A 284,790-nucleotide genomic window follows, 5' to 3' on the forward strand; every position below is an offset into this window, starting at 1 on the left:
ATAGGGGATTGGCCAGGGACCATCTGGTCCCCGGAGCACAATGCCCATCCAAGGGATGAGTTTGCCTCTAGAAATTCATGACAGAGGAGATTTCCCTCTGTGATTCAGAGCATGTGCTGCCATTGATTGTTTCCTCCTGGCTTACAGTGGGGTGATAAAAGACTTTTAATTGGCTTAGAGTCCAAACAAAGGTTTCCTCTGAAAGACACAAATGTACACCCACACCCACTCACACCCCTTTGAAGCTTCCAAGAGCTGTTGGGGGGTGGGAGGGGCTTATCTCCTCAAAAAAGGCTCGGTCATCGTTTCATAACCAGAATTAGAGTTTCCTGACGTCCCATTGCTCCAGAGATGCCCCAGTCTAGAATCATGTACTTGCCTTTTGACTTTATTTGCATTTTTTTATTCCGAAGGACGCTTTTATTGCTAATACTTTTTCCAGAGTGTGCTTTGTCCCCCTAACTTGGAGCAAGGGTCCGTCCTTTGTCTCATGGTGCCTTAGGTTCTAACATACAGCACCTCAGTATTTCAAAGGGCTTTGTTTTTGTTCCCATCAGCCCCCATCAACAAAATGACACTATCTGGATGACATTTGGCAGGGAGCGTTGGGCCAAGAAAATGCAGTGATCTGGTGCCCTCCTGATGCTGACACTGCCCAACAATAAGGCCCATGAGGGGCAGACACAGTCTACCCAGAGCAGTACCTCCCAGCCTGAGGGGACCTCCTGAAGCTTGGGTTCTGTTTGAAGTCTTTGAGACACCTTCCTGGGTGAGGACTTTTAATATATTTATTGATTGAATGAATAGATGATTCAGCAAAGCTTTGATCTCCCTGAAAATGTGCTCCTGTCCTTGCCCGAGAGTGGCGAGTTAAATTTGACCCCAGGTGTACGGGATACTCATATTATTCTACCTGTCATAGCTCACGCGTGATCACTTAAATAGAATGGCCACCTTGGCCAGTTAAGTGGGTTATAGATAACATGGCTCAGGCTCCCAGTCTTTTATCCTGCTAGATGGCACAGGGGATGGAATGCTGGATTTGGAGTCAGAAAGTCCCGAGTTCAAATCCAGCCACACAGATACATACTAGCTCTGTGACCCAAGTCAAGCCACTTCATCACTTCTATTTGCCTCAGTTTCCCCAACTGTAATAATGGGGAGAATAATAAGACCTATCTTCCAGGGTTGTCGTGAGGATCAAAAATGAAGATATTTATGAAGCACTTGGCACGATGCCTAGATAGTAGGAGTTTAATAGATGCTTATTTCCTACTTTCCTTTTCTTGGGATCACAGTCTGATTTGAAATGGGAGCTCACTGGCTCCATACGTGAGTAAGAATCAACCAAGTGGTATTCATCCTTTTTTTTTTTTTTTTTTTTTTTTTTTAAGACATCTAGTGATGGATGGGGAACTCACTACCTCCCAAGGCAGCCCATTCCACATTAGGAAATGCTGGACCCAAGAAAGCCTACACCTTTCCCTTTGCAACTTCTGTCCTTTGCTCCTGGATCTCCCTTCTGGGACAGAACATGTCTAACCATTATTTCACATGACAATCCTTCAAATACTCAAAGTTGGCTCTTGTGAACCCCCTACTAAGTCTCCTCTTGTCCAAGTTTGATCTTCAGTTTCTTTTCATATGACATGATCTCATTACTCTGCCTTTTTTTTTTTTTTTTTTTGCTGAGGCAATTGGGGTTAAGTGACTTGCCCAGGGTCACACAGCCTTTGCCATCTTTGGCTGTCCTCTTCAGGCTCCTCTGTACCTAAACGGTGTCCTTTGAAGTGGTGATTCCCAGAACTGAGCACAATCCTCTGACTGATGGAGATAAGGCAGGATACAGGACTTAGCATCTCTCTGGTACTGAATCCCCAGCCTTGAATGCACCTGAGATGCTCCCAAGTCCACATCTGGTCCTGATGCTTTCGTCAATATGGGTCCCAACCTTACTTTGACCAATGGATTTGGCCAACAGCAGGTCCTCCCCCAAATCATCCCTCTTTGTTACGATCAACAAACAATCCTATTGTGTGCCAGGCGCTAGTTGGACAGCAGAGCTACAGAGACCAAGGTGAAGCAGGCTATGTCTTCAATGAACTTATCCTCTATCAAGAAAGACATCATGTACCTACCGAGGTAGAGAGACAACACAGCCAAAACGAATACGACGATGTGGAGGTAGGTGTGGCTGGGAGAAATCAGGGAAGACTTCTTCTAGAAGGTGGCTCTGAGCCCAGCCTTGAAAGGAGCTAAGACATTTGACAGGTTGGGGAAAAGGGAGAGGAGGAAGCATCGGGAGTGTTGGAGACAACTGGAGCAGAGGTCTGGGGAGCGGAAGGAGTCTGAATGGGGAAGAGCTTGAAGGACGGGTTGGCTTTAGCCTTGGCGAAGGGGAGTAATGTCTAAGGAGACCAGAAAAGTTGGGTGGGATGGGGCTGGGAAGATTCTTAAATGCCCAAGATGGTTTCTATTTGTTCCTGGAGGTAATAGGGGAGCCAGTGGAGTTTATTGAGGAAGAAAGTGATCAGTTCTATGCCTTAAAGCAACATAAGCACAAATGTTTAAAAAAAAAAAAAAAAAAGGGATGGACCAGTAGCATGGCTAGAGAAAAGGATAACCAGTGGTCAGCCCAGGCACTCTCTTGGTATCCTTAACAGGTCCCAAGAAAAAAGAGAAGGTTCCTAGCACGAGAGTGGATCTGAATCCTCTCCACCATGACTCTGCAACCTGACTCTGGTCCAATGTCTACCTGAAAGGTGAGCTTTTGCCCCAACTTGGTCTCCTCTGCTGCTGTCTCCATACCACGCTCTGATTCTCTGTGTGTGTCTCTCTCTTGTCATCTAGAGTCATATACTAATCATTTATCCATTTGCCTATTGAGTCACAAGGAATAGGCAGGCGGGGATGAGTTCTGAGCAAGCTTACGACTTGCTAGGGAATTAGAAGAAAGCAAACAAATCAGGAATGGAAGCTTTTGATTTATGCCCCAGGGCCTGCTCATTTCCAAAGTCTCCATTTGAGTATCATGTTGAGATAGGAAAGTTGATAAGGAAATAGCTGTAAGGCTTGAGTGTTTGGAGTCACTGTTACTAAAACAGGTACTGCAGAGCCGCGCTCTCAGGAGCCGGGCCAGGCTTCCTCTGCATCAAGAACCTGCTCTCGTTTTGCCCAGTGGATAGCACTCACTCAGAAGAGGTCCTGGGAGCCCCAGTCTTAGACTGACTTGCCGTATGACCTTGGGAAAGCTTTTTCAGTTCTTTTGTGGCCTCCTAATTAAAGCCTCCCTGTCAGGAGTGCGGTGAAGTGGAACCAAGACAAATGGCTGGGGATGGTGGATTGGTTTAATTTGGTTTGGCTGAGTGAAAACTGCTCCAGACATCCTGCAGGAGAAGGCCCAGTACTGGGCTCTGGGTCACTGGGCCTCCAAGATTAGTGTTCCCTAGAAAACCCCGTGCAGCAGGGACAGCAGATCTTTCCTTTCCTCAACACGGGTAGTGCCAAAGAATTACGTAGCTTCTCTTTATTCCCTGAAAAAGGTTTCCAGCAGCAGACCCAGGTTATTTAGTGCAGGGTTTCTTAAACTTCCTACCCCTTTTCACTCCAGATATTTTCACACAACCTCAGGTATATAAAATAGATATATAATCAAGCATTTACTGATAAATCATCATTTCATGACCCCCACATTCAGTTATGTGACCTCATATGGGATAGCAACCAACAGTTCTCGTGTTTTTTCTTTTGCTGAGGCAATTGGGGTTAAGTGACTTGCCCAGGGTCACACAGCTAGGAAGTGTTAAGTGTCTGAGGTCAAATTTGAACTCAGGTCCTCCTGACTTCAGGGCTGGTGCTCTATCCACTGCCTCACCTGGCTGCCCCAATCCACAGCTTTGATTTAGAGAACTCCACCCAGATACTTCAAGAAGGCACTAGGGAAGTCTGACATTACTCCAGAGAAGCTAAGGCACTCTTTAGAGTCTCCCCAACTCTGGGAGATGTTGCAATGAATGGCAAGCCTGGGCACGAGAGGAGAGAGGGATGATAATAGCTAACATTAATATAGCATTTAAAAATTTTCAAGGTGCTTTACATATATTACCTCATTTGAACCTCTCAACTCTGTAAGATGGGTATTATCCCCATTTTACAGATGAAGAAACTGAAGCTGAAACAAATTAAGTGATTTGTCAAAGGTCATAGTAACCAGTTCAATAAATATCCATTAAGTGCCTGTTAAATGCCAGGCAGTCTGCAAAGCACTAGAAAGTCTGCCGCTAGTAAGCACCCAAAGCAAGATTTGGATTAATGTTATCTTGATTCCAGGTGCAACATTGTAGTCATTATGCCATTCCTTCATAAGAGACTTATCAAGCTCCATTAAGTCACCACAAGCTAATGTGGAACTGAGGAGAGAAACCTATTTGCCAGGTGCAATGTGTTGTGGTTTCTTGAGATCCCTCGAAGAGCTTTGGATTTGGTCCAGTTACCATAGAAACTCCAATAAAAGACTTTTAGTCCAGTTATCCTAGAAACTAACTCCAATAAAAGACTTTTGGTCCAGTTACCACAGAAACTCCAATAAAAGACTTTTGGTCCAGTTATCCTAGAAACTAACTCCAATAAAAGATGGAGAAACAATTGCTTTGGGCTACTGATGGAAGTGGAAGAGGTTGGAGGAAAGCTGGTCCCCTGGGGAAAGGGATGACTTCCACCTGCTGGTGTCTGAGGAGGACTGCAGGATATGAGTGCTGCTGGGCAAAACAACTCCGGATGTCAACAAGGGATCCGTGACAGAGTGGCAAATGACCTCCATCTATTGGGGGTGAAAAGAACTGCAGGGCTGCAGAAAAGGCACGTTTTACTATCATCAACTTTAAGGTAACCATTGAAATTCAGGATCCGGGTTTTCTAGATCCTGTGGCTCTAAAATATAGAAAGCACTCTCCTTGTGCTCTAGGGAAAGTTAAGAAAACCAAGAAAATCCGGAAGTTTGAGTCCATTTTCTTTATAATGTAAATTTGTTCATCCAAAGGCTTCTCCCACATGACCAGCTCTAAATGACTTTGCTATTCTCAGCAGGACAACGAGCCACCACACGCTGAAGGACTTAAAATGAAAAATCCTACCCATACCCAGAGAAGGAACTGATTGTGTCTGAATACAGACTGAAGGATACGCTCTCTTTTTATAACTTTATTTTTTTAAATTAGGGTGGGAGAGCTTTCACAACGTGATTTTTATGGAAATGGTTTCTCGATGGGGGCTGCGAATTGGGGATAAGGAAGAGAGAATCTGGAACTCAGAAGTTTTAAAGACAAATGTAAAAAAATGTTTTAAATGTAACTAGGGAAAATATCAGATGAATAAATTTTTAAAAGAAAATAAACAAAAAAAGACTTTTTCTACTTAAACTCTTCCATTATAATTTGATTTTGTCTTTGCAAAAATCGTTCAAGATTTCTTTTTTCTTTCCTAATCTGATTTCGTTTCTGCAAAAGGACTTCAGTTTTTCAAAATTTCCCCACTTAACCCTTTCCTTTAAAATGTAATTTTGTGTCTTCAAAAGCTGTTTCCCCCCCCCCCCCCCCAAGATTCTCCCTCCCACCTAACTGCTTCCTTTGTAATTTAGATGAATTGATTCGGTTTCTACAAACATTTCTCCCGTCCCACCGAAACTTTATCCGAATTGTCCTTATTCTCTGAGACCGCCTCTACTCCTTGTCGGGTCAAGCGGCTCCGCCCGTCCCCGGCCACCGGCTCCTCTCATTTTGTGTGACCTGCCTGCTGCTGTTTTGCGGGTGGGGAAACTGAGGCCCGGAGCAGCTGCGGGGGCGCGAGTCCTCTGCTTTCCTCTCGCCGGCATCTGCCCGGGCGCCGAGTCAGGAGGAGAGCCGAGGCCAGCCGAGAGGGACGGAGTCAGGGGCGGAGTCAGAGCTGGAGGGCGGGATCCAGGCCGGGAGGGAGGAGGGCTGCTGCCTACTTTCTGTCAGCCGACGGAATCTGCCGGCTTCCGCGGCGCCTTTAAGGTTCAGGCAGCGCTGCGAGCTTGAGAGCGACCAGGGAGGCCGGCAGAGGCGAGTGCGGCACTCGGGGCGACTCTCGGAGAGGGACCAAGCCGGCAGGAGGTGAGCTGGGGCTGGATAAGGTTGCGGGGCGCCCCTGGATAGAAGTGGGGGCGGCGCTGGCGAAGCCCCTCGCCCCGATTGGGGAGTGGGGGGGGGAGGTCGAGGAGGGGTCGGGGGTTCCCTCTCCCTTTCGCCTCCTGCCCCGTGGGATGCCAGGGCTGCTGTCCAGTCTGGGCGGCCCCGAGGCCTCGGCCCTTTTCATCCCGCGGCCAGAGGCCCCGCGGATGGGGATGGGGGTCCTTTCCAGCCCGTGCCCGGCCCGCGCTTTGGCACCGCTGCAACTTGGCCACTTTCGAACTCCAGGATGCTGGTGGAGCGAGGCCTTTAGCCCTGGGCTTTCTAGAGATCTGTTTCCCCCTCCCCTCCCCCCCGCCCAGCTCGCCTCGTCTGGCAGCTCCCCCCTCTCTCCGAGAGGCACCCCCACTCCAGGCAGCTCCCCCGCCTCCAAAGGGCATCCCACTCCAACAGCTCCGCCGCCTCTCCGAGGCACCCCCATTCCAAGCGACTCCCCCATCTTTCCGACGAGCACCCCCATTCCAGGAAACTCCCCCGCCTCCCCAAGGGGCATCTCACTTTCACAGCTCCGCCGCCTCTCCGAGAGGCATCCCACTCCAAACAGATCCGCCGCCTCTCCGGGGAGCACCCCCGCTCCCATCAGCTCGCCTGCCTCTCCGAGGAGCACCCCCATTCCCGCCAGCTCCCCCGCCTCTTCAAGGGGCATCCCACTTTCACAGCTCCGCCGCCTTTCCGAGGGGCACCCCCACCCCAAACAGTTCCCCCGCCTGTCCGAGAAGCACCCCCACTCCCGCCAGCTCGCCCGCCTCTCCACCGGCATCTCACTCCAAACGGCTCCCCCCCCTCCTCTCCCGGGGAGCACCCCCTCTCCTGTCAGCTCCCCCGCCTCTCCGACGGGCACCCCCCCCCTCCAGGCAGCTCCCCCACTTGGGCCGGCTCCTTCAGTTCCCGCCGCTTTGGACCGGCAGCCGAGAGCGGCGTTTGGCGCTGGGGCATCACGGCCGGTGATGCAAAGGCGGCCCCGGGCTCCAGCCCGTTCCCGGTGGCACCTGCGCCTGGGACCCGAGAGCTCGAAGCCACCCCAGAGGTCATTTAGCCGGGCCAGCCCCCCGGGTCTGGCAGATTAGCAAAGCCAGACTCCGAGCTAGTCTCGGGCCAAGGTCACGCGGACGGGCCACACAATCACCGGGTTTCAAACCGGGTCTTGGTCTCCTGGCTCATTTCACGCGGAGGAAACTGAGCCGGGCCCCGAGAAGCGAAGAGCTTAAAGGGATTTGAACGCGGAGCTTCTCCCCTCAGCACCGGGGACTGTAGTCGCTGCACATCTCAGCTTGGCTCAAGGATCCTGGGTCAGCCAAAGATGCCCCGAAGCTTAGCGCCCAATTAGCCCCCCACCAATGCAAGGGAGGGCGCTATCCGCCCACCGTCCTTCCCAGGCTTGTGGCTATCCGCCCGAGACGGCCTTTTGGATTTGTTAGAGGGAGTCCAGATGGCTTCGTCCACCTTGCGCACGTCGTGGCTTTCGTGGAGACCAGGGATCCTTCCACTCCGCCGCCGCTCTTAGTCATCCAATCGCCAATGTTTATTTAGCACCTGCCCTGTGCCTTCCCTTGTCTGAACGCTGGAGGACCACGGGACGATCCCTGCTCTCCAGGTGTTGGCGTTCTAACGAAGGTTAGCCAAGTGCATGGAGAAGTGGATAGAGTATAAAACGGGAGTTAATAACTGCACGCCTCTATCGCCCAGTTAAACTCGAGGCAGTGTCCCGTATTGGGGCGCTCCAGGAAGGCTTCGCATAGAAAACGGGCTCAGGTCAAGCCCCTTTTGGTCAGCGATTGACTCAGATCCAATGTAAATAGCCATCGTTTCTGCTTTCCAAAACCCTGAGGGTCCCTGATTTATTTATTTAGATTTATTGGGAGCGGGGGGAGTAGGTGAAAGAGAATATTCTTTGCCTCAGTTGTTACCTGGCCCTGTACGCCTCCCTCAGACAAACTGAGACCTGTTGAAGATCTTAGTTTAAAAAGGGCCAAGGTCTCCCATTGTATCGGGGGCCTGTCCAATGGTCCTGATTTATAGTACAGCCCACTGGTTCAGATGGCTCTAGAGGGGAGAGTGAGGCAAGTGATCCTGCCCGGCCCTTCCTCGCTTCAATCCAATTCACTTGCCTGTCATGAGGTTACCTCCCTGATGTCCTGGTGCTCATGGAGAAGGAAAGGCAAATAATAACAAAGGGGGGACTGAAACTATAAGATGCGTATTTTAGTATTTATCATTTACCCAGACTTGGGTGATGATCAGGGCAACAGCTTAGACACTAGAGATGGAAGGGCTCTTCTCAAAGGAACCGAAAGAAAGGCCATTTGGGCTCAAATCACAAGCACTGTCCACTGAGGTTGGAGAGATCAGCTGGGACCAACTGGTGAAGGATTGACCAGAAGTGTTATTTGGTGCTAGAAATTGTAGGAGGTTTTAGGAGTTTGGGGGTCAGATTTTTGAAAAAAGGAAAATGGCAGCAGGGTGGAAGAAGGCCCGCTGTAGGTGGAGGCTTGAAGTGAGGAGAACAATTAAGAAATCACTGACTAGAATCTAGGTGAGAGGTGAGGAAGACTGGAATTGAGGTGGTAGCTTGATGGGTGGAGAGAAGGCATCAGACGCTGGATGATGTTATGAATGTACAAACTGGAAGCTCTGGCCACTTATTGGCCATGTGGGAAGAGGAAAAACATTTACTGAGTGTTGGGGTGCCTGTGGGCCCAGCCACAAGCTACTTTCTGGATGATATAAAGAAGATAAGATAATATTTTTAAAATCTAGTTCCAATCTGAATTGGAATACAAGAATTGAGATATCTTCAACCTGGCTTTGTTTGCTGTTTTTCCCTACAACAAAGGGTTTTAGGCTGAACCAAAAGGGTTAAGCTGTTCTACTTGGCCAGCCTTGGGAGGTTCTAGGAATCCAAACACCCGTTTGTTAGTGTTTGGGGTTGAAAGCATAGAAAAGAAGGAAATCAGTATTCATTTCTTTTAAAAGGCTTTTTATATTTTTGTCTTTTGTTTTTACCTTATGGTCATTTCCTGATATACACTATCACTCCTTGAAAAGCAGAAAAGGGAGACTGATTAATGGATTGATTGACTACAATGGATTGCTGACAATCATTCTGTACTGTGGTGAGGTACTTAGGTGACTCAGTAGGTAAAGTACTAGGCTTGGAATCAAGAAGACGAGTTGGAATTTTACCTCAGATATTTATTAGCTGTGTGGTCCTGGGCAAGTCACTTAATCCCTCTCAGACTCAGTTTCCCCACTTGTAAAATGAGGATAATAATAACAGCTACCTTCCAGGGTTGTTGTCAGGATTGAATGAGGCAACACATGTAAACCATTCTGCAGATCTTAAAGTATTATATAATTGCTACCTATATTTGACTATATAGCACTTATATAAAGCATTAATATTATGGTTGTAGTAGTCCTCAACCTTCTACCAGGAAAGAACTCAATCCAGATTCCGTACTTAAAACCGGAAGAGACTTCAGAGGCCATCTAGTCCAATGCCCTGATTTTCCAAATGGAGCAACCGAGATTCAGGGGAAGTTGCGGGGCTTGCTCAACCAGGGTCATGCCAGTGTCTGAGGCATAGAAGCTGGTGCTCTTTCCACTTTCTATTTTGCTTCCATTATGTGTTTAGCTGCTTTTTAGGCAACTTACATTGGTCTAGTCATCTTTTCTGTTGTTCTCCTGGGTTTTGATACTTGACTATGAATCTATGGAAATCTTCCCATGTTTCTCTGAATTCCTCATCTTCAGCATTTTTTATGTACCCCCGATTCATTTCACTTCCCAATTGATGCCATCCATATTTTCCAGTTTGTTTGTTGATACTAAAAAGGGCTGCTTTGCACTCTGCCCCATTTCATATTTTAAAAAAAGATAGAAAGAAAGAAATCTTTCTATCTTTGATCTTTTTGTGGAATATACCCTGCAGTGAGCCAAAGAACATAGTCATTTTAATGACTTTTCTTGAATAATCCTAAATTACTTTTCCCAAAAGAAATCTACCAATTCAAAGCTCTCTACTAGCACTTTTAGGATAGTGCTTTCCATAGTCTCTCCAAAATCACCTATTTCCATAGTTTCTCATTTTTGCCACTCTGATGGATGAGACCTCCAAGGATCAACACTTAATTTCTTTATTAATGACCCATCAGAACAGCTGTAGAGTAGTAAATGTGGAAGGTCTGTGGAAGGACAGTTATCCAAGTTATCCAATTCTAAGGGTCTGTCTTTTGGGATCTTTGATCCAATATATGGTATACTGTCAAGTGCTAAGTTTAAAAGTCAGGAGAAGCTTAGGGGAACTCTTTTAACTTTTAACTAGGGCTTCTAAGAGGTGGAAATGAGAAGGGAGTATTTTCCAGGTCCAGACAACAATGCAAACATATGGAGGTAGGAGATGATAGAAGGTCCTATATGAGGAACTCAGAGAAAGTCATTATGGATGGATCAAAGGGCCTGAAAGGTAGAAATGTATATTAAGGTAGGCAGTACTTTAAAAGCCAAATAGATGATTTCATAGTTGATTTTAGCAATGGGAGAAAGTTGCTTCAGGAGGTAAGTAAGTGATGTGGGCAGAACCTGCACATTAGGAAATCACCAGGACAGCAAAGTAGAGGCTGAATGGGGATGGGAAAAGACTTGAGTCAGGGGGGATCAATTAGGAAGCTAATTGAATAAAAGGTAGAGAGATGATGAGCACTTGTAACCCTTGGGTTGTAGAGGACATATTTGAGAGATGTTGTGGAAGCAGAAATAAAATTTCACAATCAAATGCTAAGGATATGAAGTCCAAGATTTTTTAAAAAATGGTTCCTGGTCTCAAGTTGGGGGAAGGAGGAAGGGTACAATATGTACAAAATAAAGTCAATATGAAATTAGCAGGAGTAATTACAATAATTATTTTTTGGGCTGAAGAGAAAAGACTTCCTGCAGAAATTGGCACAGGTACTAAGCCTTGAAAGGATTCTGAAATGAAAAGGGAGGGAGAGCCTTCCAGGTTTGGAGAAAATGCCTATTTGAAGGCCTGGAAGCAGGAAATAGAATGCCAAGGTTAGGAAGATCAGTTATCAAGTCAGTTTGACGAGGACTTAATATAAGACTGAAAAGGTAGATGGGAGCTGGGTTGTTGTTGAGGGCTTTTAAAAAATATAAGGTAGATGAGGGCTTCTTAAAGATTTTTCCACTTGCCTCCCAGGTATATATAATGGATAGACAAGTCAAACATTCACTGATAATAAATCATAATTTCATATCTTTATATGGGGTCACAAAATACAGTTTAAGAAGCTTTGATGTAGAGAAGGGGGTCCATGAGCTTTAGCAGGTTAGCCTTTGGGTAATAGTGAGCCCTTGCCAATTGTTGAGTATGTGTGTGGAGGGGGAGGGCAAGAATAGGACGATGAAAGACCAAAAAAAAAAAAAAAAAAGAGGAAAGAAGAGAAATAAGAATATTGTTAAAGAAACAAGGGAGGAGAGAGTGTGCACTTGGACTGAAAGCTAGTGACAGTGTTGAAAGGGGCCTAAAGAACAAAGAAAAGGCCTTTGGGTTGAGTCTTAAGAAATCCTTGGTAACCTTTGAACCAGATTATAAAGTAATTAAGAGATTAAAAAGGGAAAGGAAGGTGAGGAGATAGAGACAAACCAGAAGGATGCCATCTTTCTAAGAGTTTAGCTTAGAGGGGGGAAGACAATACCTTAATGGGGCAAAAGAGTCCAATGAATCCATAGGATGATAATATCATGATGGACCCACCAAGGCGGTGGAGGACAGATGGGCTTTTCTCATCCATCACTTTGTATTTTGTAGCTACAGACATTCTTTGCCTTTTTTTCCTCTCTTTCTTGATTTCTTAGGTCCTTGTTATTGATCTTCTGGGTTAGCATCTTCTTCACCTTTTCACAGAACATCCCTTAAGAGGCAGAATGATACAGTGGCAGGATTGCTGGATTCAGAGCCAAAGGACCTGTGCTCAAATCTTGGCTCTTCTGTTCACTAACTGTGTGACTATGGACATATCATTTCACCATTCCGCCTCAGTTTCCTCATCTGTAAAATGAATGGGTTGAACTAAATGGCTTCCAAGGGCCCTCTAGGGCAGCAAAGTGACTCAGGGGGTGGAATGCTGGCCATCTCCTTCCTCCTGAATGTTGCCCCCCTCTATTTCTAGCACAAAGAAAAAATGGAATGAAGGGCACCAAAGGACCAAAGCATTAGGTGATAACAGAACCTGGGAGGGAAGATGTAGCAAGAGGGCCCCGAAGGGGCCGTGACTAAGGGAACAGGCTGGGGTTCCAACGCGGAGCCAGCCAAAGTACAAGGACCTCAATTATCATCCTTGAGGGTGGATCCGGGCAACTTCCTTTATTAAGTAATAATCTTGGACCCGTTCCAGGTCTGGGCAAATGCTCCCCAGTGATACCCCTAGTGTGACTTGAGATAAAATCGTCAAGAAGGCAGTGCTCTTCCATCTTGGGCTAGAATGCATCTTATGTGACCCCTATTACTTAATGACCTCCAAGATCCTGGGAAGGTAAGCGGGACCTTTTTGGTCCTCTGCCCTTCTATTGTTCTAACAAGGGTAAGATTATTGTTTCTTTTCCAGAGCAGAGCTGGACTCTTAACTCTTGTCAGGAAACAAAGAACAGAACAGATTTGACTCTTGGCTCCTTAAAAGTGCTGTAAAGGGCCCAGAATCTAAGTCTTGGTTGGATCCTCCTGAAAGATCTACTGATTTTTCCTAGGTTGCAGAGCTCTTTGGGACGCTTCAGGGATGGACCTGTTTACTGCTCTGGCAGGAGATTTTTCCCCCCAGGGAGAATCTTGGCAGTATTGTTGGGGTGACCATAGGGCACCCGGCAGCCTGCAGAGGGGGGGAGCAGCCAGCCCACCTACGTGCAGCACACCATTATATTTTAGTAAAACATGTCCAGGAGGATGTTACTTTGACTGTTAAAAATGATGTTCAGTTGCCTGGGTAACGTGATGTTAAATGATGCTCCGGCAAAGTAAAATTAGAATGAAAGGATTCTAGATGTGGAACTGAAAGGGATCTGAGAGGTCTTGAAATCCACCACTCTCACTTTACAGATGAGCCCACTGAAACCCAGAGAAATCCAGTGATTTGCTCAAGATTTGTTTAGTGCTGTTTAGTTGTGTCAAATTCTTCATGACCCATTTGGGGTTTTCTTGGCAAAGATACGGGAGGAAACTGAGGCAAACAGGGTGAAGTGACTTGGTCAGGGACACAGCTAGGAACTGGGGACAGGATTTGAACTCAGGAAGGTGTGGCTTCCCGAGTTCAGGCCTGGCCCTTTATCTACTGCAGCGTCAGCTAGCCACCCCTTGTCCAAGGTTACACATGTTCTAATTCAAAAAGGCCAGAGTTCAGCTCAGGTTTTCTGAGCCCAAAGCCAGTATTCTTTTCCAACCAGTAAGCTCCTCATTATCCCATAATCTGGCTGAACAATAACAGTCTTTTTCATTACGTAGATTGGTTTTGCTGCATTTTATTTCTCTTTCCTTTTAAAATTCTTATAAGGGCTAGTTTTCTGGGAAGGGGAAGAGAGGAACATAGGTGGAAGTGCAGATGGCAAAAAGACAGAAGATAGAAAAATCCATTTTTATAAGAAAAAATAATAGCTGACATTTGCACAGAGCTTTACCATTTGCAAAGCATCCACATTATTATTTCATTTGATCCTCATGGCAAGCCCATGGCGGAGGTGCTGTTATTATCTCCAGTTAACAGATGGGCAGCCCATAGTGCCTTGCCTCGGGCCACACAGCTGGTATGGATAATGGAGTACCACTAGGGAAGACCGCTGAATGTGCCGACTCCGCCAAGTCATTTCCTCAGATAAAGAGTGCCGACTGGGCCGGATGGCCTCTAAGGGAGAGTAGAAGTTGTTGAGTCGAGCTTCATCGTTATATAGATGAGCAAACTGAGGTGACATAGATACCCAGATGTGATAACAGCGTATTTTAAAATCAGCCGGAGTCAGGAATTCAGGTTAGGGGAAAATCGTCAGTCTTTATTCTCAGTGAAGGAAGATCGGAGGTGGAAGAGAATGGGCAATAGCAATGTGTGCAGCTGAGTCAAGAAGCTAGCTAGACCAGCAGCCACACGATCAGCAGCTAGGAGTATTGAACCCAGGCCCAATCCTCTCCCAGCTTCTTTCCTGTTCTCTCTCTGCCTCCACCCACCCAAATCGCATTTTATAACACATCAGGACTTGACAGAGAGGGTAGGGACCATTCTTTATCCAAGCATGTATATTAATAGAGTATAGCCCAATTACTATTTAGCCTCACATACTTGGGACCTCAGTGCATCAACTCAAACCTCAGCCCATTACATCTCCCGCTTTCTTTTATTTTAGAACACAGGTGGTCATGCCATCCCTGACTCCTCAGGGAGGTCAGAGCCCCCAAGGGGAGGTGATCACAGCCTCCCTAACTTCTCAGGGAAGGAGGTGAAAGCACCAAAAAGGAGATGATCACGCCCTCCCTGACATCTCAGAAAGGGAGATGAAAAGCACCAAAGGAAATGGGGGTTGCTAGGGGTTTCTGGGCTGAAGGGTCTTATTATGCACAAACCCATCAGCATGGAGGTATTACACAGCACATAGCAATAACGCAGAGGCTATTAGGGATGACTCTCCCACCAGTGCAGGCTCGATGTGGTGTAACAAACATGAATTGTACACGCAAGTAGCAGAATAGCAAACAATATAAATCAACATGGTGTTGGAAAAGATCACCAGAAGTCCTAGAAGGAGGGTATGTAAACAACAGTCACACATACACCTTCTTCAGCAGCCAAGAGATGGTCCAAAACCAATCTATTGTCCATTGCTTTCACATGTCAGGGAATCCAATGATCCCCCTGAGTTTTTGAAGTCCTGCAAAAGTCTTTTTATGTGTTAGGGAATCCAAGGATTCCAGCAGATTTTGAAGTCCTGGAACAGTCTTATCATTTCTCAGAGGATCCAATGATTCCTGAGAATTTTCAAGTCCTATGTCTCAGAGAATCCAATGATTCCTGAGGGTTTTGAAGTCCAACAATCTTTGATGTCCATGAGTCAAATGCCATAACTGCCACACTCTTTCAGTGGTGAGCACAATCAGCAACAGAACCACCCGATATTTCTTGGGTTTTCTCCTTTATTTCAAGGGTCTGCTCTGTCTCTCTGCGATGGACAAGGCGAATATGGCTCGTTAGCACCCATCTGATTCCTTCTCCACCTGTAGAGATACAAGCAAACCCTCTCCCCAAAGTGGTTAGCCTATCGGGTCCTTTTCCATTCACCACTTTCTGGGTCTCCACATCACTGCGATTATCTAAAGATAGTGGAGCTGTTCTCATTGGACATGACCTTCCGTGGGTTATAAAACCTACTGCCGGAGCCAGTGCATCTTTGTCAAAAATCAGTAGTTAATAGTATAAAGAGCTAGATTTAGAAGTTTCTAGGGTTACCTGTGGCTCCTTTCTTTTGATTTTGAGGAGTGTCTAATATCTCTGTTTCTCCTCTCCACTATTGCCTGTCCTTGAGGATTAAAAGGTATGCCCGTGGTGTAAATCTTATATACTGTACACAAAAGTGTGCAAAATGTTTCAAAGTATAAGCAGGACCATTGTCTGTTTTATTGCTTTTTGGACACCCATAATGGCAAATGCTTGAAGAGGAATTAGTGACCACTGGCTGTCTCTTTGCTGCTGGATTGCAAAAGTGAATCCTAAAAGGTGTCTACCACAACGAGATGAAAGACAGACATCAAAAGATTTATAATGGGTCACATCCATTTGCCAGATTTCATTGGGTCTCAAACCACGAGGTTCTTCCCTGGAGGCAGTGTAGGAGCGTGGAAAGGAAGGCAAGCGCATAGGTTTTACTTATGCTCCTAACTTCCTCTCTTGTTATTCCAAATTGTAAATGTAAAGCTCGAGCAGCCTGATGATATTTAGAATGAGATGCCTGGGCTTCTTGGAATAAAGGGGTATTGACCAACATAGTTAGAAGGCTATCTGCCTTTGAATTGCCATCAAAATGGACCTGAAGTCCACTATGAGAGGGATATGTAATATATAGATCTTACCTGATGTTTTCACTTGCTCTTGAAGTTTTAAAGAGCTGATGGTTATTAGAGGCTGCAAATTTTATTTGGCTGTGGTACTTTTTGTACCACACCTACTGAATAGGCCGAATCAGATATTATATTTATGTCTCCTGGATATTGAAGAGCTAGAATGATTATGCATAATTCATTCTGCTGAGTGACTGAAAAGGAGTTCTGACTACTCTTTATAGTTAGATCATGAGAGTACACAGATCAAATATATGTTTGGATGGATCCGTGAAGATAGTTGGTCCTTAAGAGGAACTTTAGAAACTTTTTCTTCAAGAATCCATCGCCAATTATGTAATAGTCTGTTATCTTTAATGGAGACCCATGTATAAAATTTGGAGCCATGGCTAATAAAATTGCCACTTGGATGGTCTCACAACACACATTAATTTGTGCATTGGTATAAAAGGTGTATATCTTGTCAGGTCTTGTCCCAGATAATTGTAATTGCTCGCTTAGTGGCCTTTAATAAAATTCAGCCACAAGCACTGGGTAGGGTGTAAGGCTTTGTTCTGGTTGTGCCGGAGGTTCACCCATCTATCACACTGTCTCCTTGATGAAGGACTGCTGTGGTGCTCTTGTGTGGCAAAACTGATATTTCCAAGGGTTTTGAGTGACTTTCAACCACATTGATAAAGCCAGTTCAACTTCTCTCAAAGCCTCTTGAGCTTCTTTGTAAGCTGGCATGGTGAATTTAAAGCACTGTTTCCCCTTAAAATGTCATATAATGGTTGTAACTGATAGGTAGCCAAACCTAACATGGTCGTGATCCATTGATATCTCCTATCAATTTCTGAAAATCATTCAATGTGTTTAGCTTTTCTGTTCTTATGACATTTTGAATTGTAAGTACATTTTAGGGTATACTTCATATCCTAAATATTGAAAAGGAGCATGTCTTTGAATTTTTTCTGGTGCTATGTATAATTTGTAATTCCTTAGTGTTTCTATGGTCTTTGTAGACATGTTTAACATTTGTTCTAGGTGACATCCCAATATATCATCCATGTAATGTAATAGCATAACTTTTGGGAATGCTTTTCTTACTGGAGCAAGAGCAGCAGCAATATACATTTGACACATAGTAGGGCTGTTTTCATTCCTGTGGCAAACTGTCATTCATATCTTTTTATAAGGCTCAGCAGATTAACGCTGACTGAAAAGGCAAATCTTTTCATGTCCTCTTATCCAGAGGGATAGAATAGAAACAATCTCATATCTATGACCCAAAGAGGCATCTCTCTAGGCAACTGAGTAGGAGATGGAAGTCCAGGCTGAAGAGTTCTATAGTTTCCATCTGTTCATTCACCTTTCTTAAATCAGTTAACATCTCATTTTCTGTGATTTCTTTTTACAACAAACACTGGGGAATTCCAAGGACTTAGAGAAGGTTTATGTCCTTGGTCAAGCTGCTCCTGTACTATATCTAATAAGGCCTGAATTTTATCGTATTAAGGGCCACTGTTCTATCCAACTGGTGTATCAGTTTTCATTGATAGAACAGGTGGAAAGTGTTGGCAGGCCTTTCAACAGCAGTCCTTGTTAAAACTGAAGTACTATTTTAACCCTAATTGTTGTAAATGTCTCTTCCTCACAGATTGATGGGGATTTTTTCAACTATAAAAGGAGTAAAATTCTGTTTTGCTTTTCAAAAGTCCATCTCATAGGGGCAGTACTAACTTAGCTTGCCATTGATCCTCACACCAGACATGTAGGTGTCTGCTTTTAATCTTTGCCAGTGATGCTAATTGGCACTTTCTAATGACTGTCCGATCTGCACTAGTGTTCTACTCAATTTCCAATAGAAGGCCATTTATATAGATCATGAGCATCGGTGGTCAGTTGTTACAGCTGCTGTCTAGTATTTGTTGATTTTGTGATTCTGAAATCAGAATTATGACTATCACCAAGCTGCTTATTAGGATTCTGTATGAGTAAACCTGATGTACTACTTTCCTGGGTGATAAGTCACACATTGTCTGCCTGTATTGGTGAATGGGATATTATCTACAATTCCTAGTTTCCTACATCAGTGTGTGGATGGACATGTTTTGTACATACTCAGCAGGTGAAATGGTCAAGTTACTGTGCCTGGAGGCAGGGATCCATAGGCTGGAGAGGAACAGATTTCACCTCTCCAGGGGGTATCTCAGTTGTCTCAGCTGCATACAACTCTATTCTCCTAAATGTAATCCCTTTCTTCCATCAAGTTGCTTCCTGGCTGATTGATTGTGTAATCCTTTTCTGCTATCATATGGCTTCCTGGCTGATTGGTCATGTTCTGGTATTGGACTTCGGCCTTCTGGGTGCACCTATTGGCTGCATCATGCCTCAAGTGTTTTTTGCTGGGGCCTGGGCTGAGTCTTCTCATCCTGCTTTCCTGAACTGTTCACATTCTGAGGCCTAGTGAAGCCTCTGTTGTATTTTGACATGGGATACTGGTCTTTGTCTCCCACCTGTTTTCTTACTCTGCCTCTATACTCAACATTGAGCTTTCAGATGCCCTACTTTTACACACTGAAAATATTGATGGTCTCTAGAAGTCCTTGCGGAAGGGACCCTGACTACCCATGTTGGGATCTTAAGTCTGTATCATAGTTGCTATAAAAGGTATTTGTACCTACTGTGGCATAGCTGCCTTATGAACTCTTAAGGGAGTATCCTTTGAGTCCTAGTATAATCTCTTCTGCACACCTCATTAGCATTTCCTTAGAAGTTGCTTTTATTAAACATCTGTTGATGGATTTTCCCTATTAGTTCTTGTGATAGTCAGTTGCAAACGTCCTATTAAAGTCAGCAAAGGGCTCATCTGCCTTGCATTATTCTTGTGAAGGCCTCACCTTTGTCATTTTTATTGTGAATCAAGCCCATGCTTTGATAGCATTAGCAATTTGCTCATATGTCTGCTACTGAATATAGTCTGTGCTGTGACATTCGCATAGGGACCTATACCTGTTAGTAGGTCATAGGTGATCGTAGCATGAACAGCATTTTGACTATTTTGTTGGGCTTGTATCCTACAGAACTCACTATATTCAGAAAGCACACGTAATTTTGTCCAGGTTCTAGGATACCTTGCTATAGATTTAGTCATTAGGAGTCAGGATTTAAAGCCAAATTTGTAATAGCATCTTACCATAAGCTGATGTAGCCCATAAAGAGTGCAAGCCTTTTTCAGGTCTTTGATGATTTCTATGTTAAAAGGAGCGTATCTTCGACTTTCTTGACCGGAGGCATTAAACTGGGAAATTACAGGAAAGATATGTGGCTGTATCTCCCTCACATCTACACCCTTTTCTTTGGCCTTCATTAAGCCCTGTTGCCATCTACTCATAATTGGATGCTGGGGGGAGGTGTGGATGCTGTCACTGCCCTCTACTGCTCCTCCTCCATCCCGAGGGTGGAGTTGATGGAGAGAGTCAATCACTACTCCTGAGGTGGGGCTGAAGTGCTCTGAGGTGGAAGTCACCACACCTTGCTCACTTAAGTCTCCATGCCCTGTGGGGATATGGTCTTTAATCTCTTCATTGTCTTCCTCCTTAATATCAGGCTTCCCTATTTGGCTACTCTGAGAAGGAGCAGCGGGTTTTTTCTTTCTTCTAGGGATAAGGTTTCTTAGTGCTAACTGAATTATATTGTATAAATAGAATGCCTGGATGGAAATTGAATGAGGACCGTTTTCACTGTAATACGTGGACAACTATTGTTCAACCAGGGACCAGTTATCTCGAGAGATCTGCTCCTCCTCTACGAACCAAGGGCAGATGCGGTTTAATGTACCACAAGTCTAGCTACCTGTTCCCAAGTTATAAGTAGCCCTTGTCCTTCTATCAGCTTAAGCATGCTTTCTATAGCACCACTCTTGGGTGGGATTGAAGGGGTTGGGGGCGGGGATGTACAGTCTTTAACTAGCATTTGTCCTATTTTAGCCAAAAAGAAAGATTACTAGTTAAGTTTTTAAGAAAATAAGTTCCCTGTTTGTCTATTAACAATAGAACACTCAAGTTCCTGGTCACTGGAGACTTCTTCAGTCCTTGGTTCCCACCGTTGTGCGCCAAATGTGAAGACCATGTATTTTTAAATCAGCAGGAGTCAGGGATTCAGGTTAGGGGAAAATCGTCAGTCTTTATTCTCAGTGAAGAAAGATCGGAGGTGGAAGAGAATGGGCAATAGCAATGTGTGCAGCTGAGTCAAGAAGCTAGCTAGACCAGCAGCCACACAACCAGCAGCTAGGAGTATAGAACCCAGGCTCAATCTCTCCCAGCTTCTCTTCCTGTCTCTCTCTGCCTCCACCCACCAAAATTGTCATTTCCTATACAACACATCAGGACTTGCACAGAGAGTGGGCGGGGGCCATTCTTTATCCAATCATGTATATTAATAGAGTATAGCCCAATTACTATTTAGCCTCACGTACTTGGGACCTCAGTGCATCAACTCAAACCTCAGCCCATTACACCCAGAGTCACCCAGCAGGATCAGAACTCAAGTCTTCTGAGATCCTCTTCACTAAATCCCTAAAAAGTTGATCCTAAAGATTTGCCATTATAGCTAATTAAAATTTAGCTGCCTTTTAGGCAACTTACATTGGTCCTGTCATCTTTTCTATTGTTCTCCCAGCTCTTGATACTTGACTCTATCACTCTATGGACTACGTACCTAAAAAGACAGATTTGTAGCTGGGCTATTGATCGTTAAAGGTCAGTTGAGTTGTTCTGTTTATCTTTTTTAAGCTTAGCCCTAGTAGTCAGCTTTCTTAAGATTGGCTGGCACAAGAGAGAGAGTGCTCATTCTCTGCCCAGTCATTGTTTTCTTGCACAAAGAGCATATGATTAGCAAACACCATTTGTGCTTGGTACTTTGGGAAGACTTAGTAACTTGTTTTCTTGTACAAAGAGCATATGATTGGCAAATACTACGCTTAATGCTTTGGGAAAACATTGCAACTTTCAAGATTTCAGGCTCTTAAGAGGTGATGGATGTGATAGAAAGATCTCATAAAACATATTTTATTGATTTTTGGACAAGTTGTCACTCCCCAAGAACACGGTCCTTATCTCAATAGAACACTCCTCCCTCTCCCCATTGGCATCATCCTTTGTAACTTAAGAAAGTTATACTTCAGCAAAATAAATCAGCCCTGGGGACAGCTAGGTGGCGCAGTGGGTAGAGCACCAGCCCTGAAGTCAGGAGGACCTGAGTTCAAATTTGGTCTCAGACACTTCACACTTCCTAGCTGTGTGACTCTGGGTGAATCACTTAACCCCAATTGCCTCAGCACTAAATAAATAAAATCAGTGCAGCTAGAAAAGTATCAGAGTATGAAGAGGAAAAGCATTTCTATAATAATCTATACAATGCACTGAACATTTTACAACTATTAGCTCATTTACAACAGTCTTGGGAAGTAGGGGCTGTTATTATCCCCATTTTATAGTTGAAAAGACCGAGGCATTGAACTGAAGTTCAATGATTTGTCCAGTGTCACATAGCTACTAAGTGTCTGAGACAACATTAATTTCCTTTGAGGTCTGATGCTCTAGCCATGGTGCTATTTTGTTCTCTGACAGAATCAGAACCAAAGACTTAATTGGCTCCGAGCCCATTTGTGCTAAGTGCTATATTACTCTATCTCTAAACAAGCACAACTAATTATGAGACAGTAAATACATGGCAAATATGGAAAGGTACTTTGGTCAGAGGGCAATAGGATGAAATGTGTCACATGAGGTCCCAAGTTGGGAAAGATTACGCTTGGACAAGTGGATAAAGGAGCAGGGTCTTAGCCAGGCTTTGGAGCGGGGCAGAGTCTTACCCTTTTGGGATCTCAAGGCTGGCCAGTAGAGTATGGAGAAGCCAGGGCTCCCTTCTCAGAATCGTGTTTTAAAATAATCGAAAGAAATACATCATTTCAGCTACAGGTTCGTGAAAATAAAGATGCAAGTTCACAGCCCCCCAAACATTGGAGTTTCCTCCCGGTTAAGAACCTCCTGCTTTAGGAGAAGAAAAAGATGGATACTGTCTACAAAAAGAAAATCAGGTGGCCCCAAACATGATTATAGAATGGAAGTTCCTTCCCCACAGAGCTCTCGACTATCCTCCCTCCACGAGAGTGCTTTTCCTCCCATCACATAAGTTCTATCAATAGAGAGTAAGTCCCTGAGCAGTGGTTCTCAAAGTCTGGTCCAAAGAATCCTGGGAATCTCTGAAATCCTTTCAGAGAGTCTACAAATTCATAATTAGTTTTTATTTTTAATGTGATCAATATCTATAACTATAAACCACATAAACAACAACTCTTTGGACAGATCCTCAATCATTTTTAATAGGATAAATATATTGAGAACAAAAGTTTGAGGACTACTGTCCTTGAGGGTAGGTACTGTTTCTGACTTTCATCTAGGGTTTAGCACTGTGTTCAATCAATAAGTGTTTGTTGAAAGCTTGATGTCTGTTCTGTGTGTATTTCAATATGTCCCTTTTGTCTCTTTCCAATAGGATATAAACTCTTTGAGGGCAGAGACTGTTCATCTTTTTTTGCATCCCCAGCACCCAGAGAGATGCCTGATACATAAGAAGTGCTTAATAAATGATTCTTGATTGCTTGGATATTTATCTCCCAGGTTAGCATCTACCACACAGTTGGATAGTATAGAGACTGGACCAGGGAGTTCAATGATATAGGGAACTCCTAGATAAAGTTCCTCTACCAAAGCAGCTTAGGAACTTCTGTTAATTAATCATGAGGGGGCAGCTATGTGGCGCAGTGGATAGAGCACCTGCCCTAAAGTCAGGAAGACCAGAGTTCAAATGTGACCTTAGACACTCAACACTTCCTGGCTGTTTGATCCTGGGCAAGTCATTTAACCCCAATTGCATCCCACATAAATAAATAAATCACGAGAGTAAACCCCCAAATCTGAAATAATTTTAGAAAGAAATTTATTTGGTCATTTGGTAGAGGAGGGAAGCAGGAAGAAGGCTCCCTCCTCAGTCTCCGAGAGGTTCACATTGTTCTGAGGATCCTTGCACTGAATAACTTACACAGAGGGCATTTCCTGGGTTGGTTCAGGGAAATGATTATTTGTAAGCATAAACATTCAAATTAAGGGTGATTGAGATCAGAGAATACCTATTTTAAATTTGAGGAACCCCAAACATTGGCATTGATTTGATCCCAGTCTGGGTAAGATGTAAGCATTCCTTGGAGCAGAATATCCAGCTTGTCCCTAAAGTCAGCCAGTTTCTAGCCACATCAAGCTAGGTTCAAGCAACTTTTAGGAAAAAAGGTTTTCTGAACAATATAACAAAATATTTTCTTACACTTCAGTGCAATACACAGCTTTGTTGGGTTTCCTTCCTTCCTTCCTTCCTTCCTTCCTTCCTTCCTTCCTTCCTTCCTTCCTTCCTTCCTTCCTTCCTTCCTTTCTTTCTTCTTGCTCAGAGTCACACAGCTAGGAAGTGTTAAATGTCTGAGATCACAGAACTCAGGTCCTCCTGACTTCAGGGCCGGTGCTCTATCCACTGCCCCACCTGGCTGCCCCAATGCATAGTTTTACATGGTTGTCTCCAATACTGAAAGATTAAGTGATTTACCCAGTTATATACTTAATTTGTGTCAGAGATAAGCTTCAAACCCAAGTCTTCACTATTCTGCAGCCTCTTCTCTATCCACTCTTCTGTGGCTTCCTCTTCAGGGACAAAGGCTTGTAAAATAGAATTGAATTAGTAAAATAGAATTGGATTAGTAAAATAGAATTGGATTAGTAAAATAGAATTGAAAAAGAAAAACATAAAAGGAATATACTATTGTTTGTTCTGCTAAGACACACCTTCTCTCTGTACAGAGAAAACATTAAGCTAAAACAAATATTACCATGGCTGCCTGAAAAGGCATTTCAGGTTAGCAACAGTAATTGTGAAAAGAAAATTGAAACAAAGGCCTCATTTCTCAAATCTGTAGGAGATTGAGTCATATTTATGAAAGAGAAGAGCCATTCCCCAGTTGAGAAATGATAAAAAAAAAAAAAAAGGAAGTTTTCAGATGAACTAATCAAGCTATTTATGGCCATATTAAAAAAAAAAAAACTCAACTTACTATTGATTGGATGGATGCAGATTAAAACCATTCTGAGGAAGTACCTCATATCTATTAGACTGGCTAAAAGACCAGAAAAAGAAAATGACAAATGTTGGAGGAAATATGGGGAAAATGAGACGTTAATGCATTGTTGCAGTTGTGAACTGATTCAACCATTCTGTAGAGCCATGTGGAACCATGCCCAAAGGCTAACAATACCATTAATAGGCATTTATCCCCAAAGATTTTTTTTTTTTAAGGAAAAGGACCTATATGGACAAATATATTTATAGCAACTCTCTTCTCAGGGTAAAGAACTGGAAATTGAGGGGATGCCCACCAATTGGGGAATGGCCGAATACATTGTAGTACGTGATCCTGATGGAATACTGATATGGGTGATGTAGACACTGGATGATGGCAGGCACCAAAAGTTGGGGTTTGATTATGTGAGGAACTCACAATGGCCATTCTCTTTGACAAATTATTTAGGGGAAGGGATTATAGACAAGATGTAGGGATACAGTATACACCAGGAATGGAAAACATGAAATAGAGTGGGAGAGCATAAAAAGACAAGTTTTTCCTCAGGGGAACTTAAAATTACCCAGTAGAAAGGGAGTACCCCATGATGTTGGGGCATGTCCTTAGTAGGCTAAATCCTGAAAGGGACTTAGCACCCTATAAGAGTTAGCTAGCTGTAAGGAGAAGTGGGATTGAGAAGCATAGGGGAGTTAGGAGAGATAACACGTGGCATGGGAGGGGAGGGATAAGGAGAAAAACACCACTCAGAGTGCCATGGGAGGCTGACCCAAAGGAAAGCAGCAGCCATGGGATGTCTCATAAGTAGATTTTATAAGGAAAATTTAAGCTCAGGGACATGATTGGGATTTTTGACAAGACATGATAAAGTGAGATTGCAGAGGGTGGGACCCTGGAGCTAAATGATCCTCTCTTAGTGCTTTCTCCCTTGCTTGCCTCAAGGATCAATTCTTTAGTTTTTGTTTTTTTTTTTTTCTGTCTACCATACCATTTAGGACCTCATTTTTATTTTATTTATTTATTTTATAGTAACTTTTTATTGACAGCATTTAGGACCTCATCGATACTATTGTGTATTATAAGAAACGATAAGCAAGATGCTCTCAGAAAAACGCAGAAAGATTCCCATGAACTCACGTAAAGGGAAACGTACTGGGTACAAAGTAACAGCAATATTGTAAGATGATCAGCTGTGAATGACTTTGCTATTATCAGCAATACAATGTTCCAACCTATTCTGAAGGACTTATGGGAAAATGCTATCTATCCCTAGAAAGAAAGAACAGATTGAAGATCTCCTCCCCCCTCCCCTTTTTTTTAAACTTTATTTTTCTTGAGGTTTTTTGGGTGCTGGTGGTAATATGTTTCTTTCCCAACATGATTTTTATGGAAATGTTTTGCATAACTGCACATGTGCCTTCTCCAGGGGGGAAGGGAGAAAATCTGGAACTCAAAGTTTTAAAAACAAATGTTAAAATTGTTTTACATGTAACTGGGGGGAAATAAAATATTAAATATAAAGAAATAGAAAAAAATATATTTTACCATCTCCCTTGTGGTCAGTCTCTTTTCCTGCTGCCTAGAAAATAATAGGTTCTATTATCTGTTTCTCAAGACTATTATTAGAGGCTCCCTCCCAATTTTTTCAGATAAGAAAACAGATAAAGGATTTGAGCAAGGTCACACAGGTCATTTTGAAAGCTGGTCTTTGACTCCATATCCTTCCCCCCTTTCCCTCATCCCACACTAGCTCTTGAATCTGTTCAATGCCGAGCCAAACCCCAGTAGGGGTGTGTCTTTTTCCATGTTCCCTTTGGAATATTGTTACCTCTGAAGCTCACTAGGGGATATTCAACTTATCAGATGTTTCTTTGTAAAAATGAAAAAATGCACTGATTTAACCTTGATTTCTGTCTGATTTCTTTTTTTTTGTCTCTTTATTTTCTTCCTGATTTCTAAATGCACTTGGGAGTTCTTTCGTCTTCCTCTCTGTATATTTGGATGTTTTTCCCCCAAACATGTAGTTTGAAAGATTTTTTTTCTCTTTAGCCTCTCCAGGTAAAATCAAGCTTTAAAAAGACAAGATGGATCCTCATTTGGTGAGCATGTTTGTCATAGCTGGAGGAACGTTGGCCATCCCCATCCTTGCCTTTGTGGCTTCATTTTTCCTGTGGCCCTCGGTGCTGATCAGAATCTATTACTGGTAAGAGAACTAAGTTTGTAAGTAACAATTTACAAGGGAATACAGAACCGCCTTTGGATCTGCTCATCCAGCATAATATCTGGTATTCAGCAGGTGTGAAATAAATGCTTAATGAGTGACTTATCCTTTAGAGTTTACACCATTTGTTTTTTGGCTATGGCAATTGAGGTTAAGTGACTTGCCCAGAGTCACACAGCTAGGAAGTGTAAAATGTCTGAGATCAGATTTGAACTCAGGTCCTCCTGACTTCAGATGCTCTATCCACTGCGCCACCTCACTGCCCATTTACACCATTTTTAAAAGCATTGTTGGAAAATGTATTGAAGGCTCTTATAGAACTGCTCTCTAAAGTTGTTGCTTGCCTTTTACTTTTCCCATGAGATCACCCACACCTCCAAATCATGTACTCTTTTTGTTTCTTCTTGTTTTCTTTGAAGAACAAAATATTTCCCTTTTGGTCTGAATCTGTGATTTTATCAGAGTAGGGAAATCCTGAAGTGGAAAGAGATTAAGTGATTACCTATGATGAAACAGCCAAGATATGTCCAAGCAAGACTTGAATACTAATAACTGTTGTTTTGATGATTATTGTAGCACATTTATATGACCTTTTGAGATTTGTAAAAAAAAAAAAAAATTACAGATAAACATCTCATTTGAACCTCACAACCTTCAGGCAACTGCTATATTATTATCTCCATTTTACTTAAGAAGGAAACTGAGTTTCAGTTGATCAATGCTGGACAGAAGCAGCTACACCCAAAGAAAGAACACTGGGAAATGAATGTAAACTGTTTGCACTTTTGTTTTTCTTCCCGGGTTATTTTTATCTTCTGAATCCAATTCTTCCTGTGCAACAAGAGAATTGTTCAGTTCTACACACATATATAGTATCTAGGATATACTGCGACTAGGATATACTGCGGCCTATATTCAACATATATAGGACTGCCTGCCATCTAGGGGAGAGGGTGGAGGGAAGGAGGGGAAAAATCGGAACAGAAGTGAGTGCAAGGGATAATGTTGTAAAAAATTATCCTGGCATGGGCTCTGGCAATACAAAGTTATTATAATAAAAAAAAATAAAAAATAAAAAAAGAAGGAAACTGAGACTGGGGAGCAGTGCCCAGGGTCACGGGACTAGTAAGAATCAAAGATGGGATGTTAACTTGGGGTCTACTCTGATTCCAAGTTAAGTTGTCATTCAGCAATCAATCAGCAAACATTTATTAAGCATCTATGTATGTGCCAGATACTGTGCTAAGCACTGGGCAAATTCACTAGTCTAACCTGTCTTGGGAAGAAGACTTCCCTGACCAAGACCAAGACTGACTAAGAAGTCAGAGATCAACCTGAGCTCAGGCAGTCAAGTCCAACCCTCTCTACCGAACAAACAAAAGCTTGCTTTGGGGCCTTTTGATTTTTTATCAGAGTTATTTCTGACTATATCCCACCCACCTCGACATCCAGAATTGACTTCTCCTTCAGAACCAGGAAAAACAGTTGAGCAGTGAAGTTCTTTTCCTTTGAAATATATAAATAAATTGTGTTCATGGACGTTAAATGTCAACACATGTCCAAGTGCCATTTATTTATATATTTCACAGGAAAAGAATCTAATTAAGCTGGCCCAGGTAGCATTAAAGAGAAAGAAAACTATTTTTAGCTTTATGCCAAAATTGTTCACTCACAAAATGGGGAAAATCACTTTGCTTAATTAAATCCTTCAGTTTTCCACAGTCGAGTAAAATAAAGTTCTAGAGCAAGTTTCTTAAACTTTTCCCACTCACAACCCCTTTTCGTTCAAGAAATTTTGCCACAGCCATGGGGTATATAGCATATGAAAAGATTGTACAATTCAAATATTTACTGTTAACAAGTCATAATTTCACGAGCCCCACATTCAATTATGAGACTCCACGTGGGGTCACAACCCACAGTTTAAGAAGCTTTGTTCCAGAGAATAAGGGCTTGAGAACGACAGCCTCGGAATAAGTGACATCTGGGAAGGTCACATCTGGGCCCTCACATCTGTCCTTTTTTCTGGATTTTTCCAGCTTAAATGACGTGTTCGGTTCTTAACATGCCATGGAAGGCTCTGATCCTTGAATAAAAGTTGGTGGGATAGAGGAGAGCTTTCCAGGCCCCCTTTGGTACAGGGACAATGGCAGAAATGCTTGGGGCTCCACCTCCTTGGAGACTGAGGCTGTAGAGCAGTGGTCAGAATCCTAGTGCAGGACACACGCCCTTGCCAACTTTTCAAGGGGGAAAAGCTTTTGTTTGTGTCCCCAGCATGGGGCTGTTGAATGGAGAAGCCCATTAAGGTCAATTTGTTCCGGCTTAGAAACTTCATGGAACAGAAGTTCTTTGATGCAGCTAACAATAGGGAAACAGGTGATTGTGGGAGCCCCTGTAGCTCTGGTGAATCTTTCTGGGGGGCCCATTGGTTGTAAGCACAGAGAAAATGGGCGTATCCATTCCTGATGCAGGAAAGCAGTGAAAAAGATGAACTCTCTAGGAATTCCATATACTGATGCAACTATGGCTCCAGTTTCTTCCCCCTGCCCACCCCTAACCCCCAGTACTTTCCCCCTTTTCCCCTGCATCTAGATACTGCTAGACACTGCAGATACAGATACAAGCACTTAATGGGCTTGCTTTGGTGCTACTCTCAGAGCATCTGTCCATGGTTCTGAGCATCTTTGAAATGTGTCCAACCCATTTTCATTAAGATGTTGATAGGCAAGGCTGTTGCTGAAGGGTTGAGGATATTAGACTGTAGGGAGTGATCTCTTAGGTAGCTCAGTCTTTCACAACAAATGAAAGTAATAGAGAGCTGATTTTTATTGAGTCAATGGAGCAGAATAGAAAGTACAGCAGGATGTTGACATTGCACAATTTTTTGTGTGTGTTGCTGCAGTTATTCCTGATTCTTTGTGATCCTATTTTAGGTTTTTGTTTTTTTTATTTTTCCTTTGGCAAATATTCTGGAGTGGTTCGCCATTTCCTTCTCCAGCTCATTTTACAGATGAGGAAATGGAGACAAACAGCATTAAATGACTAGCCCAAAGTCACACAGCTAGTGAGTGTTTGAGGCTGAATTTGAACTCATGAAGATGAGTCTCCCAGATTCCAAGCTGAGGACTCTGTCCACTGCACTATTTAACTGCATTTTTCTAGGTGGGTTTTATTTTTTTAAGACAGCTAACATGGGTAGTGAAGAATGGGATAAAATAAGCAATTCTCAAAGGATGCAGTTCCTTTAAAAATGATACTAAAGGAAGAGAAACAAGGTTTTAAAAAAAACCCAACAAAACAAAACACCTGCATGGTAAAGAATCCAGGCTGCTGAGTTATATCTCCTGACAGAGCACAAAGTGCCTTTTTTAAAATTTAGGTCACTAGGACCTTGATCAATGTTATTCTAGAAATCAGATACTCTGCTTATGTGAAGGGGGCTCTTTAGTTACAAAATGCCTCGTTGTTCCTGAGACAGCTTTACATAGTTTGTGCTTCTTCTCTGCAAACTTTTAGCTAATTTTTTCTCTCTCTTGGTTTACAATATTTACAAATGACAGCAGGGGCTCACAATATATGAGCTGTGGTCCCCTGGGGAGCTAAGGCATTCTTACAAAAGGTCTACAAATCCACATTTAGTGACTTAGCAGAATAAAGAAGTCAACATCTTCTCTAGACTAAATAATGTCTCATGTACTCATGTTACTATTTTTATTTAAAATTTTAAAAAATAATAATAATACCTTTTTATTTTCAAAATACATGCAGCGATAGTTTTCAGCATTCACTATTGCAAAACCTTGTGGCGTTACTATTTTTCCATGATAGTTTAAACTCATCTTTACATATGGTATTCCAAGATTTCCAAGTAAGGGAGACATGTTCAAAGGTAACAACTGACATTTCCATAGTGGTTCAGTAAGTTCCATAGTGGTTCATAGAGGTCAATGGTTGTGATTCACAAAATAAAGGTAAAAGTAAATCTTCATTGACTGAGAAATGTTTCTGAATTTGATATTATGGGGAATGTCCTGGGCTTGGAGTCATAAACTCTTGAGTTTGAGTCTTGCTTTAGTTATTTATTAGCTCCTCAAGACTCTAAGCAAGTCACACCCTTTCTGGGCCTCTTATTCCTCATCTGTAAAATGAGAATAGTTCTAACCTTAATACCAACCTCATAGCATTGCTTGAGGCTCAACTGAGAAGTTTGTAAACTGTAAAAAACTGGGTAAATGTCAGGTTTTGTTGCTAGTGGAAGTAGCTGAAATTATTGCTTTTTGTCCCATATTTTCTCAATCAACGGACATGAATAATACATGCAGTGGATAGAACACCGAGCTTGGAATCAGGAAGACTCACCTTCATGGGTTCAAATCTAACCTCAGACACTTAACAGCTGAATGACACTGCACAAATCAGTTGCCTCAGTTTCCTCATCTGTAAAATGAACTGGAGAAGGAAATGATAAAATGTTTCAATATCTTTGCCAAGAAAGCCCCAAAATGAAATCATGAAGAGTTGGATATAATTAACATGAATGAAAAACCACAAGGTTCCTATAAAATTCTTAGAAGTTAAATAAAGAGTAGTTCTCTTTAAAAGGGTCAGATAGGTTGGGAACCACTCAATTAGCTCACAGTAATCCACTATAGGAATCTTAGAGAGAAAACCGTTTTCCACTTTGGCCATTTTTCTCTCTTAGTTTTAAAGGAGGCAGATCTCAAGGAGAAACTACAACCTTACAAGCACAAGGGATTGAGTAGTATTCTTCTTTTCACTTTGGAATAGAAATAGACCCCTTAGAAAAACATCTGGGGGATGGATGTAAAAATGGTGAGTTCAAATTCTGTGTTTTACTGGCTGTGTAACCTGAGCAAGTCATATAAACTCTATCTGTTTCCCTTTCCTTATCTGTAAAATGGGGATAAAACAGCACCAATTTCTTAAGTGGTTGCAAGGAAGATTACATGAGATAATATTTGTAAAGCACTTTGTGAATCTTAGTGTTAAGTCCTGTACTGTTAGAGAAAACATTAGTTCTCTGTTGAGAGTAGCTTTATAAGTAAAAAAAAAAAAAATGCTTAACCAGGAGAATAAGACCATGAAACTGAGAGAAAAAGTGAAGGACAAATGGATGAGGAAATATAATAGACTTTGAAGGAAAGATCAAAAAGAGGTTATGATATTTTATTAACTTATTTAGAGGTAAGTAATTATAGAGCACATGTAATTAGTTATCTTGACATTTTAAGTTTATAATAGCAATTTAAAAATGAAATAGAATTGCTTTAGAAGCTAGCTTCTTTGCATAACTTCTCATTTCAAATGCTTTACAAAATTATTTAATAATAATAACTAGTGTTTATATAGTATTTGCAGTTTGCAAAGTACTTTACAACTAGTATTGTTTTTGATCCTTGTAGCAAACTGAAGAAGGAGGTGCTATTATTATCTCCGTATTACGATGGGAAAACTGAGGCAGGCAGCGATTCAATGACTTTTCCAGGCTCGTGTAGTTAGTGATTGGGGCAGGATTTGAATTCAGATCTTCCTGACTCTGGGTCCAGCACTATATCCACTGGGCCGGATTTCATATTCTGTCCTCCATGTTACACCACCTCCCAACATTGCTGTTTTACAAATGAGACAAGACCCAGAGTCCCTGACACCACGATGAATTGCAATCTGGTGTATGTCTCTGAAGACTTGGGGAATAGACTCATTTTTTAAATGAAAGGTACTGTATTACCCTAAAGAGCTTGGCTGGGGTGGCTGAAAGATGGCCTTGTTCTTGATTTTAAGAAGTTCTTCAACTGGAATGTGACTGGGGTTCCAAGCTCTAGCTCCATGGAAACCACATTCAGTTCAACTCGAAAAACATAATTAAGTATATAGTACATGTCAGACATCATACTGGGCTCTGGAGAGATCCAAAGTCCAAATGGTGAGAAGTTCGGAATTGGAATTGGAAGTTGTTGACATTCACTATCTAACTCTTCCATGAGCCCCTTTGGGGTTTTCTTGGCAAAGACACTGGAGTGATTTGCCACTCCCTTCTCCAATTCATTTGACAGATGAGGAAACTGAGACAAAGAGGGTGCAGTGATTTGATCAAAGTCACACAGCTGGTAAGTGTCTGAGGCTGGATTTGAACTCAGGAAGGTGACGTTTCCGACTCCAAGCCCACTGCTCTGTGCACTATGGTGCCTCCTGGCTGCCCTGGAGTTAGAAGCCCTACTGAACTCTTGGCATTTGTGTGATCCTGGCACCCTCTGAACCTGTTTCCTCATCTGGAAAAGGAATTAAACAAGGGAAGATCTCCCAGATCTCTTCTGGCTTTTCATCTATGGTCCTGCCTTCAAATGTAAGCTACATTCTCCTGGGGGGATACAACATGAACTGCAGTAAAGGAATAGTTATACATGTTGTCAGACTCCATGTGATAAAATGAAGGAAGGAAACGTTAAAGAAAATATAAAACATGGAGTGGAAAAATCAGGGTTTTAAATTTATTTTTGCAACAATAACAGGAAAAATTTGTCTTTGATCACCCCTCTTGTGAGCCAGGTTTCTAACCTGGATGGTGTTTATATCTGTAGGCAATGCACGGTTTTGTTTTTATTCTTTTTTTTTTTTTCTTTTGCTGAGGTAATTGGGGTTAAATAATTTGCCCAGGGTCACATAGCTGGGTCATGTTAAGTGTCTGAGACCAGATTTAAACTCAGGTCCTCCTGATTTCAGGGCTGGTGCTCTATCCACTGCACCACCCAGCTCCCCCTTGTATTAATTCTTACAAATCTCAGAAGCCAGGGTTGGTCACAAAAATGTATCATTGATGCTGTTACAGTCACTTTCACTCCTTTCTGCCATTTGTTGTTTGCCTGCTACATGCAAAGGACAATGACAGAAAACTCCACGAGAAAATTTACTCAAGAGGGGAACATCCTCTAAGCCAGCAATTCTTTTTTTTTAATTGAAGCTTTTTATTTTCAAACCATATGCGTGGATAATTTTGACCCTTGCAAAACCTTGTGTTCCAAATTTCCCTTCCTTCCTCCTACCTCTCCCCTAGATGGCAAGTAATGCAATATATGTTAAACATGGGAAAAATAGATGCTAAATCCAATAGGTGCGTATATATTTATACAATTATCTTGCTGCACAAGAAAAATCAGATCAAAAAGGAAAAAAAAAATGAGAAAGAAAATAAGATGCAAGCAAACAACAACAAAAAACGGGAAAATGCTCTGTTGTGGTCCACACTCAGTCCCCACAGGCCTGTCTCCGGATGCAGAGGGCTCTCTCCATCACAAGATCATTGGAACTGAAAGCCAGGAATGCTTAAACTTTTCCCACTCACAGGCCCTTTTTTTCCCAAGAAATGCTTCCGTGGCCCTGGCTAGAGAGAAGATAGGTGTATAAAAATTGGTACATAAGTCAATCATTTATTGCAACACATCTTATTTTATAACCCCCACATGTAGTTATGCAACCCCAAATGGGGTCATGATCCACAGTTTAAGAAGCTTTGCTCTAAGCAATGGTTTGGATCTAAGATTAATGCTGCTCATCCCAAGCTAAAACTAAAAGTATAACAGGCAGCTTGAAACGTGCTGGTTAAAAATTCGGTTATATGCAGAGGTGGAGGAACTATGGGTGAGAAAGACCTTGCATAGAACACCAGACTTGGGAGATGTCTTGGTTAATTTTACTAAACTGTTTTTCCTTCTCTCTCTCTCTTATTTTTTATTTATTTATTTATTTATTTATTTTTGCTCTCTGGGAAGCAGGTTTTTAAGGAGAATGGAAAAATTAATTGATATAAAACCAAAGGATCAATAAAAATTATTTTTAAAAAGATTTTAGGAAAATGGAAAGAATATTTCCTCGAGTCAGAGAATTGATGCTTAATACTTCCTGTGTGAACTTGAGCAGTTCACCTCCCTTTCTACTTTCTGTGTGAATTTGAGCAATTCACCTCACTTCCTTTCAATTTTGCCCATCTGTAAAATGAGAGAGTTAAGACTAAATGGTCTCTAAAGATCCATTCTGTCTTCAGATGTATCATCCTAGTACCTTAAATAAAAGCAAAACCTAATAGAAAATAACAGGTCTCTAGATTTCCTCCCCAGTTTCTCTTTTCTTTTTTAATTAAAGCGTTTTATTTTCAAAACATATGTATGCATGAATAATTTTTCAACATTGATCCTTACAAAACCTTATGTTCCAAAATTTCCCCCCTTTTCCCCACTCCCACCCCTGGATGGCAAGTGATCCAATATATGTTAAACATGAACAATTCTTCTATACGTATTTCTACAATTATCGTGCTGCACAAGAAAAATCAGATCAAAAAGGAAAAGAATGAGAAAGGAAAAAAAGCAAGCAAACAATAATAAAAAGAGTGAAAATACTATGTTGTGATCCACACTCAGTCCCCGCAGTCTCTCTCTGAATGCAGATGGCTCTCTCCATCACAAGACTATTGTAACTGGCCTGAATCGTCTCATTGTTGAGAAGCTAGGTCCATCAGAATTGATCATTGTATGATCTTGTTGTTGCTGTGTACAATGATCTCTTGGTCCTGCTCACTTCACTCAGCATTAGTTCCTGTAAGTCTCTCCAGGCCTTTCTGAAATCATCCCACTGATCGTTTCTTATAGAACAATTGTATTCCATAACATTCATATACCATAATTTATCCAGCCATTCTCCAATTGATGGGCATCCTCCCAAGTTCCAGTTCCTTGCCACTATAAAAAGGGCTGCTACATTTTTGCACACATGGATCCTTTATCTTCCTTTAAGATCTTTTTGGGATATAGACCCAATAGAGACACTGCTGGATCAATGGGTATATACAGTTTGATAGTCCTTTGGGCAGAGTTCCTCATTGCTTTCCAGAATGGTTGAATCAGTTCACAACTCCACCAACAATGCATTAATATCCCAGTTTTCCCACATCCCCTCCAACATTTGTCATTATCTTTCCCTGTCTTCTTAGCCAATTTGAGAGGTGTGTAAAGACATAGGGTCTCTAGATTTGATCAGCTAATTTTGGGAGACAATTAGGGTTAAGTGATTTGCCCAGGGTCACACAGCCAGGAAGTGTTAAGTGTCTGAGGTCACGTTTGAACTCAGGTCCTCCTGACTTCAGGGCTGGTGCTGTCTCTACCGCACCACCTAGCTGCCCTGTCTTGTTTCTTTTAACAACTTTTTTTTTTTTACTTCTTTAATATTCATTTAAAAAATTTTGGGGAGTTCCAAATTCTCTCCCTCTATACTGTCCCAGACATTGAGAAAACAAGCCAGATGACATCAGTTCTACATGTGAAGTCATGCAAAACATGTTTCATGTTAGGAATGTGCCAAAAAATCATGCTTAAGCGATAAGCGATAAGAAGCGATAAGGAGCGATAAGAAGAAACAAAATTCTTCCTCCCTCTGCCCTCAGAGCTCCTCCTCTCTGCAGAGCTGGAGCATCTTTCATCCTTTGGAATCATTGTAGAACGTGCAAAGCGTTTCCCACTGCAGCACTGCTTAGCTGACAGGCCTTTTTTGAGGAGGATTTTTTTCCCTGGACATGCTACTCAGCAAGCCCACCAGATGTACCCATTAAAGCACCTTTTGTTCTTCCTGTCTGTGCACTGAATGGGCAGGGGCTTGATTGGCACCTGTGGAGTCCTTGCGCCAGCGCACCTGGAGGTTAACGTCCCGGAAAAATCTCTGCATATGCTGTGTGCTGAAAGGCCTCCGTGCTGGAGGAGGGCCAGCTTTGGCTAAGGCTAAGTAGGTCCCCATTAACACGGCCCAGCCCTTTGTGGTCTCAGGCTAATTTCTCTCTCCCTCCCTTCCTCCATCCCCTCTCCCATGCTGCCCCCTCCTCCCCTCCAGGTACTGGCGTCGGACCCTGGGCTTGAAGGTTCGCTATGTCAACTATGAAGATTACCAGTTCTGCTATACCTACCGGGGCCGGCCCGGAACCAAGCCTTCCCTCCTGATGCTGCACGGCTTCTCTGCCCATAAAGACATGTGGCTCAGTGTGATCAAGGTAGGTATCCGGTGCTTCCCTGGTGACGACGGGGTCTGGAGGCCCGGGAGATCCAGCTTCCTCAGACGCTCACCCTGGGGATCCGGCAAATGCCTCAAGCTTGCCCATCTTCTCATCTATAAAGTGGGGATAATAACAGCACGGGACTGTGACCAGGATCAAGTCAAATAACCTACGGAAAGCACTTTGCAGACTCCCTGTATGTGAGACTTTGTCAAGGAGCAGGGCTAGTCTGTTCCTGCAGGGTTATAAAAATGCCCCCAGAGGGATAGGGCCGGCTTGTGGGGATTCGGAGGGGACAGTAGGAAGAGACTTGCACTTGGAGTCAAGGAACCGGGGTGGGGTGGGATGGGGATCCTGGCTCTGCCTCTTATGGCCTGTCTCGTTTCCCCTCCCCAAGGGAAGGAGGGTCCCCATGCCCACTTTTGATGCCATGAGCTTTCACTCTCAGGGAATGCTGTGAGGCAAGCCTCTGTTGCTCAGTGATGTTGGACTGGGGGCAGCGGCAGGGAGGCAGGCAAGAGCAAGAGGCAGGACACCTCCCCTGGAGCTCAGCTTCTTATGCTGTGGCCTGGGAGCCCATCTGGGGTCATACCTGAGTGTGGGGGTCACAGATTGTGGTCTGTTCTCAGGAAACTAATTTCTATACCTACATAACTGGGGTCACATGACTGAATGTGAGGGCGATGAAATTATGATTTATTCTCAGGAAAGTTTGATTTCTGTACCTCTTTTCTATACTTATGTAACTAGGGTCACATAACTGAATGTGAGGGTGATGAGATTATGATTTATTCTCAGGAAATGTTTGATTACTCCACCTATTTTCCATACCTATGTAATTGGGATCACGTAAAAATTTCTCATGAGAAAAGGGGGTTTGAGTTGAAAATGTTTTAAAAAGACAGAATGTACAAAGGCTTTCTCCTCTTCTGGCCATAAAGACCATTACCAAGGTTAGAATTTAGAGATTTTAAATAATATTTGTTTATACTTTTAAAATTAGGATTTGGTTCCCACCCCATTTAAAAAATTATTTGACGTAGTCATTTGTTATTATAGCAACTTTATGAAACCCCTCCAGGGCCCTGTTCTGAGCCTCTGGCTGGCCCCCCTTGATGAGCTGGATAAAGCACAGAATGAAGAGGCCAAAATCTAGGGGGAGGAAGGGTTGGCAAGTAGGACTCTGGGAGCTTGTCTGGTCTGGCTTCCAGTCTAGAGCCAAATCATCCCAATTAAGAGTCTCCTTTTAATTGCATTTACTGGCAGATTCCATGATGAGCTGGTGAGTGTTGCTGAACTTTTTTTTTTTTTAACCTGCTTGAAGGAGGGGAGGGACATATTTAAAAATTACATATGTAAAAATATATGAATAAAATTATTAAATAAATATTTTAGGAAAATAAATCTATCTTTAGAGAATTTCCCAAGAACCTATTGGGCACCAGATATTTATCAAATGCCTTCTGCGGGTAGATCACTGTGCTAGCCAAGGCTTAGATTAGATGGATCCTGTCCTTGTGAAACTTGCAGGCTAGTAATGACCCACACAGAGATTGTAACTATAGAGCATTGCAGGATAATGATGATGATAATAGTAATGATGAGGGCTCGTTTTTAGTCTAGGAATGACCAACAAAGAGACTAATGTTTTATTACCTTTTTAGTCTTTTTTTTTTTTACCTGGTGGAAGGAAGGGAGGGACATATTTAGAAATTGCGGTGATAAAAAAAATATGAATAAGACTAACTAATAAATATTTTAAGAAAATGAATCTATCTTTATAGAAGAGAATTTCCCAAGAACCTATTGGACCCCAGATATTTATTAAGTGCCTGCTGTGTGTAGAGACTGTGCTAGCCAAAGCTTAGATTAGATGGATCTTGTCCTTGTGAAACTTGCAGGCTAGTAATGACCCACACAGAGACTGTAGCTATAGAGCATTACAGGATAATGATGATGATAATAGTAATGATGAGGGCTCATCTTTACATAGTTTCTCATTTACTTACCTGAAGTATCTCATTTGGAGCTTCCAACAACCCTGTAAGGTGGGTCCAACAGGTCTGATTGTGTCAAGCTTAGTTTCCTAAGCTAGAGACCCAGAAAAGTTTAGAGATTTGACCAGTATCCCACAGCATCCCTCTAAATATTAGAAGTAAAATGTGAATGTAGGAAACCCTGCCTTAAAGGTCATTCTTTGAAAACCTGGTTGCCAAGATTCCACCCATGGGCCTTTAACCTTGAGGTAGATTTGGCTCCTTGGACTGGCATGAGTGAGACCAGAAGCTGAGGACAAATTGGGCGGAACCAACCCCCGGGCTAAAAAAAGGCTGGATTTAGACCACATAGTGTGCTCACTGGGCTCAGCTGCCCGGCTCATCTTCTCATTCTGAAACATGCTACTTCTGTCACTTTTGTCCTTTTGTGAGATATCCCTGAAATCTAATTTAATTAGATTTACCTGGGAGGTCAATCCAGGAAGTGGAATCTCATTATCGTAGCTGATACAAATACTATGCTAACTGCTTTATAGCGATAATCTCATTGGATCCTTGGGAAGTAGATGCTGCTAAAATCCCCAATTTATAGATGAATAAGCTGAGTTTGAGTGAAGCTGAAGATCCCACAGGGAGTGAGTATCTGAGGCCAGATTTGAACTTAGGGCCCAGCGCTCCATCTGACAAGCTACCAGCTGCCTTTGCCCTGAATGGCTTTGGTCTGAAAGAAGTGGTCTTCTCCATGCAGAGGAAGTGACTTATGGCTCCTTGTAGCTTCAGACCTCCAGTCTTCTGCATTACCTTCAACAGAGGTGCTCCCTGGTCCTCAGTTAGAAAAGCTCTAGTCCACTCTCAGGATTCTGGGCTTCTTCTGTGGAAGAGCTTTCTCTCCAGACTGGCCTGGTTGCCATACGCCACTCTTTCCTAATGGGTCATTCCATTCTTCTGTGTCCTTAGTTCCTTCCAAAGAACCTTCATTTGATCTGTGTCGACATGCCTGGCCATGAGGGAACCACCCGCTCCTCCTTGGATGACTTATCGATAGATGGACAAGTCAAAAGGATACACCAGGTAGGTGTGGGAAAGGTCCTGGGACTTCCCTACCTTTCCTCTCTTAAAAAGATGGGCAGGTGGTTGATGTTGGCCTGTGGACCAGCAGCTAATGATGTATGTTGTTAGGACATGTCAGGCAATCAAGGATGGCTTTTGATTAGATATTGAGGTTAGTCTTGTTGAAAGCTGCTTTATTCTTAATTCACTTAACGTGTATCTGAAGGCTCTGATTTGGGAAACTTCCCTTATCTCACTGAAAGGGAACTTCTGAACCATCACTAATCAATCAGTAGATCAGCAAACATTTATTAAGCGCCCATCTATTCGTCATAGTTTCTTGTCTATTTGAGGATGTGGTACCCAAGATTCAGCATGACAAAGTGGAAAATCACTGGGTTTGGAGCTGGAGGCATGAGGATTGAACTTGTGATTTCATGGCATAGGGAATTCTCAGATGAGGAAATTCTCTTCACTAAGGCAGGTGGGCGCCTTCTCTGTGACTTATTTATTTATTTTTTTATTATTGTATTATTATCTTTAAGGGAATTGTCCAGGGTGCTGAAAGGTCAGGTCAGCAAATCAATCAGCAAACATTTATTAACCTCTTACTATTTGTCAGGCACTATGCAAAGAGTTTGGGGTACAAAGGGAGGCAAAAATGCCATCCATGCCTTTAAGGAACAGGGGCTTTTAGTGTGGTCTTGGGACCCTGATGCCAGCGGGGGAGGAAAACAAAAGGGCCAAAGTGCTCGTCGCAAGGGCAGGATGCTCCTGAGCTGTGGACAGCTTTTCTCTCCTCAGTGTCTATTTTAGTTTTTTCCATTGAAAAGTTCCCATCTGACAGCCAGTTCTGGTGCTCTTACCAGCCTCCTCTGCTTCTTTCTGTAGTTTGTGGAAAGCATCAAGCTGAACAGGAAGCCTTTCCACCTGGTGGGCACTTCCATGGGGGGCCACGTTGCAGGAGTGTATGCTGCCTATTATCCATCGGATGTCTGCAGTCTGACATTGGTGTGTCCTGCTGGTGAGTCCCAGGGATAAATCCCCCGAATCACTTGTGTCTGAAGCTTGGTCTGAGTTCTGTTAGGAGCTAGAGGCCGTTCCCAAATGAGATTTAGGCAATCAAAAAGCATTTATTAAGCACCCAGAGAGAGAAAGAGAAAGCTTGTATCGGGTGCTTACTATGTACCTAGCACTGTCATAATCATCAGACAAGCTTTTTAGAGCAACTTCCATATGAAATCTATTTTCATCTTAAGCTAAATGTGATTTTCTTCCTGATCCAGAAATAACTATGCTCACTCACCATGCCCTTCCAAAAGGAGAAAAGCGAGCAAACAAACAAACAAAAAAATACTTTTCAATAAAACCTAGTGATACCTTCAGGCCTTCTGGCGTCTCCCAAACTTTGGAGAGCCAAGTTAAACATCATTGAACATCTTTAAGGCCTTTAGAACTTAAAACTTTCAAAATTAAGTTTATTGATAAGTATATATACACATATATGTATATATGTGTGTGTGTGTGCATTTATATGTGTATATGTGTGTATATGAGATATATATATTATATATTGTATATATGTATGTGTGTATGTATATGTCTTTTGACAATAGTTTTTATAACTTGCAAAGGTATTTGTTTTTACAATTTTATTATTGTATAACTTGTTTTCCGGATTCTGCTTATGTCAATCTTCATTAGTTTAAAAGACTCTTTAAAATTATATTTATGTGATACCATAAATTATTCTTTGGGTTCTGTTAACTTCACTCTGCATCAGTACATATGAGCTTTTTGTCTTTTTAAAATCATCTATTTACTCATTTCTTATACCATCCCATTTATATAACAATTTGTTCAACCATCGCCCTATTAATGGACATCCCCTCAGTTTCCTGCTTTTTGACCCCACAAGATTTGCCATAAATATGTTTGAACATATAAGGCTTTGTCTTCTTTCTTTGGTCTCTTTAGAGTATAGGCTCAGAAATAATACAGATGGGTCAAAGGGCATACAATGTTAAATAACTTTTTGTGAAAAATTCCAAATGTCTTCCAGAATGTTTGGACCCATTCAAAGGTCTAGCCCAGTGCCTCAGATTGCTTGTTTCCCATAGTTCCTCAGACTTCCCATAGTCCCACTCCCCTTTTTCTGCTATCTCTGCCTATCTGAGAGTATAAGGTAGAACTTCAGAGTTGTCTTAATTTACACTTCTCTAGAATCAGTAATGAGTTGGTTCTTTTTATAAAAAATATGGATGTAATTTGGGTTTTTCCTCTTCAGAACTGGTCAGTCATTATGAACATATATTATGAATTATATCTTCATAACTTTATGAATCATCAATGGCTATTAAAAATTTAAACCAGTTCCTTACATATCTTGGAAAAGAAGTCTTTTATCAGAAAAATTTGCCCAGTTATTTCATCTTAACTTTACTAGATATTTGTACAAAAACTTCTAAATTTCATGGCACAAATATCTGTTTTACCTTTTGTGTTCCTCTTTCTCTATCCCTTCTCAGATCATGAACTTTTCTCCTATCCATGGAACTGATAGGTAATTCCCCTTGTTTCTCTAATTTGTTAATGATGTGATCATATATCAATGTTTTAACAATAGATCATATATCCATTTGGACTCTACTTGGTTTTAACATCTTTTGTGTTTATTTTGTGTCAGATTTATGTAGGGCTGATAGAAGCAAATTGAGTCTCCTGCCCCCAAGTATGATAGTTTTACTCTTTACTTTTTTAAAATTTATTTTTCCATTTACATGTAAAAATAATTTTTAGCATTCATTTTTTTAAATTTTGAGTTCCAAATTCCTTCCCTTTCTTTCCTCCCCTTCCCTCATTGAGAAGACCAACAATTTGATATAGGTTATACATGTGCAGATATGCATATTACCATTTAATGTTGCTTGTGATTAAATTTTCATTTGAGTATTTTAAAATTTTGCTCCTTAGTGTATATATGTATATTCATTGAAATAAATTCATTTATTTGTGACTTTCAGTAAAATCTCTTTTAAATAAGCCTTTATCTCCTTTAATTAAGTCTATTTTTGCTGTTGTCTTCTCTGAAATAATAATTACAAGCCCTGATTTTTTGCAGTTTGCTCTAGTCTCTTATTTTAACTCTGAGTCTTTGGGGTTTTATATGTTTTTTTGTAAACAACATCTTAATTGGATTTCACTTACTAATTCTTAATCCATTCTGCTAACTTCTTCCATTTTGTGGTTGAATTTATCTCATTCACAGTTATGACTATTAATTATTTATGCACATGTATTTCCCTCCATCCTATTCCCTAAATGCATTTTTTCTTCTCTCTTTTCCTCACTTCTGGTTCATTTCATATTGTCAAACTTTTTTTTTTTTTTTTAAACATTTAACCTTCTCTTAATTATCTCTTCTCCAAGTTTGGGTTTGCTTTATTTTTAATTTATCCCTCTCTGAATTTACTCTGCTTTTTATACTCCATTTTCTCCTTTTCTTTTTGTTATTTGAATTCTTTTTGAGTTTAATATCATGCTGCAACAAACTGTCTGTGTGTGTGTGTGTGTGTGTGCACTCTTGACCAGTTGAAATGAAAGTGAGTTTATAATGATGGCCTGTTCTCCCTATTTCTTCCATGTTTGTATATAATTCGCAACATTATTATGTTTACTAGCAAATTCTCTAATCTTTGTCCTTCATTTTTCCTAGTGTAGCCTTCCTTGCCTTTTCCCTTTCTTTTTTACTACAGAATCTTTAAAATACAATAAAATTAATTATAGGTTTTCTGTCTCTATTGATAATCTCTATGATTCTTTGTGACATTAGGATTCTGAAAGATTCTTTTAATACCCCTCCATTAGAATGAAAACTGTTGATCCCACCCTTCACCCCCATTTAATAGTATTTTTTTTTCATTTACATGTAAAGATAGTTTTCAAGATTCATTTTTATAATAGTTTGGGTTCCAAATTTTTCCTCTCCCAATACAGCAAGCAATCTGATCTAGGTAATAGAAGTACTACAATCATATTAATCATATTTTCACATTAGTCAGGTTGTGAAAGAAGAATCAGAAAAAGGAAAAAAAAACCCTTTTTTGCTCTGATTTTTCTTTTCCAACATGATTCATAAATCAATGTGTATTAAAAATAAATAAACTAAGTGGAAGAAAAAAAAAGGAAAAAATCATAAGAAAAAAAAACTCCCCACAGTGAAAATAATCTGTTTTGATCTACATTTAGACTCCATGGTTCTTTCTCTGGATGTGGATAGTATTTCCTATCATGAGTCTTTTGGAATTGTTTTGGATCGTTGTATTGCTGAGAAGCCCCAAATCCATCTTAGCTGATCATCACACAGTCTTCTTGTAACTTTGTACAATGTTCTCCTCGTTCTACTCATTTCACTTAGCTCCAATTCACGCAAGTCTTTCCAAGTTATTCTTAAATCTCTCTGCACATCATTTCTTATAGCACAATAGTATTTTATTACATTTATACACCATAACTTATTCAGCCATTCCCTAATGGGCATTCCCTAAATTGTCAATTCTTTGCTACCACAAAAAAAAAAAAAAAGCTATTATAAATAGTTTTATAAATTTATTATAAATAAATATAAATATATAAATATAAAAAGGTGGGTCCTTTTTCCCTTTTTATAATCTCTTTGGGATACAAACCTAGCAATGGTATGGCTGGATCAAAAGATATGCAGTTTTATAATCTTTTGATCATAGTTTCAAAGTGTTCTTCAGGATGGTTGGATCAGTTCACAACTCCACCAACAATGAATTAGGGTTCCAATTTTCCCACATCTTCTTCAAAGCATGTCATTTTCCTTTTCTATCATTGAAGTCAATCTGATAGGTGTGAGGTGATACTTCAGAGTTGTTTTAATTTGCATTTAAAAAAAATCAATGGTGATTTAGAACTAATTTTTTTTTACTCTGGTAAATAGCTTTAATTTCTTCATCTGAAAACTGCCCATTTATATCCTTTCACCATTTATCATTTGGAGAATGACTTGTATTCTTATAAATTTGATTCAGTTCTCTATATATTTGAGAAATGGGGCCTTTATCAGAAACACTTGCTGTAAAAATTGTTTCTTAGCTTTCTGCTTTCCTTCTAATCTTGGTTTGGTTTGTGTAAAATCTTTTTAACTTAATGAATCAAAATTAACCCACTTTGTATTTCATAATACTTTCTATCTCTGGTTTTGTGGCAATTTTCTTTAATGATTTCTTTTTTTTTTATCATAGCTTTTTATTTATAAGTTAGTTATATGCATGGGTAATTTTGCAGCATTGACAATTGCCAAACCTTTTGTTCCAATTTTTCCCCTCCTTCCCCCCACCTCCTCTCTCTGATGGCAGGTTGACCAATACATGTTTGTTATTTTAAAGTATAAATTAAATACAATATAAGCATACATGTCCTAACAGTTATTTTTCTGTGCAAAAAGAATCGGAGTTTGAAATAGTGTACTATTAGCCTGTGAAGAAAATCAAAAATGCAGGTGGACAAAAATAGAGGGACTAGGAATGTAATGGTTCATAGTCATCTCTCAGAGTTCTTTCGCTGGGTGTAGCTGGTTCAATTCATTACTGCTCTATTGGAGCTGCTTTGGTTGATCTCATTGTTGAAGAGGGCCACATCCATCGGAATTGAAATGATTTCTTGAAATAAGATATTTATCTCTCTTTTTGGTCATGGATTTCAGTTATGATTCTTGAGTTATGTGTCTTTAATCTCCTTAGTTATTTTTCATATGAGGCATCTTACATTTTGCTCTACTTTTTCATTCTTTAAGTTCTTTAAGAACTTTAAGAATTCTTGTCTTCTAACATCATTAATTTCTCTTTTGATCCCTTCTGATTTTAGGGAAATTGTTACAAGGATAAGGATTTTTACTTCTTTTAAATTGTTGGTCCTTTATATTTTATTTACATGAGTGCCACTTCCTGTCTCTCTCAAAGATCCTTTCATTCTCCATTGGAACCTACAAGAGACTCATAGCACTAATAGGCAAAGTGACTGAATATTGTGCTGGACAAATCTTGGGGCAAGTGCAATATCTTCATCTCCATCTGCCTCTCGGCTCCTTACCAGTGGATCTCTCTCCATGTTTTGCGATGGCCTCCAATTCATCTACTTTTCTGCCATTTGCTTCTGTTTCCATCTCTTAGAATAACTATCATTCCTTATCTTCTTCCTCCTCTTCCTCCTTTTCCTCTTTCTCTTCCTCCTCCTCATTGACACTGTACACTTAGATGTCTTACTTTCATTCATTCAGCACAGAGTAGTAGACAGAAGGCCGATCTCAAGGCCTGCATTGGAAGCAGATTGTTGGGGTGACCGTGGCAAATTAATTCCTTTCTCCTTGCCCCCAGGCAGCTCTTTAACACTGAACTGGGGCTGTAGTGGTAAGGATTATTTCCTCACTGAGCTTTCCTAATGTTTATAAAATTATACTTTTATAATAAATGAATAATATAATAAATATATAAATAAAAATATAAAATTACAGATCCAATTTAAAAAAATGATCAGGGAAAAGAGCCATTTGTCACTGGTCAAAATCTGTTTCCCTGAAGGAAAGAAAAAGTGGGAAGTTCAGAAACAGCTCTTCTCTCTGTGTGTCTGTCTTTATCTTTTTCTATGGCTCTGTCTCTGTGCTTTTCTCTGTCAGTCTCTCTCCTTTCTCTCTCTAGCTCCATCTCTGTTGGAATACATGGGAGCCACCTGAGTGTGGCTGTTGGAGATCTCAGGATGGGTGTCCTCTTGTGAGAGGATGATACAAGGAGACTGAGAGGCAGTTGCTGTTCTCTGACCTCTCTGACTCTTGCATTGTCTGACCTCTCTCCTCTTCCCTCTGCCTCCAATTTATCTCATTCCCAGTCCACAACACCTGGGTCAGCAAAGGCTGCCCTGCAACTCCTTCAGGTACCATGATCCACAGCTGAGCAGGCTCTCGGAGGATTGACCTGCCCTTAACACATCTCCGTTTCTCTGTATGTCTGTCTATATTTGTCTCTCTCCTTTCTCTGTCTTCATCTGTTTCTCTATCTCTGTGTCTCTGTCTTTCTGCTTCTTTCTTTCTCTGTCTCTGTTTCTCACTGTCTCCATTTCTGTTTCTCTCTGTATGTGTCTCTCTGTCTCTTTGTTTGTCTTGTCTTTGTGTCTCTCTACTTTTTCTGTCTCTATCTCTGTTTCTCTCTGTGTGGCTCTGTGTCCCTCTCCCTCTTTGTCTCTCTCTGTCTCCGTCTCCATCTCTGTTTTTCTCTGTTTCTTTCTCTCTGTCTCTGTGTCTGTGTCTGTTTCTGTGTCTCTCTCCTTTCTCTTTCTGTTTCCATCTCTGTTTCCCTGTCTCTGTCTCCATCTATTTCTGCATCTTTGTCTCTGTTTCTTTCTCTCTGTCTCTGTGTCTGTGTCTGTTTCTGTGTCTCTCTCCTTTCTCTTTCTGTTTCCATCTCTGTTTCCCTGTCTCTGTCTCCATCTATTTCTGCATCTTTGTCTCTGTTTCTTTCTCTCTGTCTCTGTGTTTGTGTCTGTTTCTGTGTCTCTCTCCTTTCTCTTTCTGTTTCCATCTCTGTTTCCCTGTCTGTCTCCATCTATTTCTGCATCTTTGTCTCTGTTTCTTTCTCTCTGTCTCTGTGTTTGTGTCTGTCTCTATGTCTCTCTCTCTTTCTGTCTCCATCTCTGTTTCCCTGTCTCTGTCTCCATCTATTTCTGCATCTTTGTCTCTGTTTCTTTCTCTCTGTCTCTGTGTCTGTGTCTGTTTCTGTGTCTCTCTCCTTTCTCTTTCTGTTTCCATCTCTGTTTCCCTGTCTCTGTCTCCATCTATTTCTGCATCTTTGTCTCTGTTTCTTTCTTTCTCTCTGTCTCTGTGTCTGTGTCTGTTTCTGTGTCTCTCTCCTTTCTCTTTCTGTTTCCATCTCTGTTTCCCTGTCTCTGTCTCCATCTATTTCTGCATCTTTGTCTCTGTTTCTTTCTCTCTGTCTCTGTGTTTGTGTCTGTTTCTGTGTCTCTCTCCTTTCTCTTTCTGTTTCCATCTCTGTTTCCCTGTCTGTCTCCATCTATTTCTGCATCTTTGTCTCTGTTTCTTTCACTCTGTCTCTGTGTTTGTGTCTGTCTCTATGTCTCTCTCTCTTTCTGTCTCCATCTCTGTTTCTCTCTGTGTGTCTCTGTGTTTCTCTGTGTCTGTGTCTCCGTCTCTCTCTCATGTGGACAAAGTTTCTTGAGAAGATGAGAGGAACCCAAGTGATTTTCTGGGGTAACTCAAGCTGGAGCAGTGGTGGGAGGCAGACGGCATTAACGGGGCGGGGCTGGCAGACTTCTTGGTGGGTCAGGAGCCAAGTGTGTAGAAATATCTGCTTCCTGTTGGTGCAGCGAGAGCGGTGGTTTCCTTCATGGATGACGCCAGCCAGGATTGCTGGGGATCGAGCAGCCTGTGGCCCACAGCCACCTGAGGCTGGCTTTGGGTTCAGGTCTTCCTGGCTCTGGGCCCTGTGCTCCGTACATCGCACTACCCAGCTGCCTTAACTGGTAAAGAGCTAAGATTTGAACCCAGGCCCTTTGACTCCGCACTCCAGCTCCTTATTCAATAGACTTTGCTGCTTCTTTAAATGGGGGCCGCGGGAGGAGACTCCCCCAGTAGAACCGGCTTCCACAGCTGGGCTTTCCCAGGAGGGCCCCCGGGCCTTCTTATCCTGAGGTCCCCCCACAGTTCACGTTGTCTCCTGCTGGAGTGTAAGCTCCTTGAGGGCCGGGGCTGTTTGGGACCGTCTCCCTCTTGCTCAGTCCCACACACCGGCAGGACTCCCCCAGTGCCCGTGGCCCGAAGGCTTCTTGTGTTGGCCAAGTTTTGACATTGAATGACTGGGCCATTGTGGATTTGAGCAGAAAATAGTTGGGGGGGCTCCCTCCACTGCGGAGCTGGGGGGCTGGCGGCTCAGAGCACTTCAGGCCTCGGGCTGGTTGTTCTTATCAATTCACTTTGTCTCTGTCTTTTTCGGCGTCCGTCACAAGGGACAGTGACATGTTGGGTAGTGAGTGGGTAGGGAGGTAATGGGGTGAAAGGGTGAAAGAAAAGATTAGATCAATAAAAATAAGACAAAATTTAGACCAAGCCCAGAAGCGCAGCCTGGCTTACGGAAGTTGAGCGTGTTCCAGCATCCTGGAGTGGGCTGACAGGTTGCCTGGAGGCAATGCAGGGAACAGCAGGACCTGGGCCTCTGGATCTCTGGGTCTCTGGGTCTCTGGGGCTCCAAGCCTCCAGGCCTCCAGACTCACCTACCCCTTTTGGCTTGTCGTTCACAGGCCTCCACATCACCACTGAGAACGCTTTTGTGCAGCAGCTCAAGGTGCTGCAAGAAATGTCTGCTGTGGAGAAGATCCCCTTAATCCCGTCGACCCCAGAAGAAATGGCCAACATGCTGAAGCTCTGCTCCTACGTCCGCTTCAAAGTCCCACACCAGGTGAACGCTTGGGAGAGGGGCGCTTCCGTCCTGGAATCGCAGCCTTGCTTAGGGAAGCTGGGCTCAGACCTCACCCCTGAGGATCACCTTTGGCTCCTGATTTGGTCCCTCAGTTTCCTTCTTCACAAAATGAGAGGGGGGGGTCACCTTTGGTTCCTGATTGGTCCCTCGGTTTCCTTCTCCATAAAATGAGGGGAGGTCACCTTTGGCTCCTGGTTGGTCCCTCAGTTTCCTAAAATGGGGGGGGGTCACCTTTGGCTCCTGATTGGTCCCTCGGTTTTCTTCTCCATAAAATGAGGGGAGGTCACCTTTGCCTTCTGATTGGTCCCTCCCTTTCCTTCTCTGTAAAATGAAGGGGTATCACTTTTGGTTCCTGATTGGTCCATCGGTTTCCTTCACAAAATGAGGGGAGCTCTGCTGGAAGGAGATGCCTTCTGGCGTGGGGCCTGTGGTCCGAGAACTAGAAAGCCTCTGAGATCCTCCAGTCCACTCCCTGGCCCAGGCTTTCCAGTGAAGAAACCTCCCTCTCTTCTCCCAAAATAAGCCCCTCTGGCTGGAGGACAGATTTCTAAGCTCCCGACCTTGGTCTCTTTAGCATATCCATGATTTTTTAAGTCCTGCCTCAGCCAGCCCAAGCATCGAGAGCCCCTGGTGGGGCAGGTGATTGATTTTTAGTTTAAAAAAATAATTTCCTGAGTTAAAACTCTTTTTTTGGTGAGACAATTGGGGTTAAGTGACTTGCCCAGTGTCACACAGCTAATAAGTTTTAAGTGTCTGAAGCTGGATTTGAATTCAGCTCCTCCTGACTTCAGAAAGAAACATTTGAAAAATGAAAACATTTTAAAAAATTTAAATGCGGGCATTTGTGATGCTAGACTATAAAGTTCTGGGATTTTGGGGAGGAATCTGATTTGTTTGCTCAATGAAGCTTGTAGGAGTTAGATTTATTTTTTAAATACTGGTTACTTAGAGGAAATATATAAAAATTTGTTAGAAAATTGAATTTCATTAGAATGTTAATTGGTACTAGGCTAAGAGGGACCACAGCCTGGTGTCAACTGACATTTTTATTAATATTTTATTGACGATTTTTATAGTGTATAGTGTTGTTTTAGAAGATTTCAGGTCTCTCTGATTCTCCATGATCCCAGTTGGGATTTTCTTAGCAAAGATACTGGGTGGTCTGCCACTTCCTTCCCCAGTTCTTTTTACTGATGGGGAAATTGAGGCAAACAGAACTAAAAGACTTGCCAGGGTCACGTGACTAGTAAGTGTCTGCAGTTAGATTTGAACCTAGAGTCTCTCTGACTTTAGGCCCATTATCCATCCATATAGAAGCATCTTTGAAAACATGACAGCGTGACAAAGAATTGTAAACTGAGAGAGGGCGGCCCATTAATTAGGAAATGGCTGAACCAGTTATGGTTCATGGATGTGATGAAATGCTATTGTGCTGTAAGAAATGGCCACGGCGTGGTTGCAGACAAATTGAAAAAGATTAAGATGAACTAATACACAGAGAAGGGAGGAGAAACTGGAGATCAGGCTACATCGTGGTGACATTAGTATAAAGGCAAACAGCTTTTAGAATTCTGAGTAATTGCAGAGGACTCATGATGAATGATGTAATCCACTTCTCACAGAGGAGTAAGGGATTCAAAGGGCAGATTGGCCAATGGGGGAATTAGTTTGGTTGACTCTTCTGATTTGTAATAAGAGTGTTAGTTTTCTTTCTCAAATGAGGGATCGGTCAGAGAGAAAACAGGCAGATTTTTGGTGATTAAAAAGTAATCACAAAGACGAATAAATAAAACTAAATTTTTTGTAAAACCATAAAAGGGAACTGATTTTAAGATTATAAACAAATACTTTTTTAGTTTCTTATTTCGTTAAATTTTATTTTTTTAGTTAACAGTGCTCAAACCAATGAATTTTCTTAAGAATTCAATTTTATTTATTTTCAGCTACAGATTCTCTCTCCCTTTTCCTCCTTCCCTCCTTCGACAAAGCAACAAAAAGAAAACCTGTTATAAACATGTGTAGTCCTGCAAAACAATTTCCATGTATGAAAAAATGCTTCAGTTTTCTTTCCGAGTCCATCATCTCCCATCTAGAGGCTGGCAACATGTCAGACTAATATATTTAAAAAAAACTTCCAATCCCAGTCTTTATAAACAGGTTATTTATGGCTTGAATTAGGATGCAGCATTTGTAGTAATAAGAATAAAAATAATAGTAATTATAACAACATATAACAATAACATGTGCTGTCTCATCTGATCCTCACAACAACCCTATGAAGGGGAGGGTCCATTATTTACCCCCATTTTATAGAGAAGGAACTGGGATATACACTGGTTAAGTAACTTGGCCGGAGTCATATAGCCAAAGTCAATGTCCAAGATGGGATTTCTATTGGGCTCTTCCTAACTCAGTCTGCCCCTACTTCAAGTCAGTGTTAGAAAAGGACTTGAGAATCTTCTAGTCACCAAGACTAGCATTGGTTAATATATAATTATATAATAAATGTATAATAATATAATATATTATTACTAACCCGTGCCAGGCACTGAGTGCCGGGGATAAAGTCCCTGCCTTCTAGGAACTCGCAGGTCAAGAGAGTCCCTTTGCGGGTCAAGTAACTCGAGCCCTCAGCTCAGCTCTTGCCATCATGGAACCTCATCCCCTCTGGCTCTGAATGTCTACGTTGGATCCAGACTTCAGAGGAGAAGTCCCAATAGCTTTACTAATGCATTCACATTTCAAACTGAGATGAGGGGGGAGAGCCACCTGAAGCACCGTCCAATGTAGTCGCCATATTGGATGTCTTACTTGTTTTCCTTCTTCACAGGAAGGAAAGTCCCATGAATGGAAGGAAGAGGATGGGTATGGTTGTGACGACCATAATGTAAAGATAAAAAGCATCGTACAAATACCTAAAATGTCCTTTTAGTTGTTTCAGTTCTTTTAAATCAATAGTTAATTTTGTGAAGTTTTTAAGATAGGAAACTTTGATTTGGGGTTCCAGGTAGACAGATTTCAGCGGATCTGGGAGCTTGAATAGGCAGAAAATCACATCCTTATTTCCACTAACTTATGGTATCCATTACAATCGTATATATTTTATTTTATGCATTTAAAAAACATGATTCTGAGAAAGTATCATTGCACCATCAAAGGGATAAGACACAGATAAAGGTGAAGAGACTTGCCTTAAAATAATCAAGGAAATATTTATTTAAACTAAATGAAACTTTAGATCAAGAGACTTAAGACATTCATTTTAGGGACTTGTCAAAAGTTTAAGTTGCCTAGCGACTCAAACTCTCGAACGATAACAAAAATCTTGCTTTGCATCTATTTGGCAGATCAGTGACTTTATTATTTATTATGATTATCTTTTTAAAGGTCAGCAGTGGATTTTATTGTAAATAGAAAATGTATAGTATAATTTAGAGAAGGAATGGGGGAGGCAGATTGGTTGTACTCCTAAATGAAAGTAATTTTTTATTAAGGTGAATGAAACTTTAAAGGTTTGGTAGGGTTACAGGAAAGAATCACATTGATAAAATCACTTTGGCATAAAAATCATTGATTTGGTATAAAGGTCATTTTTTAGAGACTAACCTCCTAATTATGTTTAATAACATTATTGGGATTGAATGATTTGATTTTGTTAAAAGCAGAGCTTTTGATATTAATTATGACCCTGGGCAAGTCAATTAATGCCTGCCCCAGTTTCCTCATCTGTAAAATGGGAATAATAATAGCACCTACCAGCCAGCAGTGTTGTAAGGATAAACAATAATGAGAAAATATTTATAAAGCATTTTGCAAATCTTCAAGTGTTATATACATGCTGCCTATTGTTATTATTACTCAACTCAGTTTCACCTCAGACCTACATCAGTAAAGAAATTAAAATGATTGTTTTTAGAGAAATAAATCTATGTTTTTTCACTTTAGCTTCTACAGGGCCTTGTTGATGTTCGCATTCCACACAATGACTTCTACCGAAAGCGTAAGTAACACTGCTCTTGTTAAAATAGAAGTCACGGATTGTTGGCTTTTGTTTTTTTTTTAAGTTTCTGACATTGGTTGGCAATCTTTTTCTTGGATCACTGTGCCAAAAAAAAAAAAAAAAAGTCCCTTGTAAGGCTGCAGTGATAGCTCTTAGAATAAACAAGTCTTATTATCCCAAAGCATGTTAACTTGTTTTTCTTTTTTCTGAGAAGTGTTTTTGGAAATCGTAAATGAAAAGTCAAGATACTTACTCCAGGAAAACATGGAGAAGATCCAAGTTCCAACACAGGTCATCTGGGGAAAGCAAGATCAGGTACCTCTTCCTATGTGTTAATGGGTGACTCGGGTTGACAGCATTTCTATTCATTTCACAGAGGGAAATATTCTTTAGGCATGGGGTGGTTATTTATTATAAAAATAATTCCTCATTTTTATTTAACATGGGGCAGCAGCAACGTGGTCTCATGGTCTCATTGTATCGAGAGTAGGAAACGAGGTGTTCTTCCCCTCTCTATCCACCCATCTTTTCTCACTTTTCCTGGAAGTTTCTTGAAGGATTTTTTATTTATGATATCGCAAAGTATAGCCAAAGTAAAAGTAGCTGGGTGACTCAGGAGAAAGAGAAGTCTGGAGGCAGGAAGATAAGTTCAAATCTCCCCTCAGACACACCCTAGCTGGGTGAGCTTGGCCAAGTGCCTTCATTTTTTTTTTTTCTCAATTTCCTCAACTGTAAAATGGGGATAATAAATAGCACCAAGCCCTGAAGTGCTGTGATACCATTTATTGGGTCTGGCACACAGCACGTGTTTTATTATCAGGAATAGTAAGATTTTGGTGTTAGAGAATTTGAAGACATGGGCAAGAACCATAGCAATCTTGGATAGAGTTTATTGAGCCTTGGATCATTGAATATTATCGATGAAGAAATGGTTTGTGAGAGAACACTTTCTGTTGGATCACAACTCTTCTTGGTAAGGACAACTCTTGTGTCCTCTCCTCCATCCCCCAAAACTTTCTCTTCTCCAGGCCAAACTCCAGGCCAGTTCCTTCAACTGTTCCTCCTATGTCCCGGTCCAGCCCGTTCATAATTGGGATTGCCCTCCCCCACAACATCAGACACAGCAGGACCATCCTCTGCCTAGTCCTGAACATTGTGCAAAATTTCTCCAATTACTTCTGCCTCGTATTTTTTCATTCTCTAATGTTAAGCCATAAAAACGAGTTTTTCTGCCCCAGTTTCTTGGCTCTGGCACTTGATGTTGCATTCTTCCTAGAGCCGCTTCTCCTGGGACTAAAAATCATGTACTTCTAATGATTATATTTCTCTGCCACCTGGAAAGAATGCTGACTGTAGAGGCAGAAGACCTGAGTTCAAATGTTACTCCTTATGGTTATTATCTGGAGGACACTGGGCAAAGCTTGTCGAATGTGATGGCACTTCTAGGAGACCTTTGAAGTCACTTCTAGTCCTGAGATCTATCCAGGATCTTGGGTTGGGTGGGGTTGTTTTTTTGCCTTCAGAGTTGTAGATAATGGTTATCTTATCTAGAGCTGTCCAGAGAGTAGCAGGAATCTTAAATCCAGTTCAGAAAAAGAATGTATGGGCCCCAAATTAAGTAGAGTGGGATTAGTAGCAAGAGAAAACCCCAACAAGAAGGAAAACAACTCTTCTGTTCTTTGGCTTTGGGATTGGGGTCCCGAGTTCAAGTCCTACTTACTTTGGTGGTCACTTCTGTTCTCTCTGCCTCAGTTTCCTCATTTGTAGAAACTAGAACTAGATGACCTCTGTGGTCCCTTCCACCTCTAGATCTAGGAGCTTATTTCAAAACTTCCAGTCATGGGAGTTTTGCTCTTTGCTCTTTTCTGAGTGTTTTTTTTGTTGGTTTTTGTGATTTCACTGATATAGGAAAATACTCATTTAAGAGGCAATTTGACGTTTTGAATGGCATGATGTTATTTAGGCTAGGGGTGATTTCTTTGGTGAAAGGAGGTGTCCGCGGTGAGGAAACTCCTTCTGTCAATGCAGATCAACATTTATATTCTGTATAATTTATATTACGAGGAGGTTGTTTGGAACCTAAAATGATGCAGCCGGAAGATTGCCAGAGGGAGGACTTGAATACAGGTCTTGTGACTCTTAGACTAGGGGCAGTGGGACGAGATCTCCACGTAACCCCGAATTCTTTCGTTGCTCAGGTCCTGGATGTGTCTGGAGCCGACTTGTTGGCCAAGGGAATCTCCAACTGTCAGGTGGAACTTCTGGAGAACTGTGGCCACTCGGTGGTGATGGAACGGCCCCGAAAGGCAGCCAAGCTCATCGTGGAGTTCTTATCTTCCATGCACAACGCAGCCAGCAACAAGAAGCAGGACTGAGCTTCTTTTGGGATCCAGCCCTGCCCTCGTATCTGCTCAAATTTCAGAAATCTGATGCTCTGTTCGCTTCTCAGGGATCCTGTACCCAACACACAGGTGAAGTGCCAAAGTCCCTGTGGAAACCAGAATCATGTTCACTTTCTAAATCGTTAGCACTATGGCGCTTTGTGATAAAAGGGACCATGAGGGACCAGAGAGGATCTAATTTTTTTTTTTTTTAATAAAGTGGAAAATCAGGTGGAATAAAAGAAATTGAGCCATGGAAAAGACAAGAGAAGTCTTTACGTTCATCCAGCTGACAACACAGGGATAGTTTTGTGCCAGCCAACCCGTAGTGGACCGTAACCTTCAAGTCCATATCAAGCCCAAGAGACCTTCCTTACAGACTGAGATGTCACAATATTTGTTAGAACTTTTCGCCTTGCATGATAACCTGTTGTGATAGAAGATATTCTCCAATTCTGGACACCCAGTGAAGCACTTACTCCTGCTTGTGTCTTATTTATTATATCCGGAGACTTAGACAGGAGAGCCATTTATGAGCGGAAGCACCAGGACTGTCTAGTTTTAAATGTTTACAATTGTGGGAGCGGGGAGAGGTGTGAAGCTTGGGATCAGCTCTCGGGGCGCTTGTCTTGGCAGTGGGCGTGGGTCAACAGCTGAGAACAGACATTTTGCAGGGTAATGAAATCCCGATGGCCAGATATGTCCCTAGGAATCACTCATTTTTAAAGAATTGGGGCCTAATCAACAAACTAAGCAATAATACTCTAGGTAACGATGCGAATGATCAAATTAAGGTTCCATTTTACACAAACAAGTGACTTGCTTTTTTTCTATTAACCTATGCTGCTGAAAATCCTTAGGTGTAAATAATGCATTTATATTACTGAATTCTATGAATTCTCCACACAGTCAGGTGATTGATGATGAGGGTAACAGCGGCAAGATTTTCCTGAAATTATCAAGTAAATCTGAACTCGATCAGGACTACGTAGGGGATTCTATTTTCCAACTCCTCAGTGAGCTCGTGTTTGTTAAAGGGGGGTGGGAGGGAAATGAGTGTATTTATAGAACAGCTGGGTGGCCAGGCTGGGTGATTTCTAAGTCTCATTTCGTATCCTGTTTGTAATTTGTAGCTGACTGAAATGGTCTGTCTGGAGTAAAGAACATGTTGGTCAAACTCTTCCTTGTGGGCCTCCTCTCTTATCTGTAAATGCTAATTCTATGGTATGGAGCTCTCTTTCCTCCTGGGAGAGCAACACTTGACTCCTGGTCTCACTTAAATCCAATTTCTCTGCAAGTGAAGAGTTCCCCCCTTGGGAGATCATTGATCCTCTTTGAGATGGGGAAGGAAGGACAAACCATAGCCAGAAACCTTTTCATTATTCAGATGAGGAAGCCAGGTCCTGCCTGGATTAAGATGCAGAATTCAAGCCAAGGTTCAGACTCTGGCTCCAGCTCTTTGCCCTCCAGATGCCAGTCCCACCAATGGGAGAGAAGTGGCAGAAGCCACAGAAAGGCCTTCACTCAGCCTATTGCTCCATGAAGAGCTTTGCTCAGGACAAGAGTCATTTGTGGTTATTGTGACCTTCTGGCCCTTAAGATCAAAGGTCAAATTGGATTGGATTTTAGAAGTTATCTTGTCAGCACCCCCATAACTGCCCCATAGCCCCATAGGAACCTGGAGGTTAGGAGACGTCTGTTCAAGGTCACATAAGCAATAAGGGTCAGGGACAGAATTTGCTGCTGGAGCCTTTTGATTTCAGAACTAGCACTCATCCATACTTCCATACTTCCAGCTGTTTTGGGCCTTCCATTTCCAAGGATCTCCCTTCCTCCAGGTCCAACAACCCTCCAAGGGTGCTGAATCATACTGTCCATATGATAAAGGTCTGATACATGGGCTGTGCATAGGTTGGATTGTCTAGAGAGAGTCTCATCAAACTCTGACTTGGGCAACAGTCTTGAGTGCAGCTCAAACAGATGAAAAAGTAATTGGAAAATATTGAACAAAATAGAGAAAAACACAACAGAACACAGATAATGTTAACATGTGGTTTTCCAAGTCAGTGTGCAGCCTGGAGGGATATTTATGTTTGATTTAATGGCCTAGTTCTATTTGATACTGCTGGTTCAAACTTTTGTTCTCAGTATCTCTTTATACTATTTTTTTTGTGGTGATTTTTTTTTTTTTAATAATTTTCTATTGACAGTACACATGCCAGGATAATTTTTTACAACATTATCCCTTGCACTCACTTCTGTTCCGACTTTTCCCCTTCCTCCCTCCACCTCCTCCCCCAGATGGCAAGCAGTCCTGTACATGTTAAACATGTCACAGTATGTCCTGGATACAATATATGTGTGCAGAACCGAACAGTTCTCTTGTTGCACAGGGAGAATTGGATTCAGAAGGTAGAAATAACCCGGGAGGAAGAACAAAAATGCAAGCAGTTTACATTCATTTCCCAGTGTTCTTTCTTTGGGTGTAGCTGCTTCTGTCCATCCTTGATCAACTGAAACTAAGTTAGATCTTCTCTTTGTCGAAGAAATCCACTTCCATCAGAATACATCCTCATACAGTATCATTGTTGAAGTGTATAATGATCTGGTCCTGCTCATTTCACTCAGCATCAGTTCATGTAAGTCTCCAAGATTCTCTGTATTCATCCTGCTGGTCATTTCAATAATATTCCATAACATTCATATACCACAATTTACCCAACCATTCTCCAATTGATGGGCGTCCATTCATTTTCCAGTTTCTAGCCACTACCAAAAAATCTCTTTAGACTATTAAAAATTATTGAGGATCTGAGGGTTATATTTGTAGATTTGTAGATTGGCCATGTTAGAAATAAAAGCCAATTTGTAGACCCTTTGAAAGGGTTTCAGAGATCCCTGAGATTCTCTGGACCCTACTTTGAAAACTGCTGGTTTGGACCTAGAGCTCCCCAAAAAGTCTTGTTGGTTTGGCTTGGTATGTCCGATGTACAGATTTTGTTTAAAACCATTTTCATACCTTTAACACAGCCCAATGCAGTGGGTAGTAAAGACCACAGAACCCTTGCTCATATTAATTAACCAAGAACCGTTAAATAAAAGCAATTAGACCTGACAGCACACGGTACCCTTCTCTTGGCAAAGTCCCCCACCTCTTTACTATGAGATGGGAAGTGGTTCCATAATCTGCCTATTGGGACCAAGACTGAAACTAATCTGAGTTTAGCCTTCTTTCTTGTTTTCATTGTGGACATTGTTCTCTTATCTGTCAATCAGCCAGTCAATAAACATTTATTTTGTGCTACTCTGCTCCAGGTACTGTGTTCAGTGTTAAGATAAAAGAACATTAAAGCCAGACTCTGCCTTCGAGAACCTTGCACCATCTCTGGGGATGGTGACCCGTACACGGTTTTTTATCCTTTGTTCCTGTCTCATTTGTCTGTGTCTTCCTACAGTGACTTCCAATAGGGGAGCCTTCTGAGAGTTGGCAAGGTTTGGGAGAATTTTCTCTGGCCTCTGAGGAAACTTACTGGAGAAATCCTGAAATTTAAGACCCTGCTAGCGAAGGGATGGCTAACATCCAGATTGAGTTAAAAACCTGAAATCCCATTGAATCAATCACTACCCAAACTCTACCTATAATACAGTTCATTCAAACATGGTTTAAATGGTTAGGAAATTCCCCCTCTGCTATGTTGTTTTTATAACTAAAGACATAGAGTGGTTGAGAAACAATTTAGAATAAAGTTCCAAGAAAGGATTTTAAAGGTCTCTATATTTTCAAGTGAGGGCTACACATAATATCTCTGTGATTCAAAAAAAAAAGTTGAGGGGGGAGCTAGGTAGCACAGTGGATAGAGCACCAGCCCCGAAGTCAGGAGGACCTGAGTTCAAATCTGGTCTCAGACATTTAACAATTCCCAGCTCTGTGACCCTGGGCAAGTCACTTGACCCCAATTGCCTCAGCAAAAATAATAATAATAAGTTGGAGGAAGGGTGGGGAAGAGAACAATTTACGATGGTCTTTCTGAAAAATATTACTCTGGAGCCTGATAAATAAAGCTTTATGGAAAGTCATAGAATTCTGGAGTTGGAAAACTTCTCAACGGCCAATAGTGGTCCAAGCTATCTAATGCTTTATTATTTTGTGAACGGGGCACAGAGCGTAAATAAAGTCAGAGTGAAAATGCTATTTTGAAGATGCAACTGTAGGGAGAAGGAGTTTGTGAAAAAATGCTGAAGACAAACTCTTCTAACTGCACACATGCTTAGGAGATGTGCCGTGTCATTGTATTTGTCCTGTTCTTCCAATTTCCACTCACAGCCAATCTTCTGGAGAACAGTTAAGGCCTTCATTTCCCTACAACTCCCTATTTCCTGAACACTCTGCAACATGGTGCACTATTGAAAGAGCTCCGTTCCCTACGTTCCCTACGATACAGGACTGTAATCTCTAAGAGAGCAAGAGAAAGTGCTGAGAAATGGAGCTGTGATTTCACTGGCCCAGGGATGCTCTCAAGTGAAAAAACTCTTAACCCCCGATGTAGGTCACCACCTTCTCTGCATCTGTGGCAATAGAGAATTCCCCGAAACGTTGAGAACTTCAGAGACTTCCAGGTTGGCCAGTGTTCTCAGTAGAGCAGCACTATCTTATCTATTCACCCACACGGATGAATCACAAATAAAGGCAAGTGCTACCCACTATTTGCTCTAGGAAATTTGTTTTGGCAGCCCGGGGTGCAAAAATTAATTACAGTCTTGCCTTCCCCTTCGTTAGCCATCCTATTCCCAATTTCCATATCCTGTATGCCCAGTACAGTGCTTCTCCAGAACACCTGCCTTGATTATAGACATTTGCCAAGAAAGGAAAAGGAGGGACAAGACTCATCCCCTCCAGAGCCCAGACTGACCTGGTACTTGTCACGACAAGGCAAAAGCTCCTTTGGCTCTGTTTGATTCCTGGCGTATCATTTTCTGATGTAGTCACAGGGTATCAAAAGCCAGATTCAGGATTAAGCAAGTGGGGAAATTTCCCATTCAGAAAGAAAAGAGCACAATGGAAAAATGGAGCCAAGAGGAAGATCATTCCCCCAAACTTCCCAAGAATGGAAACCACCTTTAGCAGTTCTCAGACTGCAGCACATGCCATTTTCTACTATTGGCTTCATGACAATGCAGACAACCATCCTTCTTATCAACATTCAAAACAGGAGTAAATTATGGTCTCAAGAGTTTTTTTTACCTCAAAGAGCAAAATTTCACTTATCACAATCTGGGGCTTGAATATTATTATTCTTATATTTACCTGACAGTTACATTTCATTTAGTCCTTTACTTGTAAATTAAAACTTGACCCTAAATCAAATGTCTGATAGTTGACTATCTTAATATATTGAAGTTACAACTTTAAACTACCCTACATGTTTTTTATAATTTTTTATAAGTGTTAAGCAAAACTTTTCAGAAAATTCATCCTTTTCTCATCGTAAACTTAATATTATTGTCTGTGGACAGCTAGATGGTGCAGTGGATAGAGCACCAGGAGGACCTGAATTCAAATCTGACCTCAGACACTGTGTGACCCTGGACAAGCCGCTTAAACCCAATTGCTTTGCCTCCTCCTCCCCCCCAAAAATAATATTCCCTGGTAAATATTTAACAGTTTAAAGATATTTATTTTATCACATTCTTTTAAAATTAATTCATAATCTAACAACATTCACATTTTTTTTTTAAAAGGTGTTTTCTAACTCCATTTCTGATCCAATGGTCTCTCATTTCACAATATAAAAGAGTTTAGAGATAAAATAACAATATATACAACACCATGTCTCTAAAACCTGGAACAAAACATGACCAGTCAGATTGTATCAATTCGGCCAAATGCATTTCCAAATTAGATAAAAGTCATTAATCTCTTTACCTTTGGTATTTTATACTAATTACACCTGAAACCCACCAGAGATTTATACTATTTATCGTATGGAATAATTATATTCAATTAAAGAAATAACAATAGTCAACATCATTATAGTGTTTCCCATATACCATTCATTGTGTTAAGCACTTCACAGTGATATCATGATCATCACAACAACCTTGGGAGGTTGGTATGTTTATTTTTTCCTCTTTACAGATTAGGGAAACTGAAGCAAACAGAGATAAGATGATTTGCTTAAGATCAGACAGTTAATAAATATCTGAGCTAGACTGTAACTCAGATTTCCCTACATTTATTTGTCCAGCATTTTTGTTGTTGCTACTATTGTCCAACCCGTTTATTTGGGAACCTGACCTGAGATGAAGGTTAACAGGGTCAGAGTCTCTGAACTGGGGTAAGAGTCAGAGAGAAACTTTTGCTGAAATAGGGATTAGCTAAAGTAGAATAAGGTGTCCCTGAACTGGGATAGAAGATAGTGGGGATCTCTCAGCCCGGACGAGAAGTCCTGGGAGTCCTCGATTTAAACAATTTTTGCTCTTTTCATGGTCAAAGGAAGAGTTAAATATCAGGTAAATCTAAACTGAAAATTGGATAATGTTTTCTCCCTTCACTCTGGGATTGCTTTCAAACAAGCTGCTTTTCTTTGTTACACTTAAAAAAAGGGTCTATCAGTGATCTAAGTGCTATTTACCCTTAATTTTTTTTTTTTTGAATTTAAGTCTTATTTTCTTTAAAACAAATTCTACAGAGTGATACCCCCAAACTCCCGAAGATATTCAGAAGGGGGTGAGTTCCTGGAGTTACCTAAAGTCCCAGGAGTTCTTCCCTGCAGTCTTAAAGTGACTAATCTCCAAATTTTCAAAATCTAGTAAGATGCTTTTAGTATTTTTCTTTAAACCTGATTTCCTTCAAAAGCCTAAAGTGGGAGCTACTCTTGCTCACTGGGACAACCGCTCCAAGTATGAAACTTCATTAGTCTTTCATAACATACTAAATTCTTTTAACTCCAGCCTTTTAGCAGTTTTTCTGGCTGGATGCTTTTCTTGTTAGACATTTTTTAAGGTAACAGAATCTAAAAATAACACTAAACACAAGACAAAAATTTTTTTAGAAAAAAACACATAAGAAAAAAAACATCTTTGCCAACCTTAATTTTTACAATTTGTAATAATGAAAAGAACTCAATTAACCAAAACAAATTATCAGCTGAATCTCTTGATTTGTGTCAGATATGTGATAATCTGACAAAATTGTGCTAATTTTGCATTTTGATAATTATTGGGAACTTCCTCTTGTTATAGTCTTTCCAAGGGTCACTCACAGGTATCATTGTTGCCTGTCATCCATTCTTCTTCACAACTCCTAGAGGAAAAATAATCTAAAAAGCCAAATTTACTTCTAAAGCACCCCGCTTCCTAGGGCAAAATCATTTGAACCTAAATCTCCTCAATCACAGGCAAACTTAATCTGACTTATTTCAATTTTGTCTTTTCCTGCAGAGATTTCCCACAGCATTAGCCTTATATTGGTGATCCAGAGTCTTCTTGCCATAAGTCACAAGTATTTTCAAGTAAAGATGTTTCCTGCCACTTGCTCTGAGCACTTTGGGTAGATCAGGATGTAAAATGAATAGCTACACCTGTTTTCTTCTTTTGATTAATCATCACCTCCCCAATTTCTATGTATGTTAAAGACACAATCATCTTTCATTTCTTTCACATTCAAAATGTGTAAGTGGAATTCTCTTTGAATTTTTCTTTTCCTTTATTTCCCTTTTTCCAGGTAGTAACTAATGCAGGTCTTTCCTTCCAAATATCTCTATTATCACCTATATCCCCCCAGGTATAAAAATGTGACATATTCCCCCAATTAGTAATGTGGAAGCAGCCTGAATTCATTCATCTTTTCTTCCCTGTCCCTTCCTCTCCATGGTCACCTTCATTATTATTGCCATTTCAGGCTAGATTACAACAGCCATCTCCAAAATGGTGTCTTGGACTAAAGACTTCTTGCCTAATATAGTGCTGAAAATGAATAGGCACTAAATAAACATCTGTTGGTTGGTGGATTGATTCACGATTCTGCTTAGGCTGGCCTTTTTCCATACTGCAAGTCCTGAAAGCAAACAGTGACCTCATTTCTAGAAGGCAAACCATTGCTAGAATAATGAGATTCTTTGCCCTGTGTGTGGAAAAGCTGCTAGACCAGTTGATATTATTGATCTTTTTGTCCTAAGGGAAGGGTGAGGGAGGGAGATAATTTGAATTCTCTTTTTAGCGACCTACATTTTCTCTTGCTCTCCATGGGAATACTCTATGAGAACACACCTAATTCTGGGATTCGGGTTTTTGAACCCTCAGACTTGAAAAGAAACATAAAAACATGTTAAGTTAAGGGAATGCTGTAGAGAGAATATATTTCAATGTTGGTCTAGCATTCACTTTATCTCCCGGGATATTCTTATGGAAAAGATGGAGAGAAGCAGGGTAGATCATGATATCCCCTAGATGGATTTAGAACTACTTAAATGGTTGGAAGTGTTCATTGTCAGCTTAAAAGGAGGAATCTAGGAGTACCCCAAGGATTTGTGCTTGGGTCTGTGCTATTTCAGGATTTTGTCAATGTCTTGGCTAACTATATGGGCGACATTTCTATCAGATTTGTAGTTGACTCAAAGTTGGGAAGGATGTTTTAACCTACTAGATGTCGATCAGTATTCAGAAATATTTGGGCTGCTAGAACTTTGTCCAGTAAGATGGGATTTATTAGGAAGAAATGTAAAGATTACACTCGCATTCAAAAAATCCATTACTCAACTGCAAGATAGAGGAAGTGTAAGTAGATAGCAATTTACCTGAAAAAGGACTGGTGGCTTTAAAATTCTCAAAAATCACTTTGGATCAGCAGGAATATGGTACGGCAGCAAAGAAAGTGAGACTGGCCTTCAGCAGCAGCCAGAGCTAGGGATAGTCCATCTCTAGTTGACCTTGATCTTATGACTTCTGGACTATTGGATTTGGTTCTAGGTTCTACAAAAGGACATTGATCAGTTGAAGAATATCCAGAAGAAGTATTAGGTTTGGTTCTAGGTTTTATAAAATGACATTGATAAGTCAAAGAATGTCCAGAAGAAGGGGTGACCAGGATGGTAAATCACTTTATTCCTCTGACTCCAATTTGCTCAGCTGATAAAATGAAAGATTGGACCAAATGACCCCTATCATTTTGAATGACTCTAAATTGAGGGTGAAGGAATTCAAGCCAAATAAGGATCTTTGGAAGGAATTAGGGTTATTTAGCCGGGGGAAAAGTTAGGAAAGTGATCCACAGTAAGTGAATCAAGGAAAAAGGATCAGGATTGTTCTGCTTGATCCCAAGGAACTGACCCCAAGGAAACTGTGAAGAGACAAGTGGAGCCCTGAGATGGGACAGGATGGGGGAGTGTCCTCTCAGGAAAGCTGGCAGCCTTGGCCACCTGGATGAGAAGGAGAAAACCTGAAGTGGGTAGGACCAAACCAAATCCCCCCCATGCTCGCTAAATAGCAGGGAAGGGAGAAGCCGATAAAAGGGACTCAGGTTTGACAATCCTGGTGGTTCTAGTAGAGCCAGCATTATAAGAGCCTCACTGATCTCAATAGGCCTAAATCTCCTCTGGGCTTTAGTGGATGAAGAAGTTGGCAGTGCTAGGTGAGAATGCCTAAGAGAGCCCCAGCCTGGGCCAGGAATTTTTGCCAAGAGTCAAGTGTAGTTTGAAGGTTTTATGGCTTAGAATGCGAAAACCTGAGGAAGCCAAGGAAGTTATGTCTGAATCTTCCCTTAGAATTTACTAGTCGTATAATCCTGAACAAGTCACTTTCCCCTCTCTCAGTTTGTTTCCTCATCTTTAAAATGAGACTAATAATAATAATAATGACCTACTTTATTGGGCTGTTTTGAGAATCAAATCAAAACAAATATATATGTAAAGTACTTTGCAGACATATATATGTGTGTGTGTGTGTGTATAAATTTATATTATATATAACATCTCTATGTTAGTGATGCTATTGTTATGCCACAGGTCTCTTTAACTGTCCTGCACTAGTTTCCCCCTTCTCTCAGTAAATTCCTTTAGTTATAACCCCCATTCTGGTCCTTTAAGACTGGGAACCGTTTAAGGTTATAAATTGTTAGCAAGATAAACAAGAGAGCAGACCTCCTGTCCTCAAGAATTTACAATATCCCTTTAAAATATTCCAAGATACCTCATTGACATCTTTATCCCTATGTATTCAGACATCCTGTCTCTGGGCTTTTAGGATTTATGGTCTCCTCCCATCCTGACAGAAGTTTTCCTGGGCTTCTTACCCCTTCTTTGTTTCTAGGGGGTATTTAAGAAGCTGGGTTCCTCCTATTCATTGCTGGAGGCTGTATGACAGTCTCCTCCAGCCCTGGACCAACATGGATTCCGTGGTCCCAGTATATCTTTATCTGACCGGATAATTTGAGACGAGAGTCCTATCCAGTCAATGAGACTCTCCAATTAATAAAATATTGAAAACTCTAATTTCTCTCCTGCCTCAGTTTCTCCGGCATTACACTATTATTATTTTCTTTTTAGAAAGTCATTGTAATTACTTGTGCCCAGTTTAGGACTTGTTCTGTTCTTCCTGCCTCATTGGAGATTATCCATAGTGGTTCAGGAATTACATCTCCGAGCCCTCTTTAAGCCTTGGGATGGGATTTGGGAGAGCTTCTAGGTTGTGTTGGTCATTTTCCCTGTTTTTCTCCAACTGTGAAAGTCCCTTCTGTCGCCTTACCTGCAGTTCCCCATTGTTCCCTGGTGTGGGGTGTCCAGCCTTTGTCCAAAGGAAAGGAAACCTCCATTCTCCCTTTTGTGATTGTCCTTGAGAACTTCTGACAAATGGTACTGTACTCATAGAACTACTGTACTCGGGAGAACAAGGGTCACCTTGTAGCTCATCTTCCAGCTGTTCTGTCACTGACATTGGGCCCCCTTTTCCTAGTAAGGGCCGGGGTTCGGGCTGCTTGCATTTGTACTTCGATGGGTAAAGAAGCTCGACCAACTACTTCCATATTCCCTTTAATCGTCTCCAATCCATCACATCTACCGGGGGCCAGTAGGATACGATTATTCAAATGACCCAGGATCCTTTGCTCCAATATGGGGTTTAGGGGGGACAAGCATCTCCATGGACACTTCAGAGGGCTGGGAAAGCTTTCTGTTGTTCATGTGCCAGCTAGCACTAAGTCCACCATGTATTTCCTGTGTAATAGAAAGCCTCTAAAGTCAACTATAGATACTCAGTTCATACAATGCTAAAAGAAATCCAGTCAAAAAGTAGCAGAATCAGTGAAAGCAGGTTATTGGAACAGAAAAGGGAAAATGAGAGGCAGCCCAACAGAAAGGAGAGGTGTCAGATGCACAGATGGTGGGCCTCAGGGGGCCCACAGCACTCCCTTGTGCTGCCTGAACCAGATTAAAATGTAATTGGGAAATATTTCACAAAATAAATCTGTTGTTGTTCAATTGTGTCCAATTCTTGGTGACCCCAGGAACCGAGCAGATCCATCTATCCTCCCCTATACCCCACCCCTCAAATTCTTTCCAAATTCATGTTTGTCGCTTCCATGACACACTCTCTCAGTCTCATCCTTTGCTTTCCCTTTTCCTTTTGCTTTCAATCTTTCCCAACATAAGGGTCTTTTCCAAAGAGTACTGTCTTCTATCATGTGGCCAAAGTATTTAAGCTTCAGTATCTTTTCCTCTCTTCCTCCCTCTTTCCTTCCCTCCTCTCCTTCCCTCTTTCTCTCTTACCTTCCTTTCCTTCTACCTTCTTTCCTTCCCTTCTTCCCTCCTACCTTCCTTCCCTTCTACCTAGCTTCCTTCCCTCCCTCCCACCTTTCTTTCCTCCTCTCCTTCCTTCCTTTCCTTCCCTCCTTCCCTCCTTTTTTTGTGGTACAATTGACAGTAAGTGATTGTCCAGGGTCAGGATTAAGCATCTGAGAGTGGATTTGAATGCAGATTCTCCTGACTTCAGGGCCCGTGCTCTATCCATCGTGCCATCTAGCTGGCCCTCTAGTATCCTTTCTAAGTCAGTATGCAGCCTGCAGAGATCCTTAGGTTTGTTTTGGTGGTTCCCTGACTCCACCGGCCTGGAGCACAGAGAGCTGGATTCAAGTCTGCCTCTGACACACAGACTTTCTGTGCACCTGTGGGCAAGTGAGTTAAACCTCTCAGTGCTCCCCTGAGGAAACCCCCAGCACCAGAAGTCGCAGGGCAAGTAAGAACCTGCTTATCAGAAAACTCCCTTTACTAGTAAAATTATAGGCCTGGAACACCATCACCACCACAAGGTCATAGAAGACATTGGAAACACTCTCAGCAAAATAGCAGCTAATATTTATATTGTGCTTTAGGATTTGCAAAGTGCTTTTACACATATTAACTCATTTGATCCTTAGAACCATCTTATGAGGTCAGTAATATTATAATCCCTACTTTACAGATGAGGAAACCAAGTCACATAGGAAGTAAAATGGCTTCTCCAGAGTGATAAAGCTGAAGCAGGCTTGGAATTCAGGTCTTCCTGCCTCATCTTTTGCTTTCATCTACTTCTTGTCACAGGTAGAAAAGTTTTGTAAGTTGTCCTTGTCCCCGTCTCTGCTCCCAGTCACTGATATGAGGGTCTCCTGGAGCCCTTTCTTTGCAGTCCCCCATTACATGGGCAGTTTGGTCCATGGGATCGTCAAGATTGTTCCAGGATGATATCCCTGGCTCTCAGGTACTATTCCCTCACTTTTAAAACTTCCTGCCCCTCAGAAGACATTTACCTCAGAGTCCTTGCCCTATGCTGCAATTGCCCTGTATTTCGTCACACAGTCTCACATGGGAAATGGGGTGCTGTTTCCCAATAAGGGACGATCCCTGAGGCCCCAGTATCATCCCCTGGAAATGGAGTGCTGTGGATTTCTTCCCTCACCCATACTTACTGCATTTCTATAGAGACTGCTGCTGAGTGGGGACTTGAGTGGGGATTACTTCTTGGTTTAGTATAGATGCTAAACTCTTCCCATGGTTCTCAGGGCCTATAATGCTTTGCAGCGCCTGCCAGGGGGACAGCCAGACCTATGAAAACAAGTCAATGCTGTCAAAACTACTAAGTCTCAGGGTGGCGAGAAATCAGTTCTTGAATCTTCTTGTCCTACCAGTATGCAAATGACAATAGCACAGTCTAATTGCCAGGGCTCTTCTGGAAATATCTGATTTCTTTTTGAATAAACATGAGTGCTTCCAGAGATACAGAGGTCTGAATTCCATCGATCCAGGTCTGGGCAAATGGTTTCACGAGGGTTCTTTGTGTGACAATATAGATAACTGATGGGTAGCAGCAGCAACATTTGTGGGGCAGGATCTGACCATTACTGTGAATGAGCCCCAAAGCAGGGCTGAGAAGGTGGAGCTCTTCTAGCATTAAGGGGATTCCTACTCTACTTTGGACTTAGATGTTGCATTAGGCCTGATATCTGTTCCCCGATTTACAGAACAGTGACCTCATCTTAGCTAAACCCTTGTCTCTCAAGCATCTCCCAAAACAGCAAATCCTTGAAAGATAAACTATGCCCTTATTTACCCTTCTGAGACTGTTGGAAGTAGGGGGAAAGTACTCAGCAGGAAGGAGGGATACTGTTCTGGAATCACAAAGGATGTCGGGATCAATCTCCAGGTTTGAATTCCAAGCAGAAAGAGTGGAAAGGACCTGGAGAATTCCAGTGTGTTTATTTCCCACTAATTGAGGGATTCTCAATCTATTTAAAAATATGCATAACTATATTTCAACATCATTGGTTTGCTTTATAATCCAGATTATTTTATTTTTTGAGAAGGGACCATAGTTTTCATCAAGCAACTAAAAGATTCGTGACATACAAGAAGTGAAGAACTGCTGCTGCAATATGAAATAAAGTTGGAATCATTTCTGAAAATCTAATTGTTTATACTTTTCTTAAATATCTCCAAAAGAGAAGATTCCTCATGGAGCATCTCAAGGTCAGTGTTGCACTAAGGAGATACATCTGGGTATTTTCTTAAAATTTCCTTAGAAATAGGAATAGGAGCTCAACCCATGATCTTATTCCTAAGTCAATGTAGAATGGCACCTTCTCTGCACATTAGAGGGTTAAAGAGTTGTCTAGATTGAGAGGTAGAATGACTTGTCCACAAACACACAAACAGGATGTGTCAAAGGAGAAACTTGAACCCAAATTCTTTTTTTTCTCAATAGTATTTTATTTTTCCAGATACATGTAAAGATAGTTTTCAACATTCCTTTTTATAAGACTTTGTTCCAAATTATTCTCCCTCCCCAAGACAACAAGCAATCTGATATAGATTAAACATCCCCTTCCTAAGACAACAAGCAATCTGACATAGGTTAAACATCTGTAATCCCTTTAAACATATTTCCCTATTTATCATATCGTGTAAGACAAATCAGAACAAAAGGGAAAAAATGAGGGGAAAAAAGCAAACAAACAAAAAGACGAAAGTAGTATGTTTCGATTCTCATTCAGTCACTATAGTTCTCTCTGTGGATGCAAATGGCATTTTCTACCCCAAATCTATTGGAACTATCTTGGATCACACATTGCTGAGAAGCAGCAAGTCTGTCACAACTGATCATCACATAATCTTGTGGTTGGTGTGTACAGTGTTTCCTGGTTGAATCCAAATTCTCCCGGCGCCCTCCCTATATCACATCACTGCTTTGGAGAATTTACTCCTTAACAATAGTTTATTTTCTGTTTTTCCTCATGCATGGCCTGCACTGCTAGAGCTCAAACAAGCAAAAACTGGGAAACATTACCCTCTTGTGGACGGGAAAGACATGACTTCAGGAATGATTTCAGGCTTTTGGTTTTTTATTGGAATCTCTTGCGGGGCTACTTAAATTAAGATTAAGTTTAAGGATAGGATAACAACTGTTTTGAGGTTGAAGTTTTTAAAGACTTTCAATCGCCATTTAGAGTCAGTGACTACTTAACCACTTGAAACCTGTTTCTCATCTGCTACATGAGGACTTTGGATAAGAGGACCTCTAACGTCCCTTTCTACAGTGATTTTTTTTAAAGTGGCAGTGGGGTGGCCCACACTGTAATCCTGCTACTATGAGGGTGGATTGCTTGAGCTATGGACTTCTGAGCTATGGAGTCCTCCCTGGGAGGAGTGTAGAGGGAATAGAGCTCCCAGACAACCTAAATAAGAGAGAAGCTACCTATTTGGAATTAGAGCAGTATAAACTGCTGTGATGATCAGTGGTGAGATAGGGGCCATCTCTGCTTCTGACTTGGTCAAATTAGGGTGACTCAGTCTCCCTACCCCAACTACACCAAAAGGTGATGCTGGGTAAGGGAAAGGTTTTTGATATAAGAGAATATGGGTTCAAATCCTGCCTATGTTGGCACCTGTGTGAACTTGGGTAAGTCACAGAGCCTTTTGGAGACTCGGTTTATTTGTTTATTAAAAAGGGAAATGGATTTGTAGACCGCTAAGGTCCTTTCCAGCTCTAAATCTACAAATCTAAATTGTTTTAATTTAATTTTAGTTAGGACCCTAATTGTAACTGTAAGAGGACCCCAACTCCAGACATATCACCAAAGTTTGGGTCTTCACTTTCTAACCCATAGAAGACAGATTGTTGACCTGACCTTGAATTCTAGTTCCATTACCAAGCTTCACTTCAGCTTTATTTCTGCCAAGTTGCCAACTGTCGGTAAACATTTCTTTAAGCTCTTACTATGTGCTGGACATTTGCTACGTGCTGGAAATACAAATAAGAAAAAGACAGTCCCTGTCCTCAAGGAGCTTTCAATCTAATGAAAAGCAGGAAGGAGGTAGCCAGAGGAGGAAGGAGGAGCATGATATTAGTGGGGGGACACCCAAGCACCTATTGGTAAATGAGGAGCTGACTAGAAATTCTGAGCCCTCAATAAAGGAGGCTTTGTAAGGAGTTCATTGCATTCTCCAACTCATGGTCCTGAGGAAGCCTTGACTACTAAGGCTGGGGCAACTGTCATGATGCTGAGATTTCAGCTGAAATCAAAGGAGGCTGCCATGTGCCCAAGTCTGGAACTCCCTCCCTCTTCCCCTCCACTCGGAGCATCTCTCGCTCCCTTGAAAGCCCGTTCAGGCACCATCTCCTGCACTCCCGCCACTTCCTCCTACACTAGTGCTCTCACTTTCTTGATATGACTATATGTCATTCTTATTTATGTACTGTGGCATCTCTCTCCAGCACCACTCCCTTCCTTCAGGAAGGGAGTAACCTCTTGGAAGGCAGAGAGGGTTTTCCCCAGCATCTAACTGTGGTTTACTGCCAGAGAACAAGTCAAGAAGCATTTATGAAGAACCTACTGTGTTCCAGTAACTGCCCTAAGCACTGGGGATACCAAAAGACACTGAGTCATTGAGACAAGAGATCCTTTTGGGGATCACACAATTCTGTGTGATCGTACATACTCTTATTATTAAAGCAAGAGAAGGAAGATTTAGTGGAAGGATAAGGCTAAAAGTGCTCGTGGCATTGGGTCATAGCTGGTGGAATGAGACTTTTCTGGACCTCAGGACTTCCTCCTTCTCCTGTCTAGAGCCCAGACTTCCCAGACTTCCCTGTTAGCAAGCTTTTCAGCCTCAAGCTAATGAGAAATGTTCACAGCAAATATTTGATGCTTCTAGATTTAGAATTTTCTGTAAAAGCAAAACAAAAAAAAAACTGTGCATGGTGAAATCCCGCTAGATACTGCTTTGTTCTCCTTGAACATCTGCCCTCACGGAGCTCACAGTTTCCTTTCCTGTTGGGAAGGCAGGTATTGTTCTTTATTTTCCTCCAAAACGAGTGAGGATCATATTAAGAAAATATGCTTGTTATGTTCTTCAACTCAACATTTTTATGCAGGAAAAATTAGATTTAAAAAATCATCCAAGGGATGAAATCATGAAAAGGAAGGAGAAAAAAAAAAAACCTTGATGTCACAATAGGACAGACCAAGGGTGTGTGACCAAGAGGAACATAACTTTGTCTTGGGATGCTGCATGCATGAGATCCTTCTGTTTAGTGGCAACAGATAAGAACTCCCAGCTTCATCCCCGTCCCCAGCCTAGCTACCAAGAGCCTGAAATTTCCTGCAAAAGCAAAGCCCTGGGGTCCATCCATCACCTCAGCCCATTAAAACCCTGGCAGATTCTTGTATCTGCCTATACCACGAAGCTGCCAATTTAGAACTAATGCTCAAAGGAATGACTTCACCTTATCTTCTGTATGTTTATAAATTATGTCTACCATATCACAGGGCACAGTCATTAACTAATCCTCACAAAAACACTGTGAGCTTACCAGTGTACTTAAAAAAAAAATTATTGTCCCCATTTTACAGATCAAGAAACCAGGGCAGAAAAAGGCTAAGTGCCATGCCAAAGTTAAACAACCAACAAACAGGGGCGAGGAATCTGCTCTACACTTTCAGCTCCAGATTTTTTGCCCCAGATTGGGCTCTCATTCCCTGTATATCCATTAAATAACCTTTTCTTCCCCAAATCCAGAAAACCACTTCCATTTACTTAAAACCATCTATCATGTGCCATAGTGAAAAGGATAATGAGTTGGAACAAATGAGGATTTTTGTCTTCCTCAGGACAGAGAGTTAATAAATGTGAAGAGAAAAGCAGATCCTTTATCTAACTTGACTATTTTTTCTTCCTACAAAAGTTGGCATTGTACAGTTTCTTTTTTCAGACACTTTAAAACTACTTTTGGAGGGGGCAGCTAGGTGGCGCAGAGGATAGAGCACCAGGCCTAAAGTCAGGAGGAGCTGAGTTCAAATTTGACCTCAGTCATTTAACACGTCCTGGCTGTGTGAGCCTGGGCAAGTCACTTGATCCCAGATGTCTCAGCAAAAAACAAACCCCCCCCCAAAAAAAAAAAAAAAAAAAAACCTTATGGAGGTACTTTTCAGATGCCTCACAAACTACTTAAATAACTGGTCAGTGTTCTAAAAAGTTCTGGGCAATTTAGCCTACTTATTCAAGGTATATCTGATTTGGTAAGAAACATGTTGGCTTTATTTTACTAACAAAGTTTCTTTTTTTTGGTCACTCATTTCAGTATATTCAGATATTCTGATGTTGGCTTAATTCACATCCCACTGGAAACCCCTACCTCTTAGACCTAACTATCATTAAATCACTTGGGCCTCAATTCATCATGAAATAAAATTGAATCAGGAAAAACACAGTCACAGTAGTAGCCAGAGGTAGCAAGAGCAGCAGCAGACACAATTAAGATCAAAGGTCAAGGATCTCATCCTTCTTCACTCCCTTTCCAAGGACCAGAGTTTCATGAGTAGAGTTCCTAACAGTAGAGCTACTATTTCAGAGTGACCCTTAAGCGGCCGTGGTTGCAGGGGAGTCAAGGAGTAAGAAAACCATGAGGTAGGAAGGACCAAGTTATGAAGAGCTTTAAATGCCAAACGGAGAAAAATCTATTTGATGCTAGAGGTTATAGGGAGTCAGTGGAGCTCACTGAGCTCCGGGGGTGACAGGAGGATTCTCGTGCTTTAAAATCAATTTGACCAGCTGACTGGAGAATAGGGTAAGAAGAGACTTGAGATAGTGAGATCAATTAAACGGCCATTTCAGTAGTCCAGGCATGAGGTTATGAAAGCCTCAACTAGGGAATATGAATGGAGAGAAGAGTTGAGAGGTGAGGAATGTGGAGAAGGTAGAAACAAAGTGTATCGATGCGACATCTGGGGTAACATTGAGGAATAGAGGCTGACCCTTGACAAGGTAAAGCTGTGGTCGTTGTGAGAAGAGCAATGTCCTGCAGAGCGAGCCAGGAGCCGAGTCAGAGTAGAAATCAGCTTCTCTTTTTCTTTAGAACCTTGCTAGATTATTCTCTCCTGGCTGGACGGTAGGTGAACCTTCTCTCTTCTCCCTCCAATTCATTACCTAGATGTTAATAACAAATGAAATAATATTTGTAAAGTGTCTTAGCACATTGGTTGGCACAGTGGGTACTCAGTAAATGCTTGTTCCCTCCCATAGAAAGGATCCAGAGGACCAGAAAATCCCTTAAGCACTTCCTCAACCAACATCTGCTCTTATTTCATTTGATTTAACGGCTTTCAAAGATTTTTCATTTAATCTACTGAACATTAAAAAAAAAACTAAATTAATGGAAAATGACTAAATAATGTATCCCCTACTTTGGGAAGATAGTTTGATTTGAGAACATATCAGTTAATCTAACCCTTATGATTAAAAGAGTGATTTAGGCAAAGGGCATAGATTAAGAGCTAGAAGGGTCTCAGAGGTCACTTTATTTTACAGGTAAGGACATTGAGTCTGAGAAGGAAAGTGACCAAAGTTACACAAATAAATGATGGCCTATCATTTGAACTTAGTTCTTCTGTCTCCAAATACAGGATTCTTGCCATTTGCTTGCTCACCATTTCTTACAGAACAATAGTATTCCATTACATAATACCTACATATACATATATGTATATAAAATTATAATCTCACAATTTGTTCAGCCATTTTCCAATTGATGGGCATCCTCTAAATTTCCAATTCTTTGCCACCACAACGAAAGCTGCTATAAACGCACATATATATGGATTCTTTCCCCTTTTTTATGATCCCTTTGGAATAAAAACCTAGCAGTGATATTGCTGGATCAAAGAGTATGCCCGGTTTGATAGCCCCTTGGACATCCAGAATGGTCTATAACTCCGCCAATGGGGTTCCAGTTTTCCACACACCTCCCAACATTTTATATTTTCCTCGCTCTATTACCCAACCTGATAGGCTTGAGAAGCTATCCCTTGTTTTTAATTTGCATTTCTCTAATCCCGAGTGATTGAGAGCATTTTTCCATATGACTGTTCAAAGCGCTGCTCTTTTCATCGGAAAACTGCCTTTGATTCTGTATCATTTGGGGAACCAACGTCATAGAGCACTGAGGAAATGATGAAGAATTTAGGGACTTTGAGAAAATTTATGAACTCGTGCTGAAGGACCGTGTAAAGGAAAGACCGAAGACGACAGATTGATGAGGAAGAACCAGCGCAAGAGGAAGCAGCTCCCCGGTTGCAGCGGGGAGGGGGAGGCGGGGGCCTTGCCAGCAGCTTCTCCCTCTTTCTTGGGCGCTGAAGAAAGCGTGCGAGAAGAGAGGTACCGGACTCATCGCGGCACCCGGTCAGCCTCCCCGCCGCCACCTCAGCGACAGTCGCTTCCATCTGAATTGTCTCAGAAAGATTGCGATGATCCCCGGCGGGATAAGATAGCGCGCACTGAGGTCTTGTCTTCATCTAAACTGTCAAACAGTCCGACTGCGCCGCGGCGAGCCCCGCTCCGTTGGGCACGCGCTAATGTAGTCTGCCAAAACGCGTATTTTACGGAGAACTCGCAGAGGGCCAGAGAAAAGCAAACAAGGACACTCTCAAGGTCTCTTAAGAACTTTAGAACTGATTGTATGACGTGGGAGATGCTGCGCGGGGCTGCCCTTGTCAGAGAGAGAAGCGCCGCTCTTTTTAGCGAAGCCGCAGTGAATTATCTCAGAAGAAACTCGGGACGCACAAAGTTAGAGAAGCTGCCCCTGCCGGTCGTCGGGTATTTGGGCCGACCTGCGGCCCAGCATCCCCAGCGGCTCCCATCAGTCTGAGCAGCCACGGCCCCTCAACGTTCACGTCAGTGCCGTTATTCGGCGGAGAGGGGGAAGGCTCATTTTGAGGGGAAGCAGCACTGATTAGGCACCAACTGTGTGCCTGACCTCAGCGAAGCGCTGGAGACAGCGTCGCAGTCTCTGCCCCCGGTGTCTCCAGCCCAGCGGTGGGTCCGGACAGGATTAGAGCGAGACGGGCCAGAAGCCCTGGGCGGGGAGGGGCGGCTATCTGCTGGTCACGGGGCCACAAAGGGCTCCGCGCCCGGCTCTAGGCCCGTTTTGCTGATGAAGAAATTGAGGCTTCCAGAGAGAAGTCAGGTAGAGCCGCGCACACGCGCCCCGCACCCGGACCGTTCCTCGTTCACAGGTGGGAGAACGAGGCACAAGAGGGCTGAGGTGGCAGTTCAGCCTCTTCTGTGTGGAGCCGCCCCCTGGTGGCGGTGCTGTATCTCAGGCGCAGCTAACTAACGCTCTTGGTAACTGAGCCGGAAAGACGGGAGGCAGAGACCGGGGCGTAGCGACGTCACATCCGGCCTCCGCAGCGTGTTTCCGGAAGGAGCGTTGGTTTCTGGGAGAGCGTAAGCGGCGTGGCCGAAAGATCGTAACCGTGAGTTTCGGGGGAATCCCTGGGTCACGCCTCACTAACGGAAGCGTCCGTCAGAAGGAGGGAAATAACAAGAAAGGGTCGTGATGGGTTTCTTGACTGAGATCCTCCTCATTCTGGGGAGAGGGGCCAAAAGTGAGAACTCCGTGCGTTGGGCACGGGTAGTCGTTACGCCGAAGGAGAACCGGAAGAGAATGCTCCGTTCTCTAGCGTGCAGGCGCAGCTTCTCACGCACGCGCGCGTCTTACAGGGCGCAGGCGCGTCATTCTACTCACGCGCGCACGCTTTCTAGCACAGTCGCGTCTTTTGCGTGCGCGCGTGCGCGCGTGTGCATCTTCTAGCGCGCAGGCGCGGTGGCCTCGAAGTCCGACCTGGGCCGGGACTCTGGGTTGGTTGGTTTCTTTTGCGTGCCGGGGTGGTTCGTCCGTCCCTTTTCTGGACTCACGGGACCTCTGTGTTCGTAGGTTTGCGCTCTTTGTGCGCGTGAGGCCGTACACGTGTCCGTACGTAGCGGTGCTTCCCTAGCGCGGGCTTCTCCCAGGGAGAACCTGAGGCTTGCCCGAGGTTAGACCGGGCGCCTGGGGCTGTTTCCCGAGGTTAGACCAGTAGTTGGGACTGGCCGCCCGAGGTTAGACCGGGCGCCTGGGACTGTTTCCCGAGGTTAGACCAGTGGCTGGGACTGGCCGCCCGAGGTTAGACCGGGCGCCTGGGGCTGTTTCCCGAGGTTAGACCAGTGGCTGGGACTGGCCGCCCGAGGTTAGACCGGGCGCCTGGGGCTGTTTCCCGAGGTTAGACCAGTGGCTGGGACTGACTGCCCGAGGTTAGACCAAGTGGCTGGGACTGGCTGCCCCTGGAAGGCAAGCACTGGCTCTGTGGGACTTGGCATACAGTCAGCGCTTCATATTTGCGTGTGGAATGAGTGAATGTGTGAGCCAGCCTTGGCCGACTTGAATCAGAAGCTGAGGCTCCGAGCGGGGACCTGCTTTCTCTCTGGACTCGCGTCCCCTGGGCGCTCTGCAGCAGGCGCTTCCTTGAGGCCTGTGGAAGGAAGGAATGAAAAGGCTTGGGGACATGTGAGGGAGACTTGCCCCTTCCCGGCCCGGGGAACCCCTTCCAGCCTCTTGAATGTTTTTCATTTTAAAAATTCTAACATTTACCCTGAACTTAAATGTCGAATAAGTTAAATGTTTTTAGTTTAAAAAGCTGTTAGCAGGGCGGCTTTTAAGCCCCGCATAATCAGCGTTCCGACCCTGTGCTTCACCTTCTTGCCTTTTTTGCGCCCTTCTTAGTTTCCTGCTTCTTCCTTCTCTTTCCAAAGTAACACAAGACTGGGGGGGGGGGGGGGGGGGGGGGGGGGGGGGGGGGGGGTAGCTTCTAGGAGAAATACAGACCAATCCTGAGGTCCCCTACCTTAGAGGGCTATTGTAACAGTCTGTCTGTCAATGATCCTACAGGAATATTACAGGAATCCTACAAACTTTACTGACTGCCAGATAATCATCTGTTGAGAACAGGGTTTCTGAGGTGAATGGTGACGGATATACCAGACCACTCTTCAGTTTTACCTCTAGGCCATAAAATTAGCGGCTCTGTGACTTGCAGACCCATATCTCTCAGTCTTTTCCTATAAATTTATCTTCTTGCTCCTGGTTCTTGGCTAGATCCTGTTAGGACTTAACCTGCTTCAATTGGCATTTCAGTTAAAACAAACTTTGCCCCTTGACTTGGAGATGGATTCAAGCCTGCAAATTCTTTTTTTTTCTTTTTAATTATAACTTTTTTTGGACAGAGCCCATGCCAGGGTAATTTTTTACATTATCCCTTGCACTCACTTCTGTTCATACTTTTCCCTTCCCTCCCTCCACCCCATCCCCTAGATGGCAAGCAGTCCTATACATGTTAAATATTAAATATGTTACAGTATATCCTAGATACAATATATGTGTGCAGAACCAAACAGTTCTTTTGTTGCACAGGAAGAATTGGATTCAGAAGATAAAAATAACCTGTGAAGAAAAACAAAAATGCAAGTAGTTCACTTTCATTTCCCAGTGTTCCTTCTCTGGGTGTAGCTGTTTCTTTCCATCATTGATCAATTGGAACTGAGTTAGATCTTCTCTTTGTCCAAGATATCCACGTCCATCAGAACTGATCCTTATATAGTATTATTGTTGAGGTATATAATAATCTCCTGGTTCTGCTCATTTCACTCAGCATCAGTTCCTGTGAGTCACTCCAAGCTTCCCGGTATTCATCCTGCTGGTCATTTCTTACAGAACAATAATATTCCATAACATTGATATACCACAATTTACCCAACCATTCTCCAATTGATGGGCATCCACTCATTTTCCAGTTTCTGGCCACTACAAACAGGGCGGCCACAAACATTTTGGCACATACAGGTCCCTTTCCCTTCTTTAAAATCTCTTTGGGACTTCAGCCTTTCTGCAAATTCTTTTGAGACACCTCGTGACACGGATCTGCCATCCCAACCTTTTGGGGTCTCTTTTTGGACCTCAACAAGACTAAAGCACTTGTAACACACGCCCATTCCAGGAAACAACCCTCATGGGCTAGACTCGGAAAAGTCTCGTTCTGTACCTCAAGTCTGAGCCTCCAAGGAAAGGGGGTCCTTCCCTTGGTCCAGTTCTGGAGCCTGATGGTGCTTCTTGACCATGTTCTTCATTGAAAGCTTGTGCTTTCTGGTCACTTCTCTCTGCCCCAGTCCGAGCCAGTCTGCCGCATGATCCCAGGCTCTGTCAGGTTCTGTCTACCCTTGTGTCCGCTGTCCCAGGCCCAGCCTCGTTTAGTGCCCCAGGTGGCCTGCAGCCTGTCCATGCAAAGAGGGCTCGGGCTGCCAGCAGTGGCCACGACCACATGGACCCACAGAAAGGACTGTGGGGCTACAAAAATCAGCATTCAGTGTGAATGTTTGGAAATAATGATTCAAAAGAAATTAATACTTTTGGGTCTCTTTCTCTAGGTTTAATCAATACTATGAAACACTTAAGTAAAAACAAGTTGTCTTCACCTGTTGCGTTTGAAAGAATCGTATACAAAAATCCTTCTGAATACCATTACATGAAAGTTCAACTGTAAGTTCATTTTTCTAAGACCTCATTTACATTTGTTCTTTAAAGAGCTGAAGGTGAAGAATAGGAATTTTTAATTGCCTGCTTTTCTTTATAGTGAGTTTCAAGAACATGGATTTAGATTAACTGACGCACAGTTCAAACAGCTGATTGTTTTGGCCCTAAGGGACTTGTTTGGAGAGGTATGTGAGCCTTCAGATTTTAACAGATTGAAGGCTGCTAGGATTTTTGAACAAATTCTACAGCAGATATCTCTTAATATTATTTTAAGGCTTAGTTTTGTTTTTTTTTTTTAATGCTGATATTTGGTACTGAAATGTCCTTATTTATCCCTGTATCTCCTCATAGAATGTTGTAAGGAAAAAGTAAAATCTGTATATTCTTATCCCAGCAAATATTCCTAATTCACAATTTTAGCTAATTGTTAACTTAGAATCTAGTATTCTTTCACTATTAACAGAGTATTCCCAGTGGTTGACAAAATGTGAAGTTTTCCTAATAGGGATTATTGTTTAATAAGAGCATTATTTGTCACGTAGGTTGGTGCTGCCTTACCCTTTGATGTATTGACGTTTGAAGAGAAGACCTTATCAGCGATCCTGAGAGTCTGTAGCAGGTATCAACCCTGTAACCTTTTAAAAACATGTAGACTGTGTTTTTTAGAAAATGGAAGAGTGACTGGTGGGGAAACAAGGTGAACTCTCCCCTCATGATGCACTTTTCAAGGCATCAAGGCCCTATTCTAGGCTTTGAGATAAGTGCCAGGGATACAGGAAGGGCCAGAGACATCCCTTGCCCTTAGCTTGGTTACCGTAGCATGAAAAGCTTTATATGAACAACAAGGGCTAGTCCCAAAGGGAGAAGGAGGACAGAGAAGGTTCTCTTCCAGAGTGGGACTTTGGCCTGAGGTTGGAAGGAAGCCTGGAGGTGGACTGGAGGAGCTGGGAATATTTCAGGCCGAGGAGATGGCTAGGAAAATGATCCCAGAGTCAGCAAAGGGAGGGTCCTGTATGAGGAGTGGCCAGGAAGCCGGTGTCACCGAGCCGCAGAAGTCCTGGAATGTCAGGTCCGCTTCCCTGCCATGCCCACACCTCTGAGGGATAGTTTTTCATTTCTCTCTAGAGGACCATGTATTCTAGTAGAGAAAAACTAGTGACATTTGAATTTGGCATAGTTCCTAACAGGTTCTGTAAGCTTAGAAATAACTAAACATAAACATGAAACTAGTTGAAGTTAACCTTTTCTTTATTTATATGTAGATGTGTGTGTGTGTTTGCCCTTGTGTTGAGCACTTAATTGAGTACTTAAAATCAAGAGAGGTTTTGGCAGAAGCACTTGCTGGGATAGACTCTCTCTATGCATAGAGCAGAACTCCATCTTTGTATCATTCTGACACGTCTGACTTTTCTGCAGTGGCCTTGTGAAGTTGTGGAGCTCCTTAACCCTGCTGGGGTCCTATCAGAACAAGAAATGTGCCTTCAGAGTTACGCAGGTACAGACGGGCTTTGGGGTGTTGGGGCTGTCTGGGGGCCTGGAGCCAGGGGAGGGCAGGGCGCTGGGAGAGGAAAGGGTGGTGAGGATTGGGTGGTGGATTTAAATTTTATTTTTGTTTAGGGATTTCATTGTTTCCCAGACTTTTAAAGTAAAGCATTTAGCCCCCAGTGTCTTGTGTTTTTCTGAGTAGAAGCTTCTTGCTTCTTTTTTATCTAAATAAATGGGTTTGTCTAAAACTTTGCTTGTTACTGCTTAATAATGATATCTCACATCTAAGCCCAGGGTCATTTTCATTCAAGTTCTTTGCTGTCGCCCTTGCCTCGGGTTGTTGACAAAACTGGGCTCCAAAAAGGTCTGAGGATTTTAATGAGGTTATAGACCTCTGTAGAGACAAGATCCCCATGGTCAGAAGTGGGATTTGACCCCCCAGCAAAGTCCTCTGCTCTTCTAGAAAGCAAGTGGCCAGCTGTCCTCGGTCCTGGTCAGCCCACAGCTGGAAGCTGCTGGTGCCATATTTTGTGAGGGATGGAGATAGCTGAAAGGCCTCCTGGGCAGGATGACCCGGCTGGGGAGAGGACTGCCGTTCTTACAGAAGTAGCTGGAAGGAGGGAAGCTGGGTCTGCATAGGGGAAGACTCGGGGGGCCTGCAGACTGTCCCCCACTATGAAGTGTTCACATATAGAGGAGGAGGAGGGCCAAACTGCAAGCAGAAGCTAGGAATTGTAGAGATGCAGATTAAGGCTTGATGTCATGGGGGGAAAGAGCAACAAAACTTGCTAACAGAAGCATCCAGTCAATCAGTAAAGCATTTATTAAATGCCTACTCTGTGCCAGGATATATGTGCACATAAGCTATCCAAAGGATAAAAAGGAAATGATAATTCATAGAAGGAAAACACTAGAGTTGGGGAAAGACAGAAAAGGGGCACCTGGGTGGCAGGTGGATAAAGCACTGGGCTTGCGATCAGGAAGTCCGGCCCGACACACCTACTAACTGGGTGACCCTGGGCAGATCCCTTCTCCGTTTGCCTTTGTTTCCTCATTTGTCAAATGGACTGGAGAAGGAAATGGCAAACCACTTCAAAGATTCTGCCAAGAAAGACCCCAAGAAATGTGGTCATTAAGAGAATATGATTGAAAAGTCTAAAGGTGGGATTTGTGGGACTTACAGGAAGCCAAGGAGTTAAGTCAGCAGAGATAAAGGAGAAAGAGTCTTCCAGTCAAGGGGTCAGCTTGAGAAAATGCCTGGAGGCAAGAAAATGGAGGGTCTTGTTCATGGGACAAGTTATTGGAGAATTATGTCTTAGGTAGTAAGATGGAAGCCTGGGAAAGTGGGGGCTGGATGAGAAAGGATTTTGAATGCCAGATGGTTTATACTGGATTCTGGAGCTGAAAGAGAATGGGGAGGAGAGGGACTGACATGTTTGGACTGGCCCTAGTTGCCAAATGGGGGGGCTGGGGAGGGTTTGAGGCAGCCCTCCCCTGCCAGCAGCTACCTCTGTGCTGGGGTTGATTGTGCTTCCTCAGGAGGTCGTGAATCCACTCTGAAAGTCGGGAAGAGCGCTGTCAGCAGTACTGCATGGGTACTGCGTGAAGGGGATTTAGAGTCATGTTTGTTCATGAGTTCAAATTTGGCCACAAAGGAGTATTAACTAGGTGACCCCAGACAATCATTGAAATACTGTTTGTAATGTTCTGGTTAGTTTTCTGGAGGTATCTGGGCCAGCCTCGGTCCCAGCAGAGTAATCACCACGAGAATAGCCAGAGATAAAGTTCAAAAATCTTTATTGTCTCCTTCACAGTCTAGTTTCCTTGTCTGGAGCCCGGGCTAGCTTTTTGGAGGTCCTCCCCAATGTGTCTTGATTTCTATGGGGGAGGCAGAAGAACTACCATGATGGTCACTGTCTTGAGGTCTCCCTGAGTCTGGGAGCTTGTGCTCCAACCTCCAGTCCTCTGTCTTCCCTGAGTCTGTTCTGGTCCTATTTGAGCCCCCTCTAGGTCTGACTGACCTTCTTAAATACTCTATTACAATTAAATCCATTCATCATACTGAGTATAAGCCAATCATTATGTCAGTAGGGAACCATTATTGTAAGATTAATTCAATCATAATGAACTAGAGAACCATTAATCACCATGCTAAACCAGATAACCATTGTCTTATCAATTCTACTGAGTTAACACCTTGTTTAAATCAATCATACAGAGTTTCAGTTCTCTACAACTGTTTGCCTCAGTTTTCTCATCTGTAAAATGTGTATAGTAACAGCACCTACTTTCCAGGGTTATCCTGAAGATCAAATGAAATGATAATTGTAAAGTCATTATTATTGTCATTATTACTATTAGTACCATCACCACCACCACTGCTACTATTAACACTCTTTTTACTACATCAAAGCCTGGCAAAGGAAAAAAAAAGAATCTCTTTGGCCAGCTGGCCTGATTGCTTGTGTTTCAGCATTCTTTTCTTTTTTAAAAGCTTTTTATTTTAACATATGCATAGACAATTTTCTTTATCCATTCTTGTAAAGCCTTATTTTCCAAGTTTTTTTTTTCCCTTTCCCTTCACCTACTCCTCTACACAACAAGTAATCCAATATATGTTAAACATGTACAGTTTTTCTACACATAGTTCCACACTTACTCATCAACATTATTTTCTTCCAGTGTTGGATTGTTATTTTTCTTTTTCCTTTTAGGTGTCTCCATTTCTTCTTGCATTATCTGGTAATAGTAGAGAGTTCATATTGGAAGAATAGAAACTGAATTGGAATTCACTGAAAATGGTCTAGAAACAGTAATTATTTTTTGCCGGCCGTGTATGCAGCCTTTGTAGAAAGAAGGACCTGCGGCTTGGGTTTGTAAAGGTTTAAAATTTGGGAAAATGTTCACGGTAATTTCCAGTCACCGAATTTTATTGAGCACGATAGGACCAAGGGTTTTCCAAGTCCTGCCCTTGCTGAACAAAAGGACTGGCATTTGTGACTCAACTAAGTGGCACCTTCGATGTTTGAATGTAAAAGTTGGAGACCGTGCCGAGTTCACTAAGGCTTTTACCCAGAAGGACGTGGTTATGTTTTCTGAATTAACTGGGGACATCAACCCCTTGCACTTAAATGAAGACTTTGCAAAGCAGACAAAATTTGAAAGGACCATTGTTCATGGAGTTTTGATCAATGGACTTATTTCTGCCCTTCTGGGGACCAAGATGCCTGGTCCAGGCTGTGTGTTTATTTCTCAGGAGATTAACTTCCCAGCCCCTTTGTATGTTGGAGAAATGGTATTAGCGGCTGCTGAAGTGAAAAAGCTGAAGATGTGCATTGCTTTTATTGAAGTATCATGTTGTGTCATAGAAAAAAGAAAAACTGTGATGGAAGGCATGGTTAAAGTGAGGATCCCAGATGTCCCTGGTTCTTGAACCATATGTCAAAGCTACAGAATCGGAAATGTAGTAATGTGAAAATTAAAGTACAACTTGAGAAAATGATGGAAAAAAGGATGGAGTGTTATTTCGTCTATTTATTGGTAAAGGCAAATATTTCATGCTTGGAGAAAGGAAGAAAATAATTTGCCTATTTCCATTTCTACCTCTTTTGTGTCTCTTCATTATGCTGTCGCACACAAGTGTTTCATCTGAAGACTAGTTAGTGTAATTGTTGTTTCTTCTGTTTAATCAGCATTTTAAAATTTTAAAATATTTTAAATATGATTTAGCTCTGGAAGCAACTAGATCAAATTTCATAGTCACCTCCATATCAATGTATTTTAGATTAAATGACCCATCTGGAGTTTCGTTTTTAAAGGCAACAATAGAAATTTTTTTAAAGTTCCATTTTCTTTCTTTTTCTTTCTTTTTTTTTTATTTCTCTTGCTGGAAAAAGTCCCAACTAAAGATGTTAAGAATTGACCTAAGGTATTTTTTGAGAGGCAGTAGAAAGGGCACCGAATTTGAAATCAGAAGATCTAGTTTCAAATCTATCGTTTTCACATATTATGTGACCTGTGGTGAAACACCATACTTTTCTCTTTATTTCATCTATCAAATAGTGAGTTGAGGCTGGATAGCCTAGTGGCCTTTAAAATGTATAAGTCTATCTTACATTGCCGGGCTGCTCAAGGTACAGCCTTCACTGCATCTGTGGCCCTCCCAATTTAGTTCAGGGATCAAAGGAGTAAAGAAAGCTCTCTTGAGAGTTTCATTTGCTGAGGGGGACTCCCTTCACTTCCCCTCAGAGCCTATCATGCTCTTGCCAAGTTTTTTTTTCCCCCCCAATTTGCTGATCACCAAATAACTTACTACTTTTTAATTTATTAGTCTCAAAAAACAGAAAAGGAAGCTAGAATAGTAAAATTAATTTTTTGAATAGGGCATTATTTTCAGTCTGGAATGGCTGACTTGTCATCAGTTAAATTCAGCTTTAACACATAGTGTTCAGGATTGGTAAGCAGGCAGTTTTTAGACAGCTGATCAGGAACATCCCAGAAGTGAAAAACCCTTTTATAACTGCAAAGTGATGACTAGTCAATGCCATGAATATGGTTCTACAAAGGAAAGAATGCTGTTTACAAACTACTTCTGGAATAGTTCCATGTGATGCTGTTTTGAAATCTGTAACTGAATGGTATGAACACATTGAGTTGAAGATGACAGAAAATTTGGAATATTTCCTAATTTGGAAATAAATCTTAATCCTAAAAATAGTGAGAATCCAGTCACTTTCTACTATTAATTCAAAAGAGTTCAGATATTTTCTTCAACCTAAAAATGACCTCCCATTTGAATATATTTGAGAAGTCTTCCATGATTCAGTTATATAAAATTATATAGAAAATGAGCACCATATTCAAATATACTGAAAATAATAAGGTTTAGAAAACATTCTTAGAATTGAAGTATCCAGGAACAAAAGATGGTTCATAAAGATTTATAGCAGAGCTTTACTCATCAGAGTCAGAAACATATTTTTTCCTTGGATGGTTTTCTTTTCCAGTTTTGTGAAGTTGATTCCAAATTTCCTTTGGCTTCTAAACGGTGGCTTCATCAGATTTCTACTGTAATTAATAATATCAGAACAACCGAGTTTCTATTCTAAAGTGTCTGTGGTCAGTAAAATCGATTATATAATGTGTTTTTTCATCTTTCATCATGGCTAAGGTGGGAATAACTTTGATATTCAATCTTGCACACAGAAAAGGTGCTTTTTCCACACTTAGCTTCAGGAATTTGGTCTCCAAATATTTTGGGAGCAATATTGTCAAATGTTTATCTAGTATTTTACATCTAAATTTGGAATCTCTTTAGAAATGGCAAACCATTTTTTAACTTTCCTTGACCTGAAAAGGCTGTTTGACTAGAAATTTCTCTGTATTCATCATGTCCTTTTGAAAGCCATTCTTGTTTCTGCTTGTTGTGCTTTCTTTAGTGCTTCAAGTTCCTTTTCTTTGAAGCGTTCCAATTCATCCTCATCCATCTGATCCAGTTTTTGAATCTCAGGGTCAGCTGCTGATCCACAGTGTTGGTTGTCTGGATTCTCCAGGATTTGCAAACATATCCACAGATGTGTGAGCTTCCTCTTTTTTTGGAGTGTATTGTTCACTCCTTATAACTGAAGTCGAGGGGATTGCTGCGGTCCCCTCCCCTGGAAAGTGGGGAAGACTTGGAGGAAGGTCACTGCTACTTCTGAAGTGACCCAAGTTGTGGCAGCGGCTGGGCACCAGCCAGTTGCAAACACTAAGCCCTTATTGGCCATTTTTCATGCTGGGCACGAACCAACTATCACCAAAGAGGAGAGAAAGTGTTGGTCTCCTAAAATTCCATTTTTCTAATGCATCGTTGCTTCAAGTTTTGCAAAACTCTTTTTACAAAAATTCATTTGCTAATTCTCACCACCCTGGAAGGCATTTGATATTATCATTCATGTTTTACAGAGAAGGAAACAGGTTTGTAGATGATGAGGGGCTTGTTGAGAATCATGAAGCCAGATCACAGGAGAGATCTAAACCCCGATCTTCTTGACTTCTGGGCCCAATACTAACCATGGAGCCACACCCTCCCAGTGTTGCCATTGGTTTGGGGGCTTGGAATCCCATAATCTATGAAGATTGAAGCTTGGGGGTGATCTGGTAAGCACTGCAAAGGTGGGAAGTGGGATTACAAGGAAGCTGCAATGTAAATTGCAGGTCTCTCAGGTCTCTTAGTTAACATATCCTCAGCCAACTCAGCCAGATTCTTACTGGTGAGGTGAAGAGAGTCTTCTAATGGTCGTGTGTGTGTGTGTGTGTGTGTGTGTGAGTGTGAGAGAGAGAGAGAGAGAGAGAGAGAAAGAGATCTGCTACCTCCAAAACAGGTGGAAGTGAGAAGGGGGTAGGTGCCAACTGTGGGAGATGGTTATGGCAAGGGCTGCAAAGAGCTGTTGTGGGCCTTGTGGCTCAGCTGGGTTCTAGGCCCAAAGGCTCCAAGTACTATTATCTTGAGCCTGCATGTCTGAGAGTAAAGATGGATCATATGAGGTCCGTAATCAGGCTGGAGAGGAATGAAAACCAAGATCTAGGTAGCAGGAAGGACCATGGATGGCTCAGCACAAGAGGGCAGCAGCGGACAGATGCCAGCAAGGGCATTTCTCCGACTTCTTCCTGGGCCAGCCTGGGTAGGCTGAAACAACCAAAGCATTTCCAGTGCAAAGGAGATTAAATGTTGGTTTTGCTAAAACAGCCTCCTAATTTCTTTTCAGAATTGGAGTGCTTTTAAATTTGGATCAATCCTCTGGGACTTAAAGGAGAGGGAGGAGAAGGAAGAGGAGGATTACTGCAGGGGATCAGAAATGCAAGATCACGGGCATTGTTCTTGCTGTGCCCTAATACCCAGCTTTACTGCTGTTCTAGACCAGAACTTCTCTTCTTACAACTCTCAGAAACCAAACGGATGCCAACCTTAAACCCTCCTACAAATAAAGAGTGCATGAGGGGAAATGTAGATGAATGACATTTATTAATTAGTGCCAACCATGACTAATCATCCCTAAGTTTACTTTTGGTTCCTGTTGATTTACTATGCAGAGTAACTGACAGAATTATTGTGAACATGAAAAATTGTGTGGGCCCGGGGTAGAAGCATTGGTTATTGCTGTGGCTTTGATTTCTGTTATTTGCAAACCAAGCTTCTCAACAGGAACGTTCCAACTTGTAGCTTCCCAGATGCTTCTGCCTTTTTGGCTCTCTGAATCAAATTTATAGAAATAAAACTTGTGGAGCAGAGAGTCCAGTTTGTCTTGTTCAGCTAGTGGCGAGTTATCAGTTTTGCCCAGAATCATTTCCCCGATCCACCCATATCTTTGCTAGAGTAAAAGCAATCATCAAAAGATTGAGCAGTTGGGACTTCAGGATAAGCTTTTCTGTAGTTGTTATGTAGCAGAGGAAGAAAAGCAGAGAAGTGAGGGACTGAGGAGGAAAATGCTTAGGAGATTGAGAGGTTACTGTGACTGTACCTGGTCCCAGTCATGAACAAAAAGAATGACACTTCTCAGACCAAATTATGATAGGTCCAATACTGGACTCAGTAATCCGATTTTTTGATCTCCATGTAAAGGAATGCTCATCTTGTGCAATTTCAGCCTAATGTCCTGGAAAATTGGTTAAGAGATTTTTTTATACTCTATTAGAATCATTTCCATCTTGATGAACTCTCACGAATTCCTTTTTATAAGTGGTAAATTTGGGTTTCGGGGCCAGGGGAAAGGCCTCACTAAAGCTATCATTGCTTTTCTTATCTAACTTAAATTTATTCTAGAAGAAACAGAAGTAATCAGGGTACACCCTGGTAACTTTTAGGTGACAGTCAGTTTTTCATTTTGAGTAGCTTATTCATTGCTTTTTTCTTTTATAATTTTAAACTATGATTCAGAGACCAGTTTAATCCCAGAGAAAATTACAACTAAATTATAAGATATCTCAAGCATATTATAGAAACCTTTGAAAAGTCGGCTGTAACTATGTGTTGAGCCATTGCTCCATCAGGAATTATTTATTGATTTCATATCAGAAAAATCAAAGTACTCTAAATCCCTTTCTCTTACCCCCTTTGGTTTTCTTTTTGTTCAGGGCTTTAAATTTCTATTTCATCATTTCTTGCTTCAGATAATAAGTGCCCCAGTCTTGTTAAAACAAGTATTCTTAATAAGCTCAGAAGTGTGCAAAGTGAAGAAAAAAAGCCTCTGAGGCTTCTGAGGGGGAAGGAAATCTTGTTGAGGGTTGGGTGGGCCTGGGTTCTGCACAGACACGGGGCAAACCCAGCTCGTCGGGCGAACCCCAGAGGTTCCTCCCCAGGTGGAGGTCAGGGCGGCGAATGTTCAGCCCCCTGGCTGGGGAAAGCACCCACTGAGTGAGCATGCAGGAGGTGCTTAATTGAAGCTAGTTGGTTGCCGAGTGGTTGTCACTTACGCTGAAGAAAGAAACTCACCTAGTACAATTAAAGATGCTGAAAGGGATAGAGGAAGGTAAATGTTTGTAAACAAAGAAGAGGAGCTTTGCTGTTCGGGAAAGGGCTTTCATTTCGGAGGCGGGAGGAAGCAAATCCTGGGGAACTTCTGCGCGCCTCAGTTTCCTTATCGGTAAAATGAGCAAGAGCCCACTTTAGGGACGGAAAAAAACACGAAGTGAACCAAAGACGGTTTAAATGTGCTTTCCTGGTGTAGCTTGAGACAGTCGAGGTGGGAATAAGAAAAGGTGGATTGTTTCTGGCTCTTCGGCGGAGTGTGAGCCCATCCTGGACAGGGACCTAGTGAGAAAGACCTTGCAGGTCCAAGCTTGGGACGGTCCCCACAGCCCCCTCCTCCCCGTTTCTGGCTTCGGGGGGGGCTTCCTCCCCACTTCTTCCCCAACCCCCGCCCCTTCCTCGGGCTCTGTGCCCACAGCTGTCCCTGAGGGACTGCCCGAGGGGGTAGAGGCCGGGCCCAGCACTGGCCCCGGGGGCCACGGGTGTCTGTCAGGGATGCAGTGACGTGCGGGGCGTAGAGTGGGTTTATGTGTGTGGGGTCAGTGGGGGAGGGAACGGGACCTTCCCCCGTCCCTCCCTGGGAGGCGGGGCCTCACTCCTTCCCTCCCTCTCCAGAAGGGGGCGGAGCCTCCCTCCCTCCCTGGGCAGCAGGAGGGACTTCTTCCTCCCCACCCTCCTTGGTCAGGGGGCGGGGTTTCCTTCTCCCCCGGGCAGGGGCGGGGCTCCTCTCTCCCTCCGGGCAGGGGGCGGGACCTCTCTCCTTTCTTCCTCCCCCGCCAGGGGGCGGGTCGGCCCGTGCGGCGGGCGGCGCTAGGGCCCGGCGGGCGGCGTGGGGCCGGGCCGGGCCGAGCTGGGCCGAGCCGGGCTCGGGGCGGGCCGGGGCGGGCGGAGGCTCTGGCAGCCGCCGGCCCGCGGTGGAAGAGGAGGAGGAGGAGAGGAGGGGGGCAGGCGGCGATGGCGTTCATGGAGAAGCCGCCTGCCGGCAAGGTGCTGCTGGACGACACGGCGCCTCTGAGCGCGGGGATCGAAGCCAGCCAGAGCCTGCACTCGCACACGGTGAGACGGGCCTCCGTGCGGGCGCGGCGCGGGGGCCGCCGCCGGGAGGGGGGGGGCGGGGGCGCCGCGGGCTCCGGCCCCACCGACCCCCGGCCGGCCCCGGCCCCGGCCCCTCGGGCCCTCGGGCGCCCCCGGCGGACGCCTGCCAGCAGCGCGCCTCCCGAGAACCGCGTACACGCTAGGCGTCCAATGTTTGCTGGGAGCGCCGGGAAGCGGCGGCGCCGCCGTGGGGCGGGGGTGGAGGGGCCGGGCCGCCGGCCTGGGGACGGGAGGGGGCGCCCGGGGCCTAAGGGGGACGTCGGGGCTGATGAGGAGGACGGCGCTGACCCGGCGGCGATGCTGGGGCCGGGGCAGCCCCAGCCCGGGGAGAGCCGCCCGCATCCAGGGAAGCCCGGCTTGGAGCTCTTCCCGAGCCGGGACCTCCCAGCCCCCCCGGGCCCCTCCTCTCAGGCTGCCTGGGGTGGCCCGGGAGGTGTGCGCGGCCCGGGTGCCCCAGGCCGGGGGGGAGGGGGGCCTGCTGCCCCTCCCCCTCCCCCGGGCTTCTTCGGCCCGGAGCGGGGAGAGGGCCTCGGGCTGAGCCGCTCGCTTTGCCTCTGTCCCAGCGGACCCAGGGCCGTGGCTCTGACGGGCTGGGGGGGAGAGAGCGCGTGTCTGTGCGTGCCTGTGGAAGGGGGAGTTTCTTGGGGAAGAAGGGCACAGAGCCGGGGCTCGGGCTGCTTGTTTACCCGCGGCGCGGTGGCTCTGGGAGCCCTCCCCCGGGCGGGGCGGGAGACAATGGGCTTGTGTTGGGTTCCGGGCGGCCTCCCCTCCGCAGTGGCCCAGCCGGCCCGGAGCTCCCCCCGCGGGCCCGGCTTCTCCCGCCTCTCCCACCCCCCTCCGCCCCCAGGGAGCGCTCTCCGGTGCCGGCTCCCCTTCTGCGGCCGAAGCCTCCGCGGGGCCCGCGTCGGGGGAGGGCGAGTGAAGTCTCCGCTTGGAAGCCGTTCCTTCCGACCCCCGGCTCTTGCCACCCGCGGGGATGGGAAAGGCCGCCGCGGGCAGGTAGGCTGCCCCCGCGTCCGTCCCTCAGAGGCGCAGAGCGGCCTCGGTCCGGTTCCCGAGTTCAGAGCCTGGGGGGGGAGGGGAGGGGTCGCCTCCCTCCGACCCGGCCCAGCCGCCGATCACTTCGCTCACAGAGGTCACTCTCTTCGCCCGGGCCTGGAGCCCGCCTCCCTGACGCGGAGCCGGAGTTTCCTTTACTATGTAATAACATTGTATCTTTACATCGTTGTATGTTGTACAAAATCCTACAGATCAAACAGAATGCGGGGGGAGAAGAGCCAAGGGGACGGGGCCTGGCCCTGAGGAACCCCTCCATAAGTGCTTATGTCCGAGAGGGGACACCCGCCCGGCAAAGGCCTGGAGGTGGGAGACGAGATAAGCCGAGGCTTCCCTGGAGCCAGGGCCGATCAGGCTGGAAGGTCATTTGGAAAGGCCGGTAAATGCTAAGGAGGGGCTTATCTGTGTCCTAAGGGGCGTTATTCAAGTTAAGAGCATTTATTAAGCACCTACTGTTGGGTGAACGACTTGATTAGTGCTTCAGGAAAGCCCTTTTAGTTCAATTGAGATCTTGATTGGAAAGAAGAGAAATTTCATGTAAGATTGTTTTTGTTCTAGAAGATGACCCTGTTATCAGGGAGGCGCTGCCATGACATAGAAGTAAACTGGATTTCCAGAGGGAGGCTGAGCGGTCACCAGCCTCACTTTTCCTGTGGAGCCAAATGGGTTCAGTGGCAGGATGGAGATCAGGATGGGGGGTGGCTGTGGGTGGGAGACTGGCAGTGGTCGGGGTGAGAGGCGTCGGGTTTGGACGGGAGCCGTGTAGAAAGCAGGGGTCCGAGGCCACAGATGGTGCAAGGACGCAACTCCTCAGAGGCTTCTAGGGGAAGGGGCCTTGGCCCGGGTGTCGGAGGAAGCAGGGGGTTCTGGGAGGTGTCGGTGAGCAGGCCCAGGACGGAGCACATGTGCATGGAGAGACTCCGGTTGAGCTCCAGACCGAGCAGGTTGTTGGCCCTTCCTGTGGGCTGAGGGCCAGAGAGGGGCTGGAATGGACACCGAGATGGGGGATGGGGGCGTAGTAGCAGGGATGGGGGGGGAGAAATCTTGGTGCCTGTGTGAGGCCTCCGAGGGCAGGAACTTCTCTGCTGGGCTAAGGGGGCTTTAGAACCAGAGCTGGGAGAAAACAGCCCCACGTCTGGGGAACCGAGGCCCATAGGTCTGCCTCAGCTTTTGCAGGTTACAGGGAATGGTGATTACCTGGGAATCCGTGTTCTTCCCCATTTCCTCTGCTCACGGGGCTCCTTTTATACATAACTCACACACACACACACACACACACACACACACACACACACACGCACGCACAAGAGCAGTGATGAAAGCGACAGCTTGGGAGCTGGGGGGAGTTAGGTGGAGGGGAGAACCCCTGCTCCGGCACTGACATAACTCCCAGGACTCAATGGAGTTAAATCTCCTTGGACCCATCTCATTCACGATGCAGATGGCATTATCTGGGGCTGTCTGGGGCTGGGACGGGCGGAGGCTGACTCAGTGAAGGCCCAGCCTCCAGAGGAGCTTCCTGTGTCATCGCTGCAGAATTAGAGGTTTGGGGAGCTTGCGTCAGCCCCCTGACGCAGAGGCCGGCGCCCCCGAACCACAGCCTCGGGATGAGTAAGTTCCCTCACCCGCACTCCCCGGGGAAGGGCTGAGCTGCGAGGGTGGCAGAGGGAGGGGAAGGCCGGGTGGCCGCCGCCACAGGAAGGAAGGAACCGGTTTTGCCTCAGCAAGTTTGGGGCCCCGGACCCGGCAGTGGATGAATGAATGGGCGCTCATCTGGCTGGGCTGGGGCACAGGGGCACGGCCTGCAGGCTGGTCTTCCGGGGGGACCAAAGTTGTCCTTAAATGGCCCCAAATCTCTCGGGCCTCTGCATGGCCAAAATGGATTCTGAGTGTATGATCTTGGGAAAGGAATGGCCTTTGGGTGGAAATCAGACCCTCCTAAGAGGGTGGTCGGTCAGCCGTTATTGTGGGCCTACTGCGTGCCCGGCATTGGGGACACAAGTAAAACAGGCCCTGCTCTGCAGGAGGAGACAGTCAGTGCTGGATAACTGGGGGAGGTGGTTGGGGGCAGTTACAGCTTTCAGGGGGCCCGGCTTTGGTCTGGGTGACTTAGCCTTCATTTTCAGGGGGGCAGGGAGTGTTTGACTTCTGTCCTGGGGCCCGAGACGGAGAGCTCCCATTCAGAGAGGGGAAGTCGTTATGGCGGAGTTTGAGCCAGAGAGGCGGCCTGGCCATGTGGTCCTGTCAGGAGCAGAACCTTCAGGGGCCCCTGGGCAGGGGAAAAGGCTTTTATGCTTCCAGAGGCATTGTGGTAGAATCTGAGAGGAAGATGAGGGCACAGCGAAGCAAGGGAAGAGGCCCTTCTAGAAACAGCTCAGGGGAGAAGAGGGGCAGATGGGGAGGTGAGGGGCTGCGAGTGGTCCGGTTCAGGGACGAGGTCACTCAGGTGGGGAGGGAGCATTTAGCCAGTGCCTTCCATGCTCTCACCAGGGACCTTCTGGCCCCCTTCCAGCCAGGGGAGCACTTGAGTTCAGTTCTGCTTTATACTTTTTAACCTTCCCCATTTGTCCAGACACCCGTCCTAGTGTCTTTTTTCTGCTCCTCTTTGTGGGAAACTCAAGATCTCAGGTGTCCAGGCCTTTGCCCGGGCTGTGCCCCCTGCCTGGAATGCCCTCGCTCCTCCCCTCGCAGGAGGCAGACCCTTCTTGGGGCCAAGCTCGCCTGCAATTGCTTTGATCCATTCTTATGGCCGCTGGTGTAAGAGTGGTTTGTGTCCCTCCTGGGAAGGGAATCTCCTGGAGGGCAGCTTCTCTGCCCAGCTGCTAATTAGGCCCCTGCTGGGTCAGCCAGGAACCAAGGAGCTGTAGCTGGGATCCCTAGCATTTTGGGCCTGCGGGGAGACTCACGACCCCTAGGACCGTGCCCTTGGCCTGTCCAGGGCGAAGCACTCCCCAGGGGGCCGATGCCATCTGTGCCACAGGGCCGGCGTGTGGTGCCCGCTGACCCCCTCTGCTCAGCATTCCGGCCCCCAGGGTGCTTCCCTCCCCTGCCCGGCCAGGAAAGCTTCTGTTCTGTTTTTGAGGTTTTTCATGTTGGCCTTGGGCTGCCAAGAGGCCTGGATCAGCCAAGACGCCAGACTGCTGTGAGCACTGACCCCCTCCTCCCCAGCCTTGGAGGCTCCCGACTCTGGCCTTGAAGCCCCCCTCCCCCTCCTCTACCCCCGGCCTTGGAGGCCCCCTGCATCCAGGATCAAGGCTCTTCCCCTGGCATCCTGCCATGGCCCAGCCCTGCTACCAACATGTTCAGTACCCTTAGTGCCTTGACCCCCGGGTCAGTGCCCTTTAGCACCCAGACCTGCTGGTCAACTTGAGGGTCTTTTAGGAAACTGCTGGGGCGGCTGGTGCGGAAGGACCCTTTGGAATTCCAAGGTGAAGTTCAGTCAGTGTTACCTTGGGCTTAGGAGATTGCTCCCAGCCTCTGCTTCAGCCCTGGCGATGTCTAGTAACAGGTCTGGTGCTTCTCAGCCCGGATGCCTGGGATAAAACCTCCTGGCTTTCTAGTCTTGTCAACCAGCGTTTATTAAGCGCCTATTATGTACTAGGCCCTGTGCTGAGTGCTGGGGTTACAAAGAAAAGGAAAACTTGGTCTTGTGTGCTTCAGAAACTTCTTGAAAGGGCGATTGCTTAAGCCAGGAGTTCTTACCCTTTTTTCTGTGTCCTGGACACCTCAGGCAGTCTGGAGAGGCCTTCTCGGGAAACTATTTTTAAATTTATTAAATTTATTAAAGAAAAAAAAATACGTGGGATTACAAAGAAAACAAGTTATATTGAAATAAAGATGTGATTTCCTTCCCCACTTGCAAGTTCACAGAACCCATGTTGAAATTGCATGTCTTTGGAGGTGGACTTTCCAGTTAATCCTCGAACCCGTGACATTGGTATGAGACCACGTGGCCTTGTCTGAGCTTCCCGTAAAGGTGGATAAAATCAATGTAAACGGGGGAGGAGTCCCCTTGTCCGGAGGACCCGGCCTAGACAGTGCAGAAGCTTGGGCTGATTTATGTGCGTCAGCCTTTCTAGGAGAGGAGGACCCAGGGACTTCTGGGAAGTTAATTGTTTTTCTCCTGTTTGTCTGCCTTGGGGCCTAAGAGGAAGGGGGTATGAAAAGCAGCCTTTACTTGGACAGGAGGTGGGGGGAGAGAAGTGTCGTTCCAGGAATGGCGGGACCAGAGCTTAAACACTCTTTTACACAAAGCCTTTGCTGAGGCTCTCTCCTGCTAGCGCCATTGTCCCAGTGCGTGTCTGGGCACAGTGTATGAATGTACACACAAGCATTGCTCCCGATGGAATGTAGGCTTTTTGAGCCCCAGGAGCCCCCCGTTCCACTTACATCACATCAGTGCCCGGCACATAGTAGGCCCTTAATAAATGATTTTTGATTGATTGATTGATGCTGACTAGAAATTAAAATATTTCTAAGTCATCTATTTCTGTTAAAGAAGTCATCTCTAAATGTTATCCTTGTTATTGTAATTCTGCCTGGATCTTGTTTTGAAGGCTAAATTTTCTGTAGTATCAATTCATTTTAAGTCACACATTTATTAAGTGCTTACTGTATGCAAGAGACATGGTAACCAAATATATAAATAAATCTTAGAAACTTCCTGGAATGTAATACTCTGAGGGGAATCTATTATTTTAATGCCTCAGCTGCTGGAACATTGTGAAATAATAAATACGCATTTTGCCTTTAGGAGGACAAGGGGAACTCCCTCCCACGTTTATATTGATTTTATCCACCTTTATGGGTGCTTGGTCTGGGCCCCGACATCAGAGGCCACATGTTCTCATATCACTGTTACTGGTTGGAGGATTAACTGGAAAATCAATGAGAGCAATCTCGTGATGTGAATGAAGGGATCTCGCTTCCCCCCCATTGAGTTAATGAGGAAAATGGTATCTGATTGGGACAGTCGATATTGAAGAGCCCATAGACGCTGGAGACAAGTCAGAGTGCCAGGCCCGGGAACCACCAACCCTGTGACTCTGGGCCCATCACAGAGCCTCCGCTTCCCCGCCTGTAAAATGGGGTTAATGACAGGAGAAGCGTCTGTAAGCACTTGGCGCCGTGCCTGGGACAGAGCACCACTGCGCAGTCATTTTGTGAGCAAAGTTGGGGTGGATTAAAGAGATGCTGCTTCTGTGCCCTCAGTGTGTGTGTGTGTGTGTGTGTGTGTGTGTGTGTGTGTGTGGCAGGGCCCGGAGGAGCCGGTGTGACCCCCCACGGTGCAGTGTCCACCCCAGAATACCAGCCAGCCAGGCGCCTCCTCCAGGCCCAGCGTCCAGGGGGCCGCTGCTCGGCCTTGTGGGCCTCCAGACTTTGGGGGTGCCAGGTTGGGGGCTGAGGGGTCCCTTCAGGGTTTCCTGGATCATTGCCCCACCAGTCCCACTTCCTTGGAGGGATAGCTGACACCCACTTCAGGCAGGTTTGTCCTTTGCCCTGGCACTGCCCACCAGCCTCAGTCTCCCCCCCAGCCACGGCGCCTGTTTAACCCGTAGTTTTTCCTCACTGGGCGGCTTCACCTTGGAGCTCCTCACAGGTGCCCTCCTTGCTCACGGGCCAAGTTGTCAAACACCCTGGGATGTGTTACCTGCTTCCGCTGACTTAAATAGCTGGTTTCCTGATCTCTGATTCTTGCTATGACCTGCATAATTTTCCAGGATTTTGCTGAATGTGGTTAACCCATTTTCAGCAGCCTGCTTTAGCTATTTCTGGGATTTCCACCTTCCCTCCTGTGGCACAGAACCTGCGGGTTCCCTCCTTGGTGGCCTTCCAGCCCACACCCTTCTTGTTCGGGCCCTTTCCCAATTCTTAATTGGAAGGTCTGATGCGCGGCCCTTCCTTTGGGCTTGCCCAAGACGCCCTTCTGCGTTTTCCTCCTAGCTCTCATGCCTGGCCCAGGGCAAGGCCAGGCCAGTTGACTTCTCTCCTTATGGGTAATCGGCCATTTTCGTCCACTCGAGTTTTCTTTTTTTGCTTGAATGTGAATCGATCACTCTGTTGATCTCTTGTGACCAGGCTCTCCTCAAGGAGGGCCTGGAGTGGTCCAAGGCAGCCCCGTGTCTCCATCATCAGGAACACTGACTTCTCTCTGAGGAGCCCCCTCTATTTGGTCCTTGCAGAGGGCAGCTTTGTGTGGTCCCTGGGGCCTGCTGTAACAATTTAAAGAACCTGCTGAGAACCAGCTGTCTCATTAAAAATGGGATTCCTCTGGAGCTGCAGTTCCAGGGCCTGGACGGTTCCTTTTGCCGGAGCAGGCTGGATGTTCCTGGATTTAAAAGAGGCAGATTTAAAGCATCAGAGACCCCTGCCAGTCACAGGGAGGAGAAATGCAGATAAAGCACGCCAAGTCCATCCGGAAAGGGGGTTTGATTTACCCTTCAGTGACGTCTGGACTCAGCAATACAGTAGAGCAGCATCCTTTGGGCTCAGCTTTTTCAGGTCAGGCAGGGGATCTGACCCTCCAGCCCCTGACTTATGGGCATCTGAGCCTGTGGACGGTCTGGTTGGGAAGCTTAGGCCGGCTTCCTGACCAGCTAGAACGTTCCGGCGATGTCCTCCTTCCCTTCCCACAGCCTCCCGGCTCTCCTGGCGAAACCAGGAGAAGTGAGGGGGGTTCCGAGCTCCCTCCGATAACATCCTCTTGTTAGAGGTTTTTTCCCTCTCTGCATCAGGCTTTCTGCCAATTAAGGCTTTATCTGGTTCTCTTTCCTCCTTTTTGAGTAGAAGTCCTTGTTCCTATCCCTCTTTTATTAAGTGCCTACTGTATGCTGGGCACTATGCTCCTAGAAGTCCTTATGAGGTCCTTGAGAGCCTCATAATCTAATGCGTGGGGGAGGGAACAACTAGCAAAGAACTGTACAGCTAAGCCACATACAGAATAAAGTCATAAAAATAATAGCGTTTTTCTCTAGGAAAGAGGGAGTGGTGGAAGATCATTTTGGACTCAAACATTTTAAACAAATGTTAAAATTTTCTAAAAATGCAATTGGGAAATATTTCATAGAATAAATAAAAACTTTTCCTTTTTTGAGTGATATTAAGCTTATTTATTGAAGCTTTTTATTTTCAAAACATATGCAAGGATAATTTTTCACCATTAACTCTTGCAAAACATTTTCTCCAATCCCCTTCCCCCCCCTTCCTCCCACTCCCTCCCCTAGATGGCAAGTAATCCTACATATATGTATTTTGCTGAGGCAATTGGAATTAAGTGACTTGCCCAGGGTCACACAGCTAGGACGTGTCAAGTGTCTGAGGCCAGATTTGAACTCGGGTCCTCCTGACTTCAGGGCTGGTACTCTGTCCACTGCACCATCTAGCTGCCCTACCAAGGTTCTTCTTTTTATTTATTTATTTTTTAAACATATGCATTTATATGGTGCTTACTATGTGCCAGCCCTGGGAGGTGTTTTTATTCCTATTTCACAGTTGAGGAAACTGAGGCAGGCAGAGATTAAGTGACTTAATGATAATCATTACTGGCATTTATTTTGCACCTGCTGTGTGCCAGACTGTCCTAAGTACTTTAGTTATTATCTCATTTGACCTTTAAATAACTTCTCAAGAGGGACACAGTGGGGCACTTTCCAGCCTGTGAGATTAAGGCCTCTGATCCGTGACCAGGTGGGTGGCAGGGGCAGCCTTTGAACTCGGGACCTGCCTCTGAGGTCAGCCCTCTCTTCGCTAAGCTGTGCCATTCCTCGGAGGTGCAGGATGTTGCCTTTTCCTTCGAGCCCATATGAATCATGATGTTTAATCCAAAATTCTGACATCCTGTCAGAAGGCAGTCATTTCTTTTTTTTTTTTTTCTCTCAATCACAGAATCACATCATTTAATGTTGGAAAGAACTTTAATAGCCATTTTCAATTTCAATTATTTGAAAGTTATAGCATTCCATATGTAACAGAGAAAATGAAAATAACTCTAGCTCACATGAGCTTGTATAGCATTTTCATCTGACATGATTTTTTTTTTTTTATTTAATAGCCTTTTATTTACAGGATATATACATGGGTAACTTTACAGCATTAACAATTGCCAAACCTCTTGTTCCAATTTTTCACCTCTTACCCCCCACCCCTCCCTAGATGGCAGGATGACCAGTAGATGTTAAATATATTAAAATATAACTTAGATACACAATAAGTATACATGACCAAAACATTATTTTGCTGTACAAAAAGAATCAGACTCTGAATTATTGTACAATTAGCTTGTGAAGGAAATCAAAAATGCAGGTGGGCATAAATATAGGGATTGGGAATTTAATGTAATGGTTTTAGTCATCTCCAGAGTTCTTTTTCTGGCATAGCTAGTTCAGTTCATTACTGCTCCATTAGAAATGATTTGGTTGATCTCGTTGCTGAGGATGGCCTGATCCGTCAGAACTGGTCATCATCTAGTATTGTTGTTGAAGTATATAATGATCTCCTGGTCCTGCTCATTTCACTCAGCATCAGTTCGTGTAAGTCTCTCCAGGCCTTTCTGAAATCATCCTGTTGGTCATTTCTTACAGAACAGTAATATTCCATAATTTTCATATACCACAATTTATTCAGCCATTCTCCAACTGATGGGCATCCATTCAGTTTCCTCCAGTTTCTAGCCACTACAAAAAGGGCTGCCACAAACATTTGTGCACATACAGGTCCCTTTCCCTTCTTTATAATCTCTTTGGGATATAATCCCAGTAGTAACACTGCTGGATCAAAGGGTATGCACAGTTTGATAACTTTTTGAGAATAGTTCCAAACTACTCTCCAAAATGGTTGGATTCGTTCACAACTCCACCAACAATGCATCAATGTCCCAGTTTTCCCGCATCCCCTCCAACAATCATCATTATTTTTTCCTGTCATCTTAGCCAATCTGACAGGTGTGTAGTGGTATCTTAGAGTTGTCTTAATTTAGAAGGCAGTCATTTCTTCCCAGTTATCCAGATGAGGTTTCTTTTTTGTCGTGGAGGGAGTTGGGCGGTTGAAACGTGGAGTCTTTCCCGTCAGCTGTGCTCAGGAGCCGAGAATGGCTGAGAAGGCTGGATCTTGGAGGATCCCAGCATCAGAGGCCGCCTAGTTACCCCCTAGGGTCTCTCCAGTACTCCTTTCGAGAAAGGCTGGAAGAAGGGAAGAAATCCGCTGCTTCTAATAGGGTCCATTCCTCTTGGGGTAACTGATTGTTGTTTGGGTAGCTCTGACAAGCTTCAGGGGATCTTAACCTTTTTTGGTACGATGGCTTCCTTGGTCATTGTGGTGAAATCTAGAAACCCCTGAATGTTTTTAGTACATAAAATATAGGATTACAACAGTTCTACCCTTTATTTTAAAATAAAGTTGTAATTTTTTCCCCATCCCAGTTCATGAAATCTTCCTGTAGACAGATGCCAGGTTAAACACCCTTGTTCGGATTCCCTTCTATTAAGTCCTCTATTCTATTGTCCGTTTTACTTACTGTCCTAAGCTCTTGTCTCTGCTGAGTCAAACAAACCTGTGGTCCTCGTGTTGTGAGGGATGGCTGTGGCCCCAACCCAAACTAAAATCAGACTCTCAAGGTAGAAAAGCAAAAAAGGATTTATTACGATCTGGCAAGATAGGGCAACTCCTAACAGACAAGGTGTTATCAGTAAAGAAGTGCAAAGTGCAAACTGCAAAACATGAGACTGCATCGACCCTAACCAGAAGCCTCTGTCGCCCCCCTGACCTTTTCTCCCATTTTCTGGGGGAGTCCAGACTTAAACCCTAAAAATAAATCTATCCCGGAAAGAAAAGAATACTAGTAAATAACAAACTCTTTACCTCTTAATTAATTGAAAGGAGTGTGTGTGTGTGTGTGTGGGGGGGGGGGGGATAGAGGGAAATGTTTATCTAAGATAATGGAACACCTGCAGCTTTTAGTTATGGCTCCACTGGCTATTGCAAAGTCTCAGGTCACAACTGGGCCCTGGTCAAGGCCACAGTCTTATGAGAGGTCCTTACTCGGTCTCTCTCATTCCGTGTCCTTGGAGCCTGCCTGCCCTCTGCTAAAAATCCCTGCTTCTCTCTGTCAGGCCCCAGGTGGCAGACTCCAGCGCCTTCCAGGTTACCCTGGTCTGATGTGTCTGAGCTTGTCTAGGCTGGGGGAGGATCGCCTCATTGGCCTTCCATTGACATCGCTGTTTTATCTACTCCCTCGACCGGTTGGCTTCTGTTGTGGCAATCCCTTAAAATGCCCTGAAATTCTGCTTTGCTTTTGGGCAACTGATTCTTAGAAAGCAAATGAAAGATCTGACAGTTATTTCTCCATCTCACAAACGTTGGCCCATGATACTAATCGTTGAAATCTTTTTGGAGCTCATTCTGTCACTTAGTGGGTTAATACTTCCTTCCAACGGCACGAGAATTTGACCAATATACCAACGTTCCTTCATCTAAAGTCACCAGTCAGAATCGAAGGCAGAGCCAGACCCAGGCTCATGTGCTTGAGGTTCTCCTCAAGATACTGCCCTTGAGATTAGCATCTGTGCATCCATGGCTCCTTTCTGGATCCACTTTTTTTTTTCCTGTTTTATTTTTCCAAATACATGTAAAAATAGTTTTCAACATTCAATTTTGTAAGATTTTGCTCTAATTTTTTTCTCTCTCTTATCTCCCCTCCCCAAGACCGCAAGCAATCTGATGTAGGTTATACATGTACAATACTTTCAAACATTTCCATATTTGTCTTGTTATGCAAGAAAAATGATACCAAAAAGGAAAAAAAAAAACACAAGAAAAAAAAAACAACAAGCAAAGGTGAAAATCTTATGTTTTGACTTATACTCAGGCTCCATAGTTCTCTCTCTGGATGTGGATGGCATTTTCCACCTGGACCCAGTTCTTTACCTTGTCCTGAACCTACCGTCCTGCACATACACTGTCGTGTAGACCCATTGCGCCATCTTTTTGGCAAAAATAGCATGATTAGTTTTGCCGAACGTTTGAGGGAACTCTAGGTGATTTGTATCTTACTAAATTGAGCTGTTCTTCCATCTAATAACATGAGGCTAGTCTGACACGACCCGTTCTTAACAGTCCTACTGGTTTTTGGAAGCCGTTATGGTTTCCCTGCCCAAATGTTAATTCAATTCAACAAATATGAATAAAGCAGCCACTGGATGCCAGGAGCTGAAGGTACCAAGACAAAGCCCCTGCTCTCAAGGGCCCCTCTCGAAGGAGGGGGCTCCTTTGGTAATAATACGTTCTGGACTTTTGCTGGTAATTTGTAGCCAATGAACCCAACTATAGGTTTCAGACTCCGCCTTAAAAAAGAAAATCCCAACATTTGACTTTCCGCAGTCCTGTCGGGCCTCTCCCCGCTGGGAGACTTCTCTTAGGCTACTGACTGGGGCTTTGCATCCCCGGCAGCAGTAACTGATGTTTGCCCATAGCCAGCACTGGCTGTGGGTTCTTTGATTTATTTGGAGATGGTCTTAAGGATGGGAGTGCATTTGACTGACTCCATGCCAGTAAACATTTTATGCTCCATGATAATCCGTCACTTTCTGTTCTGGGAAAGGCCCCGACTGGCACTTTGTGAATACTGGTGTGGGGCTTGGTATTGTGCTGGAAGATGTTTAACAATCGGCTCTATGTTGTGCGCCTGGAACACTTGGCAGTTTAATCTGCTTTCTGGTTTTCTCCATCACTTAAGTCTAGACAACAACAGATCAAAAGCCTGAATTTTTAGCACTTGTGTATTTCTGATATAAAGGGTCACCCTAAAAATCTGACAATTGCGGTGAGTGGGCAGGCCCCCCCCTCCCCCCCGTGGGGTTTCTGGCCAAGTTGGAAAGCCAGGGCCTGGGCCCTGCTGGAGGAGACTGGAAAGTGCCTGAGGGGGTGAGGCCGGGCAGACAGTCTGCTGGCCAGCTCCCCCCTTGTAGCGAGAGGGGAAGTCTTCTCCGGGAGGGCGGAGCGGGGAAGCTGGGGAGATTTACTGCAGCCTTTCCACCTTTTCTTGAGAAACAAGGCGGGCTGACAGCGCCCTTTAATTAGTAATTAGGAGCTTCCTGCCCAAAGCCCGGAGCAAGCCAAGCGCAGTGGGGCTGGGTCTGTGGGCGTATGGGCTGGGGGTGGGTGGGGAATGACCCGTCACTTCCCATGAGCCTCCTCCCGTCTCTGCTCCCATTCTGGGAAAGGGAAACGAGCCACTTCCCTTGGGACCCTTTTGCCCGCCTCATGGAGAAGCACCTGCTCGTCCGGACGCGGACTTGAGAGCCTTTCCCCGGCCACGTCGGGGGTGGGACGAACGAGACATTTAACCAGCAGGTGGCCCCGACCCTTCCCGCGGGGCGCCCTTCGGGCCCGAGGGATGTTCCGTGGGCTTGGGATTTGTCAAAGGTCCAAATCTGAAATGCTTGGCACCTCAGGGGGTCCCTTTGGTGGGTAAACAGGCCATGGGAGGGGGGGCGATTTTGTCTTAGTAGTTCACTCTTTCCAGTGGGGGGGAGGATACATAAATACACGCGTGCGCATAAACACCTGTGTGTGTGTGTGTGTGTGACCCCTCCCCCCAGTTCTCTACATCTAAGGCATCCAAGTCAAAGAGAGAGATTTAGAAACGGGAACGCATTGATTCGGAAAACTGCACATGGACTTTTTGTTTTACTTATTTTGCTGAGCAGTTTCCGGGGAGGTTTTCGTCAGGTTTGAGCCGCCCTTGGGATTTTGTGGGGCTCCCCGCCCCCCGGCAGCCGCCCTGAGTGCGACCCCTGGGGAGCTCCTAGACACCAGAGGGAGACTGGTGACCCCCCAGTGGCAGAGGGAGGAGCTTCCTACACGGAGCTCCCTCCGCTAACGGGCCAGGCCGCTCTCGGGGCTCTCCCTCGGACCACAACCACATGGACCCCGATCCCCTGAGCCACGGCCGGAGGGCGCAGGTCCCGGTCCCGGCCGGGGAAGAGCCCGCCACGCCCCCCGCGGACACCGCCCTGGCTGCCCCATTATCAGTTCCCGGGGTCCCCCCCCAGGAGAAGGGCCGCGGCCGCTGCCGTCACTCTGGACAGCTCGGCGCGGCGACACACCCACGGCCGGGGGAGGGCGGGGCCGGCGGCGGCGGGAGGGCCCAGCCCCGGAGGGGGGGAGGAGGGAAGGGACAGCGGCAGTGCGCCCCCTGCTGGGGGTAGCGGGAGGAGGAGTCGGGCTCGGACTGAGTGTGCCTACGTTGCTGACTGGGGCTGCCACGCTGGACGGCCGGGCTGTCCCCAAAGTCTCAGGGCGGTCCTAAAGCTTCGCACTGTCCCGAGGCCCTGGCACGTGTGTGTGCGGGCTTTTGCCTCCGCCACGCGTGTGCAGATGCTTACAGGGGGAGCCGAGTGCGTCCCAGGCCCGGCCCGGCCCCACGGCGGCGTTCTGGCCTCGGGCCTCCGGGTGAGTGTGGGGGTCACGCTGGGGGAAGCGGGGCTGCTCTCACCGCCTCTCCCCCCCCCCCCCGGGGCGCCGGGGACAGCAGAGGGGCTGCCCGTGGGGCCTCGGGGCGCACATTTCTGCCGGCCCGGGCCGTCCTGCCTGGGGATGGGTATTGGTTCCTAAAAAGAAATGGGGCAGGTTGGAAAGTACACCCCCCCACGCCCCCAGGAAAGTGCTCAGCAGAGGACTGGCGCCTTATGGCCCACCCGCCTGGTCTTTGTAACCAGAACAGTCCGAACCCTGGCCCTGGCGGGCGGAGTCCTTCCTTGGGAATGTCTCCCTGGCTCCCAGCTCTCTGTCACTAACTGAGAACCAAGCATGGGGGAGGGGCGTGGAGACAGGAAGTATGAGGGAGGGGGGTGATGGAGACTGGAAGTGTGAGGGGGAGGGTGATGGAGACCGGAAGTGTGATGGGGAGGGTGATGGGGACCGGAAGTGTGAGGGAGGGGGTGATGGAGACCGGAAGTGTGAGGGAGGGGTGATGGAGACTGGAAGTGTGGAGGGGGGGGTGATGGGGACCGGAAGTGTGAGGGAGGGGGTAATGGAGACCGGAAGTGTGATGGGGACCGGAAGTGTGAGGGGGAGGGTGATGGAGACTGGAAGTGTGAGGGAGGGGGGGTGATGGGGACCAGAAGTGTGAGGGAGGGGGGGTGATGGGGACCAGAAGTGTGAGGGAGGGGGGGTGATGGGGACCGGAAGTGTGAGGGAGGGGGTAATGGAGACCGGAAGTGTGATGGGGACCGGAAGTGTGAGGGGGGAGGGTGATGGAGATGGGAAGTGTGAGGGAGGGGGTGATGGAGACCAGAAGTGTGAGGGGGAGGGTGATGGGGACTGGAAGTGTGAGGGGGAGGGTGATGGAGACTGGAAGTGTGAGGGAGGGGGTAATGGAGACCGGAAGTGTGAGGGAGGGGGGGTGATGGAGACCGGAAGTGTGAGGGAGGGGGTGATGGAGACCGGAAGTGTGATGGGGAGGGTGATGGAGACCGGAAGTGTGAGGGAGGGGGTGATGGGGAAGGGAAAAAAAGAAAAAAGGCCTTTAGTTGCACTAAGTCTTGTGGCTGCCAAATCAACCCGAGAGCCAGTGTCTGCCCTTGGGGAGCTCACAGTTGACTAAGTGGCCACCAGGGAGGGAGCCGGGGCTGAGAGGTCATGCACTGCCATGGAGAATTGCCCAATCAGCTGACATGGCTTTTCCAGAACCAACAGTCAGACTATTGATCTGGTTCTCCCAGGAGCCAGAGCAAGAAAGAATTGGGCAGATGGCAAAATGGCTGCGGGATGGGGCGTGAGGTGTCCCTGATGTGCCCTAGCTACAATAAATGTTGAATAAATTAAGGCTTGGTGAGTTGAATTGCTGATCATATTCTAAAAACTGCACATCATACAATTGCCCTCTGTAAGGCCTTGGATTGCGTTCCTCAGTTTTAGGAGTTGGGGTTTCTGCTGAAGTAAAAGGAGGGAAAAGGTAGGTTGGGGCTTCGTTGCTGAGGGGTTTGAATAGAAAATGGAGAAATTTGGATTTACTTCAAAGAAAAGGCAGAGTCTTTGGAAGGTCAAAAAGCTCAAAAGCTGATAGGGCATGGGGGATCCTAGGCTTGGAGCTGGAAAAGTCCTGAAAGGTCCCCTAGTCCCATTTTACAGAGGAGAACACTGAGGCCAAAGGGTTTGAATGGACTTTCTTAACGTCCCTCGTTGGTGAATGGTGGGACTGTGAGAATGGAGGGCAGCCAGGTGGATAGCCAGGCCTGGAGTCAGTAAGAACAGAGTTGGAATCCAGCCTCAGCCACTTCTCTGCTCTGTGATGGGCAAATCACTTCCCCGTTTGCCTCAGTTTTCTCATCTGTAAAATGAACTGGCCAACCACTCATTGCCAACAGTCTGACGTGATTGAAAACTCCTAAACAAGGAGAATTGAAGGAAGATGAAGAGAATCAGCGATTAAAACTGAAAAAATGCTTCTGGTTAGGGAAGGGGGAAAAGCAAGACAAAATGACTTTTTAATCTGTTTTGAACTCTTGTTTTCAGAGTCTTGTCTTGGCATTTGAAATTAAGGAACAAGAAGAAGTGATTGTTTTGTTTTGTTTTAAAGACAGTACTTCTGAAACAGACAAACGGCCATAGAGCTGTGTCTGACTGGAGGCCTCCCCTTAGCTCCACAGAGGGCGCCGGGACTTCGGCTCGAAGGTCTTGAGGGGCAGTTGACCGAATTGCCCAGTGCCAGGAAAGCTGGCCCGGGGCTCCAAGACACGTTTATGTCGAACACCCCGTTCTGCTCCTTCAGACCCTGCCCGATGCTCACTGGCTAGCAGGTGGTGAGCCGGGGAAAGAAACCCTACGTAACGTGATGGACCTCGGCCACTTCTTTTGCAGTCGTGGCATTGCCTGCTGTGGGAACCTGTGGAACTTGTTTTAAAGAGAGCTCTCTGGAGAAAGGTGAAGCTGGAGAAGCGGTGCCCGTGGAGGAAGGGCTTGAGGTCTGCCAGGCAGCGGGCGCATTTGGAGATTCCCGGGCACCCCCAGGAGTATCTGATAGGGATGGTCGAAGTCTCTGCTGGATGCAGAACATTAGTTGTAGCCTTCTCTTCTTGCTTGTTTTACCCAGTGCAAACTCAGTGTCTCCTGAAGAGAGAAGCAGTTTGGGGCAATTGATGCCTTTGCTCAGTTTAACCAGGTTGGCTTTATTTTGGTCTGTATCCTTTGGTATAAGAGATGTCTGAGTAGAGAAGAAGGAATGGACAAATTTGGAAATAAAGGGATATTAAAATAAAAGATAGCCATGAAATGTTTTATAATTTGACATGGATAGGGAGAAGAGAAATAGAGACACACACAGAGAAAAATAGAGACAGAGGGAGGAGGACGAGGAGGGGAGGGGAGACAGCCAGATGAACATTATGAAGGAGAAAGAAAGGTGCTGCGTTTGATATCAGCAGACCTAGGTAACAACCCCAGATCTGCCACTTACCAGTTGTATGACTGGAGTAAGTTAGATCCACTCATGGCAGAAAATGAAACGAGAGCACCGGGTTTCTAGGATTTAAAAAATAAGGCAATGTGCTCAGTTCTGCCCCCCATTTGGTGCCTTCATTTGGAATCACAAGCCTCCCCCAAGGAATGATTATGTTGTAGCACAAGCATCTCTTCTAGGTAGAGGAAACAGACCCCATTAGCAGAAAACTAATGTCCAGAAGGGATTCCCTCACTGAAAGCAGTTCTATTCTATCCGAATGGGGCTTTGCAGATTGGATGATGGTAGACTCTCCATCCCTATCCAAAGATGGCTTCCTTGCTCCCCCTTTTTGTTTCCCTTGATTGCAGCAGAGAGGCTCCTTCCTTTGGTGGAGGGGGAGGTGTCGGGCTCCAGGCTAGTGACTGGTGGAAGAGAGGGTGTATCTGCTTGTCTGGGATTTCTGGATTCAGGGATTGGTTGTAGGAGCTGGGGGCAAACTCAAGGTTAGCTCATGGGGGAAGGGGAGGGGAGGGAGTACCTTCTCTGATGATAGGTTTATGGGATCATTTAGGCTTGGATGGACCCCCCTGGGGGAGATTATGATTGGGAAAAGAAGGGGAGACTTTCGGCTGGTTGTGGGTATAAGTGAGAAGCAAGAAACCGTTAAAACCCAAGATACTGATGGCAAAGGGCAGAGGAAAGTGAGAAACTGAAGGTTATTCTCCCTGTGAGATGCAACCCGATGAAGTAAAGGTCTTATTTAGTAACATGGCTTTGCATTAATGTGTGTGAGTTTGTGTACAGATTCTATAGAAATTTGGGTTCCTTTACATTTTCCTAAGAGAGGAATGATTGTATTTACAGTTACAAATTTCTAAGAACTTGGTAAATTGTGATTTTTTTTTTTAAACAACTTTTCTAAGAAGCAAAACCATGTCGTCCTACAAATAATAAGAAAGGAGTTTCTAATCACAGAAACTAAATGTTGTGGAAAATATTGTAGCAGTTGAAGTTTGGTTGCCTTTCCCATACCAGGACATTTTTCTGGATTTGTTTCTTCATCTATAAAATGGGAAGCTTGAGAAGAAAAGATTTCTCCGGTCCCTCCAGAGCCTAAGTCCTCATTTCCTAGTTCCTTCAGCTTAACGGAGGTGCTAAGGCAAAAGAAAGTGGGCAAAAGGCTACCAGAAGTTGGTGGGGATAATAAACCAAACTGTCCTTATCCAAGTTCTGATAACCTCTCTGCTCACCTTCCCTACTTATCAGATGGGCGTCCCTTATCTTATGGCACCTTAGATACAGCCTTTCTTAAGGCTGTCCTTGTGCAATAAAAGGGCGATTTAAAAATTAGCTTCCTTGTTTAATGTAGGATTGAAGTCCCTATTAGAGTAAAGGATGGTCATTTCATTCTGAAAAACCAGAAAAAGACTTGTTTGATTTTTCCTGTTCTTAGTATTGCTGTTTTTGTCCTTTGTTCCGGTGTTCTTGGAATTATTGCTTTTCTAAAACCATGAACTGTATTTGCTGATTAGGCAGCTGCTGTATTTCCTTTTGGACACCCTGGTTGATTCTGCCGTTTCCTTAGACTTAAGGCTGAATTGAAATCCATACTCACCCAGTCAGCCAGAGTCGAAGCTTCTGAGTCTGCCTAAGTCTCTCTTTCAGTCAATAATTATCTGGCAGATCGTCATTTGGGAATGGTGATTCTGTCCAGTCATGACCTGTGGGGCCCTCTTAAGGTGCTTGTATATCATTGAACAAAATGCTAGAAGCCATTAAAGGCCAAGGTAGTTGTTTGTTTTTTAAGATAAACAAGCCAAGTCAGTATAACCTTTCTTTGGTTACTGTTCTAATAAGGAGAAGAGGGAATTTTACATTACTCTTCGCTGTAATTTGTGCTGCTCCCATCACTGTCCAGTGCTATGAGGGCAGGCTTTTTGCCATTCTACTTAATGGATCCATATTAACTTCCCAGATAAGTTTTCTGCTGGTTGAACTGGAGGTTTGCCTAACTTACCATTACTACGTGCTGTTATTTATGTCCATTAGTTTAACTTACCATTCATTTTTGCCTTCCTTTAAAAAATTGTTCCAGAATAGTTAGAACCTAGCAGGGTTGATGGAGTTGTGAACTGATCCAGTCATTCTGGAGAGCAATTTGGAACTATGCCCAAAAGGCAATCAAACCATGTATAACCTTTGAGCCAGCAGTACCACTACTGGTCTCTTTTTCAAAGAGATCAAACAAAAGAGAAAAGGACCTAAATTTGCAAAATATATATATATATATTTATTTATTTATAGCCGCTCTTTTTGTGGTAAAATAATGGAAACTGAGAGGATGCCCATCCATTGGGGAGTGGCTGATCGAGGTGTAGTATATGAATGTAATGGAATATTATTGTGCAATTAGAAGTGATGAACAGGAAGATCTCAACAGAGCCTGGAAGGACTTGTATGAATTGATGAAAAATGAAACGAGCAGAACCAAGAAAATGTTCCAGCAGAATTGTGTGATGATCGGCTGTGAATGAATGACTCGGCTCTCCTCAGCAACACAGTGATCCAAGACAAGTACGAGGGACTCCCGGAGGGAAATGCTTTCTGTAACAGATGAAGGATTGATGGACCCTGAATGCAGATCCAAGCATATTTTTGTGACTTTATTTTTTGTTTGTTTTTTTTCTTTTGATGTGTTTCTTTCACAACTATGACTAATGTGGAAATGTTTTACACAAGAGCACATGTATGAACTATATCAAATTGGCTACCTACTGTTTTTAAATGATAGTTTTTTTATTTTCAAAATACATGCAAAGATAGTTTTCAACATCTGTCCTTGCAAGACCGGCTCAGGACTTAGGGCATTCCCTCATTGGCCTTGTGAAGGTCAGGCAGCCAGCCTGTGTGGGGGTGGGATGGGGGTGTCTGTGTGGATTCGGGAGGGCCGGGCAGGCCCCAGACGGGCGCAATGAGCACCTCTGAGGGGAGGCCCAGCTAATGAGGCGGTGCATCCTAAGGGAGGAGAATAAGACCCAATGCCATCTTCTGAGCCTCCGTGGAACTGGCCTGGCCTGGGCACTTGACAGGCTCATGGTGAGAGCATGGATGGGAGAAGTGTAGAGTCTGGGTCCTGCCTGTGTCCTCCCAAATCCACCCAAGGTAGAGAATCCCTTTCTCTCGGTCCTGTGGGCATCCCTTTGTCCAGTTGGCTCGCGCTTTTGTTACCTGCCTGGGTCATTTACTTTTCTGATTGGACATTTTGTGGACATTCCTTTTTGGACCACTTCTTTTGGGCCCTGGTTCTGCTAATGCCGGCAGCCCACTTGTGCCCACCTTGGCTCTCACTGACCAGCACCATCACTGTATGGGATCCAATGGAGGTGATTGGGCTTATCCCGAGTAGGAAGGAGAAAAGAGTGCTCCGGGGCACTGTGGGGGGGCAGGTTTGGGGCCCAGCTCTTGTTCTCTCATCTCTGGTCCGTCATCTGCTGGTTTTGAACCTTTGGGGGGGGGGGTACTGGGCCGGGCGGAGGAACCTGGAAACCAGCCCTCTCTAAAGGCCCCTTCGACAATCAGGACATGGATGGAGATGCACAGGGAAACCTGCAGTGCTTTGCTTTTGTTTTCCTGTTTTGATCCTGTTTAGAGGCAGCAGGAGGAGAAAAGAGCAAGAAAAAGTGCCCTGGAGCCAGGACAGCCAGGTGCCCAAAGTGACCTAGGCTGGCTCTCTCTCCCTGACCCCACCTCCTGGCTCTTGGCAGTGCCGGCCTGCTGCCCTGGAGGAGGGAATCTCCTCATCTGGGAGTTCTCTGTAAAAACAAAACCCTATGTAAAGTCCCGACTTGGAGCCTTTTAATGGTTGGATGTAGTGTTACCTGATAGTGTGCACCTGTGGATTCGTGGCCCGATTGGGTCGGTTCTGAGTCGCCAACACCTCCCTGCGGCTTTGACCACCATTCCCAGCCAGTTCCTCTAGTGGGAATTCACCATCCTGGGCGGGCTGTTGTGCCGGAGGACGGCTGGCCTGGATATATGAGCCTTTAAAGCTCCTAGTTCACTTGGAGCGTCCCTGGGTGAACCTTGTCTGGAGTTCGCTGCACAAACTGGGCCCACTGGTATGGACGGATGGATGGCGGCTGATGTGCACTCAGTCCTTCCAGTGGGCCCCTCAGGGGCCCGAGAGCTTCGGGATGGTGGTCCGTGGCCCGGAGAGGTGGGCGCTCGGACTGTCCCCATTTGGGGGAACTTGTCTGAGGCCAGATTTAAATTCAGATCTCCCTGCCCCCCCCCAACCTCTACCCATTGCACCCCCTACTGCCCATAGTAGTCTCTCTCAGTAAGAGGGAAGAATACCCCTAGGTTCATGACTTGGAGTGGAGGCTCCCACCCTTCAGGGACAGTGTGTCCTGGGGGCCACCATAGGGCCCTCACTGGGCTTCTGCCCTCCTACCTGGCAGGTGTTCTAGCTCTGGTCCAGCTGCCTGAAGGATGTGGTGGGGAAAGGAGAAGGGGTAAGGAGGAAGGAGCCATCTCACACACACACACACACACACACACACACACACACACACACACACTGCTTGTTCCGCCCATGTGGACACCGCGGGGGACTGAGGAACCAAGTGTGATGCCCTCGGGCCTGGTTTTCCTATTTGGTGCTGTGCCGTCCTGCAGGGATGGGGCGTTCACCTCACGCCTCATGGCCCCCACTTGTTAGGAGCTGAGTCGGTTTCCCTTGGGGGACTTGGGGACATTTTGCTGCAGAATGGAGCTGCTGCCTTGAGCCAGGTGGGGGACGGGGAGACCCTCCCAGCAGTGGGGAACACTTTGCTTTGAGGAAGCCCACAGCCAGGTGGGGGCCTTGGGTAGTAACCCTGAATGGTTTTCCCAGCATCGTGCGTAGGGAGAGATGAGCTCAGAAGCAGGAGCCGCAGAAGTGCTTCCACTTCTGTCAGACACGTAGCGTCCAGAACTAAGAATCACAGCTTGAAGCTGGCCGCAAACTTTTCTTGCGTAATTTAGTTGTATTTCTGAGAAAAATCACCTTGCCTTCCATAGAATTTCTTTGCCTCGTATGATCCTTCCACAGAAGGTGCAACCTCAGAATTAAGAGGGACCTGAGAATCCTATTGTGACCCCATGCAAAACTGAGGGAAAATCCCCTTGAGGAGGGGCCCACACATGATTGTCCCGGGCCTGTGGAGGGGCAGAGAGAGAGCCCACCCCGTGCTGGGCTAGCTCCACTGGGACAGCGCTGGTGCTCCCGGCTTCCACCCATGACGTGAACTCTCCCAGTCAGGGCCAGACCCAGTATGGCTTCCCTTTGTCCACGTGACGCTTCTCCCCTACTCGAAGGCAGCTGCCATGTCTCTTTTGGGTCTCTCTTCTCTGGCTCACCTACTTCTCCCCAGGTCTTCAGTTTTTATCTGTCAGGACCCTGAGGCCCCTCACCATGATGATTGCCCAGCTCATCCATGTCCTTCCTAGCCAGATTGCATCCCACCGGGACCTGAGCCAGGCAGCGTGTGTGTGTGTGTGTGTGTGTGTGTGTGTGTGTGTGTGCTCAGTGTGCGTGCTCAGTGTGTGTGCTCAGTGTGTGCTATCTTACAACCCCCAGATCTTCTTGATGGAGCACCGCAGGGCTCCGGCTCCGGCTCGTGCTCTGGAGCAGCCCATTTCTTAGGCCCAAGGAATACTTCCCATTTATTATTCCTCATAATTGGATCAAGCGTCGGCCCTTGGTGAATCCCGGCTCAGTCACTCGGGAGGTCTCGCTGTGCTCCGCAGAGCTGGGCCAGTCTCTGCCCACCTGCAAGTTCGGGGGCAAACACAGAAGAGCAGAGGGTTGAGGATAGACCCTCCCCCGGGGGTCTCTTCCTAATGGACACGGGGCAGTGGGCCAGCATTTTCCCAGAGCTCACAGAGCCAGGCTGGGCTGGGGATTCTCAGAAAGGCCCAGCAGCCCCGCCCTCCTGGGGCTTCCTTCTCCTTTGTAGTCTGCCCTTTGCTCTGCTACAGTCCCAGCAGGGAGGGGATGCCATGACATGCAAATGAATTGGATGGAAATGAGACAGGGCTGGGCAGGGCTGGGCAGGGCTGGGCGGGGCACCTGCTGCCCTGTGGGAGGATCGGAGGTGGCCAAGGGGGCCTGGGCCTTTGACATTCAGATCTAGTAAAGTCCTCAGTTTGTCAGAGGCAGCGTTTTGTGGGCAGGAGCTAGTTCACCCGGCCCCAAACAGCATCTCAAATCCTGTGTCCTCGCCAGGAGATGATGGATCCAAGGGATCTGCTCTCCATGGAGGGAAGGGAACTAGCAGCCTTCCTTGGAGGCCACTGACCCATGATCGGTGGCTGCTCTTTGCATCTGGTCCCGACCCAGCCGGGCTCCGGCCCGTCTCCTTCCCACGCTGGAGCGGGCCGTTCAACCCAAGCCTAGGTGGGCGCCCCTGACGCCGTGGCCTTGGTGGGACACCGTGACCAGGACTAGGGAAGAGATGCTCCCGGTCCCTGCCTCTGCTTAGCACAGAGACAAGTGTTCAGAGATTTGCTGGGAACTGAACTCGAGCTCATCGGCTTCCAGTCGCAGAATCCACTTTTCCTTATCTGCTCCCCCTTAAAGTCCAGACCTGGGCTGTTCACCTAGTGAGTGGCGTATTTGCCTTAAGAGCCTGTCTGACCTCCAACCCCGGTAACCTCCCTATCATCTGGTCACTTGTCAGGTGGGGCCGTTCCCAGTGCGTCCCCTCAGGATTGTGTGAGGCTCAAGGGAGAATGGGCAGTCACGAGGGCTCCCTCGGGGGGAAAGGGGAGGATAGGAGCTCCAAGTATGGAGGCTCCCTCCACCTGCACCAGTGACGTCAGCAATGGTTTTACCCGTTCTGTCGGCCCCGGACCCAAAACAAAGCTGATGGAGGACAAAGACGGGCGACGGCTACCCAAATTCCTCGGTGTTTTTGTCCTTGTAGTGCAGATTGTGTTTGCCACTTGGTGCCTCGTCACACGCTTCTCCCCTCGCTCCTGCGCTGACTGGGGGAAGCCTCTGCCCATCATTGGGGTTCTCTGCTCCCTCACTGGCCAGGGCCTCCTTCCCCGCTTGCCGGCCTTGAGGTCTTCCTCAGAGGCAGGTTTCGGGCCTGATTGTGTGGACTGAAGGCAGCCGTGTCTGGTTCTCTGGCCCACCTCAAGTTCTAACCCCATCTGCCCCTCTTTGGGGGGCTCCTCCTTGTCCGGCTGCTGCCGGCCCCTTGGCGCTGACTGTCCCAGCATTGATTTACACAGAGCCGTGTCTCCTGTCCCCTGTGTGCCTCCGTCTTCTTCCGGGGGCCTCTCCTCACTGCAGCCAGCCCCTTGCGGTGTCCACCTCACGCCAGCCCGCAGCCCGGGCAGCTGCCCCCATCAGAACAGCCTCGTGGGCCTCCTCATGCTCACCGTCCTTGCCTCCCATCTTCGGGCCAGGCTTCCCGGCCTCCCCTCCTTTGTGCCTTGAAATGCTTCATCCGCAGAATATTTCATTTTCCCTGATGTTCTGGAGAGTAGAGACGTTCTCTCTCCATCCCTCTCACCTTGGGAGGCCTCCGTCAGCCGCCTCTGGGCCCCCGTCAGACTCCACCCCGGGGCTCCTGAGGGCCGGTGGTTCAGGGAGTGACCCTGCCGCCTTCCTGCTGACGCCCCAGCTCAGTGGGTGCAGAGAGACTCCTACTGGGCCCCAGGGGCCCCGTCCTGTCCCGACACTGCCGCATATGAGAAGTGAGCTGCTTTGTGGTTGTAGTGCATGGGCCAGGGGCTAGAGAATCAAATAGTGGAGTAGAGGGGGGGTTGGGCCATTGCTTTCCCATGCTCCTTCGGCACAGGCTAATTAACCAGTTTCTGATTAGGCTGACACAGTGACTGCCCTTAGTCACTGTGCTGCTTAGTGCTGCTTAGGTATTAGATCGAGCTATTGATTAATAAGCATGTATTGATTGGTTACAAATGACACTGGATGAGTTCCCTTTGCTTGGGCCTCTGGGAAATTCTTCCAGGTCTGCTGCGCCCATTTTGGGGTCAGAACGTGGGACTTATAGCGGGCAGGGAGCTCCCAGGGAGAGAGCTGCTCTCCCAGAGGCAGATCGGGCCCGTTCTGCCAGGCCTGCCCCCAAGGGACTTGCCTGGAACTCTTGAACACTGAGGTGACCTGCTCGCTGTTGGGGGTGGGACTCGGGGGTCCTGCGGGCTCCCAAGCCTGGCCCACACCGAGTACAGGCTCCCCCGGGCTCCCTGGGAGTGATGGCCGGCCTGTCTTTGCAGAGCAGCCCCACTTGTCCAGCCCTTGGCCCTGGGTTACTTTGTAGCTTGAGTCAAGCCTGCCCTGCCCCCAGCGAGGGCTCTGCCTGGTCACTCCCCCAGCCGGGCCCAGGGTTATCTGTCTGGTGTTGGGCTGGAGTCTGTGTCCCTGGGCTCGGGGGAGCTGCCCGACCACTTTCTGTAACACGGAGGAGGCCCTGGCTGTAACTCTTGGGAGTCGGAAGGCATAAGTGCTTGTGAACGGGAACATTGTTTCCTGTGTCAGAGATCAAGAAAAGCACCGTCTTTCTGACAGCCGGCGGGCCTGCGTGCACCACGTGTTCTGTGTGAGATCAGGCCCTGCAGCCTGGCTTTGGGGCCCCCTCCAGGCTGATGGTCGTTTGGGGTCCCCTCTAGCCCTGCTGGCGGTTACCCCCTGGGCCCGAGAGCACCCCCCACAATTCTAGGAGACTCTGTTCTCCTTATCATTAATAAGAAAACTGCAACACTCCAGCCTTCATGTCAGGGTGGACCTGGCCTTTTTGCCCAGGGCCATCATTGGTGGCTGTATAAAAGTGATCAGCCTTTAGCAGCGGGAGGCTACCGGACCCCACTTCCAGCTCATCGCCCTTATGACCTCGGCAGATGATCTTGCAGGCTGTGGATGGCTGTGGGCCGGACCTTCCCCACTGCTGCTTTGTGCCGTGAGAGACGTACGGGCCCCCCAGGGTCGTGGCCAGAAGCAGAGGCCTGCTGGAAGAGCCGGGATGTCCAGGCGGTGCTCTCCAGTTCCCCACTTTGATTGCCTCATTCCGTCCCTTAGACCCCTCCTGTGGGCCAGCCCTGGCCTTAGGAAAACCCGAGTTCAAATCAGGCCCCAGACACTGATCTGCCTCAGTTCCCCATCTGCTTCCAGGAGAGAGCAAAGAGCTCCAGGGCATTTGCCAAGAAAACGCACTCCCATGCTCCAGGTGACAGGTGCCTGCCTGGTAACCCTGGTAGGGGAGGAACGAACTCCCTGAGGGGAGGGTCCTAGATGCAGGCTGGACCATAGAGATCAGAGGTTAGAAATGAGGAAACGGAGGGGTCTTGGAAACCTTTCCCCTGCGTCATTGAGTTGTCCTGGGAGCTTGAGGCGTGCTTGAAGGGAATTTGCTGATTTTCCCATCATACATCTCTCTGCAGCCTCTAAGCGGGCTCTGGCTTTGTGGTGAAGGAACATGCACAGAAGCAGATGGGCAGCCAAGCAAGTCCCTGCTCACGGTTTAAATGGCCAAAAGGAGGAGACAGGAATGGAGCTAGGGGAGAAACACTGTCTTCCAGACTCCTGCCTCACATCCTCTGTGCCCCTCAAATCCGTGCGGGGCCGGGCGCCGAGGGGTATTCTTGGTGTCTGACTAGATGGTGGGGGAGGGTAGGGAGGGGACAAGGGAAAGGGAAGTTTCAAGAAAGATCTTGGGTCTTGGTGTTGAGTGGGTGTGGCGCTTGTGTGGCTTCTGACAGAAAAGGGGGAAGTTGGGGTGGGGGGGGCACTTTCAGAGGAAAAGGCACTGACTTTATTCTTAACATATTGGGTTGGATTGGCAACGCCCAGGAGGAGGTGGCTGTCAGGCCGGGGGGTGGGGCCTTGGGCTTGGAGCTGGTGGCGTAGGTTGGGCATCGTGTCCATGGGGGTGAGCACTGAACCTCTGGGACTAGGGGAGATAGGCAAGAAGCTCGTGCTAATCTCCCCTAATCCCTGCGCTGTTAATATATCACAGCCATTGTTTTGGGTTTTTTTTTATAGCTTTTTATTTACAAGTCATATGCATGGGTAATTTCACAGCATTGACAATTGCCAAATCTTTTGTCCCAATTTTTCCCCTCCTTCCCCCCACCCCCTCCCCCAGATGGCAGGATGACCAATACATGTTAAATATGTTAAAGTATAAATCAGATACACAATAAGTATACATGACCAAACCATTATTTTGCTGTACAAAAAACAATCGGACTCTGAAATATTGTACAATTAGCCTGTGAAGGAAATCCAAAATGCAGGTGGGCAAAAATATAGGGATTGGGAATTCATTGTAATGGTTTTTAGTCATCTCCCAGAGTTCTTTCTCTGGGCGTAGCTGGTTCAGTTCATTACTGCTCCATTGGAAATGATTTGGTTGATCTCATTGCTGAGGATGGCCAGGTCCATCAGAACTGGTCATCATATAGTATTGTTGTTGAAGTATATAATGATCTCCTGGCCCTGCTCGTTTCACTCAGCATCAGTTTGTGTAAGTCTCTCCAGGCCTTTCTGAAATCCTCCTGCTGGTCATTTCTTACAGAACAGTAATATTCCATAACATTCATATACTACAATTTACCCAGCCATTCTCCAACTGATGGGCATCCATTCAGTTTCCAGTTTCTGGCCACTACAAAAAGGGCTGCTACAAACATTCGTGCACATAGAGGTCCCTTTCCCTCCTTTAGTATCTCTTTGGGATATAAGCCCAGTAGTAACACTGCTGGATCAAAGCATATGTACAGTTTGATAACTTTTTGAGCATAGTTCCAAACTGCTCTCCAGAATGGCTGGATCCGTTCACAACTCCACCACAGCCGTTGTTTCTTAATTCTAGTCTTTTCATTTGATTGGACAGATATACGTATCTGACATTGTAGACAGTCTCTCTGCCCATAAAAGGGTTCCTCTCCTCCCTGGTCCCGATTGCCCCCAATTCCGGCTTTGTGTGTCAGTTATTGGGGTGGTTTTTTAATTGAGTTTTTCCTGCTTCTTTTTCAGGAGTACATCATCCGTGTGCAGAGGGGGATTTCCATAGAAAACAGCTGGCAGGTAATTTTCCCATAACTGCCTGTTTCAGCTTGGGAGAGAGCCTCCTCCTGGCTGTGATTTGGGGGCTCGGACTCTTGGGCCTCGATAAGTAGCGCTTCCCTGAGGCGGGGGGAGGGGACCTGTGGGGCTGTTACTTGGGCAGTTTTTGGAGGGGGGGAAGGAGGGGCAGGTGGGTGGAATCTGCACCCCGTACCCAGTCATCCAGGAGTCCGTTCCCCTGTAGCCATTTGTGTCGAAGGCCATGGGACGGAGGCTCTGTCTCTCTTCCTCCAAGGCTGCTTCCCTCCCTTCCCTCAGCATTCCCATGGAGCTGCCTCCCAGCAGTGTTCCCAGCAGCCTCTAGTTGGACCTTGGGCCTGAATTGGGAATGGGTTCTGAGGGCTCTGAGAGACAGAGACAGACAGAGATGGGGGGTGAGCGTGGGGCAGGTTAAGAGAGAGAGAGAGAGAGAGAGAGAGAGAAACAGACACACACACACAGAGACAGAGAAAGGAGGCAAAGAATAAGCCCGGAGAGGGAGCTGGGAGACTCTGGCGTAGTGGAGAGGAGGAGCTGGGGTCAGGGGCCTCCACTGCCGGGCCTGCGGCCTGTCAGTCTCCCCAGCAGGGCCAGTGAGTCCCCGGCCACGCCAGACCAGCAGCACTGACGCTTTCTTCTGGTCAGAGACTCCAGTGTCTTTGTGGGGGCAGGGTAGAAACCAACAATTGTGGGTTTTAGTAAAAGTGTTTTTTTAATCTTAGGAAAGTTAGGGAAAGTTTTGCTCAGAGCCCTTCCCCCTCCCTCACCAGAGGCTGTTTCTTCCCTGTCTGTGCCCAGGGTCCCTCCCCTTCTCTGGTCACAAACCTCCTCCCCAGGTCTTATCTCACGCCCCACCCCTGCCAGCCCTGGGCTTGCTTCCCATCTCCCCTCAGATACACTCCAGGTGCAAGGCCCTGGGCTCCGGCTCCGGCCCCCCCCAGATGTGCCGGGCGCAGCCCATTCCTGTGCCCTCCAACGGGTGCCCTAACACTCCTGCTATGGGCCGGGCACCTACAATGGCCAAGGCCCCTCCCATGGCAGGGCGAGGTGCCGGGTTCTGGGAGTCCAGACGGGGAGGACACAATGAACCGTCCCACGTCCTTGGGAGGATCCTGGATGCCCCGCTGGGCTGCGGTCCTTGCCCGCTCTGTAGTTTCTCTGGCCATCTCCTTCTTCGAGCGGCCGCGTAGCTGTTGTAGCCTCCCGGGCTGGCCGCTTCCTCAGAACCCCTAAGGTTTCAGCACACTGTCTGCCCCCTTCATCTGACCCTCATCTCCTAGGGCCTTGACGTTCACATGGCTTGGATGAACCACGGTCCTTCCATATTTCTTCTCACCCATTGCACAGCCCTCAGGGCCAGGGGCCTTTCCTCACACAGCCTTCAGGTCTCTTTGACCGACATGGGACCTTGGGCTGTGATTTCCTCTTCTGGAAAACGGAGCAGCTGGGCCACAGTTTCTTTCCAGTTCTATAATAGAAGAATTCAAAACTGCCCCAGGGCATCGGGCCACGGCTCAGCCCCTCTAGTAATTTGTTTTTCTTCCTCCCGAGAGGACCAGAACGGTGGGGGAATGATGCCGTGACCCACCATGGATTGGGCCAAAGGGAGGGAGGGCTGCGGGGTCGCCCCACACATAGTGGTGAAGACTCCATTTTCTGTGGGCCTGCTGAGTCTCAACACCTGTCTTGTCCCTGCAGATTGTGAGAAGATACAGTGACTTCGACTTACTCAACAGCAGTTTGCAGGTAAGTGTTGGGAAGAACTGACTGTGCTGCGGGGGGAGGGGTCAGTGTTGGGAAGAACCAGTGTTCTGAGTGTGGGGTGAAAATTGAGAAATCACCCAACCTCTGGTGCTGGAAACAAAGACCTTGTTGGCAGAGCTGTCCAGCACCCAGAATTCAGCTTTCAGTGATAATCAACTGTTTTTGTCAGGTGTTTGAATTCAGAACACGTCATTGGCAAGCCAGTAGACTTAGTCAAACGTGTTTATATTTGGCTTTTTGGCCTTTTAGGCAGCCTTTTCCCCTCTAGAAGAAGCTCTTCCTCCTTTTTTGAAAGTAAATGCTAGAAACAGCACCGAGACATGGGCTTTCTTCTCATGGTTCTAGCCAAGGTTGAGACTCCGTCCACAAACATTTATCCGACACGTACTGTGTGCACAACGGTGTGCATGGCACCAGGAGCACAGAGGAAGAGAATAAGCTCAACTTTGCCGATGGCCAGTGGTCTCCTGGCAAGCTTCGGCCTGGCCCGAGGAGCCCTTGGCCATCTTAGCTTGTTTTCGGCTGGCATATTGGCCCTGACTGCAGGGTTTTGGATTTCAGAAAATTCCCTGGCTCGCATTGGAAGTCGGTTTGATGTAGCTCATGGAACCCTTTGATTCTTAGGGAGAAAAGGAGCTGATGGCTTTGTTGTTACTTTGGGATGGGAAGTGAGGGAGGGGCAGAAGGCCCACCCAGGGTGGGCAGAGTTGGGGGGAGCTGTTGCTCCAGGGGGAGCTGGAGCTATAGAAAGTACCACATGTGTCACTGCCAGGAAAAGTCGGGGGATGGAGCAGTCAGTCATTTATTAAGCACCTATTACCTACCAGGCCTTGTGTTCCAAGCAGACAAAAACAAATATTTAAACCATCCTTACAAGACAGGGGGAGAGAGGCCGGCTTGTGCAGCCGAAGGCTGGTGTTTTGTGCTCCCAGAGCCAACTGTACTAAGTGTCTAAAAATACCCCGCTGAGCTCTCCAGACATGAGAAACAGACACACGTTATCCTTCGCGTCTCGACTGGTCCGTTTTGGGAGCCGCTCCTTGCCTTTCTCGCTGTAAGTCTTGAGGTGGAGCGTTGACAAAGGCGGAAGGGTCTCTGAAGCTTCACTCTGTTTTGTCTCAACAAGGATCAGGCAGGCGGCGACGTTCTCCATCCGGCGGCTGCGAGCGGTCATGGCTCTGCCGCTTCTCTCCGCGGGCCCACGGGACCCTTCTTGCGGGCCTCCCGTAGGTGCTTGTCTATGGGGACAAATGATCGCTTCATGGTCTTATCAGGCGGGGCCCAAGGCTCAGTGAGTGCCCAGTGGCATTGGTGAGACGCCATGAAAGCAAACATTAGCCTAGAAAATGGGAGGAGGCTCCGGGTGGACTGTCCGTCCTTCCTTTGGAAGTCGGGGGGTAGTCCCTGCAAGCCTGGACCAGAACACCCTTCCCTTCAGAACACGGGGTCTCAGGGAAGCCCATGTGGATCCCAAGTGCATGTTGGCCTGCCCTGGGCCAGACTCCCCAAACAAACAAACAGAAGAAATCACAACTGGGCAGGAACAGGCCCAAGGAGGTGGCCTCCATTTCTAATCCTTCTCGGGCTGCTCTGACAAAAGAGAAACAAAACCCAGCCCTTCACAGACACCAGGCCGGGCCCAAGCCCAGGACTCCCCAGAGCTGACACCGCAGAGGCAGAGCTGGGGGGAGGCCTTTCTGGAGGCTTTTCCTTCTGGCTCAAAGGATTTATTGAAGACTAAGATGTGGCTCTGTGTGTGTGCTGGGGCTCACCATCCTCCCTCCAGGGGGTCACTATCCCCTCTCTAGGGCCTTTCCTCTTCTGAAGTGGGGCAGCCGCGTGAGCTCTCTGGGCTGGAGACCTGGGACTCAAGCCCCGGGAAGGGGGTGCCATTTCTCAGGAACCTCCTGCTCACCCCCTTTCTTTGGTGGATGTGTGGAAAGAAGTCATAGCGCGGCCCTCTTGGTGAGGATGAAATGGAGGCTTCCCCCCTTTGGGATCAGGATTGTGGGTCGATGTCTCCCAGTGAAGAGGAATGTGGAGCCGGGACAAGAAAGGCCCCGTCTGGCTGAAGGCTCCGTGGCTCGGATCGCTCGGCCTTCCTTGAATGGCAGATGGCCGGGAGAGTCGCCTTGGGGGGCCGGGGAGGGTTGCCAGAAATGCTGCCAGCCAGTGGAGTTGGCTCCCGGCCCTGCCGTTTCCTGCCTATCTTAGGTGAGTCATGATGACCTCTCTGTGCCTCAGTTTCCCTCCCTGTAAAATGCGGCTATGTGGCCCTGAGCTTCCTTCCCGCTCTAGGTCTAGGGCCATGCTCTCCTCAAAGTGTTGCTGCCCTTGGTCAGTGTGGGCCAAAGAGCCAAGCCGCTCGTTCAGAGAAACCTGGGAAGAAATGAGGGCCGGGGTCTGGGGGATGAGGAAGGATCTGGCTGAGGGCGGTTGGTGAGTCATTTTGCAGGAGCCTCTGGTTTTTCTGGAAGTGGCCAAAGGTGAGAAAGCCCCGGCCTTATGGGGGAGCCCCAGAGGAGGGGCCCGAGAAGGCTGGATGCAAAGGGGCGGTGGGGCTGCCCTCCCGGCGCCGTGGGGTTCCCTCTCCTGTACTGTCCTGGGCAGGGGTAGAGAGCGAGTCCCCAGGGAATCCCGGGGCTTTCCTATCAAAAGAGTGTCAAAAAGGGAAGTGGCTGGAGAAAGTCCCCAAAGAGAAGCGCTGGCTGTTTTTGGGATTGTGGAAGCTGGCTCAGGAGGAGCCGCGGGGTCTCTGCCAGCAAAACCAGCTTTTTTTCCATTTCGTCCTGGGGTCCTAAGCCTTGTGCTCTGCCTCGGACGAGCTTCGAGAAGCTGGGAGCGGGGTCCAAGGAGTGGAGACGTCTCCTGATTCTGACCTAAGAAAAGAACCGCCTGGCCCGGGAGGAGGCCAAAGTGCAGTTTTGTGGATATGCTGTTGCTTCTGTGGGAGGCGTTGTGATGCGCCCCATAGAAACAAGAAGCCTCGAGTTCAAATCCCGACACCGGCACTTTCTGGCTGAGTGACCCTTAACCTCTCTGCACCTCAGCTTCCTCATCTGTCAGGTGTGGGGGTAGACGAGGCCGGATCTAGCTGTGTGACCTCACACGTTGTTCCTGATGTGCACGCGGTGGAGGAAGCTCTCCAGGACCCTCCCCCACCCCATCCCCCCAGTCATGAGGGCGCCTGGTCTCCTCCCCACTTTTTTCTTTTTATTGTAAAGGGCGAGCTGGAGGGGAGCTGCTAGAGGGGGGCCAGGACATCCCGCCATCGTGACCCCCAGAGATCAGCTGCAGTTCCCGCTAACAGTCCAACGCATTGCAGCCCGGCATCTGCCAAGATTGGCGAGCTCTCCTTGGGTGAAAAGGGGAAAACCCGGAGCCCCCCAAGCCAGAAGCAGCGAGACCCTCCGAGAAATGCGGCTCTTCCCACCCTGCCCCGTCTCGAGCTCCCAGAGCAGGTGCCGCCTTCTCTTTCTTGTTGTGACTTAAATCGGCCAACGTTCAGTGAGCACAAACTCTGAAAAGAGGAACCCGCGTGAGAGCGGGAGCTCGAGTTGGGAGCTTTTACGGGTGTCTGAAAGTTACGGCCCTGCTCCTCTCTGCTTGCTTAGCTGCATTCTCGGTTGGACTTTTATTTTGTAGGCTTCATTGACTCTTTCCCTTCTTCCTTTTCTTCTTTATTTCTCTGTTTTTATCACTCTCACCATCCACAGTCTCCTCATGCTGCCCCTCCCCCCTCCACCTGCATCTTCAAATAAAATTCCCCCTTTGACCTTGCCCTCTGTGCCCCAGCCTCGAACATCGCAGAAAGCGGCCGGTGAGCCCCCGGAGCGGGGAGTTCCTCGGTCAGAAGGGCTCGGACTCGGGTTCGTCAGTCAGCAGGCGCTAGAGGCTGGGCCGTGGGCCAAGCGCCGGGGTAGAGAGAAAGGGGGAGCCCCCAGGGCAGTGGGGGGCCCACGCCCAGAGCTCCTGTGAACAAGTCACAGAGAACATCGAGGGAAAAGGATCAGCAGGAGGGGGAGGGCGGTGGGGAGGGAGCGGATTCCAGCTATGGGTGGGGGTGGGGAGAGCCAGGGAAAGTGCCCGGCACAGGGAAGTGGGGCGCCATGATGGAGGCTGGGGTCCTGGAGCATGGGGTCCAAAGGCTGGGGTGGGGCACCAGTTGAGGCTATAATGGACCCGGTCAGCTTGACTCAGGAGTGCCCTTGTGGAAGGGCTGGTGGGGGGGACCCGGGCCTGGCGGGGCCTGGACACGTAAGAGACTCCCAGCTGAGGGTGGCCCAGTGTGGGGGGGCTGGTTTGCCAAGAAGTCAAGAGCAGCATGGAAAGAACCAGAAGGCCCAGGGTTTGGGGGTTCACTGAGGGTGGACAGAATTTGGGGGCCCACTGAGGGTAGACCTTGGGTCTGGCTGTGGCTTCACTACCACCAGCTGCTCTGCTGGGTCTCCCAGCCGCCCTGGTCCCCCTGCCCTCCCGCTGGGCACCTTCTGCTGCCCCCTGCCCTCTGCAGCTTCCTTTGGGTGGGTCACAGGCTCCCCAAGGGCAGGAGCTGCCTTCCTTTTTCTTCCCTGTATCCCCAGCACTTGGCACAGGGCCTGGCACCCCACAGGTGCAGGGAAGCAAGGGCGGGGGGTTGAGAAAGACCCCCTGAGAGAAGCCCACTTTTGTGTGTGACAGAAAGGGCCCAGAGTGAAGCCAGCCTGCTTAGCAAGAGACTGCTCCGTGGAAGGAGACACGCCAGCCACGGGCCCCCATCTGTTCTGGCGCTGTTTAAATAACCGAGTTGTGCAAACAGAAGGTGGGGAGCTGGCGGCTGTGGCTGATGTCATGGCGGAGACCTGCCTGCGCCCGAGTGACCTGGACGTGTCTGCATGGCCCCCCACTGCCTTCCGCTGTCCTAGACCCTCCTGTGCTGGGGAGGCGGCCCCTGCCTGGCCAGCGCCTTGTTTTAGACTGACCACCTTCCTAGAAGGAGGCAGGAGGGAACCGTGCTACTCTCTGAAAGGGACGCTTCTCACTGAACTGCTTTCCTGGCTCGTTCTTCTGTAAGCTTCAAAAACTGTGAAGATTTGAGATCAGCCAAAATAGGAGAGACAGGCTTGGGGGGAGCTGGGAGCTGTAGGATTCCCTTTTAGGGAAGATTTTTTTTTTCAAAAAAGCAAAGCAGTACCTTGTGAACTCTAAGCAGTGATAAAAACCAATTAAACTTATATTTGTAGCTAGTTTAAGCATAAAAAACCTAATGGTGTTCACTTACTCCTCTTGTGTCCGGGTTTCTTTGTCCATCTCTGGGCATTTGGGGGGTAGAAACCTTTGGCATGTTGATAGTCTGGGTTGGACGGCTTCTCTGGCTGTTCTTTTCACTTCTCTCAGAAGTCCTTTCACATCTATCTGTCATCTATCTATCTATCTATCTTGCTGGGGCAGCTAGGGTTGAATGATTTTCCCAGGGTCACACAGCTAGGAAGTGTTTAGTGTCTAAGGTCACATTTGAATTCTGGTCCTCGTGATTTCAGAGCCGTGCTCTACCCACTGTGCCACCTAGCTGCCCCCACATTTATTTTTTTAATATATTTTATATATTTATATTTATTATATATTTATAAAATATATTTGATATATTTTATATTATAAATCAAATGTTTCAAGATGCAAAATTGGGGAAGAAAATTGTATGAAAAACTTTGAACTTCTGTTACAGTGATTAAGACTTTTGGGACAGTGTATATGTACGTGTGTGTAAGAGTGTATGTTTGTGAGTCTGGACACTGTGTGTCTGAGCTGCGGAAGGTCCTGCAGGCCTTGGCTTGGTCTGGTCAGCTGCAGCCAGACACACTGGCCTTAACTCCAATGCAGCCATGTTGCTTGGGCTCTTTTTAAGGACAAAGGACAGCTACCAAGTGACCACCCACCACTCTCATTGAGCTTAATGTGCTGCCTTTGTGTCCCCTTCTGTACAATTTATTTTCCTTCTGTTTCCTTAAAAACAAACAACCAACCAACAAACTTGGGAAGACTTGTATGAACTGAAGTGAGCAGAAGCAGGAGAACCATTACTTAGAACAACAGCTGTACTGGAAAAATAAAGACTCGGGGCTTGTGTTGGATGCAGCAATGGGCCATGATTGCAGAGCAGGCTCCCTACCTCCTGAGAGAGAGGGGAAGGACTCGGGGCAAAGACTGCCAAGTGCTGAGGGCAGAGGCTTGTTTTACTTGACTATAAGGGTTTGTTCTTTTTTCTATTTCAGTGATTTTTAGGAGGTAGAGCAGGGTAGAAGGGAAACAAGGTAGATTTTTTTTGTTCATTGAAAAAAATAAAATAAAATTTTAAATTGAGTTATTGGTGCTCTTCTATTTCTATTTTTCACATTCTATTACCTCAGTGTGCCTCAGCTTATTCTGTTGTTCCTTAATGTTAGATATTTTTACTGTATTCTGGATATTGGGATTTTGTGGTTGCAATTACAGAGAGTGCCGTCACCCATAACTTTGAATTAGATAGCTCTATTTAAAATATATATATATATATATATACAATTCTTAGGGATTTTCCCAATAATAGGTCAAAAGAGGTGACTATTGTATCAATAATAATGACCAGTCTTTATATAGCACTTCACAGGTTTTCAGAGCACTTTACAAAAGGAGGTAAAATCTCCACGATCCTAACTTTAAACTTAAAAATTTCCGGAGCACACGGTTATTGCAGGGGCACCTACAGTTCATCTGAGACCAACCACGAAGCTTAGTCTCTCTCCCATGGAAGGAAGGAGCTTGGCAATGTTAAGGCACCGAGTCGGTTACTTGGTCTTGTTCGTGGAAAAGGCCGGAGAGGTATTGATTATTTTGGTTTTTTTCAAGATTTCAGGTCTAAGCCTACCTCTTCCTCCCAAAAAGTTGATTGGCAACATGGATCGGGAGTTCATAGCTGAAAGACAGAAGGGCCTCCAGAACTATCTCAATGTCATCACCACAAATCACATCCTGTCCAACTGTGAACTGGTTAAGAAATTCTTAGACCCCAACAACTATTCTGCAAATTATACCGGTAAGTGAAACCAGCCACAACCTTTACGTGACAGTCACAGAGGAGACACTTTTATATATAGAAAGAGAGAGAAGGAGAGAGAGAAGGTGTCTGAGGGGAAAGAGCATGGGACTTTTCAATTATTCAATGTTTATTTCATTGAAGGAGGGTTGCTTTTCAGAAGGGGGTGGGCTGAGCACTTAGGGGAGTAGGATTTCCTTCCTTCTGACTCAGCACTCCCGATCCAGAAAGGGAAAATTGATTTCTGGAAACGCTGCTGCCTCCTGGCCTTGACTTTGGTCTGTGTGCTCTGGAACGTTGCTGCTTACCTCAGGGCCAGTTATGATCCGTTGATTTAATATCGGGTGCGTACGTCAGATTGCTCCTGCGTGCCGTAATGTGGACGGCCTCGTGGGTTGGTGGGACCCCCAGAATCCATTGTTCTGGGGACAGATCCTTCAAGGTGTGTCAGGATCACTTTTAGGCCATGTTGGGGCCTCTAAGCAGGACGTCAGGACCAAGGCTTCTTAAATGCTATGGTCTCCTTTGTGGCCTCTGTTATGTCTTTTGTTACATCCAATCACAGCAGAGCTGTGAATAATTCAGAATGGCAGCTGATTGAAACACATATGGCTAGCTTTGCGCTAGCCTCGCAGACTTGCATTTCAGAATATGGCCGTCCCTAGGAAAACTTGGGAAAAGGCCACAGGAAGCCCTTGGTTCCCCCTTTCTGCCCTGCCCTCGTCTCCTCGCTGAGATCATCTGTATCAAACACCAGCCTCAGGGAGCAGTCCTTTTTCATGTCCTGCCTGGAGCAGAGGCCCTGGTTAAACAGCCAGGTGTCAGCCAGCAAGTTTTGAAAGCTTCCTGAGCGTGGGAGTCTTGGAGGGATCCCCAAGATGAGATCCTAGAGAGCAATTGATAAAGGGAGCATCCCCTGGGCATTCTCTCCTCCTGGCCTGACCCACCCTCGCCCGTGGGGCACCGAGGGCCCTCCACAAGTGGCCTCCGGCCCAGTTTGGCCCAAGTCCCCCGGCCTGCCATAGGGAAACTTCTGTCTCCGGTAGCTCCCAGGCCCTGGGAGAGCAGAGGCTGCCGGCTTCCGTCCCGGTGTCCCTGATTCCTCTGCCTTGTGATCAGCAAAGGGGTGTGTCCCACTGACCCGGAATTCAAAACAGGATGGGTCGATCTGCTTATGTCAGTTCTGTGGTAAAGATGGGCTTTGACGAGCTGCGTCAGGAGTTCAATAAGTAATGGATCCTTGGACATTATTCCTGCACGACAGAGGACTGGGGTTTGTTCCTGTTTCACGGGCGGCACGTGGTCCGTCGCTGTATTATTGGGGGCTCAGGGAGAAGCCACACAGTGTGCCTGCCTCCTAGTCCTGGATGGGGCCAAATAAAATGGCATTTAGAAAAGGAGCAAAGTCAGTGTGGAAACCACGTGAGCCAAGTCTGCAGCTCTGGGGGGCTTCTCTTCATCAGTGGCTGGGGCTCAGCAGATGGGGCTCTGGCTGCAGAACCTGAGCTCGGATCTGGCCCCGAGCACTTGTGCTCCCAACGGGTCACTCCCCCTGGTCTGCCTCGGTTTCCTCAGCTCTAAAGTGGGGATCATGATGGCGCCTTCCTCCCAAGAGGGTTGTGAGGCTCAGAGGAGGCAGTGTCTGGACAGAGAGCTCCGCGCCGTGCCTGGCACATAGGAAGTGCATGATAAGTGTTGATTCCCTTCCCCCACTTAGCACAGCCGAGGAGACCGCCTGCAGAGCGGCAGCTCCATCCTGGGGTTTCCTAACGGCCCCATCAGGACACGTTCTGACCGGTAGAAGAGACGTTCGGCTCTCCCATTGCCTGTGTGACCTGACAGGAGGGAGCCCGTCCTCAGGGCCCCATGGGAGAGCCAGGCACCCGAGGCCGGAAGGAGTGGCTCCGGTTGGTTGGGGGCCCTGCAGGAGACGCAGCGCTCGGTTCGGGTCTGAGACTGGGGTTAGGGAAGTTGGGCGGCCTTTACCCATCACAGACATCCCACTGCGCACCTGCTCTCCTTCATTGCCTCGAGGCCTCCTCTCCCCCAGCAGAGGCAGGACCTCAGGGCCCAGGGGAAGGAGAAGGGCCGCTGACCACCCCGCCGACTCCTCCAGGGGCCGGAAGCCGCCATGTGGGCAACGCTGTCTGAGAACAAGAGTCTTTGTGAATCCAGTTCAGCTGCCGGGGAGTCAGCCCCCCTTGTCCCCTCCGCCATCAGTGGGGGGTTCGGCCCTCCCCGGCCCCCTGGGAGGGAGCCCTTCTGCACCCAGCCTTTTCTGGGAGACTCTGAGCCGTCTCAGAAGAAAGGTGGAGGATGCCTGGAAACATTTGAAAGTTGGCAAAGCCCTGGGCATCCATGTCCACAGGAGGCTTACTGCTGCCCTCGGAGGGAAGACTGACCGTCATACGCAGCTAACATTTGTCCTGCCTCCTGTCACTGTTTGCCCTGCAAAGAAACTGTCAGTGCAACCCCTTCCCCTGAGGGAGGCAAGAGAGAGGTCACAAAGGGTGTGACCCTTATCTGGGAGGACCCTGCCACTTGCCAGTCTCCTCAGCCGGGACATCCCCGTGCAGCTCCTCAGTGAAGAAGTCCTAGGACTGACCTTCTCAGATTCCAGGAAAGTCATCTGCCTTCTCCCTGTGCCCGGGGACATACTTGTCTCTCGCCCACAGGGATTTTGGCTTTGGGGAGGGCGGGAAGTTGATCTTGCTGGTTTCCTCGCCCTGTGGTTCCGGCCATGGAGAAAACGATAAGAAGGTTTCTCCTGTTTTCCGTCTTCATCAGAATTGGGAAATGGGGGGAGGGAGGGGAAGATGATAACGCTGGATTGCACAGAGCAGAAGTTAAGCCAGCAGCAGGAAATGGTCAGCCTGGCAAATATTTGGGGATTTTGTCTCCCCATGGGGCCCCCTCTTAGGGAACCCAGCTCTAGGGGAGGGCAGAAAGGCTGCAGGGTACTTGCACGCTCCCCTAAAAGACCGCCACAATCTGGACAGCCAGCTCAGCCCCTTAAGTCCTGCTCCACGGCTCTCCCCTGCCCAGGAGGTTGTGCCGGAGCCCAGGAGTGAGGTTCTCAGTCAGTAACCGGCTGTGCTCTGGGGCCCGTGCGCAGCCACCCCGGGGGCCCTTGGCAGAGGGATCCTTGAGTAATCCTTCCCTGAATTGAGATGAATCATTCACACATTCACAGTTATTTGAAAATAGCAGATGGTTTAAATTTAATCCGAGTATGGCAATACCAGAGCCATTTTGCACCGATATTAATTAGAGTGGGCGGAAGGTTTGGGGCTGTTTCTAGTGAAAGTTTATGCAGTTTCTGACTGTCGTTCTGAGTGGCAGAACTAATGGCGTAAATATTCATGGGACCAGAAGTGATCCCGGAGACCTCTCTCCCCATTCATCTCCTCACCTGCCGGGACAATGATCGCGCCCTTGTCAGCCCGCTCCATCTGCTCCCGGAGCTCCCAGAATGTGCCGCCGAGCTGGGGTCCTGCTCCTTGTCCAGGGGAGGGGAGGTCGACTCCGTTATCTGGGGGTCATTTCTGCTGTTTGAAGTTTTCCCTGGAATTTTGCTGATTCTGAGAGGGAAAATTCCATAGCGAATTTGAAAGGTTCCAGCCAACAGAACCTCCAGCTGGAGCCGGAAAGTCCCCGATCCTCCCAGGCCAGCCCTCATTGGTGCAAGAAAAGGAGTTGGAGCCAGGCAGGGAGAGACTTGCCAAGGTCATCCGGCCAGGAGTCAGCGGCAGCGGAATTTGAACTCTGGAGCCGTGGCTCTTTCCACTGTCATTCTACCCTGGAATGGATGATGGGGGGAACTGAACTTGTTTTATTCCCCCAGAATACAAAGGTGCGGCAGTTTCTTCTCCTTGTTCTGGGGAAGGGGGGAAGGCTCCACCAGAAGCAGCCAGGAGGCAGCCGTTTTGAGGACTTCCTCCCACCTCTCCTTCCCCTCTTTTTGAGGCTGCGGGGTTTTCAGTGACCCCTTCTGTGGCACCAAAAGCCGTGGGTCCCCCGGAACCGAGGTGGGCCTCTTGTGCATGTAGCTGGGAGTTGGGCATCCTGGTTCTGGCTAGGGGAGCCCGCTCCAGGCCTGGGAGTCGGGCTTCCATTGGGGCAGCTGGTGAGGGGCTTGTGGAGAGATAGCTGTGGAACGTTTTAGAGAGGAGGTGATGCCCTCGGGGGCTGGCAGTGCCCTTTTCCGTAGGGCTTGTAGCTCAAGGGCCTTCTCTCCCATTCTCCACCACCACTGCCCAAGTCGGCTCCTCCAGCCCAGGAACAACCACATCACTGTCCCGCTGAACAGTGCCCGCTGCATGTAGGAGCAAACTTCCACCCTGGCATCTACGGCCCCCTGTAGGACAAGGCCTGTCACAGTCCTTTGTGAACCTCCTCACAAACCTCCCTGGATTCCCCTAAGCCATCTCTCCCTCACATCCTGGAATGTCCTTATCTCTTCCTTCAAGGCTCAGTTCAGACGCTGCCTCCTCTGTGAAGCCTTCCCTGATTCCCCTCCCTACTGTGTGAATCCTCTGCCTGTATAATAGGCCTGTTTCCCATGTCGCCCAGGCCAGCTCTTCTTGCATTTCATTGCTGGAAGACCTTAAACTCCATACTAGCAGTGCCAGAGTCTCATTTGTAGGCGGGGTTCCTCTGGCCCAGGCAAGAGGCAGCGGGCTGTTGTGGGAGGAGTCTGGGGAGGGGCTTGCGTTCTGTCTTGCCCAGTTCCCGTGTATGACCCGGCACACGTGAGCCTCAGTTTCCCCTTCTCAGCGTAGGGACAGTGATAGGGACACTTGCATTCTCCTGTTTACTGATGGGGGTCTTTGAATGGGAAGAGACCCTGCGAGCTTAAAATGAAAATGAATGCGAGAAGACCCGCGTTTGTGTTGCGGGACCCGTTTCCCTAATGGCCTTTACGATCTCTTTGCAGAAATTGCCTTGCAGCAGGTTTCGATGTTCTTTCGATCCGAGCCAAAGTGGGAGGTGGTGGAGCCATTGAAAGACATAGGTGAGAAGCACTGGGGCGGGCAGCTTCCTTGAGCAGCTTCCTCAAGCCTCTTCTCGGAGTAGTGCTGCTAATAAGGGCACCAGATAAAATCCACAGGAATATAAAGGGAGCCAGTTGCCTTATATTTGAATAATATTCTCATAATTTTAATGAATCAAAATATATCCAGTCACCTTCAAATATCCAATTAAAAAAATTTATTAAAACTTTTTATTGACAGAACAGGTGCATAGGTAATTTTTCAGCACTGACCCTTTCAAAGCCTTCTCTTCCATCTTTTCCCCTCCTTCCCCCCAACTCCTCCCGTAGATGGCAGGTAGTCCCACATATGTTAAATATACTAAAGTATATGTTAAACACAATATATGTAGACATATCCATACAGATATCTTGCTGCACAAGAAAAATCCAATTTAAAAATCCTTAGTTCACATCTCACAAATCCAAGGCTCTGCCCTAGCCCTGCTCTCCAGTGGGACTGCCAGTCGAGGGCACACTCCCAGAAGGCCTCCAGCCAGAGCTCTTTGTTCTTTGACCTTCACAGAGCCTCTGGAACCACACTGAGATGGAGAAATCGCTCTAAGACTGAAGGTCTTCTCTTCAAAACAAAAATTAATAAGGAAATAAAATCAGCATTAATTTGTACCAAAAAAATACTGGATTGTTATTGTTTTGATCATGTGTCTGCTTTTTTCTCTTGGAAAAAGCTCCTTATTAATGATTGCTCTGCTCTTGAGCCAGGTTGGAGGATCCGGAAGAGGTATTTCCTAATGAAGATCAAGAACCAGCCAAAGGAGCGCCTGGTGCTGAGCTGGGTACGTGGGGTCGCTCTCGGCTGTTCCTGGGTCTTTGAGAAGGACGGGTTCTTTCTGACGCTCCCCTGGGATGGCATCTTGCCCTTGGAAATGATGCCTTCTCTCTCTGGGCCTTCTCAGCCCCTCGATTAGTGTATTTACGAATCATTCCAGGTCATCTTCGTTTGATTTGGAGGCAAAATGGGTTTTCTACAAGTGACATTTCGAAACCCTGCCTCGGACCCTTGACCCATGTGGTTCCCTGGAGGTTTCAGAACCCAGACCTCAAAGGTTGTCTCACCCAGCTTGTTCCTTTTACCAGTGAGGCCCCAAGGAGAGAAAGGGCAGCTCCAAGGTCTCACACTCTCCCCACTGGACTTTTGCACTAAGTAGCCACGTACCTGCAGACAGCACCTGCCTCCAGGGGGAGGGGGAGGTGTGTGAGGATCAAAGGAGATGATCCGGCAGGTTCCCAAAGCCTCCCAGCCTTCCCTGCCATGAGGGGGGGGTGGCCTGAGGAGGAGGAGCAGTGGGCATTTGCTTCGGCCAGCTCCCGGTGGTCTGAAAGGGCAGGGGGAGCCCAGGTGACTTTCCCAGGGTTGTTGTTTTGAGGATCATTTCCTGGAGAAGATGCTGGAAGGCTAAACATCGCCCTGCCCTGCGGTTCTTGGCTTCTGTGAACACCATGAAAGCTGGTTCCCAGTGAGGACCCTGGAAGCCTCCGACATCTCCGTGTTTTCTGTCCCTCTAGGCTGACCTTGGCCCTGACAAGTACCTCTCAGATAAGGACTTTCAGTGGATAGTCAAACTCCTTCCTTCCTGTTTGGTGAGTAGTTCTCTGACTCCTGGGCCTGGCATTAGTGGGACCCTCAGACCTTGCACTCCCCTCTGAGCTGAGCTCAGGCAGCCCGGAAGGGCAGTAGATCTGGAAGCCTTTGAATTAAAACCTGGGCCTCTGTGCCCGAGCCAGAGCCAACACCAGCGCCAGGCAGATAGAGCCTCTCCCCGTGCCCTTTCTCTTTAAGCAAACACTGGCCTGCCACTGATGGGTCTGAGTGCAGGGCCGGCCCCCCCCTTCTTGGCCCCCGATGGAGACAAGTGGCAGGTGGGGGCAGAGAGACCCCCTTCTGCTTCCTCAGAGGTCTCCTGTCCCTGAGGGGGGCGGTCGTGGTACCCTGGGAGGAAGCCGGTTCTCAGGGGCACCTTTCCGAGGCGGCTTTAACAAAAGCGCAGAAGTCGGGGCCTTGTCTGGCGCCCAAGGTGGCCCTGCCGGCCTCCCCATTGGCGGCTCGCCGCCTAAAGCGGCCTCCTGAGTCACTGCCCGCAGGTCCATTGCTGTGCCCGGCTGCTGCTTGAGTGCCTGGGAGGGGCTCGGTTAGACATTCCCGGTGTCGGTGGGTCAGGGAGCCACACAGGGCTCTGTGCTTGGTGCCTCCTGCTGCCCGGGGAGTGGGTCGGATGGGCTGGATTGGCTCCCGGCCTTCACGCATCCCATGACACAGGGGCCGACAAATGGAGGAGCTGTCCAACCTGAGCAGGGGACAGGTTCTAGCAAACTGTCACCCAGTTCTGGCTAAAAAGCAAATAAAGAAGCTTTACTTCAGCTAGAAGCCATGGAAGGGGCGGAGCGATGGAGTGACCGGGTTCCTCTGGAAGCCAAGCGACGCCCCCCCCAGCTGGGGGGTGGGGCAGGTGGCCACGAAGGCCTTGCTAAGGCGGCCCTGCTAAGGCGGCCCTGCCTCGGGCCTTGAGCGGAGCAGCCCGGCATTGCCCTGGGAGGGGACAGGGCTGTGGGCATCATCTGCCGGCCAGACAGAGGCCATTTTCCCCATGGAGCGCATCACCCTGACTGGGGGAGGGGAGCTGGGGGACGGGGGTCCCTCTGCCTTTGGTTCCTTGTACAAACCTTAAACTCCCAGCGCTGCCTCCTTTCCCCTCCACGCCTCCCCGAAGCAGCCACAGCTCAGAATTGCATCCTTAGAGAGGGCTGGGGCTTGTGGGACTGGAGCCTGTGTTCCCTTCTCCCCTCGTTGTGGCTCCAGGGCCCCCTAACTCTGGGGACCGCCCCCTCACTGCTGGCTCCCCCTACCTGCCCCCTCTAGCCTCACCATCCCCGTGGGCACAGTGCCAGTGGGGCTGCCTCCAAGGGAAAGGGCCCAGAGCCGTCCGAGGGCTGGCCCGAGGGAGCCGGCCCCTGAGCCAGAGGTGGGGCCTGAGCCTGCTCTGCTTCCTCTGAGGCCGGGGCCGGGTGGGGCGGCCCAGGAGCCGAGCAGGACCCGGCTGCTCTTTGTTGTCCGAGTGTTCCTGGAAAAGCAGGTTCCCCCATCTACTGAGGGAAAGCCTCCCAAGGACCTGCCTGAGTAGTCTCCCCAGCCTGGCGTACAGGAGGCGCTTAATAAGTGCCCGTTGAGTTGACTCTGTTCCTCTTTCCTGCACACGGCAGCTGTCAGGGAAAGGATGTTCCTTAGGAGGAAGCCATAAAACCGGGCTTGGGTTGGGTGGGGTTGCAGAAGCCCCCGAGGTCAGGGGGCGGTTTGTCTTGGCACCTGCCTCCAGGGGGCGCTGGGGGCTGCTTGGGGCTGGTGTCCTCGAGCACCCGCCTGGATGGAGATGGGAGGGCCCCTGTCCACCCCTGACGCCTGCGCTTTGTCTCGACAGCACCCGCACATCTACCGGGTCCCCTTTGCCACGGCCAGCGAGTCCTCTGCTTTGGTCATCCGGGCCTTTAACGAGAAGGGGACGCTGAAGGACCTCATCTACAAGGTACTGGGCCGGGAGCGGCGCGGGGCCCCAAGACTAGGGGGCAGCCGCTGGCGGTGGGGGGAACCTAGGAGCACAGAAGGGGCGGAGGCAGGGAGAGCCCTCTGTGAACCCCAGAAGGAGCTGTCGGGCGCTGCTGCAGCTAACCCAGACCGGCGCCTGGGCGTGGGGGCCCAGAGTGCTTCCTTCCCGCTTTGGCCCTCGGCCCTTCCCTGCCCTGCCGCGGCTCCCCGGCACAGGGAAATGGCCGTACCTGAGGTGACCAGCCCTCACCAGGAGGGGCCACAGACAGCAAGGCCCCACAGGCCGCGGCCTTAGACCCGCCTCCCTCCTGATTGCAGCCCGCCCCGCTGCCTGGGAGAGGCTCAGATCCTCTGCTCTCGGCCTTGTCTCAGCCTCTCCTGAGGCTTTAAACAAGTAACAAAATAACTGTTCTTATGACAAGTGCAACATGGGCCAAGGTAGCCAGCAGTGGAGCCCAACATGGCGGAAGCTTCAGCCCTGCTCCCCTGGTTGGGGCTGCCTTCCTCTTACTAGGTGAAGGAGAGGAAAATGAACATCACGCCCCACTCCTAGAGAAAAACCTAATAAACCAACGCTCACCCCAAAAGTCTGTCTAGCATCTGCTCTCAGATGCTGAATAGTTGCCAGCCTCTGTGTGAGGTGTGTGCGTGAGAGAGAGAGAAAGGGAGAGAGCAAGAGAAAAAGAGACAGAGAGAGAGAAAAGGGAGAGAGCGAGACAGACAGACAGAGGGTGGCAGCGGATCTGGCTTTTTTACTCTGTGCACCCCCAGAGTCCAGACCGGGCTCGCTGTCTCCCTCTTTGCCATTTCCAGCATTGCCCCATTAAGTAAAGAATCAGTTGGCCACAACTGGACCCTGCTTCTCCAGCCGCCCCGTATCCCTGGGGTCCTGGCCCTACCAGACAGGACCAGTGGCCACGGGTCTCCCTTCCGTGGCCCCCTGGGAGCCCTGTGATGCTCTCTGGTGCCCTTTGCTCTCAGAGAAGTTGCCATTTCCCAGCAGGCCTCCGTCTTTGGCCTTACTCTGGCCGTCATTTGCGCCTCCCACTTCAGGGGGTGAGCTGGTGTCTCTTGTTTGGTCTTTTTCAAAGGCAAAGCCAAAAGACCCGTTCCTCAAGAAATATTGCAATCCCAAGAAGACTCAGGGCCTTGAGCTCCAGCAGATAAAGGCTTTTGGGCGGCAGATCCTGGAGGTGAGCAGTGTTTGCTTTTTGCTTCAAACAGTGAATTTGATTAATTTAAAATTTTGTAAACTTGCTTAACAGTCTCATTGCTTACATGGGGATGATTTGTAGCTGCTGACTTTTCAGAAACTCAGTACGTGGGTATCAATGGACGGCCGTGATTTTGGACTTTTCTCTAATGGACTTTTATCCCTGAAATAAAATTCTTCATTTCCCATAATCTTAAGGCTCTTGTACATTAATGTAAAGAAGTTGCAAAAAATATTAGCTTCTTCCTCCTGCCACATAGGGGGGTTCTCCAGGGCCTGGCTGAACTTGACTATCAGCCTTGTCTGAAATTTTCGAAATAGATCAAAGATGATTGGCTTTTTCATGAATATGGATCTCCATAGAGGCCCTTTTGATAATTGGATATGGATCTTCCTGTGTACAACCTGCCTAAAAATTATTCTCTCCCTCCCCTGTTTTAGATTCTTTGGAGAATATTGAGATTTTTAGCTTATTTTGGATGAAAAGGATGCAAAAGAAACCCCCAAAAAGCAGTGGGGAGTACCTCATGTCTGCATTTGACTCTGCTAATCCCACAAAGAAGCACCTCTTCTTCCTTATTCTTTGTCCATTAGACAACTTAGCCCTTTCCTTCATTTAAGAATGCATTGTTGGGGCAGCTAGGTGGTGCAGTGGGTAGAGCACCAGCCTTGAAGTCAGGAGGACCTGAGTTCAAATCTGGTCTCAGATACTTAACACTTCCTAGTTGTGACTCTGAGCAAGTCACTTGACCCTGACTGTCTCAGTAAAAAACAAAAAAGAATTCATTGTCATTTCTCTAAAAGAAAACTGACAAAGATGGTGCTGGTTTTGTTCTTCCCAGTACCTGTTTGATTTTGGTTTCAAAATGTATTGACTTTTTTTTTTTTTCAAAACATGCACGGATCATTTTTCCACAGTGACCCTTGCCCAGTCTTGGGTTCAGACTTTCCCCTCCTTCCCCCACCCCCTCCCCTAGATGGCGGGCAATCCCATATATGTCAGTATTGTCTTTTAAAATCTCTTGTGATTTTCTTTCTGCCTCTTATTTCACATTCAGTTATTTCTGTTTTATTTTCCCCTCCTTCAATAAACGTTCCCGTGTAATAACAACAACAGCGATTTAAGTTGACTTTAAATCAACCTTTCCCGACATCCTCCAAATGAGAATTTGTCCAGGATGGTGAGGGTCCCTATGACCATTAATTAGGGGAGGGGCAACGGAGGGACAGATTATAGATGCGTGTAAAGTAATTGCAGCTACATAAAGACGCTTTCTGCAATGAGATGCCCTCCGGCCCTCTTTGTGTCTTGGATGATTTAGGCATTGAAGTTCCTCCACGAAAAGGGCTTTCCTTATGGACACCTTCACTCCTCCAACGTGATGCTGGAGGGAGACACGTGCCAGCTGCTGGATCTCGAGAACTCCTTGCTGGGGCTCCCTTCCTTCTACCGAGCCTACTTCTCACAGTTTAGGAAAATTAACGTAAGTGGCCGACGCAGCCAGAGGGGGAGGGGTTGTCAGAGTGAGACCGTGTGTCCTTGGGACAGTGAAGGGCCCGGGACTGGGGGGGGTGGGGGGGTGGGGGGCTTGGAGGAGACCCGACTGGACTTGGGGTCTGGCCTTTCCTCCACGGGAGACTGGGGGCTTTGCTCACTCCCCAAAGCTCCTTTCCAGGGCTGACTCCGGCTGACTCCAGGGCCTCCCTTCTCCCCAAGGGAAGCTCTCAGCAGAGCAGCCCAGACTGTCCCAGCGAGCCCCTTTCTCTGACTGTGCCTACCTGGCACCACCTGCTGGTGTGACTCACCCCGGGTGGAACCTGAGGGTGGAGGCCGCGGGCATCTTGGGACCGAGGCGCATTCCTCCAGCCTGAATGGGCGGCTCTGCCTTGTTTCTCCACAGACGTTAGAGAGCGTGGACGTCCACTGCTTCGGACATTTACTTTATGAAATGACCTATGGCCGGCCCCCAGACTTGGTGCCAGTGGACACGTTCCCGCCTGCTCCATCTGACACTGTGGGTCAGTACGCTCCCGGATCGGTCTTTCCTGTCCCCCCCACCTCCCCCATTCTCGCCCTTATGCTTCTTTCTCACAGTCCAAGGAAAGGGGAGTTAGTGTCTTCTTGATCCCCAGCTGAGACACATTAAACATTTATAGTCTTTCAGCTGCCTTGAAATGGTGCAGGAAAAGGCCATGCTCTGCTAATACACTTGTGCCACGGCCTGAAATAGGGCCAGAGTTTGGGGGAGAAAGCTGCTGCAATGACAGGGTAGTTTCTGGGCATCAGAGAGGGTCCCCGGGCACATCCTCACAGCAGCCAGGCAAGTAGGAAAGAGGCAGACCCTGGCTTCTGATGCCGGCCCTTCCCCCTTCGGGCCCTCAGTCTCCTCATCTGCAAGATGGGGACGCTTGGCCATCTGGCACCTGTGATGTGCTCCCCTCTGCACAGACAGAAGTGAAACCGTCCCTGCCTTGATGAGCAACGGGAGACACACCCACCCACCTATCTACCCATCACCATCTCTTTTCCTTTGTGTCTGCCTCTATTAATCTTTTCTGTCTCTCTGTGTGTGTCTGTCTCTTTTCTCTCTGACTCTCTCTCTGAAAGATAAAATAAAATGGCTTGGGAGGAGATAGGGACAGCCAGGGCTAGCAGAGGAGGTGGAGCTTGAGCCAACCCCTGAAACACCCCAGAACTTCTCAGAGGTGGCGCTGGGGGGGGGGGGGGGCATGCTGAGGGGGGCATCCTGGCCAGGGGGACAGTCTTGCTTGGAGCGCCATTCCCCACCCCCACCCACCCCCGGGGTTGCCAGCATTATGATGGCCCTGTTCTCTCAGGCCCATGTGGCTGATGGTTACCAGGACAGGAATACAGCCCCAGCTCCAGATGATGAGAAGCGCTTTGGAAGCCTTAAAGTAGATGGCGTCGCTCTTGCCATCTCGGGCTTCTGGCCGGGCTGTTGTCTTCCCCTTTTCCTTGTGGGGCTGGGCCCTGTCTGGGAGGGAAGGCCCCACGCCGACAGGACCCAGCTTCCCGAAGCTTTGGAAGGCCAGCCCGGGATCCTGTTTGCTTCTGCTTGTGAGAGAAGGGCCCCTCCCCACAGCGGGCTCAGTGTGACGTCCCCATACCCTGATTTCTGCCCCAGCTGGGGGCGGCCAGCGCTGCTCTCCCCCTCGCACACGTGGGATGGGTCGGCCGGCAGAGGCTTGTCTTGGGGCGCCGGGGCCCCTGGGTAACCAGGAATGTCTCTCTCTCTGCAGTGGCTGTGCTAGAAGTCCTGCTGTCTCAGGAAGCCTGTAAGAACGGCATGCCCACCATCTCCCGCCTCTTACAGATGCCGTAAGTCCAGAGGGGACTGTGGGGAGGAGTGGGGGTCAGGGCATCCTCAGCTGACAAGAGGCTGCTCAATGGCTGCCTGCCCCTTCCTCCCCCGTGAAGGAATTCTCCCAAGAGAAGATAAGAAATGCTCTTAAGAGCATCTGTAGCTAAGGGTATGATACCCTATGTGGAGGGGGGGAGAGAGGGAGAAAGGAAGGAAGGCAGGGAGGGAGGATTCCCAGTATCAACTAAATCACAAGCACAGAGCAAAGGAGAAAAGATCTGAGGTTCCCATGAATGACCTCATCTTCTTGGTTGTGAATGAATAACTGGATTTAAAATCTTTTTTTTTTGTTTCTGCAGATTGTTCAGTGATGTTTTAGTAACCAGTTCAGAGAAGCCACAGTTTAAGGTAAAGTGGGCCTGTGTGATCTGGTCACAAGGGGCTCGTTGAGGGCCTGACAGCTCCGTGGGGCCAAAAAAGAGAAAGTGGAGGAGCTGAATGGGACTCGAGGGGGCTCTACATTAGGAGACTCATTCCACACAGCATCTTTTTTCTCCAGTGGATTGTTAATTCTCTACCTCAGCCACCCCATTATTTCTTAGGGGCGTTTGTGGCCTTGCTTTCCCCATGTTTTCTCCTCCCCTCCTCCTGGCTCCTCCATCACCGCTGCAAGTGGCCTCACTCCTCCTGACCAAAATCTGTATGTTTTGAGCAAGAGGCATCAAGCCAAGTTAACTGGCCTTGGAGTCTGGTTCTCTGATGCTGAGCTTGGGCTGGAGGAGCTCTGAGGTCTCCCAAACTGCTCTGCTCGGTTTGCTCTCCAAGGAGGAGCTGAGACGCCTAGCTCCAGGTAGTTTGGAGGATCCTGGGCAGAAAACTCGCTGCTCACTGTAGGAGGAACGGGGCCAAGGCTGCTTCCTTCCTGCGCCACTTAGCCCTGGGTGACTTTGAGCAGGTTTGCTCCCTGCGAGATCCCTGCCAGCACAGCCGCCCTGAGCCCGGATGTGTCTCGCTTTACCTGCTCTCTGTGAAAGGGTCGGGCAGCCGAGCACACTGAGTGCCAGGGCTAGCTGGGCCGGATCAGCCGTTGGCAACGTCTTCCTTATCTTGTTTCCGGTGCTGTTTTGTTTCCAGCCAACAAATGCTCCTAGAAGGAAAAAACGGGCACGGGAAATGGACTCACCTCGTGTCTGATCCTGATTGTCTATGTGGGTCTCTCTCCTTTTCTGTTCAGATCCCCACAAAGTTAAAAGAGGCACTGAAGGTCGCCAAAGAGTGCATAGAGAAGCGGCTCACTGAAGAGCAAAAACTGGTACGTGCTGTGCGCCTTTGTGGTTTTTCACTTATCCCCCCCCCCCTCCCTTCCTCCCTTAGGAAAGGTGCAGCCGGTGGGGGTGGTTAGAGCGTACAGAGCCATCTCCAGACCCACGCAAGGCTACAATGCACGCCCTTGAGGTGGAGGGGGGTGGGGGGTGGTAGGAGGGGGGTCGGTGGATACATGGATGAGTGGGGTATTTATTTAGCTTACTCTAATCTAGACACCTCTTTATGACCTGGGAACAGAAAAACCAAGTTCTAGCTTTGAGAGCCAGGCATTTGAATGGGAGAAAACAAGGGGGAGGCAGGGGATGGAGAGGTTTCCCCACTGAGGCAGGACTCCTAGTGTGGGAGGCGGAGAAGCCGAGGGTTGGCAGAGAAGGGAGATGGCTCTCCGGGCTCGGAAGAGCGGGCCTCCAGAGGGAGCCATCTCCAGGGAGGAAGGGGAGCTGCCCAGGGGTGGACCCACCCTTCTCCATGACTCTCTTAAGACTGTAAGTGCAGAGAGGAAGCCGGCCTCCATCAATAAATGATGTTTCCTTTTCTAAGGACTCCCAATACCAAGGAAAACCCAGACCTTGTCCTAGTCTCCCACCCCCAGGCCCTAGCACAGGGCCTGGCTCACATCCGGAGCTTAATAAATGCTCATGACTTGAGACGTTCTCCAGGGTCATAGGTTGGCTCTCACTGGGCAGGGGCATGCGTCTGGGGCTCAGAACCTGACCAATGACTCCCCCCATGTGGGAGGACCCTCATGCTCATGGTTGTTTTTTCTAAAGCTTCACCAGCATCGGAGATTGACAAGGGCCAAGTCCCACCACGGCTCTGAGGAAGAGAGGAGGAAACGGAAGATTTTAGCCCGGAAGGTGAGAGGGGTCTGGGTGGCGTGGCCGGTTGGACAGTGTGGGGAGGACAGTGAGGGCGACTTTCTGGGCAATTCTGTGTCAGAGGTGCCGCCCCTTCGATGCTCAAGTGATCTCCGAAGCATTGGGGTGCAGCTGTTACTTTTTACAAAATGCATGAAGTCCACTGGAAAATGGGCTGTCCTTCTGATGCCATTCCTCTTTCACCCTTTCAATTGTGTGTATGTGTGTATGTGTGTGTGTTTGTGTGACAGACTTAGAGAAACAAAGAGAGACACACATACAGAGATAGAGAGGGAGGAACACAGTGGGCACTCTGGCAAAGCCTGTGAACCTCACCTCAGAGTTGGTTTTAAGTACACAAAATACACAAGATTTGCATGTACAAATAATCAGGTTCAAAAAAAACACAGACTCCATGTTGGGAACCCCTGAATTACGTGATCTCTAATAACATAAGAATGCAAAAAATATTAGAATTTTACTTTGAAAAACAGTCTTTTTTATCTCTTCTCTCTTTGCTTCTGGTTTAAAAAAAAAATGCAGTTAATGCACTTGATCTTCCAAGATATTCTTACATTTTGGGCCTTCTGGTGCCAAGTAAGACTCCCAAGGCCAGAAGCCTGTTGGATTTTAGCCTTCTTGGATATGAGGCTGCAAGGACCGTGTTGATTTTAAAATCTACCTTTTTTTTTTTTTTTGCTCACTGGCTCATTCGTCCTCCTATTTTTTTTTTTTTTTTTTTTTTTTTTAAGAAATCCAAACGCTCGGCCTTTGAGAGCAGTGAGGAGCAGTCGGTCAAGTATAGCAACTCCAATAATTCAGGTAAGTTGTTCACCTGACCGCCAGGCTTGTGGGGTCTCGGGCCCAGTGGAGGCAGGAGTTCCCCGCCCAGCCAGGGTTTCTCAGCTCCCTCGTTTCTGAAGGAGGTGTACAGGAATGATGAACGATGTGAAGAGCCAAGTTAGCTTTTTCTCACCTGGCTGAGAAGTTCTGCAGTAACTAAACTGATCTGAAGTTATCAGTCCAAAATAAGCTCTGCCAAGACCTTTGTGGTCAGATGTAAGATGGGGCATAGCTGGGTTTGATGTGGAATCTGGGAAGAAAGGGGCTGGTCAGCCTGAGTCTTCCTCAGATGTGGAGAGAAGGTATAAAGTGCAGTAAATGAACAAGGAGAATCAAGAGCAGCCATTGTGAAAAGGAGAGCAGCTAAAAGGTGGGCACGCAGCCAGAGGCAAGGGCCTGGGGGACCTGCAGGCTGCATAGTTATCACCTGAGTAACCGAGGATTTACTGTGACAAGTGCCAGGAAAAAGCACCTCTCTGCTAAACACATGGCTCTGGGGAAGAATACAGTTATTTTGTGCAGCTGCATTCTGATGAGGTGCCATGTTTGTGGTGGGCATGGCCTCAGGAATGACCTTTGGTACAGGAAGAAATGGGGCCCTCAGTTGCACATTCTGAAACTTGCCCCAAATTGGATAGATGGATAGATGGGTGGACAGATGGACAGAGGAATGAAAGAATGGAAGAAAAATCATTTATTAAGCACTTCCTTATGTGCTGCCCACAATACTAAGTGTTGAATGTACTGATCTAAAAGCAAGTCCCTGACCTCAAGGAGCTTGCATCCTACTAGGCAAAGAGACAAGGAGTTAGCCTTGGGATGATGGCAGGAATCAGTAATGGTGAGTGGGGCTCCAGGGCAGCAGCATGACTCACACAGCCAGAAATAATGGCACAGTCGCTTCAGTTGTAGTACTGGATTTTACAATAGGCCAGACCCAAGAAACAGAGAAAAGCAGGGGGCCCTGAAGTCCAGCAATAAGTGGGTTTTCTCTGAATATTCTGAGTTTTGTCACCACTAAGCAGAGAGGTTAGAATCCCCACTCCTGCTCTTGGCTAATGCTGAATTCGCCTCATTCTCCATTAGTTAATATGAGACTCTTTCTTTTGTCTTAGCAGGATCTGGGGCAAGTTCCCCGCTGACATCCCCATCGTCTCCAACGCCGCCCTCGACAGCAGGTGAGTTGGGTTGTCAAAAGTAATTTTAACTACTCATTTACAAGCAACAGAAGAGCTGCTCAGTTGAAAATTGTGTTTTTCTGCAAGTTTTTGCATCCTTAGAGAAGGAAGTGTCTGAGCAAGAGAACACTGATTTGGGGAGCAGATGGCTTGATTCCTCAGTATTTAAATATGCACGTGGTTCTCCTTGGAAGTTGCCTTGTAAATAAGGTTCAAATTTGCAAGGAAAAGTTTGTCTTTCATGTCAGTAGGCATTATGAGCCTGGCTGGCCCAGTTATTTCCCTTTTGTGCATAATGGAGACGTGGTGGTGCTGTGAATGTTCAGGGACATTCTGCGGACCTCCTCTCATTGCCTTGAAGGTGCGTTCCATTGCAGAACCTGAGGTACCATCTATGTCTGCACATGTTCTCTGTCTCATAGTTGTTATGCAAGGACTTGATCCTCCAAGTGCCACTTCCAGACAGGTGCCACCATTTTTTATTCCTACAGGCAGAGTTTACTACCAGTGTTTAAACATCTAACTGTTCCCAGCTGCTCAAGTGCTTATTGCTCGTATTTAGTTTGGGAAATTTTCCATTTGGAGGGTTTCCAGCTCATCTCCTGGCCCCTGGATTTACACTAACAAACTGATCTGGTGGTTTTTCAGTTTTCAGCCAGTGTAGTCTTGACACTGGCTCCCTCTTCTCTAGGGTTTCATTATGTCGGCTCTTCAGTTCCAATTTCTCGATCCTTCTGCAAAGTTGCAGGCTTGCTTTTGCCCTGCTGATATGTTCTCATGCCCAGAACCTACTGAGCAAGCCTTCGTTAAGTGTCTGTCATGTGCTAGGCACCGTGCCAGTCAAAGATACCAGTGCAAAGAACAGGGATGGTCCCGCCCTCAAGGAGCCTGCAGTCTACCTGGGCGAGAGCTGCCCAGGAGCTTTCTCCTTCAAGGAGGTTTTGGAGTTTGTAGGCCGGTCTTCCGGTCAGATGAGGGATCTTGTAGGATGATGAGGGCTTCTGATGCTGTGAGAGATTGATGGTATCTATCTCCCCCTGTCCCACCCCACCCCAGTAAGATCATGTGATTATACCAAGGACTTTGTGTGGCAAAGGGGAGGGCCGTTGGGCTTTTAGAGCCGGAATGAACCTTTATGGTGCATGTGCCTCCCCCACAGGTTGCATTTCTTGAGGGATGGCCACCCCAGGTCCCAGATACACTGGGTCTGCCCCCTAAAATTGAGGCTCCCAAGCCTTCACCCCAGGGTTTAGCTTTAATGGTCACTGAGACGCGAACTCCTAGCGAGGCAGGCACAAGCTGGGGCATGACAAGCAAAGGCCTTCCCCGTCCGGGAGGGCCCTTCCGCTCCACCCTGTGGGCTGATGGCTCCACTCAGCAGCTGAGGTCTGGACGACCAGCATGCTCCCTTTGGCCCCACGGAGCCGCTGGTCGGCCCTGACCGGGCAGGGAGTTAAGTCTGCTGATCCCCTTGGACCCAGCTTCTTCCTCGGGAGCCCAGGGCTGACCCACACCCACAGGGCCCGGTCAGTCTGGGCTGGCCAAGGGCATGGGGGAGCACCCCTCCTCCACAGAGGGGTAATGAAGTGCATGCACTTTTCTCCGCCTGTCTCTCTTACCTGCCCATTTCTAGAAGCTCCTGAATGTGGCTGCCTCAGGCAGGGAGCCCCTGGCCCCTTCCCCCCTCCTCTAATGCCGTAGTACCCTGTCCTAGATGCCCCTCCCCCCCAGGTGGGGTCCTGTCCCCACCCCCTTTGTGCTCTTTGGGTGGGAACCAACATTTTGAGCCAGGAGGGACCCAGAAGCCCCTGAGACTCCCCTCCCCCCACTTAGCAGAGAGAGATGCAGAGGTTGCCGCCCTCCCTCCTCTTTCCGACTCCCTCCCGAGTGCCTGCCCTGCTCCCTGGCCCACACCGTGCCACTGCACACCTCCCACCGGGGGGGTGGGGGGAGGCTGCAGGGAGGCTGGGAGCCGGGCCGCAGAGTGCGTGGGTGGCGGGGTGGGGGCGCCTGGAGAGGTGTGGGCCTGGGGGAAGCGTGTGAGGGCGGCGGGTGAGGCTGACAGGTCAGATGACCCGGGTCACCCAGCCCGGACATGGCCCAGGCTGGATTAGAACTCATTGCGTCGCTCCTCGATGACTGCCCCTTGGCGGGCCTCTTCGGCAATGCCGATGGATGGATGTTGAATCCCCAGGAGCCGCAGAGCTTAGCAGGTGAAAGGGGGAAGCAGGAGGGAGTGTCTGGGGATCCCCACAAACAGTGGGGGTGGCAGAAGAGCCAGCAGAGGAGACAGATGGAGCGGCCAGATTTGGGGGGGGGGGGGGGGGGAAGCAGCAAGTTAGAGGCTGCAGAGAGGAAGGTTGCGAGGTGCTGCCGAGAAATGCTGGAAGATGCCCAGAGATTCCAGGAGACGCTGCCAAGAGATGCTACGATATCCCAGGAGATGCGGGGAGATGCTGAGAGATGCTAAGAGATACCGGGAGATAGAAGAGATGGCAGGAGTTGCTGCTGAGAGATGCTACGATATCCCAGGAGATGCTGCTAAGAGTTGCTAAGTGTTGCCCAGAGATGCTAGAAGATGTTAAAAGACTCCAGGAGATGCTGCTGAGAGATGCCAGATGATGCTAAGAAGTGCTGGGAAATCCCAGGAGATACTGAGAGATGCAGGGAGATGCTGAGAAACACTAAGAGATGCTGAGCTCTGCGGCTTGGGTGTGATGATAAGATCAGACACAGGGTTGCAGAGCCCCAACAGGAACTATAGGGAGACAGTGGCCAGGCTGGTGGGAGAGGCAGGAAGGGAGGGCTCCCCAAAGTCTGAGGATAGAAGAGAAGGTTGGGAAGGCATGAGGAGATGGGTAGCAGACTTGCCTTTCTACTAGGTCTCTTTTCTCCCCTGAGCTCCAAGCTAGCACCTGACCCCTGTTCTTCTGAGCCCCGTAATTCAGGATTGTAGACAACCTGGGCAAAAGCTCCTTTTTCCATCTCCTACTTCCTAGACTCTCATCCTGTACAGCTCAGCCTGACCTTAGCCACAGTGGCCAGGGACCCTCAGAACCTCCCAGCAGCCATCAACCTTGATGAAAGGAGGCCCATCACCTGCCTGTGGTAGCCTGCTGAGTGCTGCCTGCAGGCCCGTGGTTCTCGTCACTACATGGGCCTTGGTGTCCTTCTCTATGAAATGTCCAGATGGCCACTGGAGGCCCTTCAAGTTCTCGGACATCTGTATCCTCCTTGAAGGGAGTTGTCCTGCCCTTGTAGAACCTTCATTGTCATGGTGGCAAGCTTCTTCTTACCCCTGAATAGTGGGAGCTACTGCCCAGTGCCTGCTGGGCCTTTCCCTTCCTTCCTCCCTCCTTCCCGAGATACCTCGGTATTAATGGGCTAGATCTCTTCCTTAAAAGTCACGCTCTAAACCCAAATCATTCCGCCTTTCATTGAGTGGCCAACCACAGTTCCAACCCTGATAGTTCTGAGTGAGAAATAATAGCGATTGTTTCTGTCTCAGCCAGAAACTCTAGGGCTCTTCCCCTCCCAGACGGATTATTGTTTTGACCAGGTAGAAACCATTTTCGGCCTCATTTCTTACTTAGCCTTAATCACCGAATGACTGAATGCCTCAGACAAATTGAGACCTGCCATAGACCTTGTTTTTAAAAGTCCAAGGTTTCTCATTGCAGGTGTCTGGCCATTGGGCCCAGATGGCTTGGGAGAGAGTAAGGGCGGTGACCTTGCCCAGCCCTCACTCTGGGCCATCTGGCTTGCCAGTCACAAGCACCACCTCCCTGAGGTCATGGGCCTCTTCTAGAACAAAGGACAAATGACAATAGCAGTAGGCTTGCTTTTACATTAGGCCTCTATTAAGCTGAGCTCTCTCACCCTGACCTATGGCTCCGACCTTCTGGGACTGAATGGAGCAAATCCGATCAACCTTGTCTCCACCTGGTGGCCCTTCATCTATCCAAAGGCCTCCCCCTCCCCTCTGAAACTCTTCTCCAGTTCCTTAAATCAGTTCTTGTATGTCTGTCGCGTGACATCAGAGGAGAATTTTAGGGAGGTTAATTATATTGTTCAGATAAACATTAACTTAAGAGATTGATCTATAATGTAACTAGCAAGTTTTTTTTTTTTTTAAAGGACTGTCAGTTATATCATTAGGGAAAACTGAATTTATACCCCCCCCAAATGGATATCACATAATTGTGAGAAAATATGCACATATGCCAGAATGTTTTTGGAACCAAAGACATTATCACTAAAAATAATACCATGAATTAAGGATTTAAGACCACAAAGAAATCAGTAAGCTATCCAACAATTATGCTATGGACAAAATATTTTGAGAAATAATAATATTTAAAAGATAATAGTAGCGCTAAAATGATTTCCTCAAATCCATGACATTGTCCAATATCCAGAAGTAATTCTCAGGACTTATGCCTACTTTTATTCCAAGTAAATTGAGCCAGAAAAGATTTGCATCTATGGAAATACATGCAGTAATAAACACGTATTCTGTTTTTTCTTTGGAATGAAATGCAGATTTCCTATTAAGGGAAATTTTTCCTTCTCTCCATCCTCCATCCACTGATGTAATTGGTCTTATTAGAGCATGGGGTTGACCTATACACTCTTTTGCTTGAGACACTAAATTGGCTCCTTCTTGCCCCAGGGATCCTTTTGTCCTCTCCATGGCTACTCTTTGGTCCCTGTGGCTATGGACTCCTGCTGTTTCTCCACCTGTGGCTGTTATTTTCTTTTATGCACTCCATGTTCTGGACAAACTTGCTGCTTCTGATCTCTGGCCCAGGCTTGAAATGCTCTCTCTTCTTCCCTCCACCGTGTAGCAGTTCTAGCTTCCCTCAGATCTAGAGTTCCCCTTCCTCATAAGGGCCTGCATTTGTAGAGCAGAGGGGCTGCAAACCTCTTCTCACGGACTTTCTCAGCGGAGAGAGGAAACTGAGGCAGACAGGTTAAATGGCTTGCCTGGGATACTACCCCTAGCCAGTGTCTGAGAAGGGATTTGAATTCAGGCTCCACCTGGCTGCCACAAAGACTCGAATCCTCCCCAGGGAAATGCCCGCATGCATTTGGTTTTTACTGTCAGCTTCTTAATTAAGGGCAGGGCCTGGGGTCCTCTGTCTTGGAGACTCCAGCTCCTACCAGAGCACGAGGTAATTAAAAATGTTCCAGACTCCTCGCTGGCTGCTGCCCTGGGTTCTGCGAAGACCATGCCTGTTTCTTAACTGGTGATCCAGCAGGGAGCCTGATGAGCAAGAAAGGAGGATACTGAATAACCGTGGGCCCTGAGAAGTCCCTGTAGTAGAAGTTCCTCTCAAAAAGGGATTATTGAGTCAAAGAATGTGAGAATTCGAAGTAGCTCTCAGGGATATAATAATGACAATCACAGTAATAACTGGCATTTACAGAGTGCTTGGAGGCTTGCCAAGGCTTCTGTGTTTAATCCTCACAACCACCTTGACAGGTAGGGATTACTCTTAGCACATTTTACAGATGGGGAAAACAAGGCAGAACTGAAGGCCTTGCTCATGGCTCACAGCTTGTCAGCGTGCTCCTAATTGAATCCCACTGCTTGACCAAAAAATAACTTCTACCACAACCCAAACCAGGAGTCTTTACCACTTCCTAGGGCTGTCCCTTCCACCTGGGGGGACTGGGTGGGTATCATGGAGCTTGAGCCTGGCCTTTGCCCCTTTATCCATTGCTGCCGTCAATCAACATGTGCTATGTTCACTTCTTTTTTTTCTGTTTTTTTGACTTTTCCTTTTTGTTCTGATTTTTCTCTCCCAATATGATTCATAAAGCAATGTGTATGAAAAAAAATAATTTTTTTAAAAAGAATAAGAATTGACACAAATGGAAAAATCTGCCAGTAGAATCCCAAAGTCAGTGATCCCATAAGAACCAGGATGGAGAAGGCAAAGGACAAATAACGATCCTGATTGTAGCCATAGTGCTTTCTGGTTTATATAATCCCATTTGTCTGGTGCTGTGAGGTCAGCTAATGTGGGATAAATACTGTCATCATGTGCCCGGCCCAGGGTCTTACAGCCCTGTGCACACACCTCTGAGTCACCCTGGCCCAGTGGTCTCCTTGCACCTCAGTGTGTTCCTAGGACCAAAGCCATGACCAGTGTTCTCATTCTCCCTTTGCACTTGAGGAAATGAGTTTCCTTGCTATCGGAGAGTATCTCGGGGTCCTCAGGGAGCTCCTTGTCCAAGGGGTTCCTGTATTTTGTTTCTTGGACCTTTCCTAGACTCTTGGTTTTAGATGCATAAAATACGCAGGATCACAAAGGAAATTAAATGCTTTGGAATAGAGCTTTCCAATTATTTTAAAACTCTTGATCTAACAGCATACTCATTTTACAAATGAGAAAGCTGAGCCTTTGAAAGGTAGAGTGATTTAATCTCATACTGTGTAGCAGGAGTGACAGGACCCTGTGGCCCATAGGCTGTTTGGACACAGTTGTGTTGGTTCCCTTCCTTGGGCACTCTCCCCATGGTTTTTTCCTCTTCTATGCAAAGTCATGAATTTAATTCGCTTGAGGACAAGATGAGTCAGCTTTAAGGAAGCTGTGGAGCCTTGAGTTCAAAACAAGAACAAAGCCCAGTATTCCTCCTCTTGTTTAATGAATGCATAGGAACTGCACTGTAATAGCTTAATCCCTCCTAAATTTTTCATGTCAAGTTTTCATGTCAGAGTCTTGTAGTCCAATATAAGAAAAAACCACACAACCAAGCTGGTTTTTCGGGGTTCTGGGTTTTCTTGGTAGAATTTTATTTACTGAAGAAAGTCATTTAACCAAACAATCAGCTCTCCAGCTGAGACAGGATATTTTGGTAGAGTGAATCTTCTTGTTCTTAACGAACAGATATAAGATTTTGCCAGTTCAAAAAGAGAGAATGCCCTGGGGGAGGGATGATTTATTGATTTATTAGTGATATTCCCAAATCTTTTAGATTCACCACTTAAATGTTTGCTTACCAAGGAATGATTTTATTGGACTTTGTCCTGGTTTGGGGGCGGGGGGGGGGGCGTCACCTAAGGGTCCCTCAGTCTCCTCTTGCTGCCTCTGACTGTTTGATTGAATGACACTAACATCTGAATAATAACTTGTGTCCCCTCTTCTCTCTTTTTCTTTCTCTTTGCTGTTTTCAGTAGAGCATGCGCCATTTTGAAGGTGAATTTTCGGTAAAGTAAACTGATCATGATTTCTTGAACTTTAAAGATGCTCTGTTTCTGTGTGGGAATTGTAACTTTGTTTTCCTGAATTGCTTTAACACTGAGCAGCAGGAAAGGTGAATGAGAAAAGACACTTCCGTTGTCTGGAACAGTTTATTGAAATACAGCATCTTTAAAATAAAAAGAGGGACTTCATTTGTATTCGTCCCATCTTCATTACAGACCTTACAAAGTTTCCATTTTCACTCTGACTATAGCTTTAAAAGAAGTGGCTGAACCCAAACGTCAGTGGCCAATTGTCCAGCCAGTGAGTTACTGTGTTCTGTAGGGCCTCGGCTAAATAAATTATCCGATTCATGGGCCCCAGGGACCTGTCACCCCATTTCCTCAGACAGCCTCACAACTACTGAGACAACTTGTCTTATTGGAAAAGCTGTCCTAGGTGAGGGAGTCCTGTCAGTGAAGCGGTTTTTGGCATTTCCCAGATTTTTTGTGAGCAGTCAGTCCTCCTTCTCGGGCCTCTGCCCTGCTGCTCCGGGCTGCTCTGGTTCCTCTCAGAGCTCTCCTCAAAGACGGCTCTCGGAAGAGATGGGCAGCAGGGGCCCAAGCCGGGGGAGGGACGAGCAGGCCCCCAAGCTGTTCTATAAGAGGTCTGGCCCCCGCTTCCAGGTTCTGCTTCTGGTGATATGAGACTCTCTGCAGCCCCCCCTTCTTGTGAGACAGAATGGGCCCTTGATTCCAGGCAAAATCCTGGCGTGGGGGGGGGGGGGCACCTGGCTGCTCTAGTCCTTGGTGAAAATGGAGAGTTGTCGGTCATGCTTTTCCATCATCCATTCCTTCATATTCCTGCTGGATCGCCCGACGGCCTTTTAATACTTGGGCTTAAGCTGGAAGCCTCCATTAGTACTTTAAAAACTGGACGCCCGCCCTACGGAGCCGTCCTAAAGCCAATCGGGAGCAGGAGGGGGCCATGGGGAGACTTCCTGGGGGGGGGGGGGCGCAGTGTGTGTAAGTGGGGCCAGAGGGCACGCCTGGTGCTGGGGATGACCCTGAGGCCAGAGTGATGCCCCGGCGGGGATCCTGGCAGGGGACGGCTTCCATTTTTACAATTCACCGATCCATCTTGTTGCACCACTCTTGGACTCTGTCCCTCTGTAACTTCCTACCAGTGTCTGTCGTACCTGACAAAGCGGCTTCCCCACCATCAGTCGGTGGGGGGCGGGCCCTGGAGGCGGGGGAGGGGAGGGGGCCTGAACTCAAGCACCGCCTCAGATGCTGGGCGGTCCCTAGCTGTGGGCCCCTGGGCAGGGGCACCGGAGCGATGGAGGCTCCCCAAGAACGGCGTCCTGGGGGCACCGAGTCCTGCCCAGGGCAGCCTGGGCTCCCGGCCCGGCAGCTTGCGGTCAGACTGGGTAGCAGGTGAGCCGCGCGGGGCTGCTCTGCCCCCGACAGCGGGGACGGAGAGGATACCTGCGGGACCCCTCCTCCTGCGGAGAGTCCCCATCAGGGATGCAGCCCCCTCTGCAGGAGTCGGAACTGGGGGCCCGGGGCTCGCTCGGGCCGGGCCTCCCACTACAGCGCCCAGATGGACGTGCTCTCCCGGCCCGGGGGCCTTTTCGTCGAAGGCCATCTGACATCTGGGAAGTTCCAGAAGTTGGGGGGCAGCCCTAGAGTGCGCACAGCGCCCCCTGCCGAGGCTAGAGACACCCCGTCCTCAAGAAGCTCGGGCCCGGGGAGGCCCCACAATGCAGAGTCCGGGCGGCCTCCGCAGGGGGCAGCTGGGATCTTAGGGGGCCAGAGGGGCCCAGATGTTGGGGGGTGAGGAGGGAAAGTTCCAGGCCCGGGGGTGTCCCAGAGAAGAGGGGGGGGAGGGCTTTCTTTAGCCCCTCCCCCCCTGCTGTGTTGTGGGTAAGCGCAGGTACGGAAACCCCTTCCGTCCCGGCTTGGGGGCGGGGCGAGGCTCACCGGGGTCACTGGCAGCCGACCCCCTCCCCCCCCCACGTGCTTGATGGCGGGTTTCCTGCCCCTGCCGGACTTTGTTGTGAGTGGGAATAGAGCCGCGGCCCCGGGCCCCAGATGCCTCTCACCCCCCACCGTTTGATGCCCGCGGCCAGGGAAGCCTGGGAGCCTCCCTCGGCTGGGCAGCCTTTGCCGCTCGGGGTCTGTCTGTGGCTTGTCCGGGGGTGTCCCTGTGTGACTCGGGGCCGGCAGCCCCCGTGCCAGGGAGGACGGCTCTGGGCCACCCTCCGAGTCTGGGAGAGTCACCCCGAAGGGCGCCGAGCTCGGGGGCGGGACAGGTCCCCCGGGCGGCCTCGGTCTCTCCCCACCCCCTTCCGGAGGCGCTGACGCGCCTGCGCAGACACTGACTGTCCCCTGCTTACCTCCTCAGGCGCGTCCTCGGTCCCGCCGCCACCCGCACCTCCGCCGCTTCCCCCCATGGATGCGCCCACACCGCCGCTCTTCCCGCCTCCGGCCGCGGACGGTTCCGGCCGAGGAGCCTTGCTCAGCTCCATTCAGAATTTCCACAAAGGGACTTTGAAGAAAGTGGAGACGTGTGACCACAGCGGGCCCCGGATCTGCTGAAGCCGAGCCCCGCCCGCCCGCCACGTCGGCGCCCCCCCCACGCTGCGGCGTCGAGGGGCCGAGGAGCCGGGAGGGCGGCATCGCAGCTCCCGCCCCGGTGGGGGGGGGGGGGGGGGGGTGGGCCAGGGGAGAGGGGAGGGCGTGCCTACTTGTGCCCCTCCCCTCCCCCCCGGCAGCAAGTGCACTTTGTGTCGTGGGCCGCCTTCCCTCCCCAGGCTCAGGCCGTTGGGCTTCCTCCCCGCCGCCTGCCCAAGAGCAGGCCCGGAAATGGCCGGGAAAGTGGGGGCCGTTTGCGGAGACTTCAGAGGGACACGCCCTGTAGGCCCCAAATTGCCACTTTCTAATGGGAAAGGGAGGAATGTTAACGGGGTTCATGGGATAGCTAGGGAGCGCTTCTAACGTTAATCAGCTGAAGGCCGGGGAAGGTTTCTCACGACACATTTAACATCGTTAAGAAACGACCATCTTGGAAAAAGTGAACATAGATACACCTTACATACTCTTAATATTGATTTGAAAAGATCCTTTATTTTATAATTTGCTTAAACCTTTAAACAAATTGCACTTTAAAGGATTATAGATAATCCATTTTCGAATTCAAGTATACGCCAGTGTTTGTTTCTATGCAGAGAGAATGTCATTGTGTATAGTTTCATGTAACCTGTGATGATATATATTCGGTTGTATTTTTTATTAAAAGAATAAACCATGCCAAGAGAACTTGTCTATTTCAAGGATTCTTGGAGACACCAGGGGAAGAGATTTGTACAGTATTTTTTTCTAAATTTTAGTTTTCCTTTTCATGTCTTCTTTTCTTGTCATTTATTAATAAAAGCTAACTCCTATGCAAGATCTTCCTTTTTCACATTTAAATATGGCTTCAATCTACATGCTTATTTTTAGGAATTTCGGGGAGGACAATTCTAGAAAATATTCAGCATTTTTACTATTCCTAACAATGGAAAATACTAACAAACAAACACTGCTTCTGACAAAATGAATTAGTTTGGAGTAGAGGAAGCATTTCAGAAATCGATTATCTCTCTGTTGGAGGAAATGGGATCTTCCATCCTTATCACAAGCCATCCCAAAAGGTGTGATCATTTGCCATTTCCCCACATAAATAGGATCCTAGCGTTTGCTGGGATTGCTGATGTGAAGTTTGGCCATGAGTAAGCAAGCAACTCAAGTGACCCTTTTAAGGAAATCACATGATCTTTGGTTGATTTCCACCCTGCGCTGCCCCCCCCAACAGACTTATTTCTATTTATCTCATCCTTCCTGTGCAGTAACTGGAGAAAGAATAATCACAAGACACCACCAATGACTGGAACCAGAAGCATTTATTCCTTATCAAAACAACCCAGCTGAGTGGGATGACCCCTCTGTACAGATAAATTAGCTGTCAGGAAGACCCCTGGCCAGTTCCTTCAGGGCCCCGATGCACTGTCCTGCTGGTAATGAATGGAGTCAGAAACATTCTTACTGATTGGTTTCCTTTGGAGCAGAAATGGCTTAACTGTAACAGACACAAAAGGGCAGGTGCTTTCACCCCAAGTATTAGGACATCTTCCCCCACACAGAATGGTACTCAGAGGCCTCGTGGCTCCAGATCAATGCAATCGTGCATGGGAACGACACCGTGACCCCAGCCTCGGAAGGGGTAATTACACACGAGAACTCCCAGGGACCTCAATGTCAAGCAGAGATTAGATATTGAGAGTTTTCTTGGCTGCAAAGATGATGTCTTTGACTTGCGGGATGCAGTTTTCCTCCAGGATCTTTGCATAAGGCATAGGAACATCAGCCCCTGTGACTCGGACAGCAGGAGCATCGAGGAAGTTAAAGGCGGGACCTGAAAGGGAAAGATGCATTAAGGCCTGACCACGTGAAGCGAATTGGGACTGACTCAACTTCCTGCAGTTCAAAGGTTACAGGACCAAGCTTCTGCCCAACTGGAAGCTTAAAACATCTGGCTCCTCTCCAATCCCTGTGTCTTAACTTTCCGAGAAGCATCTACACTCAGCAGTGATTAAATGTGTGCAGGGAAAGGACATGAGTGGAGCAAAGCTGCTGCCACCAACTGGGAGCACCCTGATGGTCCCTAGGCAGGAGAGACAACACCAAGGTTCCCTGGGCAGTAGTAAAGCCCCGCCCCAGCCAGGCCCTGCCCAGTGCCCGGGGTATCTGAAGTACCTTCCATGATCCTGGCACAGATCTCGGCTCCTACTCCAAATTGGGGCCAGCCTCCTTCGACCGTCACGAGGTGATTGGTCTTCATGACGCTAAATTCGATGGTCTCAATGTCCATTGGTCTAATGGTGCGCAGATTGATCACCTAAAACAAGAGATTTGCTGTCAGGCCGTCCAGAAGTGTTCGGATCACAAGCACGACGTCCTCGTTTGCATTCCTACCGAGGACCCTTCCTTACTTTATTATGAAAAGCTTGATTTGTTCACTGTACCTAAGCTACAAAAAGGCAGAGGCCAAACCAACTTTCCCTGACTTACAGTGTATAATATTCCAGTGACTACAAAGTTATTTTTTCCCCCCAACTCCTGTGGAAACAAGTGACCCAAAGGCTCAAAAGGCCAATCCTATGTTGTACGGATGGTTAGGATAAAGAAAGAAAAACATGCAGGGCAGGACAGGAGACTCCACAACGTGTGTGTTTGGTCCCCATTTGTGCCCATAGTTAACAAACCCTTTGGGCAGAACATTTAAGTTCCAGCAGATGGGGATGTTACTACTTGACAAAAAGATGGGATACCCCAACTTTCTGAAGCGATAAGTCCAAGTTTTTTTTCTTTGAAAAAAATCAAGGCCACGATGGTTCTACTTTAACATTTTAGGTAAATGTTCAAACAAGTTGTGGCAGCATGGATGGCATCAATGATTGAGAGGTCATTCCCGTGGGTAGGCTGCCCAAAAGGGGTCATAAGAGCACGCGTGGCCCTCCTCTCAGAGGTGGGGACTACAGGGAGGACGTGGGGACCCAATATTGGACAAGGTGGAAACTGATCACTTGTTAAAATATCCTTTTGCCCTCTTTTATTAAATTCTTTGTTACAAAAGATGGCGTGTTGGTATGGAAAAGTAGGGGAAGAGAGAACTGGAAATGATGGACATTAAAAAGACAGACAAACCCCCAACACTAGTATTAACGCAGTATTAACCTACCTCACATTCTATTCCCTCTTTAGACAGTATAGCAGCTGCTTCCATACAATGGCCAACAGGTCGTGAATGGGAAACCAATGTAATGTGGGTTCCTAAAATCAAGAGGCAACAGATAAGAATTAGGTTACTTAAACCTTGTCACCAAAAACTTTCAGCGATTTTTTTTTGTTTTATTTTAATATCTGAAACTAAAGACTAGTGCAATGTGTAATATACAGTTGCTTCCTGAAATCACATACACTGAAAAAGCTGAAGAGTTCAACAAATAAGTAATACACAATGCTTTAAATCATTGTTTCATTTGATCACAAAACCCAGGGCAAATGAGTGCTACTGTAATCCTCATTTTATTAGTTGAGGAAACTGAGGCATTGGTTAAGTAATTTGTTTAGGGTCACAAAGTTAAGAAGGGTCTGAACTCATCTTCCTGGGTAGCTGTCCAGGGCTCTCTCCACTGTTATCATGTAACTGCCTCAAATAAAAATACACCATGTTTGGGCTCTTAAAATCTCTTTACTGAAATTCAAAGAAATTACCCAAATAAATGATTGCTTGACCTCTCTTATTTACATGCAATTTTTATTCACGAGGGAAGGGGAAGGCAGGATTTGAGAGAGATTGTGTGGCAGTGTTTTACCTTCCCTTTCTATTTTAGCTTTTCCAATAGGAATCAGGAAATCTTTTGACTGAGCCTCCTCTGGAAATTCAAAAGGAACTCCATACATCAGTTCGTTTTCCAGGACCACAACTACAAAACAAAACAAACAAAAAAAAAAAAAAAAAAAAAAGATTAACTTTAGATAAGAATAACCTAGATCTCTTGCCCAAGTAAGGGGGCCTCCTCCTTACACCAGATGTTCTCCTGAACACCCCTCTATCCCATCCACCCCTTCCCAAAAGCAGAGTGCAGAGTAAAGGCATCCCATGTGGGGGACAAAAAGCTCTGGAGCCCAGTCGCAGAGCCCAATGAAAACGTGCCCGGAAATGTTTACTACCACACATAAAACGTGCAGCACAGAGAGTGTTAATTTGAAGTTTTCTTATCAGGCAGGTTTTGGGAGCTGAACCTGCTCACGGGATCACATTCTCTTGGTTTGGCTTCCTCAAGCTTGCAAAATTTCCTAGAAATTTCCAGTTTCCTGAAATCCACATTGGTCCTTTCTTAAAGCACAATAATAATCCTCTCCAATTTGTTCAACCATTGCCCAGAGGAGACCCACTCTGTCCATTTTTTGCATTTTTCTAAACTATCTTTTTGGAAGAGATGTTAATTATCTCTTTTACTTGGCTGTAATGATTTGTTTCTGGCAAATTATTTTAAAATAATAATGAAATTTTAAATTATTTTTACAAATTAAATTATAATTCTTCTTTAATCTGATTGGTTAAGAACTTTTCTAATCACAGATCTGAAAGATTCCCCCTCATTCTCTAATTTTTTTATACTATGCTGAGTGTGTCCATGCAGAGTGACATGTTACCATGCCCATAGTGAGAGGGTCTGGCTAAACTCACTGATTTCCCCTGATCCCCCATTTGTTCCATGTTCTCCCCACTCCTCACTGAGTTAATTATTTTTTACTTCGTTGATATCAATTTATCACATATTGTTTCTAGCGACCAGCCTCACACCACATGGGGGCAGTTTCAGCCAAGTATACAGTAGGTAGGTACAAATGCTGATCGAATTAGAACCTGCCAAGTATACAGTAGGTAGGTACAAATGCTGATCGAATTAGAACCTGCCAAGTATACAGTAGGTGGGTACAAATGCTGATCGGATTAGAACCTAACTGCCTGCCAGCTTTCTCAGTAGCTGCTGTAGGCATGAAACCAAATCCTTTCCTCTTCTCTGATTAGTGCCAGGGGCTTTCAGACTAGTTTTTAAAACAAGTACCAAGGAGTTTTAAGAACGACTGACTATTCATAGTGTATTTTAAAAACAAATCAGTGACATTAACTTCTAAAAAAGTTTTAAAAAGCTCGTCTTTTACAAGAAAACCTCAATTGTTAGAAGTTTTAAAAGACAACTAAGCTTAATAACAGCCTATTCACATTGTCTCGGCTAATCCCGCTCTTTAGTTTACTAAAATTAGGTTATTTAAATCTTGCCCAAAACTTCAGCGATTTTTTCTTTCTTTCTTTCTTTTTTTTAATATCTGAAACTGAAGACTAGTGCAAAGTGAAATATATTATGCTTCCTGAAAATGGAATGTTCCTGGGCTAAAAGTTCTTTCAAATCTAATCTCATCCATTGAAAAAAACTGAAGAGTTCAACAAATGTCAGAAATCCAGAAACACTATGGATTAATCTAAATCACAAGCTGGGGCAGGCACAAACAGGATATTCATATTGCAACAGGAAGAAATCAAGATAAATTAATTTTTCTCTTCCTATCAACTAAATGAAACCAGTTAAAAGTGCTCAGTTCCATCTGTAAAATGGGCAGGTTTGACTGTAATTTCCAAGGTTTTTCCCAACTAAAAGTGCCACAGAAATGAAAAAGCCCTCACCGGGATTGTCATCTCGAATCGCTGATTTGATGAGTCCTTTTGCATCCTCTGAACTCCAAGGACTGACCACCTTTAGTCCAGGGCAGTGTCCGTACCAAGCCGCGAAACACTGTGAATGCTGGGCAGCCACGCCGGCCGAAGCCCCGTTGGGCCCCCTGAAGACGATGGGCACGGGCTGAAGCCCGCCCGACATGTAGTAAGTCTTGGCAGCTGAATTGATAACCTGGTCAATGGCTTGCATTGAGAAATTGAAGGTCATGAATTCACAAATAGGCCTCAATCCAGCCTGTTAAACGAGGGAAAAAACCCAACATTACTAAGCGGGTTAATCAAAAAACTAGCGGCGCGGGCGAGTTTGAGGGAAGTGCATTACTTACCATCGCAGCCCCGACAGCAATCCCGGCAAAGCCCATCTGAAAAAGCAAAATCGCCGTCAGGGCCGGGGAGGGCCCGCGACCCCGGGCCCCGCTTCCCCCGGGCCCCGCTTCCCCCGGCCCGCTTCCCCCGGGCCCGCCCGCGGCCCTTCCGCCCTCACCTCCGATATGGGCGTGTCGATGATCCTCTTGTCCCCGTACTTCTTCCAAAGGCCTCGGCTGACCTGCGGTTAATGACAGACCGGACCCTCAGGAACGGGCGGAAGCGGCCCCCGCGGCCCCGCCAGGGCCCCCAGGCTCCCACCTCACCTTGTAGGCACCGTCATACTGAGCCACCTCTTCCCCGAGCAGGAAGACCTTCTCGTCCCGCTCCAGCTCCTCATCCATGGCCTGATTCAAGGCATCTCGGACTGTCACCTGTGGGACCGAGAGCCGCCGCGTCCAGGGAAGCCCCAGGGAGACAAGGGGGGGCCTCTTCCCAACGGGCGCAGCCCAAGACCCGGGCGGGATGGGGGAGGGGGCCTGGGGCAGGCCGGAAGCGGGGAACCCCCGGACCCTTCTAGGGGCTGCAGCGGGGGAGGGGCTTTTTTCTTAAATTTTCCTGGGCCCGGCAGCCCCGGGGGTGGGGGGGCCCTGGGAAAGCAGCATTTGCTGAGCCCCTGCTCCCCAGCTGCACCAGGCGGCCAGTGACAGCCCAGGCCGCCCCGCCAGCATGGGACAGGCCCGGAGGGAGGGGAGTGCCCGCCCCAGCCCGGGCCCCGGGGCGCCGGCCCTCAGGGGACTGTTACCCGGGCCTGCCAGGGCCCTGGGCGCCGCCCAGCCCCGCCCCTCGCGTCCGGCGGACACGAACACGGAGGCGCGGGTGGGAGTCCAGGGGCTCCGAACCGGCCGCGCAGGTGCGCCCCGGCCGCCCTCCCCCCGCCGCCCCTCCCCGTCCCGTTACCTGCAGCGCGGCGGGCGCCGAGCGGTGGAAGCGCCTCCTCAACAACCGGGACACCTGGCGGGGCAGGGAGAGAGAGAGAGGGTCAGCGGGGCGGAGGCGCCGGGGCCGGGCCGGGGGTCTCCGGGACCGCGCTTACCTGCTGGCCGCAGCCAGCCAGCCCGCTTCGCACCAGCCCCGCCGCCATCTTGCCCGTGTCCTCTACCGGTGAGGAGGATTGGCCCAATGACAACGGCTAGCCATAGTTAAGGGAGGGTCGGCCCCGCCCCGCCGCCTCGCCACCGCCCAATCGGAGGGCGCGGCGCGTGCGTGCTTCCCGCCCGCCCGCCCCGGGGGCGGGGCCCCGGTGCCGGAGTGAGGCCGGGATTGGCGCTCCGAGGCCTCTTCCTACCCACCGGAGGCGTCACCTGATTTCACCTAAAACCAACTTTATTGACAGCCGCGGAACTGACACGCACCGGCCACGCCGTGTCCTTTGTGCTCCGCTGCCCCGTCTGGCTCCAGCCCGGAGCTTTGCTTCTGGCGCCCGGGGAGCCCCCGCCCCGCGCGGCGCGCCGACGCGCCGGCCCTCACTTTTCCCATCCGGGGAACGGATCCCCTGCGGGCCCGCGGGGTCAGGCGTGTAAATGTCAGCCCTCCACGGGCGCGTTCACTTTCCTAACTTTCCAATGGCCCCAGTCCGCCGAGAGAGCGAGAAAAGCCTGTTCCGGGCCCCATTAACCAGGTTAAAAAAAACCCGAGCTTCGCGCGCTGACCGCGACGCCCCTGGGCAGGCCCTGGAACTGAGAGCGAGCATGCGCAGATCGGTTCCCATCATCTCTCACTCTTGCTGCTGTTGTGTCAAGTGCGCCCCTGGTTGTGCTCACCTCGGCAGTGGCGCCGGCCCTTCCCTAAGGAGCCCGGCACGTGTGAGAACTCAAGGCCATACAGAAGCTGGGGAAGTGCCTGAGACCGGGGGTCGCTGCGGGTAGGAGGAGCAAGCCGGCCCGGGCGGGCCCGTGCCGTCCCACGGCGGCTGGGCCCGCGCCCGTCCCACGGCTGGGCCCGCGCCGTCCCACGCCGTCCCACGGCGGCTAGGCCCTCTCCCGTCCCACGGCTGGGCCCGCGCCCGTCCCACGGCTGGGCCCAGGCCCGTCCCACGGCGGCTAGGCCCGCGCCCGTCCCACGGCGGCTGGGCCGCTCCCACGGCTGGGCCCGTGCCGTCCCCGCCGTCCACGGCGGCTAGGCCGCGCCCGTCCACGGCTGGGCCCGTGCCGTCCCGGCTGGGCCCGTGCCGTCCACGCCCGTCCCGGCGGCTAGGCCGCTCCGTCCCACGGCTGGGCCCGTGCCGTCACGGCTGGGCCCGGGGCCGTCCCACGGCTGGGCCCGCGCCCGTCCCACGGCTGGGCCCAGGCCCGTCCCACGGCGGCTAGGCCCGCGCCCGTCCCACGGCTGGGCCCGCGCCGTCCCACGGCTGGGCCCGGGGCCGTCCCATGGCTGGGCCCGCGCCCGTCCCACGGCTGGGCCCGCGCCCGTCCCACGGCTGGGCCCGCGCCCGTCCCGCAGCTGGGCCGCTCCCAGGTCTGACTGTGATTCCCTGCACGTTGGGCATCGGGGCAGGGGGCTCTGCGGCTGTGACCCTACCTTAAGCAGCCATTGGGCGGCGCGGATTAGTTGGGAGCGTTTCCTCAGTAGTCTCCTTCCACCCAGTTCTTCCCTCTGGGGGAAACGGGAGATGAATTCCCTGGAAATGCTCTCGCTGTGGTGTCCGCCCCTCCCTCTCCTTCTCTGTTCCGCCAGCCCTCTCCTGCCGCTGCACCTACAACTGGTCCCCAGCCCGTGGGCGGCCGGATTTCAGAGCGAGGGAGCCAGCCTGTGCCAGCCACTGCGGGAGGGATGGAGGAAGCTGTGAGTGAGGTAAATATGGGGGGCCCAGGCGCGGCCAAGCCTGGTCTCGAGGGGATCTTACTTCTTACAGCTTCCCTTTAACACCCCACACCAGCACGCTCTTCTTTGTTACATTACACAAACGGCAGAAAATCGCAGAAATGTGGCTGAGACTGTGCCGTTTCCTCGTTCTGTCGGTCAAGGTCCACCCTGTTACTTATTTTCCTTTTTTAAAGCATCCTGCATCAAAATGCACTTCAGTCATGTCAGCTGTAAGTAAATAACCAAGGCCTCCTAGATCCTCCCAGCCGCGCCTTGCTTCCGCCTTGCGAAGGATGTGCGGCTGGCTCCCCCCAAGTTTGCAAGCAAGGACACATGGGCCGTATCCCTCCGCCTAAGGGGAGAGATCCGAATCAGTGTGCGATCTCAGTCCTGTAGCCCGTCCAAGGAGGGGTAACAGCAAGGAGGTGACAAGGTTGTCTTCAGGACCAGAACTCGGGGACTACAGGGCTTGTCCAAGCTCAGAGACCCCCTGATGGGAAACAATTCTGGGAACTTGCTGTGTCTGAGATCTTTCAGAGGGTGAGCACAAAGGATTGTTGTTATGTCAAGCTCCTAATATCTTGACATTTCCCCCCTTTTGGTCAGTAAAGGAAAAGCAGATATGTTATGAATTGGCCCAAGACAGGATGTTGCACGGAGTTAGTTCCTTGAGAGAACCTCATGGGGAAGTGTGTTCCAGGTATCATTGTTTGCCTGCAAGCAGGAAGGGCGGGAGAGAGTGCATCAAGAATGGAGAGGGAGAAAATGCCAACACATGTTTGAATCAGGGACTTGGTGGTAGGTCACATAATAAAAAGAAAGAGGGAGAAAAACAAACCAAACCAAAACTAGAATAGTCTACTCTGCCCTTGTCCAGAATCTTGGGACAGCTTTCTCATTTGGGTGTCAGCTACTTCTGGGTCAGTTGCTAAACTACTGAATGATGTAACCGGTGTTTACACGATTAAAAAAAATCAGAGGTGATTGGACACAAAAATTCAAATTGCCCTAAAAATTACAAAGCCTTTTAGAGACCAATGGTTAGACTGACAGGAACAAACTTTCCAAGACTCATTCAACTGCCTCATATGTGCTACCAGTACTAACCAATGCAGACAGAAACTAAGCCTTTTCACTATCTTGGAGCCTTGCACAGGAATCTCCGGAAGCGGATCACGTTTGCCCGCTGCGGCAGACAGTGGGGTCTTGGTCCCTTCTACAAGCTGGAGTTCTGGACTTGGGAGTGTGGTCTCTGAGAAGCTCACAGAGCGAGTCCATAAGATATAATTACAAAAGGGAATGGCCAGTCCCCAGACACTTTCTGACTAGGGCTGAGTTAAACGCTGCCTGTTACCAGCCCCGGGTCCCAAAGCCCACGTGGCCCAGGTACGGAAGGAGCAAAGGCTAAGGATGGGGGCTCCCGTGGGAGTTGGACTGCAAGCAGATAGTATTACAGGGGCCAGTTCGGCATTCCCCCCAGAGAGGTGAGCCTTCTCTACTTTATTGTCTGTTGGTAGACCAGATGGCCGATGAGGAGCTGGGGAAAGTAATCTGACCAGTAAGCCAGGAAATGAAGCCAGAGGACTCTGGTTCCAGAGCCCCGGAGGTGCCCAGCTCTTGAGGGGATAGGAGTTAGATTGAGCCAGACAGGGCACAGGATGCAGCTGGTACTGCCCAAACCCCATCACACTTGAGAGCGTGGCTTTGGACATAACCTGCACAGAAAAACTAGAGCCAGGAAAGAGCAGATTTGACCGGCCCCAAAGGCCTACAGCCTCACTAAGAAATGAGAAATGTGACTCATTGTTTGCAAAGAGAAGTACTGTCAACTTGTGCCCGGGTCATAGCAAATACAGAAACTTGCCAACGTTTAGCCTTCATCTGCATTGATTTTCTGTTTCTGGAGGAAGAGAGGAGAGACATAAACTGTCTTCCGTGGGTGACTGACTATTTCCAAAAGCAAGCCTGGGCCTACCCAACCAGGAACCAAAAGTCTCCGACTGGAGTTGAAGTATTGCAGGGAAAGCCTTTCTCAGTGAATGGACTTCTAGCCAAGATCCATTTGGGCCCAAACAGGGACTTTGAAAGGACTCTGCTGAAACAGGTGTTCGTTTTGGCTGGCTTCCAGAAGGATTGAATTGCACCTCACCCCCCTCAGCCTCAGCCTTTCTGAACATGTGTCACTGTACACAGGTACAACCTGGCCAGGGAGGATGTCTCAGGTTCTGTATCATAGATCGGGCAAGAGCTGCCACCATTTGGCATCTGCTGTCCCGCCTGGCCCTTCCCAGAATAAGTTCCTTGCCCTGCTGCTAGCCCAGTTTGTGACATCCCCTCCTCATACCTCTCCCCTCTTACCAATCAGGGGTGGGAGCTTAGAGTACCCTTACTCCTCCCAAAGTGCCTTCCTATCCATAGGATAGAAACGGGACTCAGCTTATTCCACCCAGCATCCTGCCTGCTTTCAGTTCCATGGGCCAGGGTGTCCTCATACCACCCACTCTCCGTCTGCTTTGGGATGTTCTCTCCCCCATTAGACTGTAAATTCTTTGAGGACACAGACTGTCTTTCTTTTTATTAATTGTATCCATAAACCCAGCAGGTGATTAATAAATACTTATTGATTGGACTGGGCTTTTGTTTCTGTGGTCTGAGAGTGGAGAGACTACAGGTATTCATGCTAGTATACCTCTTGTCTGATTAAGTTTCCTCTCAGAAGAACATTTACAGAAAGAGACAAATGAAAGGATACCTGAATTCCTTGTCAAGGTCCTGAACAAAGAAGAAAGTGGGACTTTCCTGAACAAATCAACTCAATTAGGTGCCTTAGTGGATAAAGCCACACTTAAAGTTAGAAAGACCCGAGTTCAAATCCTCCATGAAATATTCTCTAGTCCCTTGGGCAAGTCCCTTAATATTTCTTTGCCTATTTCCTCATCTGTAAAATGGAGATAATAGCAATTATCTAAAAGGGTTGTTGTGAAGATTAAATAAGTTAATACAGGTAAAATGCCGAACCAACCTCAAAAGCACTGTATAAATTATTACTGTAAACAATTTATTGAAGCTCTTGAGAAAAAGAAAAATAAGTTACAGGAGGAAATAAAACTATACCAGAGGGAGATTTCAACTTTCCACTCTCAGAACTAGGTAAATCTAACAATAACAACAACAAAGCTCCCCTCCCCCCCCCAAAAAAAAAAAAAAACAAGAAAGAAGGTGAATAGAATTTTAGAAAAGTTTGATATGATAGACTTCTGGAGAATACTGAATGGGAATAGAAAAAAATATACCTTTTGTTCAGTGATATATGGTACCCCCAACAAAAAAAAAACAAAACTTCACAACAAAATTCAGAAAAGTAGAACTATTAAATACATCCTTTTTAGATCATAATGGAATAAAAATTATATTCAATAAAGAGCATGGAAAGATAGATTAAAAATGAATTGGAAACTAAATAATGTAATCCTAAAGAATAAGTGGGTCAGAGTTGATTGTTGTTCTTTGTTCTTGAAATAGGACCAAAATTACACCATGATGTTACAGTCAAGTTATAGTGTGTCTGACTATGGCTGCCAGACCAATATGAGCTCGGAATTCTCTGTCACAGGTCAGACACAGATAGTGTCTATGAACATTTGGGATGGCTTTTCTAACTTTGCCCATCTTGCCTTTCTTCTGGGCTAATTCAGTTTGGCTTTTCTCCCAGAACACAGCACTTTCTCTGATGAGGGCAATCCATAATGGGTGCTTCTGCGCCAGTGTCTCCCGTGTCATACAATCAATTCTAAAATTCTTGAGAGATACCGGGAGAGTGTCCTTGTATCATTTTTCCTGACCACTTTGTAAGCCCTGTATGAGTTCTTCATGAAATAGTCTTTATGGCAACCTGATATTCAGCATTCAATGGAATTGGAACGCTTGGCAGTTTAACTCCAGAAAGGAGTTCAGTGTCGGGTTCCTTATCCTGCCAGGTGATCTTCCGAATCTTTCTAAGACTATTCAAATGGAAGCAAATTTCCTGGACTGCCCTTGGTAGACTGCCCAGGTTTCACAGGTAAACAATTATGGGACAATGTACCTTCTCTGTGTGTGTGTGTGTATGTGTTTGTCAGCAGCAAAACCAAACACAATCATTTATTTTTGCACTATATTGTTATCAGAACCTGAGTTTCTTTCTTTTTTTTTTTTCTTTTTTGCTGAGACAATTGGAGTTAAGTGACTTGCCCAGGGTCACACAGCTATGAAGTGTTAAGTGTCTGAGACCAGATTTGAACTCAGGTCCTCCTGAATTCAGGGCCAATGCTCTATCCACTGCGGCATCTAGCTGCCCCAGAACCTGAGTTTCTTATTACATGGTAAATATTTATATATCATAATGGAAAAAGCAGTAAAGATACTCATTCTGTGAAGCTTGCATAGCAGTTCAATGGGCAATTCCCATATACTTGAGCAATGCTATGTATATTACCCAATAACCTCTGTGTACCTTCCTCCCCCTCCCTAGAAAAATCACAAAATAAAAACTAAATTCAATAAATAATCATCCTACACTCCTAGAAAAAATGAAGGGGGGTGGGGGTGACTTTGATGGTCTTTAAGTCCCTACCAGATTGTACTAAATCTAAGTACAAAACACTATTTCTTTGCCTATTTCCTCATCTGTAAAATGGAGATAATAGCAATTATCTAAAAGGGTTGTTGTGAAGATTAAATAAGTTAATACAGGTAAAATGCCTAGGACAAGGCAGAAATAATGGCAGTATCCTGTCTTCAGAGAGTTTATATTCTATTGGGGAAAGAAGGATACCACATGCATGCAGGTAAGCCAATAACAGTAATTTGAGGAGGGACAGAGTGTACAAGAGGCACCTGAGCTGACTCCTGCAGGAAATCAGGATTCAGAAAAATGGAGCGGAGGAATGGGTGTATTCTTCATAACTAATGCATGGAACACTAGGCCAGTCTTCTTTGTCTGGACCCTAGAAGGGGATTGGTATGAAATAAAACCAAAAATGCAAAGGGAAATTGGGGAGCTGATTGTGGGTGGTTGTGAATGTCAGGACAACAGATTTATTGTTTATCTTAGGAGACAATAAGGAGCTATTGAAGATTTTATTTTATTATTATTATTATTTTTTTTAGCAATGACATGGTCAGACCTATATTTTAGGAACATCAATTGGGAAACCGTAGGGAAAGTGAGCTGAAAGAAAACAAGCCAGTTAGATAAACTTACCCTAGACCAGAAAAAAGTTAATAAAGGCCTGAACCAAGATAGTGGACTCATGCACAGAAAAAAAGAATGCAAAAGATGTTATAGAAGTAGAATAAACAGACCTAGCCTGTTGAGGGAAAAGGAAGATTCTAGACTGACTCAAACACTATGAATTTGAGCGACTGGGAAAATAGTGATGTTTGATTGAGCCTCAGTAATTACAGACCACAAAGGGGAAGCGCATTAGGAATGAACCTATCCAAGCATTCACTTTTCATGGTACAGAATTAGTATAGAGTGTGCAGCTCATTCCAGGGTTTGTTTGAGGGAATCATTTTAAAATAAAATATTGACTTTTATGAGAAGTATATTTATTCCTCTTAAAAAGAAGAGCCCAACAATTTCAACTGCCATTTTCTTTCCCTGGACAGAAAGGAATTAATGTAGGAAGCTAAAACATGAATTTCCACATTCTAATGGGTAACAAGAAGTGGCTTTTATAAACTCAATGTAACATCCAGAAATATACTCCACTAAATGCCTTCATCAAGCTGTTACAGATGCTAAGCCTTTTTTCTCCTTCTATATTCTGATATTGCCAAACTTTTTTTGGAATATTCCATGGAAAGTGGCAGGTTTTCTAGCACTTAAAACAATTATACTAAAGCAGAATCCCAAAAGATTTAAATATCTCATATACAATCTATATTTAGTAGGGCTTTTTTCATTGCTCTCGTATATCAGGTGACTGAGGAGTTAATATAACTCTTTTTACAGTTTTTCCACGAGGCCTAAGAATATCTGCTGTTGATGCTTCAAACAGGAGTTAGGCTGAAAGCAGAATATAGAAGAAAATTAAAGGCACTTTCAGGTGTCATGTTATAAAGCAGTGATTACCAAAAACTATTTGGTACTAGTTAGAGAATTTAAATAGCAAAACAGATCCAAGAAATAGACTACAAAAGACTCAGAAGCAAACTGGTTGAAGAGTACCCCATCCAACAAGAATGACTGAAAATACTAGAAAGCAGTTTGACAAAACTAAGTTTATACTAGCATTTATGCCATACATTACATCAATAAAGTTCATATCATTAAAAAAAAACCAATCAGGAGGAAAATAGTTGACAGTATCTTTCATAATTATGGCTCAGGGAAGAATTCTTAACCAATTAAATGACAGAGATCACCAAAAAAAAAAAAATAATAAAATAAAATAAAGATAAATAAATAAATAAATAAAGGAGGTAGTTTCAATTACATGACATTCTAAGACTTTTTCATTAACTCAATACAAGTCAGATAAGAATAGAAATTGTCTATTGGGGGAAAAAATCTTTACAATAAATATCTCTGCTATGGGTTTGAGATCAAAGACATACAGAGAACTCACAAAAATTTATGAAACCAAGAGCCAGTCCCCAATGGGTAAGTAGTCATGGTATAGGAACAAAGTTCTTGAAAATGAATTGCCAACTATTTACAACTTTATGGGAAAAATGCACTAAATTACTCTATAAGAGAAATAAAAATTAAAACTACTAGATGGCTCGGTGGATTGAGTGCTAAACCTAGAATCATGAAGACTTGATTTCAAATTTAACTTTAGCATTTACTAGTTTAGTGACTTTGGGCAAATCAACCTCAATATGCCTCAATTTTGTTAAAGGCATGTAAAATGGATGATTTTGATTATATTGAATTAAAAGGAGTTTGAACAAACAAAATCAATGCAGCCAATATTAGAAGGAAAGCAGAAGGCTGGCAAATAATTTTTACAACATTTTCAAATATAGAGAGAACTGAGTCAAATTTATAAAATAAAAGTCATTCCCCAATTGATAAATGGTCAACACATATGAACAATCAATCAGTTTTCAGGTGAAGCAATCCAAATTATTTATAGTCATATGAAAAGTGCTTTAAATCACTATTGGTTAGAGAAGTACAAATTGAAACAACTCTGAGGTACTACTTCTCACCCATCATATCGGCTAATATGACAGAAAAGGAAAATGATAAATGTTGGAGAAGATGTGGGAAAATTGGGATACTAAAGCATTATTGGTGAAGTTGTGAACTGACCGCCCATTCTGGACAGCCATTTGGAACTGTGCCCAAAGGGCAATCAAACTGTGCGTATCATTTAATCCAGCATTACCACTGTTAGGCTGTATCCCAAAGAGATTTTTTTAAAAAAAGGGTCCTATTTATACAAAAATATGTGTAGTGGCTCTTAATGGTTGTGATGGAATATTATTGTTCTATAAGAAATGATGAGCAGGCACATTTCAGAAAAGACCTACATAAGCTGATGCAAAGTAAAGTAAATAGAAACCAGGAGACCATTGTTCACAGTAACAACTGTATGATACAGTGATCAACTATGAATGAATTAGATTCTCCAAAATATAATAACCCAAGACAATTCCAAAGATGTCACGATGAAAACTACTATCCACATCCAGAGAAAGAATTGATGGAGTCTAAGTGCAGATTAAAGGCTAGTATTTTTCACTGTAATTTTTTCATGTTTTTTTTCTTTTGGTCCATTTCTATTTTCACAACATGTCTAATATGGAAATATGTTTTGCACGACTTTATATATATAACCTATTCATTTGAAAGTTTAAAAAGCCTTTATATGTAATTGGGGGAAAATGAAATAATATTTTAATTTATTCAAATTAAGGATTTCAATTAACTGGAAAAAATGTTATCTTTAAAATGGGGGTAATAATGGCATTTACTTCCCAGAGTTATTGTGAGAATAGTCAATAATTGTCAATAAATGTTTATTAAACACCTACTATGTTCCAGATACTGTGTTAAGTGCTGGGGTTACAAATGAAAAAGAAAGGCAGTTCCTGCTGTCTAGGAGCTTACAATAATAGGGGAAGATTGTTGTTATTTTCAGTCCAGTGACATCAAGGGGTCATCTCTTAATTCATGTGTAAATTGAATTTAAGTGAGACAGAGATGCACAAAAAATCATCAGCATCACTTTCAGTTCCAGAGTCACCAAGTCCAAGGGCGAGATAAAGGTCAGGGCAAGTGACCATGTTCTGTGATGCACAAGTCAGGTCCAAAATGAGGGCTGCCAGGTGGGAAATGAGGAGACACCTAAGAGGCAGCCAGTCCTGTACCATCTCCTTCAGAGAAGGGGTCTGCCTGGGGAAGACCCTCAGGGTTTCTGGCCAAAAACAGAGATGATTGCTCTTTACATTTACTCCGAGTCACTCAGGTCTCAATCAGACCAACTGGGGCTTGAGTTGGGACTATTGTTGGCTGATCCTTGAGAGTCCAAGTGCTTTGGGTTAAGGGTGTGGTTCTTGTAAAAGTTTATCCAAAAGAGTTTTTAAGAGCATCTGTAGGTGAGGATATGATACTCCTTGTGGACAGAAGGAGGGCAAGAAAGGAGAGAGTGGAAGGAGGAAAGAAGGGAAGAAAGGAGAGGGGAGGGAAAGAAAGAATGAGGGAGGAAGAGAGGAAAGGAGGGAAAGAGAAAAGAAAGGGAGGGAAGAAGAAAGGGAGAAGAAAAGGGTGGGAAGGAGAAAAGGAGGGGAGAGGAGAGGGAAGGAGAAAAAAAGGAAGGAAGGAAATAAAAGAAGAAGAAAGGAAGAAGAAAAGGGTGGAAAGGAGAAAAGGAGGGGAGGGATGTAGAAAAGAAGAAAGGAAGGAAGAAAGGGGAGGAAAGAGGGAGGGAAGGAGGAAGAGAAGGAAGGAGAAAAGAAGAAAGGAAGGAAGGAAGAAAAGCAGGAAGGGAGAGAGGGTATTGGATTCCCAAATGACCAGTTTCAGTTGGATCTGCAGTGAGTCACCTCTACCCGCAAAAGTTGTTTGTCCTTCCTCCTTGAAAAGGACTATGACATCATGAGGTGATGCCATGACATCCAAGTGCATCTGGGGCCATCTCCTTTTGTCCATATCTCTCTCTCTGGCCACTGGACCCAGAGGGCTCTGGAGGGAAGCAGCTGATCTTGCACGACCCTGCCCCACGTAAATCCAATTCACTTGGAGGTCATAGCAATCACCTCCCTGATGTCATGGCCCTCTAGAAGGAAGGACACACAACAACTACAAAAAATAGAAGGAATATATGGCTCCACTTTTCAATCCAAAGGGCAGAAGATACTGATGAAGTATGAGTGACAGAAGTAATTGCATCTTGCAAAATGATGGGATTTTCCATTGATGAGGATGTGGAGATGTCAAAGAAGTCCAAAATGAGAGCAGAGGAAAGGAGGATAAAATGAGACCATATTTGTAAAGTGTTGTAGAAATACTAGATACTATTAATATTATATTTAATTTATACTTTAACAAATTTAACATGTATTGGTTGACCTGCCATCTGGGCGAGGGGATGGGGGGAAGGAGGGGAAAAACTGGAACAAAAAGTTTGGCAATTGTCAATACTGTAAAATTACCCATGCATACAACTTGTAAATAAAAAGCTATAATAATTTTTTTAAAAAAAAGAACTACTAGATATTGTTTTTTTATTTTTAAAAATATAATTCTGAGGTTCTAGCCCATTCTTAGGGCTGTGGAGGTCTTGGCGACCCCGCTATGTGCAGTCAGAAATCTGAATTACGTCAAGCCCCTGCAAGTCTGTCCATGGCTCACGCCATCTTTGCTGTATTTCTTTTGGTTACTACCTGCCTTACACTCTGCTCCATGGTGCCTCTTCTCTCATCCCGCATTATCCCGCTATTCTTTCTCCTTCTTCCACTTAGATAACTCTTTTAGGGTGCTAAACTCCTCCATAGATTTAGCCTGCCAGCTGAAGGTCTACTACCTCATGGAGTATTTCCTCTGGGAGTTCCACTAGGGAACTTGTCTTTTCCATCATTAATTGTTAAAACCCCTTTCCATGCTAACTATGCTCTCCCGACTATTCCATATTTATTATTCCTAGCATCTATTGTATCTCTTCATTTTGTGCTTAACATTTTCTTCTAAATAAACCTACCTTTTGTCAAAGAGAATGGCCATTGTGAATTCTTCACGTAACCACTTTTATCAGTCTCATTATTAGGTGCTGAAATTGCTCTCCTAAAATACATTATTTGGTGCTGGAACCAGAAATGGCTGTCCTAAGTCACGTCATTTGTTGCCTACAACTACATCAGGGGAAAGTATGAAGATTATTTGGTCTCTTTGTATCCCCAGCTCTTAGCACAGTGGATGTAATGATCTGTTGACTGGGCTTTTTTCTCTTTCTTTTAAATTCTTTGTTTCAGAGGATAAGCTTTCTGGGTAGGAAAGGGAAAGAAATATTTGTTGATGAATGTGCTGTAAAAATAAGAGCCACCAATATGAAAAATTAATTTAAAAAGAGTAAAAACAACAAAAAATAAAATGAAAGAAAGGCTGAAGAAAATCCAGGATACAAATTATGTTGTAAATAAATTTTTTGGAGAGCTATTTGGAACTATGCTCAAAAAAACTATCGAACTGTGCATACCCTTTGGTTCAGCAGTGTTTCTACTGAGCTTATATCCCAAAGAGATCTTAAAGGATGGAAAGGGACCTCCTGTATGTGCAAAAATGTTTGTGGCAGCCCTTTTTGTAGTGGCAAGGAACTGGAAAATGAATGAATGCCCATCAGTTGGAGAATGGTTGGGTATATTGTGGTATATGAATGTTATGGAATATTATTGTTCGGTAAGAAATGACCAGCAGGATGAATACAGAGAGTCTTGGAGAGACTGACAGGAACTGATGCTGAGTGAAATGAACAGGATCAGGAGATCATCATATACATCAACAATGATACTGTATGAGGATGTGTTCTGATGGAAGTGGCCCTCTTCAACAGTGAGATAATTCAGACCATAATCCTGTGATGAAGAGTTATCTTACCCAGAGAGAGACTGTGGGAACTGAGTGTGGACCACAACATAACATTCTCACTCTTTTTGCTGTTGTTTGCTTGCATTTTGTTTTCTTTCTCATTTTTTTCCCTTTTTGATCTAACTTTTTTGTGTAGCAAGATTATTGTATAAATATGTATACATATATTGGATTTAACATATAGTTTAACATGTTTAACATATATTAGATTACTTACCATCTAGGGGAGGGAGGGAAGGAGGGGAAAATCTGGAACACAAGCTTTTGCAAGGGTCAATGTTGAAAAATTATCCTTGCATATGTTTTGAAAATAAAAAGCTTTAATAAAAAATACATTTTTATTTTTCCTAAGGAGAGTTATGCATAGAGATAACATCCTATTATCAAATAAATCATATCTTGCCTAGAGTGGAAAACCTTTACAAAAACAACCATTTTGCCAAGCTATTTAGAGATGGGCAGTATCTAAAAAGTAGAAGATTGATTTTGTTCTCTTGAGTTCTTAATCATGTCTCAAATCTTTTCTTAGTTTTTTTTTTTTTTTTTTTTTTTTTTGGTTTGGGAGGGTCTATCAATCAACTAGATTATTTCCACTGCTGCATGGCCAGGATTCAATTTTTCAGTGATTAAGGATGCAGATGTTGGGTAGCTGTCTGGAATAGTCTCTTAATTAACTTAAAAAAAAAAAAAGGCAAATGACAAATTAGATTATAACCAAGTTTGAAGACTAGGGGGCTCTCTATTCATGTCAATAGCAGCATCAAGTGGAGAAATAATTGTCTCAATGTAAGAAAGACATTCCTACCTCCTGGGATTTTCCAAATGTTTCAGTACTTATGTTCTTTGGCCTTTGCCACATTTTTTGTGGGTTGCAAAATCAGACTTGAAAGCACGAATCTTGGCATTTCAGTGTTGAAGCCAAAAGGGAAAGCTTGGTATTCCACTTGAACTGTGAATTTTAAATACAAGGATAAGATAAAAGAAGGAATTTGAAAACATTTGCCATCTCAAGCACACCTTAATGCTCATTAGAAAATTTTCATAATAAAGAAAATCATGGTTCCCTCCCCTTAAACAACTTTGTATTTATTTTGTATATATTTTCTTATGTTTATGCAAAATTCATGTATTTTATATATATATGTGTGTATATATAATGTATATATATATATATATATATATATATATATATATATATATATATATATATATATATGATTATACATGACTCCTCCAATAGAGCATAAGCTCCTTGAAGGTAGCAGCTCTTTCACTTTTTTTAATATAATTAGTACTTAGCACAGTGTCTGGAACATATTAGGTGCTTAATAAATGCTTGGTGATTGATTGAGTCTCCTCTGTATTTTGGTGTTGGGAGATGGGCTGCCCATTCTTTAATCTGGGGGCAAACAGAGTATCAACATTCTAAGGAGCTTCCACTTTTCCACTTGATTGTGACCACAGACGGCCATGCTCTCCCCACAGTCAGAATTGGCCCGGGGGGAACGAGATTTGATCGATATACTGTCAGTAATGACTTACACACAAGAAGGGCGGGAGACATCATCGGGGGACCCGGGACTGGGAAGAGCACTTGGCACGTTGTCATTACTCATTGTGTTTGGCCAAGAAGTCCAGGTGCCTTATAATTGTCTCATTCGATCCTCACAAAGTGATGGGAATGGATCAGGAATGGAGCAAGAGTGTGGGATAACAGATAAGGCAGTCTGAGCCCCAGAGTGGTACCCATGGGATGGTACAAGAGATGGAAAATCCTCCAGCCCTGGTGGGAAAAAGGGAAGGGAATGCGCATTTATTAAGCAACTCCTGTGTGCCAGGCACTGTACCAAGTGCTTTACAAATAGGGTCTCATCCGATGCTCTCAGAAAACCCTGGGAGACAAGGGCTATTATTATTTTCTCCATTTTTTCAGTGGAGGAAACAGAGGCAGACGGGGGGGGGGGGGGGGTAGGTGGGTAAGTGCCCTGTTCAGAGCCATATTGCTACTAGCAGCAGGCAAAGCGAACTACTCAAACCCCGTGTTCCACGAGCTCACTTTTGCCTCCAGGAGCAAATACAAAGTTCTCTGTTTGGAAGCTGTTACAGCCTGACCCTTCCTAACTTGACACCTCCCTCTGCACCGTGTACCCTGGTGTTCCTGGCAGCCGCCTCCTTGCTGCTGGCTGGCACCAGACGTTCCGTTTCCATGCCTTCCCCCTGGCCGGCCGCCATGCTCGGGGCACTCACCCCTCCCCTGCAAGCAGCCCCGGCCTTCTGGAAGACTCCCCTCAAAGCCCACCTTCTGCCGGAGCCTTTCCCGTTCCTGCGCCCCCCACTGCTAGGGCCCTCCCAGCTCAGATTGCCTTCCCTCCTCACTCCCTTGTACCCGTGGTCTTCCCCATGAAAATGGGAGCTCCCGGAGAACAGAGGCTGGTTCTGTCTTTCTCTACACCACCAGCACTTGGCATGTTGTCATAACTCATTTGTGGACGGCCAAGAAGTCCAAGTGCTTTATAAATATCTCATTCCTTCCTCATAAAAACCCTGGGAAGCAATTTTTCAATTGAGGAAACTTTTTACAGGGAAGTGGAAGAACTTGCTCAAAGTCATATAGATATATATTTTTATAAAGTCATTTTTAAAATGTATTTTTTATTTTTTAAAATGTAAAAATATATTCTATATAACATATATTTATATTTTAAAATTAGTCACAGGGAGGATTGGAATCCTGCTCCTCTGATTTCTTTAAGATTGTCATGTAAACGTCAGCTACTGGTATCATGGAAGATTTCCAGGATGACCTGCAAGGACGGTTAAGTAATGATGGCAATGAGGTCACAGATGAATAGAACTTCAAGAGGATGTCCGACTTGACTTCTTATAATTATGATATCATTTTGTATATGTCTTTGTTGTGTCACTTGCTTGAATCCATGGTCTCTGTTATAAAGGGTCTCAATTTTTCTTTTTTTGGCTAAATATAGGGTTTATTCCATCCATCTGGACAGAGTTATTTTCAAGTTCTGTCTTCTCCTTAGACTGTAAGCTCCTTGAGGGCCTTTTTGTCTTTAGCCAAAAGCCTGGCTCATAACAGGGACTTAATGAATGCTTGTTGACTTGACTTTATTGATCACATCCAAGCTGGGGTGGTACATATGTACCAAAAGGATGCAAGGAGGCAGTTGCTGGTCCACTGTTCCTCAGTGGTCAGTTCTGCTCTCAAAGGGGCGTAGAATGGGAGGCGATTCTAAGAAAATTAGTGTTGCCAGAACTAAAAACTCCCCCTCAGTTACAAGTTTTATATAGAGGTGGGCAAAGGGAGTGAACCCCTTTACAAATTCACCTTCCTAGGGTAAACTGATCCCAGATCATATCAAACGTACCAATTACGAGCAGGCTGCATAGGCTATAGAGAGGGATCTACAGCCATTGTGTCATAGTCTTGTCAGTCATTCTGGATATCTCTGTTATCCTTTATCCCCTCTTCACTCTGGGGAAAAGGCCCAATTAGGTCGGATCGCTTCATTCAACTCCTTCATTTGATATCAGCAGGCCTGGGGACAGGGGCCATTTTTGGGTACATGACACTGGTTTTTACACAAAGTAGCCTCTTCCATATACAGACAGACCATCTCACTAATGTATGATTAATGTGTATTTAATTCTTGACCAAATTCAGAAGAAAGGCAAGAGAAAATATGCTAGAAATAAAGCTGGGGAATTATTATCTTGGGTACGTCCCCAGAAGGATTCCTACCAGCCCCATGAGTTCAGAGATAATGTCTAGGCTAGACAGAGCAAAATGCTAAGAGATCACCAGAAAACCGTCAAGGGATTTTCTAGGCTAGCCCTTTCCTATCACACACAGGAACACTGAATTTTTAAAGAGATGAAGTAATTTGTCCACATAGGAAAATCTGGATTCGAACTCAGGTCTTTGGCCTCCAAATCTCACATTGATTGCTTGCACTACAGCATCCTTCAATTTTACCTAATTAGGAATATATGCTATCTCTGTATCACTTTGCTCAAGTCTAACATAATTGTTTTAAAATTACAAAGGCTTTTTGCAAAAAGAAGTAGGAATAGAAATTTGAGAAATAAAATAATTTAAATCCCAGCTTTTTATTTGTGCAAAATATATCAAGGAAGGACTGGCTTGCAGGATGGCAGCTGACCAAAGGTAAGTAAATTTTAAGCCTTTCTTTGCTAGAGAAAAAGGGATTGATATACTTTACATGGAAAAGAAATTGAGGGTTAAGAATGATGTCAGTGCCTGGAGACTAAGTCTCCCGGATGTTTTCCTGTTCGCAGACGATCTTGCTTTCCTATGATCAAATTAGCTGTTTATTAGAAAACCAGCAAACATCTCACAGGACACAGATCAATCGTGACCAAGCCCGTCTTGTACTCTGCACATGGGCAAAGCTTGAGCCCCAATGGAAATAAATACAAAAATGCTAATGTAATAATAACGGCACCTATTAGGTCTCTGGCTTCCTAGACAAATCATGGTGGTTCCAGTTTAGTAATGTAATGCTATTTACATTATATAGACTGAAAAAATACATACAAGATGCCACAAGCTAGAAATCAACTGACTTCTCCTCCTTGATGGCTATTTTCTATTTCTATTTGCAATTAAGGGGGAAATTCACTGGGAGCAGCAAATGTTCTAGTTTTGTTTTTGCATCTCCAGTGTCTGGTATATAGCAGATGCTTAATACGCTTTTTTTTTTAAACAAATAAATGAATCCATTTTTCAACAAAGTTGATTGTAATGCTCATATCCATAAAAATAAATCCGCATGTATTTACTGAGCCCAACAATGTCTTCAGTCCTGTCTGTAGCACGAGTCCACGAGAGTTGATCATTTATTATTGAACACATGTATGTGAATGAGAATGTGTGAATGCTCTTTTTCTATTGACTTCCATTATATAGTTGGAGAGTTATTCTCATTGAAAAAAAAATCCTTATCCCAAACTCTACCCAAATCAAACATGGGTAAGGAGTCATAACATTAACCAGCCCAGGGCCTTGTGGACAATGACAATGTGCCAGCAGATTCTACCTTTCTTAGAAATCCATTTTCCTATTGTGGGAAACTCACTGTGAGAACAGGGAATTAACCCATATAGAGAGTTAACCCATATGCTACAGAAGCTATTATTAATATTGCAATGCTGAATTTACCATCTATTGAATAAGAGCTCCTAATATTTATTTTAACTTCAAAGACATTTGCCTGTGTCATATGGTAGAATTTGCATTATTTTAACCTCCTCTCAGATCCTGCTCTTTCAAATGTGATCTATTCAGAGCCTGGGGATAAAATGGAGATTCAGCAATCATATTTCCCTTGAAAAAAGGAATGATTCAGCAACGTGCCTGTTGCGAGGGCTAATTTTTATTGCTGTATGAAAATGGACCTTGAAATGAAAATGGGAATCCCAAGGGCTTCTGGATGCAAGTTGAAGGTGAGCCAACCTCTCAGCTTCAAATGAGGACCTGAGCCTGAGCTCTGTCCAGCTTATTCCCATCCAAGCTGTTAACCATCCCCAAGGATAACTATACCAAAGACAAGGCTTGCTCTACCTTCACAAACTGGATTTAGACTTTCAATATTGGTAGAAAGAGATTCTGTAGCCCAGTTTGCTTTTACAAAAGAATCCTCACTCGTTTACAGACTTGTTTTTTTTTTTTTTTCCTTTTCAGTATTTGTGAAACCTGATCTAGCTTCTTTCTATCCCTGGAGGATAGCAAAGTGGGTCAGATGTTTTAACAGAAGTCAGCAGTGCTAAATCCACAAATTAATGCATCTCCTGTCTGTGCCACATTAAACCTGATAAGACAGTTGGGAAAGGGGGTTGCAAGTCAACACCCTTAATTGCCTGGAAACCAAAGCTTCTCTTGCAATTTTGAGTTCAGTGACAATTGGCTGCCAAAGAAGGATTTTTATTTAGCAATTTTCTATCAATCGTGCTTATTTAGTCTGTTTCGGAAAATCACTTCTCTAGGTCTTCGACTTGGTTTTAATAATAAGTAACAATAATAATAATTTGTCAGTCATCATAATAGTTGGCAGGTATACAAAGCTCTCGGGCTTGCAAAATGCTTTTTAGCTTATGTCTTCCCATTAGGATGTTAAATCACTTGAAGGAAGGAACCATCTTTCTTTTGTATTCCCAGAATTTATTATATTAACATATAATATGAATTATGTTTCTATATTTTATTATATTTATTGTGATTATATTCCCAGCATAATGTTGGGCAACCAAGCAGCAAGTACCCGTTAAGTGCCTACTATGTGCCAAGCACTGAGACTACAAAAACAATGAGTGAAATCATTCCTATGTCCCTTCAAGCGTACATTTAAATGAGGGAGAAGCTTGTACATACATGTGTATGTATAGAATAAATGCTGTTTTGTTGTTGTTTAGTTGTTTTGCAGTTGTGTCTGACTCCTTGTGATCCTTTCTTGGCAAAGGTAATGGAGTGGTTTGCCATTTCCTTCTCCAGTCCATTTGACAGGTGGGGAAACTGAGGCAAACAAGATAAAGTGACTTCTCCAGAGTCACATAAGTGTCTGAGGCCAGATTTGAACCCTGCAAGATGAGCCAGTGCTCTACGAACCATGGTGCTACTTGAAGGCCCTGCAGAATAAATAGAAGGGATTTAAAAGGCTAATATAGGGCAATTTCAGATTCAGGAGTCTGGGAAGGAGGTGAGATGGAGGTGAGAGTCAGAAGAGATCCCACGGACAAGCCGGTGCTTGAATTTCATTTAAAAGAAATTGAGGGGTTCTAGGAAGTTGAGAGGAGGAAGATGTGCATCCCAAGTATGGGGGAATGCCGGGGCCGAGGCCCTCAGAAAGGAGATGCAGCGTCACTTGTGTGAGGAACAGAGTTTAGACCGGTGTGACTGGATGAAAGAAAGTATAAGGGAAGCAACAGCCAATAAATCTGGAAAGGTAGGTTGGAGTCAGACTGTGCAGACTTTAAATTGACAAGCCTGCCTCAGTTTCCTCATCTGTGAAATGGGGATAATGGTTGTACTTATGTCCTGTAGCTGTTGAGAAGATCATAGCATAGCACATAGTAAGTGCTGTATTAATATCACTCATCTTATTGTTGTTTTATTGTGATTATTATCCTTGAGGCAATAGACATCTCCTGGAGCTGATTGAATAGAGGAGTGGGATGGGCAATTCATGCTTAAGAAAGATCTCCTTGGCATAAGTGTCTGGGATGGTCTGGAGTTTGAGAGACCAACTGGGAGGCCATCGCAGTAATTTAGGTGTGAGATTTCTAAGGAAATAACTAAAGGGATAGAGGCAAAGGGTTTGATAGGAACAATTTTTCAGGATAAGAAAGGCGAGATTTGGTAGCTGACTACATCTCCCTCCCCTCAAGTTTCCAGGGATAACACTAAGGGCTTGTGGCTTTTTACAATATTACTGACAATCTCGTGTGTTCTTGATTAATTCCAGGCCATGTTCTCCTTCCCACACATATTCCATCCTTATGGAGAAATGGGTTCCAATTTTAAATGATTGGCATAAAATGGACCCAGTGTTCTAAAGAGTTATGTTTTGGCCCTGGGAGAGCCTCCTCCATCCTCAGATGTTCCCTTCTTAGTATGGTATCGCAGACATCGGATGAGTCATTCCTGCGTCAGCATAGATGGCTTCTTGCTGGACTGGTTATTGGAGACTCCTCATGGAACTTAGCTGCTGAAAGGTGCAAAGATAGGGAAACTCTAGATCAGTGGTTCTCAAACTTTTGTTTTCAGTGTCTTTATCCTATTAAAATTATTGAGGATTTCTCCAAAGCGTTTTTGTTTATCTGGATTATATTTATAGACATTTACCATATTGGAAATAAAAACTATTTTTGAATTTGTAGACCTTTTAATAGGGTTTCAGAGATCCCCAGGATTCTCTAGACCATACTTTGAGAACCACTGCTCTAGATGGTCAATTAAAGATCTGAGCTGACTGTGATTCCAATCATGAACTTCGTTTTTTTATTATATATTACAAGACATGCATGGGTAATTTTTCAGCATTGACAATTGCCAAACCTTTTGTTCCAATTTTCCTCTCCTTCCCTCCCACCCCCTCCCCCAGATGCCAGGTTGACCAATACATGTTAAATATGTTAAAGTATGTAATTATGAGCTTCTTAGGGCAAGATTCAGAATGAAATTGAAAGAAGCAAGAAAAAATCATCAGACGGAATAGATGTGACCTAAATAGTATCCTTTATGGGATGATGAATACATTTTAGGGATTGGATCTGTTAGAAAGAGAGCCTGAAGAACTCTGGACAGAAGTCTGTTATATTGTGTAGGAGGGAGCAACAAAAAGCATGTTAAAGAAAGAAGAGCAAGAAAGTGAAATGGAAAAATAGCGAAAGACTTGGACTTAGAAAGGAAGATGTTATTTACTTTCAGAGAAACAGACCACACACAAGCATAATATGGTCTTACACAGTTACATAAGAATATATATGTATAGGTATGTTTACGCATATATGTAAACATGTCATATATATATATATGTATATCTATAGATATCTATTTATCCATGTTTAATTATAGCCTTCTTGAGGGAGAGTGTGGGGAGAAAAAGAAAAAAAAGAATAAATTAAAAAGCATGCAACAGAAAACAAAATAAAACTGATAAGGAAGCAAAGATGGACATCCCTGAACACAAGATAGAGTATTTATTATATAAGCTTTCATGAAATGGAAACTTATCGTCTTATATTTTGAATCCTTTCTTATGTTCTACTGTGCATGTGGTGATGTTTTTTGTTAATTTTACTATTTTTGTATTTAAGTTTAAAATAATTTTTTAAAAAAAGAAAGCAAAATAGTTGTCTGAAGAGGCTTTACAAATAGCTGAGGAAAGAAGGAAAGTAAAAGGAAAGGGACAAAAGGAAAGATATACCCAACTGAATGCAGAATTCCTGAGAAAAACAAGGAGAGAGAAGGTTTTCTTAAATGAAATTGAAGAAAAGAACAGAATGAGACAGACAAGAAATCTCTTCAAAAAAATTAGAGCTATCAAGGGAAGGTTTCATATAGAAATGGATATGATGAAAAACAAAAATGGTATGGACTTAATGGAAGTAGAAGAGATTAAGACGAGGTGGCAATCATTTATAGAAGTATACAAGAAAGATCCTACTATCATTGATAATCATAAGACCCTGATGCTGGGAAAGTTGGAAGGAAAAGGAGAAGAGGATGGCAGAAGATGAGATGGTTAGAGTCATGGAAGCAAGGAAGGTGAGTGTGAACAGACTTTGGGAGAAGATGAAGGACAGAAGGGGCTGGCATATTATGGTCCGTGAGATCCCAAAGAGATGGATACAACTCAACAGCATTTTTAGCAATACCAACAAAACTGGAACGACCCAAGACTCCATGTACAACTCCAATTGCGAGATCTCAGAGATTCTTCTGCTCACAAAATCTTCTTGGCAAAGGCACAGTGATGGGAAGTAGGAGGCTGTGTAAGGGAAATGACTGGCAGGTCTGATTGGAACAGAGAGTGCAGTGGGAAACAAGACTGGAAAGGTAACGGGAGCCAGAGCGCGGAGGGATGGAATTCCTTCCCAGTTCTAATTCTCCCCTCATTTGTATCAGTCTCTAATCTTTCTAGCAGACAACTCTTCCAGTAATAATGTTACCAGATCTGAGCGATACACTTAGTCCAAGGATCTGCTCAAGGACTTTGCTCAAGGCTTATGTTATTTTTTTCTTATTTTCATTCTGTCTCCGAGTTTGTGTAATATGTCCGCTTTGTATAAATGCGTAGAAAACATCAACAGGCATTTTGGGCAGATAAGAAGTACTTAACAAATACTTGCAGATTCAGTGATCTTGTTCACTTTTTTGGTGATCTAATGAACATTCACCAGTTTCCTACCTCTGGACATGAAAGAGAGACCCAGAGGACAGGAGGCATATATATATATATATTTTTTTTTTGATTTGGTCAATATGGAAATTTTGTTTTGCTTGACTATGTATATTTCTTATAAGGGTTTCTTTTTTCCTTTTTTTTTTTTTTTTTTTTTTTTATAAGTGGCTTGACTAGGAATAGGAGGAAGAGAAAATTGACATGTGTTAATTGGAAAAATTAATAAAAACCAAATAAATTCCCATAGCTAGACATTTTTAGACTTTCTGTTTCCAGTGTAGCTGGGAAAATGGACCAACTTTGTATTCTTACTGTAAGACCATTAAACTAGACTAGAAGATTATTCAATTCAAGCATTTATTACAATTTTTAATAATTATTTTTAAAACTTTGAGTTCTAACTTCTCTCTCTTTCTTCCTCTCTAACCCCATGAAAAGGCCAGCAGTTCAGTATAGGTTGTACAAGTGTAGTCATGCAAAACATTTCCATAATAGTCATGTTGTGAAAGAAAACAGACTCCTTCTTTCCTTTCCCCCCAAAAAACTCTCAAGAAAAATAAAGTTTAAAAAATTTATTCCAGCAAGACCACCATTGGTCTGGCTCTGTGCTACTGACAATTTTTACCAAGGATTTGGATAAAGGCAAAGATGCCACAGTTGTCAGATTTGTAGATGATACAAACTGGGAGAGAGGGCTCGTACCCTGGAAGTTAGGATCCAAAAAGATCTCGACAGCCTAGAAAATTTAGCCATATCGAATAAGATGAAATTCAATAATGGCTTAAAAAATCAATTTCACAAGCACAAGATGGGAGAAAGCATAGCTTCGTTCGAACGAGATCTGGGGGAGTTTGTGTACAGCATAAAAATATTATATGACCGCCAGAACTAATGTAGGTTTAATCCTCATCAAAAGAGCAAGAGTTTCCCTGAATGTGGAGCTCCCTGGGTCAGAGATGTTGAGCTGAAAGGGACCTTAAGGGTCATATAACCCCAACACCTTCATTTTGCAGATGGAACCTACAGTACGGGCTTAAGTGAGTTGCCAAAGATCACACGAGGAATAAGTAATAGAGACAGGATTTGAACCTTGGCCCTTTACAACTCATTAGGTGATAATTTTGCTATATTTTATCTTGTTCAGACAATGTCTGCAGTATGATGTTTGGTGCTTGGAGCTGTTATTTAGGAAAGTAGAGGGCTGACTCTGGAGCCAGGAATACTTAGGTTTGACCCCTGCCTTTGACACCCACGAGCCAGGTGACCACAGGCAAGTTGGAGGTTCTGGATCACCATCTGTCAAGCTTGATGCTGAGGAAATGCTTGATTGGTTCCATGATGCACTGGACGGTGCCTGAGCTCCTCTCCAAGGACGAGATGCTGCTGTTCTTTGCAAGGCACCGGGCTGGGTACTGGGGAGATAAAGCTAAAACTTGGATTCCTCAGACTCCTTCAACTCTTGCTTACATTTCTCCCTGCCTATCATTTCAAGAGACTCACTCAAAGCTACTTTAAACATAAATAAAACTTGTCATAGTTCCTGCTAGTCTGGATTTTAACTACAGCAGTGACCCCCTAAGGAATATAAATAAAGTTATTTGTGGTGAGCTCCCTGTAAGTAAAAGAGGCTTTCTGAATTGAGTTTTAATTTAATTTTCGTAGGTTCACGATGGAAGGGACCTCAGGAGCCACCCAATCTATCTCATGTAAGGAGGAGGGTCAATCGAATCAATCGATCAACTACTTGGCCCTGACTTAAAATCAGTGATGAGATATTGTGCCCTGAGATCTTCATCAGGTGAGAGCTAACAATCAGAGCATGAACCAGATGTGGGAAGGAAATCTGGGGTTTTGTGACTCAGTCTATCAACCATGGACTTTAGACTAAAGTATGGAAATTCCTTGATGAATTTAGAAGTCTTTGAAAGCTGTTAGGTGAATTGAAATGATGCTGCACAGCAAGTTTCATTCAGATTGGTTGAGAGACTTGGTCCCCTTCTTTAGGGTTTGTACAAAACCAAGTTTGGAATCTGCCATTTAGTGATAGAAGCTGCTAGCCAAGGTGATGAGAGACTGAGGATCCCCTGTCTTGGGCTTGATCCTGATCTCTTCCCATCATCCCCTTGACCAGAGAGACACCTTGGAACTAGAGAGAGCCGGAGGATCTAGTACTTTCCACGAGTATCCTGGGCCTCCTAATGCCAGCAGTTTCACCACAATATTGGACGCAGTCCCAAGAACAGACTAGACACAGAAGAAAGGCAGTTTTTAGACTCTACAAGGACCCCAGCAGAACATCTACGGCCTGCAGAGGGGGACCCTACAAGCCCACCCTGCAAGGAAAAGAGAAGGATCTTTAGCTACCAAGAGCTGAGCCCCCTCTCCCCTGGAATAGCTATTGGTAGGACATGATGTCATACACTTCTGAGATGGTTTTTTCCTCCTTACTAAATGGTCTCTTAAAAACTAATGCTTGACTTACTAATTGGAAACAATCATGGAAAGCAAAATGCTGGTGATGGATCATGACCCCTCTCAGGCGACCTCTTGAATCCTTAGTGGAAATAAAGTACAATCAGTACTGTAAGGTCTCTATGCCATTAAGTGCTACAAAGAGTCCAGAAGATATCAAATGGATAATATTGGATAATCCTGGGGAACTTCCAGGAGTTACAAGTTACCCCTTTCTGAACACTAATTGTCTGGCTGAATCATTGTTATAAACTGGGAATCACATGTGAAAAGACATTGAAGGGGGCTGGTGAACCATAGCAATAGAATGATGCTCCTACCAGGGGTCCTCAAACTACACCCGAGAGCCAGATGCGGGAGCTGAGGACATTATCCCCCTCCCCCAGGGCTATGAAGTTTCTTTATTTAAAGGCCCACAAAACAAAGTTTTTGTTTTTACTATAGTCCGGCCCTCCAACAGTCTGAGGGACAGTGAACTGGCCCCCTATTTAAAAAGATTGAGGACCCCTGTACTCCTCAGGGGCACCTCTAGAGCCTTGAGAAGGTCCATGTTGCCAAGCATACCAGAGGGACCTTTCTGCCCCTTTAGGAGAGATGGGACAGCAGCTCCAGAGACTAGCTGTGCTATGTGTAAATGAGCAAACCAAGACCCTCAGAGGTTTGATGTCTTCCCAAAGATCATATGTCTTTGCCCTTTGTTCAGAGAGGACCAATGATATCAAGGGATGATATCTTGACTTTTGTGAATTGTATTTAAGCAAGGTTGAGTTGTACAAAGTCATCAATCGTACCCACTCTTCAAGAATCATCGAAGTCTAGCGGCAAGAAAGAAGTCAAGATGGCTGATGATGGCCCATGACTCAATGGATGACCTTGGTTCTTCAAGGTCTGACAATAGCTCCTGCTTCAGAGACCTTTGTGGCCGTTGAACGGAATTGTTCTCATCTGCTCATTCTGCCAGGGAGTTTTCACATGCTTGGGGCAGACACCCCCCTAACTCACTGATGGGCTTAAGGATCAGAGGGTACCTCCAACTCTGTTTGGACTGTTTGCCCAGATATTTTACTGGGGTGTGTCTGCTGCACATGTTGCAGCTTCTTGGAGCCCCAGGTGAGCCTGAATGCTAGGCGGACACCAGAGGTGGATGGACAGCTCTGAAAAATGCTCCCATCAGATATGCTGGTCCTCCCTGAACACCCCAAACACTCCAAAGGTCATGTAGGGAGTCTGTGACAGAGTCTTGTTTGGAACCCTCCTCCTCTCTCACCTGCTGCACTACTTTAGGATTTCCCACCAACCCCAGAAAGCTCTTTATTGGGATAACTTCATTGTCCTATAAGATCTCATCAACCTTGCAACTCCATCTCTCACCACCCTCAGAATCTCAGACTTCCAGAGTGGAACTAGGAGTTCCCAACATCCATTTAAACAGAGAACTCAGTTGAGACATTTCCTCCAATCTCTCGTGACTGCATTGCCTGGAGACTTCTCTGACTGACTTCCCACCCTGCCTTCCCCATCAGATACCTTTCCTCTCCACCCTGTTTTTCAACTTCCTTTTGGAGGTTGTCTTCCTCATTAGACTGTAAGCTCCTTCAAGGAAGGAACTGTTTTTCTTTTGCCTTTTTTTTTTTCTTTTTTGTTTGTTTATTTTTGCTGAGGCAATTGGGGTTAAGTGGCTTGCCCAGGGTCACACAGATGGGAAGTGTTAAGTATCTGAGGCCAGTGGACTCCGGTCCTCCTGACTTCAGGGCTGTATCTTTCTTTTTCTTATTTGTACCCCAAGGGGTTAGTATATAGTTGTTGTTGTTTTCTGAGGCAATTGGGGTTAAGTGACTTGCTCAGGGTCACACAGCCAGGAAGTGTTAAGTGTAATCAGATTTGATTTGATCAAATTGATCATATTTGAACTCAGGCCTTCCTAACTGCAGGGCTGGTGCTCTATACACTGCGCCACCTAGCTGCCCCTATAATTGGTTTTTAATAACATTTTTAATGAATTCAATGAGTTGAACCCAAGTTTCTGATTACAAATCCAGTGCATTTATGCTTTTCAAAAGTATAATTTTTCTCTTCTTTAGCTTTATTCAAAATCTCATTAATTGTTTTTGGTGTTCATTAAATGACTTTGCCTTTCTAGTCTTACCTCCAAATGGTTGAATAAATTTTGGTATATGAATGTTATGGAATATTACCGTTCTGTAAGAAATGACCAACAGGAGGATTTCAGAAAGGCCTGGAGAGACTTACACGAACTGATGCTGAGTGAAACGAGCAGGACCAGGAGATCATTATATACTTCAACAACAATACTATATGATGACCAGTTCTGATGGACCTGGCCATCCTCAGCAACGAGATCAACCAAATCATTTCCAATGGAGCAGTAATGAACTGAACCAGCTACGCCCAGAGAAAGAACTCTGGGAGATGACTAAAAACCATTACATTGAATTCCCAATCCCTATATTTATGCCCACCTGCATTTTGGATTTCCTTCACAAGCTAATTGTACAATATTTCAGAGTCTGATTCTTTTTGTACAGCAAAATAACGTTTTGGTCACGTATACTTATTGTGTATCTAAGTTATATTTTAATATATTTAACATCTACTGGTCATCCTGCCATCTAGGGGAGGGGGTGGGGGGTAAGAGGTGAAAAATTGGAACAAGAGGTTTGGCAATTGTTAATGCTGTAAAGTTACTCATACATATAACCTGTAAATAAAAGGCTATTAAAAAAAAAAAAGTCTTACCTCCAACCATTGTTTTCCTGCCATCAATCAATCAGTCAATAAATATTTATTAAACAACTAATATGTACCAAAATGATGCTGGATGCTAGAATGCAAATATAAAATTAAGACAGTCTCTGCTTTCAAGGGACTTGTATTCTATTTCCAGCATATTTACTGTTATCTCAAATTTGTTTCCTGCCATCTTGTTTTTAGGTCATTCCAACCATGGATTGTGCTCTCCTTTCTCATCAGCTTTCAAAAACTGGCCTAAATTCCATTTCTTCCACAAAATCATCCCTGACTACATCAAACAGAAGTGATCTCTCCCTCCTCAAAAATCTTGTAATAATTATCATTATAAAAGCTTAGCATCTGTGTCTGGTAGGCAAGGTAAGAAAATTGTATCCTCTGGGGCTATTGTCCCCTGGAGTCTTCGTATCTGACTGTGACATGGTTCATTTATAATGAATAAACACCCTGAGACTTCGGAAGTGAAATTTGTGGGCATTAAAAATATATGCTTTTCTCAAAAGTAGTTTTTAACATGTCTCTTTTTGTCCTTTATTGCTTGTTGTGTCCTGGCAGGCTGCTTGCCTTACCTGCCCCCAGTATGAGATCTGATTGTTCATAGAATTCATTTGACATTGAATCATACTGCTTTGTGACATAATGAAGGAAAGGATAGCTGTTATTTCCCAGGTAGGAAGAGATTTCTTTCTTTTTTTTTTTCTTCTTCATATTTAAAACTTTAAAAAGCTAACACTAACTCAATTTGAGTGTTTTAGAAATATAGGAATATAGTGTTTCAATGTAAATTAGCACTGAAATGCTAGCCAAAATACATAGTTGTATCATTTTGAACTTGATTATAGTAATATAATAGTGGGATATAAATAAAATATTGGGTTTCATATTTAATTTTTAGATAACATACATTTTGTATTATGGGGTAAATAAATTATAATAAAATTTCCAAATTAATCATAATGTAAAAATTTTTGGAAGTATATGTAAAAATAGACTGACAGTAAAATGTGCTGATAAATTCAGACATTTGTATTAGAGTTAAGGAATTATTTCCTACCCAATCATACTCTGATGTGTCTGTTTGGCAATAAATTACAGAAATTTTAACTGATTAAAAAAAATGCTAGCCGAAGTGGAATATCAGAATATTCAATTCAATATAGTTATTGAGTGTCTACTTTTAGAAAATAGAAATAAAAATGGAACAATTCTTTGCCCTCAAGGAGTTTATATCCCACTGAAAGTATACAATATATATACAGATAACGAAATATAAAATATTTCACAGTAAGAGGACAATTGTGAGTAAGGGAAACAGGAATTGCTTCATATAATCAATCAAAAAGTGTTTTTAAAATACTCATTATGTGCTAAAATACCCACTGTGCAAAGACAAAAAATGATACAGTCTCTTTTCTTAAAGAGCTTACATTCTAACTTAGATAAGAGTGACTCCATGTATAAATCGATCTAGCATTTGACACTTGAGCTGAGTCTTTCAAGAAAAGCTTGTAATTCTAAGGGAACTCTGTGATCTTGGACAAGACCCCAATCTCTCTAAGAATCTGGTAAAATGAAAGGGTGTGTCTTTAATGGTCTTTCAATGGTCTTCCTCCCAGTTTCACATCTCTGATCTTAATGAGATGAGAAAGATGTATGTTTAGCCTAGGCAAATGCAGGAAAATCTAGAATATTGTGTTTGGTGAATAGCAAAGGGGGCCTGGGACTTAGAGTGGAAGAAAGAAAGACAAAACAAAACAAAAACTCTGGAAAGGTGGGTTGGAGCCAGGTTGTGGGGGGCTGCAGATGTTGATTTGTCCAAGACAGAGATTTACACTTCGGCTAATTGCAAGATACTTAACACAAATGTGCTATGAGAAGAAAGTCAGTGGAAACTGCTCTTCATAAATCATTCATAGCAATGATCATTGTGGACAAAAGTCAGATGCAACAAAAATAAATGGGGTGATGTCAGAACTAGCAAGTCATTAGCTTACCTCAAAACCCTTTTTTTTCCTCAGCCTATTTCTCCTTCTGTCTCTGAAATAGAGGTGTTAGTCATTGCTATGTATGCTATCAGATCAGTATTGGAGCAATTAGCCATGAAACTTGAATGAAGTGATTTAAAATGGGAGAAACAAATGGCTGGGAGAACACAGTCAGGACCGCAAAATGTGGGTGTTCATCCGGATCTGGGTGCTCAGGTGGAGGGCCAAAGTTACAGATGGTTTAAGAATTGCGTCAATAAAAATGACAGCAGCCTGTTTAATAAGCAAACGAGTCTCAAATCATCAAAAACATTTTAATAGGTCAAGGTGCCAGTTTTTTTCCCATCTAATTGCGTTTTATCTCAAAAACTCAAGAAAATTAATAGGCATCTAACAAACAGTTTTAAAAATGCACTTGTTACTGTGGTGGAGGAGTTTGGGGCTCACCCCATCTGTCAGGTGTGCCTCCAAATACCAGGGCATGCTCTTAATATCAGCCCAGATTCTTGTCCCCCTTTCATCTTCACTGAGAGCCAGCTGCCAGCCTGCCTCGAGTCCCCCCACCTTTGTAGGAAACAACCCAGATTCTTTTGTTGGTCTATGGCTGGGACAATCAGATTCTAGTTTGCAGCCCTCAGCCTACTGTAGAATGATTCTTCCTCTTCCTTATACCATTGGCTGTGCCCTTCATGGAGTCACCTCTAACTCAAGGACATGTCACGTGAAGACACTTTAATCAGATTAAACAATAAAATAAAAGTGGAGGCATATGAATTCAATCTGAAATATAGTTTTAAAAAAACATACATTCTACCTAATGCTCAGGTCCAGCCTTTCCCAAATGCAGAGAACCTTTTGGGAGTGAAATAATTTCTTCTCTCCCTCTCTCCCTCCCCCCTCCTCTCTTTCTCTGTCTCTGTCTGTCTCTGTCTCTCTGTCGGTCTCCTCTCTCTGTCTCTTTCCTCTTCTCTCTCTCTCTCTCTCTCTCTCTCTCTCTCTCTCTCTCTCTCTCTCTCTCTCTCCTCTCTTTCCCCATCTCCGTTCCTTTTCCCCTCCTTCCCCCTCTTCCTTATTCCTTTCTTCCTCTCTTTCCTTCCATCCACCCATTTCTGTTGCTCCCAGAAAGGAGCTGATGAAGGGCTTCTTTCCCTTACCCCAAGTTAGACTTCTTGTTCATTTCTCCAAACTGTGATCCACCCCTGCAACAGCTTGGGTTTCCATCCTGTAAGTTCCTAGATTGTTTAGGTGCCAGAAAGAGCAGGGGGTGCAGGCTGGTAGAGCTTCAGAGCACAAGTGTTAGGGGGCATTGCGAGGTTACTTTATGGAAAAGATGCCAAAGCTGAGACTAGTGATGGACACCAGGAGGCTGGAGCTCAGCAGAGGCTCCATGGCTGGGGCCATCTCCAACCTCCTTTCTTCCAAGTCCCTTCTCCCATCCTTCCCCCTTTAAGGCCCAGTAACAAGGCTTGGGAGAAAAAGATGGATGAGAGAATGACGGATTGCACTGATCTGGGGGTTCTTGGGAAGGGTGGGGGAAGGGACTTGGAAGAGGGGAGGAAATTGAAATACCTCAAGGGAGGAGCTCACTGAAGCTCTGGTGACTGGACAGAAAGGGAACGCTGTCCCTCTAGGTGGCGGTAGGACTGGACAGCTGTCACCGGTAAGAGGCGCTGAGCTGGGGATAAAGAAGCCATGACCTTCCTCCTCCTCAGGCTTGGCCATTTTTAGAAAAGCTTAGCACAAATTTTGGGGGGCGGGGGTACCAACCTTTGTCCCTTCTCTGTGAAAACACAAAAAGGGCAGGGAAGTTCACCTACAGATCCTACCGGGAGAGTAGGTTGCTCAAGAATTTGAAAGTGCCGGGACTGTTTCTATTTTCACTATAAAAAAGAGTCCATTTAATCTCCGTGAGAATGTGTAATCCTTCTGGTTTGCCAAAGCCGGGAAAGATCAGAATCTCAATGGGAAGGGACTGAGCCATGGTGGATTTATGAGTTATTAGAGTTATTCATGTTTCTAGACAGAAAGTCTGGCAGGGACAACCAAGGGGGCTGTGGACTGAGGATGTTCGTTGGCAGGGAGCAAATTGCACCTAGAAAGCCTTCCATAACGTGCCCCACTCTACATTTCCAGTCTTTTTAGGTTTTACTCCCCTTCTCTCCCAGCCAGTGATACGTCCTCCTTAGCCTAACACACTCCATCTCTCCTTTTTAAAAAGCTTTTTATTTTTAAGACATATGTGTAGAGAGCGTTCAGCATTCATCCCGGCAAAATCCTGATTCTCTGTCTCCTAACGAGCCATCCTCTGCCTGGAACTCTCCTCATTTCTGTCTCCTGAACTACCTGGGCTTCCATTTAAGGACCTGCTAAAATCCCTCCTTCTTCTTCTGGCCTGAGAAAACTTCTATGAACTGAGCAAAAGCAGGAGAATGCCGCCGTACGCAGTAACGGCAATACTGTGTGGTGATTGGGATTGACTTAGCTGCTCTGAGCAATATAAGAACTCAAGACAATTCCAAAGGACTTAGGATGGAAATGTTATCTATCTCCAAATAAAGAACTGATGGAGTCTGAGTACAGACACACACACACACACACACACACACACACACATACACACACACACACACACACACACTCTTTATTTTTCTTATATTTTTTGGCAAATTGGTTGATATGGCAACATGTTTTGCATGATTTCACATGTATAATTATCATCACATTTCTTTCTTAACCAATAGGGGAGGTATGGGAAGGAGGGAGAGAATTTGGAACACAAAATTCTAAAATGTAAAAAAATCAATAATTGAATGACCCCCTTTCTGATCTGCCTTAATTCAAGTGCTTTCCCTCTAATGGTGAATTATCTAATTGTCTCTAATTTAGTTTGTCTTGTTTTTACAAAGCATATTGTCTCATTAGATTGTAAGCTTCTTGAGAACAGAGCAGTTTTAACCTTTTTTTGTTTACCTTTTAAAAAATCTCTTATCCCCATCACTTGGCACAGTGTCTAGCATGTAGATAAACATTTGTTGACTTGACATATGAACTAGAGCAGCTTTTCCTTAGAGCAGCTTGTAGAGATAATGTCCCCTCTGTAGCCACTCCAGGGACACCCCACAGGAAGCCAGTGTATGGACCCAGGTGCTTTTCTGTGGCATTGACAGGGACATGGTGAGAACACGTATCTCATGCCATCCCCTCTCCTTAGCTTTTCTAGTTAACAATTGCTTTTAAAGCTCAAGTGGGCTCTGCAACAACTCAGGGCTTCAGTCCGTCCCTGTCACTCTGGGTGTGGACAGAAGGCTTTGTCCCCGTGGCTGTGGCCTGACAGGGATAACCTTAGAGCAGAGGGCATTCCAGTAATGGGGTGGGGGGAGACTTCTTTCTTTGTCTCCTTCCCTTTTTTATCCCTCTGCCCCTGGGTATACTCCCTTTATTCACCTTCTTTTGTCTGCTCCTTAGGCAGGGAAGTATCTTAAATTATTCTCCAGATCTGTATAAAATAAAGTGACCAGATTTAAAATGCACGATTCAGGAGACACACTGGTAAAAATGATGAATTTCATGCTCATTGGGATCTTAAAGGGGGAGGGCATCTCATCTTGGTTGTCTCAGGGTGATGGGACATGGGAGTTCTCCTTATGAAAGATGGTGTGGGACAGGGAGGAAACAGGCAAGGCAGGGATGAGAGGCAAGCGGTATCAGATGAAAAATACATTTGTACTGTACAAATATTTAAAAATCTTAAGGCTATGGCTCAGCGTGTAAATGTGACTTTTAACATAACACTGGAGGACCCAGGAGCCTCAGCTGAGCTCATCTCCATCATCAGTCATCCCACTTAAATATTTCACTAGCGACCACCCTCGAATTCTTGCATGGCTGATTTTTCTCAGTCTCTGGGTAACTCCCACCATCAGATTTCTGCCCCAGAGCGGCTGATCATTACTGGCAAGAAAGGGATAACACGATAAATAATGTCAGCTGAATCACGGAGGCATCTGGACAATCCCACTGCTCTGCACTCGGAGAGTTCTTATCTCATTCTCCGTATGGAAGGTTCCCAAAGATGTTCTTCTCTCCTCCTTGCCACTAGCTGCACCCCAGCCCTCTTCCATTGAACAGATGGCCCTCATCTCCCACTTCTCTGATAGAGCATGACTCTCTTGTAAATTCCTTCTGCTCACTCTCTCCAGGCCTTGTAGAATTCTGGAATTTTTCCCCTCATCACCTCACCAAAGAGACACCATTTACCAAGGCTAATGCCATGACCCGTATCCTTGACCCGACTCCCTTCCACTTCCACCAGTGGCTGATACCTCCTCCTCCCACGCCCCCTCCTCATATATCTTCAGTTTCTCCAGTGCCTTTTCTCATCTAATTATAAACAAGCAGAAGACTCCCCAACCTGATTCTTATTAAACCTTCCTTTAGTTCATCTATTATCCTACCCAACCACTGTTCCTCCTTTCTTTCCCTTCACTGCTAAACTTTGAAAAAGTTGACTTTGGGACTGAGCTTCTAGCCATGCCACTCTTCTGAAGGTCATCTATGTCCACTTGATTGGCAAATCCAATGGTCTTTTCTGAGTTTTCAGCCTTGATTTCTCTGCAGCTTTTTACATGATGATCACCATCTTTGATTTCTCTGCAGCTTTTAACCTTGGTGACCACCATCTTTGATTTTTCTGCAGCTTTTTACATAGTGACCACCATCTTTGATTTCTCTGCAGCTTTTTACACTGGTGACCACCATCTTTGATTTCTCTGCAGCTTTTTACACCAGTGACCACCATCTTTGATTTCTCTACAGCTTTTTACATAGTGAGCACCCTTTGATTTCTCTGTAGCTTTTTTCTTGGTTGATCACCCCATCTTTATTCTCTCTCCTCCCCAGCTTTCACTCTACTCTCCCTAGATTTCTTCCTATCTAACCCTTCTTTGTCTTTTTCACTGGCTCATCAGCTAACCAGATCATAATTCTAAGAACTGAAGGGACTTTGGAAGACGTCTAGTGCAACCCCTTCATTTTACCAATAAGGAAGTTAAGTGACATTTGGAGTGCACAAAGATAAAGGAATCAGGACAAGAGCGGAAGCCAGGACCTCAATTGTCCAGAGCTAGTGTTCTTCCCACTGTCTACAAGTGTCTCCCAAACCTCAGTGAGAATATTCTACAATGATTTGTCTTTGTCCCTTCCTATTTGGACTCTCTCCATGACCTCAGCCACTTCTGAGATTTTCATCTCTAGGCAAATGACCCTTATTCTCTATCCTGAGTCTTGACCTTTCTTCAGCATCTTCCTGTAGCCTCTAGGATCAAACAGAAGCTCCTCTGTTGCCCCTTCCTACCTTTTAGGTCTCTTAGCCCTTTACTCCTCTCAATCCAGCTATACTGGCCACATGTAGAATTTCATCTCCCATCTCTTACCTTTGTACTAGAGGTATCCTTTCCTCCTGCCTCCATGCAGGAACGCCTCCATTTTAGCTCAAGGGTGGACCATAGTAAGTTCTTGATAAATGTTTATTTATTGATATTGATTGATTGGAATGTTCTTCTTCCTTTCCAACTCTCAGAATCCTTGACTTCCTTCATGACTCAGCTCAAGTATCACCAAAGGCAGGAAGCCTTTCTCAGTCCCACCTGTGGGTCCAGCTAGTAGCATTTTTCCTTTAAAGATGACCTTCCATCAGATAGAGTTTTCTATATCTTGAAAGCATCTATTTATTTGCATGTTTCTTCCACTAGAATAAAAGCTCCTTGAATGGCTGAATAAGTTCTGGTATATGAATGTTATGGAATATTATTATTCTGTAAGAAATGATCAGCAGGATGATTTCAGAGAGGCCTCTGAACTGATGCTGAGTGAAGTGAGTAGAACCAAGAGAGGTTTGGGAGACACAGAAACAACAAGACTATACGATGATCAATTCTGATGAACGTGGCTCTCTTCAATAATGAGATGATTCAGGCCAATTCCAATGGTTTTGTGATGGAGAGAGCCACCTACACTCAGAGAGAGATTATAGGGACTGAGTGTGGAGCTCAACATAGTATTTTCCCTCTTTTTGTTGTTGTTTGCTTTTATTTTATTTTCTTTCTCATTTTTTTCCTGTTTGATTTGATTTTTCTCGTGCACCAACATAAATGTATAAATATGTACGCATATATTGGATTTAACATGTATTTATACCATGTTTAACATATATTGGACTACTTGCCATCTGGGGAGGGGAGTGGGAGGAGGGAAAAATTGGAACACAAGATTTTGCAAGGAAAAATTATCCATGTGTATGTTTTGAAAAATAAAAAGCTTTAAAATAAATAAATAAAAGCTCCCAGTCAGGAACTGGGTTTTTTTCCCTTTTTTTTCCCCCCAGAGATGACTATGGAGCTCTCAAAGGCTATTCCAACAGAGTATATCCATTTTGGTAGGTTTAACCAAACTAGAAGACTTCACGTTCAAGGACTAGTGATGGACTTGACTTTCTGAAGATTAAATTAATTAAGCACAAAATCCTCTTCTCACCAGTGGATTGGCTGTTAGATCAGGGGTTCTTAACCAGAGATGTGTGTTCCCCTGGGGGACATATTCCAGGAGGAATAGAGAATATATAGCAAATAACAATATCTCTTATATTTAAATATCCCTCAAGATAGACATATTAATGAAGTAGGTTCCTATAGACCAAAATATTTCTTCCTGAAAAATTAATCCATCTCCTTATTTTATCTCTTGTGCCTGTGCAAAGGAAATTCTAGAAATGATTTCTTTAAAATATGTGATATAGGAAGATTTACTGTATACCAGGGGCTCCAAGGCAGAGCAAGGCTGGGAACGCCTGCATTAGGCAATGAATTCTCTGCCCACAGCAACCTGTCTTTTGGTATTAGCATTAGCTGAGTCAAAACATTACAGTTCCAGGCAAAAAATGGAATATGATAATAATAGTGGCTGACATTTACACAGTGTTTTAAGGTTTGCAGAATACCTTCCTTCCATCATCTGACTTGATCCTACTGATAATCCTGTGAGTTTGGCGTTCTTGTTATACTCATTTTATACATAAAGAAACTGAGGCTCAGGAGGATTATGTCTTGCCCAGAGTCACAAGGCTTAAAATTGTCTAAAGCGTTCATGGAACTAAGGAATGACAGAGTCAAATATCTTTTAGAAATGTAATGGGATATTCTTGCGCCATAAGAAATGATGAAAGGGACAGTTTTAAAGACTTATATGAACTGATGCAGAACAAAATAAGAAAAAGCAAAAGAACAAAAAAGGAACGATTCTGAAGGACTTGGGGAGTCCCATCAGAGCAGTGATGCATGTGATTTCCAAGGACACCCCCACCTTCTGACTCAGTGGAAAGAATGGGACATTTGCTTTTGGAGAAGGCGCAGGTGGGATTTAGTGGCAGCTGGAAGGGTCCACAGGGGCACAGAGGGTCCCGCCTTGTCTTCAAACGTAACCTCAGATACTAACTGCTGATCCTTCCACCCTCTGGCCCAAAATAAATGTTTCCCAGATTTCCCAGGTTACTCCATCAACTTTCCTCTGTTATCAAGGAGGATTTCTAAAATAACACACAGACACACAAGTACGAGGCACAAGGACTGACTTGGTGGTTCATGTTTCCAAGGGAAAAGAGCATTATATTAATAAGGGAATGAATATTATGTGGTCGATCCACTTCTTTCTCTCCTTGTCATGAACTTAATGATGTTTTCACCACTGACAGTGGAAGAAGGCAGCAGTCTCCTTGACTCCATTATTCCCTTGTCTTGAGGTGTGTGTGTGTGTGTGTGTGTGTGTGTGTGTGTGTGTGTGAGAGAGAGAGAGAGAGAGAGAGAAGAGACAGCAGCTAATTGGGCTTTCTGAAAACACTGCCCAGTTTCCTAAATGCAGCCCACTCTCTTCCTTCTTTTCAGCTGTGTGCTCTTAGAGAGCAGATTTTTATTTTTTGCATTTCCTGCTCTTAGTATAGTGTTTAGCAACATAGTTAAGACTTAAGTGCTTTTTCATTCATTCATTCACTCATTCATTCATTCACTCCCTCACTCATTTACTCATTCATTCACTCACTTATTTTTTTATTCGTTCATTCATTCATTCACTCACTTATTCTTTTATTGGTTCATCCATTCATTCATTCACTCACTTATTCTTTTATTCATTCATTCATTATTCACTCCCTCACTCATTTATTTGCTCACCCACTCACTCATGCATTCCCTTCCTCCCTCCCTTATTCACTGACTCATTCATTCAGTTGGGTCTCCCCCCAAACTTTCCCTGTCCTTTGGCCCTTGGATGAGGTGCTACTGCTTACAACCATGGGCCATCCTTCGTTGACAGGTGCATTTGTATTCCAGAGAGGTCCAGCATGACAAAGCTTGGTTCCGTAGGACAGGGGATGAAGGCCAATCTTCTGGAGGCCATTTCCTTTTATGGAAAGTTTTGTTTCATTTATCATGAGAATCTCAGTATTGAGACAGTCATTACTTAATAATAACTGGCACTTATGAGGTTCTTTAAGACTTGCCAAGTCAGATTTTGTTTGATCCTCACAATAACCCTGGGAGGTAGTTAAAGTTATTGTTCCCATTTTGCAGATGAGGAAACTGAGATTCAGAGATTATGTAACTATTGCTCAGGGTTGTTGTTATTGAGCCATTGAAGTCGTGCTTGATCCTTTGTGACCCTGTTTTGGGGTTTACTTGGCAGAGATACTGGTTGCTTTGCCATTTCCTTCTCTAGCTCACTTGACAGATGAGGAAACTGAGGCACATGTGGTTAAGTGACTTGCTCAGGGTCACACAGCTAGTAAATGTCTGAGGCTGAATCTGAACTCTTGGAGATGAGACTTCCTGATTCCAAGCCCACTCTACCACTTTGCTACCCACAAATGGCTTGTCCAGAATCTTGTAGATAATAAGTTTCTGGAACTGGATTTGAACTCAGAATTCCAGGCTCTGTGCTTTATTCATTGTACCACTAAGCTGTACCTTGCCCAGAATCACAGAGCTAAATCAGCATGTGGCAGGACTTGAACCCAGATTTTCCTGACTGATTTTCCTGCTTCATTGAACATCCATTTATTGATCTTTGAGCAAAGACTTTCATTTCAGAGTCAGAATTTCCTACATGGAACATGTTAGTGACCAGGCCGAAATACCCGAGTGGCAGTTCTCTCTGTGACGGACCTGTCTCCGAGGAAGGGGAACCAATTAGTTTATATAACACTGCTTCCCCCAAGACGGGCCATTCTGCTTTGGGCTTTAATTGTTGAGAAGTTTTCCCCAAATTGGTCTCTGCTATTCCCTCAGCGTCTGCACTTGGGGACCCAAGAGAAAATGCTCAGTCTCTCTTTCACGTCACACCCTTTGTTGTGTTTTCTCTTCTCCGAGATAAAGAAAGCATCAATAGACTCTAAACTGGAAGACTCTTAGCTCTCAATATTCGTTTACTGGTCCCAGATTGAGAATGAGTTATTTTTTCTCTGTGTCCATGAAACATTCTCACTCGCCGACCAGCCCATGAACAACAAACCATCTCCAGCTAGGCTGGAAATTGAAACAGTTTGAGAATCGAGCAGAACCGGGAGAATGTTGTACACAGGAACAGCAAGATTATGTGATTGATGGTCATCTAGAACAGATTTAGCTCTTCTCAGCAATATCACGATCCAAGACGATTCCAAAAGACTCACGATAGAAAACGCCATCCGCATCCAGAGGGACAGCTGTGGAGACTGAATGCTGATCAAAGCGTGTTATTTTACTGTTTGTTTGTTTTTCTTGTGGTTTTCTCCTTTTGTGCTGATTTTTCTTTTTTAACATGATTAATATGGAAATGTGTTAAAAAACGATTGTTCATGGATAACCTATGGTAGCTTTCTTGGTGTCTTGGGTGGGGGGAGGAGGAAGGGAGGAAGGGAGGAAGGAAGGAAAGAAGGAAAGAAGGAAGGAAGGAAAGAAGGAAGAAAGGAAGGAAAGAAGGAGGGAAGGAAGGAAAGGAAGGAAGGAAGGAAGGAAGGAAGGAAGAAAGGAAGGAAAGGAAGGAAGGAAAGGAAGGAAGGAAGGAAGGAAGGAAGGAAGGAAGGAAAGGAAGGAAAGGAAGGAAAGGAAGGAAAGAAGGAAGGAAGGAAAGAAGAAAGGAAGGAAGGAAAGAAGGAAGGAAGGAAGGAAAGAAGGAAGGAAAGAAGGAAGGAAGAAAGGAAGGGGAAAAATGTGGAATTCCAAATTTTACAAAAATGAGTGTTGAAAACTATCTTTACATGTAATTGGAAAAATAAAATAATACTTTAAAAAAATTTAACAAGGTTTAAGAGACAATTTCTGGATAATGTAACCATTTTGTTACTAATAGCAGCATTTTAATAAAAGAATGGTCATTTAGTGTCTCTGTCTTTAAACCAAAGACCCTCATGGAGGCAAGCCCCCAGTTTTTATGTTCTTGGGAAAAAAATAGGTGTCCCCAGGTTAGCAATCAATTCTGACTGGCTAACAATTAGTGAGAGCTGGACTTTACAAATCCAGGAAGGGATTGAGAGTGATATCATGTCACCCTTGGCTAGAGAGACTATTTCTCTAGCTAGATCATCCTCAGCCTTGGATGATTTAGACTAAAGCCTCTGTGTCCTCCCAGAGGCTTGTGTCCCAAACTGGTCAAAGAGAATTCACTCTAGATCCGAGTTTGGCTTGGGTGGGATAGAGGAGATTAGCTCAACATTCAGAGACTGGGGTCTTGAAATGAGGATAGAGAAAAGGGGGAACTATGAATCCCCCCAAATCATTAGTTATTAATAATCATTTCTTTTCCAGGCAACCTCTGCTCCCAGGGTCATTCTCGAGACTTTTCAAACCTGGTAGCATGTGCCAATTTTGCATTTCACTGACATCATCTTCAACAATTTTGGGTCAACTCCATTAACACAGAGAGATTTTGGAGTCAGACTTTGTCATGGATGGAGGCCTGGCCTCCGATTCAAGGTCCCCGGGCTTTAAATCTCTCTTTAGAGAGTTACTAGTTGGCTGAAGTCTGGGCAAGGTACTCAATCTTGCTCAGTCTGTTTCTTCGATAATTTGTAAAATCGGAATAATAATAGCATTTACCCCCACGGGGTTATTGTAAGGGTGAAATGAGAAAATACATGCGGTAAACCTTATAAAGCATCACATCAATAAGAGCTGTTATTATTACTACAACTATTACTTCCTGTTTCCAGAGTGCCTTAAAGCAAGATTTCTTTACATCTTTGTGTCCTGGAGTGTTTCGGCATTCTGATGAAGGCTATGGATTTCTTTTAAGAATAATGTTTTAGGGGCAACTAGATGGCACAGCAGATAGAGCACCAACCCTGAAGTCAGGAGGACCTGAGTTCAAATCCAACCTTTGACATTTAATATTTCTTAGTTGTGTGACCCTAGGCAAATCATTTAAACCCAATTGCTTCAGCAAAATAAATAAATAAAATACATAGGATTACAAAGGAAATCAATCATTAAAAAATACAATTATCAAAATATTAAAAAAAAAAAAAAAAGGTCACAGAGCCCAGGTTAGGAATCTTTACCTTGAAATTTAAGAAGCCCTTTCCTCCCTACATCACTAGCATAAAAGGAAGGGTGTGACTATGTTTTCCCTATCTTGTGTCTTGTATTCCTCAAACCCATTTGTTTAAAACTTCACAGTTATATCTGCAGCCCAAAGCTCTGGGGCCTTCAGAATCTCTGGGCATCCTGCCTGTCATGCAGTGGGTTAGTTAGCCCCCCATGTCTCCCTGCCAAAATGCATCTGCCAGGAAGAATCCCCCTCCTTGGGTGATGTCCTACCAGCCAAACTCAAGCATGCTTTTTGTAGGGAGCAAAGACAGCTGCTCCTGGCTTAACACGGTGCCCATTATATATAATTATGGCAAGAATCATTTTGATGATGATGATAATAAACCCTTGGATTTTTATGTTGCCTTTTTCTTTCTCCAGAAGCCCCAAGCAGTCATATAAAATCAGCTTCACTCCCCTGGTACCAGAGACCTTAATCTAATTGGCAATCTTAATTCTGGAAGCTCATTAAAGGATGACCTTCAGAAAAAAAAAACAGGTAATTAGAAACTTCATATAAAAGAAAACAAGAACCAATGTAAAAAACACACCACACAAACCGATCCAGTCCTCAAGAACCTGGCAATTTTATTTGCCAGACCGGGCCGTAGTCAAATATGGAAGCTCAAGGATCACAAGGAGATAAGGTCCATTATTAGTCCAACTAGCCACTGTCGGGTTCTTGTCCCAGCAGCAAGGAGCCCAAGGTACACAAGTGGGAAATTTTGAGCAAGTCGGGACCCCGCAGGCAGGTTTGCTTGATTTTAGAAGTGCCAAGTTGTGGTTGGGACTGGTTAAATCCTGGCTTAATTAGTAGGAGCCAGAAGTGAGGGAGAGAAACTTGCCCAGACCTTGAGCTCGTCTGTGATGGTGACTTCAGGGCAAATTGTTTGTACTGTTGCAGGCTCTTTGGAGGCTAGAAATTCCTGGGATTAATCATGTCTCCCTCCCCTCCACCTCCACTCCCAAGAACTCTAAGCATTTTCAATCACTGGTTTCTCATTTATCCCCACAAAAACCCCGCTGAAAAACTCTGATAATAAAGGGTTCCTTCTTGTCTTCTAGTCCATAAAATGGGGATGGGCAAGAGATAGCCAGGTTGGTCCCTTCGGTAAGAGTCCAGGAGGTGCTTGGAGAGGTGACGAACGTGGAAATTAAAGCTAAGAAGCCCAGATTCAAATCCTGCTTCAGACATTTACTAGCTTTGTGACCATGGTCAAATCACTTAACCCCTCTGAGAATCCCATTTTAAAATGGAAATAACAGTAACATCTGTCTCAGAGGGATGAAGATGAAAGTGCTTTGCAAATCTTGTGTAAATCATGTGTATATGCTACTTCCACTCATTCAGGAGATTTGTTCCATTTTCCTATCCGGGCTCTAGGGATAATCTTAAAGATTTCTTCCCTAATGTTATTGGCTCAAGCCCCGACAGGCATCCCAGTTCCATTTTGAAACTTCATTGCAATAAATTTTTACAAAGGGATATTTACATTAAGAGTCACTCAAGAACAAAGTATAAACACTTTCTCCCAATCTCAGGGCAGAACCTTCTCCCTCTGGCCCTTTGGTCTCTGGGAAGAGTGAGCTCACTCTTAGTACACGTTCTGTATAACAAACATTGCATGCCCAAGTATGGCACGAGTGCCAGATAAATCTGCATTTTGGTGACTTTGGGGCTAGGTCCTGAAGGTCACTCCCCAGTCCTCTGAGCATGGGTACAAGCTGGCGACAAAACCCAGATTCTGGGAAGCTCAGATGCTTGTTCTCTAGACCATATGATGCTCACAAGGTTACACCTGAGAAAGAACAGAACAAATGCAGAAGCCGAGCCCTGAAACCTGGGTCTCAGGGCCACACGGCCTTGAAGGTCCAAGGCTTCTCCTCAACTTGTAGCAGAACCTGACTTGCCAGACACCATGACCAGGGATGGAGACTGGGCCAGAACTAATTCAGGACTCTTTGAGATACTCCAAGTTCCATCTGGGAAGACAATCAGAAGAGGCTTCTCCTAACCCTGAGGAACAATCAGAGTGACTTCTTGCAGTCTCTCTGTGGTCCTTCTGTTATACATCATCACTACTCTCCCAGAAGGAGAATTCCCAGACTCCTAAGAGGGGAGGGCTCCCTGACCACCCTCTAAGAACCTTGGGATTATGTTATTGCTTCCAGGAATCAGGTGGTCCAGCTGGTCAGACCACATTTAGATATTGTGTTCAAAGCTGATTATAGAAAGGCTTGGAAAAATTTACATGAACTGATGCTGAGTGAAACAAGCAGAATCAAGAATACATTGTATCAGGAATAGCAAGATTGTGTCATGATCAACTATGAAAGGCTTGGTTCTTCTCAGTGCTTCAGTGATCCAAATTATCCCAATAGACTTGGGACAGGAAATGCCATCTGTGCCCAGAAAAAGAATGAGGGAGACTGAATGTAAGTCAACACAGGCTATGTTCACTTCTTTTTTTTTTTTTTTTTTTCTTTTAATTTCTCTCATGGTTTTTCCCTTTTGCTCCAATTTTTCTCTCCCAACACAATTCATAAAACAATGTGTATTAAAAATGAATACGCTTATTGTTTGTTAAGAAATAACCAACAGGATGATTTCAGAAAGGCTTGGAGAGGCTTACACAAATTGATGCTGAGTGAAATGAGCAGGACCAGAAGATCACTATATATTGCAACAACAATACTATATGATGACCAGTTCTGATGGACGTGGCTATCTTCAGTAATGAGATGAACCAAATTAGTTCCAATAGAGCAGGAATGAAATGAACCAGCTACACCCAGGGAAAGAACTCTGGGAGATGACTACGAATCACTATATAGAATTCCCAATCCCTCTCTTTTTGTCCACCTGCATTTTTTATTTCCTTCACAGGCTGATGGTATACTATCTCAAAGTCCAATTCTTTTTGTACAGCAAAATTAACTGTTTGGACATGTATACTAATATTGTATTTAATTTATACTTTAACACAGGAGTCCTCAAACTTTTTAAATAGGGGGCCAGTTCACTTTCCCTCAGACTGTTGGAGGGCTGGATTATAGTAAAAACAAAAACTTTGTTTTGTGGGCCTTTAAATAAAGAAACTTCATAGCCCTGGGTGAGAGGGATAAACATCCTCAGCTGCAGCATATGGCCCATGGGCCGTAGTTTGAGGACCCCTGCCATATTTAACATGTATTGGTCAACCTGCCATCTGGGGGAGAGGGTGAGGGGAAGGAAGGGAAAATTGGAACGAAAGGTTTGGCAATTGTCAATGCTGTAAAATTACCCATGCATATAACTTGTAAATAAAAAGCTATTAAAAAAAAAAAAAAAAACAGTCCAAAAATAAATAAATAAATAAGCTTAAAAAAAAGTAAAAAGAATATCATGTTCATTTTTGGGCAGCATAGTTAGGAAAGATATTGATAATGTTGATTCCAGAGAGTGTCCCAATTAGGATTGTGATGGGCCTCCAATCTTTGTTACATGAGAATAGGTAGCAAAACTGGGGATGTTTGGTCTGGTGAAGAGAAGAGATGGGGGGACATGACTGCTGACTTCAGATACTTGACATGAGGTCTCATGGTCTTGTTCCCATTGGCCACAGAAAAGCAACAATTTGGATTCATGATCAGGAGAGAGAAACTTCCAACTCATTCGATAGACAAAGAAGAATGGGCTTGCTTCTTGGACAGAGAGTGAGTGCTTCTCTTGGGGTCTTCATGTAAAGTCTGAATGATCAATAGTATGCTGTGTTCAGGTACATGAAGACTACATGGCCTCTTAGTCCTTTCTGAGCCTGAGACTCTGAGGATCTTTTCTGTGAATGGGTCAGGGTCAGTGTCCTTTACTGGCTCAATTGAGAGGATACACAGGTTGGCCCCAAGTAGTCTGGCCAACCCTCCTGCAAATGTGTGCCCTTGCCAAGGAGCCAAGAGATCATGGGGGATGGGAAGGGGACAACAGAAGTCCATTCCTACTGCTCCTTGAAAAACAAGTTGGAAAAAAAAATCTCTTTGGGGCTATATATTTATATTTATTGATATTTTTAATTCATTTATGTTTCTATTTAATTATTGATTTAATTAAATAGAAATAGAAATTAATTTATTAATTTAATTAAATTAAGGAAAATGAATATATTTAGTAATATCTACATAAAATATCCTCATTTCTATTCAACAAAATTGATCTCTGAGTTCTGCTGAGTCACCTTTTGCTTATTCTTTCTTTAGATTGGAGAAGTAGAACCCTCATATAGCCAGTAGGGTGTAAGCTATGTGAAGTCAGGCTATTATGTTTTTGTTCTAACTTTCCCAATGCCTGATACATAGCACGTACTTTATAAAGTTTGCCTGTTGAATTGACCTGAATTATTATTTGGTTGTTTTTTCCCCAGAGCATCCTTTAAAGGAAAGAAAAAGGGGGAAAAATATTTTCATTCAACCCCACACACGGTCAATTTCTCCAATATGTACTAGTGGGAATGTGGGATTCTATATGTACTGGTGGGAGAACATGTCCCATTCTTTTGGGAGAAATGGCTTTGTATAGTAAAATTGTCTCTGATACTCTCAGGTGATAATTAGTGCCCTGATTTTTCCTCCTCATTTCCTTCTCTCCCTTCTTTCCATCTCTATTTCCCAGAGAACTATGTCTCTACCTCTCTAGTGTATATATCACATGTAGAGGGTGAGATCGGGTGTTGATTGAATAAATTAAGCAAGCCACCCCATCCTACTTACAATAAGAAAATTAGATACCTTAATGGGGATGACAACAGTTCTCAATCACTCAGTTACAAATCTTATTCATAGGTTTAAGACTTAAGTGAAAAAGTCCTTGGATTTGGATTGACTGAAGCAATTTGGCCACTTCTTAGAGGTTGTCAGTAAAATATAAAACTAATTGAGAACTGAGATTATTTGAGCACCTGGAGGAAGTTTGGATCCAAGTGGTTGAGGAGAAAAGACAGTGTTCTAGATAACCCCCCAAGGAAGAGAGGGTTAGTGGGGGAGGAAGGGTTAACTTTGGCTTCTGTCTTGGTCTCCCTTTCCTTCTTGTCCCCCTCTTCCTCACTACTTTCTTGGCCCAAGGAGGACCTTGTGAACTTTAAAACAGCTGGAGCATAGATGTCAAAAATGTGGCCCACAGGCTGCATGCAATCCACAACTCCCTTGAGAGCTGCCAGAATCAGATTAAAATGTAATTAAGAAATATTTAACAAAATAAATGAAACTATAATAAATTAAAAAAACGTAGATAATAATGTGGTTTTCTAAGTCAAAATATGACCCATTGGGATTCTTACGTATGGCTTAATGGCATCTGGATCTATTTGAGTTGGAAACCACTAATCTAGAGGATTTTGTACTTTCTCATCTCATTGGAATTTTAGCGGTGTCCCTGGATCAGCGGATGGCAATGTCTGCTTCGGGAGCTGAGAACAGGTTAGACATGGATTTGTGGCTCCACAAGGAGCCCAGGAAAGAAACTATATTAAATCTAAGGGGAACTTCTTGAGAAGCCCTTGAAAGGGAAGAAAAGGATTTTCAACACTCAAGAACTGTGAGTTTCCTTTTTTGCCACATTATCCCTCTGAGTCTGAATCCACCTTCCCCTGACTCCGTATGTACTGGTCAGAGACTGTGTCACAGCTTTTAGAGGGAATCGTTCTGTACCTACTATTCTACTGTACTTTCTTAGTAAAAATAGCAATTTCTGAAAAGTCATTTAAGGCTGGCTAACTAAAATGAAATTCAACCTCTAAACTTTGAATGGTAACACACTGGTGGGGGCTCGTACATTAGCTGTATAGCTAATATAACTACACCCAACTCCTAATGGGAGATGAAGTACTCAAACATTGGCGACCTGATTTTATTGGGGTGAATAGGATTTGGGACCGGCACCTCAGAGGGATGGGCAGTAATACCCAGCAAAAGGCCATCTCCCTGGTAGCAACCCAGAGTCTAAGTGAGCCAGAGGGTCTTTATGGAGCTCCTCGAACTGACAGGATTATTTTGTCCTTAAGTGAGCCCCTGTTAAATTTCTTGGGTTGAGTGCATTCTCTCACACAAAAGTTTTCTTGAAGCAACAGCCACAGTGACTGGCTACAATCTGGAGCCCAAGCTATAGATGTCAACCCTGAGGTTATTTTGTACAAACATTACTTAATGACCAGTTGACTTTCTGAGGCAGGCAAATAACATCCCTTGCTTTCATTCCTTTCTATAAAAGGTCCCGTCTTTCCCTGGCGTGTAATTTAGTAATAAGAAGCATGTATCATTTTGTTTTGTGCTACTAAATACTTCAATAAGAACAATAGTATTTATATTATGATTTTAAAGTTTGCAAAGTACGCCACTTATATTATTGCATTTTGGTAGGTGCCATTACTATCTGGGGATGGGCAAATGGAAGCAAACAAACGGGTTGCTTAGGGGCTGCATTTGTACTCAGATGCTCCTGACTCAAAACCAGCCCTCTTTCCCCTGTATGGAAGGGAATGTGGGCACCAATAGACATTTTGTCAGTATATCTTTGCACAGATAATGAGATGGGTTCTGGACTGAAAAGTTAGAGGAGAGCAGCTTGGATTACTCTTAGGAAACTGGTTCTTCGAATAGCCCCAAGTTTCTCTCGGAAACAGGAGCCATTTCTTTTTAAATCTTTCCCAAGAGTGACTTTAGTTGGTCTAGGGCTACAGGGTCAGAACTAGTAAGGTCTCTGAAGAAATATGGTCAAGCTCCCTCAGAGGGTGACAGAAGACCCGGATGTGAGGTTGAATAGTATAATCTGAAAAAAATGCGTCCATGTGCCAAAAAAATTCAAGAGTACTGGTATATAGACATGTATATACACTTGCATGTCTATATCCTTGTGTGCACACATGTAAACAACATATATTTATGTGCATAAATACACACTTTGGCTTTCAAGAGCACCACTGAGCTATTTTATTAATTATCTGCTAGCAATGATTAATAAATAATTAATAAATACCCCCAAACTCTTGAATTCTTTTGGCACATGGACGCATGAACACTAATATAGCTAAAGAGTTTTTGGATTTTTGTTAATTATTTTTATTATTTATTAATCATTGCTAGCAGATAATTAATAAAACAGGTCAATGGTACCGTTGAAAGCCAAAGACCCGTTAATGGCTTCTCCATGCTCATAAGTCCTTGGAAGATTGGGTGTTTCCACAGGTGGCAGTCAATTCTAATTGATGAACAATTAATGAGAATGGATATGATAATGACAGGCAGACCTATTCTAATGAGGGATTGATCCCTCCCGCTGACTGGAACACAATGGTCGGGATTTCACCCGGATTAGATTTTCCTTGGAAGGTTCTCCCAGTTGGGTGGGGCAACGCCTCCACCCAGAAGAGATAGTGTCAGTTTTGGAGCTGGTCAGAGATCCCTTTGAAAAACTGGACTTTGGAACAGGAAAAAGGTAAACCCTGGATCTCCCCCATAACTGGTTACTTACCTCTTACCCTGTACGCGCACACACGTGTACCTTAATCACGTGTATACATCATCTTCATGCGGTTTGTGGACGTTTGTCTGCATGTTGCTTTCTCCGTTAGCCTGTGGGCTCCCCCGTCTGGGACTGTGTCCCGCCCCTCTTTGATCCCCCCAGTGCCCCGCAGGGGTCCTGGCACACAGTAGGGCATCTGTGCCTGCTGCTGACTCGCCCCCACCCGCCCTGGCAGCGAGGACCCGGGAGTTCTCCATCAGTGACAGCAAACACGCATTCGCTTTGGGGAAGTCACGGGGCCGCTGTGGGAGTCCCGGGAAGGCGGCTGATGGGCCCTTCCAGGAGCCCCATGGCTGGAGGCTGGCGGCGGGAGCCGGGCGGGCCGGCTGAAGCATTCTGGGGCAGGCTGGACCGCACAGCCTTCTGCCCACCTCCTTTCTCCCGGTTTCTCCCTCTGAGAAATAGGCTCGGATGGTGCCGGCTGCAGAGTCCTGGGGGCTGTGCTCCATCCCGGGGGCTGCTGCGTTGAAATGAGGGGTGTGGACTAGTTTAACCCTTTCTGCCTTTCAGAGGAGGCGCAGCCTCGCCCCCAAATTCTGGATACTTCTGGGGGAAGCCCTAGCGGGAGGAACTGCGCGCATCTGTCACCGTGGGCATCCCGGCCCAGAATCCTCCCGGCTGGGCAGCCTTTGTCCGGCGCCAGCAGCTTCCCCAAACGCTTTCCGGGCCCCGTCCCTTAGGAGCCGCTCCCCTGGGAAGTGGGGCTCTCAATATCCCCATTTTACAGATGAGGAAACTGACCAGGTGCAGTGAGCCCCGGGAGCTGTTACCAGGGGCACACACCTCCCCCTCCTCGGGAGTAACGCTGGACCCCATGACAAGGGGCCGGCAGGCGGTGGGGCACAAGCGGCCGGGCTCAGGGCTCTGAGCGCCAGCCCCCCAAGGCAGCCCCCCGGGCGGGAGGTGGGGGCGGGTGCACAGACACCTGGCCTTCCCCGAGAGGGAGTCCCGGGCGGTGACGGCAGAGCCGGGGGAGGCCGGGCGCCGCTCCTCTTCCCCCGCGTCCTGCACGTAGTAGGTGCTTCCCCGGGCTGCACGTAGTAGGTGCTTCCCCGGGCTCTGTGGCCGCAGCTGCGGCCCTGACCACCGGGTGGCAAGGCCCGGGCCTGTCTCCCGCGCGGGCAGTCACATGGGCCGGGCCGGAGAGCCTCCTGTCCCTCTGTCCTCCCGGCACCGCTGGGCGGGGCTGCGGGTCTGGGGCCGGGGTTGCGGTCTGGGGCCGGGGCGGGAGGTGAGGACGGGCTGCTGCGGGTGCGCGCGCTGCTCACACGCGCTGGCGGCCAAGCACACACACGTGCTCACACACGCTCACGCTCACACACACACAAGCACTTATGGATGCTAGAGGGGCGCACGCGCACGGGCCCTCGCTTTCGGGACATGGGCTGCACACCTTTGCTCACGACCCGGCACACCTTGTACTCATGTGCACACACAGGTCCTTCCACTCACTGGGAGCACGCGGACACACACACGCACACGCACACACGCACACGCACACACACACACACACACACACACACACGCACACGCGCGGCTCACACAGCCGGTGGCTCCTGGTTCCGCCCCCGCCACGCCCTCCCGGGCTGGCGGACTCCCGGTTCCCCAGTCCGGGTTCGGGCGGGGGCGGAGCGCAGGGGGCGGGGGCGGAGCGCAGGGGGCGGGCGGCAGCGCCTGCAGGGGGCGGGGCGGGCGGCAGCGCCCCCAGGGTCCGCTGGGGGGCGCCCGAGGGCGGGTGGCCGGCCCTCCCCCCCTCCCGCCTGCCCCGCCGGGGGCCCCGCCGCGGGAGCGCGCCCCCGCGCCTGGGCCCGCGCCCCGGAGCCCCCGTGCCCGCGCTCGCTCGGCGGCGGCTGCTGAGGCTGGAGGCGGCGGCGGCGGCGGCGGGAGCAGCGGGAGCGGCGGGAGCGGCGGGAGCGGCGGCGCTGAGTCCCCGGCCCGGCCCCCCGGCCCCTTCCCCGCCCGGCCCGGCCCCGGCCCGGGACTGGGGCAGGAGGGGCGGGGGCCGGAGACCCTGCCCCCGGGCGGGGGAGAAGCGGCGGTGGGGGAGGGGGGGCGGGGTGCGGGGCGGGGGCTCCGGGGACGCTCGTCCTCCCCCCAGAAAAGTTGGGAGGGGGCCGGCGAGGAAGGGCAGGCCCGCGGCGGGGAGGGCCGGGAGGACGCGCCCCCTCCTCGGGAAGGCTGCAGGCGTGCGGGGGAGACCCCCGAGCGGGCTCAGAGAAGGGGGGAGAGACCCCAGGGGGAGAGCCACAAGGGGGACTGCAGAGGGGGGAGTTGGGGCCCCCGAAAGGGCGCTCGTGGAAGGGGAGGGAGGAAGAGACCCCCGGGGCGCGAGAGCTTCCCGACCGGGGGGGGGGCACCCGCAGAGGAAGAGACCCCGGGGGCGCCCCCCAGGTAAGAGGCTTGCAGAAGGCGGGGGAGACTCGCCTGAGGGGACAGCTCCCTAACGCGGGGGGCTTGCGCGGGGAGGAGACTCGCTCCGGGGGACTCCCCTAAGGAGGAGCTTCGCGGCGCCTCCCGGCGGCCCCCCTTCTCGGTGACCCGCAGCGGCCGCGGCAGAGGGGTCCCGCACCTCCGGCTGGGGAGGGGGCTCGGGGCAGGGGCGCCGTTCCTGCAGCTGTTAAACAACCCCCCGTGGGAGCCCCGCTCGTTACCTGGGTGAGACGTTCATCTTCTCCTTAGGCAATCTTAGACCCGAAAAGATGGACAAGATGTACAGATGTAGGCTTTTCACCCGCCGGGACTTTTGTGGGGGTTACTTAAAAACCGGGGAGACCAGACTCAGCGGAGCTGCCTGCCCCAGGGAACCGGCGCCTGCTCTCCCTCCGGACCCTCCTTGTGGCCCCAGGGGCGCTGCTGTTAAAGGGGCTTGGGGTCCAAAGAATGGGCGGGGCTGAGAGGCCGGCAGCAGACCCGGCGGTGCTTCCGGAAAGCCTGGAGCGGCCGGGGGTGGTGGTCCCCGGCGGGGTGGTCCTCCCAGGCGGGGTGGTCCCCGGCATGGTGCTCCCCGGGGGTGCTGGTCCCCGGCATGGTGCTCCCCCGGGGGTGCTGCTCCCTGGCGGGGTGCTCCCCAGTCCCCGGCCGGGTGGATCTTGTTCTGGCGGACCAGCACCCCGCCCCATGGCCTTAGAGAGCTCCGGGTCACTTTCAGGCCATCTCATGGCAGCAGTGACAGTTGGTATCGTGGCAGGTGACATTTGTGGAGCTGTTCAGGTTTTCAAGATCATGCATGATCTGATCTGGGTAGGGCTTTGTGCGGTGGGGGGCGGCACCCCTCGGTGGTCTGCAGGCAGCGTTGGTGCCCACCCCTGGCGGAGGCCTTCAGCCCGGTGGCAGAGTCTGGGTGGAAGATCTGTGCAGTCTCTCAGGAGGAAAAGACCCTCCCCCCCCCACCCCCTTGCAGTCTCTGCTGATGAAGGAATGCCCCCATCAGTGAGATCGCCGATGGAGATTCTGAAGTAATAAAACAATAGTTTCAAAGGTTGCTCTTTAGCCAAGGTTTCTTTCCTTTTGTTTCTTAAGCTTTGGGTGACATGATTGGGCAGACTTGACCTGGGTTTAATGGCTGGGGAGGAGAACGTTACCTTCTGCTTAGTTCCCTCACGCATTTTGTATAGTCACTAATGCAGCAAATAGGGTTGGACCACCTCTTGCAAGTGAAGCTCGATGGTGTCATGATGCTCTCAGGCAGTGAGTAAACATTTATTAAGTGCCTACTATGAAGTGCTCCTCTTGGCTGCCCTTACCTACCTTCCCTTTTCCAGATATTAATTTTCTATCCCAAACACCCAAGATAGGGAAAAAATTACTTCAAGGTAGCTTATCAAGGAGTAAAGGTTGGATGTTTTTAAATGAACGACTGCACAAGTAAAGGAAAGCAACCTTTTGTTTGGGGTAGGGAGAAGGTCTATTGCTTTTAATATAGTTAAGAAAATGGTTCTTGGGCTAGCTAATGACCCATGCAGGTATTCTGCAATAAGACTATATATCAAGTATTGGGCACCTACTGTGTCCCCTGGGCAAAACTACGAGGTGTTGCTTTTGTGAAGTTTGTGTAAATATAATCATGGTTTAATTGGATGAGGAGAACTGGCAACTTAAAGGACTCTGGTTACAATATCACCTTCCTTTATCTGGATTTTTCATATTTGGGGTTGACTTAGCTTGGATCTCTTTGTGGAGCTGCTTTTGCCATGGAATCCTCCTGATGCATTCTTCAGGCTAGTAGGGGACCCCGGTTCTGATAAAGCTCTTTTGCCACCAGGGCCCAAGAAGGGCCTTCTCACTGTTGTGCCTATTGTTGTAGCTCCTTGGGAGACCCCAGGTGGGGAGAGGTGGGCCAGTTCTGGAGAACTCTGTGGTCCCTCCGCAGACTCCGACCTTTAGTATTTCACAGAAATTTCATGGAAAGATGATAAAGAAAGGAGGGTACTTAAAAGGAAAACAGACTTCTCTCTCACTTCCCAGACCCCCAATCTCCCCAGGATTTTCAAAACCATTTCATCCTCATTTTCATATGTTCTCAGCAGAAAAGAAGGAAATAGTCCTGCTCACAAAACTGTATCCCCAATATCCACGTGCAGCAGGGAGGGAAGGTTGTATTCCCATTTTATCTTTGGAGATGTCCCAATGCTGGATAGAGGAGGGATGAGAGAACTTGATTCTCCTTCCTCTCACACATGGCTGTTCTGCAGGTCTGACTGTGGTCATGAACAGTTAGAGAAAAAAAGATCATTTTAGTAATAACACCACGTCTGCAATGCCGGCTAACACCTTTAAGGAGGCGAGCACCTCTGGCTTGGAACGGGGCCAGATTGCTGGTGCTCCTGACAGGATCCCAGCAAGCTTGCTATGGGATTTAGGGTCATGTCTCCTCTCTGAGCCTCAGTGAAAGTGGAGGAGGTGACAGTAGGAATACCTGCCTGCCCTTCAGGGCTGTGGCTGGGATCACGAGACCCTGACTATAAAGTGCTCTGCACACTTGGAAGCACGGTGTGACTAAGCTGGAGTGACACATGGCGGGGAGTCCCTTGGGGCCCCAGTGGCTCTCTGACATTCAAGGGCAGAGAAGGTGCCAAATTGCTTCGGATTTCCATACCTGGGAGTTCCTTGTAGGGATGAAATCACAAGCCAGTCCCTATTGCTATAAAGATAAAAACATTTTTCCCCCTCCAAGATAAAGTGGCTGCTTGTGCAAGCTCATATGGTAACCTGAAGGACTCTAGATTTCTTTGAACTAGTTGCTATAAAAAGTCTGCTACTTTTAAACTCCCACATGGTTCGGTACCAGAGAAACTGAGTACAAAGGTAATTTTGAAGGTATGTGCAGATGTTGGAAATTTATTCTTGCCTGTGTTTCTGAACGCCAGAAGCAGGGACTTCCGTAGAATGGCATTTTAAGGGTCTGTCTGGAAACTGTAAAAAGGCCGGAGTTATAGGTCTTCAGTTCTGAGGTGTAGATTGTTATAAAGCAAGCGGGCTTTTGCCCCTCATGAATTTTTGGTCTGAGGTCATGGCAGAGATAAACCAGGGGGGAAGAAATAAAATCAGTTTTTTCAAGAATCATAGAGCCTGGAATAAGATTTCTGCAGCTGAAAAGAGGTTCTTCTGCAGCTGAAAGGAAGTTCGCCTGCAGCCTGGTTCTAGTTTAACTGCTGTCGGTGTGTTGACTTGTACGGTTGTGGCCACACCAGACACTCTTGAGGTGATTTCTTTTTTTAAACAGTTTGCTTATGAAGTTCCCATAAATTCCTGAGTTGTCTCTGAATTAATTGCCTAGTAAAGTTACCCTGTTTTAACCTTAATTAAACTTCGAAGCCCGTATTTCTTCAGTTCTTTAGGATGGATCAATGGTTCTCTGTAGAAATCAGAATTGAACTCTCAGGACACAGATCTTTTCAGGTGAACAGTCAGTGGGATGGGAGCCGTCCTTTTGTCTGAGTGTTAGCGCGAGACCACTTCTGGCTTTTGGAGCAGTCATGGGTTTTGTTTTGTTTTGTTTTTTGAGAGGTTTCTTTATTAGGAAAGATTACTTTAATGGAAACTTTATTTGCTTTTTTATCATGATGCTTTTATTCTCCATTATAAGCCATTTCTCTGAACAATTAGATTTTTTTGTCATTATCTTAGTAAAACAGGCCCATGTAATTCTCCTTTCAGGACAGAGCTCCCTATCCTGTGGTCATTTTATTCTTCATTAGGCCCTCTCCTGGAGATCATGTAGAGAGAAAGAAAGGGAGAGATGAAACTAAAATCAGTGATTTGCTAATTGTTAACAGCTCTGTCAGTTGTTAGCTCCATTTTCTGTCTGTTCTAACCATTGTCAGTGGTTAGTAGGAGGAGAAACTCAAACTGATGCAATGAGATTTTTTGGGATTGATTGTTGTTGCTGTTCAGTCATGCCCAACTCTTTGTGACCTCGATTGGGGTTTTCTTGGCAAAGATACTGAAGGGATTTGCCATTACTTTCCCTACCTCATTTTACAAAGGAGGAAACTGTGATAAACCGGGTCACTGACTAATGAATATCTGAGGTCAGATTTTAACTCAGGAAGATGAGGTTTCCTGACTTCAGACCCAGTGCTCTTATGCCCTGTGCCAACAAGCTGTATATTTTATTTATCCAAATTCACTTTTCACTGGGCTGTCCCCCATTCTTGTAGATTTTTCCCTCATCTCTACCTTCCCTGGCTTCCTTTTCAAGTCCCAGCTAAAATTTTATCTTTACAGTAATCTTTTCCAAATTTCCCCTATATTTAGTTAAGTAGTTCTTGATTTCCCCATCAATTACCTCTAATTTATATGGTATACTGTTTATACATAATAGTTTGCATGTTGTCTCCCCCCACTGTCTTTTTGACTCTCTTTGTACCCCTATTACTTAACCCAGTGCCCTGCACATAGTAGACACTTAATAAATGATATGGACTGGATATGTTGATTTTCCTGCTTCCTGCCTTCTCAGAATTAATCACTTAACAATAAAAGGATAATTCAAAGACTGAGTATCCAGTTGATCCCTAGCCTGTGGCCCATGATCAAAATGATGGTTTCTCACAACCTTAGTTTGAATTTTTGAAGGTCTGTCAATAACTGTGGCATTTTATCTCCTCTGGTAACATGAGTTTTTGACTGGAGCTTTTACCCTGATAACATCACAATTTGGCTCTTACCACCTAAAAAGACTTCCTATGCAAGCACTTGGACTAATAAAGTATTGAATCCTAGACAGGTTTTCTTCAGCTTGATAAATAATGCAAAGGGCTTGTACCTGAGTGCATGATACAGTCTAGGGGGCCCAGCTTCTCTCTTCTCTGGGGATTCTCCGCCCTAGGAAGGCCTCCCTTACATCAGGCTGAGGAGAGAGTCCAGCAACTGTTTCTCCTGGTGTTTCAACTTCCTTTTGGCCTGATACTAATAAAAGTAACTCCTGGTAAATACTGGGCATCTCCATTTCTGTCTCTGGAGAACCCGGACTATTGGAGGTTCTGGTGTTGTTTCCCTAGCAGGCCCTTATTTCTTTTTACTCTTTTATGTTCCTATCTGGTGCCTGACAGAATGCTCTCCCTTTTCTCCTTCCTTCCCTTTTTAAAGGAAGCTATGTAGAATAATTTGAGTTGTAGAGAATCAAGTTTTTGGATTATCTGTGTTATAAATGTACTATTAATTTCCATCATGGTGAATAATCTAGGAATTCTTTTGTGAATTCAAGAGCCATTTAAATAATTGCTTGATGGGGAAACTGATATCTTTAAGGATATCCTGAAATTGTTAATGGGGAAATGACTGTTAAGGAGGCCAGCTTCCTATTAAGTATCTTCAGCTCAACTCCCCTGATATTTATTGGGCTCTTATTTGTAAGGCACTATGTCATGTCAATGGAGACTGGCCTTAAGAGTCTGGGAATTCTTCCTTCAAATTCTGTTTCTGTCACATACTGACCCAATGACCATGGGCTAGTAAGGTACTTAACCTCTTCATGCTCTAGGCAACTCCAAGATAATCGGAGCAGAGAAAATGTCTTACCTGGAAGTTCTTTACACTAACAGAATCACAGGTCCAGGTCCTAGTTTCTTTATGTAAAAAAAAAAAAAAAAAAAAAAATATATATATATATATATATATATATATATATAATATATATATAAAAGCAAAAAAGTATATTTATAGTTTATATAAGAAATTACTATCTTTTATTTTTTATATCATATTCATTCTCACCCCTTTATAACAAAGAAAAACATTTGCTACAGTTTGATATTGTATGTGACATTCTTCCCATTCTTCCCATGTGACTTTTTAAAAATTAAATTTTCTTTTCAATTAACAATATTTTTTTCCTTTTCTCTACCATCCCTTCCACCTCAATGGAAAAAAAAAAACCCTTGAAGCAAAAAAGCAAGTTCACACAAAAATTCTTGTATTGCTCATATTTAATAATGTGTCACATTCTGAATCTTGAGTCCATTACTGCTCTTTTAAGTGGGTATTTTCTTCATCATTGATCCTTGGACTTATGGTTGATCAATATACTGAACAGAGTTCTTAAATCTTTTCAAGTTTGTCTTGACAATGATATTATTATTGTAGAACTTGTTCTCCTGTTTTGCTTGCTTCATTCTGCATCAGTTCTTGTAAAACTTCTCGGTTTTCTCTGAACCCCTCTCATAATTTGTTTAGCCATTCCCCACTTGGTGGACACCCCTTTAGTTTCCAGTTCTTTGTCCTCATGAAAGAATATTTTTATGCCTACAAATGCTTTTCTTATATCTTTGGGGTATAGGCCTGATAGAATCAGAAGTCAGAGAGAGCTCTTCTGGGTTGCTTTCCAGAGTGGCTGGGCCAATATGCAACTTCTACAGTGCAGCAATATGCCCGATTTCCTACAGCACTGCTAACATTTGTCATTTCCCGTTTTTTTGTCAGCTGCTACCAATTCTTTTTCAGAGATACTAGATGTAAATGTTTTTAATAATTGGCAGTTTCCTTTCATATCATAGATTCTTGTGCAGGAGCTTTTCAGTTTGTGTAACTGAAATTATCTAGTTTAAATAACTTGTGATTGCTTGTATTCTTTGTTTGAGTTAATGTGCTCCCTTCAAGTAAAGTTGCATAAGACACTGCCTGTTTTTGGGTTTCTTCCATAAAAAAATAAAATAAAATGATGTGATCTTTAAAGTTTAGGATGAATATCCATTAGGAATTTAGTGTGTTTATTTTGTCTGAGATGCTAAGTAAACTTATTTATTGCCCAACTGCGTTCTCGTTTCCCCAGCAGCTCTTGTTGAATGAAAGTCTTTACCATGAATTTATGTTTATGTTCTTAGAGCTATTGTATGGTGAGCTACAGAATTCGATTTTATTTTGTTTCTAAATCATCATATAGTTTTGATAATTACTGCTTTGTCATACAGTTTGAAATCATTCTTTTTTTCCCATTTTCCTTGAAATTCTAGACCTTGTTTCTCTAAATGGATTTTAAGCTGTTGCTTTCTCTAGTTTTACAATGTAATACCTTGGCAGTTTGATGTGGCATTAAACCTACAAATTAATTTAGGTAGCACAGTCATTTTACTATTTTAGTGTAGCCCAACCACAGTGAATATCCCTTTGTGTATTCAAGTTATTCTCTTCTTTAAAAAAGTATTTTGCCATTTTATTTATATAATCTTGAGTGTATTTTAGTATATTGACTCCCAGATAAATTGAATGTTTGCAATGAAATTTTTTTCCTATTTTCTCCTGGTTTTTGTTTTTGTTAATATAAATGCTGATGAATGTTCAGGCTTAATTTATATGTTGTCACTTTACCAGAACTATTGATTGTCTTCATTTGCTGATCATGGGAAATATTCTAAATAAGCTTTCCTGTTGTCTGTAAATAGGATTAAGTTCATTAATCTAGGTGGTAGTGATTATGGTTGTGGTTGTTGCTGTTAAGACCTGGGAATAGGCCAGTGGATTGGGGCTAACTGGAGAGGAGATGATGGGCTGGTGGATGCAAGGGGAGGAGGGATTGACTTTGGCAGGAAGGACCATCCCTTACTCAGAGGGACACAAAAGGAGAGAAGGGGGGATGGTGCTGAGGAGTTTTGAGGTGGGGGGAGCTTGTCCTAGGTTAGACAGTGGTTCCATTGGGCTCTTCAGGGGTAGTGTGGGGGACTCGAGACAGAAGTGGGGGATGGTGTAGAGTATCCAGTGCCGGGAGTGTGATGGGAGGCAACTGGGGAGAGTCCAAGAAATGCTGGGCCACAGCGAAGGCCTGTGTGGATCCCTTCAGCACAGTGGCTTAAATTTAATCCTGTGTGTTCCACAGGAGCTGAGTAGGAGCAGAGAGAAGGCAGCTCCTGTGGGTAAGTCCAGGCTTGGAGTTTGTCAAGATTAGACAGCCCTAGGGTCACAGTCGTGGAGGGTGGGAAGGAAGGGCAGAAGTTAGGCGACGGATTGGGAGAACTGGGAAAAGTGGAGGAACTAGAAGTCACAATATATGCTATAATACACCTATGATATTCTGGGGAGTGTGGGTAAATAGGGGGTGGGTGGGTGGGGAGCTCTGAGAGAAGTCTTAGGGTTAGGATCCTGGAGTTATGGGTGAAAAACAATATTTGCTATAATATACCTATAATGCTCTAAGGAGTGTGAATGAAGAGGCAGATGGGCAGGGGGGAACCTCTGAGAAAAGTTAGGATCCTGGAGTTATGGGTGAAAAGATTTTTATCACCCTTGTGGGCGACTGAGATAGAATGAAAAAATGGACCCTGGGTGTTGTGAGGTTGGTGACCAGAGAATGTCTGAGGGGACATTGATAAGGATATCGAGGACCCGGTATGAGGGGCGTCTCAGCCTGGAGAAAGAGAGGAGGGAGACCTGAGGGCAGGTGGTGGCCACAAGGGCCGGGGCCAAGTGACACAGGTGGTGAGATGGTGGAAGAACAGCTGCCCCTTCCACAAGGAGTTGGGAGGATAGAGACCCCCAACCTCCCCCAGCAAAGCTGAAGTCTGTTCCAGGGAGCTCCAGAGGATGGGAGTGGAGATGGATGAAGAGGTCCGGGAGGAAGATGTCAGGGGCTGGATGTAAGCAGGGGGCAGAAGCCTGGGGGGCTGGAGGAGGGGATGCGGCCTGTTGGAAAGGTCAGGCTACTGATGCCAGAGGAAAATCAACTGGACCTGCCCCCCATGGAGCCATCAGGCCAAACAGACCCCACTAACACTGTCCTGTTCTGCACTCTGTCCCCTCTCTGACAGAAGGTGGACAGATGGTGCGCTCCCCCATTGGTCCCTTGAAATCATGGCTGGGTCCATGTTAAGTCTCTAAATGTTGCTTGATGACTTAAGCCTGCCCTGGGGGGAGGTCATGTGACCCCACTCTAGACTTGGGGAGGGGGCTGCTGGGCGGCTGCAAAGTCAGCCACCATTAGGAGCGGGAGCCCTCCATCAGACTGGACTCCCTCAGCCCGAAGTGGGGGGGTCCAGCCCCGCCCGCTCTCCCCTCCTGGGCTCTGTGGTCCTGGGTGCTTGTGCCCTCAGATGCTCTTTCAGGGTCACCTTCACGCACTTCCCAGTCTGGATCCCACCTGGGGACCTGTCAGCCTCACCACTGCCCCTGATTGGGCACAGCGGGGCTCTTCTGGCCCCCCGCAGCCTTGCTGGGAGCCCCTCGGCCCGCCCCCTCCCCCTTTTCAGCTTTCTTGTCTTTTGCTTTGGATTGTGAGTTTCTTGAGGATGGAGACTATCCTGTAGCATTTAGCTCAGCACCCGGCACTTAGTTGGTGTGGAATGAATGTGGCCTGATTGATTTGCACTGGGCTGGAAGGCTTTTGTTTTGATTTTTTTTTTCATCTAGAAACTGGGGAACAAAAGTACCAACTTCCCAGAGTTCACAGACTCCAATGAGATAATGTCTGCAAAGGCCACGGCCTAAGTCACCCCAGAGAGGGGCTTTTATTCTGGCCTAGGCCTGTTGTAGGCCCGGGTGGTCTGTGCTGGCCCAGGGCCCTCTGCGGTTGCTGCCGAGGGTGGGACGGGACTGGGGCCAGTAGGTCCCTCGAGAGGGGGGCTGGCATGGCTGGGGAGGAAACCCCTCTCCACCTTTAATCCCTGAAAATGCAGCCTCTTCCCCATGCTCATCAGCACATCATGTACACGTGCAGAAGTAAGATGGTGCCGGAGCCTGGACCTGACCCAGAGCGGGTTTTGTTCCCTGAGAAGAGCAGAGTTGGCACTCGGGCTGTTTGGGAGTTTCTGCGCTTGCCACAGGGCTTTCGTGGAGGCCTCGGCACAGATGTGGAGGGATCCGATGAAGCGAGCACCTTGGGGAGCAGATGCTGGGCCAGTTCCAGCCCGTGGGCCCAGCTCCGGCTCTGCGGGGTCTGTGAGCCTCCAGGGCGGGAGTTTGGGAGGCAATGGGACCTTCGGGGTTTTATGGCAGCCCTATAAGTGCAGGCTGGGCTTGGCCACGATGAGATGGCAGACGGTGTCAGGTTTTATTTTGTGACCACCCAGGACGGTCCTGGGAGACCCTGGTGGTCTCTGCTCCCTTTTTTCACTTGGTGACAGTGCTGGGCTGAGGCCCTTCTCCCTGGTGATGAATTCACCTCCCCAGGCCAGGATTTTCTTTCTTTCTTTCTTTTTGCTGAGGCAATTGGGGTTAAGTGACTTGCCCAGGGTCACACAGCTAGGAAGTGTTAAGTGTCTGAGGCCAGATTTGAACTTGGCTCCTCCAGACTTCAGGGCCCGTACTCTATGCACTGCCCCAGCTCGCTGCCCCCAGGCCAAGATTTTCTAAGGCCACATTACACCTTGTGTTTTGTGGCCTGCCTGAGGAAATGGACTGAGAAGGGCTTTGCCAGGGATGTAGCCTAACTTTTTGCTGGGATGGTTTTGTGTCCATGTGTGGAGCCCAGGCTGTGTAGGGGCAGGGAAGGCTCTGAAAGGTGGGGAGGCCATGGAGGCCAGAGCCAGGCTTGGAGGCCAGCCTCCGGGGGAGGGGCGACTTTGCCAGCCCAGGGCCTCCTGTGCCAGGCCAGCAGTGGGTGCCCTTCTCACTGGGTCCTGAAGGGCTAAGATGCCATGGAGGGCTCCCGCCCTGAGCTGTCCTAGCCATCGTGGAGGCTGGGCGGAGGCCGGTGGGCGGTGAGAGGCTGCACAAAAGCGCCAGTTGTCTGGAGAGGATTTTTGGATGGCTTTGACTCATTTGAATAATCTTTCTCTTGGTGGGGACTGAAGTAAGTGTTGTTTTTCTAAGAAAAATTGGCAGTGTGAGTTTCTTGGGCCTGTGTGCCTCAGCTTGCTGAAAGCCTCTGGTGACCCGAGCCTTGGGGCGGGAGCCTTTGCTTAGAGGGCAGGGGAGGCTTTTCCTCCCGTGGGAGCAGCCGGGGCCTGGCAAGGGCAGGGACTGGGCGTCAAGGTGGGGACTGCGGCCCTGGACGGTTGTTCTGGTCCGAGGCCAGTGCCCACCCGCCCTGGCACAGCCTACCCTCCTAATGCCCGTCAGCCAGTTGTTGGCTTTGAAGAAACGGCAAGAGGGGGGTGGCTGTTGTAGGTTCCGGTTTAGGCCCTGATTAGGCCTCGCTGACAAGGCCAGTGTCCTCTACCTGCTGAGTGACCTCTGGGAGCCCCCTGGGCCAGATACCCTCCAGGCGCATGTGGGCCCAGGGAGAACAGCAATCGCTTGGGCCGACCCAACTTGGCTTCCTTGTCTTTGCTGGAGCCGGACCCTTCCTTGGCAGTTTTCTTTCTTTTTTTAAATTTTAGTTGCTGAGGTAATTGGGGATAAGTGACTTGCCCAGAGTCACACAGCCAGGAAGGGTTAATTGTCTGAGGTCAGATTTGAACTCAAGTACTCCTGACTTCAGAACTGGTGCTTGCTCTACAGCCACCGAGCTGCCCTTTGGCAGTTTTCTTCATAGCGCCCTAGTGTGGAGTGAAATGTGATTGAGGTACAGCCGGGGTCTGGAGCTGGGTCCCGTTCATGGGGAGGCTTCAGGGGAAACGCTCCATTGGAGGCCCAGCTGTGTAGTTTGACCCTGTGGCTCAGGACGGGCCAGAGGTGGTGATGGGGTTTTCCGCTTCAGCTCCTGAAGTGCTCTTTGTCTCTATTGGACAGTAGTGAGGGAGTTTAAAAATTTTTTTCTGTAGCATTAACATTCATAAAAAATTACTTTAAGAATCTTCACATTTGCTTTAATTTTTTAATGAATAGGTTTTTTATTTTTTTATTTTATTTTATTTTTTTTTATTTAATAGCCTTTTATTTACAGGATATATGCATGGGTAACTTTACAGCATTAACAATTGCCAAACCTCTTGTTCCAATTTTTCACCTCTTGCCCCCCACCCGCTCCCCCAGATGGCAGGATGACCAGTAGATGTTAAATATATTAAAATATAAATTAGATACACAATAAGTATACCTGACCAAAACGTTATTTTGCTGTACAAAAAGAATCGGACTCTGAAATATTGTACAATTAGCTTGTGAAGGAAATCAAAAATGCAGGTGGGCATAGATATAGGGATTGGGAATTCAATGTAATGGTTTTTAGTCATCTCCCAGAGTTCTTTCTCTGGGCGTAGCTGGTTCAGTTCATTACTGCTCCATTGGAAATGATTTGGTTGATCTCATTGCTGAGGATGGCCAGGTCCATCAGAACTGGTCATCATATAGTATTGTTGTTGAAGTATATAATGATCTCCTGGTCCTGCTCATTTCACTCAGCATCAGTAATGAATAGGTTTTAAAAGTAGACTCACTTCAGGATTTGAGTTTGTAATTTTCAGTGTTTTTATTATTTTTTATGTGGATTGGGAGGGAGGCTTTTATTTTTCCCTTTTCATAAGTGACCTTCCTGATACAGGGTCATCATAGATTCGAATCAGGAAGAACTCGCACAATCATTTCTTTGTAAAAATTCTGAAAACTCTATTTCACAGAAAGCAGACAGTTTTTTATTGATTAACACAGTGTTTGAACTCCGGTTTTACTTGTTAAGGTTTTCCTTCTTCCCTAGCTGAAATAATTCTTTTTCTTTGTGAACATGTTGGCTGTGCAGGTAAATCACTCATGATTTAGCTAAAGTGGAATGCCTAGGACAGTCTGAGACTTAATTATTTGTTGTCCCCGGAGACTGTGGGCCTTGAGGTTAGCAGGGAGGACGCTGGAAGGTCTTTGAAAATATGATACTGCACGGAGCTTTGTTTGGTGGCAGGTCGGGAGAGAAATAGAAACCTGGAATTGGGATGTTTAGTCTTCTGTCAGAAGGGCTGGCTGAGGGGTTTTCTGTACCTCCTTAATCTTCTGTTTTCTCCCCGGGCGGGGGCCTAGGTGATATTCCTGCTGAACTCTTCCTGAAACTTAGAGAAGATCCCCAGCATCAGAGCAGATGGATAATGGGGACTGGGCCTATATGGTGAGTGCACCGGCGCCGCTCCCTGTGTGTATGCTGCAAAATGGAGTTGGACAACTTTCTTTTTCTTGCATGGCTACACGGGCCCTTTAATGTGAATTTTAAAAACATAAATAAGTTATAAATTCATAGATGTAATCTGGGAGTGAGAATAATCTGAATCATGACATCTGTTCTGTGATTTTTGAGGTGTTTTATGTGTTTAGTAGTATATTTATGTATTTACATCTAATACAAACGCTTCTTTTAAAAATTAAAGTTCAATACTGAACACTTAGTTTTTGGAAATCTTATTATAACATTTAAAGTTTTGCTCTTAAAAATTTTGTTTTCATCTTCAAGCTTGAACTGCACTGAAGCAATGCCGTTGGAAAGCATTTATTCACTTATTTTGCCGTTCTGGAATTCAGTGACATTTCTTTATGTAATTTGGTGCATAAGCACCACCACCTTCATGTGGTCCTTTCCCCCAAAAAGAACGACAGCAAATGCGAGATTACTTTTGCAGTTTTCCTACCTTCGGTCAGGAAATATTTTTCTCATTCTACCCCAATCTCTTTATTGATACTGGATGGTTAGGAGAAAATTCTTCTCAAAATTACAGGCAAAATTATGACATTAACATTGCAACCATAAGCATACTATCAGGGTATGGAAACTTAAAAATAGCATTGTCTGCCTTGCACATATCATAGTTTTGTGGTAAGGATGCAGAGATTAGGCAATGGCGATTAGCTTACTTAGATTTGTTCTATGGAAAACATTCAAAGTAAATTTTACACATGTTCAGTTTAGTTTAGGTTTTTTCCCCTTTCTTTTTTAGGGGGAAGTAAACAGAGGAAGAACTTTTTTGGTCATCAACTCACTTTTCTTTTTGTTCAGTAAAATGACTTCTTTGATTCAGGGTGGCTCTTTTTCAGTTCCTCTGCCATAAGGGTGAACTTGGCAGTCAAAATTTCTCACACTTCTCCATCCCGAGTAAAGACTGCAGTAGAGCCCTGGGCAAGCCGTGGCCCCAGAGACCCAGGAAATGTGGGGGCCCATAGGACAACCCATTGGCAGAAGGTAGCACCCCAGCCTCCAGCCCTGCTCTCGTATAGGATCCTGGAGGTAGGGCTGATCCAAATACACATTTCAAATGCAGGGCTTTTTAGAGTGTCTAACTACAAAAAGAGTCTGAAGCTGTGATTTTTAGCAGCTCTAGTTTGGAGATATATATATATATATATATATATATATATATATATATATATATATATATATATATATATATATGTATATATGTATATATATTTTAAAGTGAGAATATAATTGTAGCAAATATCTGTCTTTCAGGTCTGCAATATTTATCTTTCTAATTTTGGCATTCAGAAGCAGCTGGTGGTACAGTGGATAGAGAAGGGGGCCTGGAGTTAGGAAAACCTGCGTTCAGATTTGTAGTCAGATTCTTACCAAGTCACTTAACCACTGTTTGCCTTGGTTTCCTCCAGTGTAAAATGGGGATAATAATAGTACCTACCTCTCAGGGTTGTTGTGAGGGTCTAATGAGAAATTTGTAAACCACTTAGCACAATGCCTGGAGCAGTGGTAAATGACTTATAAATGTTAATCATATTATTATTATTTTTGTGGCTTTTATAAAAAATAGACATTTATAAGATTGAATTTCAAATATACTATAGTTTAAATCACATTGACCTCTTTCTTATTGTAGCATACCCTATTTGGAAAACTCTTTCCTTTAGTCATGACAAAAATTGTACATATCTGGAAGCAATTCTAATTTGGGTGTTTTTTCCCCCCTATTGAAGGAGGTCCTTAAATTGAGCAGCAATATTATGCTTGTGGCTTTTGGTCCTTAAGGGCTCTATTTGTAATTGAAATTAATAGGGTAGACCAAATTTTATGCGTGCTATGTTGCCTGAGTCACACTGTCTGTTTTGTTTTCAGATGACTGATCCAGTCACATTAAATGTAGGGGGCCACTTGTACACGACCTCCCTCACCACTCTGACGAGGTATCCTGACTCCATGCTGGGAGCCATGTTTGGGGGAGACTTTCCCACAGCCAGAGACTCTCAGGGCAACTACTTCATCGATCGGGATGGGCCGCTTTTCCGATATGTCCTCAACTTCTTAAGGACTTCAGAACTGACTTTGCCTCTGGACTTTAAGGAGTTTGATCTGCTTCGGAAAGAAGCCGATTTCTACCAGATCGAGCCCTTGATTCAGTGTCTCAATGACCCAAAGCCCCTGTATCCCATGGATACTTTTGAAGAAGTCGTTGAGCTGTCCAGCACCCGGAAGCTCTCCAAGTATTCCAACCCGGTGGCGGTGATCATCACGCAGCTGACCATCACCACCAAGGTCCACCCTCTGCTCGAGGGCATCTCCAACTACTTCACCAAGTGGAATAAGCACATGATGGACACCAGAGACTGCCAGGTATCCTTCACTTTTGGGCCCTGTGATTACCACCAAGAAGTTTCTCTCCGAGTCCACCTCATGGAGTACATTACAAAGCAGGGCTTCACGATCCGCAACACGCGGGTGCATCACATGAGCGAGCGGGCCAATGAAAACACAGTGGAGCACAACTGGACTTTCTGTCGCCTGGCCCGCAAGACAGATGACTGACCCGTGACCCCAGGAGAAACTGGTGGGCGCTGGCTCGTGGACGAAAAGTAAAAAAAAAAAAAAATCACCTCTGAGGACTTGAAAAAAAATCTGTATTTATTTAAAGGATGTGAGGACTGGAAAAGAAATTTGTGCTTATTAAAACTTCTTTCCTTCCCTCCCTTCCCCCCCCCCCCCCCCCCCCCCCCCCCCCCCCCCCCCCCCCCCCCCCCCGGTCCCATTCACACCGAGTATGCATGTGCCTGTTCAAATTCTCAAGATACCTTTTTTATAAAAAGAATTCTAAAATTCATTATGGTCTATAATCTACCTGTTAACAGAACTTTTTCTATTAGAGTGCTAAAATCATTACTGTTTAAATGGTTCCTAATGCAACTACAAGGCTAAAAACACTGGAAATGGAAGAATTAGCAGGGCACCTCTGACGCCTCTGAGAAAAGTCAAAACTTGCTGAGGGACCTAGTTTCCAGGCCGATAAACAGTGTTGGGACGTGAAAGGAAGCCCTGCTCCGATCGGTTTAAAGTCCTTGTTAAGTCCCGCTTTTCCGAGCTAGGACAACGGTTCTTTCTATGCATATTAAATCAAGCAACCAAATATCCGTAGCCATGGAAATGTTGGACTAGAAATATTTATATTGGATTTTGAACACAAAATATCCCCATGGTAGAAGTCTTACTTTTTATGCCTGGTGCAATATTATTCCCAAGTGTACTGCCTGCCCAAAAGAAGCTAATAAAAAAAGTGAAATATGGAACTAGGATGGGTTTCAGTGATTATTGGTGGTGACATGCCTAGGTGAGGGTATATATATTTTTTCTTAAAATAATGTCAGTATAATATTTTGGAGAGGTGATGAGTAGAACTGCTGATTACAGTGTAATGACCACAGTGTTAAAATTGTGACATTTGGAAGACACGGATCTGGGTGTCTAAAATGAACATGTTTGAACAGTTTCAGCTTGTCATAGCACCATGTATGGTCCTAATGTCCAAGTTTTAGCTTACCAGTCTGTTTTTGCTGCCTCTGTGTTAGGCAGACAAATCCACTAAAACCAGACCCAGCTCAGCCAAACCAAAGTTTTCTGTGGTGCTTGAGATTTTTTTTTTCCGTATTAATTTTATTTTTAATTTCTGGAATAAAGCATTTCCATGTGGTGCTTGAGATTTAACAAAAACCCAAACCAAACCAATTCTTCTGAAGTGAATGCAGATAGCCTTGCCACGATGAAAAAATGTACAACTGTTTCTCTTCCATTATCATGTTTTGTTTTATATGGTTTATTTTATTTGGTTCAGTTTCCTGCAGCAAAAAGGATTAGCCATGCTAGCTACAATTTGCTGATTGCTAGAATATTAGTCTGCTGACATTTCTTGCTTGGGAATATTGCTTCAAAGCTGTACAATCCAGGTCACAGGACTAAGGTTAAGCTGTTTCACCTCTGGCTCTCTCTCATCCTGGCAGGCTGTCTCTTTTTACTGAGGTGACAAACCTCCATTCCAGGGCTAACGAACAGAGCCGGAAAGGCCCTATGAGGGAAGCTTGTAACCTCAACCAGCAGGAACAAAATGGCAGAATTTTCCTGTGAAAGTTCTTTATGCAGTTTGGTTCATGGCAAATTTCCTGTATTATAAATAGAACTTTAACAAAACCTTAACAAGTTGACAATTGCACCCATTTGGGCGGCTGTAAATTGGGTACAACAGGATTGTAAATTCAGTTTGTATTTCCTTTCTGTAAAATTCTCATCGCCTTGTTAAGTCATGGAAAACTTACCAGTTTAGTGAAGTTTGTCACTGTGTGAGAGTGGCTTTTGGAGTATGGAAAGAGGCAGAAGACCAGTTGGATCCAGTTTAAGAAACATTTTAAACTCTAATGAAACATGCTTGAAACTTTTTTTTTTAATTTTTTTATTCCCAGCAACACGGTTGAGTCTAAAGCCTTGAAACCAAAGTCGTTTTCTTTCGGATTTTTGAATGATTCGTACATCTTCCCATTGAAACATATAACAGCTAAATGTTTAAGTGGATAGGTTGCAAACTTGAGTTAGTAGTGTATTCATTTGACTTGTGGTAGGTTATTCCATAAGGAAAAAAAATAGAGACAATTTAATACTGGAATCGTGAAAAAATAGTTTTAAATCTGTATAAAAAATTAGGCATATTGTCCTTCAAAGGAGTAGGCTGATATGATTATTAGCTCCTGCTCATATCCATAGGTTTCTTTTTGTGAATTTAAGGTTTGTTAAGAATTAAGCACTTGATAAGGAAGGTTTATTTTTCACAATACTGCCGAAGGCACACCTCTAGTAGAAGCTAATGATTTGCCTGTCTTGTTTTCAACAAGTACACTGGATTTCCCTTTATCATAGTATCATACATTTAGAGGGTAATTTTGTTCTACTTCTTGAAAGTAAAATAGAGTCCGTAGTTGGCAAATCTCATAATTTGGATCGGTTATTTTTTAAGAATGGCCTCAGGTATTTCTCATAGGCAGGATTCCCCTGTTTGGAGAAAAAAAGAAATATTAACATGACCGTTTCAACCAGAATTAATGTCAATTTCTTGTTTGCGGCTATTCCATGTTGGAAAGATTGCACAAGATTCCCAATTTTAAAGAATTCAGGCTGTTTGAACATTTTTCAAAGGCCAGCCTCCTTTTTTTAGTGCGGATTTCATAGTGTGGGTGCCTAAGGCCAGTGACAGAGTACAGCCTTGGGTCTTAAAAGTTTAAACTCAGTAAACATTTACCAAGTGAGGGCTCTGTGCTGGGGCTGCAGGATATGAGGATGAAAACATACACATTTCTGGGCCTCATGAATAGGTATGTCTTGCTGCAAAAGGTTCTTTGAAAACGAAGGGAAAAATATTCTCTGTCCTCAGGGATTAAACGAGTTTACTTTCAGCTGAGCTGCTTGCTTTTGCAACAGCCAGGGGTAAAGATGCCAAATGTGTGAAAGTGAGAGGGAAAGACCCGCTCCTAATTTCAGAACCCAAACCTCTGCTTTGTCCCATTTCATCCCCTTTTCCTCTTTTCCAAAGCAATAGAATGGAAAGAGTCGCCCCTTAAGCTTCTCTTAGTCTGACTTAGATCTAGAATTTATCAATTTAAGACATGGCATTTGAGACATTTAAAAAACAAATTGGCATGGAAAACTTGGTATGCCTTTTTAACCCATGTTCTACAATTAGTGCTAAAAGAGACCAAGAGCAGTCAGTGAGTACAGCTAGTTGAAAAGTTAGACCCAGTGAGCCATGGGATAAAGGCCATATTCAGATGACTTGAAGGATTGGATTCTCCCTATTAAAAAGAAATTTTTTTCAGGATGGCAAAACTGGAGCGAGTCAAAGAAAGGCAGATTTGAGATCCATGAAATGAACATTTTCTTAATAATCACAGCTGCCTCAAAATGGCAGGGAATGGCTGCTTTGGGTTTCTTGTTCCTGGAAGTCTTCAGGTGCAGGCTGAGTGAATACCTGGGGCTTATTGTAGTAGGGATTCCTGATTAGTTATGGGTCAAATTAATGATGTCTAAGGTCCTGATGACTTATTTTTTTTTTTTTTAAAGACTTTAACACTATATCCAAAAGTAATTGTGTTTCGTTGTGTGAAATTTTCTCTTCCTGCCTGTAAAAAAAAGATTGCAGCTAGCCTATTAACTTGAACCTATACTTGACTGCATGGCTTTTAATTTGTAGGGATTTTAAAAATTTATACCCTCTGCATTTTTCTGCCCATGTAAATAGGTTAAAATATGTTTTATGATAATTCAACTGTTTCAAAAATTCTGGAGGTCAGCCAGGTTCAGTTTGAATATTTACCACTGAAATTTTTGGGGCTTTTAAGCCATTTTAAATTACCCATTCTTCTGATCAGAGCCACTATATTTTGAAAATCTATAAAATAATGTAGTCGATTACGTGTAGAGTTAAGTCTGCCGTTGCTAGAGTACACAGGCCACATATTTTAAAACCTCATTTTGTATCTTATTCGTTGTTAAATATGGTGACGCCTCATTAGTTTTACAATTCCAAAATTCACCAATGTGGTTCTCTTTACATAGAAATAGGTGTATTTAAAAGCTACTTTTATAGATTACCTTTCAGAGTGATATATGATACATTACAATGGTATTCTATATTGACATCCTTATGGCAATAATATAAAAACCAGATCATTAAAAACTCAAATGCTTTTGGGAAATAAAGACTATGAGAAACTGTATTTTTTTTTTTTTTATGATAACTTGGAGAAGAAAGACCTGATAATTTTTGCTTTTAGTAAACCTGGTTTTACCTCTAACATTTCAGTTATTTAGGATATAGAGGAATGGGTTGATTTTTCATCTCTTGCAGACAAATGAGGGTAAATATATATTATCACTTGATCATGTGAGAATTAGATTTTACATATTATATATAAGTATATGTAGACATAGATACATATATGTGTATGTGTAAATATGTACATATATATGTTGTGAATTTCCTTTTCAGATTAGATCCACTGGTCTGAGTAGGAATAAATACCCTTTGATTTCTCTTTTAGGATCTGTACCATAATATCACAGAACGTTAGAGCTGGAAGGTACCTTAGATTCCTCCTCCATAAAACACAGAGTATTCAACATTCTCTGAGCCTCATAGAGCTATTGATTTACCTCAGCTAGTTAGTAGCAGAGCCCAGGTCCTTTGACTCATAATCAGAACTAAAATCCAGTTTGGAAAGGAGGCCATTTAAGCTAACCTACAGATGTAAAGGAATTCCCTTGATGAGATCTACAAATATTTATTTATGTAATTTCCACCTGACCGTGAACAAAACCTCCTCCACGACAAGAAACTTCAAATTGAGAGTCTGTCATTCCCCTCAGAGGCAGCCTGTTCAACTTTTGGATGGCTCTAATCACTAGGAAACTTGTCCTTACCTTAAGCCTAAATTTACATCTTTGTGACTTCAGTCCACTACTAGTGCTGACCTCTAGGGACAGAGGTCCCTAGCAGAGCAAATCTCATCCTCTGTTCACATACTTGACAATGATCATATTCCCACTAAGTTTTTCCTTTTCCAGGTCTCAGGTTCCTCAGCCCAACCTCATAGGCTGTGATCTCAAGATTCTTCCCCTGATGTTCCACCTTTTGACACTCCAGATTATCAGTGATCCTTCCTAAAAGGTGGCACCTAGTGCTGAATGGATGTGATTCTCTTGGATGCTTTCCTTCTCTTAAGGGAGCCCTGACTTACATGAGCTTACAGAATACACTGTTGACTCATCCTAAGCTTGGAAAACCTGTTTTCAGGTGAGGTGCTTAGCCCCCATCTTGTCCTTAGGCAGTTGTTTTTTTGAATCTAAGTATAACACTACGTTTATTCCTATTAAATTTCATCTAACTTGATATGACCTAATATTCCAGTCTGTTAAGATATTTTAAAACCTTGTCATTTTGTGTGTTAACTTTTCTTCCCGGCTTTGAGTCATTTAGAGTTTTGCCAAGCATGCTTTCTCTGTTTCTAGCCAGACTGCTGATAAAAATGTTGAAATGAAAGCATAGGGTGAAGGCTATATCCCCTTCACTGAAAATCTCCTTTAAAACTGACTTTGAGCTTACTGGGTCTGGCCTTTCAATCATTTGTGAATGCACTTATCTGACTTTTGTCTAGCCCGCATCTTTCCAGCTCCTCCAAGGATAGCGTGAGACATTTTATTACATGCTTTGCTAAAATCTAGATAAACCATCTCTATAGCATTGTGCTGTTCTGCTAGTCCAGTATCCCTATAAAACAGGAAATGGAGTTACTTTGGCACAGTCTGTTCTTGATGGAGCCAGACTGTTCTCTAGAATCATAATTTCCTTTTCTGGACAATCTCTGGCCATCTTTTACAAATTCCCAGCTTCTTATATAAGTCGCTGTCCTATTCTTATTTACACATTGAAGTGTTTATATTGTTGGTGAATAAATTCACAAAAACACAATTTGATTTGAAAATAAATTCCAGAGTTTTTTCTAGGAATAGAAATCAAGCCTATTGGCTTATGGCACATAGACTCCATTCTCTTCCCTTTTTTCAAATTCGAAACAACATTTATTTGCCTGCTGCAGTTATCTTGTATCTTCTCACTTGGAGATCATGCTCAGTGTCTTGGTAATCATTCCTTGAGTGTAGTTCACTTGGGTTTGATGACAAGAATAGCTTGGTGTTTAATTATTTGAGGAATTGTTTATTTACTAATTTTATTTCTTTCCTGTTCAAAGATCATTCTTGGCTTGAACAGAAGCAAGTGCAGATGTTAGAAACTCTGGCTTCTTCCTCCTGCCAGTTACCTGAATCTCATCCGACCCACTCCATCTCATCCTTCTTGGGCCAAACATCCTGCCCAAAGCTTCTTGGGACCCTCAGCTTTCTCCACTGGCCTCAGCTTTACCATTTCTGATATTATTCTTGGAGGACTGAGCTATGTTTAAGTATTCATCCCATTTCCTGCCTTTGCTTTTATCCCACGCATATGGTTTTAAAAAATCTAAATTGGGTGATGAATTCCTTGTACCTCCATATTAGTAGCTTGTCTTCTTTATCCATTGTATCATATATTATATTGTATCATAGGTATATTCAGAATTTTATTCTTAGGGGTTAATTTCGTCTTGAGAATTTTAGTCCATGGATCCTATTTTTCTTTTGGACCTTTTGAATTCTTATCCTCCAGATCTATGATTGTCCTTGGTATTCTTTTTCACAAAAGACACAGTGGTCTTTATTTCACTTCAAGCTTCCCATCATTTCCAACCCAGCAACCAGGGCCTGTTGGGGAGAATCAGATCTTTACGAGAAATTCCTCTATTTAAAAATGATGGTATCATTGAGGCAAGTCATGAAATTGCTAGCCACCTTACTTGTGGTAGGGTGAGAGCTCCAGCTGATGTCCAAATGATTGAAATCTCCCATCAGGAATATACTATTCCTTTGGGTCAGGCTTAACTTTTGTTTCGCGGACTCATCTATTTCCTCTTTTAGCCCAGATGGTCTGTGGAACGCTCTGATGACGTCAGGACCGTTTCTCCACTGGACCTCTGCCGAAATGCTTTCCGCCATGTTTCCCCGATTTGACATTCCATCCCCACCTCTCTGCCTTGGATCAAGTCGTCCCCCAAGACCAGAGGGCTGTCTCCCCTCCCCTCTGCCCTTGGGCTCTTCTTTCCAGCTCAACTCAAGTGCTTCCTCCTAAGACAAGCTTTTTCTGATTTCCTCAGTTGTCGGTCTTCCTTATCCACCAGTTTATTCTGAACAGGTTTTGTATTTACTTATCTGTCCACATGATATTCTCCATTCTTCAAGGGTGGGGACAGTTTTGTTTTTGTATTTTATCCCCCATACTTTTCATAGCACCTGGTACTTAATAAGCATTTAATAAATATTTATCAAATTATGTAAAATGGAATGTTTCCTCCCTCCCATTCTTGGCTTTCTGCACATGAATTTGTCTCCTTATTATACAGGGCTGTTTCCTTCCTCTCCTTGTCTTCCTCCTGGGCTTCCTTTGAACACACACACACACACACACACACACACACACACACGAACATATATATGGACATATGTACACATGCCCACACACATAAATGCAATAAATATCATGGTTATATTTTAAGGTGTGGACCAGGAATTCAAATCCAATTCTCTGATATTATTTTTATTTCCCCAAATTGCCATTTATGAAATTCTTGCCTTTGTGCATTTAAAGTTGACAGCCTCTTGCTCAGAGGAGCTTCCTGGGTTCCATCAGGCAGTATCATTTGTGCCCCAGGGAACTGCCACATAGGTGAGGTGGTCTGGTTTGACCAGAAATTCTGGGCTATATCTCAGATATGGGAAAGACAGGAGAACTTTACTTTTGGGAGGAGGTCTGCTCTGGTGGATAGTACTGGACCTGGAGCAAAGAGATGGATTCAAATCCTACTTCTGTATCATGAACCTCAGTCTCCTCATCTGTACAATGGAGAAGATGCTTCTATGATAGCCCACAGAGTTGTTTGGAGGCTCAAATGACAGAGATGACATGAATACTTTGTGGCACAGTGGAAGGGGCCATGGCTTTTCATGAGTCTTTCTCCATCTCCTCTGCCTTCATGTTTTGTGCTCCTCCTTCACCTTTCTAGTTTGTCTTCTCCAAAGCTCATAGCGGGCCTTTGTCGTGTCCAGAGCCAGCTCCAGCGTCCATCCAACAATTCTTCTTTCACCTGCAAACCTCCTCTTCCTTTTTTTTTAATTAAAGCCTTTTATTTTCAACACATATGCAAGGATAATTTTTCTTTCTTTTTTTTTTTAGTGTGAAAATCAAATGAGATAATATTTATTAAAAAATTTTTATCACAGTACTTGCCACATAATAGCTGCTATATGAATAATTATTCTTTTCCTGCCTCTTTTTCCTCCCTTCCCTTCTTTTCAATGGAGTGAGTTGGGAGGAGAGAAAATTCATGTTTGTTAATTTAAAAATAATATTTAAATAAATGCTAGTAAAAGCTTACCAGAAGAAGTTCTTTTAAGGGTTTTTCCCCTCCATCTACCTGTGCCCTGATTTAATGAGTCATACAATCACAGAATATCAGAGATGAAAAAGAATTTCAAGGTCATCCAGTCCAGATTCCTTCAATTTATAGAGAAGACCAAAACCCTGAGAGGTATGTGAACTGTTCAGGGTCATATTGGTAGATACTATTATTCCTTACATGGATATTAGAGCAACTGCTATTAACATAAGGATAGAAATTGCCAATAATCTCACAAAGAAATTAACAACTGTGAATGTCTCTCCAGACCTCCCTCCATCTATTTTTTTTTTTTATTTAATAGCCTTTTATTTACAGGATATATACATGGGTAACTTTACAGCATTAACAATTGCCAAACCTCTTGTTCCAATTTTTCACCTCTTACCCCCCCCACCCCCTCCCCTAGATGGCAGGATGACCAGTAGATGTTAAATATATTAAAATATAAATTAGATACACAATAAGTATACCTGACCAAAACGTTATTTTGCTGTAGAAAAAGAATCAGACTCTGAAATATTGTACAATTAGCTTGTGAAGGAAATCAAAAATGCAGATGTGCATAAATATAGGGATTGGGAATTCAATGTAATGGTTTTTAGTCATCTCCCAGAGTTCTTTTTCTGGGCATAGCTAGTTCAGTTCATTACTGCTCCATTAGAAATGATTTGGTTGATCTCGTTGCTGAGGATGGCCTGATCCATCAGAACTGGTCATCATCTAGTATTGTTATTGAAGTATATAATGATCTCCTGGTCCTGCTCATTTCACTCAGCATCAGTTCGCGTAAGTCTCTCCAGGCCTTTCTGAAATCATCCTGTTGGTCATTTCTTACAGAACAGTAATATTCCATAATTTTCATATACCACAATTTATTCAGCCATTCTCCAACTGATGGACATCCATTCAGTTTCCAGTTTTTAGCCACCACAAAAAGGGCTGCCGCAAACATTCGTGCACATACAGGTCCCTTTCCCTTCTTTATAATCTCTTTGGGATATAATCCCAGTAGTAACACTGCTGGATCAAAGGTAATGGTTTTTAGTCATCTCGGTTGGATTCGTTCACAACTCCACCAACAATGCATCAATGTCCCAGTTTTCCCGCATCAAGGATAATTTTTCAACATTGACCTTTGTAAAACCTTGTGTTCCAATACCCCTCTCCCCATTTCCTCTACTCCCTCCCCTGGATGGTTATATGTTAAATATATGGTAAACATGGTAAAAATATATGTTAAATCCAATATGTGCATATGTATTTATACAATTATCTTGCTGCACAAGAAGAATCAGATTGAAAAAGGAAAAAATGAGAAAGAAAATAAAATTAAAACAAACAACAAAAGAAGTGAAAATGAAAAAAATGAGAAAGAAAATAAAATTCAAGCAAACAACAACAAACGAAGTAAAAATGCTGTGTTGTGATCCACACTCAGTCCTCTCTCTGGGTGCAGATCAAACCTCCTCTTCCTACTCCTCCCACAGCCTGGGGAGGATTCATGGGCCAGACCTTGGACTACTCCACCGCATGGCTTCCCAGCTGCAGGGTCTGACCCTTCCTGGACAGCCGGGCCGTGTCCAGCTCCCGATCTGCCAGGGAGCAACTGCGCTGTCCTTGCCGTTGGCAAGTTACTTATAAGTAAAAGAGCTGATCTGGCACTTTCGGTGCTGAATGGAAACTTTCTGGGAGGAGTGTGATTTCATTAAAAAATAAAATAAAATTAGACATGATATTGACATGTTGAAATGCAAATTAAGTGTAAATTAAAGTCACAGAACCATCAATGCAGGGATGTGGCAAGACACCTTTTTGAAATTTCAAGAGGAAAAAAAAAAGTCATGTTTATTCACTTTCATTATCCCTGTAACACATTTATGCTACAGAGCATGGTGAAACATGTTTAAATATCTATAGGCAACGGATATGACGTCTTGTTCTAAATCGGGAGCTCTTAGCTTGGGGCCTATGAAATTGAAAATATGTTTGTGTATGTATATGTGTGTGTGTGTGTGTGTGTACACACACATGTGTATGAATACATACACCCATTTGTATATGTTTTTTAATAGTCATATTACTATGATTGGTTTCCATTTATTTCTTATGTAATTCATTTTATACATTTAAAAACATTAAAATGCAAATTTAAAAAAAATGGAAAATTATCCTGAGAAGGGGTTCACTGGATTGCCCAAGGGGTTCCATGATGCCCCAAAGATTTAATCATTTAGGTTAAATCTGCTGTCACAGTAATTAGGTTATAGGTCACAGAGCTTTCAACACAGGTTATAGATTTTTTCACCTGAAAGATTTGTGACTTACTTGCTGGGGGCATTCCTTCCAGTGACTCATTTGGCAACCCCATCGCATCTTAACCTCTAGAGATTCTTGTCTCATCTTTCCTTAAATCTCCAAAGAATAGCCGTTCGACCCTTAGATCACTTTATGTTCTTAAAAACATATTTTTGGTGTGTGTTAAGATTGCAGCATCTGAGCATCAGTTTAGAGAGAGAAGGGACTTGGCACCCGCTTATTGTGTGGGTGAGGAAGCTGGACTCTGGAAAGCTAAAAAGGGACAGAGCTGGGATTTGAATCCAGATCTTTGCATTAAACACTAGGAGGGAAAATGGGGTTATTAAGGAGTATTCCTGGTATTCAGGAGAGAGGAGTTGTCCTTGGGACTTACGTCTACAGTTTTCTGATGAATTTCCAGGAGGCCTGACTGCTAATTACACAAAGTCTGTCTCCCTTCAAGGAAGAGCTGGTGACCTAAGGGTAGTTGTCCTGAGCGGTGGCTCCTTTGCAGTATGACCGCTGCCTTTCTGCCATGCTCTGGGCCCAGATTTAGAGCCGGCTCTGTAGCCCTCGCTGTGACTTCCTGGCTCCGAGCCCCTTGTGGGCCCAGACCCCTCCCTCTTGCCTATGTGCTTAAAATACTTTTAATTGATTTCCATTAGGTTGAAAAATCACATGGCGTGGCTTGTCTCTTCTGCCTTCTCTAAAATGAGACAACAAGGAGATAAATTCTGAGCTCGTTCTCCCTTCTCTTGCATAATTGATAGCACGTTGCACTCCCTACCTCGGTGTTGGTCGGTGAGAGTTGGGCCCACTCAAACAGCCGCTCGTAGACATTTCCGTCATAACAGCCAAGTGCGGAATTTAAGGACTCATCGGAGAAATCAAAGGCATCGGTTAATAAAATTGCATCTTTCCTAAGAGAGAGAACATAGGAGTTGATACGGATCTTTCAGATTATGGACCTGTGGCAATTTCCTGAGGGGGATAAAAATACTGGTGGAGTTGGAGCCACAGTATCCATCATATCCAAAGCATCCTGGTACCCAGGGAATGAAGCAATGGTGCTTTTGCCCAAGTACGGCCCCTTTTGGGTTGTGAGCTCTCCAGGATGATCATTAGAAACCCTTAGAACTATGTACTCTATTATATCACATCCTAGATTGGCAAACATCATTGCTGCTTTTGACACAATTTTTCTGGGTGCCACGACCAGCTAGGAGGCATGAGTGGAAGGAAGCCAGAACTCAAGTCCTGCCTCATTCATTTAGTGGCTGTAAGATCCAAGGCAAATTCCCTGACATCTCAGCCTCAGTTTCCTTATCTGCAAAATGGAGATAATAATTGTACCTCTCTAAAGCATTGTTGTAAGGGTCAAACAGAGGAACCTACAAGTTATTTTATTATTTGTATTTATCATATGTAATTTATTATTTCTAGACTTTGTTACTTTATTGTTATTTGTTATTTATTATATGTAATTTATTATTTTTAGACTTTGTTACTTTATTATTTATTATCTGTTTTTTATTATATATAATTTATTATTTCTAGGCTTCCTAAGAAATTGTATTATCAATAATCACGTCTGCCCCCAAACAGGCAATGGCTGCTTTAGTTTTAGAAAATTTGCCTCAGATCTGGGGTTTCACCGAGGTGGATGCTCCCTCTGCTGACCTGACACCCATTTGTGCAGAGTCTCCAGCTGCATCATTGGGGGGGGGGGCAGTCCTCTCATGAGGTTCAAGTGAAGTCACTAGGTTCTTGGGGCAGCAGATGTAGAGCCCTCATTCCAGCCCTTTCTCACTTAGTAGGACTTGGGGTCGCTGCTCTAGAGGCCATCGCAGAGGTCATCCCGCCTGGTCCCAGCTTTGTACAGCGGAGGAACAGATGGCCTCTGAGGTCTTAGTGTAGAAGAATGCAGAAAATCGGCTCCGGCCAGAAAGAGGCATTCTGTGGGAACCGCGTCCTAAGTGAGACCCGGAAACAGATCAGCCTCAGGGGACTTCACACTGCTCAAGCCCCCAGACAGCTGGGATTCTGCCCAATCCAAAGCCACTTGAGATCACTGGGTGCAGCTCTGTTCCATTTCACTATCGGGAGGATGGACCAAAAAGGGTGACTTGTTTTCAAGTTAATTTGGTTATAATTTGGGAAATGGTAATGGGGTGAGCATGGGACAATAGATGGAGAACCCATTTAGGTCAAGTTCCTCATTTTATAGCTAGGGAAACCGAGGCTCAGAGAAAGGAGGGCAGAAAATGATGGAGGCAGCAATGTGCCTATATTTAGGAAAACTCCAACATTATCTGTTTTATTCACTAAGAACAAAATTTCTTATTGAATATAAATTAAGAAATTATGTAAATATATTTTTATATAATTACATAATTTTAATAAATATAAATTTAAGAAAATTATTTCACACATACTGATATGGCACTGTGTGAATCTCAGTTTCTTTTTTTTCAATCTTTGTTGTTTAATACAAAAAAAGACCCGAGGTCTGGGTTCAAGTCCTGAACCTCCTTCTTTTAAGTTGAGAATGTAACAACTATACAGAGCCCCATATTTTTCATCTGTAAAGTGGAAAAAATACTTGAATATCAATTTTGTAGGATTCTTGTGAGAAAAGAGCTTTATTAAACTCTAGAGAAGGATGTAAAGTGGGTTATTATTAATAATTAACTCAGTTCATTATTAATATTATAAGCACCAATAGCATTATCACTGTATTATATCATGTATTATGAATATTATAAATATCATGTCTTATAAAATGGATATGGTGATATGACATGCCCATTCACTTTAAAATTTTGTCCCCTATTAGCAGTGTGGCATATAAATAAAAACATTAATGGCTTTTGAGTCTGGAAAATCCGGGTTCGAGATCCGAGTCTGATGCATTCTGACAGTATGACCCTGTACAAGTCACATAAATTGTTGGTGCTCCCGGCAACTCTCTAAGACTGAGTTACAGAGGAATTGCTATTAGCATCAGTGGAGGGAGTTTTCATGCCACGAGTTCCCAGCACAGATTACAGTATAGGTTCTGGCTTGCCTCTCCCCCACTGCCACCCCCAAAAGTAAAGGAGGATTCGTGTTTGCCTACTAATTGATCGCTTCGAAATACCTTTGTACAGAGGTAACACGCCGTAACAGGAGTTGATATAATTTCCTGAGCTGAGAACAAACATGAACTCTTCTTTATCCCATTTTGAAAGTCTGGTGGAAAATTTTAAAGCTGCGTGACAACAGACAGCTTCCACCAACAGAAGCCGAGGAGAATAGTAAACACATGAAGATAAAAGGCCCTCTGGTAGAACCTGATCCCGTGGAGTTTGTCTAAAGTTCACCATGTTCTCCCAATTCTCTGCAGCCCTGCAGTGAAGCATGCTGGGCCTTGGTCAGGGGAGGCTGGGTTAGTAGTGTTAGAGCCCACGGGACCCCGGATGTCCCCCAGGACAGCCAAGGGTCACAGCCGGGAACATGCAGAGCTGGCTCCTGAATGCTCCCCCCTTCTGCCTTTGGCTTAGTTGAGTCTAGATTTAAGGCTGAAAGAGACCAGCCCACTCGCTTTATAGGGAGGCCCAAAAAGATGAAGGGATTTGTCCAGGAGGGTCACACAAATATGGCCGTGGGATTTGTGTGTAAGTGAATTGGGATAGTGACTAAGGACCAGAAAATGGAGCCAAATGGGCTCTAGTGCATATTCTCCCCAAATCCATCCTTTCCTGGCTCCAGATATGCCAGGGCTCTCTCCTACATGTATACTGACTCTCTCTGTGTCTGTGTCTGTGTGTCTGTCTTTGCCTCTCTCTTTCTCCCTCCCTCCTCCCCTCTTTCTTTCACTTTCTGTGTCTCTCTCTGTCTCTCTCTGTCTCTCTCTCTCTCTCTCTCACACACACACACACACACACACACACACACACACACGCCTTCTTGAGAAATAGTTTTCTTTTAGCACTGTCCTCGGCCAGTTTCTGATGCTGCCATCTCCTTATTAGAGCTTGCTGATGGCAGATTCCCTACCAGGCCCCTCTCCTTGTATTAGGGAATGAGAGAAGGCCTGGATTTGGGATTTCTCGGTATGGGGAAGTCTCCTAATGCAGGAGGGCAGCTACTTTGCAGCTTATGGTCTTAGCTGCCCAGATCATGAAAAGGTTGAGTGGCTCGCCCAGTCACAGTGCCAGTTTGTGTGGCTTTAGGGAGACGCCATCTTCCGGTTCTATGGTATAAAACGTCTCTTTAAAGTCGTTAGAATGGGTTGGGTCTTTCCCATCTCTCCCCCAGGAATCCTACTTGTTCCCTTAATGAAATCTGTGTTTCTGGAAACAGCCCTTTGTGCCATTTACCACATCTCCCTCCCTCCTGCGGCTGCCAAGAATACGCTCCTTTCTCTTTCCTCCCTCTCAAATGTGACAAAACCCAAATGCCATGAAAATATCCTCTCACTGATCCTGTTTGGGGGAATTAGTTGGTGCCACATATAAATGGGAGAACGCGTGAAAATGCTTTCCAAACCACTAGTTGCTGTCGGAACGCTGGCAGTTATTATTGGCAGTAATCATAATGAATAAGAGACTAGTAGTGCCATCCCACCGCCGCCTCTCACTCCACACTTGGGGGCGGGGGGGGGCTCTCTCCACTTACCGGATCAGAGACAGGAGGCTGAAATAGGCCTCGGTCGCCAGCTCGACTTGGGCCCTGGACATGTAACCATCGTATAGGAAGTCACCCAGATTGGACAGAAGGCCGTGTAGAGCGTAGAGATCACAGAGTCGCTTAATTACTTGGTAGATCTCGGGTTCCTTTTCAAGTTTTTTTAGAGATTCCACAAAAGTTTTCACAGTGAAGTGGTAACAGTGAGCCTAGAAAAGATGCAACTGTGTGAGCGAACCCTTGTTCCTCAATCCAAGTTGCCCTCTGGCTAACACAGAGAACTGGAGGGAAGTAGGCATTTTCTGCTGAGAGCTGCACAATGGTCAAAGCTGGCAGGAGGCTTAGGGACCAGGGCCTGCAGGGTTAGAAGCTGCCATCTCTGAACTTGTTTTTCAAAATACTTTGAAAACCCTAAGACTGGGTTCCTTCCTAATCTTATGCATTCTATTTTCTGCATATAAGAGTATGATTCTCAGAAGTGGCCTGTAGGCTTCAGCTGCCCAAAGACCTGTGGATGGTAAAAAAGCTCAAGAAGCTCTGGGCCAACCCTGGAATCTTCTCTTCTAGGTCTACAATAAGTGACTGTGGCCTTTGCTTGGAGACTTCGATTGAGAGCGAGCTCACTGTCCCCTGAAGCACCAGGGTCTTTTGGACAGTTCCATGATTGGTTTTTGGTTTCCTTGGTTTTTGTAAATATAAGAAACAAGCCATATTCTTGTAATCTGCACTTGTGGTTCTAAATTCTTCCCCTCTAGGACCAATCCAAATAAATCTAATCTGACTTCCCCATGATAGTTTTTCCAATATTTAAAGCCAGTGGCTCTGTCACCACTTATTATAGCCAAATGGCGGCTCCCTCTAACTGGTCCTCGTGAGGTCTTTAGTCGCCTCGCCATCTTGCTCATATTCTACCGGATACAGCTTCCCATGTCCTCTCTAAAATATGGTGCCTAGAACCAAAGAAAACACTCCAGATGTGGCAGAATGGGATAATCTCAGGATCAAAGACTTTTAGTGTTAGAAGAGACTTCTGGGTCCATCCAGATGGCCAATTAGATGGCCAAGCCACTCCAACAGGCTGACAAATGGTCATCTAGCATCTGCCCGGAGGCCTCCGGAGAGAAGGAAGCCATCCCTTTCCAAGGTCGTGCATCCCGCTTTGGGGCAGCTCTAATGATTAGGGAACTCAGACCTGAATGGGCCTCTTTGAAGCTTCCAATCATGTCTCCTGGCTTTGTCCTCTTGGAACCAAGGAAAGCAAGAACAACCCCTCTTCTGCCCGACAGGGCTTCAAATATTTGAATACAGGTATCGTGTCCCCTTTTCTTCTTAGGTCAAACATCCTTAAACTAAACCTCTTATAATATGAACCCAAAGCCTTTTGCCACCTCGATTGTCCCCTGTCTTATTAATCAATCACTTCCTTCTTTCTGGACACTGCTTTTATTTATACAGCCCCAAATCACATTATTTTATCAATGTCAATTCCCCCCCCCCCCCATTTTGTTTTGTTTTCAATCAATAAGCATCTGTTTTCTCTACTTCTAATTCCCTTCAAACCAAATGAACATCAACAACTACAAAAGGAAAAATAAGTCCAACAGTAAATATTCACAGCTGAGCAATGCACACCCTTGAATTGACTCTGACAAAGCCCAGATTTCTTATTCTTTCTCTTGAACCTGTTGTCTCTGCTCGAGAGTGAGGAACATGCTCTCTGGAGTCTTAGTTGATTAGATTTCCTAAGCCATTCAAAATTGTCTTTAAAATGTTGGATTGTATAAAGCTGTTCCTGCTTACTTTAGGAAGTCCATTCAAGTCCATTAGGCCATTCAGATCTTCCTCGCTTTCTCTGAAGCCATCCCTTTGGGCATTTCTTTGAGCACATGGTATTCCATTATCTACAAATACTGTCATTTGTTCAGCTATTTTCCAATTGACAGGTGCCCCACTAGTTTCTGGTTCTCTGCTTCTACAAAATGGCTGCTCCAGGTATCTTTGTCTGTAGGGCCCCTTTTCTTCTTTTTTTGATCTCTTCAGGGTATAAGCTTCGTGGATCAATTACTTTCCGAAATGGCCAGGCGATTCAGAGCTCTATCAGAGCGCTATATTAATGTGCGCTTTTGGGGCATCTTTGCCTATCTGATGAGTGGGAGGTAAAACCTTAGTTGATTGATCAGTATCAATTTGAAGGGGGGCCTATGAGTGTGCCTGTATGCTTAACCATTTTTTTCCCTGAGGCAATTGGGGTTAAGTGACTTGCCTAGGGTCACACAGCTAGGAAGTGTTAAATGTCTGATGCCATATTTGAACTCGGGTCCTCCTGACCTCAGGGCTGGTGCTCTATTGATTGTGCCACCTGGCTGCCCTTGCTTAACCTTTTTATCAATATCTCAACTTCCCAAATTTGCAGAATTCACAAAACTAACATGTTGGACAACAGATTCAGGATCCACAAAGATCTCAAATCCTGGACCAAATCTAGTGATATTACACTTGATAGGAAGCCCTGTAAATCTTTATATCTGAGTTTAAAAAATGACAAGTACAAGATAGGGGAGAGTACAGCTTGAAGCCACTTTATAGGAAAAAGATCTGGGGGTCTTAGAGGATGGCAAGTTCAATAATACAAGTCAACTGTACTATATGGCTGCGTGCACGCGCACACACACACACACACACACACACACACACACACTCTTGCCCCCCTCAGTAATCTCCGCCCTGGTCTCAGTTACCTCTGGAGATGAGACGCAGCTTTCACTTCTCTCTCAAATTCCAGGCCTATTTCAATAATCGCTTACAAGACGTCTTTCCTGGATGTCCCATCAGCAAGTTCATCTCAGCATGTCCAAGATCACATTTTCCCTCTTTGTGCTGACACATCCGTCCTTCCAGGCCCCAGGTCTGTGTCCTCAGAGGCTTCTTGGCCCAACTTACTTTCCTGCGTCCCACACCGGGGCCAAGTCTGACTGGTTTGGCCGTGTGACCCTGGTCTCCCATCCCGGCCCCTCGGCGGTTTTCACTCCCTTTCTCCTACCCCCTCTTTCCCACCCTTCCTCACAGCTGCCTCCATCATGTTTGCAAGCACCTGCTTGTGTGTCTCTATGGCCCCTCTCTCCCTGAGGAGAAAATACAAACTTCTCAGCTCGTTATTTAAAGCCTTTCCCAATCTGGCTGCAGACGGTGTTTCTCACATCCCCACACTCATATCCCCGCCAAGTCGCTGCTCCCCACCTGCCTCCCATCTCTGAGCCTCTGCACTCGCTCCGTCTGCCGGATCTCGCTCTCCTGCACCCTCCCCCCTGCCTCCCCGCTGCCTCCCCCAGCTTCCAGGCTGGGTTCAGGGGCCACTCCCTGACGCCCCCGGGGCAGTGCTCTTGCCCTCCACCATATTCCTTTTTTTAAGCACACTGGGTCCCTCTGGTAAAATGGAAGCTCTTTGAAAGGAAGCTCTGGTTCACATTCTGAGCCTGGGGAATAGTACTTGGGAGCCGCTGATTGGCTGAAGGGCTGAATGGATGCAGCTACTGCTGCCTTGGCTTCTTGGGCGTGTGCTGAGGCTTTTCCCACAGCCCTCTGCTCTCGCGCTTTTCCAACCCATGTTCCTTTTTGTGCCACTTCTCCAGCTCTGCCGTTGGAGGCTTTGCCTGGGCCCCTTGTTCCTTCCCCTGCCTCACTTCTGCTCCAGATGCTCGGGGACCAGTTGGGCCGGGGCCATCTCAGATCTGGAGCTTTGCTGGCCACATGACCCAGATTTTCCTCCTGCCTTCCCCTGAGAGGAGCTGAGGTTTGTCAAGATTCCAGGCCTGAAAGGTGCCATCTCACACCGCCGGCATTCCCATCGTCTGTAGTTTGTGAGCGGGGAAACTGAGTAAGTCACCAAGGGTCCCAAAGCCAGTAGGAGTCTGAGCCGGGCGTTCCCGACCCCCCAGCCCCGTGGGAACCAGTGGCAGGTGCCACACTGCCCGGCTCTGACCACGGAAAAGTAGAACCGAGTCACAGGAGCCGGGGAGGGAGCCGGGAGCCACATTGGAAACGTCCAGCCTCTCCATTACAGATGGGGAAACTGAGGCCTCGGTGTGTTAAAGGTGCGGAGCCCAGGCCTGCCCCCAGATGTCACCTGCCGCCTTTATCAGGTGCGGGGAGCGCAGGGGAGAGCAGCCCAGGCTTTGGGAACTTCCCGTTAGCAGCGCCACCCCCTCGGCGTTCTCCGGGGCTGGGAACCCTCAGGCATTGTCCGCTTGGGCCCCTTGGGATTCGTGAAAAGAAGCTTCTGCCTGGAGAGAGTTTCTCTGACTCTGGGACTTTTTGGTCACGTCCCCAAAGCCTTTAGTTTATTTGCGCCTCCATGACCTGACTTTGAGGACTCCTTGGGTGGGGGGTCCTGGAGGGGAGGAGGGAGGAGGGCGGTGGCTGGGGGGCCTCTGGTCCCACATAGCGACAGCCAAAGGGGAGGGGGCACTGACCGGCTGCTCGGTCCTGGGGGTACCCAGGGATCCCTGATGCAGAAGGTGGAAGTGGAAAACTGGAGAGGGTCCTCCAGGATTCCGGGGTGTGCCTCTCTCCTGAACGTCTGTCTGTCTGTCTCCTCTCTCTTGTTTCTCTCTTCTCTATCTCTGTCTCTGTGTCTCTGAATCTCTGAGTCTCTCTCCCTCTCTCTCTTTGTCCTCCTCCCCCTTTCTCTCCTACCTCTATCTCTCCTTTTTCTGTCTCTCTCCTCATTGTCTCTCTGTCTCTTCTCTCTGTCTCTCTTCTCTCTCTGTGTGCCCGTCTTCTCTCTCTTTGTATCTGTCTCTTTTCTCTCTGTATTTCTCCTTTCTGTCTGTCTCTCTCTTTTCTCTGGGTCTTTGCCTCTATGTGTATCTCTTGTCTCTTTCTTCTCTCTTTTTTTCTCTCTGTCCTTTCTTTCTGTCTCTGTTTCCCCTCTCTTTCCTTTCTGTTTCTCTCCTCTCAGTCTCTCTCCTCTCTTTTCTTTTTGTTTCTCCATCTTTTGTCTCTCTCCTCTCTGTCTCTCTGTCTTTGTCTCTGGGTCTGTCTGCCTGCCTGCATGCCTCTCTCTCCATGTCTCCTCTCTCTTTTCTGTCTTCTCTCTCTCTCTCTCCTTTCCTCTCCTCTCCTCTTCCTTTTCTCTCTCTGTCTCTGTCTCTCTTTCTGTATCTCTGTCTCTCTCTCCTCTCAGTCTCTCTCTGTATGTCTCTCTCCTTCCGCACTTACACTCTCCCTGATCCAGGTCCCTTGGGACGGCCATCTGCCTGGGGGCGGGACCGAGGCTTTATTCTCCCGGGTCCTGGCCAGCAGACAGCAGAATTCTGACCAAGAGGTGGGAATAGTGCTGAGGCGCCACGAGGTGGCAGTGTCCCCCCAGCAGGATCCTAGCCTGGGCTCCCAGGTAAGATGCTTGGGTCTCAGTGGGTGCTCCGTCCTCCCCAGCCCCATGTGATCCCCAGTTCCTCCTTCCACCTCTGACCGCTCTCTCTCAGACACCAAGTTCAGTGAGTTCTGCCCTCAGAGAACCCTCCTCTGGCACAGCTGCCCCTGGTGCTAGGACTACTGCAGCAGATTACTGGGCAGTCTCCCCAGCTCAGGGCTCTCCCCGTTCCAGACCGGACTCCAGTGGGCGGCCAGAGCGCTCGTCTGACATGTCACCTCCCTATCCGGTTACCTCCAGGCCAGAATCAAACAGAAAACCCTGGGTTTGGCTTCCACAGCTCCACAATCTGGCCCCTTCCCCGTCCCCTGGGATTCACCAGCCTCTCTGCTCTCAGCTCTGGGCATTTCCTGGCCTGGCCTCCCCTGAAGCTCAGCTACCTTCTGAAAGAAGCCCATCCTGAGCCCTAAGGTGCCCTCAGAGAGCACCTCCAACTTATCCTGGCTACATCTCCTCTGAGAGCTCCATGAAAAAGTGGAAGGAGGTATGATGTGGTTAGATTTATCTAGGTCTGAGAGGGTCAGATTGAGGTTCTCCATTATTATAGTTTTACTAATTCCTCCGTTAGCTCATTAATGGCCGTCTCTGGCCATCCTGATCTATATCTGGCCACGGACCCAGAAGGGTCTGGAGGGGAAAGTGAGCAGCTGACCTGGCCCAGCCCTCCCCCCACTGAAATCCAGATCCTGTGCATGTTATTGGATCCCCTCTCTGATGTCATGGGTCTCTTCAAGAACCAAGGACAAACGACAACAATAAACTCCACAGAAGCAAGGAGTTGTTTTGGGGCTTTCTTTATATCTCCAGTGCTTAGCATAGTGCCCTGGGTATAGCAGGTGCTTGATAAATGCTCCCTGAGTGAGGGAACAGCTTTCAGCCTCGGCAAGGGGGGAACCAAAGAGACAGAGAGAGACAGAGACAGAGACTGAAAGAGACAGAGACAGAGAGATAGAGACAAAGACAGACAGGACAAAAAGAGAAACGGAGAAAGGGGGAGAGAGAGAGAGAGAGAGAGAAACAGAGGACAGAAAGAGAGAAATGAAGGACAGACAGAAACAGCGAGAGGGAACTGGATAGAGACAGACAAGAAATAGACGGAGATAGAAGATGGAGACAAAAACAGGACAGAGAAAAATAGGAGACAGAGGACAGACAGCAGAAAGAGAGGGAGACAGGACAGAGTGGGCCAGAGAGGTGTCCATTAGCCAGTGAAAGACTTGCCTTGGCTGCCTGGAGGTGCAGAATGGCTGTCTGGTTCCATGCCACATACTGGTCAATCCCAGAGCTGGTCAGATTGTGTAGTTTCTGAGCCGAATTCCTTATAAGCCTGCAGAAGGCAGAAACAAAGCGTGTGCGTTAGCGTCCGTTCATCGGGCCCATCTCTGCTGGCCCAGACGCATGTTGGCATCTGGCCTTGGTTGAGCCCGGGACCCGGTCCCTGGGACATTAAGCGCTAGCTCTCCTCCATGTCCAGCTTTACCCTCGGCCTCCTCTGGTGTTCACCCAGGGACTTCTCAGGAGCCAGGTTCCCCCCCAGGGGCCTTGGGGAAGCATACACCAAGTCCTGGGATTCCCCTTTCTCATCCCTTTCCAGCTTCCTTCAGGTCTGAACTAAAATCCCTCCTGCAGCTAGAAGCCTTTCCTGATCCTTCTGCCTCAGAGCTGTTGGGTTCAAATGAACCCATGGGGAGACCATCCTGGAAATAAGAGGGCACCAACCAGAGGAAAGCAGCCGGGGGATTTGCTGCGAGGGAGGCCCACAAGAGCACCCCTTTTCTGTGTCTGGATTACGGAGCCACAGCTTCTACACACAGGGTGGTACTTAGAACTAGTTCCATGGCGCCAGTTTTCAGACGTGGGACCCGTCATCTCTTCACATGACCTGGGCAATGACCTTGCCCTAAGGCGGGCAGACCACCCGGCTCAGTCTGGGTCCGGTGCGCCCACAACCCTTGGGGGGCCCAAGGACGAGGAGATGCCTCCCTAACTCCGGGCAGCGCCGGCTTGTCCCTCTCTTATCCCTATAAAGTGTCTGTGATCTGTCCCGCTTGTCATGGGTTCAGAGTTGTTTGCCGGCTGCCCCCCAGGAGATGGGAGCCCCCTGAGGACAGGGCCTAGTGTTGCCTTTTTTTATGTCCACAGTGCCAGGCATGCAGTTGGCCCTTGACCCGACTTGACTTACTGGAAGAAAATCAGCCTCATGAAAAAGGAATTTTTCCCTCAAGCCTGTCCTGCTGCCCTGCCTACGGTCAGAAGGGTGCAAGACCTTGGCTGGTCACTCAATGAACACGCCCACCTGACCGGCCCCTGGCCCCCAACTGACCCTGCTTGGGTTGGACAAGACCAGCAGCTTCCAGAAATGATGGAGTCTTTGGGAGCCAGTTGAGCCAGCCGAGTGAGGGCCCTCTGAAAACCCTCCCAGCAGGAGGCAACTTGGGGGCCCAGACCCTGCCTCCTGTCCTCAGCCTCCTCTCCAGGCTGCTGTCCACTGTCCAGGCTTGAGTCTCGGCACTGGGTAGGGGCTCTGTCCCCCGCCTGCCTTCGGGTGTCTGTCTGCCTCTTCCTGACTGAGAGTCTCCCCTTGGCCGGGCAGGGCCTGACCTTTGGGCCTGGTGGGCATGAGTGCCAACATGTGCCCACCCGACCTCAGGCAGGATGTGGCTGGCAACCTGATAATGTAAAGTTCTGTGGGTCTTGCTTAGCAATTCACTCCCCACCCCCTTCCTTTTCTTCTCCATCTCTGTCTCTGTCTCTGTGTCTGTATCTGTCTCTCTCTGTCTCTATCTCTGTCTGTCTCTCTCCATCTCTTTCTCTTCCCCTTCCCCCCTCCCTTTTTCTTTTCCTATCTTTCCCTCTCTCTGTCTTCCTTGCCCTTCTGTCTGTGTTTGTATTTCTTTCTCTGTGCCTCTATCTCTGTCTCTCTCCATCTCTCTCTTCCCCTTCTCCCCCCCTCTCTCTTTTCCTGTCTCTCCCTCTGTCTTCCTTGCCCTTCAGTCTCTGTCTCTCTTTCTCTCCCCCTTTCCTGTCTGTGCTCCATCTCTCTCCTTCCCCCTTCTCTCTTCATGGACGTCCGTCTCCAGATTGGTCCAATTCAGAGGGACACTCGATGATTTTGAAGGGAAAGGTTTGCCCTCTGCAAGGAGAAGGAAAGAACACCTGCCCCTTCCGTGAAGTGCACGGCTTCTCCGTCCCACTGACCTGGCTGCTACGTGTGCAAAGGCTTCCGTGTAGAGCTGAGGGCTGAGGAAGTCAGATGTTCTCTGTGCTGGACACCTGCCGCTCCCAGCTGAAGCGAGATACTGGATGGACTGAGGCAGGGTCGGAGTGCTTTGGGAAGACTGGACCTGTAGGAAGTTCTTTAGCAGGAACCTGAAGGAGATGTCAGGAGATTAGGTGGTCTGAGCCCTCATTAGCCACTCAGCGACCACCTGGCTCCCATCTGGAAGTGGCCCTTTGGCCAGCTCCCTCAGGAGTCTCTAGAAATACAAGTGGAGGCCGAGAGCCAAAGGGAGAGCCTTGGATCTTTTCCCAGTTTCCCACCTGATGTGGGCAGAGTTGCCGTTGCTCATCCCCCACTGTTAAATACAGCCTGAGTGAGCCTCTCTACACTCTGAGCAGCCATTCTGCTCGGCTTTATTTGGTTGGGAATAGGCTCTCTCCACTGAGCCAGAGTCTGCCCCTGTGGCTTCTTTTCATTGTTCTGAGGTCTGTCCTGTCCTGTCAAACAGATAAGCCCCTTAAATACTGGAAGACTTTGCCAGTGACCCTTAGAGCTTTTGTCTTCCAGCTTAAAACCCTCTGTCTGGCTCAGTTTCATCATCAGAAAAATGGGGAAATGATTCTACCCCCCAGGGCTGAGGTGAGGATTAAATGAGATAACATTTACAAACGTTGCTCTGAGAAAATGACAGGGTTTCAAGTTGACTCAGTCATCCTGCTGGGCCTTTTCTGTCTCATTTTGTCAGTGTTTTTTCTACAATGTTGTACCCTGAATTCAGTGCAATATTCCAGATGTGCTCCGACCTGAGCAAAGCCCACTGAGATCGACCTTTGTCTGATTCTGTCCTGGGTTTCATAAATGTAGCCTATATATTTTAATATGTTTAACATATATTGGATTACTTACCATCTAGGGGAGGAAGGAGGGAAAAGAGGGGGAAATTTGGAATGAAGGTTTTGCAACATTGTAAGGGTCAATGTTGAAAAATTCCCCATTGACCCCAGGGAAGTCATTTAACCCCAATTGCCTCAGCAAAAAAAAAAAAATAATAATAATAAAAAATTACCCATGCATATGTTTTAAAAATAAAAAGCTTTAATAACCCCCTCCCCAAAATAAATGTAGCCTAATCCCACCCAGATAGGATCTTTTGGCTGTTGAGGCTATTAAATGACCCAGATCTCCTTCACTTCAATAACTAGGCTGCCATCATCTTGTAGTAGGAAAGAGTAAAATTGAAAATAAAAAAGCTTCAATTAAAAAAATCCCACAAAAATAAATGTAGCCTAAGCCTACCCAGATGGGATCTTCTGTCTGTTGAGGCTATTCAGTGACCCAGATCTCCTTCACTTGGATGAACTAGGCTGTCATCACTTTGTAGTAGGAAAGAGTAAAACTACATTTGTAAAAATTTCTGAAATTGGGATCAAGTCTCCCTCAAATCATTGTGAATTTGTGAGTTCAAATTGCACGTGCTCTGGAGGCAAAGGGAGAAATCAAGGTTGCCCAAGATTCTCCAGTTACTATTCCTGAGCTCTGTGATGTTGAGCCTGTCCCCAGGTCCCCGGTGATGGCTACAGAGGGGAAGCAACATGGCGCCCATGCTGCTGCAGCCTGGCTAGCATCAGAACAATGACTACAGAGGAGCTTTGGTCAGCCAGCTCTGTCTCTCTGTCTGCCCCTCTATCACCTATCAGCAGTCTGGTGCCCTGGAAAAACCTGGATTCAAGTCCAGCCTCTGACCACTGTCTAAATGGGGGACTGGGCAAGGTGCTTTCTCTCCCTGGTCCTCAATTTTTCCATATGTCAAATGAGATAAGATGACTAAAACTTCTTCCAACTCTAAGTCACTGAACTCCCTGTAACTTCAGAAAGTCATTTATTCATCCTCTTGAGTCTGTGTGTGTGTGTGTGTGTGTGTGTATGTGCGTGTATTTTTTCCTAAAATGAAAGGATTGGAATAGGTTCTCTCCAAAGCCCCTCTGAGCTCTGGAATCAGACTCTACAGAGTTGAGTTACTTTTGTCCCCTGGGGGTGGGCTCCCTTTAAGGCAGGGGTCCATTTTGGGCCATCCCTGGGAAGGTGTCCGGCTCCCTGGGGAATGGGCCTGTGACCAGCTTTCAGACATACCTGGCTGTCTGCAGGTACAGCACTGTGTTTTCTCCTTCGTAGGTACAGGAGGCTGTTACTTTTGTGACCAGGGAGGGCAGTCCACTCAGCAGGGAATAGCCGTGCCCACCACAGGCCCTCCGACAGAGCTCGGCTCCCAGGATGCAGTGGTCTGACATCATGGCCTTCATCCCTGCACTGAGCGCGTGAAGCTGTGAAGATGGACAGGACTTAGGAGGGAATGGGGGAGATGGGGGTGGGGGTGAGTGCAGTGGGAGGAAGAATGAGAATGAGGGAAAACTCTTAAATGTAACTTCTTCTGTCCAAACATTGCTTTTTCTGGGAATGCAGAATACAATCAGTCTTTATAATTATGGCAAAACCCCAAAGTGGGCATATCTACCATGAACAGGAGTAACCCTGTGTCAGATGAAACCCATTATCATCAGTAACTTCTTCATTCTTGGAAAAGACATTGATGGGGGATCCCTAAGCAAGCCATCTGGGGAAGGGGGTTCACCAGGTGGCAGTGGCCATCCCTGAGACACTGGGCACCATATTATGGGATTCCAAAGGATGCTGGACTTAGTTTAAGACTCTGGGCATTCCTCAGACACCTGGGAATGCACAAGTCTGTCTCAGTGTCCTGGCAGGTGGTTAGGTCTGAGTCTTGTCAACTCCACCTCTGCAGTGGTTCTAAGTTTCGCTCCTTCTTTCCATCAAGAGGCCGGCCATTTGGGTTCAGGCTGTTACCACTTCTTGTCTGGACTATGGCGGCAGTCTGAGTCCTCTCCCTGCCTGTGGTCTCTTGTCTCCAGTCCATTTTCCACTCTCTACCAGATCTATATTCCTAAAGCTAGGTTCTCCTGTTTCTCCTCTGGTCTAAAAGCTGCAGAGAGGTCTTATTGCTCCAGGGTAAAGTATGACCTTCTTTTCATTTAAAACCCTTCACAGGGGAGCACTGTAGCTGTTTGCCTGAGGTCAAATGTGTTGTAGATGGCAGACTTGGGATTTGAACTCAGGTCAGTTAAAACAGCATGTAGAAGCTGGATGTGGTGGTCCACACCTACAATCTCTGCTCCTAGGGGATACTGGCAGTAACTGTACTTTGCACTACTCAAGAAGTAATCATTGGACAGAAAAAGTTGAATTTAAGAGTTTTCCCTTATTCTCTCTTTCACTGAACTCCCATGCTCCCTGCAAGTGCCCCATATTATGCATAATATATATTTAATAACTACTCGTTGAATGAATGAATGGAGCTTGGCCACCTTGCCAAGGCAATAATTCTAATTTAGAAATCTGGTCCTCACTCCCCTCCATGGAGGAGCACCGAATTCAAATCCTGCTTCTGATGCTTCTTACTAATGTCCTTTCACTTCCCGAGTCCCTTCGTCTTCTAGACCCTAAGATCCTGTGCGATCTGTCCCTTCCTGGTTTTGGCCCTCGGAGCCCTAAGATCTTGTGCGAACTGTCCCTTCTGGTTTTGGCCCTTGGAGCCCTGCCCATCTCAGTTCTTCTCCACCTGCAGATGATCACTCTGCCTCTTGTCTGCACTGCTGCAGGAGCCTCCCAGCAGTTCTGGCCAGGAGCCCTTTTGTTCTAAAGCTGTGAGTTCCTTGAGCATGAGCAGGGATGGTATTTTGTCTTCTTTTGTGACCCCAGTGAAAGAAAGAGACAGAGGGAGACCCAGAGAATGGGGGATGATGGAAGGGAGCCCAGTGCCCTATCTGGGAGGCATGGAGACCCTGGGGCTGGGCTGTAATGATTCCTGGGAGATGCAAACCCAGGGGGGTCTTCTGTGTGGAACGAGGGAAAGGCCAGCAGGAATATTCCCAGTGTTGGCCCCCCCACTCACCTCTGGTAGGTTGGTGATATTTCCATTGATTATCTCTTGGTAGGATTTCTTGAAGAATTCAATGACGATTTCATCTATGAAATGGAAGGCGTAGGCCGTGGCCAGCTGGGGAAACAGCTTTTGTTGCTGAGTCTGATAGTCCAAGATTTTCGCCTCTGGCTCACTGAGGGGATGGAGGGAGAAGGGGAATGAGAGGAGAGGTTACAGAACAGCTTAGGAATCAGGGAGGCTCAGTGGTTGCTCCCCAGGAGGCCAGACCTGGAAAACCCCATGTGGGATAAAGAAATCTGGCTCTGTCTCCACAATACAAATCTGTCTTTGTGGGGGGCTTGGGAATCTGACTGCTCCAGGGCAGAACCGAGGACTTGGGCTTTTCTGGGCCATTTCCTGTCTTTGAAGATGGAGACCCAGGGTCACTCGGGTCACAAGTGAGAGGCAGTCCCAGGATTGTACCCAGTGAAATGGTTTTTTTCTATGCTATAGTTGGCTCATTAAGAGCACCTAAAAGAATCCCCTAACATGTTCTGTAACCTCAAGTCAGTAGCTGGAGCTCCCTGGGCCTCAGTTTTTCTACCTGTAAAATGGAACTCTGTTTCTCTTGCCACATCTTCTGCTATCACCTATAAAGTATTACATGTGAATTTTGCCTCTCTTTGGACTCCAGATGATGGTAAAAATGGTAATGGTAAAAGTATTTGGTAAAAAGTATTATTATTCCTTCTATCTGGATCACAAATCAGAGGGTCAGAGTGGAGAGAGACTTGGAGGACATCCCATTGGACAGAGGAAGGGTCCAAAGAGGACATAATAGGCCTGAGGTCAAGGTCAAGGTCACAAAGCCATCAGCAGCCGAGCAAGGTTCTATACCAAAGCCAGGGTACTTGCTGGAGTGTTAGCATTTGTCCCGGAAAGACTGGGGTTCAATCTGATTCCTTAAGTTCACAGTTTTGCTTGTGTCCCATGGGTACATGGAATGACCAACTGAGAGGGACCTCAGAAGACATCTTGCGGAATGCCTCCTCCTATGGATGTGGGGGCCGAGGAGAATCACATCAAGCCCAAAGTCACCAGACTTTAGGTGACTAAACTATAATCAGAAGGTCAGGGGGAGGACTGACTTCCAAGGCATCTGTCTTAGGGGCTACTGCTTTCCCCCTGTACTGTCATCTGATGGGAGAGTTTTTAGATCAAACACTTGCGTCCCTGGTGAAGCTCATGTATCAGGATCCAGAGGAGATAAGAAATCTCATCTCATCATAGGGGGCCAGTTCACTGTCCCTCAGACAGTTGGAGGGCCGGACTGTAGTAAAAACAAAAACTTTTGTTTTGTGGGACTTTAAATAAAGAAACTTCATAGCCCTCGGTGAGGGGGATAAACGTCCTCAGCTGCCGCATCTGACCCGCAGGCCATAGTTTGAGGATCCCTGGACTTTGTATCACTCACACCGTTCTGCCCTCCTGCTTCCTATTGATCTATCTGGCTCAGGAACCCGTCTGCCCAACTTACTGAGCCAATGCTAACTCCTGGTCCCGCCTTCCCCGTAGTCCATGACATCCCGCCTCTGCCCTGGCTCCTCCATGTAACCAGGACTTCTGAGAACCAGCCCCTTCTTGCAGCCTTTCTCAGCTTCCTCCCCTACTACCTAAGAACTGCTGACCAGAGCAGAGCCATTCAGAGGAAAAAACAGATCAGAGGAAGAAGCACCTGGCTTGCTAGCAAAAATAGCAGCCCCACTAGTCTCTCGGGAGCCATTTGTTAAACCCAGATTTGGAGGGCATGCTTCTGCCTTCCTGCCAGTCAGTGCAGCAGGAGGAGCGTGGCAGTGGGCTGCAGATCAATTAAGAGGAGAAATGGGCATTTAAACTCATAAAAGGGCACCATTGTCTTCCTCCCTCACCCTCCCATCTCGGACCATGTTCTTTGGGTAAAACCCAGCCCAGGGATGCTGGGGCTCTTACACACAATCTAGCAGGTAGTAGGGTAGCTATTCCATCCCAGAACTGCTCAACATCCCCTCCATTAGTAGTGGGAGAAAGTTCTTTCTCAGAATGGGACCAACCACTGGCTGTCCACAGGGGGCTGGAAATATGGAAAGCTTACACTAAACCTCGGGACATTATCATCAGCATCTTCTCCTCTGCCCCCCAGCTTTGGGCAAGACAGGATTTTCTCTCTCCCTTCTTCTGCCCCCACACTTTGGGGCAGATGTCAAGAGGCTCCCGCGGACCAGAGAAAAAGGATAAATCGGCTTTGCTCAGGGAGTGAACTTGGGCTTGGCAGTGCCCTTGGGACATTGCAGATGGGTGGGTGGAAAGCCCCAAGACTCAATCCTTCCTGCACCCAGCTAGACCTATTTCCTCTCTTTCCATCCCTCTAAATCATGGTTGGGGAGCATAGCTCCAGTCCATCTGGTTCTTAAACCTGCTTAATTCTTGGCAAGCTCTTGACAAGGTGCCTGGCACACAACAGGGACTTAATAAATATATAATTATATATTACATATATATAATAAATATATAAAAATAATAAATAAAAGGCAGCTTATTGGCTGCCTGATAGGTCATAATGCAATGGAAGGTGAGAAGAAGTGGGGGTGACAGAGAAATCAAGAATGAAGCTCTAGCTAATGCTTTCCTCGCCCTCTGACTCCATCCTAGAAGAGCTCAGTTCTCCAGAATTCAGTGGAAGGGGGACAGGAGCTCTATATTTCCTCCAGGGATTTACAAAATGGCCCAGCTTAGCCTGATTCTGACAAGGAAGGCACAGAGTAATTATGGAGAAACACTTGTTGGAGAGGATTGAGTTCAAATCCTTCCTTGGCTTTTTTCGCCCTTTGGGAACTGAGCAGTCACTTTCTCCCTTGGTCTCCTCAGTTTCCTGGATTGTAAAATGGATAGGACAGCCTCTGGCCAGCTGAGATGGGTGATTTTGTGACCACCCTGTTTGCAGCCAATTCTGGGAGGCTGGAGAGGGGACGGACAGGGCCGCCACCTCCCTACCTGGGCTTGATCTTGGACTGGTGCCGGACCACGGAGTAGCGTGTGGCGATGATGCACGCCTTCACCAGGGCGGGGATGAACTCACTGGCCAGCAGCTGGACCCGAAGCACAATCATGGTGAGGTAATTGCTTTGGGGGGTGCCCTGCTTCACGTAGGTCCCGTCCGGTAAAACCTGGGGGCCAGACGGAGAGAATGAGTGACGGAGGGCACCGAGTGCTCGGGAGCCGGCCCCGCCGAATGCAAGAGAGAGGAAGTAGGAGGAAGGCCTGTCATCGGCACCCCCATAGAATCTGGGGGTGCGAGAGCCATAAGAAAAGACCAGAGCACACAAGCCCCCTTTGCCTCTTCTCTAGGGTTACAGCTTTAGAACTGGAAAGCCTTAAGAGAAGAAACAGTCTGATGGCTTCATTTTACAGATGGGGAAACTGAGGCTCAGGGATGTCCAGTGCCTTGGCAAAAGTCACACAGGCAGTGTGGAGCAGAATTGGAATGCAGGACCTGTCTGTCTCACCTGTCCTAGGGGAGCTTGTATTCTCCTGAGGAAATGAATATGAAGCCGAAGCTTATTTTTTAAACAAGCAAAGCCATCTGCATTCGTGTGCTTGCTTCCTTCACTCCCGGGGAGTGACATGATCCTTACTCAAACCATGAAAGAAATCCAACAAGCATTTATAATGGGCCCACTGTGTGCCGGTACAGTGCGAGATGCTAGACACAAAGCCAGAGCCAAGTCAAGAAGTACTTATTAATCACCTATTATGTTGAGCTCCCCATCCCTCCAAAGCATCACCTGATTTTTGGAAATAAACAGGGATGGACGTTTGATCCTGCTAAAGATATTCCACAGAATGCATCATTCCTAGTAGAGTACAAGTTTTCTAAAGGCAGGAACCTTTTCATTTTTCACTTTGTATCCCCAGCATCTAGATTGGTGCTCAGCATACAGTAGGAGCCTAATAAATGCTGGCCAGATGAATGAGTTTCTTTCAAGTCTCAGATTTGAAAGCTTCTCCCTCTGAGACTATAATCTGTCTGCTCCAAGTCACTATTGAAAGATAAAGACTGGGGCACTCTGACCTTTAGCATTATGACCCTTTACCTGGGAGAAACGGTTCAGCATGTTTTCCCTGGGAATCCGGATGTGGTCTAACTGGAGGAAGCCGTTGTCCGTCTGCTCGAAGTTCATTTTGGGCCCGATGTCCCCTACGGTTATTCCTGAAAAAGAGCAAGAGATGACAGAGGACCCACAGAGAGACAGAGACAGAGACAGAGAAAGACATAGAGATTCAGAAAGAGACACACACACACAGAGACAGAAGACAGAGAGATAGAGAGAGGGAGGGAGGGATAGAGACAGAGATACAGAGAGAAAGAGAGACAGAGAGAAACAGAGGTAGGACAGAGAGAGGTAGAGGCACAGCGATAGAAAGACAGAGACACAGAGAGAGAAAGACAGAGACAGAGATAGGACAGAGACAGACGTAGAGACACAGAGAGAAAGACAGAGACAGAGAGAGACAGGCACAGAAATAGAAAGACAGAGACAGAGACAGAGATAGAAAGACAGAGACAGAAGAACAGAGACAGAGAGACAAAAAGCTTGGGGGTTTCTGTCTGGATTCCCACTCCCCCCCCACCCCTATTCCACCACCTCTCTCCCACCTGAGGAAGACAGGATGGCTGCACGGTGATCCGGTGAAGGCCGGGGTCACCGCCTCCGGCGGCAGCGAGCTGGCTCCCGCGGCCTAACCCCCCAAACGGAGGGGCAGCAGCTCAGGCCATCGGACTTTACCTGGCAGAGGGGAGTGGTCTTGAAGGCTGCGGATGGGCAAGATGAAGCCGTGCATGCCGTGGCACCTTCCCGAGGAGTAGAGATTAGCCAGGATCAGCGCGTGGGTCGCCGTTCTGCCCACTGTAGAACGGAGGAGGAATGAGTTCCAGACTCTCGCTTTGGGGCCGGACGAGAAGCGGGACGTTTGTGTGGGGGCTCTGGGGTCGCTCGGCGGAAGGAGAGCTTGTCCAGGAGTTAAGGTCTGGCGAAGGGGCAATCGGGAGTAACTGACTGGACTCGAAGGAAGAGGTTCTCTACCCGCAGGGAACCACAGATGGAACCAGGCTAGGACGTCTTAGGTTCCGAGCGCTTCTGTGTGTCTGTGTCCCCTTGTCACACCGCCTCGTGCGCTGACTCCTCCATAAAGAGGGAGGCTGAATGAGATGGCCTCTGAAGACCAGGCCTTGGGCTTTGAGGAATACAAAGAAAAGCCAAAGGCACTTCCTGTCCTCCGGGAGCTCGCAGCCTAAGGGGGAGACGAGGTGGAAACAACTCTGTGCCAGGAGTAGATGGGAGAGGGTCTCTGAGGGAAGGCACAGCAGTTGGGGGGCCCTCGTGACTTAAGGGGGGACCTGAAGGAACCCAGGAGGCAGCAGCGAGGAGGGAGGCAGAGCTGTCGTGAAAATGTCGCCCGAGAGGACTAGCCGGGAGACCAAGGCAAGGGACTGGAGAGCATGTGGAGGGGAGTCAGGGGGAGGAGACTGAAAAGCGAGAAAGCGCGGATCTGAAGCTTCCAGCGCCCAGTGAGGGGCCTCAAATGTGGGGGAGACGATACAGTAAGACCCGAATTTTAGGAAGGTCAGTGGGGTGGCTGAATGGAGGATGGGCTGGAGGGGGAGGCACCTGAAGCTGATAGACATTACTGGGGTAGAGGCTGCGGTGGAGAGAACACTGGCCTGCAGTCCAGAGCAGCAGACATTTGACACTTAGCCGTGAGACTTTGAGCAAGTCACTTAAGGGGGAGATACACACAGAAAGAGACACAGAGAAATTGGGTAGGGGGGGAAGAGGGAGAGAGAGAGACAGACAGACAAAAAACATGGAGTGAGGGGAGAGAGGGAGGAGAGAGAGCAGAGATGGAGATAGAGAAAGACAGACACACCCACACACACAGAGAAAGAGAGACAGAGAGATAGGGGGAGAGGGAGAGAGCAGAAAAAAGAGAATCAGAGACAGAGATCATCAGTTATTTTGAAAAGAACACTTTCCGCTGAATGAGATCAGAAGCCAGACTACAAAGAGTTAAGAGAAAGAAGGAAAAGGAAATGGGGGCACCCAGCTATAAATCTATTATCTTATGCACGTTACTATATTTAAAATTCAGATTTTCCATCTTCTTCTAGTGAAATATGCATGAGTAACTGCTATTACCCTACTCATTCTTTGACTTTAAACCAAAATATAATGGGGAATGACTGAAGGCTTTTAAAAAGGCTGGTAATACACATTAAAAAGTGTGCTGAAGCTATTTTCCAGGAGGAGGAATAGCTGCCATTGACCTGGGGTTCCTCTCCATCTCTTACTTTCTCCAAACCATCATCTGCAAAGCTATTGTAATTATTTTCTTAAGGTACAGGTCAGAATACACCATTCATCTACTCAAGAATCTTCACTAGCTCCCTATCATCACCAGTAGGATAAAATACGAATTTGAAGCTTGGTGTTTAAAGTTCTTAATCTGAATTTGCATGATTTTTCTTCCAGACATTTCATATTTTTTCCCTTCGTGTAATATACTTACAAAGTTTGCAGCCCAGTCTTGGGTCATGATTTTCCTCTGCCATACATCTGTCCAGTTGTCTCATACACCTTTGTCCCTGAAAGTATTTAGCTCCCTTTAAGGATTAGCTCAGGAACACTAAGGAGTATGATGCGATGAAAAAAGCACTGGATTTGGCAATCATGTGACTTAGGTCCCTTTCCTTCTACCTGCACAAGAGACCCCATTCCATCTTTGCCTCCTCCATGAAACAGCCCTCTTCCTCATTCCTACTCTATTTTCAGTCTCTCCCTGTCTACTGATTCCTTCCCCACTGTCTACAAAACGCCCCCATCTCCGAAAAGCATCCTCCCTACTTTATGCTTCCACTTCTGCCATTATCCTCTAGCTCTTCTGCCCTTTGTGGCCAAACTCTTTAAAAAGAGGTTCCTCCATTGTCTCTCCTCTCCTTCTCTTTTCGATCCCCCAAGAATCTGCTTTCTGATCTCAGTACCCTTTAGAACTGATGATCTTGAAATCTTCCTATCCAGCATTAACTTCTCTGCTCACCTCCAGGCTCGTGTCTTTGTCTTTCAGACATCTTGCAAATCAGTAAACATCTTACATTTATTATATCTAAATTTGAACTCATCTTTCCCCTCAAAGCTCCTCACCCCTTGCTTTCTTTATCACTATTGAGGTACCAACGTCCTCCCTGGGCCAACAATCTAGTTTTATCCCCAACTCCTGTCTCTCATCTCTCTCCCCTGCCCCTTCCATCTGATCTGGTTCCAAGGCCTGTGTATTACCTTTGCATCATGGCTTGAAAATGCCCCTTTTCTCCTCTGACACTCCGTCCCCACCACTCTGGCCTAGGTCCTCATCACCTCATGTCTGGACTTTTGCAACGGCCTCTGGTGATTTCTTGGTTCTCTACTGGGTCCTCCACTCAGCAGCCTAACCATTTTTCCTAAAGCACCGACCATATTACCCTCCTACTCCTATCACCTTCAGGATTTTGTATTTTTCAGTCTTTTTAAACCTTCCTGCCCCAAACATACTCCAAGATCCAGTGATGTCGCCTTCTGTCTGTTCTACCAACCAGACAATTCATCTTTTGGTTCCCGGCCTTTCCTCTGGCATCTCCCATGCGTAGAATGCCCTTCCTCCTCTGCTCAGATCTCCAACTTTCCTGGCTTTGAGCTTCACCTTGAATTCCACCTTTTACAGGAAGCCTTTTCCCAACTCCTCTTCTTTCTATTTCTTTCCCTCTTAATTATTTCCAACTTGTTCTGAATATAGCTTGTTTGTGTGTGTTTGCTTGTCTTCCCCACTGGATTGAAAGCTCCTTGGGGACAAGCACTGTCTTTTGCCTCTTTTTGTAACTCCAATGCTTAACACAGTCTCTGGCACATAGTAGGTACTTAAAAAATGCCTATTAACTGACTTTTTGTGCCTCAGTTTCCTCCCTTGTAAAATAAGAGGTTTGCTCATTCATCAAACAGGTAGTAAATATCCCACGTATTGTGGAAAATCCAGGGATCCAAAGAAAACCAAATTGGGCCCCATCTTCCAAGAGCATTCTAGGGAAGACAAGTCACGAGTATGCAGAAAATTAACCAGGTAGTTAACCTGGAGGGTTAGTTCTGGAGGGAAGGTTAACCCCTGAAGCAGGCAGTTCCTGTGGGGACCCTGGCTGCAATGGAGCTTTGGAGGAAGCTCGGCTTTCTTTGGGGACGGCCCAGACTGCGGGTACATTAGTGATGGGCAGCAAGCCTGGAGAGGCAGCTGAAGTCAGGCTTTAGGAGGAGGAGGAGCTTCAAAAAGCAAACGGAAGCTTTGGGTTCTGCCCCAGAGGCAGAGGGCCACAGGACCAGGCCTGTTCTTTCAGGTGTCCCTCTGGCAGCCATGGGAAGGGAGCTTCTGACAGGAGATGGGATGCTGGGCCATGGAGCGGGCTGTGGCCATGGTGAAGATGAGAAAGGCCTGAATGAAGGGGTAGCCTGATGAATGGAGAGGGATGACTCCACCCTGGGCTGGGAGGGAGACCTGCAGATGAATCCTCCTCTGCTGCTCCCTCCCAGGGTAAGTCACAACCCCTCAACCAGAGAATAATAGCAGCCCTATTGTACAGGGTAGGATTACCCTGGACAGGTTTATATTGCTAATTTATAGTGTATTTATATATGTATTATAAGTATGTTATATTTATATAATATAGAAATAGAAATTAAAAAATATATATATTATATTTATACTATATAATAATATAGGATTACAAGGAGTTAAAGAACTCCACAAATTTTTTTTAAAGATTTGGCCACTCTTTGGGTGTGGGGGTTTGGGAACTTGGATGATTGGAGGGATAATGGTGCTGGAAACCCAAGCGGGGGAAGTTTAAAGGGTGAATGTGTGGGGAATGAGGAGGTTAAGCTCCCTTCTAGCTCTAAATCTGTGACTTGATGGAGGCACAATAGCACTGGATAGGACATCAAATGGGGCATCAAATACAAAACACCTTGAGGGAAGGGTGGGTAAATCTATGAGATTTAGCAAGATATCGGAATAGGGGAAGTCCCCATGTTAATGGGACCACAGTGGATAGAAGACTAGCCCTGGAGGCAGAAGGACCTGAGTTCAAATGTGGCCTTAGACACTTAATAGCTGTATGAGCCTGGGCAAGTCACTTAACTCTGATTTCCAAAAAAGGAAAGAGAAAAGAAAGGAAAGAAAAGAAGGAAAGGAAGGAAAGAAAGAAGGAAGGAAGGAAAGAAAATGAAAGGAAGGAAGAAAAGAAGGAAAGGAAGGAAGAAAAGAAGGAAAAGAAGAAGGGAAGGGAAGGAAGGGAAGGAGGAAGGAAGGAAGGAAGGAAATAGAGAGTAATCCTTAAGGCCCTTAAACTTGGCCAACTTCTGGCCTTCATGGAAAGTGTAGGAGAGACCGCCACCTAGTGTCCACAGGTGGACTTCCTAGCTGCCTCGATAGCATTTCTAGGGATTGCTGATGACCTCTTTGGAATAATGGACAACCCAGACTTGTTTTCCCTTTTAGAAAATGGAGGGGGGTTAAGAGTAGACTCTCATCTGCAGCGACCCTCTGGATTTACTTTGTGGAGTGCTTGTTGTTTTATTATTATTATTAGAGGGGTAAGCCCCCGGAGGGACAGAGATTCAGCCTTATTTTGCCTTTCTAGGCCTAAGCCCCTAGCCCGGAGCCTGGCCCGTGGGAGATTCCCAATAACTGTTTCTCAGTTGGAATCTTTTTCCCCATCAAACCCTCTGCCATCCTGCCAAACTTGCTTCTGGATGCCGCCCTCATCTCGTGACTCCTGCCTTTGCTCGGCTCGTGTCCCTTCCCTGAGATGCACTCGCTCCTCACCTGCCTCCTAGAACTTCCCCCAGAACTTCTGCATCACCTTCTACAGGAAGCTTCTCATAAACCCTCACCTGGGAACGCTTCCTCCCCCGCGTGCCAGCGTAGTTATGTGTTGTTTAAAAATGGGCTATGTGTGGGGCAGCCGGGGGGGGGGGCACAGTGGATGGAGCACCAGTCCTGGAGTCAGGAGGACCTGAGTTCATATTTAGCCTCACTTATACCTTCCTGGCTGTGTGACCCTGGACAAGTCACTTAACCCCAATTGCCTCAGGGGAAAAAAAGGGGCTATGTGTGTGTCCCCTATCCTGACCCTGACAATTACAAAGAGATCAGACTTCTCGCCTGAGTCCATCACATGTTTTTAAGGGAGGGAGGGAGAGAGGGAGGAAGGGAAGGAGGGAGGGAGTTTGGCGTGAATAGCCTTAAACACTCTAGGATCAATCAGGGATCCAAGACTAGACAAAATTTGAAAAATTCTAGATCGGTCCAAAAAGAGTGAAGACCCCTGGGTGGGAGCTCCAGAAGGGTATTCAGAGAAGTGAGGGAGCTTGGTCACACTCCGAGATGCCCACATGAAACCCCAAACGTGAGCCAGTTTGCAATTAGGAAATCGAGGGTCTTTCGGCAGAGAGGAAAGACTTCGAGTGTTGAACGGTAAAGAGTCAGAGGTCCAGAGGCAGCAGAGAGGAATATAAAGACTAGAAAGAAAAGGGACTGGGCTGTGTCAGAGGAAGGGAAGGCTGAGGACCATGGTGGGCAGGGCCCCTGGAGTGGAAGTCTCCAGCGTTACCTAGCTCTTTAAGAACCAAGGACAGTTCCAAGAAGAGGTCAGTTTCCCTGGGCTTCTCCTCCCAATCAATGCCTATCTTTTAAACTGCATCGTCAGCTTTCTGCTTTTCCCAAGCATTTCCAGTAACCCGGATTTTTGTTTCCACTGTAAAGAGCTCAGGGGTAGCTAGAGATAAACTCGAATTTAAATCGTCAGATGGCCAAATCTCGGCCGAAATATCAAGAACTTTCCTACCTGGGGAATCTGTCATTTTAATTGTTCTCCTAAGTTTCTGTTTAATAGAAATTCAATAAAGCCACAGAGAAGGAAACCTGAGGAAGTGGTATTTCACTCCTGGGTTTAATCATAGATCTAGATGCCATTTAGTGCATTTTAGAGACCCAGAGAGAAGAAGGGCCATGGGTCACCCTGCAGAATCTGAACTCAAATCTTGTAGCATTATGACAACTTCACCTTGCCTCGGCTTGCCTACCGAATGGGCACCTGGTACGGGGTGAAGGATCTGGGGCACAAGGGGCCGGGGGAGCAGGGGGCACTGGATACTCACAATCTCCAGGCCACCACTTGGTTGCAGATAACGTCGGTGTGTTTAGCACAAATTCTTGGGTGGACGCGTCATAGGTGGCTGTTGTCTCGAGACCTTGAAGGTACGTGCCTTGGAGCCAAGGAAACCGAGTCATCAATGAGTAAAGCTCCTCTAGTTGTCCCGGAGTGATCATCGTTGGGCAGACCCATTGTTCTTCTGACTCCCAGCTAGGGACTAAGTTTGCTCTCCTCTGGCGCCTCCCTCCAATCGTCACCATACTGATTGGATCCCAAGAGGGGTGGTCTCCTAGACTCCAACGGATTCTGATCCCCAACCCTGACCTTGCAATTAAGGCCCTGGATGCCCTGCCTAATTCCATCTCAGGACCTGTCTCCACCACCCCAGGAGTGGGAACCCAGAGGGAAGGATCTTAATTAAGCTCAGACAAGCTTGCTCTCCATTGCCTTTCCCATTTGTCACCATGCATTCTGGATCTCCAAGGAGAATGACCCCCGGTTGATCCTTGGTGAATGAGCTTAGTGAAAGGGGATAGTCAGTGTGAATATAATATTTACAGCTCTTCTGCTGTCTCTGTTAGTGGTCTAGAACTTGTCTTGTCTGGATCAGGCAACCCTGGATGTGAGTCAGTTCTCTTTATCCGATTTCAGGATTGTTGGTTCCTGATTACCTCTTTGAGCCCAGGCTGTGGTTTGTGCCGTTCCCAAGTACACAGCCCGCCACTGCTCGGTCTTACCATGTCCCAGTTCTGTCTGAGCGTAGGTCACGATGATCTGGAAGCTGTCTATCAGGGGAGTCCACTTCTCGATTTGCTCGTCGGAACCCAGGCTATTGAGGGCTTGCTTGAAGACTGAATGAATGTTGAAGGCCGTGTCTCCACCAAGGGCCCTGGAGACACAGAGATGCATTTCAGAGGTTGGGGGGTGGGGGTGGGCATGCGAAACCGAAGTCCAGGGAGGCTCAGGGACAACCGACACTATTTTAGGACCAAAGGAACATGTATTTAAGCACCTATTATGTGCCATGTATTGAGCTATGCTCTTTTCACATATCACCTCATTTCATCAGACTCCACTGATGTCGTGAGCTTTGGGCTGATGGGAAGGACGTGGCTTTGCCCCCGGCCAGTATCAGAGGCTCCCCTGCCATCGGTTGCCCCAAGATGATCACCTGTAGATATACTTTTTTTCAATACCATCTTCCTTCCAGCCCCTTTGCATCATCAGCTTCCTGTACTGAATGCTCTTCTGAATGGCGGCTTCATACCGTTGGTTCTGGCTCATGAAGTAATTGTTCTTTAGGTTGAACACAGGGTCACTGTGGACGATGCTCTCTGCCAAACGGAGACGAGAGGTCAGCAAATGGCACCTTCGTCATTTACTTATTTTATTTTTAATAAGAGGTTTTTAATTTTCAAAATACATGCAAAGATGGTTTTCGACATTCACCTTTGCAAAATCTTGTGGTCCAAATTTTTCTTCCTCCTCCTCCCCTAGACAGCAAGTAATCCAATATACATAAAACATGTAGCAAATGGCACCTTCTTACCAGCAGTGATTTCTGACCTACCTCCATGGCTCACTTATTTCCGAAGGGTGCTTTCTTCCTCCTCATGTCCTGGGGAAGGTGTAACAAGGGTAGGCATTCTAACTCCTCATTTTAAAATAAGAGGATCAGGGCTTGCAAAGGGGATCACTTGCCCAAAGCCATGTAATCTAAGGCTAAAAGCAGCCTTAGGATTCATGTCCAGGTTTTCTTTTTCCTCTAATTCACCTTGTTCATAGCAATTTTCTTTTCCTTTCCTTCTTTTTTTTTTTTTTTTTTCTTTTTTCTCTTTTTAAATTTTACTAAAGTTTTTTATTTACAAAACATATGCATGGACAATTTTTCAACTAATTTTCTTAAAGTACAGGTATGTTCTGTCACTCAATAAACTATGTTTAGCACAGTGCCTGACACACAGTAGGTGGTTAATAAATGTCTATTGATTGAGTGCTTCTAGTGGCTTCTAATTACCACTAGAATCAAATGCAAATGATGCCATTTGCATTTAAAAAACTTCATGATTTCCTGTTCTGTGTGCTCATCTCATTGCTGTTTGCCTGTGAAACTTGGATAGTAAACCAGTGCCGGGCCAGGAAACTAAACTGTCGAGCATTCCAACTCGGCTGCAGGGAGCCCAATTCCGTTGGGCTGGCCCATCATTCAAATGCCAAATAGACACTTGCCAAGAAGATTATTTTATGGAGAACTCACACAGGGCAAGAGCTCACGAGGTGTCAGAAAAAGTGATATAAGAACAATCTCAAGGTATCTCTTAAGAACTTTAGAATTGATTATATGGCATGGGAGACACTGGCACAAGACCACCCTGCCTGGTGTGCCCTCATCAGAGAAGGTGCCGTGCTCTGTGAGCAAAGCAGAATTAAATCAGCCTAAAAGAAATGCAAGATGCACCAAGCTGGAGAACCATCCCAAATGTTCACAGGGACTCTCTGTGTCCGGTCTGTGGCAGGGTACTCTGAGCTCGTATCGGTCTGATCAGCCACAGTTGGACGTACTGTAACTCAACTCTAACATAGTGATGTCATTTTGGTGCTCTTTGAGAACAAAGGACAGCAATTGACCAATACATTATGGCCTTTCCCACCTGCTACCATTCGGCTAACCTGAACCTTTTTCCTGTTCCTTACACACACACACACACACACACACACACACACACACACACACACACACACACACACTTTTTCCTTTTTTAAACTTTATGTCCCCAGCACCTAGCCCTGCTACCAAGCAAGCACTTCATAAATAATTATGGACTGATTACTGATTCAGGAGACTTACAATTTGCTGTTATCTCCACTGTACCACTCTAGCTTAAATATTTATTTCTTGAAAGTATTTTATTGATTAAAAACAGTAACCAACCAATTATATGTTCAAATGCAGATACTTCTTCTTCTTCTTCTTCTTTTTTTTTTTTTTTATAATGAGACAGTCCTTGAACCCAGGTTTCCTGATGTCAAGGTTGATCTTCTAATTGCTGTAACATGTTGTCCCTCGCTCGAGGCCAAAAATGTTCCTTAATTCTGGCTTTAAAATGTGCCCATTAGCCTAGTTAAGTCAGTAAACAAATAATCCTCTTTACTTCTAAGCTCCCTTCTGAGACTTTCATTATTGTGGTTTGCTTTTCTGTCATGTCCAACTCGCTGTGACTCCATTTGGGGTTTTCTTGGCAAAGATACTGGAAGAGGTATGAGTATCTTTGAATAATAATCTCACCAATAATGTCCTTAGAATCAAGGATCAGGCTTATGAGGTTACAGGGCCCAATTTTGTAACTCTTATCACAAAATGTTGTGTTACTTTCTGAAAAGATTACATTGATTCACAGCCCCACTTGGAGTGTTACAATGTACCTATTTCTCTTCATCCTTCAATTTTGTAGTATTTAAATTGTCAATTTAATGGGGGGGGGGGGCGCGGGAAGGTAGCATATAGAGTTGTTAATTTGCATTTTTCTGATTATTAGTTTGAATACTTTTTTAGATGTTACCAAAATCTGAGTTTCTGCTTTACAGAGTGGTCTGTTTTATGTATCTTTTGACCATTTATCCCTTGGGGGAATGAATCTTATTCTTATAAATTTGTATCAATTCTACCTTGAAATGAGATGTCAGAGATGATTATAGCAAAGTTTTTTGTTTTTTTTTTTTTACCTAATCCTTATTATAATTTTTAAAATTATACATTTTATCAGCAATTTTCTTTATTTCACTACTATCATTCATCTTGTTATAACTTTAACACTCCTATATCCACAAACCACACTCATCACAGTTCCTAAATTTTATGCTATTAATTCTCTAAATCTCTAATCTCCCCATCCTTCCCCCATCTAAGAACTGAGTTCCTCTCTGGAATCCACCCTGTTTTTACTTTATCCTTTTTGTCCTTTTGTCCTTTGTCCTTTTTTCCTTTTTCATTCTTTATCTGTAAGGTTCATAACCACTTTATTGTCTTTTTCCTCTCCTGAATCCTGTAATTCAGTTCTTAAATAAAGTAGTATAGTGGTTATTTTATTACACTCTTCTGATGATTAGAGTCATAGACTTTGAGTACTAATGCAATGGAATATTATTGTTCTATAAGGAATGATGAATATGAAAAAATTTGGAAAGATTTGTATGAAGTGATAGAGTGATGAAAGCAGAACCGAGAGAACGATATACACAATGAATACATCAATCTAAATAAGAGCAACATTAAAAGAAAACTCAAATATAACAATGATAGTACCATATCATCAAACTTAAAGCACCTATCTTTTCTGTTAATAATTGATAAATTGAAGAAGTAGAAAGTGGTATATAATTTCAATCACAATTATGATAAGATTTTGCTTAAATTTTTTGGAAATGTAGTTTAAAGTTGGTTTTATTTGCTTGTGTGTTGGGATATGTTTGTTTTGTTGGAAGAAAAAAGAATTAAATTAAGTCAAAAGTTAAGTTGAGATGCTAGATCGTTCAGAAATAAAAGGGTTAAGAATATTCCATCATAAAGGTTTAAATTCTTATGGAAAGAATAGGGTATTGAACTGTGGGTGTACGGAGAAGGCAGCCTGCATGGTATTTACTAGTCCTTATGACCGTTCTACTCCCTGCTTCCTTCCACGCTCAGTTGTACCCCATATATTTTGGGTATCATTTCACCATTGTGATCCTCTTTACTTTATTGAACCATTCACTGTTTAATTTAGCCTTTATTTAGATATGCATCTTTCATTTCCCTCCCTGATCACAATTTTTATCACATTATATTCTGTAAAGGTTGTATTTCTGCCTTTCTACATTTTTATTTATGAATAATTTATGCCCTGGCACAGTATTATGATTAATTTTCATAAAGGCACCAAGCAATGTAGAAAAACATAGCCATTAAAAAAAAATCCTATTCAGTGTTCCCCCACAAATCTATCAAATTTAGTTTCCAAGATTCTTCTTAGATCCACAGTTTTCATGATGATTTTAATGTTGGATTTGTCAGGATCTGAAAGTGTTAGGCTCAAATTACCTCTACTTATTATCTTAGATCTTTTGCATTTCATTCAGCTTTTTCTTTAAGTATACGGATATTGTGCCATTTGATGTCTATGTATAGATCTATGGATGTGTATGTATATATGCATATATAAGTTTGTATATGTGTTTTATTATCTATGGTGGCTTTATATTATAGTTTCCCTGACTGTTTCACTTGATAGTATCTCTTTTTTTAAAAACTGTAACCTTATTCAGAATCATAATTAAATCTGTTTTTTTTTTTGGGGGGGGGATTGAAGGGACTTGAGAGTCAATTAAAATATAATAGTTTTTTTGAGTGTCTCATATTTGAGAGGATCTAGGTTCTCTTATGATCTTTCACTTCTAGGAAATAGTATTTAAATGACACTGTGGAAAGAAAAGCAAAGTGACCTTTTCCCTCAGGGGTTCATGCAGCTCACACTCTGTATGCTTATGGGATAGAAGGCTGGATTTGGAATCAGAAGTCCTGCCTTAAAATCTTGATTGCCACTTACTTGCTACCTGTGTGATTATTGGCAAAATATTTCACCTTCCTTGAGCTTTAGTTTCCTCATATGTAAAAAGGAAATTGTGAGGGTTACAGAGTTATTGTGGGAATCAAATGAGACAAGTGACAAACCTTGAAACACAATTTGTGAATTATTATGATTGTTGCTATCTCATTGCCTTGTCTTTTAGTACGTCACATTCTCAGAAATATTTGTACTTTAATAGAGATTCTTTGTGCCGTGGACTGCATGATTTGTATTTTAATTCTTTGTGTTGTGGGCTACGTGGACAGCAATAATCTTCAGTGAGGAAAGTTGGGGGAGACTTTTTGTGGTTTAAGAAGAAAGAAGTAAAGGGGAGAAGAGAAGAATGTTGTCTCACCAACTTGTCTCCGTTTCTGAGTAAATTCTGCCCCACCATCTAGGATGTTTGTTAGTCTCTCGACATTGAACGATTTGTTCTTCCTCTCAATATCCAGGTCAGGATTCACACGTTTATTCCAGGAACTCCTGGGAACTGTGCTGTAGATCTGGTTGGCCATTTTTGAGAGGTTCTAGGTCCCAGCCTTCTGCAAAAGAAAAGTCCCCTGGTATCTAGTTGGCTCTGGCTTGCCTTCCTGTCCTAAACTTATCCTCTATGGCTGCCCTACCTCTGCAGTGGAGAAGTTAGCCTAGTGATGAAGCAAGGGTATGTGTGGGGGAGTTGTAAAGATCTGCAGGTGGCCTTTGACATCTTGACAAGTGCTATCAGAGCTGGACTAAGCCAACTGATAGCCTGGTCAATAATGGAACTTTGGAAAAAATCATTGCCTGGAACCTCCAGCAGTTATTCAAACAATCCCTTTGGATGTAGGGACATCATAGGATCATCAGTTTAGGGCTGGAGAGGGCCTTGCAAGTCTTACCTGGGGAGGGACCCAGAGCTCAAAAAGGTTCAATTATTTGTCTAGGACAGGGGTCCTCAAACTTTTTAAATAAGGGGCCAGTTCACTTTCCCTCAGACTGTTGGAGGGCTGGACTATAGTAAAAACAAAAACTTTGTTTTGTGGGCCTTTAAATAAAGAAACTGCATAGCCCTGGGTGAGGGGGATAAATGTCCTCAGCTGCCGCATCTGGCCCACGGGCCGCAGTTTGAGGACCCCTGGTCTAGGATATGGACTTAGTGAGTCACTGAGGCAAGATCTGACTGCAGGTCCCTCTGACTCTTAAGTCCGGTGCTCTATTCATGATACATTAAGGCATGGAGTCCCTTGAGAGAGAGCAGGGTGGACTTGGATGTTGGACTTGACTTGTGATGCTAACTGTTGACTGTGAACAATTCAGCCCGCCGGAGATGCAGTTTATTCATGTATAAAACGGGAACGTTAGTCAAGTCAAATGGCATTTATTAAGCATCTGTTGTTAAGCACTGTGTTAAGTAAGCGTTAAGATACAAAAAGGCAAGAGGCGGTCCCTGTCTTCAAGAAGCTTGCCATTCAACTTTTGTCATGAACTGTCAACAGTTCAAATCACATCACTCACAATGTCCTGATCTGTGTCCAAATTGGATTTAAGCCACTGCTGTCTTCCAGAGCCATCAAGCTCCAGTGCCAAGACAAAAGTTAGGACAGCTGGCGATGAGCGAGGATGCAGCCAATGGCCCAGATGCTTCACCAGGCTTTAAGTACTCCACAATCCCTGTTTTAGCTGCCTTGGTGGAGGCTGGAACAAATTGTTCTCATCTGCCTTGGGGGTTGGGGGGAAGTCTTTGTGTGCTTGGGACAGAAACCCCTCTAACTCACCACTTGTTGGTGACTTTTAACCTGGTTCAGCCAAGACAGTTAACCACGATGTGGAGGCTGTAAGTGCTTGGAGCCACAAGTGAGAATTGGGACACAAAAAGTGGATGAATAGCCCTGAAAAAGACCTGCTAAGGTCTCATATCAAAGATGCTAGTCCTCCCTGAACACCCCATATACTAGATATACAAAGGAAGGAAAGACACCAAAAGTGTGAAAAAAAAAAAATCTTGGACCTTATTAATCCTGAAAAAAGGTGATCTAGAGAGCGTTAATAACAATAAGCCTCTCTGGCTACTCTGTTATGTATATATAATAAGAATCATAAAGGGATGAATCAAGAACAACTTTGATGAGAGTATTAGGAAGGAACTAAGCGTCTTTTACATATAATATTTAACAATGACTCTGTCAGTTTGGATTAATTGAAGATGTAGAAAGTTTAAGATCCCGTCATTGGTTGTTAATTATTAACAATTTTTTTTTTCAAAGCAGTTTTAAAGACTTGCTTACAACAAGGTGCCTCCTGCCCATGTGTTGAAATTGTTTATCATTCCTTGGAAAACAGAATGACAGAAACAGATTCATTCAGCCACACCTCTGATAAGAATCATCAAGGGAGGCTTAAAGCAGGGAAGTATTTGCTCCACAAAGACATTTCCTGTCATGGAAGAGATTGAGTACTGAATCTAAATAAGGAAGAAAAGTGAGCTCCTGTTTATCTATGATGTTTGAAAATTAAGGTAAACTGAGAGGCAAACTTCTAAGTGGGATCAATTCATTAGTTGGGCCAGTAGTAATCAATGAATTGGGCCGATGACTTCAGTGACCAACGAGTGAGGGCTAGCAGGGTCTTTTAAACCTAGCTATGTCTTCCTTCTGACAGACCTGACAGTTGTACTTCTCTTGGCAAAGGTAAGACAATCCCAATTGGTGGACATTTTAATGAGGAGGTGGGTCCTTTGGAGATGGGAATAATTTTCAACTGACAGGCAGAAAGGAGTGTTTGAATCAGCTTGAATCTATTGGATTATTTGCTGTCTGGGGGGGAGGAAGGGAGGGAGAAAAATTTGGAGCACAAGGTTTTGCAAGGGCGAATGCTGAAAATTATCTTGGCGTGCATTTGGAAAATATTTGGAAAAATAAAAAGTTATTATAAAAAAAGAAATTGTGCTGCTGCTGCTGCTGCTGCTGTTGCCTGTGTGTATAATACAGGTGGTATTGCTAACTATAGGGATTACACGTTGATAAAATAGGAGTTGAATAGGCCAAGAACAAGTAGGAGGTGTGCCCTTGGTCCCCCAAGATTACAGAATTCCCTTCATGATTCCAAACTTCCAATATACATATATATATAATATATATAAACAAAGACCCATTAAAAATACTAACATCTTCCTAATGATGCTTTATGACGGTGACAAATGGAAAATTATAATCTCTAAGGAGTTAAGAGACTCCTTATATCTCAGACAGCAAAGAACTGGTGCAAAGTGGGTATGATGGACCCTAAAACTATTTTCATAATAATACTAAGACATTTTCATTTACAAGACAGTCAGTCTCGATAGGTATAAGTGGCATAAACCAGAGCTCGCCGGTGAGACGCTCTGGACTCGACAAAGGGTTTTGAAGGGGACTCATCCCTCAGAGGGCTCCAGTCGGACACCCAGACCCAATCTGTCCGATTCTGGAAGCACTTTCCCTACCGCCATCCACGTGGTGCGGATAGAGAGCGTCAGGAATGCCTCAGTCCCCAATCCCAGCTCTATCTCGGACACCTTCTGGTTCTGACACCCTTGGCCCGGGGCTCAACCTCCGGAGCCCATTTCCCTTAGGATCACAAGAAGCAGAACAGATATGGCAGTCTCCATGGCTGGAGGGACTCCTTATGCCCATGAAATCACGTATCCAGTATATAGCAATAAATGCTTATTAAGCGCCTACTATGTGCAATGCCCCTTGACCTCCTTGTCAAGGGAAGAGAATCAGCAAAAGGATGCGGAGTTCCCCCCTGGGTCAGTCCTACTCATTTGGGTACTGACTGTGCTTAGACACCGCGCCCTGAAGGCGTATTGGCTGTACTGAGACTGGCAGAAAACAGGCTCTGCCCTCGGGGCGCTTACACCCCAAAGCTGGGAGCGACGCGCTGGGGCCCCCGCTAAGTATTATTCCGCAGGGATTCTGTACTTGGACCCAGCCACGCCGAGGGTATTAAGGCGAGTAATGCGAACTTCTCCTTGGAGTTTGGATTCATCGAAGACGTAGAAAGTGTCATGTCGACAGCCTCCTCCTCTTAGCCCCCAATTGCTTCTGGGGTAGAACTGGCGCACCTTGCGGGGGGAGCCCTTTCCTAGGCGGACTCTGGCTTATTCCTATTATTATTATGGGTCCCTGTCCCTGTCCCATCCTCCTTTCTCCCCCTTCCTCCTCCTCCTCCTCCTCCTCCATCCCTGGCCTTTCTTTCTCGGCTCTCTCCGAACGCCGCCCGGAAAGTGATTCCAAGAGCCGCTTCTGGGGCTCCTGGGGGCCGGGGCACGCGGTCTCCGTTCCGAGAACGCCCTCCTTGACCCCCCCAACTCCGGCTGTCCTTGACTTCCCCCCGGTGTCCCCGCTTCCTCCTGCGCTCTCTCTTCCCCGCCCCTCCCGGGCCGCGGCCGGGCTTGCCTCTGGGGACGGGGGTGCGGGGAGCCCACAGACCTGACCCGGGTCTCCGGAGCGGGATGCCAGCTTCCAGCCCTGCAGCCGACCTTGCCGGCCTCCCGCGAAGCGCCACTTTATGCCGGGGGAGCGGGAGGGGAGGGGATCAGCGCAGTCTCCTCCTCCCCGGAGCCCGGCAGCAGCGATAGGAGGCCGGGCATTGCACTTTCCCGGCTGAACCGGAACAGCTGCGCGCGGGCCGGACTCCGGAGAGATGAGTCACTTCCCCGCGAGCCAGTCAGAGGCGGAGGAGCGAGGGGTGGGCAGCGCAGTGCCAGCGCCCGGCAGGGCACGGCGGCAGAGGGCAGGACCGAGGGGCCGCTCCGGCTGTGGGCGTGTGTGTGCGCGGAGTGTGCACGTGCGGGCGGCCGTGTGCGTGCGTGCGTGTGTGTGTGTGTGTGTGTGTGTGTGTGTGTGTGTCGGGGCTGCTGTGTGTGAGCATCTGCCGAGGGATGGAACTGAAAGGGACACTTTCGATGTGGGGAGAGGGGGAGACTGGGAGAACTTCTTCGCGCCTCAGGGCGCCCATATGGAGGCAGGTTTAAGAATGGCCCCGGGTTCGCCGCTCCCAGGGGAGCTGTGAGCATCCCAGAGAAGCCAAGGGCAGTCCTTAGAGGGCAGTTATCCCAGCGACTGATTTACGGGCTGTGCCATAGCGACATTAATGTATATGGAGGAAACAGACTGAGTTGTTGCCTCAAAGTTTTGCTAGTCACTTCCCAGAATCCCCTCTCCACTCCCCCCCCCCTTAAATTGTTAAATATTTATTGTATTTTATTAAAGCTTTTTATTTACAAAACATTTGCGAGGGTCATTTTTCAATATTGACCCTTGCAAAAACTTCTGTTCCAATGTTTCCCCTCCTTCCCCCCACCCCCTCCCCTAGCTGACAGGTAGACATGTTAAATATGTTAAAGTATATGTTAAATACAACATGTCTCCATAGCCATACAGTTAAGAGTGTTGCACAAGATAAATTGGATCTAGAAAGAAAAAAAACCCAGAAGGAAAACAAAAATGCAAGCCAACAATAACAGAAAGAATGAAAATTCTCTGTTGTGATCCACACTCATTCCCACAGGCCTCTCTCTGGGAGTAGATGGCTCTCTTCATCACTGAACAAGTAGAACTGGTTTGAATCATCTTATTGTTGAAGAGTTGATCAGAATTGATCATCGGATCATTTTGTTGTTGCTGTGTACAATGATCTCCTGGTTCTGCTTCTTTCACTCACTTATATGACCTAATGAGGTTAGGATTAGGGTTAGAGTCGGGAGTCGGGAGGCTTAGAGTCTCTCCAGGCCTCTCTGAGATCATCCTGTTGGTCATTCTTGCAGAACAATAATATTCCATAGCATTCATATACCACAATTTATTCAGCCATTCTCCAACTGATGGGCATCCACTCACTTTCCAGTTTTTAGCCACTACCAAAAGGGCTGCCACAAACATTTTTGTACATGTGGGTCCATTTCCCTCCTCTAAGATCTCTTTGGGATATAAGCCCAGTAAGAACACTGCTAGATCAATGGGTATGCAAAGTTTGATTACTTTTTGGGCATAATTCCAGATTGCTCTCCAGAATGGTTGGATTCGTTCACAACTCCACCAACAGTGCATCAGTGTCCCAGTTTCCCCACATCCCCTCCAACATTTGTCATTATAATTTTTAAACATTTTTATTTGAAGTTTTGAATGACAAATTCTATCCCTCTTTCCTTCCCCGCCCCATCCCTGAAGACAATAAGCAATCACATATAGGTTCTACATGTACAATTACGTAAAATATTTTCATATCAGTCATTTTGTACATAAAGACTTAAAAAAAAAGAAAGTGAAAAAATAGCATGTGTCAGTCTGTATTCAATCAATATTAGTTCTTTCTCTGGAGGCAGATGGTGTGTTTCATCATGAGTCCTTTGGATTGTCTTGGATCTCTGTAGCGTTGAGAACAGCTAAGTCATTCATGATTATACATCCCACAATATTGCTGTTACTGTGTTGTGTTCTCCTGGTTCTGGTTACTTCACTGCTATCAAGAACTCTCTTAGCCAACCATTCTGGAGAGTAATTTGGAAATATGCCCAGTACCACCACTAAGTCTGTATCCCAAAGAATAGAGAAGGACCCACATGTATGAAAAATATTTAAAACAACACTCTTTGTGGTGGCAAAGAATAGGAAATGGAGGGGATGCTCATCAGTTGGGGAATGGCTGAACAAGTTGTGGTGTGTGAATGAAATAGAATACTATTATTCTATAAGACATGATGAGCAGGAGGATTTCAGAAAAACATTGAAAGATCACACTGACTGATGCTGAGTGAAGCAGAACTAGGAGAACGTTGTTCATAGTAACAGCAACACTTTGTGATGACTAACTATGACTGACTTAGCTCTTTTTGGCAATATACGGATCTAAAACAATTCCAAAAGACTCACGATAGAAAATGCAATCCGCATCCAGAAAAAGAACTATGGCGTCTGAATGCAGATCAAAACAGACTATTCCCAAGGCAGTCTCGATAGACTTTGACAGAAAACACTAAATGTATCCAGAAAAAGAACTATGGAGATTGAATGTAAATTAACCTATTCTGTGTTCACTTCTTTTTTCTGTTTTTTTTTTTTTCCTCTCTCATTACTTTTCCCTTTTGTGATGATTTTTCTCTCCCGACATAATTCATAAAGCAATGTGTATTAAAATTAATTAATTAAAAAATAATCAATCCCAGACTATTTTCACTTTTTTGTTGATGTTTTTTCTTTGCTGTGGTTTTCCCCTTTTGTTCTGAATCTTCTTTGACAACACGACTAATGTAGATTTATTATTATTTTTAATATGATTTCACAAAATCAATGGTCCCGGCCTTTGTATGATTGCCCTCCTGTAGCCAGCCAGCTAGAACCCCATCTCTCTTGAGATAGAGAGATTCCTGCTTCCTCCTCAGTCAGCTCTCAGGATTGCAGATCACCATTTTGTATGATTTCTTTTTTTCCTCCTTTTTAATTGTTTATTTTCTGATTATACATGTACATTAATTTTTAAAAATACACATTTCTTTGTGAATCATGTTGAGAGAGAAAAATTAGAACAAAAGAAAAAAAAAGCCATGAAAAAAACAGAAGAAAAAGGGGGAAAAAGTGAACATAGAATAGGTTGATTTACATTCATTCTCCATTTGTACAATTTCAATGTCTTTTAGTGTGCTTCTGGTTCAAGGTGGTTGTGGATTTTATGTGGTTCTCCTGGTGCTTATTTTCTCTGCTTTCTTTTCATACCAGTCTTGTTTCTTGAAGTCTTTATATTGAGTTATTTAATTTGAAATATCGTGTTACTTTCACATGCTGCCGTTTGTTCAGCCATCTGAACATCTCTTGATATTCTAGGTTTTTGTTACCACAAAAGATGTCCTTAATGATCAACCAGGAGGTGAATGAAGGGCCTTGAGTTTGTGCTTCATGAGGCTCTGTGGAAGAAATTTGGACTGCTTACCTTAGGGAAGAGCAGACTGGGGTGTGGTGTGGGGAGAGACAGATCTTGAGAGCTGTCTTCGGGTATTTGAGGGGCTGTCTCTAGAAGAAGCATTACTCATATTCTGATTGGCCCTAAATGGCAGACCTGGAAGCACTGAGTGGCCAAGTGCTGCTTGATCACAGGATAGCTTGCTCTTAGATGTTCAGAAGGTTGTCTTGGGAGCCAGTGAGCTCCCCTCTCAGTAGAGATAGCCAATCAGAGCTTAGCTGCCTATTTGTGGACATTGTAAGATGGTTTCTTTTTAAGGGAGTGGCTCCTATCCCCTTCTGCCATTGGCCACCTAGATGATTTTGGGCAAGCCAGTTCCCTTGCCATTTTAAAATGAAGAGTTTGGAATAGATGAATTCTAATGTCCCATCCAATTTGATTTCAATCTTCCGATATTTCAAAGGATTGTACAGCTATTCCAGGACAAGATGAGATAAATACATGGATAAATTTAATCCAAATAAGGACACAGGTACATAAAGAACTATGAAAATGCAAAGGGATCATAACTGGTACAAACTGAATTCATCTTTGGGGAAAGAGAGATAAGGGAAGACTACATGAAAGAGGTGGAGCTAAAAGACTTATCCTGGAAGGAGAACTGGGACGAGGTAGCAACATGGTAGGCCATTTTTGTGATTTGCCACATGAGAGGTTTAATGTAATTTTTTATAAATGCAGTTTAATTTTGGGTTTCAAATTTTCACTTGCCCCCAATCCCTTTCCTCCTCATTGAGAAGGCAAGCAATGTGATATCCATTTTGCATGTGAAGTCAAGAAAAATGTATTTCCATATTAGCTGTGCTGTCGAAAAAAGGCAAAAAAAACAAAGTGAAAAAGTTTGCTTCGATCTGTATTCAGACTTCATCATTTCTCTTTTTGGGGATAGATTGCATTTTTCATTATGGATCCTTTTGGAATTGTCATGGCTCGCTGTCTTGAATAGAGTAGCTAAGTCTTTCGCAGTTGATCATCATTACAAAATGATGTACTGTGATGATGATTACTATGTACAATGTTCTCCTGGTTCTGCTCGCTTCACTTAGAAATCCCTAATGTTTCCTCCAGTTAGAAATCAGATTATCTACTTTTGTAGATGATCATTCTTTATATTTTGTTAATTCTTTTCTTTTGACAATTGGACTAGAATTGGCCTCTAACCTCTGAATGGCCAGAATCAAACAGAGTAGGCTAGAGATAGAAGAGTCAGAGATCACACAGAAGTTTAATTCATTTCAGAGTGAGGAAAAACACTTGTAAGTTGAAGTTCTCCCTCTCCTCCCAAAGAGGGCTGGCAAAGACTTGAAAAACCACCACCATGACATAATCGTTCTTAGGAGTTCTCTCACAGGCTCATAAGCGAACAATGCAGGCGATCCTGCATGGTCTCCGAGTTAGCACGGCAGGAACAGGAGTGCGGTGAGTTCGGTTTACTTGGAAGTTACAAGAAAGGGATTCTGAGCTGGTCAAGAGATATGATGGATGGCTCTCAGGTCCCCGGGAAATAGGAAGAGCTCCAACAAATCTTAAGCAGTTATTGATTAAAATGAGAATCATCATCCCCTCAGTGAAAATTTACCTGGTGCTGGTACACTTTGGCAAAGAATAAGATCATCCGGAGTACAAAGGATTGTTGTTATACCAAGCTCAGGACACAGTCTACTTGCTGGGCCTTAGCTCTGGGAAACACTTTTAATCCCTAAAAATTTCTCCTCCACTGAATTCAGGGTACAGTGTCAAGCTGAGGATCCCTGCTCTCAATTTTTTATGCAATTGACATGCATTGCTTAATAATTAGCGAGAAGCTTTACATCTCTTACC

The 284,790-nt window shown here is 45.6% G+C and overlaps 7 protein-coding genes and 1 pseudogene across 23 annotated transcripts; 5 read left to right on the forward strand and 3 right to left on the reverse strand.

Moving 5' to 3' along the window:
* The first annotated feature begins 2,087 nt into the window (after positions 1 to 2,087).
* On the forward strand, positions 2,088 to 55,816 carry ABHD6 (abhydrolase domain containing 6). Its single transcript, XM_031953238.1, has 10 exons — positions 2,088 to 2,184; positions 2,664 to 2,762; positions 26,507 to 26,660; positions 36,573 to 36,729; positions 39,687 to 39,800; positions 40,671 to 40,803; positions 49,110 to 49,267; positions 53,234 to 53,288; positions 53,503 to 53,603; positions 55,487 to 55,816. The coding sequence occupies exons 3-10, from the start codon at positions 26,542 to 26,544 to the stop codon at positions 55,661 to 55,663; spliced, it is 1,014 nt and encodes a 337-aa protein (XP_031809098.1). The 5' UTR covers positions 2,088 to 2,184; positions 2,664 to 2,762; positions 26,507 to 26,541; the 3' UTR covers positions 55,664 to 55,816.
* Positions 55,817 to 76,802: 20,986 nt separating this feature from the next.
* On the forward strand, positions 76,803 to 84,656 carry RPP14 (ribonuclease P/MRP subunit p14). Of its 7 annotated transcripts, none has more exons than XM_023498603.2 (6): positions 76,803 to 76,940; positions 79,924 to 80,035; positions 80,130 to 80,214; positions 80,572 to 80,648; positions 81,446 to 81,524; positions 84,229 to 84,656. In XM_023498603.2, exons 2-6 carry the CDS (start codon positions 79,938 to 79,940, stop codon positions 84,286 to 84,288), a joined length of 399 nt encoding a protein of 132 aa, XP_023354371.1. In that variant the 5' UTR covers positions 76,803 to 76,940; positions 79,924 to 79,937; the 3' UTR covers positions 84,289 to 84,656. The 7 variants fall into 7 exon arrangements, with proteins under 7 accessions (XP_023354371.1, XP_031809115.1, XP_031809145.1 ...); XM_031953255.1 differs by lacking the exon at positions 76,803 to 76,940 and adding an exon at positions 76,951 to 77,072; XM_031953285.1 differs by lacking the exon at positions 76,803 to 76,940 and adding an exon at positions 77,116 to 77,325.
* HTD2 (hydroxyacyl-thioester dehydratase type 2) lies at positions 84,391 to 85,016 on the forward strand. Its single transcript, XM_023498602.2, has one exon. It carries the CDS (start codon positions 84,414 to 84,416, stop codon positions 84,945 to 84,947), a length of 534 nt encoding a protein of 177 aa, XP_023354370.1. The 5' UTR covers positions 84,391 to 84,413; the 3' UTR covers positions 84,948 to 85,016.
* A 444-nt stretch (positions 85,017 to 85,460) lies between these two features.
* LOC116422836 lies at positions 85,461 to 87,279 on the reverse strand (annotated as a pseudogene).
* Positions 87,280 to 90,877: 3,598 nt separating this feature from the next.
* PXK (PX domain containing serine/threonine kinase like) lies at positions 90,878 to 191,296 on the forward strand. 11 transcript variants are annotated; one of them, XM_031953308.1, is made up of 19 exons: positions 90,878 to 91,076; positions 119,654 to 119,704; positions 121,421 to 121,468; positions 128,351 to 128,537; positions 133,474 to 133,551; positions 134,293 to 134,366; positions 135,097 to 135,171; positions 137,004 to 137,108; positions 138,220 to 138,321; positions 139,664 to 139,825; positions 140,243 to 140,360; positions 141,603 to 141,681; positions 142,024 to 142,072; positions 142,899 to 142,976; positions 143,761 to 143,847; positions 144,600 to 144,669; positions 145,806 to 145,868; positions 187,259 to 187,394; positions 191,021 to 191,296. In XM_031953308.1, the coding sequence occupies exons 1-18, from the start codon at positions 90,975 to 90,977 to the stop codon at positions 187,348 to 187,350; spliced, it is 1,620 nt and encodes a 539-aa protein (XP_031809168.1). In that variant the 5' UTR covers positions 90,878 to 90,974; the 3' UTR covers positions 187,351 to 187,394; positions 191,021 to 191,296. The 11 variants fall into 11 exon arrangements, with proteins under 11 accessions (XP_031809168.1, XP_031809196.1, XP_031809214.1 ...); XM_031953336.1 differs by lacking the exons at positions 187,259 to 187,394; positions 191,021 to 191,296 and adding exons at positions 153,052 to 153,084; positions 155,465 to 155,532; XM_031953354.1 differs by lacking the exons at positions 187,259 to 187,394; positions 191,021 to 191,296 and adding exons at positions 153,055 to 153,084; positions 155,465 to 155,532.
* PDHB (pyruvate dehydrogenase E1 subunit beta) lies at positions 156,983 to 162,951 on the reverse strand. Its single transcript, XM_031953365.1, has 10 exons — positions 162,807 to 162,951; positions 162,671 to 162,724; positions 162,037 to 162,144; positions 161,889 to 161,951; positions 161,731 to 161,766; positions 161,354 to 161,639; positions 159,477 to 159,587; positions 158,840 to 158,931; positions 157,855 to 157,996; positions 156,983 to 157,513 (listed from the first exon to the last, which is right to left on the reverse strand). The coding sequence occupies exons 1-10, from the start codon at positions 162,852 to 162,854 to the stop codon at positions 157,368 to 157,370; spliced, it is 1,086 nt and encodes a 361-aa protein (XP_031809225.1). The 5' UTR covers positions 162,855 to 162,951; the 3' UTR covers positions 156,983 to 157,367.
* A 35,336-nt stretch (positions 191,297 to 226,632) lies between the features above and the next one.
* On the forward strand, positions 226,633 to 231,232 carry KCTD6 (potassium channel tetramerization domain containing 6). Its single transcript, XM_003762957.4, has 2 exons — positions 226,633 to 227,383; positions 229,331 to 231,232. The coding sequence occupies exons 1-2, from the start codon at positions 227,357 to 227,359 to the stop codon at positions 230,015 to 230,017; spliced, it is 714 nt and encodes a 237-aa protein (XP_003763005.1). The 5' UTR covers positions 226,633 to 227,356; the 3' UTR covers positions 230,018 to 231,232.
* ACOX2 (acyl-CoA oxidase 2) lies at positions 231,091 to 279,671 on the reverse strand. The gene is made up of 15 exons (XM_031953372.1): positions 279,444 to 279,671; positions 275,348 to 275,534; positions 270,561 to 270,723; positions 270,127 to 270,278; positions 269,394 to 269,501; positions 262,944 to 263,063; positions 262,251 to 262,366; positions 261,151 to 261,323; positions 258,151 to 258,313; positions 256,314 to 256,504; positions 254,162 to 254,332; positions 252,185 to 252,290; positions 245,524 to 245,741; positions 241,652 to 241,784; positions 231,091 to 232,519 (listed from the first exon to the last, which is right to left on the reverse strand). Exons 2-15 carry the CDS (start codon positions 275,505 to 275,507, stop codon positions 232,457 to 232,459), a joined length of 2,037 nt encoding a protein of 678 aa, XP_031809232.1. The 5' UTR covers positions 275,508 to 275,534; positions 279,444 to 279,671; the 3' UTR covers positions 231,091 to 232,456.
* Between the last annotated feature and the right edge of the window lie 5,119 nt (positions 279,672 to 284,790).

Source organism: Sarcophilus harrisii, chromosome 1 (genome assembly GCF_902635505.1).
Source record: "Sarcophilus harrisii chromosome 1, mSarHar1.11, whole genome shotgun sequence".
Lineage (NCBI taxonomy): Eukaryota > Metazoa > Chordata > Mammalia > Dasyuromorphia > Dasyuridae > Sarcophilus > Sarcophilus harrisii.

What these genes read in the sequence shown, in the direction of transcription:
- ACOX2 (XM_031953372.1), bottom strand. Translation starts at nt 275,507, where the DNA reads ATGGCCAACCAGATCTACAGCACAGTTCCCAGGAGTTCCTGGAATAAA. An exon ending in CTGTACCTGCAGACAGCCAG is followed by an intron (nt 254,333 to 256,313) that starts GTATGTCTGAAA and finishes CATCTCCTTCAG; the next exon opens with GTTCCTGCTAAAGAACTTCC. An exon ending in TCTCACCGACCAACACCGAG is followed by an intron (nt 232,520 to 241,651) that starts GTAGGGAGTGCA and finishes TTCTCCAAACAG; the next exon opens with GGGAATCCTGCCTATGAGAA.
- PXK (XM_031953301.1), top strand. Translation starts at nt 90,975, where the DNA reads ATGGCGTTCATGGAGAAGCCGCCTGCCGGCAAGGTGCTGCTGGACGAC. An exon ending in CCATAGAAAACAGCTGGCAG is followed by an intron (nt 119,705 to 121,420) that starts GTAATTTTCCCA and finishes TTGTCCCTGCAG; the next exon opens with ATTGTGAGAAGATACAGTGA. An exon ending in TTGGGCGGCAGATCCTGGAG is followed by an intron (nt 138,322 to 139,663) that starts GTGAGCAGTGTT and finishes TGGATGATTTAG; the next exon opens with GCATTGAAGTTCCTCCACGA.
- PDHB (XM_031953365.1), bottom strand. Translation starts at nt 162,854, where the DNA reads ATGGCGGCGGGGCTGGTGCGAAGCGGGCTGGCTGGCTGCGGCCAGCAG. An exon ending in TGGCTGGCTGCGGCCAGCAG is followed by an intron (nt 162,725 to 162,806) that starts GTAAGCGCGGTC and finishes CTGCCCCGCCAG; the next exon opens with GTGTCCCGGTTGTTGAGGAG. An exon ending in CGGCGCCCGCCGCGCTGCAG is followed by an intron (nt 162,145 to 162,670) that starts GTAACGGGACGG and finishes TCGGTCCCACAG; the next exon opens with GTGACAGTCCGAGATGCCTT.
- ABHD6 (XM_031953238.1), top strand. Translation starts at nt 26,542, where the DNA reads ATGGATCCTCATTTGGTGAGCATGTTTGTCATAGCTGGAGGAACGTTG. An exon ending in GACATTGGTGTGTCCTGCTG is followed by an intron (nt 40,804 to 49,109) that starts GTGAGTCCCAGG and finishes TGTCGTTCACAG; the next exon opens with GCCTCCACATCACCACTGAG. An exon ending in TCTGGGGAAAGCAAGATCAG is followed by an intron (nt 53,604 to 55,486) that starts GTACCTCTTCCT and finishes TTCGTTGCTCAG; the next exon opens with GTCCTGGATGTGTCTGGAGC.
- RPP14 (XM_031953255.1), top strand. Translation starts at nt 77,024, where the DNA reads ATGGGTTTCTTGACTGAGATCCTCCTCATTCTGGGGAGAGGGGCCAAA. An exon ending in TAAGGGACTTGTTTGGAGAG is followed by an intron (nt 80,215 to 80,571) that starts GTATGTGAGCCT and finishes TTTGTCACGTAG; the next exon opens with GTTGGTGCTGCCTTACCCTT. An exon ending in ATCCTGAGAGTCTGTAGCAG is followed by an intron (nt 80,649 to 81,445) that starts GTATCAACCCTG and finishes ACTTTTCTGCAG; the next exon opens with TGGCCTTGTGAAGTTGTGGA.
- KCTD6 (XM_003762957.4), top strand. Translation starts at nt 227,357, where the DNA reads ATGGATAATGGGGACTGGGCCTATATG. An exon ending in ATGGGGACTGGGCCTATATG is followed by an intron (nt 227,384 to 229,330) that starts GTGAGTGCACCG and finishes TTTTGTTTTCAG; the next exon opens with ATGACTGATCCAGTCACATT.
- HTD2 (XM_023498602.2), top strand. Translation starts at nt 84,414, where the DNA reads ATGTTCACGGTAATTTCCAGTCACCGAATTTTATTGAGCACGATAGGA.